Genomic DNA, 288,358 nt, shown 5'->3' with positions numbered 1-288,358 from the left:
GATACCCAAGTCCTTTTTTGGATTAATAGCTCAAGAATCTGTCCAAATTTCTGTGGACGGGTAAACCCTCTCGAATCTCTCTCTTGAAATTAAAACTTCCCAACTCCCTGGGCTTAGTTAACCTTCCAGACTTTCTTAACTACCATAAGTCTTTTGGCGTTAAGCAACTACAACTCAACCTGTCTACACAGACTGACTGATGCTCAGCAGAAGTTGTGGTTCTCTCTCGAACAAGTTCTGCTTTCACCCATATCTCACAATCACATTCTCTTTATGTCCAACTCCCCCCCAGATTTTGGCTACCTAACACTGTCTCTCATGCTTGTACTATAATGAAGCCGAAAGGCATGGTTGAACAAAAGTATCCTTCTTATCTTACAACTATATATTTCAGATTACCTTATTCCATTTTCTGAGCTATCATCTGCATGCAACCTCCCAACTCATAAGTGTCTCCTGTATCCTGAACTCTGTAACCTGGGCCAAAATACTCTTAAACGGCATTTCTCACCTGAAACCTCACATTCCAGCTCCTCTTATCACCCGATTGCAGCATCTACTCAACCAAAAGCGGCATGCATTTACAAACTTTTAAGATCGGGTCAAAGCACTTACAGAGACGCTGTGGGAATCAGATCTTACTGTTGTTTGGCCAACCCTTCCCACTCAAAAATTATACTTTTTTTTATAATAGACTTTTTTACACTCCTGATCATCTTTTTATACTCAAACTTGCACATCAAGATACTTGCTATCTCTGCCACACCCAACCAAGCACAGATTTTCACATGTTATTTTCTTGTTAAGTTCTGGCTACTTTCTGGGCTTCAATATGAACTGCATCGGAGCCATCACCCAGGTTTACATACCCTCTTTCACAAGATTTATTGTTTTGGGTAGTTTTATATGAAATCAGGAGTTCACACAGAATGCTTAGGAAAGTAGTGGATCTTCTGCTTTCTATAGCTATTTCTGTTAATACCTCCATTAGGAAATCTTCAGATAATACCACCCTTCTATGTTTGTTGAATTCAGTCTGTTAACATCATAGTCTGGACAGTTATAATATTAACTCAATGCAATTATATTTCAAGTATCATCAGCGTTGGATGCCACTCAGTACCTATTTGTCACGCACTGCTAAGGGAATGGACATTTCCCCTCCCATATAACTGTATAATTATTTATACACTTTAATGCATATCTTTACAATTTCCCAACCCACATTACTGAGTACGTTATATTTTGTTACTATTACTGCTGTATCTCCCATCTTTTTCTTTTCTTTTCTTTTCTCTTCTTTTTCTTTTCTCTTATTCAAAACTCATGGTTTGATCTAGCATTATCATCCTTGCTCAAACATTTGTATTTTCCATTGTAAAAGAGGTATCATATGCCACCTAAATTGTTAAAGTTTACAATTCACATGTTGGCATGTGCAATGTGTTTCTAATGTATTTTGCTATATGCTTAAAAAATATATCTTTTAAAAAAGGACTAATATTTACTGAATAAAACAAATAAAATGTATTACAATTGTTAATAAAACCTTTTAACTCACATTAACTCTCTTATTGATTATTGTGAAGCCCCAAATGTTCAAGGTTTTTGATGTATAAGACTGCTCCTTTTAATTTCGCTTTGTTGACAAACACAGGTCCATACGACCAGTGGCGTGGGTTAGTTTAGAACCACACCCAAAGACTGAGATACAAGGATTCCCGCACCACTAGTTTCACGTAGTATGGGCCACAGATCTTAATAAAAGATAATGCTAAAATAATCAGTCAGCAATGATTGTACAAAACGCATAGGCCAATATTACAGTTGGTTGAAAACGGGAGTGCAATTTGATGCAAATGATAAATTCTGACATTACAGGGATCAAAATATACCGGGTGCAAGAAATAGCATTCAGTAGGATGATTAACCATAAAATGAAACATAACAAACAGATTCTTCTGCTTCTCTCACCAGCATTTCCATGTTCTGTTAATTACTGGGAATTTTCCCTTCCTAGTAAATTACAGCAGGTTTGACTACAATTGAACCTATCAGAATTAGAGCCTTTCAAAGACTCTTACTTGAGTTCTACAAACATTTAAAAGTTCACTTTTGGTAGCACAATAACCATGAGGTTTGTGTAAATCGCCTAAGAACAGGTTCCAAAAATAAAAGGTTCTGTTCAAAAAGGGAAATATACATGTAAAGATTTACTACAAATAAATTAACACTTACACTTTGAGTAACTTCACTACTTTTGGCTGATCACTTTTAAAAGTGTGAAGTTAATTAAAAGAGGAGACTTACACTTCCGTCACCCTGAAATAGGGGCTGAGGTCAGGTTAATGTCAAATTGAACGATAAAGTTACTGCTAGTAGTAGCTTTAGGACTACATTTGACTTTTGCACACATGGTGGGGACCCCAGCAATCAGGACAGAACTCTCTCAATAGTAATGTATAGTTTAGGAAAAAGTTTTAAAATGTTTTGCTCTCTTAAAGTTACAAATATTTAATTTGAACTTTTAATACATTTATATAGTTATTTCATATGTAGAACAATATAAAAAAAGTTACAGCATTAATAATGTAAGTTTAAATTACGTTTTTAAAGTATTAAAATAAACAATATATTTTTCTGAAGTTTAATACTAAATATTCAGACCTCAAGTAATATTCTTTATGACATATTGTGCAAAGTGATGTATAACATTTATTACAGACAATCTTTTTGTAATTAAATGTAATCTACTTATTTTAACGTTTAAATAATTCTTTTTTTTTTTTTTTAAATTAGCACTTATTAGTTCCATTCTTTTCTTTGGTTTTGCAGTACCAGTGGTTGTTCATGTGTTGAATTGCTCAGTTCTCAACTGGAGTACATTTATAACTGTTTTGGATAGTTTTTAGCTTTAGTAACTACGGAAGAGCAGACTGACCACTCGGCACCAAGGTGGCCTTCCAATGCGATTAACATAAAAGAACAAAGGGGCCGTGTGGGGTTAGAGTCCGATTATAGTCATGAAAAAAGCATCCAAAAATAGCCTTCTGTAGTAATGGAAAAGGTTGCTTTCTGAGTGCAATGCATGTATGAGGTACATTGAATGTGACAAAAAGTGTGATAGGTGAGTATATTTTTTAGCTGTAAAATAGACACTCATGCATTGAAAGACAAGCACTTTATAGGAGGCATATTGGTACACCAAACACCTAATAGTATGAAGTGAGTGAGATATAGTCCTTTGGGCTAGTGTAAAATGCAATGAATCAAGCTAATGGATAAAAGACACTGATCACAATAAGCCAGTGGCTGAGGGAGGCTGACCCAAAATCCTCTAAGGAATAGGTATTGCAGGAAATCCAGGCATAAAATTAATTGCTTTGTATTGTTCTAGCCAATTTATAAAGCACACTGTCACCCTGGGGCCTCCAGCTCCAACAGCATGGCAAATATTTGAACAGTTTAGGCAACTCAACTATTGGAAAAGCATAGTTTTCAGTTTTTTTTTTAAATCCTAGATGTTTAGAACTGAACTAAAGTTGTGTAGCTAATTTCTTCTTTCTGGAATGTACAATTGTTTAGTAGTATATCTGTATTTTTTGGGATATTTAAATAAGAAAATATTTTAATAATGGAAAAAATACTAAGGGGCTCATTACGATGTCGGGCAGCAAGCCTCCTCCCAACAGACGGAACCTCCTCGACCGCATCAGAGCCCTTCCGACCAACTCAGTCAGTTTACATTCCGACCACCCGATTACGATGTTCGCGGTCACAACGAACACCACGTGGAGTATTTGTGTTGGTCTGAACCACCTCATACACCCCTATGGACAGCGTTTCCATCCTCAGGATTATGATGTCGATTTCCAACAGCCTTTCCACGTCGGCCTTCCGACACAGAAAGGCTGTCAGAAAGTAGCCCCGTGGCCTACGGTTGATTGCCAAGGGGGTACCTAAGGGATCCCCTGTAAAACCCTGCACTGTGTGACAGGCACCATGGGGTGCATCGTGCAGGCTTTTTGGCACCTACCCCATTTCCCCACAGGAGCCTGTGTTAAGGCTGAGTGTCAGGCTGAACACGAGCTCCATAGGGAACAATGGGACTCCAACCGAACAGTGATCAGTCGCATCGTAAATAATCCAGTGGTCGAAACCACTGACGGCAAGTCGGTTGGTCCCGATTTTGCCTGGCATGCTAATGAGCCCCTAAATATTTTGATAATTTATATATATATATATATATATATATATATATATATATATATATATATATATAGTTTAAAAATGTATATTTTAATTCTTTTATAAAATTCAAAGTGATAATTTTGCTATTTTAAAATTATGTCATTAGACTTTTAAAAGTGTATGAAAGGTAGGAAATATTAATGAAAATACTGAGATTTTATTTCAACATTTTTATATGAAGGTTAGTAATTTAAAATAGTGACTTAATAATTATTGTATTTTTCTTTTACTGAAATGTTAGAATGTTTAGTAGTAATTGTTTATTTTTTATTTTAGTTTATAATATTTAGGTAAATAAGTAATAATGTGAATTATATTAATACTTTTTGAAGATTTTAGTGTACAATGTCTTTTCTCAAATTAGTATTGATTGGATTAGAAATAGTAAATGCCACTCCTTTAGTGTCCAACACTTTGCCTTAGTTGGTCTAGATTGAAGAGGGAATAGTAAATGTCACCTATTCAGTGTCCAACACTTTCCTCAAATTGGTTTAATTTGGAGTGGTAATAGTAAATGTCACCTCTTTAGTGCCCAACACTTAGCCCACGTTAGTTTAGATTGGAGTGTGAATAGTAAATATCACCCTTTTATTGTACAACAATGTCCCCAAGTTGGCTAAGATTGGAGTGAGATGAGTGCATTTTACCCCATTAGGGCCTGATTATGAGTCTGGCGGTCGGAGAACTGCCAGACTTGATATGTCGAGGAGGTGGCAGTCCAACCACCGCCACACCAATGGTTTGCCCCATTAGGACTTGGGCAGTCGGACCACTCTGGGACCGCTGACACCGTGCTGCGGTCATGAGGCCACAATATGCTTGGTGGGACCGCAGTATGCCTCGCAGTTCCTCCCCATGTAAACCGTAGCTAAGAGGAAACAAAAGGGGCCCTACTGGGCCCTCGGTGCCTCACGCCTTGTGGATGCACACAGGAGTGAATGCACCCCAGTTCCTGCATGACATCAACATTACAGTCTATGCCATGCAGGAACCTTGTGTGGCGTTGCCATTGTTGCCTTTTTTAAAGGCACCACCACTGGATCACTACTCTGCTTTCCCACCAGACCACTTTTAAATCGCAATCTGGTGGGTGGGCAGCAGCGGCTATTGGTGGTGCGGGGATATGGCGGTAGCATGCCACCCACTCCAGCAGCACCAAAAGTTGTAATCAGGTCGTTAGTGTCCAACACTTTTCTTGAGTTTTTTTAGATTGGAGTGAGACAAGGATATATCACCCCTGTAGTGTCCAGCACTTTTCCCGAATTGGTTTACATTGGAGTGGGAATAGTAAATGTTATGCCTTTTGTATCCAACACTTTCCTCAAATTGGTTTAGATTGGAGTGGGAATGTTAAATGTCACCCCTTTAGTGTACAACACTTTCCCCAAGTTGGTTTAGATTGGAGTGGGAATAGAAAATGTCACCCCATTAGTGTACAACACCTTCTTCTACTTGGTTTATATTGTTGTGGGAATAGTAAATGTTACCCCTCTAATGTCCAACATTTTACCCAAGTTGGTTTAGATTGGAACGGGAATAGTAAATGTCACCCGTACAGTGTAAAACACCTTCATCTAGTTGGTTTAGATTGGAGTGGAAATGGTAAATGTCACACCTTTAGTGTCCAACACTTTTCCCAAGTTGGCCTAAATTGGATTGGTAATAGTAAATGTCACCCCTTTAGTGTCAAATACTTCCCCAAGATCATTTAGGTTGGAATGGGAATAGTAAATGTTACCCTGCAGTGTCCAACATTTTCCCCAAGTTGGAGTGCGAATAGGAAATGTCAGAGCTTTAGTGTCCGACACCTTCTTCAAGTTGATTTAGATTTGAGTGGGAATACTACATTTCATCCTATCAGTAAGTAAGATTTTGTTTTAAATTTTGTATAATAAAAAAGTTACACATACTTTAATCTTTTTTTAAAAATAATTTTTAATTTATGATACAGTTTTACAATTTAACAAATATATTTTTAAAGTAAAAATAAAAGTAATTACAAAGACCCATAAAAAATATTTTATGTTAATCTTTTACTTTGAAAATATAGAAGTACATTATTGTTAATACATTTGTATAATTTACATTTGCAATTGTTATTTTTCTTACAATTTTTATTCATTTATTAACTTTTTTTATTACATTTCTATCATTATTTTAACATTGTGTATTAGTATATATTAAATAATTATATCTATATTCCATCCTATTATTAAATTTACACTTTCAAATTTTAAAAATATTTACAACATTGACAAGTTTACATTTTTTGAAAATGTATTACATTTATTAAACATTTATAAAAAACTTAAAATATATTTTTAACATTTTTGTAACCTTATTTTTATTAGTATATATTGAGTACCTGTATACATTTTATATTATTTTTAAATGTATACTTTTCAAATGTTTTTTGCAATACTGTTTGATACGTTTAACATTTAAAAAAATGCATTGCATCTTTTTCCCATTTATTGAACATTGTCACTATATTTCCCATTAACTACTATGGGAGATAGTAATTTTTTTGTTTCATGTGGCGGCCATTTTATTTTTACCACTTACTTCTATTTTGTAGTCTGTTTGTGTTAATTTGTGTCATTTTTCCAGGCACCAAGTCGCGTTTAGTTGCTGCTATTTGTCGGTACTCTAAGTCCTTTTTTAAGGGTTTTGAGGGTTGAGGGGTTTTAGGATGCACATTTAAAAGTTGGGGATAATGTTATCTAAGTGTGTTTTGTACAATTAGGGCCTAATTACGATGTCAGTGGGAAAGGCTCCGAACGGCATTCAGAATTACCTAATCCATGTTGGAACCTGTTTCCGATAGACTCAGAAACATTTCCGCCCAATCAATTACGATGGAAGGCAACTGTTTGGTCTTTCTGACTCGGTTTCGACTGGCATTCGGAGACTCCGAGTCAGTCGTAGCCAAATCATACAGGTCTATGGACCGCCTTTCCGACCGACGCATTACGATGTCGGATTCTGACAGCCTTTCCAAATCGGTTTGTCTGACACTGACACGGCTGTCGGAAACTATGTTGTCGGTCAAAACACAGTTTTGAAGTCAATGGGAGTCTGACCGAGCGATGTTCGGAAACATCGTAATTGGTCGGTTGGACTCCCCGAACCCGAGTAGGTCAGAAACGATTCCGACAAGGAGTCAGTCAGAATGCTTTCCGACCAACATCGCAATGAGGCCCTTAGATGTGTTTTTGATAGTGTTATGCACTGTTTGTCATTTTGCATTTTTAGGTCTCGCTGAGCCCAGCGCATGCGCTGGCTCGGAGAGACATTTTGGAGGTGAGTTTTCAAAGTGCTGCTGGCTACCCTAGTGCTTGCGTTCACGCGAGCGTGCATGCGCGAACCGCTAGCCTTCAGCAGCACTTTGAAAACTCGTGCTCTTTAGCGCGTCATCGCGATCACTTTCGCTTTCAGAGCGATCGCGATCACTTTCGCTTTTACGGCCGCGTGGCGTTACTTTTACTGCCGCGCGGCCAATGCTTGTTTTTTTTTAGGTCTCGCTGAGCCCAGCGCATGCGCTGGCTCGGAGAGACATTTTGAAGGTGAGTTTTCAAAGTGCTGCTGGCTGGCCTAGCGCTTGCGTTCACGCGAGCGTGCACGCGCGAACCGCTAGCCTTCAGCAGCACTTTGAAAACTCGTGCTCTTTAGCACGTCATCGCGATCACTTCCGCTTTCAGAGCGATCGCGATGACTTTCGCTTTTACGGCCGCACGGCGTTTCTTTTACTGCCGCGCGACCAATGCTTGTTTTTAAAAAATGTATTTCGCGGCCGCGTGGCGTTACTTTTACGGCCGCATGGCCAATGCTTGTCTTTTTTGCATCATGGTACTTGTAGTTTTGCCTTTATTGCCCTTCCTAGTTGTTGCTCTTCGCATTTTCATTTCTACCCTCAGTCATCTCACGGAAGGAAGATACCTGTCGGGCTGAGCAGCAGTCGCGTGAAGTATGATTGTTTCTTTGCCAGCTTGTGTCCCTTGATATCTTATTTCTTACAAGAAGAACCGCAAAAAAACATTTTTTCTGGAGCTCGCTGGTCCGTTCACAGCGGAAAATGTATTGGCTTTTCTTTTCCATAGAACATGCTGCCCACTAGTAAAACAATGCAACTCTTTAAGGGACAGTTTGATATGTTATCTTAAAGCGCCACCCTGTGGCGCTTACTGCATATGACTAAGACTCGCTCCATTAAGAGCAACTTTTACTCGATTAAAATGGTTTTTACTATACACGACTTTAAATTGGGATAAAACAAAGGTGGGGTGAGTCTCTAAAAGGGGACATAGTAAATAAATCCTTTTCAAGACGCGTTTCCTAGGTGTGGCTGAAAATAAGTACACTGTTATTTCCTGCTTCAAGCAGCACGCCGCCTGACTAAACTCGTGTGCTTCTCTGTGAGAGATGTTACTTCTGGACACACTACATAGTTGCAGACATACGACTGAAACAAGCCAGTGCTATTGACTTTGCCAATGATATTGTTAGGAAAATTAGAATTGAAAATATTTCCATTCTGAAAATGTGAAAACATTATTGAGGCCTGTGGAAGGAGTAGTGATCTGCATGCAGTGTGTCACAATCACTCATTTTCACCACTTAGCACAACTTTATTTTACTCTGCAGCCTCTCCATCAAACATTTCCTTATTCTCCCCACATTCTTCTGAAATCCTCCATATCCATATTTCATACTTCATCTCTTTGCTGTTCCACACCCTCTTTCACGCTTTTTTTCCTTCTGCATTTACCTTGCATCTCGTTCACTTCAGCCTTCCCCACACACATTCACCTGTAAGTACCTCATTGGTTTTTATTTTCACATTCTCAATATTTTGACAGCTTTTACACACTGCCTTCAGCCTCTACTCCAGAGCCCTCAACACCCACTCACAACCTGAGTCCTCACAAAACTCTATATACGACCCAGTTCACAGAACGCACAACAAAATATTGACATGCTGCACGAAAAACTGAAAACAGTATCCTACACTTAGGAAAGTAAATTAAGTAAAACATGGGAAATGTAAACAGATGCCACCTCACTAACATGGATTACCTTAATGGTTATTACTGTTGAGATATCGACCAGCGTTTTTTCTGTGAAGAACAGCAATTTAGGCCCGATACTGACCTATTTCAAAGTCAGTTTTTAATTACTTCCAGGTGTGAGACCCGGAGGGCCCTGGCCCACTTCAAACCATAACATAATAGGAAATAACATGCTTATGGGAGCAATGTGGCTTATGCAATACAGGAGTTTCGTCCGTCTTATAGCAAAACCGCTGCACCATATCACCCAGCCTCAGACTCTAAAGCTACACCTTACCATGTGTTGTGCGGCTGACAACAGCTGGATCACAAGCATTGGCCAAGCCACAGCACAAAGCAGTTCACTTACTAAAGTCCAGAAAGACGGTGGAAGAGGTGAGCTGATGTCCTGGATATGCTCACTGTGAAGCTCTTGGATATAAAGGCAACTGGTAATGCAATAAGTGATAATGTACTGTTTATGTCATTGCCCTTTGTCCTTGGACCATCTGATCGCACAATTGTAAGTGTACACCCACTGACTTTATTGAAAAACAATAAATAAAGGTTCTAAAACAAAAATCTAGAAAGACCTTACTTGATAATGCAGAGTCACATTGTAGCCACCTACAGCATTCCCAATACTTTGCAAGTTGCTTAATTCTCAATACAAAATCACACATCACTCGAAGTGCGAGCACCGGTGGCTGTTCTTTGTGTGTCGCCTGAGCCAGAATCTGTATTACCATGGACTGTGAGCGAATAGCTTTTGTTCTGGACTTACCTAAAGTGGCTAAATCATTGAAATCAGCCATGAGCCAAGGCTGTAAATGCTAAAATCAAAAGGTCAGCACTGAATATGTTAGGATGCTAAAAAAGAGACCAGAAATTCTGAATAGTCACTTGGGCGGGATGGTACCTCCAGGAACTACAGGGTGCCATTAATTAGCGAGAGAAAGGCTGTTTTAATGAAACAGGTCAGTGGCCTAGCAAGGAGGGGTGGTCTGCCCAGGTCGGCAAGATTTTTGGGGGCGTCGGCCTCCACCTGCTCTTACCATCCGCAGACTCAGGGACCGCCACGGGAGGCCAATGGTCTAGCTACGCCACTGAAACAGGTGCCAAAAACTCCAAGCCACTCATCCTTGGCGTAAGCCATACATGCTAACATTAAACCCAGCATCACTATACATATTACCAGCTATCCACCTCCCTTCCTCAGCTAACCCTTAACATATCCAGAACCCAATCACAATCTCTCCTCACTTCAAACTTCATACATCCAACCATCCTGTGTACACCACAGTTGCCTTCTTGTTGCTTCAACCCCCCTCATCTCTCCTCTCCTCGCATCTCTTGCCTGCGTCTCAACTTGATCAACTTGCTTGCAATAACTTTAAAACTTGTTTAACCAGCCACCTGTATGCACCTGTTCAGAACTGCGACGACAATTTACATGCCATCTCAGACACCCATCTTAAAAAAGCTTGGCCAAAGGGTTGTAAACTAATCGACTTTCGCCGCACATATCCCTGGGCGTAAGACTCTTAAAAACATGAGAGAGGGTCGGGCTGGTAAATAATGCACTATCCCTGCCAACTGGTGTGCTTGATACCTGGAACTCTAGATAGATTGACAGAATTAGCCATTACCATTCTGTATAAAACCGCTCCGCCCTCTGCACTGCTGACCAATACCCTCCCCTGCCGTTCTTGGACCCTACCTCAGGCCTGTAAATCCTGGGATGGCTGGTCAATTGCCCACCCCCCAAAACCCTACTGTCCTGCCAGGTCCGCCCCCCAACTCTCCAGCAGTTCACGCAGTCACCCTGCTGCTCTCGCTCCACATTGTCCTGCAGCTCACCAGTCACCTGCAGTCCTGTATGTCTCCCTCAGACCTCTCCTAAAGCTCACCCCGTCACCTATCATCAGAGATATTCCTCTGTTCTCTCACTTGTGATTATCTACTCCAGCTCAGAGTTATCTATTCTGCCAGTATTTCAGTCACTTCTTTTGTAAGAAAATATGCTAGAGACACAACCCCTCATGATTACAATAATAGAATATGACACCCACCAAAGGCAAACAAGCATTGGCATAGCCAATAGGTCTCGCCTTATAAGTATTTAGTAATGCAGCACAATATCGTTCGTGCAACAACATCAACTGTTGCATGGCTAAACACTTAGAAGGTCCCAAAGGCGAGACCTATTGGCTCTGCCAATGCTTGTTTTATATGTGACGTCAATGTATGAATGTTTTATGCTACATTATGTATTGTTATGTATATATTTTGATGATTAAGGACTTTATTATGACCTTGGCGATCCTCCAGCTGTGCTATCACTGTGCCGTCCGCTGGAGGACCACCAAGGCTGTGTTGCTCCTGACCTCTGCACGACTGCAGTGGGATCCTGGATCCCCAGCGAATGCAGCGATCCTGTGGTGGTTTGACCTCCACACTCATTATGCTGTGGGCGGGCCTGCAGGGTGGTGGTGTTCGGACCATCACTGCGTCCTATGGACCGCTGTACTCATAATAAGACCCTAAGTGTTGTGTATTTGTACATTTGGGACTGTGTTCTATTATGCAGGTGGGTTTTTAACAGTTATTTTACAGGTTTTTGTTCCTGAATGATTTCTATGGGAGTTAAAAAATCTTTTAAAGGAAATCTGCTTTGGTTTATTATAAACCAATGGTTTTACTTAGATTTCCTTTTTTTCAGGTTTCCTGGACCAGTTGCTTCATAATGACTTCTTTGGGTTTTTAATGGAACGTACAGATTTTGGATTGCTTCAAGATATTTCGACTGCATTGTTCATATGTTTGCATTCTTTTGGGGGCTTTATGCTTTCAGACTTTTTTTCTTGGCTTCTTGTTTTTTATTTTGTGACGATGGAAAAAGATCTGAAGCTACAAAACTTTAAGTTTTATTTTTTACCTATTTTTTGTGAGTGATAAATGTGACATTATACTGTTTATGCTATATATATGTTAATATTATGTGCAATTGTTTTGAATATGTGTTGTGTTTATTTGATGTTATTTATTGGACTTTTTTACGTTGTTCAGTCGATTATTGTTCATTTTTTAAATATTAATTATATATATTTTACTATATCAGTGTTTAATAACTTGGTGATTTTATATATTAAAATATTTATATTCACAATTTGAAAAAAAGGTTTTGATTTGGTGGTTTATAGCTTGTTGTAGTTTTTGAGGTTCTTTGTAGGTTTATATTTAATTTGTAATATGCATTTGGCTATCATTTCCAAAGGGCTGATTACAAGTTCGGCGATCCATCGGACTTCCAAACCCATGGTGGAGGTGCGGTGGCGGTCAGGGACTGCTGCATCAATGGTCTGACTGCTGTATTACTAGTACAGCGATCAAACAAAGAGTGGACTGCCGCAGCCGCCAGAAATCCGCGATCACTTGTGTGGCGGTCTTGAGGCAGCAATATGCTTGGTGGTGCCTTTGCAGCACTGCCAAGCATATTACAAGTTTCCTCACTGCTATTCTAACCACGGCGGCAAGACCACATTTGTTAGGGTGGCAGTGAGAAAACAAAGGGGGCCCCACAGGGCCCCCTAGTGCCGCATGGAGCATGGGATGAATGCAGGGGGGCACATGGTGTGCATGCACCCCTTTTCCTTCATGGCATGGACTTCACAGTCATTGCCGTGCAGGTACGGGCTCTGACATTCCCATTGCAGTGCCTTTTTGAAAGGCACCGTGGTCAGAACGTCACAGGACCACCTGCCAGACCAGGAGAAAACTCCTGATCTAGCAGGCTGCTGGTAGTTGAGTTTGTTAGTGAAGGAGTGGGGCGATGGCGTGTCGGCCCGCTCCCGTGCTGCCAAAGCCATAATCAGGCCCTAAGTAATGTAGTCCTTTGTTATTTATGAAGAGTTTAACTTTCAGCTGTAGCATGTCATACATTCTTTTAGTTTGTTTGCTTAGGTAAGGACCAATTTGGGTAATGGATTGCTCTATTCTTAGTTCTCAGTAGCTTTATACTTTTTGTAATACTTTGATAAATTTGTATAATGTAGGCTGAGTTCTGCCTAGTGTGGATTGGAAGGCATTGTACCATCCTTCCACTGCGATGTTTGTTTGACTTCCTGTGCCAAGGTGCAGTCATAGACATTCCACTATGGCATCTGGTATTTGGCTTGGCGTCTGTCTCCTGAACAATGCAATCTGCCAACCCATGTATCTTTGAAATAGTCTATTAGGGGACTAAGTTTGTCTTTATTTTGGTGGTAGAAGGGGCTTTCTATTAATAAGATATAGTGGGTGGCTATGACTGTGACAGGGACTATAATTCTTTTGATTTCTAAAACCAAGTTTGTTGTTAGTTGAATATTCTACACTTAGGAGCTGATTACGACTTCGACAGTCTGACTGCTGGGCCGCCTTTGTGATCATTGGGAGAACGCCACCAAGCCGGTGGCATCCCAAACACCATATTATTATTTTACCGCTGGGCTGGTGGTGTTGCTGTGGTAGTGCCACGGTGGCAGCATGCTTCGGCTCATTGAGAGTCTGCAGCACATGACGCCTCCATGGCACCACCACTGGCATGCCACACAGTGCACGCATGACAGTGCACAACAGGTGTCCCCATGCACTTTGCCCAGTGGTCAAAATAGCCATGGGACCCTGTTCGGGGAACCTTCCCTGTCTTTCGAGCAACCATTTCAGGGTGGGGTCTCTGCCATGAAGAAGTCAGCAGAAAGGCAGGTCGTGATTGGGACGGTGGTACCGTAATCTGCACCGCGTCACATCCCTGGCAGTTACCCCACTGCCTGTGCCGCTGGATCCAGGATCCTGGCTGTGGTAGCGGTCTCATAATGGTCCTACTGCCATAGTCATAATCAGGTGTTCGGACCGCCAAGGGGGCGGAAGTTGGACCCCCACCGCCAGTACAGCGGTCTTCATAATCAGGTCCTTAGTGCAGATTATTGGAGGTGTCTCCATATACTTTGATTAAAGTGATAGTATCAGCCAGTATGGCTGTGTGGGGATATATTTTTAGAATTGTTTGAATCATAACTTGTTCAAAGTCTATGATTTTTTTGGGGGGAAGTAGTTATTTGTATGTAGTTTTACATTATTTAGGAGTTCATAAAAGGTGCTGCTTTGTTTGTTTTGTAGTAATGCATATAAATAAGGGATTGGTGTTTTTATATTCACCATGTATGGTGTATGTGTTTGTAAATAGTTTGAGACACATTTTGAAGGTCCCATCCATCATCCAGATTTGGCATTTGATAGGTTTCATGAAGTTGTTTGCTGTAGCAAATTAAGATTTGTTTTTATTATTTAAATTGTCATGTTAAAGGAAGGGTTCCTAAATATGTGTTAGTGGTCAGGTATATCTATGTCTTGGTATGTTCTAGGGGCTAGTGGGGTGTCGCTGGTGGATTTTTCAGTGCATGCAGACATTGGGCAATATGTCTTTTTGGATTTTGCCTGTAGGGGGCTGGTGCTTGCCTCGCTCATATCTTGTAAGGTTTCTCTAACTTCTGTTTCTGTAACATTTGGGGGGTGATTGTACTCTTTTACATTTATTACAAAATTTGTTGCCCTCCTATAGCATGCATTCAAATAATATTTAGTACATTTCCAGTTTATGCTTTCTGTTGATGCACATTAATGGCTGTAGGTGTAGCCCATATAGTTTAAGAATTTGGTTCCCTCTCTGTGAGGTGACATATTTAGCCTCTTCTGTTATTGTATCTGTAAATAGTTTAACGGTATAAATATATTATAAATTGACCTTTGTTTATTTCCTATTAATATTTTTTTTTAATGCAGTTACTTGTTATTTATTAACTTATATGTTTTTTTGAGATATTGTGGAGCTTTTTTTAACCTCGTTTTAACGTAGAGCATGTGCTGAATTTTTTGTTGTAAGAGAATAAAGTTATATTAATTAACTATGGTATTTTGTTGCAAGTTTGTCGAGGTTTAAGTAATTAGGTTTATTTTTGGGCGTTGGTTGGGAGAGTTTCTAAATTAATAAATATGCATGCTTACTTTATGATATATTCTTGGTGCTTTGTTAAAGCTGATATTTTTGGGATGTTTGTTGAGCTTGGAAGTTGGTTTTCTTTTTCTTTGGGTAGTCTAGTTGACCAATCCGCAGCCCTAAGTATATACTGAAAAACTCCCCCTCCCTCTTTTTCTGGGGGTAGAAGGTCAAATGGCTGGCAAAGCTTGGGTCCATAAACATTGCGCCACGTCTCAGGTAGAGTCTTGATGAATTTTGGCCACGGCTGAGGAACCGACCTCGTATTTTCCCAGCCCTGCCAAAATCTTGTCTTGGTAGTCCCTCTTGATGTTTTTCTGGGACTTCTATATTGAGCTGAATACTCTTACATACCTGGCCATATCTCTAATGAAGTCATCCTCAAAGAGTAAACCCTGGGAAACAGCTTCTCCTTCTTTATTGGCCTGTTCAACCATTTCAGGGGCTATTTTGAGTAATACATTTCTTTTTCTCTCATTTGAGAGTGCAGTATTAGCAATCCCAAGAAGGCAGATGGCTCTTTGTACCCATTGGTGCAATTCCTTGGGATCAAAGAGTGGGTCTTCAAGATAAGCCACCTCAGCCATCTCAAACATCTTTATTAGTGGGCCAGTAATGTCAAGGAGGCGAGCCTGGTAGAACTTTAGGCCTTTGTTAAGACCTTTTCGAGGGTTCTTTCCACCCCTTGTGATGAACACCACCAGCTTTGCATCTGGGTCAGGGGATGAAGCTACTTTATCTGTAAGGGAGGGACATGGGCACTCGGATCTTTAGCGAGACCTAACCTCTTTCGGAATATCTTTCCAGAGCCAAAAGGAGAGGTACTGTATGATGTGCTGAGATGGAGCCCACTCCAGAGACAAAGGGTGTCTGATGAGGAGTGGGTCAAACATACTTTCCCCAAATGGGTCCACAATGCTGATTTTTGACCCAGAGGCTTTAGATGCCTCGTCAGTTATTCCCATATTTTCACCTCTATCTCTTCAATATCATATAAAAATCGTAGGAGTAGGATAGGTTAATTTCGTCCTTTAAACCGTCATCGCTATCGATGGGAATAAGTAGTTCAGGGCCTTTCTCCTGCCCATCTGTAGTGCCCAAGGCATCATCTGTGTCACTGCAAAGATGTGATGTCATTTAGTTTGAGGCTTTTGGGCTTCTTTACTCCCTTAGGAAGGTTTCCCCTGCAGCACTTTTCCTCTGGGCCTTAGCAGCCCCAACTGCCCCTTTAAGGTGTCCTGTGCCAGCAACTGGCCAACCTTTCTTGGAGTGGACCTTCAATTTTAAGTTAATTGTGTCACCCAGCTTATCCTCCATAGAATTCCCTAAAGGTTAAAGGAACATGGTAGTAGATAAATATTTATCAAAATATTATGGCTCTGAACAAAGAAACAGCTATTCTCACAGTTGGTTGGACTACAACTGCCAGAATTCAGCTAGATTGCCTGAAAAGCTAAAATGGCCAGTCCAGTGTTTTGGACACTTGATCCCAAGCTACTAAAATGGCCACTGGCACGTACTGAGCGTGTCTGGCCATTTCCTAAGATCTTTTCCTTTAATAGCGACATCCTTCCTCTATTACAATGCCACCACAGTTTGTTTGGCCTCTCTTTTTTTTATTAGTAACTGTTAATCGGTGTGATCACTGTGCATCGCACTGTTACACTTAATAAGGTGGCCATCAACTGCTGAGGAGAGGGTGTGCAGTTTGGGCTCCCTGCCGAGGCTGCGAAGTCCACGTCCGTGAGGTAACACTGGGAGTCTGCTGCTAATGGGTGAGTCACCTCATGCAGCTCATCAGCCTCGGTGGGTGGTGTCCTCCGCGAACCAGTCTTCGAGGATGAGTTGGCTCGGGCGTTGTTTTATCGGTGAGCTCCCTTGCTACGGCAGTGGGGCGTGGCCCCTGCTTTTCTTTAAGAAAGCCAGTGTGCCGCAGGAAGAAGTGCGGGACCAGTCTTTTCAAAGAAAAGCCGGTCCACTACAGAGGTGTTTTTCTCAGCCTTAAAGAGCCAAAAGAAACACCAATTTGTGTTGCACATGGAGGTGGGAGGACCTCATGCCCGACCCTGCAAGAAAAAGAAGTATTAGATATAGGAACCAGCCTCCTCCCCAGGAATAATAAAACATGGAAGGGCACTTAATTCTAACCTGGTTAAATCAAAGAGTTAGGACCAAGGAAAATGGGAGATATTATTACTCCTTTCTACAGGAGAGGGGAGTTCAAAGCAAAATAACATAAACAAAGTATTAGAATGTAAAGGCTGTACTTATCTTGTGAGCAGCAGCAACAAAGAAGGGAGAAGACTGCTTGTGGGGGACTTTATAGCTTATTAGAATGTGTTTGAAGTTCTATATTCTTCAATTGTTGCTCCTGTGAGATGGCAAAACATGAGATTTGCATAATGTTAGCCTCCATGTCATGCCATAAAATGTCATGGAATCAGCAATACTGGATGCAATTCCAGCAATAATTCCCCATTTATTGCCTGATCCTGCCCTGAAGATTTCAACTGATTTTCGCAACTGAAATGCAAGGGGGGAATCATCAGAGAAGTGCTAATCTCACATCACTTGCAAGGAGGGCCTTAGACCGTCTCACTTGGTGAACACAGAGGTACTTGAAACAATATGAATCACTTAGAGGTTATTCTGATTCATTATTTTTATCACACCTGTACCGTTACAGAAATGGTCCAAAAATGTAATTCTCGTCCACTCAACAGACACCTTTTCTTCTCCGAGCTGCTCGGTGGCATCCTAGCAAATGTCCGATGGCACAGCATTGTTGAGAGTGAACTCAGCTCATGGAAGTTAAAGGTGAGATAAGGATTGAAGTTTTTTAAAATATCTGAATGGTTCACCTCACCTGAATTTTGTGAGAGCTTATCCAAAGTCAATGTAAACGCCATCAGTGACTTTCATCCTCAGCTGGAAAGTAAGGCCCAATTCACAAGAGGCCTGCGCCACTGGAGCATCACTCCCAATGATGATCCGGTGGTGCAGGCCTCTGAATCATATCTTTTACGCCACAGAAAGACACTCTGCGAGGCTTTCTTTTCATGGCCTCGTAGATATGGTGTAAGGAATGCAGCACAAGTCACTGTGTTGCCTTACACTGCCTCTAGGAGGCATGCCATGGGTGTTGCGGTGGGGGATCCCAGTCAACGCCCATGGTTTTTGACACGTTCCTAAATTTACAACATAGCATTAATCTGGGAATATGTCAAAACCCTTCATCTTTTCAGGGGTGGTGTAATGGTTGTTTGTGTGCAGCGCATAAAAACAATCCAATTTCTACACTGGCACCTGTTAGAGTCGGGGATCTCTGGTTCGCGCAAGGTTGCCCTTGTGTCAAGCAGGAACCCTCTCCTCTACGTCAGGGCGCAGGATAACCCCCTGTGAATGACCCTTGCTCACCCTCTAGGTGCGTGGCGTGAGCAGCCAAGGCGATTCCTCAGGCGTTGTTGGTTAAGCACTTACAATCACACACACAGTAAATACATCAATCCCCCCAGAAACGGACACCAGACTTGGATATGTAGAAAAATACGCTTCTTTATGTAAAAAATAGGTATATATATCTCAGCAGACTTATCACAAGACCAATAACGTTTTCGCTATGCCACCAGGTTGTAAAGCAGGCAAATGTTCTTTGTTCGTAGCTTCAAATAGATACTTTGCAGTCTCTTGCAAGTGTCACTTGTGGTTCCAGTACTTACAGGGATCGACTCCTGCGGACGGGGAAATAAGGCGTTGCGGGCCCCGAGCCCGATACTGGAACTTCTTCAGTGATGTGGAGAATCGGCACAGGTCGGTGCGACTCTCAGCTTGGGAAGTGGTCTTGGGTCCTCGATCAGCGGGTGTGGGCAGGTAGGCAGGCGCGGCCAGCGACCCTCAGCACGGCGGTGCAGGGGGGGTCTCCACAGCGGGGGCGGCGCGGCCTGAGGTGTCCGGGGATAGCGAAGCGGGGTCACAGGGCACGGTCGGTGCAGCTGGATGACCCGGCGTAGATCACAGTCGTCGGACGGTTTCCGGCGGGAGGAGTGATAGCGCGTTCAGCGCGCTCCAGTGGCAGGCGGTGACAGGGGCGCAGGCGGCCTAGCCCGGGGACAGAGAGCGGCTCCGGACGGAGCGGGGCTCTCACGGGGTTGCGGCAGGCGAGCTCCTGAGTGTCACGGCCCTAGGAGGGGCGTTGAGGGGCGCAGTCTCTTTCCAGCGGGATGCACACACGGCTCGAATCGGAGGACGAGCAAAAGCACAGAGAACCCACTGGTCCTGGGGTTCAGTTCAGGGGGCAAGCTCAGATCAAGCCCTTGGAGAATGTTTAAAGCACAAAGCAGCAAAGTCTTTTCAGTAAGTCTCTTCCTCTCCTTTCTCAGCAAGGCAAGCAGCAGGCCAGCTCCTCCAGCGTCTTCTTCTCCTTCTAGTCGGGCAGAGGTTCTTTGTGGTAAAACAGGATTCTGATTTCTTAGGAGCCAGGCTCCTACTTTTATACCATGATTCTTTTGTTCTTTAGCGCCAGGGGGCCTGGGCCTGGCTCAGTCCAGTTCTGGAGCACTTTGTTATGGTGACTCTGCTCTTTCCTTTCAGCAGCAGGGCAGAGACATCAGCCGCTCCACAGGGGGCGGCGCCGGCTTTGTGGTGGCAGAGCACAGGTCTATTCAAGAGTCAAGGTGTACTCCTCCCACCCATCCTGGTGTCACCTCTCTACCCACCACCTGGCAGCCAACCTGTCTCTGGGGATTCCCCACCCCTGCTCCTTACTGTTGCTAGGCAGAACACATACACACAGCAGAGGCGGACTGAATGGCCAGGTCAGTAAATACTAACTTTCTAAAAGTAGTATTTACAAACCCAGGATATTAAAATAAACTTGACTACAAGAAGTATTTTATTATTCTGAGTTCAGGCATACTAAACTTGACATTCTACCATGCTCTCTGAGTCCACTGGGGTCACAGCGTGTAGTGACTCCAGCAGCCCATTCTGGCCTATGGAGAGCAGGTAGCCTTCAATAGTGAAAGACGAAAATGGCTGTAATTCACTACTAAGACATGCCACACACATCAGGGCATGTCCTACCTTATGCCTACAATGCACCCTGCCCTTGGGCCTACCAGAGGGGTGGCTAATATGTAGGTAAGGGAAGGTTTAGGGACTGGCAAGTGGGGGCACTTGCACAGTCAGCGCGACAGTACCAGACTGCACGCAGGGTCTGCAGTGGCAGACCCTAGACACATTTTACTAGGCCACTTCTGTGGGTGGCACAACCAGTGCTGCAAGCCCACCAGCAGCATTCGCATTTACAAGCCCTGGCACTCCTGGTGCACTTTACTAGGGGCTGATAGTAAACCGAATAAGCCAAACATGGACACCAATCAATGTATACATTTTACCATAGGGAGAGCATATGCACCTTAGCACTGATCAGCAGTGGTAAGGTGCCCAGAGTCATAAAACAGCCAACAACAGGTCAGAAAAAATACTGGAGGAAGGCAAAAAGTTTAGGGATGACCCTGCAAAAAGGGCCAAGTCCAACACAACCCCCTTCCAGCCAAAACGCAGGGTAGACCAATCACCACCGTGATGGTCTTCCCTGCTTGGGGCGATAGAACAAGGACCTGGCCCACAACTGCAGGGGCAGACTCCAGTTCTAGGCCAATCTGAACCTATTGGACTCCCTCTGTACATATTCTCAGGGCCCACCAAGCCAATCCATGAGGAACCCTTCTCCTCACCTGTGGACACCACCTGTGCAGCACCTAACCTTAACTGGCCCACAGGTATGTCCCAACAGACAGACAGCAAAATGCTACAGGGGCCACTGACAGTAGTCAGGGATGAGACACAGGCCGTATGCCTCTCAGGGCTCTCAATCCTCTGTGGCGCCAGGGAGCGGGGGGCAGTAGCCCCAGGTGCTTGGCACCCTTTGTCCATTCTCCCCCTTGTCAGGTCAGGTATGACATCCTGGCACTGACCCACCAGCCCCATGACTGTACCCAGCGGCTGGACCCAAGACTGGGGTGGCCTCTCCCACACCCGATCCTTCTCCTCGGTGCTCTGTACCCTCCCACCTGGAGTGGTACCCCCTTCCAGAGTTGCCAGGGCACCTGGGGCAGGTGTCCTGCGCAATTCGCCCACCAGTTCAGGTGTTCTATCCTGCAACTGGGCGTCCAGGTCAGGGGGGACACCCTGAACCTGGCCCTCCAACCTAGGGTCTAAACCCTTCAGTTGAGCCGGGGTCAGAGGCGAGGACTCCCTCCCTCTGCACCCCCTTCCAGAGTACTGCCCACTCCCAACTGGCGTGGCACCCCCAGAAGCAACATGGGTCAGGACACTGATTACAGTAGTCCCACCCTCCAGGCCAGACAACACCTGAACCTGGCTTCCCAACCCTGGGACCAACCCATGCGGTTGAATGCTCGCCTGGCGCACCAGGACTTCCCGGGGAGCACGCATGCCCCCCCTGAGGGTGACACATAACTCATGTGTCGTGTGACAGTCTGCCTGGTGCTGATCTCCCGACCCCTGTCCATCTGACAGTGCCTGAAGATCCCCCAGGACAGAAGTGGTGTCACCATGGTCACTCATGGGGGACGCAGCCCTTCTGGCTGGCCCCTGGCCCACTGGTTCTTCCACTGGGGACTCTTTCCCCCTCTCACCCCTCAATCTGGACCTCTGCACCCTCCCAACTGGAGCGGTACTGCCAGACACCAGAACTGATGGAGGCCTGCTTACAGACACTCCTAGCTCACCAGACACTAGGGGATCCCGCACGACGGGCAGCCCCTCAGGACAGACTAGGCTCCCCACCTGGTGTTCCCTCAAAGAACCATCCAAGCTCTGAGACTGAGGTTGGGCACTACCGGGACATAACCCATTCTCACTCCTTCCCCTTACAGACAGGACGTGAGGCCCTACACCCCTCTCACTATTACAGGACCTAGCTGGGCTACTCTGAGCCACTTCCACCACACTGGGTTTGAAGATACCTGGACCACTCATCGTGGGATCACTCCCCAATGCCTTTCCAGACCCTCTGGACTCCACCAAAAGGTCTGCCTCCAATGTGGGCTCTCTGCGGTCAGAGAACTCACCCTCACACAGGTGTTGGCATAGCTCTGGAAAACAGGGACTTACAATATGCTCTCCCACAATTGGATCACACAGCCCCCTAGCAGGGTTAACCAAACTATCCTTCACCTTACCATCCAGTGCCTCACACACGTACTCCACACCACTCTCCTGAGACTGGCAAGACAGTATCTGACTGTCTCTGTCCCACAACCCACACTCTTCTGGGCGGTCTTCACACTCACCCACCAGGACTTCAATGTTGGGGGAACCCCTCTCCCTGTACCTCTCAGCTAGAGTCAGTAGAGTGTCCCTCCCTCCACTAGGACTATGAACCCCTGCTCCAGTTACCCTATTCCCTTCAGGGATACTGCGCACTACTGGAGCTACCTCATGCCCTTGAACCTCCTGGTGTATGTTAACCCCCTCCTTCAAGTCAGGCGCCACATCTCTGGGTGTGCGTACTACTCTCTTAGCACTGTAAAACTCAATATTGCTGCCACCAGAGGGAGAGCGGTCTAAACTCTTGATCTTGAGATCCAACTCCCTCATTTTTAGATCATGATCCATTTGGCGTTGTTGTGCCTCCAAGGCCAACTTCTTCTTCTCCATTTCCATTTGTCCTGCCAACTTTGCCATCTCCATTGCATGCGCCCTGTCTGCTGCCCTGTCTGCCAGCTCCTCTGGAGACAGGACTCTGCTGGGCTCCCCAAGGTTGTCGGGTGGAACGATGTCCCCCGCATTCTGTGGGTCTCTTGACTCCTTCCAGGCTCTCAACGCCTTGGTGTACTGGCCCTTCCTCTTGAATCCAGCATGGGGAACTCGGAGTTTTACACTGTAGCCTTTCAATTCCTCTACTGTGTATCCCTCCAGTTCCTCCCAATCCACCTCATCTATTCCAGAAATCACAGAGAGTGCTCTTCCAGCAGGGAGTGAGCCAGGCATGGCTGACGCAATGGTCGATGTCTCAACAGTTCAAAAATGAAAACCTGTGGCTGCGTTACTTGGTCTGCTCTCACTATCTGGTGATTAATAATTCACTGTATGCAAATTACAAATGCAAATCCGAAATCCCAGCCGCTGCCAACAATGTTAGAGTCGGGGATCTCTGGTTAGCGCAAGGTTGCCCTTGTGTCAAGCAGGAACCCTCTCCTCTACGTCAGGGCTCAGGATAACCCCCTGTGAATGACCCTTGCTCACCCTCTAGGTGCGTGGCGTGAGCAGCCAAGGCGATTCCTCAGGCGTTGTTGGTTAAGCACTTACAATCACACACACAGTAAATACATCAATCCCCCCAGAAACGGACACCAGACTTGGATATGTAGAAAAATACACTTCTTTATGTAAAAAATAGGTATATATATCTCAGCAGACTTATCACAAGACCAATAACGTTTTCGCTATGCCACCAGGTTGTAAAGCAGGCAAATGTTCTTTGTTCGTAGCTTCCAATAGATACTTTGCAGTCTCTTGCAAGTGTCACTTGTGGTTCCAGTACTTACAGGGATCGACTCCTGCGGACGGGGAAATAAGGCGTTGCGGGCCCCGAGCCCGATACTGGAACTTCTTCAGTGATGTGGAGAATCGGCACAGGTCGGTGCGACTCTCAGCTTGGGAAGTGGTCTTGGGTCCTCGATCAGCGGGTGTGGGCAGGTAGGCAGGCGCGGCCAGCGACCCTCAGCACGGCGGTGCAGGGGGGGTCTCCACAGAGGGGGCGGCGCGGCCTGAGGTGTCCGGGGATAGCGAAGCGGGGTCACAGGGCACGGTCGGTGCAGCTGGATGACCCGGCGTAGATCACAGTCGTCGGACGGTTTCCGGCGGGAGGGGTGATAGCGCGTTCAGCGCGCTCCAGTGGCAGGCGGTGACAGGGGCGCAGGCGGCCTAGCCCGGGGACAGAGAGTGGCTCCGGACGGAGCGGAGCTCTCACGGGGTTGCGGCAGGCGAGCTCCTGAGTGTCACGGCCCTAGGAGGGGCGTTGAGGGGCGCAGTCTCTTTCCAGCGGGATGCACACACGGCTCAAATCGGAGGACGAGCAAAAGCACAGAGAACCCACTGGTCCTGGGGTTCAGTTCAGGGGGCAAGCTCAGATCAAGCCCTTGGAGAATGTTTAAAGCACAAAGCAGCAAAGTCTTTTCAGTAAGTCTCTTCCTCTCCTTTCTCAGCAAGGCAAGCAGCAGGCCAGCTCCTCCAGCGTCTTCTTCTCCTTCTAGTCGGGCAGAGGTTCTTTGTGGTAAAACAGGATTCTGATTTCTTAGGAGCCAGGCTCCTACTTTTATACCATGATTCTTTTGTTCTTTAGCACCAGGGGGCCTGGGCCTGGCTCAGTCCAGTTCTGGAGCACTTTGTTATGGTGACTCTGCTCTTTCCTTTCAGCAGCAGGGCAGAGACATCAGCCGCTCCACAGGGGGCGGCGCCGGCTTTGTGGTGGCAGAGCACAGGTCTATTCAAGAGTCAAGGTGTACTCCTCCCACCCATCCTGGTGTCACCTCTCTACCCACCACCTGGCAGCCAACCTGTCTCTGGGGATTCCCCACCCCTGCTCCTTACTGTTGCTAGGCAGAACACATACACACAGCAGAGGCGGACTGAATGGCCAGGTCAGTAAATACTAACTTTCTAAAAGTAGTATTTACAAACCCAGGATATTAAAATAAACTTGACTACAAGAAGTATTTTATTATTCTGAGTTCAGGCATACTAAACTTGACATTCTACCATGCTCTCTGAGTCCACTGGGGTCACAGCGTGTAGTGACTCCAGCAGCCCATTCTGGCCTATGGAGAGCAGGTAGCCTTCAATAGTGAAAGACGAAAATGGCTGTAATTCACTACTAAGACATGCCACACACATCAGGGCATGTACTACCTTATGCCTACAATGCACCCTGCCCTTGGGCCTACCAGAGGGGTGGCTAATATGTAGGTAAGGGAAGGTTTAGGGACTGGCAAGTGGGGGCACTTGCGCAGTCAGCGCGACAGTACCAGACTGCACGCAGGGTCTGCAGTGGCAGACCCTAGACACATTTTACTAGGCCACTTCTGTGGGTGGCATAACCAGTGCTGCAAGCCCACCAGCAGCATTCGCATTTACAAGCCCTGGCACTCCTGGTGCACTTTACTAGGGGCTGATAGTAAACCGAATAAGCCAAACATGGACACCAATCAATGTATACATTTTACCATAGGGAGAGCATATGCACCTTAGCACTGATCAGCAGTGGTAAGGTGCCCAGAGTCATAAAACAGCCAACAACAGGTCAGAAAAAATACTGGAGGAAGGCAAAAAGTTTAGGGATGACCCTGCAAAAAGGGCCAAGTCCAACAGCACCCTTGCGTCATGGTGCAAGGGTCCCTGTATTGTCGCTAGGCAGCCATTTGTGTGGTCGCAGAGTGCAAGAGGACAGGAATACGCTGTATCTCAGAAATGGTGTATTCCTGCCCTTTTCTTTTGACGCATGGAAGTGCAGCAAAGTTACGTGCAGCGCTGCCCTGTGTCAAATTGTTGTAAATGAGGCCCTGGGTTTACAGACCTCTTTGGCTGTAATGAAAGCCTGACAATGACGTGTGCTGCAGGGGAGAGAATGACAAGATGCTTTGAGGGCTCAGACTAGATATCAGACACTTGTGACACAGCTTTGAGGGGCTTTGAGATGAGCGTGGTGGAAGTGGAGAAGCTGGCATCCTGGAGACTGCTGTAACAAGAGTTAGGAAGCCGTAACAGGATTTCTTTAAAAAGTTTTGAGATTGCCCAGCTTTTTGTTAATTATTTTATCAATCTTTGTTGAACTCTCTGTAAAGTTGCTGGGAGTAATGCTTCATGTTTTTCAGCTATGCAGCTGCTCAACAGTTGTCATAACAACAGGAGTTACAGCATCACAAGAGGCTGTGGTCTTACTGACAGCAATGCAAGCTCTTCAGTGCATACACACAGTCATTTGTCTGCCTACATGTCTATTGTTGGTTATTGTTTATACTAAAACTCACTGTGGGGGGATCCACTTATCAGGCACTCTTTGCAATTTAGGGGCTTATTTACAAGAAACTGACACATCTGATATAGATGCGTCAGTTTCCCTGCACCTGTGTGCGAAACCCTTGCGCCAGCATGGGTGCGTCGTATTTACAATACGGCGCACCATGGTGCAAGAATTGACAGATATGTCTGAAATTTTGACGCATCTGTCGGCGCTAAAGTCACGTATTGCTGGAGTTGTGTCGCAAGCACAACGAAGCTCCAGCAATGCATGGGAGGCCTATTGCCAATACACTGCATCACTCCTTACGCCTGCTACAAGCAGGCATACAGTTTTGATGCAGCAGCATTCTAGAAATGGTGCAGTCAAATCTTGAAGATTTCGCTGCATCGCTTCTACGACACTTTCCTGCGAGGGAACGCCCACGCTGCATACATTATACCTGACACAGGCATAATGTGGCGCAGGGCTTTACAATGTGACGCATCTCCCTGGATGCGTCACATTGACATTGTTTACGCCGCCACTGCATCACAAAAAGCGATGCAACGGTGGTGCAAAAGTGCCACAAGGCCTTCATAAATAGGGGCCCTAAATTCTTGTGTTTAAAGAAGGCATCTTCTACTGTTCTTTAAAGAGGTGAGTCTAGGGGCGGTCCTGATGGATATAAGATCTTGGAGAAATATTTATGACACCCTTGTGCTGCGGTAGCATCACTTTTTGTGAGGCTCTAGTGGTGTAAACCTTGACATCATATCTATGAGGGAACGCTGAGTCACTTTGCATGGCTTTGAATGGCCTCATAGATGTCGAGTAAGGCAAGGCAGCGCAAATCGCTGTGTTGCCTTCCTCTGCACTTGGAAGGAATTCAATAGGCGTTGCAGTGGGTGTTCCAATGCAACACCCATGGATTTTCATGCTTCCCCAGATTTATAAGACTATGTTAACCTGGGGCTGCACCCAGGGCCGGCTTTAGCGCTTGTGACGCCCGGTGCTACAAACATTTTTGATGCCCTCACACCCCATGACCACCCACTCTGATTCTCTCACTACCACCGGACTAAAGTGAGCCGCATCTCTCCCTGAGGTCAGCGCCCCCTCCACAGGTCAGCGCCCAGTGTGGCCACACCAGTCGCACTGCCCTAAAGCCTGCCCTGGATGCACCAAACCCTTACACCTCCCGAATTGAGGTGTAACAAGGAGAAATAATTTTATAGCTCCTTATTTATTCTGCATTCTGCAGCAAACACTGAAAGAGGAATATGCCTCTCAGGGTTGTTTTTGTAGAGGAAGGTGCCCTCTCCTGCACAAAAACAATTCTGCCCACAATACAGGCACCCTTGCACTATGGTGTAAGTGTGCCTGCATTGCCGCTAGGATGGCGAAATGATGACAGCGCAGGGCAAAAGGACAGTGCATTCCTGCCCGTTCACTTTGATGTAGGACAGCACAAAAAGGTCATATTTAATCAGGTCCTGGATGAGATGTGTAGGATACCAAAAAGGGTTGGGACTGCCACAAAATACTGGTGGTCTCAATGGGTGGCAGCACGCTGCTGGAATTCCAGCACCAGGCCTCCCAAGGGCATTGCAGGAAGACTGATAAATGGCACATGCCACAATGCACTTGCTCATATCTCAAGAAGACCTCAAGACCATAGTACTATCATGTGTTTTTCAAGACTTGGTTATAGCAATTCATTCCTAACTGGCATACCAAAAGTGCATGCCACACCTCTTCTGAGAACAAAAAGACCAATTGATGGACGGAATGCTTAACAATGTCAAACTCTCAGTCAGAGATCTGGGCATAAATCCATTTTTGATTTGTTCACTACACCATCTCAGTCTTGCCCTGCTTCCCATGGGAACATTCCATCCTGAACTGCCAGGCCAGGGTCTCCCTGGACCTGAAACAAGCATATTGGGTACTACACCTCATCAGCCAGGGTAGCTTGAATACAGTGGCATTGCGAGCACGGAACCCAAGTCTGGCCATTCCTGTCCCACTCAGTGTGACAAATGCAGACCTTTGACTGGTAGTGAGTGTTTGACATTGTTCAGCATTCCGTCCATCAATTGTTCTCTTTGCATTTGTCAACCCAAGGGGGATGCCCAGACGTGGGTTCAATGCTCACCATGCCACTGGATTCAAACTATCCTGGCTGATCCGGGGTGATCGAAATCGTTCATAGGATGCTTGTTTTTGATCCCGCTAGGACCTTACCTAGAAGTTCAGGTTGACTGCTCCAATGGGGAGTAGGGTTAAGGCTGATCTGCATATGGCTGGGCCCAAACTGGGATAGCATGGTGAGCACAAAAAGGATTGATTTGGGACCAGAACTTTGACTGGGGTGAATGTGTGACAGTGTTCAACTTTCCATCCATCATTTGTTCTTTTTGCATTTGTCACCCCAAGTAAGACAAAAATGTCCACACGTGGGTTCAGTGCTCGCCATGCCACTGGATTCAAGCAATACTGGCTGATGCAGGGTGATCCCCGAAATCGGTCATGAGATGCTTATTTTTGGTCCAGGGAGGACCTGGCCTGGCAGTGCAGGTTAAGGCTGATTTGCATATGGCTGAGTCCAAACTGGGTTGGTGTGGTGAGCACAAAAACAATGGATTTGGGATCAGACCTTTGACTAGGGGTGAGTGTTTGACATTGTTCAGCATTCCATCCATCAATTGCTCTTTTTGCGTTTGTCACCCCCAAGTGGGACGGGGATGCCCAGATCTGGGTCCTGTGCTTGCCATTCTACTGGATTCAATATGCCTTGGCTGATTAAGGGTAATACCCCAAAACTGGTCATAGGATGCTTGTTTCTGGTCCAGGGAGGACCTTATTCGAAGTTCAGGTCGACTGCTCCCATAGGGAATAGGGTTAAGGCAGATTTGCATATGGCTGAGCCGAAACTGGGGTGGCATTGTGAGAAAAAAACTATGGCTCTGGGCCCCGATGTTTGACTGTGGGTGAGTGTTTGACATTGTTCAGAATTCCGTCTATCAATTGTTGTTTTTTCATTTGTCGCCCCTAGTGAGACTGGAATGCCGAGACCTGGACACACCTAGTGAGACTGGGATGCCCAGACCTGGGTCTCTTGCTCGCCATTCCCCTAAATTCCAGCTACCGTGACTGATATGGGGTGATACCCCAAAACCAGTCCTAGGATGCTTGTTAATGGTATAGAAATGACCTAACCTGGCAGTTCAGGCTGGAATGTTCCCATGGGGAGCAGGGTTGAGACTGATTTGCATATGACTGTGTCCAAACTGGAGTAGCTTGGTGAGTAAATAAACAATGAATTTGAGCTCGGATCTTTAACTGGTGGTGAGTTACATTGTTCAGCATCCCATACATCAATTGTTCTTTTTGCATTTGACACCTCTTCTGAGGGCAGTGCTGCATGGAGAAGCTTGCTTTGTGAGCAGAAGCAAAACACTTGACCAAATTACTTTCATGTTACACATGCTCTAGTGGTTGAAGCTAGACCACTATAATTCACAAGTCTTAAACAACACTCCTTGTTATCCAAAACTCTGGAGGCCAACTGTCTTTATGCAGTGTGAAATCTCTTCTACTGGCTCCCCTGTCATTAAAAAGAACACCCCACGACCAAGACTTTTTCAGGGTGTTTGACCTAAATTTGGAGCTTTGACACCAGCACTTCTTTTACAGCATCTAATAAGGATCTAACACTCCTTACTTTACAAAGGCACTTTAAATCTGGTCCAGACTATTTCTAGATTTCTAATCACTTTTTTGCTCTCTTAAAACGTTTTCATGGTTTACCTCCTAACCTCTCATTTTGTTTAACCACTATTGCTCAAATTACGACTTACAAAATTCACCAACACCCTGCTAGTACTGCACAATTATAAGTTAAACTCTAGGGAATGAGGAATAACTGCGAGGAACCAGATTTACTCTGCGTGATATATTATTTTCTGTAGGATTGAATGCACGCATTTACTCCTAGTTGGTGGGGAGCTGATATGGCTAAAGGAAGAAATGAGGTCCAGTAGGAGAGGGGAGATCTAGGAAGGGGAGAGAAAAAAGTGTCATGGCAGAGAAGAGCATTGCATGTTCATCCCATGCTGTAGAAGGATGTCTGGTTGGCCTTGGATTGAGGCCTGGATACCGCTGCAGCACAGGTCTAAGGCAATTTTACGCCCAATTTTTACAGCCAGAAAATTTCAGTTAGTCATTCTATCCTTAGAATATGGTCTTATATGGTCTCTCCTCTCCTTCGCCTAGGAAATTACTTCTGTAGTAATCTGGATAACTCTGAGAGGCAACTCCTCCATTAAGGAGCAGGAGTGCCGCCGCACTGCTTTCTGAGCAGTGTGTAAAGTAAAAGGACAATAAAAAATGCTATTATCATTGATTTTATTTTTCCTTGCCATACCCTGTATACAGGGCTGGGCCGGGCCATCCTGATTGACAATGGGAGGCTGAAAGAAGGAGCAGTACGCACTGCTACAAAGTGTGCATGTCTGTTTGACCGTCTGTCTTAGGCCAGCCAAACAGACATGCGCACTTTGGTTTCTCCAACCCAGCAGCATTCCTCAGCTGGGTGGAGAAATAGCACAGAACTTGTGCCTGAGCCTGCAAAGGCAAATACACACACTGCTCTCATGCTAGATTTAGCATGAGATGAGAGCAGCATCTGGATTGGATGGGGAGTCTATCATGCGACCCAGGGACTGCTGGGAGCAGGGGATCAGAGGAGCACCGAGGCGGGAGGCGGCCGGCAGCATCAGGTAAGTCTTTTATTTATTCATTTTTAACCCATGCCCCCACCACCTGCCTCACCCCTGCCTCACCACTTTTTATTTGTATTGGCCGCCACTGATAACTCTGGCTTTGTAATCACCTGTCTGTCTCTCTCAACTAACCTGTATATTTTAAGCAACTCTTCATTATACTGTGCACATATAAAAAAAATTCTGTAGCTTTCCTATGAACACATGAATCAGGGCAACATTGCCTTTTAATTTAGTAAAGTTTCATCTCAATTTTAAAGCAAAACTATCATCCTTGGGCAACGTTCATGCTATAAACATACAAATAAAAGAGACAGGCATTTGAACGATCACCCAATATGTTTTGCCACCACGTATGTATTGGTCAAAATGCCTATTTTTCAGAGATGTCACGTCTTACACTGCATTCCTTAGCAAGCACCACTCTAATGGGAATATCATGATTTGTTTGTAAATTTGGACTATTTCCCCGCCAAAGCACAAAGAACGAACAAACGAAAATCCCCCAAAAGTTCCTTAAATCTCAATTTCTGCACGATATTTTCCAATTAAATTAGAAATGACAGCTGGTCAGGGTTGGTCTCAGCCGATGTAATGCTTGATATAAATGCAAAATGTATTTTTGTTTTTATATTAAAAATTCGAGTTTGTTCTGAAGCTTGTTTGTGGCTGTTGGCACACTACATCCCTCATAAAAAACATTTTGGGCTAATGATCATAGTCATCAAAGGGACCATTGATACTTTAAGAGATCAGTCTGGGCAGCTTTTTAGTTAAACATTGCTAATGGTTGGTATTTACAAACTGGTGATTGATGGCCCAGCTGTGGCCGAAAATACCTCCTCATTTGATATTTTGAAATCTTTACAGGAAGAATCAGCAATTAGTGGATATTTTCAATAGGCAACAATAAGCATATTAAGTTGTTTCTTTTTTCTGCATGTTTGTAGCAAAGATTTGGTTTCTCTTTTAAGAATTACACTTTGTAGTTTTGTGGTTATGTTAGCATATTTTATGGGAAACGTTCAGTGCACGGGGGTGTAACGAGAGAGTGTTTCGAATGCTCAGACATAATGAGAAACCCTTTTTCTACCCTTTTCTGGAATTGTTGACGTTGCAGAATAGAGCTGGGCTTCATGGCGCTGGACACACTCTCTTCCACTTATCCTCGCATTCGTGTGACAAGGATTGCTAAAGAGTGCGTTCGCCGGTGATGGGCTGGCCTTTTGGGCAGTCTGCAGCCTTGCACTGCCAGATGGGCCCACTTGAAAGGGCAAACCAGCTTGAAAGGACCAGCGCGTGGACCGCTTTCTTTTTTGGGGGGTTGCGTGGGCCATGAGGGTACCAAAAAAAGAACCCTAGGTAGGCTGTCTGGCAGAGCCCAAAACTTGCATTCTCTGAGGACAGTGCAAGCCTTTTTCCGCATCACCTCCATTTGTTATTTAGGAATGCTGTTCCTGTGTCCTGTGAGACCTTGTGTGCTGAACATGTAACAGTGTAATGTGTCCTGCTCCTCACTGGCTGCCAGTGCGGAATTTCCAATGATGTAGAGCGTGCTTTTTGGGGGGAGAGGGCGTGGGGGGGAATCCTCACCAAAATCCGGGCTGCCACATTTTACAATTTATATGAATCAAATTAATAAGTAATGAGAGTGCACCCAATACATTCCATTTATGCACTTTTTTCTGGATAGGATTGATGAAATCACTGACGGCACCTGAGGTTAGAAGGTCAGAGATGGCAGCGGTTTCTTTGGGGTTTGGGACCGCACATGCAGTCTGTGGAGCTGTTGCACCGCCCTGGACAATGACCATTCCATGACTGCTACCAGTACAAGAGGCTTCCATCAATTGGTGAAAAACGAGGGTTTATTCGTAGGATGACATGTGGTTAAGTCCTTTCACATAATCAAAACCTTACTTGTACCTTGAAAGGTAGTAGGCGTGCGGCTACCTTCTATGCCAATATTTAGCCCCTAATTCCTCTGTAAAACCTCTATTCACCAACAACTCTTTTCATAACTCTCCCAGTTCCAGCTGACCACCTGGGGATCACTGGGCAGCTTTGCCTATTGTATGGGTGGGGGCAGGTGGGCACAACCTATGCCCCATGTATGATACTGGTCTCCCTAGCCACAACATAACATAGGAGGTCAGATCTCTATGGTTCCAACACTGGCTATGAGGTTAGATCTCTATGGTTCCAACACTGGCTATGAGGTCAGATCTCTATGGTTCCTTGCATAGGGAAGTAAGAATCTGCACATACACCACAGGGGTATCCAGACATTGCCCGTTGTGGAATGAAGCATGTAGCAGGGAACATGAGGACCTTTGTTGGCTTAATAATCTGGTTTTAAGGGGGGCCATATTCACGATAAGCCTTACAGGGAGAGATGTGGAAATGGAAATGGAACGGAGCACCTGACTGTGATTGATTTCCAATGACTTCTGACCCTTGTGACTGCACCAGAAGACTCTCAAATGTTCTACTCATGGGGAATGTGTTTCTTGAGATGAGATATTTATCAGTGAACACTGATTTGAGGGGCCTGTGATCTTTGGAGATTTGCTGTTCTACTTGCAAGGCTTCCTGAGACAGGAAAGGTGTAGAGAGCTGTGTTCCTTTTTCCTCTGTTTTTGGCCTGGATACGTATCTAGTGCTCCGAGCCAAATGCTTTGAGTGTACCAGTGGAGGACAAGACCTCCCTGGGATTACAAGACCTCCCTGGGATTATATTGGGCTGACTTCAACTGTACCCTCCTTTAGTTGAGAAGCCCAGTGACAAAAGAGCTTCCTCCATGAGCCTGTGCTGCTGTGCAAATTGCTCTGAAACCTAATCTGGACCCAGCAGAAGATCATTCAGAGACTGTAAAGCCTGTTGAGCTTTTTTAATTTTTCTGCTGTTGAGACAGAGAAGTAATGCCCTTTCTTCCTCCTACAGGGGAGGATAAAGGGATGGGCATATTTCCAATTGCCTATTCGCACATCCTATACCTTGTTGGGTTAATTACACCCCGAGAAGAAGTCACACTGGAGACTCTTGTTAATCAGTTTATGCTCCAGCTTCTTAAGCTGCACTGAGGTAATCCTAGGATTTTTTTATTTGATCAGATAACTGTATACACTGACTCACTGTATGTATTCATTGAACTAAGAAAGAAAAATCAAATTCCCATATGCAGTACTATTACAGCGAAGAAAGTGGACAAGCAAGATAAATACTGAACTTTTTTATTCCACTTCAGATCTGGGCAACTATAGGCAAACCAGCCTTGAGAACTATTACCCTCACATAAAAGTCAAGTATTGCTGTGAAACCAACATTATGGAAATGTGGTCTTGCACTAGTTAAAAAAATAAGCACAACACAACATGTCTCCTTTCGAAATAGAAGAAAAACAGCAAAACAATAACAGCAGTACCATACTGAGCTCAACAACAAAACAACAATATGAGTAGTAGTGTCAGGTCAATAAAGTAGGCTCAAAAATATAATTGTTGACCTACAAAATGGTAGTGTTGGGTTAACATGTCCCTGTATTGCAATATATTAAAGGATCTGCTAAGCAGATTCATATTTTTGACATCTTCTCCCTAGATTTTGTTCTTACCTTCTTTGAACTCTATTTACACAGGTATTAGAACTCTGTGCGCATTACAACTGTTTGAACAGTAGAAAAGTGCCAGTGCTTCCCCACTAAAACATGTGCTGTACATTGGAACTCGCTAATTGACACATTTAACTTATGTATACCTATACTATAACCTAAGCAGAAAAGTATCTTTATTTATGGGGGGCATGGCTAGCAGCCGTCGCGAATGGCTGCCTCCTGATTTAGTTCCCATTTCCCGACGTCTATTCTGCCCTATCCTGTGCCATCCAAGGTAGTAAACTGTACTAAGACGACCATGCCTCATTCCTGGCTCCCCCGGGAGAAATTCGGATGCATCAGTGGAGTGTGGGCTGGCTCGTACCGTCCTGTATGGTGCCTCGTCCGGAGCGGTGTATGCGGCTCCCCAGGGCGGATCGGAGTACGGTGCAGCCTCCGGGACGGGAAGTCAATCGGACCTGATACACTCCAGTGAGAGTTGGGGGAGGCCCCTTACGCCGGGGTGGATCGGTGGTGCCACCGGAACTGACTGTAGAAGGTTACGACCTGCTCTGGAGCCAGGGGAGGTGAGCCAGGGTGGGTGCCGAAACTAAAGGAGGCCCCGGCTCCGGGGCCTGGAACTCTTGCCGCACTGTAGTCTCTGCGGTCCGGCAGCGACAGAAGTGTGGTGGCTCCGATTGGTGTGCTGGGCAGGTGCCGGTGTGTTGTGAGGACCCTGGCTGGGCGAATCGGATGATCCTGGCTCCTGCGACTGTGGTTGGCGGCTCACCGGAGAAGGAGAGCGCCGAGGCCCACCTGGCGCAGGAACAGGTGTTGCGGGCTAAATTGAGGCCCCGGCTTACAGCCTACACAAGTGTACGAACAGTCACAGGCGCCAGAGCAGGGGGCTGAATATTGAGGATATAGTCCTGCTAGATGGTACAGGGCAGCACGGGTCGATTGGTGAATGAACTCCGGTGGTGAAATACCGGCTGGCCTCCCTGAGTGAGTACCGGTCAGCAACTCTGCTGCGCACGAGGCCCCACGGGCCTGCTGAAGTGGTGGAAGGGGGCATCAGCAGCTGATCCCTAGCCCCGAATATGCAATTGAGGCCGTGACTGGATGGCCTGCTGACCTTATATTCTGCCTGGATGCTCTGTGTTTTGGGGCAGCGGTAGCTAGATGGCAACTCCAGAAGTGATACACACGAACTTAGTCACTCTCACCAATGCTTAGCGGCTGCTTTTCCGGGGCTGCTCCGTTTTCTCATCTGGGGAGCATTCGACTAATGCACTTCCATGGTGACAGGAGGGAGGGGACCCAAGGCAAATGCCCAAAAGCAACTGGCCAAATTCTCATGGTCCAAAGCGGGAGAGAAAGGTGATTCACCGCAGTCGGAGAAAGATGGAGGGGCAGCTGCCTCTAAACAAGGACCGGTGTCAACCCTACACGATGTCATGGCAGCTATTAACGGAGTGCGTGCTTCAGTGGACTCGATCACAGTGGAGGTCTCTCTAATCAGGGCGGACTTCCGGAAGATGGACGAGAAAGTCAAAGAACTCAAGATAGTCACTAGCGCCCTACAGACGGACACGTCGGACCTTCAAACACAGATGCTCGAAATGCAGAAGAAGCAGGAGCGGATGTCACAGCAGCTCGGTGATTACGAAGGCCGGGCTCGCCGAAATAACATCCGTATCCTTGGGGTTCCAGAAAAAACGGAGGTGCCGGCAGCAGACTTATATGTGGAAGACCTCATCACGAAGCACCTAAAGCCTAAGCATCTGTCCAGCTACTTTTCCATTGAAAGAGCCCACAGAGTGCCAGGAGGTAGACCAAAACCGGGAGCACCCCCGAGGCCCCTAATAGCTCGAGTGTTCAACTATCATGATAGGGACATTATCCTCCAGACAGCGAGATCTAATCCCCCACTGAAGGTAGATAACTATGAGGTGGCTTTCTTTCCTGATTTCACGGCCAAGGTCCAGGCCCAACGTCGCAGCTTTCAGGTGGTGAAGTGGAAACTGCGAGACCGGGAGATGAAGTACGCAATGCTTTTTCCTGCAAGGCTGAGGGTGGAGTCGGATGGCAAATTGTGGTTTTTTGACTCGCCGGAGGCAGTCTGGGACTGGATGGAAGGCTGGAGCACGGTGGGGAACCAAAGAAGAGATCGCTCTGGGAGGTTTAACCAACACCGAGGTATCGGTGCGGACGCTGCAAAGAATGGCCCAGCGGGACAGTCGAAGGAGCAGGAGTGATGACCCTTGGCTTTACTGATGGAGAGCCAGTGTCCAACTGAAAGTGCAAGTAGGGGGGGACTGGGGGAGGGGTTGCTATACCCATCAGTGCTAGACTTACAAATGGGGACCTAGTGCGAGATTTCAGTTTGATGGGTTTAAATGATGTGATCTGAATGGGACCGTATAACACGAACTGTGGATGGCTAAAGTATAAGTTAATTGTGATGTGTGCAGGCAGGGATGGGAGTTTATCACCCCATGCATTTTTAGCATTTTGGGGGGGGAGAGAGGCACTCTGCCATGTTCGGGAGTGGGTAGTTCTAAATCCACAGGCAGGGTGGCAGGGAGGGGGGTGGATGTTGAGGGATGGGGGAAGGGAGGTGTTTGACGGTACATTGTTCTATGGATGAGGGGGCGGGGAGGGGGAGGGAACCAGTGGGTATGTAAATTGGGGATGTTTCTTTTGTGATTGTTTTATTGGTAAGCACTGTGATACTGTGATTCGGAAGCATAGAGTAGCCATATTGAGCACTGGACAACAACTGTTGAGTGGGCGGGTTCAAGCTTTCTCTCCATTTGCGACAATCCGAGTACTGGGGAATTGTGTGATGCATAGCTATGGGGGGTGATAGGGATCAAACGCTTTCTATAATGACCTGGAATGTTAATGGTGTTGGCGATAAGATTAAACGAGGGGTTGTGCAACAGTACCTAAAAAGACACTCACCTGATGTAGTCCTGCTGCAAGAAACGCATCTCGTAGGCCAGAAGTCCAAGGCCCTCACTAGGTGGGGATACAGACTTCTAGTACATTCGGACTACACCACGGGCTCGAGGGGGATGGCCATATTGGTTAAAAAGAGTACGCCCCTTATTGTTCATAAGACATGGGCAGATACGGGAGGCCGGTTCGCAGGGGCAGAGGCCCAGTGGGATGGGAGGGACATCAACATACTCTCAGTATATTTACCGCCCGCTCTGGGTAAGGCAGCGCTGGAGGACCTGGGAAGTAGGCTGACGGGACTCCAGGAGGGCACACTAATCATGGGGGGAGACTACAACATGACATTAGATGACACCGTCGATCGGAATCCACGGAAGTCTAGAGAGAAAGCTAACGACCTAATGGCTGATTTGGCGACGGCACTGGGTTTGACAGATGTGGGTCGTGCGCTTCACCCAACTGGCAAATTATTTACGTACTTCTCTAATGTCCACAGTAGTTTATCACGTATTGACTACTTCCTCACACACCTGTCCTCGATAGGTAACTTCGCCCAGTATAAAGTTTTACCCAGAGGCATATCAGACCATTCTCCAGTCTGGATGGAATATACACACTGGGAACGACAGGCATGCACCACTATTGTTCTTAACCCGTGGCTCCTACACATACCGGATAAAAAGGGAGGAACTCCGCACACAATCAGCGAACTATTTTACTGAAAACATGGACTCGGTGGACTCCGCACAAACAATCTGGGAAGCCTACAAGGTAGTTCTCAAGGGGTAAGCTTTGTCTTTGAAGACGGGATATATCGCAAAAAAGCGTGAACTTCTGGTCGAGGTGGAGTCTGACCTCCTCGAACTGAAGCGGGAACACGTACAAAATCCCTCACCAGACACGAGTCATAGACTTCTACTGAAACAAGATGAATACAGGATAAAAACCAGGAACATATGGTGGCTAAATACCGCGCCACCCAACAAAGACTTTATGAAGTAGGGGATAGGGCTGGCAAGACATTGGCATGGTTGGAAAGACGAGAGCAGGGATCCAGATGGGTACACAAACTGACGACACCGGGGGGTGAAACGGTGCTGCATCCACAAGAAATAGCGGAGGAGTTCGCTGATCATTTCGAAAGGGTGTACTCCCCCTCTACACATTACACGGCTGAGGACTCCCACCAGCTCCTCCAGGACAGTGATGTGCCAAGTCTCTCGGATGAGGAATGGGAGACATTGGAGGCGGACCTCTCGAACGAGGAAATATGCAAGGCCTTGGGACAGATCAAGTCTGGAAAGGCTATGGGTCCTAACGGTATTCCAGTAGAGTTTTTGAAAGCCACTGCCTCTCTGACTGTGCCACACCTGACAACCATGTATGAAGAGAGCCTGGAAGTGGGTAGACTACCAGAGGATCAGTGACTAGCCACCATTGTGGTCATCCACAAGCAGGGTAAACCAGCGGACAATTGTGGCTCCTATAGGCCAATTTCGCTGATTAACATGGAGGCAAAGGTGTTAGCAAAAGTCTTGGTGAATAGATTGGTGACAGTTATTACATCACTGGTCCACCCGGATCAATCTGGATTTATTCCAGGCAGGAATACAGCCCTTAATATACGGCATCTACACAATGTGATGGCTCGTAGGAACTATATCGAGGAGGATGCGGTGGTGCTATCTCTCGACGCCTCAATTGCATTCGATTCTATCAAATGGCCGTATATGTTTGAGGTCCTTAAAAAGGTGGGACTGGGCCCTAAATTCATAGCCTGGGTAAAGCTTCTCTATACCGGTGTGCTGGGACAGGTGAGGGTCAACAGCTATACCTCCTGTACATTCGAGTTACAAAGGGGTACTAGGCAGGGATGCCCGCTCTCCCCGCTGATATTCTCTCTTATTATGGAGCCTCTTGCGGCCTGGGTGCGCAGGCACGTAATGGTGCGAGGGATGCGCTGGGTGGTTGAAGGGGAGGATCGCATATCCTTGTACACGGACGATATACTGTTATATCTAGAATCCCCGTACAAATCGACTATACCAGTGTTGGACATATTCATGAATTTTGGCAAATATTCAGGATATGCGATTAACTGGCACAAGTCCATACTGTATATGTTGAGGGGTCCGGTCCCCCGACTTCGGCGGACTGCACTATAGCAGTGGCGATGGAGGGGTTTCGCTATCTGGGGATCTTTGTCACATCAGACCCAGCTTGCTTTTACAGCTCCAATCTGGCCCCCTCTTTGGCTAGGTTACGAGCAGATGTGAAGCAATGGAGGTCTCTACCTTTAACACTGTTGGGGCGGGCTGCACTCTTTAAGATGCTGGCCCTCCCTCGCTTTCTTCATATACTACATAACTGCCCACATAGAGTCCCAGACTCATATTTTAGAGCAGTCGAAGGTGAGATTCGTACGCTGCTGTGGGATGGGAGGGCCTCCAGGATTGCACTGAAAAAACTGACGAAAGGTTGGTACTACGGAGGCATAGCACTCCCTGACCTACAGCGTTACTATTGGGCGGCGCAATTGGTGACTGTTAACCACTGGATGTATCACCCCCCGGACGACCCAGCATATATTCTTGATCGCTATCAAACTGATCATTTCGGGTATCTGGGGGCCCTGTACACTACTGATAGGGAGAATAGGGGGAGGTTCTTCGAACCTACCCAACATACACTGGAAATTTGGCGTAGAGTTAATTCCCGGTTGGGATGGACAGGAGTCCTCTCACAGGCCACACTGTTGTGGTTCACCCAGAAGCTGGGCATGCTATGCTATCAGCCTGGGTTTGATAAGTGGGACCTTATCGGGATCTCAACTGTGAAAGACCTGGTTCAGAAGGGAGCACTACTTACATTCGATGACCTCCGGAGGCAATACCATCTGGCGCAAGGAGAAGTATATAGATATTTGCAGATTAGACATGTGCTGCAGGCGGCGTTCCCGTCTCTTAGCGATATACCAGAATCGTCGCCACTGGAGGACCATCTACTAGATGAGCCTCTTAATTCAAAGGCACTATCTCTAACTTATAAGAAGTTGAGCTATAACCTACCAGACACCTTTCTGAAGCTCAGGGAGCGGTGGCAAGACGACTTAGGTACTATAGATGACGAGGACTGGCAAACGGCTCTCATGTCCCCTCGAGAAGCGGCCATCACACAGAGATTCAGGCTGATTCAGCTTAGGATACTCCACCGATCATACATCACAGGGAAAGTTTTGGCGAGAATAGGAGCTAGACCTGACGACCTGTGTATGAAGGGGTGTGGACAACAGGCCACATTTTATCATACCCTGTGGAGTTGCCCAAAGATACATGCCCTTTGGGAAGGGGCCTTAGAGCACATGCAAACCGCCCTGGGAAAAGACATAGTACTAAAACCACAACTGGGACTGTTGAACATATGGGAGGCGACTGACCTCACGGAAACTGAACAGCAATTCACAACACTGGGATATACGTTGGTGAAACGAGAGCTGGCCAGAGGATGGGGGAGTGAACCCACCACTCGTCACCATGTGGGCTAACGAAATGGATAGATGCATGCTGGCAGAGACCGAGGTTTTTAAGGCTCGAGGGTGCCCCATGAAATGTGATAGGAAGTGGTCACATTGGAATACATATCGAGGGGATCCCTGTGTGTCACCTACTGTTGAACTGGAGATGAATAGACAAGCGGGACGTAAGGGAAATGTTTAATATGCAATGAGAACTAATGTCTGCTCATTTATTATGTTGACTATCTTGAACATGCCGTCCAATCATGTATGTATGGCTGTGATTGAAACCAATAAACAAATTTAACAAAAACAAAAAAAAGAAAAGTACCTTTATAAAAATGTACCTTAGGCTGCCTGAGCCAAAGCTGGCTCTCAACCAGTAACAACAATTTTGAAGTAAGGAACATTACAGAATAACATTTTTAAACCAATTTAGAAATATATAGAAAAATGTAATCAGCAAAATAACACCAAGACCATTCACAATATTAGAAGAGTTGCCAGAAATATGAATTTTTCAAGTTCTAGGGCAAAAAGGGAAAAAGAAAGTAAAGCGGCAATCAAAAAGTGCTGTTATATCCTAATGCACTTGTAAGTAGGCAGACCAGATATCCATTATGTTTGTTATGGAGTACCCATCCACAAAAGTCTAAATCAAGCCCTAACTTTTTCATAGTTCTGGATAGATTCTCTTGGTCAGTCCTGCTATCCCCTGATCAACAGGGCAGTCTTCTGGACACCATGTTTCTTTCCAGCCAGGTTTGTTGCAGGGTGCAGGCCTTAGTGGTGGGGGTGTCATGAGCTGCCACTCAGACACCTCCAGAACTGGAATGCACATCCTTGGCTTGGAAAGCTAGCAACCCTGGCTGCTAAGGACAATAGCCTGCCTCTCTGTATAGAAAGGGCCAATGGGTGTTAACTACTGGTCATTTAGCAGGGATTAGCTATCTTGAAGTCGGCAGAAACAGTTGATAAGACAAAGGCCAGCTTTTGCACTTCCTCTTTTGACCTGGTGAAGCTAATGAGGTTCCTCCTATTCATTCCCTGGATCCTCCAAGAAAGCCAGGATTTAGTGACAGTATGATGTAAAACAAGATTTAGCCCTAATTGGCAGGAGGAGAGCTCATCTGAATAGGGGAAGGCTTTAGGAGCCGCATATGGGAGAACACAGACCTGCCGGTGGCAGCTGAGTTTTGCAATCTACAAAAAGGATCCCGGGTAATTGTACTGTAAGGTGAATAGAATGTGCTGGAATAGGAGGATGAGGACTGCAAAAAAACAGATAGGATTGGGTGGAATAATCTTTCCCATCATTTGCTTTTGGACAGAATAAATCTGTCACCTACACTATCACCTCCTCAAAACGTTCATGGACTTAAGAAGACTCCATCTGAAAAATAAGGACCTGCTGGAAGAACACTCCTCACTCATGCTAGAAAAGAAGGAAGATGCGAGGACTCAAAGGCTCCAAACTCCTGCTGGTACCCAGGAGCTGGTGCTGCTCTCCACTATTCAAGTGGTTGGTCTCATAATTTCAGGCTTCAGGGATAGAAAAAAGCAGAAAGACTCTTGATCCCAAGATGGTCGAGCTGACCACTAACGCCTGCACCCTGCAACAAACCTGGCTGGAAAGAAACGTGGTGTCCAGAAGACTACCCTGTTGATCAGGGGATATCAGGACTGACCAAGAGAATCTATCCCAGAACTATGAAAAAGTTAGGGCTTGACTTAGACTTTTGTGGATGGGTACTCCATAACAAAAATAATGGATATCCGGTCTGCCTACTTACAAATGCATTAGGATATAACAGCACTTTTTGATTGCCGCTTTACTTTCTTTTTCCCTTTTTGCCCTAGAACTTCAAAAATTCATATTTCTGGTAACTCTTCTAATATTGTGAATGGTCTTGGTGTTATTTTGCTGATTACATTTTTCTATATTTTTCTAAATTGGTTTAAAAATGTTATTCTGTAATGTTCCTTACTTCAAAATTGTTGTTACTGGTTGAACCTAGCATGCACTTCGCTGGGCATTGCCTGCTGCTTGTGCCATAGCCACCAGGAGATGACTAGATTTGCAGAGTTGTTTTAACCTTAACACAGCGGGTGTATTGAGTTGGTTGAAGAACTGCTCTCTGAAATTATTAACCCCCATTTCTACTTATTAGTCAGAGAGTTTATGGAAGAAGAACACAAATGCAGAAAAAAAGACAAAGTGTGTGCTTAGAACTGAACACTCATGTAGCTGCCATTATGTAGGAGAGACATTTCATCCAGTATACTGTAAGTTTATTTCAAAGCTAACCCTGAGTATAGTCAGTAATAATTACACTGCAACAAAATAAACACTCGCCATAAAAGGGTGACCAGTTCAAACACAAAGCTGGATACACTGCTTGGTAGGACTTAATTAAGCAAGGAAGTGATATAAGTTGAGAGGACTTAATGTCTGAGCATGACCAAAACAAAGCAAACACAAAAAGATGATGGACGGAGCTCTGAAACTTTTCAGACACTCACTCTCAGTCACAGATCTGGGTTGAATCCATCCTCCTTCTTTAGCTCACTTTGCCAGTCATATGCAAATCAGTCTTGACCCTGTTCCTGATGGGAACAGTCCAGCCCAAGCTGGAAAGCCAGCTCTGCCCTTGGACCGGAAACAAGCTTCCTGGGACCAGTTTCAGAGTAACACCCCTCATCAGCCAGGCTAGCTTGAATCCAGTGGAAAAGTGAGCAAGGGACCCACGTCTGTACATACCCTGCCAATGTAGGGTAAACATAAAGAGATGATGAATGGAGCACTGAAACTTTTCAGACACTCACCACCAGTCACAGATTTGGGTTGGATCCATCATCATTCTTTAGCTCACGTTGCCACCCCAGTTCAGACCCAGCCATATGCATATCAGTCTTGACCCAGTTCCTGATGGGAACAGTCCAGCCCGAACTGCCAAGCCAGGTCTTCCCTGAACCGGAAACAAGCATCCTGGTACTGGTTTCAGGGTAACAACCCTCATTAGCCAGGCTGGCTTGAATCTAGTGGCAAAGTGAGCAAGGAACTCTCGTCTGGGCATTCCCTGCTAACGTAGGGTGAACAAAGCAGTCAGAAAGAGAGGATGGACGGAGTGCTGAAACTTTTCAGACACTCACCCCTAGTCACAGATCTGGGTTAAATCCATCATCATTTTTTAGCTCACTTCGCTCCCCCAGTTCAGACCCAGCCATATGCAAATCAGTCTTGACCCTGTCCCTGATGGGAACAGTCCAGCCCGAACTGCCAAGCCAGGTCTTCCTTGGACCGGAAACAAGCATCCTGGGACCGGTTTCGGGGTACTATCCCTCTTCAGCCAGGCTAGCTAGAATCCAATGGCAAAGTGAGAAAGGGACCCATGTCTGGGCATACTCTGCCAACTTGGGGCAAACAAAGCAAACACAAAGAGATGATGGATGGAGCGCTGAAACCTTTCAGACACTCACCCCCAGTCAGACATCTGGGTTGAATCCATCATCATTCTTTAGCTGACTTTCCCACACCAGTGCAGACCCATCCATATGCAAATCATTCTTGAACCTGTTCCTGATGGGAACAGTCTAGCTCGAAATGCCAAGCCAGGTCTTCCCTGGACAGGAACCAAGTATCCTGAGACCGGTTTCAGGGTAACAACCCTCATTAGCCAGGCTGGCTTGAATCTAGTGGCAAAGTGAGCAAGGAACTCTCGTCTGGGCATTCCCTGCTAACGTAGGGTGAACAAAGCAGTCAGAAAGAGAGGATGGACGGAGTGCTGAAACTTTTCAGACACTCACCCCTAGTCACAGATCTGGGTTAAATCCATCATCATTTTTTAGCTCACTTCGCTCCCCCAGTTCAGACCCAGCCATATGCAAATCAGTCTTGACCCTGTCCCTGACGGGAACAGTCCAGCCCGAACTGCCAAGCCAGGTCTTCCTTGGACCGGAAACAAGCATCCTGGGACCGGTTTCGGGGTACTATCCCTCTTCAGCCAGGCTAGCTAGAATCCAATGTCAAAGTGAGAAAGGGACCCATGTCTGGGCATACTCTGCCAACTTGGGGCAAACAAAGCAAACACAAAGAGATGATGGATGGAGCGCTGAAACCTTTCAGACACTCACCCCCAGTCAGACATCTGGGTTGAATCCATCATCATTCTTTAGCTGACTTTCCCACACCAGTGCAGACCCATCCATATGCAAATCATTCTTGAACCTGTTCCTGATGGGAACAGTCTAGCTCGAAATGCCAAGCCAGGTCTTCCCTGGACAGGAACCAAGTATCCTGAGACCGGTTTCGGGTAACATCCCTCATCAGCCAAGCTAGCTTGAATCCAGTGGCAAAGTGAGCAAGGGACCCACGTCTGGACATGCCCTGCCGACTTAGGGCGAACAAAGCAGACAGAAAGAGATGATGGATGGAGCGCTGAAACATTTCAGATACTCACCCCCAGTCACAGATCTGGGTTGACAAAACACTGTGATCCAGCACACCACATAATCATTATAAAATACAATATTGCACGATGTAATATAACATTCAGCAGGTCTGGTTTCAAGTTTTCTTTGTTTATTTTCTTCTTTAAAATCAGCGTAGCCAATGCGTTTCGTCCCTACGGACTTCTTCAGGGCAGAGTTGAAATTAAAAAGGGGCTTATTCTTGTGCTTCTTCAGAGCTAAGGTCTATGGCAAGTGCTCCCTTTTATGAACCAAACTTGTATGCAGCCGTATTCATTTTCGCAGATTAGTATGATGCTCTTGGTGTGGTTTTTCCCTGTCAGGGTCTAAGAATCGTTCTATTTGTGTTCAAAAGAACGGTCCCTCCATCTTGCGGACCAAGAGCATCATACTAATCTGCGAAAATGAATATGGCTGCATACAGGTTTGGTTCAGAAAAGGGAGCACTTGCCATAGACCTTAGCTCTGAAGAAGCACAAGAATAAGCCCCTTTTTATTTTCAACTCTGCCCTGAAGAAGTCCGTAGGGACGAAACACGTTGGCTACGCTGATTTTAAAGAAGAAATTAAATAAAGAAAACTTGAAACTAGACCTGCTGAATGGAATGTTATATTTCGTTGTGCAATTTTCTATTTTACAATGATTATGTGGTGTGCTGGATCACAGTGTTTTGTTTATAATTTATAGGATCTCAGATCCTAGGGGGGTTTAGAGGTATTGAACCTCAGATCCTTAGCACCTAAAAAAGTAGCACTGACTTCGGCCCCACTAATGATAGGTGCAGTCACTATTGCCTCATACCTCAGTCTCTGTGTGCATTGACAGATCTGGGTTGAATCCATCATCATTCTTTAGCTCACTTCACTACCCCAGTTCGGACCAAGCTATATGCAAATCAGTCTTGACCATGCTCCTGATGAACAGGCCAAAACAAGACAGGCAGAAGAAGACATGCTCACAATGAACTTAATAGACTTTCACTGACTCTGCCAGAGCTGACCAAAGTTGTGCAACCTACAGTACAGCTGCTGAAAGTGATAGCGCGGAGATGGGGCAAAATCTAAATAATAGGATTCATCTTTCCTTACCATCAGTTTCAGGGTTAAGCGCTGTTACTCCGCTGGCTTCAAAGTAACTCTGGCTTCATGTAACAGATCTTCGCCCCCCTGTTTTGAACCAGGAGCTATTTCAACATCATCAATTAAGTCACAATAACTGTTCAAATGTTCAGTCAATGATGAGAGTTTGAAATAGTTTTAAAAGTTGTATTTAAGAGATTAGTAAGCATATTTGTATTCTTTTTATTTAAATCAGTCAATAAATCTAGTAAGTTTACAGAAATTGCATCCAAAAAAATGGTTAGAACAAATAATGAAAGGACTGAAATCCCTATTCGAAAGAACAGGATCAGAATTTGAAGTTAGTAGAATTCATGAAAAGGTCACATTCAAAGGAAAAGAGTGAAATAAGGAGAGCATAAAGTTCATAAATAAAATTGGAGCAGCAGAATTTTCCATGAAGAGTAGTTCATGAAACTCAGCCGAGTATCAATTATTCAAGCAACCAATCATACATTTGTAGCAGCAATCTGTCAAAAGTCTAGCCTCAGAGTAAACTAAGGGATGAACAGTAGTGGCAGTAGTCACAATGGTCGGCAAAGGATCAGGAAACAGCAAGCATTAACAGCACATAAAACTCCACACCCAAAATTCAACCAGTCACTCAAAGCGCAATTCAATTTGTAATGCTTAATAAAGGTGGACTCAGAGGCCCAAGTCCCTGCACGACAGATTTCATCCAAAGACACCCCATGAAATGCAGCCCAGGAAGCCGAGACCCCCTTGTGGCCCAGGCCTGCACACCCGAAAGACACGGCAAACCAGAGCACTGATAAGCCAAGGAAATTGTGAACTTGATCCAGCAACCCAAAGTCAGCCAAGAGGCAGCCTTTCCACGAATAGCCAGCCCAAAAGTTAAAAAAAGACTGTCAGACGAGCAAAAAGCAGCAGACCTGTCCACATACACAGACAAAGCACACTTCACATGAAGAATGTGAAACAAGAGATCCTCCGGAGAAGAAGGGGAAGGGTAGAGAGAAGACAACACCATCTCCTGGGATGAATGAAATGCAGAACAAACTTTTGAAAGAAAACCAGGATCCAAACACAAAATCACATCATCCTCCACAAACCTCAAAAAAGGGGAGAACAACACAAAGCAGAAAGTTCCCCGAACCACTGAGCCAAAGTAATTAATCAATCAATCAGGGGATTGTAAGCGTGCTACTCACCTGTGAGGGTCTCAAGGTACTGGGGAGGGGTGCAGATCTGCTTAGCCGAAGAGCCAGGTCTTGAGGGTCTTTCTGAAGGTGTTCAGGGAGGGGCGTGCCTGATGTCTGCCGGTAGCTCGTTCCAGGTCTTGGCTGCACTGTGGGAGAAGGATCTTCTGCCCGCTCTGGCCCTGTGGATGCACGGGGTTTCGGCCAGAGCGAGGTTGGTGGATCGGAGGTTTCTTTTGGGTACGTGGACGTTGATTCTGTCATTGAGGTACATTGGCCCGTTGTTGAGTAGGCATTTGTAGGCGTGGGTGAGGATCTTGAAAGTGAGTATTTTCTTCATGGGGAGCCAGTGGAGTTTGTGTAGGTGTTGGCTGATGTGTTTGTGCTGGGGGATGTCTAGGACGAGTCTGGCAGCGGAGTTCTGTATTGTCTGGAGTCTGTGGTGTTGCGATTTGTTGATGCCGGCGTAGCAGGCGTTTCCATAGTCCAGTCTGCTGGAGACGAGTGCGTGTGTGACCATTTTTCTTGACTCAGGGGGGATCCATTTAAAGGTCTTGCGGAGGATGCGGAGTGTGTGGAAGCAGCTGGAGGTGACGGCGTTGACCTATCGGTTCATGGTGAGTGATGCGTCGAGTACGATGCCGAGGTTCTTGCCGTGGTCTGTGGGGGTGGGTGGGATTCCAAGGACAGTTGACCACCAGGTGTTGTCCCATGCCGAGGGGGTGGTTCCAAGAACGAGGACTTCTGTCTTATCGGCGGTGAGCTTCAGGCAGCTGTTGGTCATCCAAACTGTGACCTCTTGGATGGCCACCCGGAAAGCCACTTTAAAAGACAAGTATATGACATCAACAGTCAACAAAGGCTCAAAAGGAGAGGACTGAAGAGCACGTAGGACCAGATCTTATCTCAGGCAGGCACTGAAGAATGGACAACAGGGAAGGATAGAGAAAAGCTCTGGATCAACTTGGACACGCTGCCCACTGGCCCTTCAGGGTAGACAGAGCAAAACCCTTATGGAACTCATCCAAGAAGAACTGCAGAATCTCAGAAACAGAACAAGGAGTAGAGGACAGACCACGAATAGAACACCAGGAGGCGAAAGAAGACCAATGCTTAGCATAGAAAGACAAAGTGGACTTCCTACAAGAGCATTGCATCAAATAAATAACATGGTCAGCCAAACCCCACCCTCCTAGCAACTGGCGTTCAACCTCCAGACCACTAAGTTGAAAGGGACCAGCATGTGAGGAGTGGAAGACTTCAGAGGAGATGGACACCGCGGCAAGATCCAAGGAGGATGCACCGCCAGGCTCAACAACAATGGGAACCAAGATTTCCGGGGCCGAGAGGAAACAAAGCCACCACCTGAGCCCACACCCTCTGGACTTTCAACAGGAATGCAGGGTTGAGGGGAAAGGGAGGGAAGGCATACAGCAACCAAGGAGGCCACAGGGGGGGCAGGGCTTCCACACCCCATGCCCCCCGCTCAATAATCCGAGAACAAAGGATGGGCAGAAGAGCATTGGTCCTGAAAGCAAACAAATCCATCTTGGAAGTCCTGAACCTCCGGCAAATCAAGCGGAACACCCTAGGAGACAGACAACATCAGAGAGGAAGGAAACTGGTGACTCAGGGCATCTGCCACCACGTTGTCTGAGCCTCAGATGAGCTGAGCCGAAATGGCCCGGAGATGAAGCTCCGCCCAACCCACAATGGCACCGGCAACAAGATTCAAGTGGCCTTGCACCTCCATCCAATGAATCAGGGAAGCCGAAGTACGAACCAACAGAGCCCCCAATTACAACTGCATACATAGGACCCTGGAGGGAGGCAGGAATACCTTACCCAGATCAGAGTTGAGGTCTGCCCCTATAAAGGACTGCCTGTGGCAGGATGAAGATGGCATTTCAGAAAATTCAAGAGAAAGCCATGGCTCTCTAGCGTACAAATGGTCAAATCCAGATGTTGAGACATGACCAGGGCAGAGGGGGCCGGCAGACTTCAGCCGTCCAGGTAGTGAAACACAGACACCTTCGCGATCTGAAGGTAAGCCACAAGGGGAGCCACCACCTTGGTAAAGACCCTAGGCAAGGAACGCAGGCTGGAAGGGAGGACACAAAACTGCCAATGATGGCCCTTCTTCTAAAATCACAGAAACCTCTGGAACACCACATGCAGATACGCATCCTGAAGTTCCGAGGTAGACATCACCCATCCGGACTGAAACAAAAGGATCACACGCTGCAGGATCTCCATCTTGAAGGGTATCTTCCAGACAAACATGTTCAGGGGCCGGAGGTTGATCACAATCAGGAAGCCTCCCGTGACCTTCGGCACCAGAAAGAAGGTCGAATAATTGTCCTGACTCCACTCTGAACGACGAATAAGGACAATTGCCTTTTTCTGAAACAACAACTGAACCAGTCTAACAGGGCCCGCTTCCACACCACCTTTCTTGGAATCAGAGTCCGCACCCTGCCAGACACAGGGGTAGGGGTAAGGAACTCGATCCAGTAACCTTGGTTCAGGACATTCAGTAATCATTGGTCCGTCGTCGTGAGACGCCATGTCGCCAAGAAATGGTGCAGCCTCCCGCCAACCTCCGGCAGAACATGGACCTCTCTGGAAGGTGCATAGTCAGGAACGCTGATTGCCAGGTCCGGATCAGGAGGAGGCTTCCTCTGAAACTTTTCCCGGAAACCTTTCCCCGGTCCCTTCTGGTTCCTGAAGGAATTCTGCTGCTGATGGGAAGGCTGTTAAAAGGACTTAGCCAAGGAAAAGAAAGACTCCTTATGCCACTGCTCACATTGAAAAGAGAAGGAATGCTTCCATTCCTTGACCACTCGGGGAAACCTTTCAAGGTCTTTACCAAAAAAACGAGGACCAGTACACGATAATCTCAAAGCCATGGACTGTTGAGCAGCATCCGTGTTCCAACCTTTCAGCACCAAATTGCATCTGGCAGCAATAGAAGCACTACAGGATAGAGCAGACGCACAAACAGAGTCAAACATAATTTCAGAGAGGAACTCAGCCTGACGTTCCATGGCCTCCAACAACTCAGGACAATGCCCACAGTCCTGCCTAGTAAAGAACAAATATTTGAAGTCAGACAAGAGCGATTGAGTCACATATACGCCATACACCCCAGAATGGATAGGGAGATGGGGCCCCGCATAAGCCTTCTTCAAAGATGGGTCAATCTTTTTATCCGCACCATCCTTCAGGACATTATCTTCAGCCATGGACAGACGCCCAACCAGACTGGCTACAATAGAAGTAACATGAACCAACTCCAGAATAGTATCCTCCATGTCTCTCAAGGGGTACAGCGTGGACATGAAGCGAGGCATCATTATGCGATCATGAACCTTCCACTCCTTCAAAAGAACGTCCATCACAAAAGGATGAATGGGCAAAGCTTAGCAGACTGCTTCCGAAACTGGGGCAAAACCATGTCTCTGGATGTGCTGGCGAACTCCTCATCAGGGAAACCCATGTTGTCACTCACATGGGAAAGAATGTCCAGCGAACAAAGCAAAACCAAAGGGGAGGATGGACGGAGTGTTGAACATTGCAAGCACTCACACCCGTCAACTGATCTGGGTTTAATCTATCATCATTCTTTAGCTCACTCCGCCACCCCAGTTCAGACATGGCCATATGCAAATCAGTCTGACCCTGTGCCTCATGGGAACAGTCCAGCCCGAACTGCCAAGCCATGTCATCCCTGGACCAGAAACACGCATCCTGGAACCAGTTTCTGGCTAATCAGCCGTCATCAGCCAGGCTAGCTTGAATCCAGTGGCAAAGTGAGCAAGGGACCCATGTCTGGGCATACCCTGCCAACTTAGGGCGAACAAAGCAAAACATGTCCGGCAACATATCCTTAGAGATATATCTCCCTTTAATGTCCACAGAACCCAAGGAAGAACCATCTGATGAATTCAAGCTGGAAATGACTGAGTAGAGATGTGTCCCCCCTCCAGAGCGAACACCATCCATCTTTTTCATGGGCTTCATAGCAGAATAAGTCTCCTGTCATGATCACCCTCTTTACACTTCTTCAAAGGAGGATTTGAAACCCCGCTGCCCCCAGAGGAGCTGGGTGAAGAATGATGAGAGCAATGTCTGTGCTATGACTATGCTCCCCTAAACTGATCCACAGCCAAAATGACAACCAGCCAAAAAATGCAAAGAACTTAAATAACAGTACCACAAGAATTCAGAAAAAAACGCATTCAACTAGCCCCAGGTGCGCACTGACAGAGAGACACAAAACTCGCTGACAATCGTCGTGCGGCATAACAGGACTGCAGAGGCGCGACCACTGGGCTTCATGATCCCACCCAAGCCTTCACCCACACATGAGCCCGCTGCAGGCCCACAATATGGGGAGGGGTTCCAGCCGTCTAGTAACAGCAGACAAAAACAGCAGCACAGCCTCCCCACCTATTGGGAGGCGGCATATGAAACAGAGAAGCCAAACGGGCCGAGCACGTACACTGAAGTCGGTCACCCCTGGGATCACACAGGAATATGCACGGTTCCCCCACAGACTTCAACAGCAGCAAATCGCGGCAACAGTATCAGTGTGAACCAGCCACAGCATGAAAAGCGACAGTAGGCATAGTGCATTTCCACACCATACTCACGGTTCCCCCACAGCCACTCTAAGGTAACAGCCGCTGTAGGAGCCGGTGGGGACCCGCCTCAGCATGACAGCTGCCACAGGTAAGGAGCCGAAGATGCGGACACCTGCCCTGTTCCACGGGTGAGTTGTGCAATTGGCGGCATGGCTGAAAGATAGCTGGCTGGCAAGGGCTTCATTCTCCTGCTTCTAACTCAGACTCCATGGGTGCAAGGTGAAGATCACAACGGAAGCAATGAAGGAAAAAAGAAGGCGACTGGGCCCGACCGAGCCACACAAGCCAGGCACCCTGCAGTACAGTACCTCACAGAGTCCAGGAGGCCTCCAACCACCTCCTGACTACAGCTGCTCCCACGATGGTCCCAAGGCACTCTTAGAGCCCAGCAGAAGGAGAAGCCAGGAGACATCATGATGGAGGTAAGAGCCCGGCAGTTACCTCAGTGTCCCCTGTCATGTTCACTGATAGGAAACAAAACAAGAAGTGCTTTGTGCTGGCTATTGTGTTATAGCCCCTGGCAGTAGGGTGGGTAGAGCTAGCACGTGCTTCCTGTTTTATTTCCTGTCTGGGAATATATCTCATGTGTGATCACTGAGTCGAGAACGAGGGACGTAGAGAAAATGTATTTCATTAATGCAAACAATAAATACTGTTTTACTGTAAAACCTTTATTAAAACCAGAATATTCTGCAGTTGGGACAAACATTTCTAAGCATGTGTAATTAAGATCAAGTTTCTAAATTGCATTGTGCATATTTCATCAATATCAGTTTACTTCTAGCTAAAAGAATACATGTATTGAAGCATTTCTGCAGCCTATACAAATAACTATGGCTGCCTAGTTCAGCTTGTACTTTTAAAATTGTGGTAACTAAAATTCCTTTACCGGGACTTAATTTGATACAGAAACATAATAAAATAGCTCAGTAAAATGAGAGGCAGAATCCGTGGTATTAGAGGTTCGGAATGGGCTTTATTCCAATGATCGATTATAATCGGTTGCTCCAAGTTCCATCACCACGGAGGTTCAGGAAGTGAAGTACATACATTATTGACATGAAATGACTTTTATAGATCATACATTACAATGAGGCGAATGCAGTAGGCGTAACAATTGATAAGGAAAATGACGATTTATCTGCGTAACCAAAAAATGGGTGTAATAAGGAGTAAAAAGGAACATAATTGGTTATGATGTCACATATAGGTGGATCTATAAGATAATACTTGGCATAGATGCGCGCGCAGCAGCATGACGTGTGATTGACGTGCAACTAGGGGGTGAAGGGGACTTAACATTTAGCTCTACATGTGGAGACAAGAAGTCTGGGGGGTCAAGTCAACCTAATCCCAAATCATATCTAACATCCTATGTTTAAAGAACTATGTTATCCACGAAAGAAGGACTCTCGGACAGAATCTATTCTATACTGACTGTGCGTGCGTGTACAAGCGTCTAAGTGTCTACACTAAATGCGAGGGGATAGGAATATTCCATGGTAACAGGGCTATGAGTTACTTGCATGAGGACAGAGAAGCCGGGCCTTTTGCTTGGTAACTGGAAGAATGTTTACTTAAACTACTAGGCAGGAATGCATCGGCTGAGGGGGAAGCAGATAATTCGAAGGTGAAATACAGTTCTTGGCAGAGAATAGGCTGATGTCAGGCTTCGTGAGCCGCGCAGAGAATGAGACAAAGTTCATGGTCACAGATGCAGGCTCAGACTCGAGCTTTCAGAGGCAGAAGGCAAGAGGAGTTTGATGACAGAATCAGGGCCTACTTGCCTGGACTGTAAAATGGCATAAGTGAACCATATAAAGCCGGTGGCCTTTCATATTTAGGAATGGAATATCCGGCCTATTCATGGCGGATCTGACAGAGGACATGTTGACGGTGGACGCACATGTATTTGCGTCTTCATAACTGGAACTGGAGGAAACATACATGTACTTGTAACATGCACATAGAACCGTTGGGGTCCAAGATAGGGGACATAACTGACCAGAAAAATCCATATTTCCACATTCCCTCCTTGTCCCCTACTTGCCCGTCAAGAGATATCAATCTTCATTTATCCATTGATCTGTTCATATAGCATCATTTGTTCTTCTTTCTTCTTCCGTGACGAATGAAATCTTGGTGGTGGAATACACGATGTGGCACACAGGCCACAGATCGCTGGTCCACATTGTAGACATAGACAGCAACTGAATAGTATGAGAAGGCCAATACCTAGGAAAGATAGGACTCTCCATCCCCAGGCTGATATCACACTCCAAAACCAACTGGACCAAGTCCAAGTGCCTGGGTTCTGGTGTATCTGGTTTACAATCTTATGAAGGCGAGTTATAGCTTTATATACTGATGGCGAATTTTCTGGTATGAATACGCAGCAGCTTGATCCGATGACCCTACAAGCTCCGCCCCTATCAGCCAGGATGACGTCAAGGACAAGACGATTTTGAAGCACAACAATCCGCATAGCAGACTGCTCTTCTGTTAAATTGCCTAAGGCGGAAATAGTTTCATTCACTACCGCTTCAAGGGTTCTAGTTAATCTACGTATCAGTTTACTATTAGTAACAGTACCTATATAAGGAAAGATGCCTTTATTGAAATCTGTGTATTTTTCCCATGCTGTTTCAGTGTAATCGACAATTGGGAGATCTCTCCGCTCTCTGTTGTGTACTAAATGAATATTTCTGTAATAATCAGGAGGAGCTAGGAAAACAGGTGGCAAAAGGAATGCAATGTAGCAGGTACCATCCCAATCTAGAGGTAGACGCATATATGCAGTCTGACCACATATAAAGTAGGAGTGGCGATAAGCTCTAAATGAAGATTTGCCTTGATCACTGAATTCTACTATAGTAGTGCATTTACTATGGCCCATATGTATGGAACCAACCTTTCTTACACACAATTCACCCTTCGCTGGGAATACTGACATGGTGGGTAAGACTAGTTCAACTTCGGATACGACATTTAGAATCATGAGATTAGGTGTAAAATTACCTAATCCATATACTTCATTTTCTAGATCAGTTCCTGTTCTTTTGGGGCGACCCTCCTTGTCAGGGTAGCAGACCTTGAGTAAAACTAGGTTCAGGTTTCCCCATACCCACTGATCTTGGTAAACTGCTGTGTCTGAGTCTATGGAATTGATTAAACTAAACCATGCTCCACAGGAGCCATTATGTGTAAATGGGTGTGGAAAGAATGGCAGGACTCCTTCATAATTCTGATAGGGAGGGAGCCGACCACACACCCAACAATTAGTTGCATTACTAGTCTGATGGGAATGATGTAACATACTAATGAAAGTGTTATTGCGCAGCGCAAGTCTATAAGACAATTCATGCGGCGGTAAGTCACTAAAAGAATGTTCTGCGGTAACATTGTAAATATGTCTAGAAATAGGGTAATATATGTGCAACAATATACTTGCAGTAATTATTAAAAGACTTAAGGAAAACAAGATTATTAATGTCACTATGCAATGGCTACGCAGTGATTTACAATACGCCTGTCGTTTCATCATTTTTCGCGACTGTCCATGATTCAGGTCTAGAGGATACATGTCAGAGACAAATTCAACCGCTTCACCTTGGAGAGGACTTAAACAATCAAATTGTCTGACGTTCTAGGCCTCAATTTTACTTTATAGAGTTCGGTTTTAGTCTTTTCAACCAAAGGAAGTTTTGAATCAGTCTGTGAGGGAGTGCAGGGCACAATGTCTATATCCGAGGATAGTCCATGAAATTTCTTGATATGACTTGAATGAATCCAGCCCTTGCGGCCCTCGATCTTCACGGCTGTCCTTGTAGTGAGCAGAACCAACTTGGGTGTCTTCCACCTGGGCTCCAGCTGAGTCTTTCGGTCGAAATTTCTCACAAATACGAGATCACCCGGAACTACGTCATGGGGTTTCACCTCAGTGTTGTCGGGAAAGGCTGCAGCTACCTGTGAACGACAAGATTGTAGTGCAGACATCAAGGAAGCCAAGTAATCTGTCAGCATATTACAGTCAACATCAGTTATTTTGCGTGGTATAGGCGTCCCCCACATATTTGGTGGTCTGCCAAAGATCACCTCATACGGGGATAGCCCTGTTCGAGAGTGTGCTACCATTCTCATGTAAAAGAGTGCAACTGGTAATGCTACTATCCAGTCGACACCTTTCTCTCTGCATATTTTGGACAATCTGATTTTCAGTATCTGATTATGTCTTTCTACGAGACCTGCTGCCTCGGGGTGTCGGACACAGTGGAATTTCCACTGATATCCTAACAGAAGTGAAACATGTTTCATTAATTCGGATGAGAACGGCTGGCCGTTATCTGAGTAGACAACACGTGGTAAACCGTATCGTGGGAAGAATTCTCGAACCAACTGTTTGGCAGTAGTCGGGGCAGTGTAATCTGAAACCGGGTATGCCTCCGTCCAACGGGACAGAGCGCAGACAACTACGAGAACATATTTGAATCCTCGACATCGTTCCATCTGGATATAATCCATCTGGAGCACTTCAAAAGGGTGATCAGGAGGATGAAATCCACCCTGTTCTACGGGAACGCTTTTTCCTGGGTTGAACTGGCAACAGATCATACAGGTACGGACTTTTTGTTTGGCTGCTGCTCGTAAATGTTTATTGAACCAAATGTGTTGAATGCTGTCTAGCATAGCTTTTTCTCCTAGATGTGCTGGACTATGTATAGTGTTAATTATAACTTGGACCATTGAATCAGGAAGGAACCATACAGACTTTTCCTTCACCATCCATCCTTGGTCCGTTTGGATCCCCCCTAATTCAGTCCATTTCTTTATTTCGTCTGGTGTAGCATGTGTCTGTATGTCAATTACGTCAAGAGTAGGATCTTTAACTGTCATACACTGTGTCGGTGTCGGGACTATTGTCTTTATCATGTCGGGGGTTTGAGTTTGAGCAGTCTGTTTAGCTGTTCTGTCGGCTAGATCATTGCCTTGGGAAATGATATCAGTAACCTTCGTATGAGCCTTACATTTCATAATTGATATTGCAGTGGGTCGATGTATTGCATCTAATAAGGCATGAATGAGGGGTCCGTGCTGAATGTGGGCACCGTGGGAAGTTAAATAACCTCTCTCTCGCCACAGCACGCCGAAGTCATGTACAACTCCGAATGCATAACGTGAATCAGTGTATATGTTGACTTTTTTATTCGTGGCTTGAATACAGGCTTGTGTCAGAGCGATGAGCTCTGCGGCTTGAGCTGACAAAGTATTTATACGATTAGTTTCAATGACTTCAGTATCTGTTGTGACTGCGTAAGCGGCCACTAACTCTCCTGTACTTGTTCTCATACATGAACCATCTACATACAATGTCAGGTCTGGATCTGACAATGGGACATCGGTTAAGTCTTGTCTGGGTTTTGTCGTTATAGTAATAACTTCAATACAGTCATGAGCTAGTGGGTCTGTTCCGGTTACTGGCAAAAGTGTGGCAGGATTCAATGTGTTACAGCGTCTGATTTCTATATGTGGCTGAAACAATGTAAGCTCGTATCCTGTAAGTCGCGCTATAGTCAAGTGTTGTGTTTGCGTTCTATTTACAAGAACCTCTACTGCATGTGGTACTTGAACTGTCAATGGATGTCCTAACACTATGGCATCGCTTTGTCTAATTGCTAAAGCTGTCGCTGCTACTGATTTCAGGCACGCAGGCAAAGCCTGAGCTACGGGATCTAATGTACTAGAAAAGTAAGCACATGGTTTGTGTGCTCCTGCTTGTTCCTGTGTGAGTACTGACAAGGCAGTACCTTCGCGTTCTGTAACAAAGAGTGTAAACTGTTTTCTGTAACATGGCGTTGCTAAAACAGGTGCTTGACATAAAGCTTTCTTTAAGCTTTCAAAAGCTTGTGTATGTTCCTGAGTCCAAGGGAGAACAGTCGATGTGGCTGCCTCCTGTGTGGTTAAGTGAATGAGTGGTTTTGCTAGAAATGCGTACTGAGGGATCCACTGCCTGCAATATGAAGTGAGACCTATGAAAGCCCGCACCTCCTTTTGTGTCTTGGGTATTTGCATGTTAGCTATTAACTGAATGCGGTCGGGTGTAAGCTGCCTTCCCTCCTTGGACAGCGAGTGTCCAAGATAAATAACTCGCTGGACACAGAATTGCAGCTTAGAAGGGGACACCTTGTGCCCCTTTTCGGCTAGAAATTGTAAAACTGTCAGTGATGCTTTTTCACATTCCGGTTCACTTCTCGCGGTGATCAACAGATCATCGACGTATTGAAGCAGCGCAGTGTTAACTGGCATGTGGATACTGTCGAGTTCTTGTTTCAGTGCTTGGCTATAGATGCTGGGGCTTTCTGTAAATCCTTGAGGTGCGCGTGAGAATTTAAAGCTACGTCCATTTAAACTAAATCCGAACAAATATTGGCTCTCCGGATCTATTGGGACGCTGAAAAAAGCATTCTTGAGATCAATTACAGTAAAGGATGTTGCTTCGGAATCAATGGCTGTCAGTAATGACGAGATATCTGGGACCACAGGGAATTGTGGCACAATGCACTTGTTTAATTCGCGCAGATCAATAACCAATCGATATACTGGCGGGGCCTTTGGATCTGTTCGTTTAAGAATCGGAATTATCGGTGAATTACATACATTGGAGTCTGTTTCCACAACTACTCCTTGGGCAATGAGCTCGTCAATGATTTGTAGTAAAGCCACTACAGCATCTGGTGGTAACTTGTATTGTCGCATTCGTGGTAGCACCACTCCTGCCTTTAATGTGACTCGATATGGTGTAATATTCATGCAACCAACATCAGTAGGGCCTTGTGCCCATAGATGTGTAGGTAAAGTCTGCAGTCGGGGATCCATGTCTCTAGACACATAGTGACCTTTAAAATCACGTAAAAACAACCTTACACCTTCCGGAGAACAACATATTATGGCTCCTAGAGCTTTCAGTGTTTTTATTCCTAGCAAGTTTTCTGGACATGATTTAGTAAGCAATAAATCTGTAGTTCGGGTCAAAGGTCCTATCGTAAGTGGGAGAGGCTGTGATACTTCATTAACAATAGGTTTGCCTGAAAAACCAAGGGAAATATTTTGTGAGCCTGAGAGGGGTGCCCCTGGAACTTCACTACGTTTTATAGTTGTTCGACTTGCCCCTGTATCGAGTAAAAATTTTCTATCTTGGCCTAATAATTCACTATGTACATAAGGTCCTTCTTGATCTACAGGTATTTCAATAAGGGGTAAGTCAACTTCCCTCTCTAGGCTAGTTCATGCGTAACGCTGATACTCAGGATATTCATACTGTGCGGTCTGATACATTTGTCGTGTTGTTGTCTGTGTGGCAGCAACAGGCAACGGTGGTGCAGCTGGCACAAACTGTATTGGCTGTTGTGCGGCTGGCATGGCCTGGGCATGCTGCAGAGCTCCTTGTTCATTCTGCTCTTGTCTAAATGGCCGTGATCTTTCTTGTGTTTTACCTATGCTGATATTATGTTTCAAAACTGGACAATCGTGTACGTAATGACCTGGCTTTTTACAATAATTGCATGTCCCTTTTACAGGTCCTGCTGAATCGGAATGTGTCATACCCTTTTTATGTCCTTCAGCTGGAACTGTCTGGGAAACTAGCATTTTCATTTTCGTGTCTTTCATGCGTCTGTGTTCATGTTCTTGTTCCTCTCTAATTCTATTGTGATGGTACTGTAACATTTGTAACATTTGTGATGGAGTGTTACCTTGCCAGGTACTCTCGAATTTTAATACTCTATTCTTTACTTGGGGTAGGGCATTTTCTACTAATTTTGTTACGAACAGATTCGGGTATGATTCGCTACTTGCTTTTATGCCACTATTTATACCAAAACATTTTTCAAATCGGGCATAGTAATCACTAGTGTCTTCATCTTGCTTCTGTTTACAGGCTGAAATTGTACCCCAATCTTCCTTTTTCGTAGTTAATAAACGTGGCAGTACCTGTACTAGTAAACCTGGTAGTGCTTTAGTTTTATCCCCAAGTCCTGCTCCTGCAGTTCGGGCCTTTTCTTCCGCTTCTAACACTGACCATTCTATCTTTTGGTCTCCTATCTCCCACTCTTTTTCCCTGAGTTTCTCATAAATACCAGCAGGCATCAATACCTTTAATATTGTCATAATGTCGGGATAGGTATACTCTCCCATGAGTAACATGTCTTTAATTTCTCGGTGAAAACCCGCTGGATCTTTGTCATGACTGGGTACCACTTTCTTCATTTGTAACAACTCTATTTTTGATATGGGCGTATATACAAATACGCGCTTAAACTCGTTGTCCTCGCCCTTTATTGGGTGCACTTCTCGTAAGGGATTCTGTCTATCCATGTAATACGTGGTTCTTTCCTTGACGGGTAATGAGACATGCTCTGCGCATACAAAAAGAATATACTGCTTTCTTGATTCTAGAATTTCTTTAATTAATTTAGTACCTGCACCTCTCCATTTATTCATAAGCAATTCAGTCAATATGTCAGGTAAGGGACCAGGGTCCGAACGCTGACTCCGATATAGTATAATGAGTTGTTGAATCATATAAATCCCAACTAACCTCTGTTCATCTGGGGTGAGATTCAAAAATGTGCGTGCTACTGTATCATCACTATATTTTCCGGGACTGTCCACCCAATGGACAGCTGCCCTGGCTAAATCTTGTTCATCCATAGAATCGAGAAAATGATAACCCCTTCGTTCTCGGAGTAGTTTGTCGGCGGCTTGGAACGAATGCTCGGTAGACCTTATATTAATTATAGGTATTTGGAAATTCCTGTTATTATCTGGACATATCGGATGTATCGAGTCAGTAAGACATCTATTACTATTACAAGATCTTCCTCTACCTACATAGGCTATGGTGTCCGACTGTCTCGCGGGCAGTCCTGACCCTTCTTCCTCGCTTTGTTCGAACTCGTCTACCTCTAATCTTTCTTCGTGTAGGCGTTCTATTTCTTTACGGATCTTTCGGCACATGGCTATTATACAATTTTACTTATCATGTCTCCCTTCTGATATATTCTGGCTCCATCTGGTAAGAATTTGCATTGCTTCCGGGTTTACCCCTGGTCGGTCTTGATTTCTGATCACACAATTTATGAGGAAACGTAACAGTTCCCCCTGTATCTCTACTTTCTGGTATTCCATAGCTCTGTTAATACATTCTGGATCTCGCCCTGTTTGGACAAAATGATATATTTTATCTAGATGCACAGTCATTCCTGGTAACTTCCCTAAATACACTGCGGCTCGTCTGATACGCAATGATGCCAGGGTCATTTCGTCCTCTTTACCGGGCACAGGGTCATATCTGCAATCTATAAGAAGTTCCTTCAGCGTACGGGCACTTATGAGTTTGGGTGTACGTGAATGTGCTGACTCTTGAAAAGTAAGTTTATTCATTCTGGGTGGCGTAGAAAAAATATTGGTAGCACCTCCCGTGGCCCCATCTGGGGTGTCGGGTGTGAAAGGATTCGTCGAACGTGACACAGCAACTACAGGTGTGGACACAGCTATAGAAGTAGCTGTAGGAGCGGATGCAGAAACAGATGTGCTTGCCGGAACTTGTGACTCGATTTGTTGCTGTAGGGATACGGGTACTGGATCTTGGCGTTGAACCTCCCTGATAGGCGGTCTATGTGGGGCGGAATTAGCATACTCGGGAGCTGCGTCATCTAAATATGAGGAAAGAAAAACATCTTCTGCCGTTCTAGGATGCCCCTTAGGATGTACCTTTATTGGGAACAATGGGGTGGCAAGTCTTTCGGTTTTTCTGGAGTAGCCTTAGGTAATCCTTCGGCCAGGAGGGGATACATACCATTCATAAGGGCATTTCTTTGTCTGTCTACTTGTTCTGATTTCACTCGGATACCTTCCTCAATTAATAGATTTTCTCGAACTTTATTGGAACTCTCTTTATTCTTTTCTTCCTGTCTACGTGCTTTTTCTGTGCGTCTATGAGATTCTTTACGCCATAACTCAACGGCGTCTTTCTGTGACTGTCTGACCTTCCTTTTCCATAACTCTTCCTCGACTTTCATGATGCACTCCGCATCCCAGGTTCCCGCTGCGGGCCACCTCTGACTTTCTGGTAATCCCTTGGTGTAGTCTACCCATAAATCAAGAAATAATATAGCGTCTAAGCCATGTTTATGATACATGAAGTACCCTGGAGTGTCCCTAGGAGGAATAGGAACGGCTTCTTCGAGTACCCCTTTTCTTGTAGTGATCTGTCTTAGTTTCGAAAAGAACGGCATATTGAGAACTGACCTTATACTTGATTTTGACCAACTGACCTGATACTTGATTTTGAACAGACTTAATACAAAAAACACGATAATGAACAGTCATTCATACCACAATATGCAGAACGTACTTAAAACATTTAACATTTAACATTAAACCTTTAACTGAAACAACAATGATGATCGTCTGCATAACTAATCACCAAGCATAATTCTTGACAATAACTAGATACTTCGGAATACTTGATATACTGCTAAACAGTACAGATACACTGCTAAAACAGTGCAGACCGGATTTGTGTACCCAAACCCGTCTTGACCGGCACAACCTATGTGCACGTCAGAAATGCCTCCCCAGTAATGGTACTCACCGGGTAGCTTCGGAAACGGAAGGCCTCGGTAACTTGAACTTGAACCGGACTGGACTCGACTCGACTCGTCGGACACTGGGCTTGACTTCGAACTGGTGGGTCTCTGTATACCTCGGATCTTGCTCTCTCAGCTAGGCTCTGGTCGGGATACTTCGCACTTCTCACCGCCTCGTCTGGGTGTTGATCGCAGTCTCAGTCGCCCCCGCTTGACCGGAGGGAGATACAGGAAATCCTGCTGGTACGCGTTATTGTCCGTCCAGCTGTGGCAGGAGACCGGGCCTGCAACTCACCGCCGGCGCGTGAGATGAGAAAGTGTCCCTGTTCGGGCGCCATTCATGTGGTAACTAAAATTCCTTTACCGGGACTTAATTTGATACAGAAACATAATAAAATAGCTCAGTAAAATGAGAGGCAGAATCCGTGGTATTAGAGGTTCGGAATGGGCTTTATTCCAATGATCGATTATAATCGGTTGCTCCAAGTTCCATCACCACGGAGGTTCAGGAAGTGAAGTACATACATTATTGACATGAAATGACTTTTATAGATCATACATTACAATGAGGCGAATGCAGTAGGCGTAACAATTGATAAGGAAAATGACGATTTATCTGCGTAACCAAAAAATGGGTGTAATAAGGAGTAAAAAGGAACATAATTGGTTATGATGTCACATATAGGTGGATCTATAAGATAATACTTGGCATAGATGCGCGCGCAGCAGCATGACGTGTGATTGACGTGCAACTAGGGGGTGAAGGGGACTTGACATTTAGCTCTACATGTGGAGACAAGAAGTCTGGGGGGTCAAGTCAACCTAATCCCAAATCATATCTAACATCCTATGTTTAAAGAACTATGTTATCCACGAAAGAAGGACTCTCGGACAGAATCTATTCTATACTGACTGTGCGTGCGTGTACAAGCGTCTAAGTGTCTACACTAAATGCGAGGGGATAGGAATATTCCATGGTAACAGGGCTATGAGTTACTTGCATGAGGACAGAGAAGCCGGGCCTTTTGCTTGGTAACTGGAAGAATGTTTACTTAAACTACTAGGCAGGAATGCATCGGCTGAGGGGGAAGCAGATAATTCGAAGGTGAAATACAGTTCTTGGCAGAGAATAGGCTGATGTCAGGCTTCGTGAGCCGCGCAGAGAATGAGACAAAGTTCATGGTCACAGATGCAGGCTCAGACTCGAGCTTTCAGAGGCAGAAGGCAAGAGGAGTTTGATGACAGAATCAGGGCCTACTTGCCTGGACTGTAAAATGGCATAAGTGAACCATATAAAGCCGGTGGCCTTTCATATTTAGGAATGGAATATCCGGCCTATTCATGGCGGATCTGACAGAGGACATGTTGACGGTGGACGCACATGTATTTGCGTCTTCATAACTGGAACTGGAGGAAACATACATGTACTTGTAACATGCACATAGAACCGTTGGGGTCCAAGATAGGGGACATAACTGACCAGAAAAATCCATATTTCCACAAAATGCGTGCCATTTTCTTCTTTAAATTGCACGTTAATCATTGCACATTTAGGGCCAGATGTAAGGAGTGAATTAGCGATCGCAAGCGCTGAAATTCGCAGAATTTCCACGTTTGCTATCGCAAAATCCCCATGTGAAATATAGAGGCAGAAACACCGATTCGAAAAATAAAGAATCGCTAAAACTAATGGAATAAACGTAGCGATTCCTTATTTAGCGAATATGCCACAGCGACTCACTATTTAGCGAATCGCTAAATAAGGAATCGCTAAATAAACTCTCAGAACAATGTACATAAAATCTCTAATACCGAATCCACTGAAAATCGCTAAATAAGAGTCGCAAATTACCACTAACTCAAAGCAGGTGGTAACCAGGTGCACAGCATATAAACAGCCCCACAATGCAGCTGCGTGAACACAATGGTGGCCCTCTATGTCATTGCAAGGCAGATACGGATACAAGCTGCAGCTCAAAGGATCTGGAGATGGCAGGAAAGCGTATACAGACTGCGCATCTCACTATTCCAACTCACAGAGGCAGAAATCTATGAGAGGTACAGGCTTCACCCAACCACCATCCTGGGCCTGATAAGTGACCTACACCCACTCCTGGAGCACCAGACACCAAGGGCGCACGCAATACCTCCACATGTGCCAGCACCTACTAGCATCTGGCAGTTACCAGGGGGTAATAGCTGTGGCTTGTTGTGTCTCACAGAGTTGCCTGTCGTGCTTTTTCAACAAATTCCTGGATGCCATGATGCAAAGGATGCACTACTATATCCGGTTTCCCAGCACACAGGTGGAACTGCTCAAGACAAAGATGGACTTTTATCAGAAGGCCCAGTACTCACATGTAATAGGATGCATTGACGGGACACATATACCAATCTGCCCCCCCTCTGCTACTGAGTACATCTACTGTAACCGCAAATCAACATATTCAATCAATGTACAGGTCCTATGTGATGCGTCTCACATCATTACCGACATTGTTGCGAAATTTCCAGGGAGCACGCATGAGTCTATACCCGTCTTGCTGAGGGTGAATTTGGAGAAGGATACCTGCTAGGTAAATCAATGTGACACACCCTGATGTATACCTTTGATGTATCTATTGCTGACTGCAAATAATCTTTCTTCCTTTAACACCTAGGTGATAGCTCATATGCGGTGCAAGCATTTATCCTGACTCCATACCTCAACCCATCTAACCCAAGTGAAAGGTGATTTAATGTTGCACATAAATCTACGCGGAATGTGGTTGAGCGTACATTCGGAATCCTGGAAAGCAGGTTCCGCTGCCTCCACAAAAGTGGAGGTGCACGGCAGTACTGGCCTCTGACCTGCTGCAAAATAATAGCAACATGTGCCATGCTGCATAACCTGGCTACAAAGAAAGGAACACCCGTGGAACTCCCTGAATCAGAGGATGAGGGAGAGGATTGTCCACAGCCACAGCACAGCACTGCAGGTGTCGCAGCAGCACAAGACACGGACAGGCTAAATCACACACAACTATTTCTGAGTAAGTAATGAGACAAAGTGAGTAATTGCAATAGTGTAACAGTGTTTAATTGACCTTACGTCAGGCAACAGGACAGCACACCACCACACCATGATGGCCTCACAGTGCCTCAACAACCCCAGCATGGCATAGATACTCCCCATGCAATGTTCCAAATCACATCATTATGTCAAATGGGTTACTTCACCCATCTCCCAATGTCAGGGGATGCCTGGTTTTATTTTCTGCGCCCACGTGCAGCACTGCTGCGTTCACAAGGCACACTGTCCTCCCTAGCGGTCTGTCCTGCGGCTGGTCCGTGTCTTCCACTGCACCTCCTGGACTCCTGTAATGGGGGAGTGATACTGTTACGGCTTGTTGCCTCCTCACTTTCACCCCCATCCCCCGATCCTGTGGCAGCGATTTGCATGGTCTGCAGCACCTCCAGGACACTGGTGACTGTGACCAATCCACTTGTGACGTCACGGCTGCACTTGGCCATCTCTAATTGCATGGCCACCGAGCGTCTGCTAAGGACATGGGTGGCATTGCATAGCCGGTTCACTGCCTTTGTGTACCCATCCATTCTCTGCCTGTCCCTGCGCCTTGCCCCACGTTCGTTTTCCATCTTGCTGCATAACAGTCTAACAGCCTCTGACATGTCCCGCATGCCCTCAGTCACGGTGTTGTTGAGGCAGTATACGGCCTCCTCCATGTCACGCATGTGTTTGTTGTTGGCCACCATCTGGCGTTGCGTAGCCCTCATTGTTTTGCCTTGCAGGCGCTGCACCTTCAGCATCCTACCCTCCAGACCTGCAAAGACACTGGACTCCTCTACCTCAGGACTATGTGCCCTTGGTCGACGTCTTCGGGCACCTGTGTTGCCAAGCTCCATGGGGAACTGTGTTCCTGCTGTATGTCCATCCTCATCCTGCAGGGTCTGTTGGGCTCCCATGCTCTCCTCCTCTGAGCCCTCCATCTCCTGGAGGCTACCCACTGTATACCTCCTGGCTCTCGGTGGTGGTGGTGGTGTTGGTGATGGTGGTGGTGGTGATGGTGGTGTGACCTCAGCATGTGACATGACATCCTCCTCCAGATGGTTGGTCTCCCTGGGTGCCTCTTCTGTCTCCCCTTCTGCAGCCTGGCGCGATGGCTCACCTGTGAATACAGAATGTCCATTTACTCACTTGTCTAGCAGCATTTGCCTTACAATAAATGTAATGACTGCCAATCTAACTGTCTGTCCCCCGCTTGCTTATTAACTGATGTGTGTGACATGCATTTGGATTCAGTAGACTGACTGCTATGCTTTTAGTTGATTGGGACTACATCTCCCATGATGCATTGCTGATTATTGGCAAAGCATGGCCTGGAGTGGGATTCTTGCAGGGTAATTGGGTTTTGGCGTTGGGGAAGGGGGGCACAGCATGCTGTGCATGTATCTTACCTTGTCTTTTGGCTCGTGTGGCTGAGCTGTCCACATCTCCAATGCCACTCATGCTCCCCGTCTTGAGGGTGGACTCCACCATTTGTTCCTAGGGAGTCGTGCAGGTGCAGTTGATGTCCCCCACTTGTCTTTCTGGCTTGTTTGAGCCTGTCAGCCACCCTCTCCTTGGCACGTTTGCAAAGGTCGTACCAGCTCTTCTTCAGTTCCTCTATTGAGCGCTGGGTGACGCAGATGGCATTTATTTTCTGCTGGATTAAAAGCCATATTTTTCCTTTTTGTGATTCGGGAACGTGCAGTGATTTTTTCCCAAACAGCTGGTCATGATCCTTCACCACCTCCTCAATTAGTACCTCCAACTCCCTCTCACTGAACTTATGTTTTCTCTTCCTCTCTCCGGAATCCTTTCCTTTCTCCCGTGTGTCCATGGTATTTTTGGTGTGTCAGCAAGGTGGTTGCTGTGCAGCTCCTGGGGTTTTGCTTCTGCTCCCTACCTCTCCCACAGATTCAGGATCAGTGTAACTGCATGGGTGTGGCCACTTCTTGGTTGTGAGGTCATCAGGAAGCACAGGATTGGCTGATTCACAGATTTGCGATTTTTTTAAATACCGGATTCGCTAAATACCGATTCAGTAATAAGGATTCGCTAAATACCGATTTGGTAATCAATCAATCAATCAAGGTACTTGTAAAGTGCACTACTTACCCGTGAGGGTCTCAAGGCGCTGAGGGGTGGGGGGGGTGCTGCTACTGCAGGTCTTGTGGAGTCTTCTGAAGGCGAGTAGGTCTTGGGTCTGTCGTAGGTGGGTTGGGAGGGTGTTCCCAGTTTTGGCGGCGAGGTAAGAGAAGGATCTGCCGCCGGCGGTCGTACATTGGATGCGGGGGACATCTGCGAGGGCGAGGTTGGCGGAGCGGAGCTGGCGGGTGGGGGTGTAGAAGCTGAGTCTGCTGTTCAGGTAGGCTGGTCCGGCGTTGTGGAGTGCTTTGTGTGCGTGGGTGAGGAGCATGAAGGTGATCCTCTTGTCGATGGGGAGCCAGTGCAGGTCTCTCAGGACAGGGGTGATGTGGCTGCGGCAGTGGGTGTTGACGATCAGTCAGGCGGAGGCGTTTTGGATGCGTTGTAGTCGCCGTTGGTGTTTGGCTGGGATTCCTGTGTAGAGTGCGTTGCCGTAGTCCAGTCTGCTGCTGACGAGGGCCTGTGTCACTGTTCTTCTTGTTTCGGTCGGGATCCATTTGTAGATCCGGCAGAGCATGCGTAGGGTGTTGTAGCAGGAGGAGGAGACGGCGTTGACTTGTTTGGACATGGAGAGGGAGGAGTCGAGGATGAATCCTAGGTTGCGTGCGTGGTCGGTTGGTGTCGGTGCTGTCCCCAGAGCGGTCGGCCACCAGGAGTCATCCCAGGCTGAGGGGGTGGGTCCGAGGATGAGGACCTCCGTCTTGTCCAAGTTCAGTTTCAGACGGTTGCTCTTCATCCAGTCGGCGATGGCCTTCATGCCCTCGTGAATGTTGGTTTTGGCGGTGTGAGGGTCCTTGGTGAGGGAGAGGATGAGCTTGGTGTCGTCGGCGTAGGAGATGATGTTGAGGTTGTGGTGGTGGGCCACTTGTGCGAGGGGGGCCATGTAGATGTTGAACAGCGTCGGTCTGAGGGATGAGCCCTGGGGGACGCCGCAGATGATGTCGGTGGCTTCTGACCGGAAAGGTGGGAGGTGGACACTCTGGGTTCTGCTGGAGAGGAAGGATGAGGTCCAGTCAAGGGCCTTCTCTTGGATTCCGGCTTCTTGGAGGCGTGTCTTTAGGGTGCGGTGACAGACCGTGTCGAATGCGGCTGACAGGTCCAGGAGGATGAGGGCAGATGTTTCGCCGTTGTCCAGTTGGCGTCTGATGTCGTCTGTGGCGGCGATGAGGGCTGTCTCTGTGCTGTGGTTACGTCTGAATCCGGATTGGGACGGGTCCAGGATGTTGTTGTCTTCGAGGTGGCGGGTCAGTTGAATGTTGACAATTTTCTCGAAGACCTTTGCCGGGAACGGGAGCAGGGAGATGGGTCAGAAGTTCTTGAGGTCCTTGGGGTCCGCCTTGGGCTTTTTGAGGAGGGCGTTGATTTCGGCGTGCTTCCAGCTTTCCGGAAATGTCGCTTTTTCAAAGGAGATGTTGATGACCTTCCGTAGCTGGGGTGCGATGGCCGCGTCTGCTTTGTTGAATACGTGGTGTGGGCATGGGTCTGACGGAGATCCTGAGTGGATGGAGTTCATGATCTTGCGTGTCTCGTCGTTGTTGTTGTTGGCCCAGGAGGTCAGGCGGTTGGCGCTGTTGGTGATCGCGGGGCGCGTGGAGTCGTGCGTCGTTGGTGCGGTCGTGGAGTTGAAGCTGTTGTGAATGTCAGCGATCTTGTGGTGGAAGAAGATGGCCAGTGAGTCGCACAGTTCTTGTGAGGGCGGGATGTCGTTGGCGCTGGCGTCGGGATTGGAGAGTTCTTTCACGATGCGGAAGAGCTCTTTGCTGTCGTGTGCGTTGTTATCCAGGCGGTCTTTGAAGGAGGATCTCTTGGCAAGTCTGATGAGGTGGTGATGTCTGCGGGTGGCGTCCTTGTGGGCTGCGTGGTTTTCTGGCGTTCGTTTGTGGAGCCATTTCTTCTCCAGCTTACGGCAGGTGCGTTTGGTGGTCAGGAGCTCGTCGGTGAACCAGGTGGCTCTCCTGCTGGCGTGGCTGTTGGGTGGTCTCTTGAGTGGGGCGAGGGTGTTGGCGCAGTCGTCGTGAAGTACTGGGAATTTTAAGCCGAGCGGTGCAGGGGAACACACCCTATGACTTCGGGTTCTTCCTGTTTCAGACCTACAGAAACACAGAGTCTTCTGGGTGAAGTCAAAGATCAGTTTATTGGCTGCAGACCAATTACAGGTATCCTAGAACTACAACAGCGTGTATGTTCTCAGGAGACTGCTGAAAATCACAGAAACGGGCTTCTTCTTAAATACAGAATATCCTGCTTCAGGCATACATTCCTTAGTTTACGATATGTCCATTACATGTATACATTACAAACGAAAAGGCAGAGTCATGATGACCATCCCACATTCCAGTTAAGCCAGCCCGCAATTATTTACACAGCAAGGCTCAGATCCCACATCAGATATCGATAGGCCCCAATAAACATGAGCATCTCCTGTTTGGAAAACAAGCCATAAAGCAGGAACAGTCAGGTGAGAAAGAGATTAGCTGGAGGCTCGTGTAGGATGAAAAGACTTTATGGTGTGTCAAACCCTGATGCTAATCACAGGTGGCCAGAGGACGGGGAACTCGTGGGACCAGTTTGACCAGGGGCAGCGGAGCCAAGCTGCCCAGGTCACAGAAAAGTCAAAGAAAGGCACATGTGCTCTAAAAGGCCCGTATTCGCTTCATGCTATGTAGCCTATGTGAGGGCAACCATAAGATGGCCACCGCTCTAAAATGGAACCCACGTAGTGATGTATAATAGCGTATACACAGTGCATTCCTAGCTAAAACGTTACACAAAGCACTTGTACATACCGCATTAACCATTCGCGGTTCACTAATACCGGGATAGACAGGGGTAGGGCCCTGCCTCCTACGCGGTCCCAAATTCTAAAGTACGACAGACCCTCCTTTTGCCCTTACATACGCAATAACTATACTCATTTCAATCCGAGTCTAGGTCAATATTCACGAAGTCATGGAGATGTTGCTGTAGCATCATCCTATTACTTAGCTCGTCCCTCGATACAGGTTTCCTTACACATAATGTAGCACAGAGGCCACATATCGCAGGAGCACACTGTACGCACAGACAGAACAGGAAAAGGATGGCTAAGATCATTCCAATGACCATCAGAACTTTCCAACCCCAGGCAGATATCAGTTCCCAGAACCACCCCACCAGTGACCAATCTCCTTTATCCACGTGTATGGACTCAGATATTTTATGTAGTTTGGAGATGGCTTGATAAACTGTTGGAGCATTGTCTGGTATGAAAATGCAACAACTGGATTGGATAACCTTACATACCCCACCGCGGTCTGCAAGTATGACGTCTAGAACCATGCGGTTCTGCAAAGTCATGAGGCGATCCGCTTGGAGCTCAGCTGTCAAATTACCAAGGGCACCAGCCGTAACATTAACAGTGGATTCAACCACACGAGTCAGCTGTCTCAGGTTCCTACTATTAACCATAGGTCCCCAAAACGGCAGGAAACCCAAAAAGAAATCTCCCGCTTCCTGACCGGCAGTATCCTCCTTACTAATCACACCTCTAACAACTCTGGTCTTGTGATAGTCAGAGGCGGCAGTAAATGTTGGCGGTAGCAGATTTGCAATATAACATGTGCCCGAGAAATCAAGGGGCAACCATGTATATGCTCGGTCATTGCAGATAAAATATGTACCCTTGGCAGCCAAAAACGCAGGGGAAAACTGTGACGGAAAAGTGTACGTTTCAGTACAGTCACTTCTTCCCAGTTGAGCTCTAGGATTCTGACCATTACCTTGCAAACAGAACCGACCTATGTGGGGTACGACCCAGATTGGGGATGAGATTTTTCGCTGTCTTTCACCCAGACTAATACTATACCCCGTCGCGTTCCACCCTACATAAGCTCTCAACTCTTCTTTGGGAATAGATGAGTATGCGTCGATATCTCTGCTCATATCGGTAACTCCTTTCATTAAAGCTTTAATATTGGTGCTAGGTCTGATGGAACGCGGTTGTCGAGGGGAGTACGCATCTAGTGCATAGAGAAACATGGTCTGGAATGCCCATGACGATCCATTGTAACTATACGGCAGCACTAGATAGGGAATACCCTTATTAATGGTATGTGGCATTAAACCACACACCCAGCAATTGGTTGTATTCATGACTAGTTGGTGTTGGTGCAGGAGCTGAATAAACGAGTTATTCACAAATTCAGACCGTCTAGCTTGTTCATGTTCAGGCAGAGGGTGAAAAGAGTGTGAGGCGATAGTAGGAGGAGGTATAGGCTGTACAGTGGGTGCAATGGGCTCTTGAGAGGAGAAGAATACAAATGCTACAGTAAACACTACCATACTACATAATACAAACAGGCATAAAAATACAAAACGTTTGCTCTTCATTATTTTACACATTCTTGCTTTAAAGTTCATTTCCTCAGTGAGTCTCTCCATCTTAAAAAACTCCATCCTCTAATCGTGCCGCTCGCGGCGGGTGAGTATCTTCTGCTAAGGAGTACGCCTGTCAGTCCAGGGAACGCCCTAGACCAACCAGAACCGTCGACCTAACGTCTTCGGCCTGTACCCCAAAGTCTTGGCACCGCGACCCTGCAGCTGAACCCGGATGGTGGTTCGAAAAACAAAAATCAAGAAAGTCCTTCAGATGGGAAAGCTCTGGTTATCAAAAAATAAGAAGGTAAATGAAAAAGAATATTTATTTGTCCATAGGCCTTGGTCTTAGATTGTAATGGAGAGGGCCAGGTACTGTTTGATCTAGGAACAAGAGTTCAGGCTCTGTGGTGTCCAATCAAATTTACGGTGGCACAGCTTCTTGCAAGATATCGTCACTTTCCTGTGCTGAAGTTGTGCCTTTTATGCGTGCATCACTGAACGGCACAAAACGAGGTACAGTGTCTGTTTCAGAGTCAGCGATACCCTCCTGGACCCACTGGTCATACGGCAGAGGCAAAGGGATCCTCTTCACGTGGGCGCCGTGGATCCAGTTCTTTTTCCCCTTTACTCGAACAGCTGATCTTGTGGATAGGAGCACGAGATGAGGGCCGATCCAACGAGGCTCATCATTGCTCTTGCGCTGAAAATTTTTCACCAAGACCCACGTCCCTGGGTCGATAGGGTGTCCTGGAGCCTCAGAGGCCTGGGGAAGAGTATCGTGCACCTGTTGGTGTAAAACACGCAGTTTAACCGTCAAATCATACAAGTAATCAAGCAGTACTGGATGCTCGATTTGACTGAATTTCGTCGGTCTTGGCACACCCCATACATTAGCCGGGCGGCCAAAAACGACCTCGTAGGGACTAAGTCCCACTCGTGAATGCACGGTCATTCTGGTGGACAGGAGTGCTAGAGGCAGAGCGTCAGGCCATTTAAGACCTGAGCTCGCTTGGATTTTGGCCAGTTTGAGTTTTAGAGCGCCATTGTAGCGCTCTACTAATCCAGCTGATTGGGGGTGATTTGCAGCGTGAAATTTCTGCTTTATACCTAGTCCCTCACACACATTCTTCATCACTTGGCCCACAAACTCACTCCCATTATCACTCCACACCATTCTTGGCATTCCAAACCTAGGGAAAAATTCCTACACAAGGGCTTTGGCTGTGGACAGAGCAGTGTTATCTTTTAGAGGATAGGCCTCTATCCATTTTGAGAAAGCGCAAACAACCACCAATACATATTTCAGGTTGTTGCATCTTTCCATGTGGATAAAATCCAACTGCAAAACTTCAAATGGATATGATGGAGGTGCAAAATGACCAGCTGGAGTTGCGGTTCCCCTACCAGGGTTGTACTTCAAGCATACCATACAATTCTTGACCACATTCTCTGCACACTTAGGAATTCCAGCATTCTGCCATACTGGAGCCAACAACTTACAGATTCCTTTCGTACTGATGTGTGCCATTCCATGTGCCATAGTAACCACTGGAAGCACATATGCATCAGGTAACAACCATCGCCTATGTTCTGACAAATCAATCCAACAACCATTCTCATCCAACTTACCCATACTTTCTCTCCACTTGCTTAACTCTTTCTCTGTGGCTTCAGCTTGAAGGGACTTCACACTCTCTATTGTGTTTTCACACATTCCAACATCACCAACCCATCTGGCAGGGACTGCAACATACAATCGAGTCTTTACATCTTTTGCTGTTTCTTTCGCAACTTCATCAGCAAACGCGTTACCACGACCAACATCATCAGTGATTTTCTTGTGCGCACTGCATTTCATAATCGCAACTTGTGATGGTAGGGGCAGCGACTCAAGGAGATCATTCACCAACTTGGCATTCTGAATCTTAGCTCCATGCGAAGTCAGGAACCCACGTTCCTTCCACAATCGCCCAAAACTATGAGCCACGCCAAAGGCGTACTGGCTATCCGTATATATGTTCACTTTCATTCCTTCAGACAACACGCATGCTCTCGTAAGGGCAATCAATTCTGCTGCTTGAGCCGAATTTTGTGGCACACGTGCAGTTTCAACAATCGTGTGCAAAGTCGTGATAGCATATGCAGCAGTCGTATCACCATTCCGAAGCTTGAAACACGAACCATCCACCCATAAAGTACCATCACACTCAGTCAGGGGAGTATCTTTAAGATCTACTCTCCCTTTCGTCTCTTCTTCTGTTCTGAACAGACAATCATGTTGCTCAATCTCATCTAGGTCTGCTGGGATTGGTAATAGTGTAGCTGGATTCAACGTGTTGCATCTCTTTATGTGTATATGGTTTGCTAACAGTGTCAGCTCACAACCAGATAATCTCGCACTAGTTAAGTGCTGTGTCTTGGTCCTGTTTAACAATGTGTCCACAGCATGTGGAACCATAACAATCAATGTATTATCCATTACTAGTCCAGCAGACTGTCGAATAGACATAGCTGCAGCGGCTGTGGCTCTCAGACAACTTGGCAATGCCCTCGCTACCGGGTCCAAGGTTGACGAAAAATACGCGCACGGACGCGGTCTGTCGCCAAAAGGCTGTGTTAACACTGATAATGCGCAACCATCTTTCTCATGAACATATAATGTAAAAGGCTTGCTGTAGTCAGGAATACCCAACACAGGAGCTGAACACAATGCTTTACGCAATTCCAAAAAACTTTTCTGACACTCTTCAGACCATGGGATAGGATTCGGTGTGTCTTTGCATGTTAATGCTAACAAAGGTTTTGCCAACAAGGAAAAATTGGGAATACAATGCCTACAGTATGAAGTAATGCCCAAGAAAGCACGCACTTCTCTCTGTGTTCTTGGCACACTCAACTGTGCAATGGCTTGAATTCTTTCTGGGGTCAGTTTCCTTCCCTCCTTCGATAAGAGATGACCTAAGTAGGTCACTTCTTGTCGACAATATTGCAGCTTTGAGAGAGACACTTTGTGATGGAAGGCAGACAAATGACGCAACAATGACAAGGTAGCTTTTTTGCAAATCTTTTCAGTATCCGCGGCGATTAGTAAATCGTCAACGTACTGAATGAGGATAGCGCCACTAGGTAAAACCAGTGCATCAAGCTGCGCTTTTAAAGCCTGACTGTATATTGATGGACTCTCACAGTAGCCCTGGGGAGCGCGTTTAAAGCGGAAGCTGCGACCTCCTAAACTAAAGCCAAAAATGTCTCTGCTCTCCTCTGCAATTGGGATGCTAAAGATAGCATTCTTTATATCGATCACTGAGAACCATGCAGCGGAGGCTGGAATCATGGTTAACAAGGCAGTTATATCAGGGACAACTGGAAACTGTGGTACAACAATCTTATTAACCTCTCTAAGATCAATCACAAATCTGTAAACAGGTGGCTGTGAAGGGTCCGTTCGTTTTAAGACAGGTAAAACAGGACTATTGCAAACGTTGCCTCTTGTCTCTTCAATGACACCCTTTTTAATCAAATCACCGACAATTGCTAACAATGCTTTCTGACCTTCATTGGAGATCTTGTACTGGGGAATGCGTGGCAATCTGACATTGGCTTTTAAAGTGACCACATATGGCGGTATTTCCAAAAGACCCACATCATTGGGACCAGTAGCCCAAAGGACATCCGGAAGGGATGACAATTCAGGTGGCATTGCATTTTTAGACAAATACATTGGGGAAATCACTTTCTTGCCTAATGTAAGTTGTACTCCTGAGGGAGAACAATATAGCGTCGCATGCAATCTTTTTAGCAAATCTAAGCCTAGCAAATTTTCACCACAACCTGTTGTTAGGATGAGGGGTGCTTTTAGCTCACAAGGTCCAACAGAAAGTGACATAGGACTAGAAATCGGGTTCCTAACTGGGGCGCCAGAAAAACCTACTGAGACATTCATTTCGCCAGACAAAGGCGCGCCAGGGAGTTTTGAATGCATGATTGAACTCTTTGCAGCACCAGTATCCAGCAGAAAGGGCTCCGTTACATTTGCTGTAGTTACTTTAACATAAGGTCCGCTCTGATCCACTGGCACTGAAACAACTCTCTCTCTCTGTCTACGGCTGTCCTAGTAATCATCATCTTCTACATGGTCGTCTTCCGCATAATAATCGTTATTGTAGTACTGAACTGTATTACCAGTCGCCTTTGGCTTGCTGATCAAAGCTATTTATGGTATTTTGAGGCGGAAGAGGACGCGCGTTCTGGAGAACATTTCCACGCCCTCTGCCTCTAGGAGCTTGCTGACCACCTCTACCTCTTGTGCCGTACGCATTACTGTTACGCTGCATTAATTTAGGGCAACTATATTTAAAATGACCTTCCTCTTTGCAATATGAACATTGGTTGGGACCTACAGGGATTCGTGGTTGATAATACCCATTAATTTGCTGACTTTTCTGAAATTGTTGGGGTTGCTGATAGATACCTTGTGTTTGCCTATAATTACTCTGTCCTCCACGTGGCGGATAGGCCTGCTGCAAAAGGACCTTTGTCTTTAGTTCTTTCGTTTTCTTATCCGTTCTATCCTTCTCATCTTTGTCTCTATTCTCATAATACTGTGCAGTAGCCAGTATTTGCGCTGAAGAGGAAACAGCCCAAGAACTTTCTGAGTCTTTTAATTTCTTACACAACTCAGGAAGTAGATTCTGCACAAATTTATCAACAAATAACCGTTGGCCACCTTCAGTGCTCATGTCTTGACCACTGTGGTCGATAAACGTTTCTTCAAACCTGGTAAAGAAATCAGACACTGTCTCATCTTTCTTCTGCTTACATGCGGATAGTTTATCCCAATTTACGCGCATCGCGGGCATTATAGTTTTCATGTAGGTAATAATTCGACCAGGGAGCTCTGCTACCAAAGGCTCAGGTTTTGCACCACCAATTTGTCTAGTGTCTGTGGCAATAATATTAGCCCATGTAGCACCTAGTTCTGCATCGTGATCTACATTGCGAATTGACCCCCACAAAGGCTGTGGAACAACATTTCCAAACAACATATCCATGTCAGCTAAATTCATGATACATGATCCTGCAGTTTGTGATAACTCCTTATAATATCCTGCAGGGTTTTTACGGGGATCAGGCAATGTCTGTTTAAGCGCTATTACTTCAGATCGTTTCCAAGGGACATGCACCCAAACACGCTGAAAATGTGCTGGCATAGCAGCAATACCATGAGCGGCATCAGCCGCAACAGCTTCCTTCCATACCGGAGGGACTTCTCTCATAGGGTATTGTCGCGCTTTTCCCCTTTCTCCCCACAGGGAAATCTTGTGCAAACAACGACTGTTGACAATCATCATTCCTCAAGGATAATAAGATCGCAACTGCTCTATTGACATCGGGGCCCACAATCGTACCTTTTCCAAAATCGAATCTCACTCGACACAACTCCTGCGGGCTCGGATCTCTACCATGATCATCCAATTCCTCACAGAGGATTTCACACATTTTCTCGAACACATACCTCTGTTTCGGGGCATCCCATTGATGAAACACGTCAACAACTGATTCCACATCATAGAGTGATGAAAAAATAATCCACCTACGCGCCATATGATCTAATGTCTTTTTCTCTTCAGGATCAGGCAGCTGACTGCGCAATTGCTTACGCTGTAAATCAGGAGTCGCACTAGATGACCCAAAGAGAGGCGACATTAAACTAGTAACTACATTAGCTAGTCGTTGTCGTGCTGAAGGAGAAGTTGAAGAGTTAAGAACAATGGTTCAAGGATGGCCCAAAAGGGTCCAATAGAAAAGGTGACCCAGGCAGGGTCACTTGTTTTTTAAGATAAGTGAAATCAATTCCGTAGGGAGCAGGAGACAAAGTACGTAAAGGGTCATGTAGGTCAAAAGATAGCAGGTATTTATTTAAACAAAGTCAATTTTAGAATGCTCACAAAATAAGAAAAGCGTGGTGTGAAATAGTGATAGTAGTTTTAAAAAGACATCGCATTGACAACAATATAGTAGTTGAATTCCATAATTTTCTTTAGAGGGGCGACAGGGCAGTGAATGGGAGCCTGAGGCCGAGCAGTCAGAGACGTCCAACAGCTGCAGGACGTCTCTGACTGCTCGGCCTCAGGCTCCCATTCACTGCCCTGTCGCCCCTCTAAAGAAAATTACATTCTCCAGGCGGATCTATGTACTGCCAAGCTGCTTGTTTTCAAATAATTAACCTTTGAAGCCCCTGCCTCCCACTTTGGAGACTCTAGGAACTTTACGGGCAGTTTAACTTCAAAATACATGCTCACCACTGTCCTGAAGATGAACCCCAATAATTGGGTTCGAAACGCCGTCGACCACCCCACAACATGAATTCTTTATAACTTGTAAAGATCAATTATGGAATTCAACTACTATATTGTTGTCAATGCGATGTCTTTTTAAAACTACTATCACTATTTCACACCACGCTTTTCTTATTTTGTGAGCATTCTAAAATTGACTTTGTTTAAATAAATACCTGCTATCTTTTGACCTACATGACCCTTTACGTACTTTGTCTCCTGCTCCCTACGGAATTGATTTCACTTATCTTAAAAAACAAGTGACCCTGCCTGGGTCACCTTTTCTATTGGACCCTTTTGGGCCATCCTTGAACCATTGTTCTTAACTCTTCATTATCACCCCAGGTTCACATATCGGGGTACCCTTGTCTCCTAAAACCTCCCGAAGGAGAAGTTGAGGCGAAAACAGGGGGATAGACAGAGGGAAGAAAAACGGATTCAGATACAGGTACCGGGGTAGTGCAAGAAGGAGCGCCAGAGGAGGCCGCTGGCGTGCTAGGCAAAGTCGCAGGAAGCGCAGGGGCAACAGGTAGCAAAACTGGCGGCCCTTGAGAGGGCTGCACTGCAGGGATAGGAGCCGGCTGAGGAGGAGCTGGCGCCTGTGGGAAGGCTTGCGGCATATTTACTGGAGGTTGCGCATTTACAAGCTGTGGAGGTGCGGTCGCATTTTGCGCATATGGGGGTGGCGAACTTAACAAATGGGACATTAGGGAATCTTTCTCATTCTCTTTTGTCTCATCTTGCACAAGGGGTGACAAAACAGGGTAACATTTATCAATCCCTAGTTTGCGCTGTCTATGTAACTGTTCCTTCATTTGTTCCTCCTCATTATCTTTAAATTGCACAGCTGCTTGCATCACTGACATACCTCTCTCTCTCTTATTTCTTTTCGCTAGCTTAATTTCCTTCTGTTTGGCTTCCTTTCGCCAAAGGCGGAAAGAATCAAACATCGCCGGCCGGGCTTTCTTTTTAAACAATTTAACTTCCAAATTATCTAAGATATCTGTATCGAAACTACCATTTTGGGGCCATTTTAAAACACCGTCCTTTCTGGTGTATCGGATCCATATTTCATTATATGCAATGGGGCCCACGCCATGTTTTACATAAAGCTCATAAGTTGGAGTTCCAATTGGAGGAACCGGACATGAATCCTCTAACTGGAAATCCCTTCCACAACCCAATCAAAACAATCTACAAAATACACTAGAACCAGGCATCTTCGCTCACTAGTCTAGTTTCAAACGTCAAAGGATTATCGAATACGATAGTCTCGTGAATACACGAGTCCTCTGGCTTTGGGACTTGCAAGCACCAAATCAAAATGATCCCGAAGGATACCAAATTCAAACTAGGAGACGCTCCACTTATACTTAACTGAATATTGATGATCGATGGCGTCACTAGAAGACTCTCTCGATTGTTTCGCTCTACCAAAAAATCGTCAAGGGTCCAAAACAGGGCGATTAATCAGGGCAGCAGTCCTTCGTAGCCGTCGGGACGCGGAGAACCTCGCAGAAAAGACTTTCGGACCACGTCGACATGCAGGGGTCGATGAAGTGGCGGCCTTCCTCCAGAATTTCCACACGAAGCTCCTCACGAACCTCTGGCTTGGACCGGTACCGCTGAAATCGCCCCCCGTTGGGCGCCAACTGAAGTACTGGGAATTTTAAGCCCAGCGGTGCAGGGGAACACACCCTATGACTTCGGGTTCTTCCTGTTTCAGACCTACAGAAACACAGAGTCTTCTGGGTGAAGTCAAAGATCAGTTTATTGGCTGCAGACCAATTACAGGTATCCTAGAAGTACAACAGCGTGTATGTTCTCAGGAGACTGCTGAAAATCGCAGAAACGGGCTTCTTCTTAAATACAGAATATCCTGCTTCAGGCATACATTCCTTAGTTTACGATATGTCCATTACATGTATACATTACAAACGAAAAGGCAGAGTCATGATGACCATCCCACATTCCAGTTAAGCCAGCCCGCAATTATTTACACAGCAAGGCTCAGATCCCACATCAGATATCGATAGGCCCCAATAAACATGAGCATCTCCTGTTTGGAAAACAAGCCATAAAGCAGGAACAGTCAGGTGAGAAAGAGATTAGCTGGAGGATCGTGTAGGATGAAAAGACTTTATGGTGTGTCAAACCCTGATGCTAATCACAGGTGGCCAGAGGACGGGGAACTCGGGGGACCAGTTTGACCTGGGGCAGCGGAGCCAAGCTGCCCAGGTCACAGAAAAGTCAAAGAAAGGCACATGTGCTCTAAAAGGCCCGTATTCGCTGCATGCTATGTAGCCTATGTGAGGGCAACCATAAGATGGCCACCGCTCTAAAATGGAACCCACGTAGTGATGTATAATAGCGTATCCACAGTGCATTCATAGCTAAAACGTTACACAAAGCACTTGTACATACCACATTAACCATTCGCGGTTCACTAATACCGGGATAGACAGGGGTAGGGCCCTGCCTCCTACGCGGTCCCAAATTCTAAAGTACGACAGTCGATCCACTGTCTGAGGTTGCGGGCTGCGGCGTCAGGGCAGGTGGGGTTGATAGGTGGGTTCTGGGCGAGAGTGGTGGTCAGCTGGTCTTCGGTGACTTTGTTCCAGCAACGGCGCGGCAGCTGTTGGGTGCGGTGGTGTGTGGTTGGTTTTTTGAAGGTGAAGTGGATGCAGCAGTGGTCGGTCCAGTGGGGTTCGGAGGTGTGGTCGAAGGCCACGTGGGTGCTTGTGGAGAAGACGGCATCCAGCGTGTGGCCTGCGGAGTAGGTGGGTGCGGTGACGAGTTGTCTAGGGCCGAGGTTGGCGAGGTTTTCGTTCAGAGTGGCGGAGTTGGCGTCGTTGTTGTTCTCGAGGTGGAAATTCAGGTCCCTGAGGAGGATGTAGTCCGTGGAGGCGAGTGCGTGGGTGCTGGCAAGGTCGGCGATGGAGTCGCTGAACTGAGCCCGGGGTCCGGAGGTCTGTATATGAGTGTTCCTCTGAGGGTGGTGTTGGGGTCGGTGTGGATCCGGAAGTGCAGGTGTTCGGTGGTGTTGAGGGTGTCGTCTGCGTGGGTGGTGACCTTGAGGGTGGACTTGTAGACAATAGCTATTCTTTCTCCGATTCCATTCTTGTGGTCCCTGCGGGTGATCTTGTAGCCGTCCGGGATGGCTATGGCGATGTCTGGTGCCGAGGCGTCGTTCCACCAGGTCTCGGTTAGGAAGGGCGTCTGGGTTGGAGGTGTCGAGCAGGTCCCAGAGCTCGACGGTGTGTTTGCGTGCGGAGCGGGTGTTGAGTAGAATGCAGCGGAGGTGGTTGGGTCTAGTTCTTGGATGTTTTGTGGGTCTGTCGCAGGTGAAGCTGCAGGTGCGGCAGGAGAAGGGTCCGTGGGTCCGTTTCGGGGTGGCCTGGAAGCAGGTGTTGTGTCGGCCGGTGTTGAGTGCGTAGAGGGAGTCGGCGTCGTATCTGAGTCTGGCGTCGTGGCGAGCGTGGGGTCCAGGGGTTCTGGCGCTGGGCGTGGTCCAGGTGTGGACGGGCGCAGACGGGCTTGCGTTTGGCGCGCCTTTGGCGCGCACGCGGTGCGCCCGCTCCGTGCTTCCGCTGCGTGGCTGCTGCGCGGCCTCCATAAGAGGGGCTGAGGGAGGGAGGGGTAGCTGGGAGGCGGGAGCGAGGTGGCGAATGGGATGCTCGGGGCAGGGCCGCAGGGGAGCAGCGGTGGGAAACCAGGCAACGAGGGGAGGGGGCGGGAACCAAGGCAGCGAGGGGAAGGGGAGCGGGGAAAAAATGGGCGGGAATCGACGATCGGGAGCGGGAATCAGAAATCTGGCAGCGGGCGAACCAGAGCGGCACTCAGGGGGGCAGCGCAGTGGCTGGGGAGCGACCTAGCAGGGCAAGATACCCTCCCCTCACCACCGCACGGCCTCCATAAGAGGGGCTGAGGGAGGGAGGGGCAGCTGGGAGGCGGGAGCGGGGTGGCGAATGGGATGCTCAGCGGCGGGGCCGCAGGGGAGCAGCGGGAGGAGACCAGGGAACGAGGGGAGGGGGGTGGGAACCAAGGCAGCGAGGGGAAGGGGAGCGGGGAAAAAACGGGCGGGAATCGACGATCGGGAGCGGGATATCAGAAATCTGGCAGCGAGTGAACCAGAGCGGCACTCAGGGGGGCAGTGCAGTGGCTGGGGAGCGACCTTGCAGGGCAAGGTACGAGGTAATGAGGATTCGCTATTGCCGAATCGGTAATAAGGATTCGTTATTTTTATTAGCGGATTTTACCGATTCGCTATCTTTTCGCGATTTTTTTGCTACATCGGGAATTGTGAATTCTTAATAGTGATTCGTTAAAAATCGCTATTAAGAACTCGCAATTTGGGTTTTACCTACACACGGCCCATAGTTGTTAACTATTAAAATTGCACTTAATGAATTAACCTTTCTCAATGGTTATTTTAACCATCGCACTGTCTTGATTTCACAGGTGAGTTCAGCTGACATGGCACTTCCATCATCATAAGAATCTTGCATTTTCCATTTTAGACTTTTAAATTTGAATGATTTTCGGTAGTAGTCATTCATGAGATTATTTAGCTCTAATTCTCTTTCAAATCTTTTTATTTCTTTCTCTGCTAATTCTCTTATATAAGTATTATCTGCAGTCTTTGAATAAAGCAAACAAAAATAATAAGGAAAGTCCTATGATTAGTATTGGCACAAGTATAGCTTTCAAAATACCTCCTCCTGCTGTTGCAGTCCAATTCCCAATTGTGCAAACTCCTTTTCCAAGATTTTCCTAAATTTTCCAAAATGCTAGGTGTTTCCAACTCCTCTCATTCAGGTTTCAAGTCTGAAGTGTTCTTTGCAAATATCTCTATCTTTTACTCTCTTCTGGGATGTACAAACAATAATAGGTTAGTTTGAGCATCTTGCAGACCTCGCCTTTTTCTGTGGGTAAAATGTCTAATGCTAAGCTATCCTGTAAAACCATGGACCAAGCTCCAGAAGTACTGATAGCCACCTTGCCCACAACAGTTGACAGTGTTCTAATCTTTTCATAGCTTAGGATGGCTCCTATTGGTGGAATGATTGGATCGAATATGTCTCTCACTAATTCACCTCCACTTTCTGTACTACTTGTGTGCTTGTGTGCTGGTGTCATTGTTAATGCATCTATACTATATACATGGTACATTTTAGGAAACAATGCAGCTAAGAGAACTCACATCTTTTCAATCAGCAAGCTTCCTGTCCACAAACAAAATAAACTCCTGGAATTGAAGACTCTTCTCCCTCTCAAATTTGCCATATTCCTCCAATTCATTTGAATGTGTGCTCACAACTTCTAATCCCCACATGCTATTAAAAGTGATTGTAAAATTAGAGAAAATCCATCAGACCTATTCTACCATGGTACATAAACATCCTTTTGCAGCCCTCTTCAGCCTGTATGTATCTGCGGCACCTGGAAGTCGTACTGATGGATCTGGACATAGAAATGCACTAATATGGTATGCCACCTGAGTATGGAATGCCATTCCAGTAGAAATATAGAAAGAATCATCCATCCTCAAAAAATCAAGATACTGCTCTTTAAGCAGCACATCATTGGTGGGTAAGCCCAGATCCACATACAGATCCTCAGGGTCCTGAGGCTTCCCCAGTCATCATGCTATCGAGGAGACTACTTTTAGTATTCATAAACCCTGAGTGTAAGTTACATATCTCCACCCCCTGAGTAAAGCAATTGACTTATTCTTGTGTGGGTGTGTGACATCCTTACCTAAACCCCTCCCTGGCTCTTCCCAAAACCCTTTTAACCCTCCCTAATCCTATACCCTTCATGAGTAAATCTGCCCCTTTTCCCACCCACTCCCTTGTATCCCTCCCACATTTACTACTAAAATCTATACTTACGTGTGTGAAGACTCTGCTGTCAGGGTGGAGAACTTTGCACACATACTTATATGTGAAAATTACATTTTGTAGTACTTTTTGTAGTATTACAAAGCGTACTACAAAGTTCATTTTGTAAATCAAGCACTTAATTATAAATTTCATGACACATATTTCATATTTATACAGCTACGCTTCCTTTACCCAACAGTAGTTGGGTTTTCCAGCAAAATTTTCCATCCTCTTTATCTGTTAACCATGGTTTTGAGGTTGAGCCTGGGCAGCACATGCGCTACTGTGAGGCATGGAGTAGTGGAGTATGGCTTTGAAGCCCCATCCATTCTCCGCCCATATTTGTCATAGGCTTGTGTCATTATCCTTCTTAAACGCTGGCTTCCGAGTCATTATCAGGCTTGTTAGTCCTTCCTTGGTACGCCCTTGTCTGCATTTGTAACCTCCCATGGCGACTGGCCCTTTTACTTCTGTTGCGACACGGTACGTCTTATTTAGTCTGCGTGCACAACATGCTTTCCTCGCCATGCACACTTTCCCTTTCAAGCAGCCGTGCACAATGAGGCAGCTTCTTTGAAATGAAATAAGTCTCGCATTAATAAGAGTTTGAGCTATTGCCATTGTAAATGACAATAGCTGAAACTCTGGTAAATGCGAGACCTATTGCATTGCAAATGCTTGTTATGTCTCTACCTGGTCTTGCTTTATAAAGGGTCATATCAATCCCTCGGCATATTAAACAATGCTACTCTGTGGCTGTTTTGTGGAGCGTAAGTAAAGGCCTTCTCACTATCACAAAATGTGGACATTTCTTAGCTTGTAGCCTTTGCTTTCTAGTTTTCAGAGAGCCTTTAAACATTCAATTATAAGCAGGCTGTTGTAACTAAGTGCTTATCCCTGTCCCTGAGTCCCTTTCCTTTGCCCAGTTCATCCCTTCTTTCTTCACCCGTTACCCCTTCCCTTTCCACCCAGTGGTACATCCCTCCCTGTAGAATCTTGATGTGAAGCTCACCTTAGAATGTTGGTGCAATTTACTTGTCAGCTGGTGTTTGAGGATCAATGTCCAATAAATATCCTTCTCTTCTTCACCCTGTGTGAGGCGTTTACTTAACATTTTGGCAACAATTTATGCTGTGCTGGGGGCAGCCCTAGATCCTCTCCTCAGATTCTTCCACCAGCTATCAGCATGTCTACCACCTCACATCCTTCACTGAGTAGCACTTCTGCGAGGTGGAGAGCGCTGTTACTTCGAGCCTGCTCAAAGAAGAAATGTTACTCTGTGAGCAGCTTTATTTTTCTTCAAGCCTCAGCTGCTGTTATATTGTGCCTACAGAAAGAAGAATTCTTCCTCCGTGAGCAGCTTTACTTTCTACAAGCCTCTACTGCTGTAGTGAGTGCAACGCGCTTTCAAGGCAGCCTCCCGCGCTGCATTTTACACTTTCCCCTCTCCCTCAGCTGTGCTTAGGCGGTGTTTACATCTCTCAGCTGGTGGCTGAATATGCAACACGACCCTGCGCTCTTACCTCTTTGGATTCCCTGAGCGCTGTGTTGACTTCGCCGAGGGAGGGGATCGTCTGACTTTTTGCCTGATTCTTTCAAATTCCGCCAGCAGTCCCCACTGCTAATAAGTTTCTGGTTCCCACCCCTTATCCTCAGCTGAGGGAGATTGACAATTCTCCCCTCTTCCCCTAAACTGTTTCGGATGATGCATCAAGCCGTCCCTCTCTATTTCCACAGAGCGTTGAGCGCTGTGTCAATTTCACCGAGGTAGGGGCGGTGAGCATCGCTTCGCCTCTGATTGCCTCAGCGGTCGCTCAGTCAAGCAGCACATCATATTGTTTCTCCCTCAGTGCCTCAGGCGCTGCCTCGAATTAAAAGAGGGCGGGCCACTGTAATTTTCTTCAGCTTGCCAGCAATTTTCGTCGCTGACAGGCACAGCCTGCTATTTGTACATTATGCCACTCCGCTCTTTCTCATAGAGCCTTAGGCGCTGCATTCAAATTCCACATAGAAAGGGGCTGCCATCATTCACTTCAGCCTGCCTCCAATTTTCATCGCTGACAGGCACAGCTTGTTGAGTGTTTACCCTGCGTGCACTACAGATATTTTACACAGAATCACCTTCAGCTGGTTGTCACGTTTAACAAGCTTGAGCTACCATTAATCTCCACAGCCTGCCAGCATTTCCATCGCTGACAGGCACAGTTTGTTATTGGTACACCAGAGTGCACTAATATTTTGTCCAATTGCCTTCACATTTGGCTTTTCCCTGTGCTGTTACAATACATTTTGTTCTCAAGGAAACTCCTGCTGAACTCGTAATTTCTGTTCTACCTTCCTGCAAAGTGCTTTGATTCACTGATATAATGCAGTTTATTAGTTCTGAGGACCTCTCTTGTCAATGGTCCAAATATTCCCTCAAACTGCCTTTATGATGCTGATGGGCTCAGCTCCCTGAACATTTTAAACACTTTCCTGTTGATACTACTGCATATTGGTACTCTCACTGTTATTTTATGATTATACCAGTATTTTTGTTAAACCTTTATTACTATCAGGATTTCAAGCTGTGGGTACATTTTTGTCCTCCTATCTCTTCCCTCAGTTTTACACCTGTACCTCTACTCTCACATTTCTTTATACTTTTTTGTCTTTTTGTCTGAATTATTCCTTTTTCACAATTCCTTGCATTCTTATATCTTCTCTTTTCCTTCCTTACTTCTCTCATTCATCACTCCTCCTTCCCTATGGCAGCATTTACAATGTCTCAACCTCCTCAATTTCTTAATGAAGCAGGAGAACCTCTTATAACATGGAAGAAATGGGTAAACCTTTTCGAGTCTTATTTGATTGCCATAGGGGGTGATAGGTGTTCATCTTTACGTAAACAACATATCCTGCTGCATAATTTAGGAAAACATGCTAGAGAGATTTTTGATGATCTTCCAGATTTCATAATTGAAAATAAAGATGTTCGTGAGGATGCACATGGTGATGTACAGCAAGAGGTTTATCAAAACACTCTTAAGAAATTAGAAACGAAATTTGGGGAAAAGATTAATGTTGTTCTAGAACAGCATAAATTCTTTTCACGATCGAAGGAAAAAATGAAAAAGTGTGTAATTATATTGCTGTATTGAGTGGGTTAGCCTAAACTTGTGATTTTGGAACTTTGACCGAATCTCTTATCAGAGCTCAACTGGTTAGTTGTACAAGTGAAAAAAAGATACAAGACAAACTGTTAGCTGATTCCCCAGATTTAGAACATGCTATTGATATTGCAAAAAGTATAGAACATACTGCATTTTGCCTGAGTGAGATGAGAGACGCAGTTGATGTCAAGCAAGTGATGGACTATGGGGTATATAAAACATCTGCAAAAGATGATAAGAACAGATCATCATCTACTGAAGTAGTGAATCAAAAAACTGAAGGCAACAAATTTAAGTGCTACAGATGTGGTAATCCCAACCATTTAGCCAATAACGTTAAAAGCCCTGCCAGAAATGGTACATGCAGAAAATGAAATAAAAGAGGACACCTTGCTAAGGTCTGCAAAGAAATTAGGAGAAATGTTACACATATGGTCTGCAATGAACCTGTTCCAAGTGAGGATATTGTTTTTCAAGTAGCAAACAATATGGAACCTTCTTTCAACAACTACCCCAAATGTGAGATCATGCTAGACAATGTCCCGTATATCGTGTTTGCTGACTCGTGTTCCCCATGTACTCTCATGAATTAATCCACATTTCAAGAAAACTCAGGGAACAAAGACTATACACTATTGCCTCCTGACATCAAACCGGGGGGACACAACCATACCCTATACCTCTTGTGGACATGCTTCTAAAGCACATCGATTTCAAGGACAGATCCACTTTGGGAAAGGTTTATATCATGAAAAATGGCTCATATTTATTAGGGTGGAAACACCAAAAAGACTTGTGGGTGAAGCTAGAGCCAAATGCTCCTGAGCCAGTATATCTTGTGGAAAGATCTAATGTTGGAAAAGCAATATGCGAGCAATTTCCTGAAGTATTTTCCGATAAATTAGGACTGCTGAAAGATTTCCTACACAAAATCAAGCTGAAGGTTCAGCACAAACCAGTTGTCCACAAGGCCAGATCAGTTCCTCTACTTATAAGGGACCCACTCAAAAAAGAACTCGACAGATTGGAAGCAAGCTGTGTGATAGAACGTATTGAGAGCTCTGAATGGTTGGATCCCATAGTGGTAGCATCTAAGGAGGGAGGGAAGAGCATTTGTCTATGTGTTGAACTCAGAGACCTGAATTGCAACATTTGGGTGGATAGACATTCCCTCCCAAATATCAACGAGATGCTCAGTGTCATACAAGAGTCAACATTCTTCAGCGTTCTCGACCTCTCCTCAGCTTACCACCAGGTAGCCTTCCAGCCCGACTCCAAGTCCCTCACCTCCTTCATAACTCCATTTGGGGCATATCAGTTTTCGAGAATGCTGTTTGGCCTAGCATCTGCCGCGGCAGTGTTTCAAAGAACAATGCGACACATTCTACAAGGGATAGACAAAGTGCTGTGTTTTCAGGACGACATCCTAATTTACGGAGAATCAGAGCAGAACATAATAAGGTTCTAGCGGAAGTTTTAAGCAAACTGAATAAAGCTGGGTCCACTACACAAAAGGACAAATGCAAAATAGGCGTAGAATCTGTAGTTTATCTGGGTCACACCATACCAGGTGTAGGAATAAAACCTAAATCTAGTTTAGTGGATTCAGTCAAGTCAGCTCCTGCACCTACAAATAAAGAAGAACTAAAATCTTTTCTGGGCCAGGTCGAGTATATGTCCAAATATGTGAAAAAAACTTTGCACAACAAGTGCACTCTCTCAGAGAGTTACTCAAAAACGGTACCCTGTTTGAATGGAACTCCGAGTGTCAAAATGACTTCACACAGATTAAACAACCCATAGTAGAAGCACCTGTTTTAAGTATGTTCAACCCTAATGCCAGAACCACTTTGACAACCAACGCCAGCATGAAAGGATTAGGTGCCTCACTTACACAAAATGTAAAAGGACAAGAAAGAGTGGTAGCCTTTGCGTCAAGAAATTTGAAAGAACCAGAATGCAATTATTCCACAATTGAAAAGGAGGCTCTCGCTTGCTATTGGGCGAAAAATCTCTTTAAATTCTTTCTATGGGGAATTCCATTCATCCTAAAAATGGATAATAAACCTTTGCTTCCTTTTTACTCAACTAAATGCATTGAAAAGAGCACACCGCATCTCCAAATGGATTCTAGGCCTACAAGGTTTTAACTACTCCATGAGTTATGTACCTGGCAATGAAAACCTTGTTGCAGACTGTCTCTCCAGACTCCCTATGACTAATGAGAACTCACAGTTTCCCCTCCCCCCGATGAGACCATTCTTTCAGTTGTTATCCCTGCCATTAGCAAAGATGAATAGGGAAAATACATGAAAAGTGACACTATACTCACTGATCTAAAAAAACACTATCTGCAAAGGGCGGCCTCTGAGTCTTAAAGAGTTACCAGAGAATCTCAAATCCTTCTGGGTAGTGAAGGACGAGTTGTCAGTCATAAATTACCACATTTACAGAGGAAATAGGATTGTTCCTCCAGAAAAAATGTACAAACGCACAATTGAGATAGCCAATGAAGGTCATCCGGGAAGGAGCATGACCAAAAGCAAAATCAGGCAGTACTATTGGTTCCCCAACATGGATTCCATGGTAGAGAGGATTGTTAAAGACTGCCTGGCGTGTGGCTCCAGTGACAAATCTATAGTCATTCTCAAAGTTTTACTCATTCCTGTACCAATCCCCACTAAACCATGGGACAAACTAGGCCTGGACATTATAGGACCCTTAAACTTGCTCAACTATTCTCAAAGATTCGTGTTTTTACTTATCGATTACCATCCCCACTTGATTTCCACAAAAATAATCACCACCATCACTCCATCTTCATTAATTCAATTTCTTAAAGAAACGTTTTCCAAATGGGTGTACCCAGCACATTGATCACAGACAATGGTGTTCAATTCACTTCCGATGAAATGAGGCAGTTTCTGGCCACATTATCTATATCCCATCTCAAATAACCCCTCTACTGTCCTAAAGCCAATGGACTGGTAGAAAGAGCCAACAGGATGATAAAGAACACTATTCAATTGGCCTTAGTGTCTCGTGAACCTGTTGAAGAAGCCATAACACAGATGCTATGGTCATACCACATCACGCCTAATGGTATTTCTGGTGTTTCTCCATTTGTATCCCTCAAAGGGAGAAATCCTGGTTCCAAACTCACGCCCAATTGGCTTAATGGGGGTGTCCTATTTGGGTAGACAGGAAGTCTGTCTGGGAAAAAGTTGGGCGCCATCAACAAGATTACAAATCCAGATATGACCAGAAATGGGGTACTGTCAACAAGGACTGGCAGGAAGGTCAATGGGTGGTCATCAAGAGTCCTAATGTTCTTCGAGCCAAAGTTTCCTCATTTTCCAAACCTATGAGAATAAAACGAGTCAATAATAACTCTGTTTTGCTGGAAGATGGAAGCACCTGTAGCATGGACAATGTAGCTCGCTGCTCCAAGGTACACTCCTCGTTGTCTTCCAGTGAGGAAAGTCGAGGCGAATCATCCTCCATCTCACAAGGTTCTAAAGAGTTAAGATTTCGCCGACCGCCAGCTTGGCAGGCAGATTATAAACTGTAAATCTTTTGTATTATACATGACGAAAATTAATGTATTCTCCATTGTGAATGTTCTTACCATTACAATTGTTTTATCCTTAGTTTTCCTTTATTCAAAGGGAGATGTGTTGTAACTAAGTGCTTATCCCTGTTCCTGTGTCCCTTACCTTCACCCAGTTCATCCCTTCTTTCTTCATCCGTTCCCCCCTTCCCTTTCCTCCCAGTGGTACATCCCTCCCTCACCTTAGAATGTTGGTGCGCTTCACTTGTCAGCTGGTGTTTGAGGATCTATGTCCAATAAACGTTCTTCACCCTGTGTGAGGCGTTTACTTAACACAGGCCTCAGAAAAGCACAGAAGTATCGTCCTCCATCTACCACCCAGTGTGTCATAATCTTAGCCAAAGGACCAACGGCTATACATTGCCGTCTTGCCACCATAGCACCTCAGCCAATGAAAAGGAATGCATCGCTGTCTTCAGACATGGAGCACGTTTGTGAGGCGAGTCCTCACTTCAACATTTAACTATTTATTGTATGTAATGTCAGTTGTTACAGTTACACCTCTCTCTAAGAAAAATAAAGGTTGGACTATTTGTGGTGATGTAAGATGGGAAGTAAAATCCCTGTTATTTCTGACCCACTTTCCATGCCTGTGTTTATTTAGTCATTCCTGGAGCATGTATGTGTATTTCTCCTCCTTCCGTGGAGATTCTCGATTCTTTTGCTCCCAGGAAACTGTAGATTCCTCGTCTTCTGTTTACCCTCTTCTTTTGTACGATTTCAGGCTAGTGAGCACATGGGGGGGGGGTTTATGGGGTGCTGATTAGAAAACAGCATCTGAAAAGGCCAAGACTGGCGACGTGAAGAATTCGAGGAAGGATTCCCAGGACCCAGCTGTGCCAGGAGAAGGCATGGAGGGCCAGAGTAATTGGGTGATGGCTATGTCAGGTCTGCCAGAGGCGCAGCAGGGCGGCACAGCTGACCTTTGATAACTTGCATTCTTTGTGCAGTTCCCCACTGATCTCTACCAGCTGTCACGCCCCCGCGCCTTCACAGCTGGGCCACCTCTTGATGTTGGTCTCTCTATCATTGCACAGATTCAGGAAGCATTTCAGCACTCTGGTTTTAAGTTCTGAAACTCTCCCGTACACTGACATGAAAGCAGTTCTTCCGGCCTTTTGGAGAAGTTTCTGGCCCCACAAGGCGGCAGCCGGCTCATTTCGCCTTCCAGAAGCTCTTGCACGGCTCGTTTATGTGATATTTCATCACATACAGCCGCAGGACACCTTATGGTTGTAGCCATGGACTAGGGACTACAGCTGCCACGTTTGGAACTGAATTGTCTTGTTCGAACCAAGGCCTCAGCACACTATGCTGTGATTCTGGGCTAACCACTTCACTTTCCCGTGCCTTTAAAGAAATGCATAAAGCTATCGACGCGCTATATATAAATGCAAAACAATCCGCAAGCAAATAACATCTGCAGGTAATAAAAACTGTTTAAAGGATGAAAAATGCTAACAATAGTCAGCTCTATGTTTGAAGGCTCGGCAGTAGTTATAATATTAGCCCACCATGTCTCTTGTCCTTAAATTGTTAATGAGAAAATAAAATGCTATCTGACGCTAATAGTGAGTAATAAGCAACTATCCAACTTAATAGAAATATCACTTAAAATATATATTTGATCATCAGTTCAGAATCAAAATTAATCTTGTAAATTTAATTAATTCTGACAAACTCTCAAATTGTACTTTTAAATGTGAAATGAGATTCAAACAAGCAAACCCGGAATGTTTTTAAAAAAAAACTCTTCTGAACAGTCTTCAATCACTTAGAAATGTTTCGTACAACCGTCCAAAAGCGCCCAGAAGCAGCGCCAAGTGTGCACGGCCCCACTCACGAGCGCCGCAGTGGCACCACGCCCCCGTCCAAGAGGGGGCCTGGTGAGATATAAATCCCCCAATGGGGGACAGCACCCGCATGGCGGGAAAAGCATGGGGGAGGGTATAAGTCGCCGCTCTCCCAGGTAGCTCCTAACTTCATGGAGCAGGGGAGCGGCGCACTGGTAGTCAGTTGTAGCAAAAAAAATACAGAAGGCTGAGCATATGACCTACCCCTAGATCTAGGGTCAATTTGAATTCTCTACTCACTCAAATATTCATTGAGGATTACTTCCTGATTTCTTTATTAATTCCAGACACCTAAGGGGCAATTTCTTTTCAAGGGTATTCATCGCACATGAGTAGCCTCACCAAAACCATATCACATACAGGGCACTAAGGGGCAGCAGCTTAACTAATGTAATGTTTAAAACAAATACCCTTTCCGTGCTCATATCAGACACTTCAACTATGTGCGATACCTTTGAGTTGGTTTGAAGGAATAAAACACAATCTCCTATGGAGGCGAACCGTGCTGCCATCAGGGGGAGATCACTATGTCAACATTGAGAAATTGGGTTGTTGGTAGAACAGGAGGTGACCCCAGTTCAAGCAACGGATACAATCCCAGTCAGGGTGAACCACAAAAGTCACTGAATTAACCTGTGCTTAACCCTCTGGTAGCTTATTAACAAAAGCAGTCAGGCTTAATTTAGAGGCGATGTGTAAAGTGTTTATGCACCACACAAACAGTAGTAAAGGGAAAACACGATACAAGAAAAATTCAATGCCAATGAAGGAAATTAGAGTAAAGTTTAATAAATTATTTTACACCAAGATGACAATAATGTAATCAGTAGAACCATAGTTATGATTTTTTAAAGTTTAAGGTAAAAACTAATGCCTAAAAGATCAAAGCTGCAACAGTGGACATATAGTCACACGAAACCGGGTCAACGTCAAAAGATATGGCCAACTGCATTTGAACTTGAGTCACATGCAAAAAGTGGATTGGACCTGGTCAGTGCTTACCTACAGACTTAGAAGGAATTTCTAAGAAAAATGTTCTGAGAAGGTAAAGTTCAGTGTGGCAAGGCTGCAGGCGGTGTCCAAGAAGGGAGCGTTATCATTGGGGAGCTGCTGGACAAAATTGAGGCGAAGATTTCTACATTTGGACTTCTCCAGGGGCACAAAGCTGGAGGCTGTAGCCAACGAGAGTTCCAAGAGACTGGATACCCCTTTAGCAAAGGACCGCTGAACAGGATATGATGTTGTGGAGAAGAACGTAGCGGTAGCTGCCGTGAAGTCAGGCTGACTGGCGATGCACCTTGGGGGTATAGACAAGCAGGTTGGTCCCGGTCTTCTCTCGGTTCCTCAGAGCAGTTTTTTATCCAAAAATATTCAAAGTCCCAAGTGATGGATTTTGGATATGTGGGCACATTTAGCACCACCATCTAGGGCACAGGACTGGAGGGGCACAACTTGTGGGATGGGAGGTTAGGACTCATTGAAGCTGGGTCCAGGTGCGGTTCAAGATGGTCAGAGCTTATTCTGTCCCTGGGGCTCTGATCAGGAGGTCAGTCAACTAGCCCTTGGTAGTACTGGGTTCAAGTGATGAAACAGGATCTCAAGCAGCAGGGAAAGCTTCTGAGGGGTCAAGACAGGCTCCAGTCCGCAAATAAGTCCTTTCAGGTGCAGAAAAGCAATCTTGTGAAGTTTACTGCAGGCCACAGCAGCAGGCAGTCCTTTATGAGGCATTCCACTGGTCCAGAAAGTGAACTGAAGAATGCTTCTGAGGGTCCTATCTTTTGCTCCTGTTACTTCTTTGAAGTAAGAGAACTTTCTAGAGAATGCCCTTGGAAGTCCTTGAAGTTCCCTGCCTCCCCTGCCCTGGCTTCAAGCTGGCTGCATGAACAATGCAGTGCTGACAAGTCCTTTTTTGAACGTAGAGCACAGTCTATTTATTTGCAAGTGAGGCTGTACTCAGCTCGGTCCCCCCATCCTGTCAGTTGATGGCTGTTAGAAATGGGGTCTCTAGTTGCCAGAGGCTCGCAACCTGTCCAAGTAGGGACCATTATTCTAGTCAGGGTAAGGGAGTCACACAGCTAAGACAACCCCTGCTCACACCCCTGAAGCTTGGCACAAGTAGTCAGGCTTATCTCAGAGGTAATGTGTAAAGCATTTGTACAGACACACACAGTGACACAGTGAAAATACTACAAATGGACACCACACCAGATTAGAAAAAGAACCAATCTTCATCTAAATAAAACAAGACATAAACTACAAAAATCCAATATACACAAGCAAAGATATAACTTATAAGAAGTTCAAAATAGTTAATTACATAGGTAACTATAGCTGCAACACTTTTATCACAAAATGCATGGGCTGCATCAAAATCAAAGACGAAAACAGGCACAGGGCAGATTAGGTGATGTAAAAGCAAAGCAATGCATCAATTCCTTACTACTAGGGGAGGTGAGGCATCGATTCCTTACTGCCCATGGAGATGATGCATCATTTCCTTACTGCAGTGCAGGGGGGTGATGCGTCCATTCCTTACTGCCAGGGAAGGTGATGAGTCGATTCCTTAGTGCAAGAGGAGGAGGAGTTTCATTCTCCAAACACGCTGCCTCGGTTTCTTACTACTGGTAAACATCGATAATGAACTTGGTACACAGGAGCGATATTTCAAAACATCTGACATGCTGGGTCGATGCTGAGGGGGCGAAACAGGCACTGCAGCGATTTTTCCAGTCGGAGCGGGTACTTCGGACGTCTGAGACACGGTGCTCGGGAATCGGCTGCCGAGATCTTTGAGCCACAAGGCAGGTGCTGTGTCGATTCTTCAGCAGCACTGTGTTGATGCATTGGCTTTTCAGCCACACGGCGGTGCTCGCGTCAGGAAAAACAGACGCTAAAGGTTGGAGCATTGATTTTTGGGCTTCTTTGCAGCAACAGCCACCTCCAAGGGCCCAGAACTGGAATTTGCATCACTTGGCAGATCCGAACTCCAATCAGAGGAGTTCAGGGGCTGCAGATGAAGTCTTTGATGGTCCTGAGACTTCTTTAGCTGGAGGCAAACACACACAAGCCCTTGGGGAACCTAGGCAAGCAGGATGTAGAAAGCAAAATCCAGTGCTTTCACTGTGCAAGATAGAAGCAGCAAGGAGCAGGCCAACAAAGCAAAGCACACAGCAAAGTGGTAGTCCCTCCTAACAGATTCTCCCGCTCTTTTTGGCAGAATGTCCTGTTAGTCCAGAAGTGTTTTGCAGTTATGGTGTCACAGCTCCAGTACTTATACCCATTTCTGCCTCTGAAGTAGACAAACTTCAAAGAAAAGTCTTTTCAGTGCACAAGACCCTGCATTTCCTTGACCTGACTCCAGACACACTACAGGGGAGTGGAGACAGCTTTGTGTGAGGACCGGCACAGCCATATTCAGGTGTCAGTGATAACTCCTACCACCACTTTAGCTCAGGAAGATCCTGGTGATAGGCCATCAGGATATGCAGAGAGCACCTCAGCTCTCTTTGTGTGACTGTCTAGAGTGAATGCACAAACAGCCCAACTATCACTCTCCCTCAGACGTGGATCCCACAGCCAGGCAGAGGCACAGTGATACAGCAAGAAAATACACACTTTCTAAAAAATTGCATTTTCAAACACACAATTTAACAACCATCTTCACTAAAAGATGTATTTTCAATTTGTGAGTTCAGGTACCCAATACTCCATATCTATATCTCTTCCCAATTGGATGTTACACTTGAAGAGGTTACAGGGCAGCTCCAATGATAACCTATGGGAGAGATAGTCCTTGTAATAGTGAATAATGAAATTAGCAGTATTTCACTATCAGGACATGTAAAACACACCAGTACATGTCCTACCTTTAACACACACAGCACCCTGCCTATCGGGCTACCCTGGGCCTCTCATAGGGGTGCCTTACATGTAGTTAAAAGGAAGGTTTGGGCATGGCAAGTGGGTGCACTTGCCAGGTCGACATGGAAGTTTAAAACTACACTCACAGACACTGCAGTGGCAGGCCTGAGACATGTTTTCAGGGCTAATCATGTGGGTGGCACTCTCAGTGCTGCTGGCCTACTAGTAGCATTTGGATTACTGGGCCTAGGCACACATAGTGCACTTTAGTAGGGTCTTACCAGTAAATCAAATATGCCAATCATGGATAACCAATCATAATTTCCACGGGGAGCACTTGCACTTTAACACCTATTAGCAGTGATAATGTGCCCAGAGTTCTAAAACCAGAAAAATGGAATTGTAGCACATAGTCAAAACCAGGAGGTCAGAAGAAAAACGACAGGGGAAAATCACGTCGAAGGTGCAGGTGTAACAATGGCCCATCCAGACCCACCTAATCCCTTTATTGTGTGGCTGTCTGGGAGGAATAAGCAAAGATCAGCTGCCAACTACACACAGTCATGTTTCCCAGAAACAGGCTGCAGGCACCAAATACATAGGCAGGAAAAAGCCTACTTTCTAAAAAGTGGTATTTTCAAAATTGTGATTTAAAATCCAACTTTACCGTTAAAGAGTATTTTCAATTACAATTTCTCAGACAACAAAATGGAATGCTTATTTGTTCCCAGTCACAAGGTAGTGCACATTGTGGGGCCGATTCCACTGTCGGACGGACCAGGGTCTGTCTGAAATCAGACAGGAACTGGAACCAAATGACCTCTTGTCATCGGCTCCAGATCTGCAAGTAGGATGTGACCGAACCCTGTTCGGTCGCTTACCTATACCTTTCAATGGCAGCATGCATTCCGACTGGAATGCATGCTCTTATTGAAAGAGCAGAGGTGCAGCTCATCCCTGCACCCCATGGCAGGCAACCCAAGGTGCCTGCCACTGGGTGCAGGGATCAACAGGGGGGCAGCATAGGTGCCCCCTTGGCCACCATTCGGCAGCCTTGCACCCATGGGGGCCGTCCTGGGGGCCCCCAAAGCTGTTTCCTACTGCCTTTTTTTGCCAAAAAGGCCAGCACAAAAAGGCAGTGGGAAACTGCCATCGTACTCCCTCGGCCGGAAAGAGCTTGCCGGGGAGTACTGAAGGGTTTCTGAATGACGGAGGGGCTCTCCGAGCCCATCGTAAGCCATCCTGTAAACCGAGTCAGATTCCTTTCCGACCGAGCCCATCGGAATTCCTTGGTTGGAAAGGAACCTGAATGGGCAAGTCCAATGCAGTTAGGATGGCTCTGATGAAGGGTTGGAGCCATTCCTAACCGCATCAGAATCGGCCCCTAAATGTAATAAGGCAACCTAATGTTATCCAATGGGAGAGGTAGGGCTCACAGTAGTGAAAATCGAATTTAGGAGTTTTTCACTACCAGGACATGTAAAACCTAAAAGTACATGTCCAACCTTTAAATTAGAATGCACCCTGCACAGTGGGTGTGGCGTTTATGCACTAAAAGGGGGGTTTATGGCTTGGCAAGGGAGTTATATTGCCAAGTCGAACTGGGAATTTAAAAATGCATTCAGGCTGCAGAGGTGTACCTGGGACATGTCCTAGGGCCTACTTGAGTGGAGGGCACAATAAGTTGTGCAGGCCCACTAGTAGTATATGGTATACCACTTTACTAGGGACGTATAAGTACATGAAATATGCCAATAAGTTGTAAGTCAATTTTACCAGGTTCTAGGGAGTGAGCACATGCACTTTAGAATTGGTTAGCAGTGGTAAAGTGCAGAGTCCTAATGCCAACAAAAACAAATTGAGAAAAAATAGGACAATGGAGATATAAAGTTCAGCGGTGATTCTGCAGAGAGGGTCATTAACAAAAAAAACTGGTAGTTTTCTTGCATGCATTCTCTCTATACAGTAATTCAAAATGAAACTTCACCAACATACAAGTAAATGCATCATGCAATTGAAAAAATATTTTGGGGATGATGGAGTCCTTTTGATTGAACATTGAAACTGATACTCTGTGAAGTGTGCAAGGCATTGGAGTTGGATGGTTGCCATTAACTTGTGAGGTCATTGGTAACAGGTAATGGGAGAACTCAGTGTAAGTGGGAGGAATCCCCTGAGGCTTGGCAGAGATACAGGGTGAGCCTATGAATTTGGTCCTCAAAATCATGAAGAAAATTTTCCCAAATGAGCAGGCTTCTTGATAATACCTCTTCACATCTAAAAAGTGCCCAGAACTGGGGCTTTGTGACAAGCTCAGGTCTCGCCCACTGGTACTCAACTCTTACAAACACATCTTCATACTTGCACAATAGATTTGTAAAGTGACCTGTAGCTCTGTTATCTCCATGGCAGCCACAACACCTGAGCCAGTGACTAGATGGCTGACCATGACAAGTCATTCACAAACTTGTCTAACATTCTTTAGCAACATCAGTGGACTCCTGGTACCATATGTCACAAAAATCCAACTTCACACACCTGCTACACTGATGCATGGATGCCGCTTCTGAATCAATGTATATTAGCTTTACAAAACAACTCAGCCAAGAGGTGAGAGGGAGATACCTGAGAGGTGGAAGCGACCTGTTAAAGAAGATCAGCATAAGAAAATATAAGAGGGGAGATGAAGACAGCTGAGTGGTGGAAAATACCTGAGAGTGGAAGAGTCATAAGAGAATGTGAAGGTTAGGAACAGTCAGTTGATGGGGGCGGGAGAGAACATTACTTTCATCTAGTCAGATGTATCTTTGCATGACTTAAATTGCTCTTGTCTTGCCTGGCTGCATTTGGATTTTATCTTTGACGTCATGATGTTGAGACACCAAAATGGCTGCCCGGAAGGGAAGTCTTGCAAAATCATGGATTTAGTTTGTTTCTTACTATTTCGGATGGCTGTTTGGTCATGCCATTCTGATGTCAAAAAGTAACAAGCATTTGCAATGCAATCGGTCTCACCTTTGCAACCTTAGGAGTGTTTAGCCATGCATTACATCAGGGAGTCACTTGAAAGCCCAGTTTGGAAAAACAGCGTTAGTGAGTACATGGGATCGAGATGACTACTCTAACCAATGAATACAGCTCCTCGACCTCAGGAGCTCACCCTTAAAGGCCCTGCATGTAATCATTTTCCGATGCTGGTAACATTTCTACTCCCACGCATCCCGCAGCCCCCATTCCTTTAACCCCACTGCCAGACCCACCAACTGCCTCACAACACAGGGATTTGATCAACCGTATCCCTGTTACGTACATCTGCAAATTCCTTTTTGCACTGCCATCTTGGAAGGCACTGAAATGACCTACCCATAACATTTGTATTGCAGCAGGAACAGCTTGGGTATGGGGTGCGGTAGCTCCAACAGCGTTATGTGTGCTGAGAAGGATAATGAGAAGAAATACGGTAATATGTATTTGGTACTATAACATGTAACATGTAGCATGTACTAGGCACATAACTCTAAGCACATTAACATATCCATTTACAGATTGAAGCACATTGAATAGATTTGCCCAAAAATCACACAATGTCAAAATAGAATCAGAACCCGTGTCCTGCTCAAGCCTGCAGCTTTGTAGTTGCATCCATGGGGCAATGCCACGACCTGGATGTCCGTGCCCTCTTACCCGTTATTACCGCTACAAAGATTCTGCAACTCTTTGACAGCTCTAAGCCTCCTGTTAGCAGCACATTTGTTTGGTGTAGCTGTTTTCATTTGGCCGCTTTAATAGGGTTTGATTTAACGTTGACCTGTAGCAGCAGACACCGGGGCTCGCGCGAACACTGCATGTAATCATTTTCAGATGCTGGTAACATTTTTACTCCCATGGGTCCAGCTGCTCCTGTTCCGTTAACCCCACTTTAAGACCCACCCCCTGCCTCACAACACAGGGATTTGATCAACAGCATCGCTGGTACACATATCTGCAAATTCCTTTTTGTTCTCCCATGTTGAAAGGCACTGAAACGCTCTACCCATAACATTTTTATTGTAGCAGAAATATCTTGGGTATGGGGTGTGGTAGCTACAATCTCTCTTCCACACTCTTCTACAGAAGATCGCCAGTGCAGCGATGCACTTCGAAACTTTAACAACATTATAATTAGGGCTCCATTTTTTCCATTTTTACTGATTTTTACAGATAAATACAGACAGAAAACCATTTATTTTCCTGTATGTATTTATTTTTAAATCTGGATAAAAGCGGAAATTGGGTTGTTTTTGAGTGACTCTAAATGCTGTCAGTCTTGACTGCCAGGCCAGAAGCTGTGAGGATTGACAGGCAAGGGGATTAATAAAATATGGGGAAATTAATAACGAGCCTTAAACAGCAGTAGATTTGCGCAACCTTGAGACTAAAATGTACATATTTTCTTACAAATCAACATTTTACCATCTGAGTGTGTATAGATCATTGACACCTGTCAACGGTTCAGGCACGAGTGCACATTAACTGGTTAAATAAATGCAGAAATATACACATTTCAGCTTTATATTTTCACAAACCTAAAATAAATATGGATAAATACAGGTAAAATTAGCAAAAAAGAAATATGGATAAATACAGACGGAAATGACATAAACATAAATACCATAAAACCGTGAGCCCTAATTATAATACATCTTTTACAGTTTTATCTTTTAAAGTGTTGGGATTTGGTGAGAGAAACGATGTTGTAAAAAATGATGAGATAAAATCGGTAGTCCCCTTACATAGCGGAACTTGCGTAAACACTGTTACTACAAAATATGTGCTAAAACACGTGTGCATTTATTTACAGAAATCCGTATTGCAGGAGAAATAGATGGTGAAACGTGTACAAGACAAATTAAGGGATGGCAGTTTCCAGGCTGGGAATGGAGAAACGTATCTCAAAAGATATTTCAAGACGCAAAATTTTGTTGTAAATGTTTACTCAAAAACAGGAGAAAAGAAAACCTTTATTTTAATTGTTTTACTAACTTGTTTTTTGGTAGCTAATAGCCCGGTAGTCAGTAATATGGCCTGGTACTCCCCCAAGTCTCCTCTTTAACTTTTGGTACCCACAGCCCTTGTCCAGATGAGGTCTCCCTCCCTCCTTTAAGGCAAGTATTGAGACCACACCAATTTTTTAATTTTTTGGATTAGGGGGTGTAACCCCCCGACCGTATTTATTGCAAAATTGAAAAACATTATTTATAAACCTTATGTACAATTACGCAGAAAGGCCAAATACATTGTTAGACAGATGATGTCATATGGCTATCCTTAACTCTAATACACACAACACTCCTACCGTAAATCTAACAATGCATATATTCACTTTCTGCGTGTCCCCTCTAGAGCCTACGGCAAAGTCAATGACTGGCAGCCTCCAGAGCCCAGCAAACTAGCAATTTACACGAAATTATTTCGCCGGAGTTGGCTTGCGCAGGGGGTACAGCTTATCGGACGGATACTTTCCCCCGGGCCCCCCCTGTGCCCTGTGCCTTAAACTCCATGACGGAGGCTGCAGAAATTCTGCATACTTGCGCCCTGATGCACATGCGCGTGCGGGGGTGGCCACAGGCCCACTGGAAAGAATGACTCCCCCGGCCCGCGCCCCCCGACAGCCTACCTACCGGCTGTCACTGCCCCTGGAGTTACATGGTTCTGACCGCTAAGGACCGAAGACTATGCTTACCAATCATGACCTTACCGCCTGACCGGAGACACACACACAACTAAATACGACATTACTACGTGAAATCAAACAACATGTACTGACATCTATTTAAACGTTATATTTCAATCACATAACTCTGTATTAACCAATCCTGTACTTGACAAGCTTACAAATAATGACACTTTTATTATTATCAATTCACCAAAACATCATATTTTCCCTAACTATCTCCCGAGATACCTGTATTAAAAGTAAAAGAGACAAGCAAATGCATTACTGCCCAACACATTTTAAGTGTACCTAATCATCAATTCACAATAATTCTATCTCCTGAGATACCTGCAATAAAAGTAAACGAAAAAGCAAATACATTACTGACCAACACATTTACAATGTACCAAATCATCAAATTTTCATTACTCCTAACTCCTGCGATACCTGCAATCAAATCAAAAGAACAAAACAAATACATTGCTGATAAACACCATTAAACGTACCCAATCATCAAGTTTGCATTAATGCTATCTCCTGACATACCTGCAAGGAAAAATGTTTTAATAGAACAAATCAAAATACATTCCTGACCAACACAATTGAATTGCCTGCCTTAGGGGATGGTGGGTGGGGAAAATACATTACAGGCCGCAGGTTGCCCTGGTGCTGTGCCCGTGGGGAGAGCATAACAAGAGACTGCTCTGCTCCCCACACCCCCTTTTAAAGGGGGGGCACAGGCCAGGCCGGTCTAAACCGGCCGGACCCCTACGCTGGATGCCCACGTGAACCGAAAGCATCAAAGTGCTTCCGGTTCACGTCCTGCAGGAATGCCTCCTATTGGACGCCTAATGGGGGAGGTGGGAGTGCTCCCACCTCCCCCTTTTCCCCCGAGGACCGGTCCGAACGCCATAGGAGCGGCGCGCGCTAGTTAGCGCTCGGCCTTGCGCAAGATCCTCATATACAACAAATCGAAAAACAGATGCATATTTTAATGACCCAGAGCCTGCAAGCCACTTGAGTAAAATAGCCCAATGCTGAGCGTATAGCTAAATGGAAAGACCTTTTAAAACTACACTACTTTATCAAGAGATCTCAGAACTGCTCTTAAAAGTCTGGTTTAATGTGCATTCGCTATGAAACTAAAGACCGACTTCGTAGCGCACATACATATAATTCGCACAGGAAGTATGTGGGAAGGTGATACAAATAATGCACATGTGCAAGTAAAACCAATCTGGATGTAGCCTTATGGCTAGAGAGGTCGACCTTGAAGCTGGGGAACGGGGTTCAAGTCTCTGCAACGACTTCAACATTTGTGATTCTGGGCAAATCACTTAATCTCCCCCAGCCTAACAAAAATGAATGTGTCCATCTGTAAGGAAACTGGTGCTCATGTATGGCGCTCTGATATCTTCGGGTAGAGTTTGCACTATACAAAACTCTAAAAAGAACTATTTTGGAAAACTCAATTTAGGATTCTATAGAAGGAAATATCAATTTTTAGTATGAAAATGATAGAGCGTTGTTATAATTCGTATATTGATTCCACTTTTAGCATTCTGAGGCAGCCTTGCGGCAACGTAGCCGCTTCAAAATTATGTGAGATAATGCTGCAAAAACATTTTGAATGGGTAAAAAAAAGAAATGTGAGAGAAAGGGTATTCGTTAAAGTTGGAAAGAGAAATAGATTTTTGTAACCATTGCCGAGTCCAAAAAGATCGAGATCAATCAACAAACACCAAAAGGCATCTGATTTTTGGGCGATCTGGGGGCAGCGGAGTGAGAACGGTTTACGGATGCCCACGAGCTCGGTTTCCTAGTGCTTTGCTCTGAACCCCGTGTTGCTGTTTTACCCTCATCATCAGAAAGGGACTGTTAAATATTTATCGGGTTTGTTTATCTACGAAGGCAAAACGCGTCAGGGCTGCTTTGGGAACCTTAGCCTTCATGCTGTTGCGTTGGGCGAAGGGGGTGGGGCTCTGCCAGCCCTGGGACCCCTGATGAAGCCTCCATCTGGGCTGGGGGTCACCCCTCTGCCTCTGTATCGTGAAGGGGGAGCAGTGGCTGAGCTATGCAGGCTCTCAATGTCCGAAAGTAGAGCACATGGTGCCTGCAGTGAGAGAAACCCATTAAAGAAAGTAGTGCTTACAGCCTAAATAACACGTAGCGTGTAACAACCAAAGTAAAGAGGCCAGTAGCCATGGAGGTTACAAATGAAGAGGAGGCGGTACTAAGGAGAGACAAACAAGCCAATTACTGAAATGGAAGCCAGCATTTAGGAAGGACCAAGACACAAGCCAATATAAAATATGGGCGGGGGAGTGGATGGGGCTTCTTCTCCTACTCCACTATTGCAGTGTCGCTGGGCACGCGTGCTGACTCATGTTCGACCAAAAATGCAGTAAGGTGGCTGTTGGGTCGGTCGTGTTGTGCTTGCATTCCAATGTCCGCAGATTCTGGAAAGACTGGAATGCAAGCGTGGTAATGTGCACAGTATTCGAGATCAGCAGTTGCTGCCTGAGTGTCAGGGCTGGCGGACCAATTAAAGTTACCTGTTGTAAATCAGAGCCCTCCGTCTTTTTAGTGGTGATGAGAGGCAACATCAAGGGACCTGGCGTGCGTCTCCTTGAGCTGGATGGTTCGCTGCTTACCCAGTTTCCTAGAGGGTCATGGAGGCAGTCTGGAGAGTCATGGAGGTCACCTTAGGTGTCGTGGATGCCACTGGGAGAATCACAAAGGCCACCTGGAAGTTTCCCGGTCTTTCCTTGCCACACTATGCAGCTAGGCATTATCGGTGCTGGGCCGGCAAGCACGCTGCTGCTTCTTCTGTGCTCAGTAAGCCTCATCGTCTTTGGAAAGCAACGTGCTGCACATGTGCAGCACACATGCAGCCATTTTAGAAGATTGGGAATCTTTCACAAAGCTATATGCATTGTGGTTGACACTCACATCTCGCATCATCTTCGACTGCCATCTTTGTAGATTGGGAATCTACCATGACAATCTCCACTGCTGCATATTGGCACACCATTATTGGCAGTCAACATTTTCCCACATTATTCCTGTGCTATATTTACTCCTGTTAACCTGAAACCTGCTTAATATTGCTGGGAAACTCTACCTGTTTATGATGACAGGCACCCCTGGACCAATTCATTGTTACTTTTGATTACAAGTGCATAACTAGTATTTTTTGCACATAAAGCTTATCTCCTGTTTGTCTTATCCACAGATTCTTGGCAGCAACTTAGTTATCCTGATACGCTCAGTATCTATTTGTTAACGGGTAATCATAGTGTATCATGGACATAATTTCTCCACCACTGTTATTTTATCAGTTACAGGCATGCATCCATTCAATTGGGAACAGTGGCATGAAGCTTTCAAGAGTTACCTAGAGGCCATTGATGGAGATACTACATTTACTGTGAAGAAAAAAAATCCTTATTGATCTATAACTTAGGTGCGGAAGGCAGAAGTATACTTAAAATCCTTCCTGTGGAAACTGTATTGGTCTGCGTCAGCGCTCAGGAGGGCGGAGATGGTGAGGTGGTCAATGAATATTTCTTTGTCATAAGTACTCTGTACAAAAGGTTTAATCCTATGAAGAATGTGGTATTATGGCACACATTCCTGCAACATTGCTTAGCACACTGGAGAGCCCATCTACAACTATGGAGCTACGTCACACACATTGGCTGTTACGTGCAACTACTGTGATCCTAAAGATGAAATCATACAGGATCAGTAAATTGAAAAACTAACAGAGAAATTCAGGAAAGATTGTTGTTTACAGAAGTGAAGAAACAGCACTAGTTATTTCAAGCAGCACAGAACATTATAAACAATGTCCGAAGGAAATGGGAGGAAGTGCATATGTAGATAAGGTCAATCAAATAGTCAAACAAGACGAGAGAGGAAATGAAAAGTTGCTGCTGACAAATCACACACATTTATTTAGCGTGACGATGTTAAAATGGCGTGTGAACGTGTTGATATTTCATGTTTTAGGTGTTGGAGCAAATCCCACGTGAGCAGTGCGAAGAATTGCCCGGCTGTAAACACAACGTGTTTCAAATGTGGAAAAAGGGGCCTGTATGTGAGTCGTTTAAAGGTAAAAAAAGTCGCAGTGACCTACTCGTAAAGTCCATTCAGGGGGGCATGCCTGAAAATAAAGAGAGTGCGATATTGATTTTATCACCATCAGCTTACTGTGACGAGATTGCGCAAATATAATCTATTTGCAAGGAAAAGGAAATGGCCTGTCTGTGATATCACTATCAATAACGTTAAAGTAAAAGTACTGGCCGATTCTGATTTGATATTCACATTGATTGGTGAAACCGACTTGCTCAGATTGAATGTTCCATAGCTGAATGATTCATGCGTTAAGATTTTTGCATATGGGGTAAAAAGGTGGAAGTTTTGTGTCAATTTGAAGCTACCCTTAGTTTTGATAACATAAGTCTAATGGCACTATATTTGTAGCTAAATTAAGACCATACCTAGAGTGTATAAGATACATGCATGCATTGTAATGGTATCGCGAAGTAAAAAACTCGTTGAAATAGCTGTTTACCTAACTCAGCACATCAGTACAGGAAAGTCTCCCTTTTCCCTGTTGAGGGGTAGGGGTGCGAGTACCCGTTTGAACAGGGAGTGGATGGGGAGGAAGAGTCTGGATTGTGATAAGGTAGGAAGTGTGTTGGATGCGTGAAGTCATGTTCAGGAGAAGTATAGCACTAAGAATGATGACAATGCCAGAAGGGAACCCTGTGTTAATGTTGGAGAGTTAGTAAGTGTTCTGATTCTGAGCCACGTTTGAATGGTCGATCCAGATTTTTGCCTCCGATTTTGGTGAGGAAGAATGGCAAAGTGTGGAATAAAAGTATGGTGGTAGCGGTGCCAAGCCCTAAATCTGTATATGTCTGTGAGAAGATGGGAGCTGGAGCGTCTAAAAGGTCACCACAGTTTACAAGCGCTTGTGATGGTAGAAGGAAATTCTTATTTAAAAATTAAATGATTTTGTGATAGAAAAGTAAAATGTTTTTTGCATTATTTTGTTCGATGTTTCTTTTAGGCCAATATTGTAAACAGTCTTTTGTTAATTTTGTATTTTCCGTACATTTGTTTCATGCGTTTTTTTAGATGATCCATTCCCTTGCATTTTTCCTTTTCGTCTTCTCTTGTTTATATCTCCATGTTTGGAAGTCATCATGTAATGTAATGCCCTTTTGTGCTTTTTTAGGTCTCGGGACCATCCGGTCGGCAGACCGGAAGTCCGGAGATTTAATGTCATTGAGAAGAGGGGCTTGCACCCGCCCCTCTTCTGCCCTGTTCTCCATTGGCTGGCCTCTTAAATGCTGGCCAGCCACTGGAGAAGAGGTCCAGTCACTCCGTTGAAGCCCCGTCTTTTTCGGATCGGGGGGCGTGTTTTTTGCGAGAAGTCTCAGGGAGGAGACAACAGCAAAACACGCCCCCCAATCCGAAAAGGACGCTCCCTTTCTCCGAGGCATTTTCTGCTGTGCCTCGGAGAAAGGCGGTGGTGTCCCGGCGTTGCTCCCTCACCTGATCTCCTACTGTACGGCAGGAGCTCTGTGCTTGGCCGCTGAGGTGACGGACCCGCGTCGTGCTCATTCCGTAACCCGGAGTCTCCGCTCCGCTCTAAAACAGCAGGGCGTTAACAGGGAATTAAAGCAGGCGCGCTCCGTTCCCGATATACCCGCAGCACAAAGACATTCGCAGAAAAGAATTCCGACATACCTCCGGCGCATCTCTCATTCCGAGGTATTTCATGGACTTAGGTTTCTGAAAAGAGCAGGAGGGGGGTTTATCTCGGTGCCTCCCGGGTGACCCACGCGGAGGCCCCGGTCTGCTTCTGGTGCGATGAAAGTGTCCCGGATGGGCCGTCAATCTTTGGACATTCTGGGGAATGTGAAACGAAAAGGAAGCGCATCTTTTCCAGCTTCCTGCGGTAAGGTGAAGCTCTCTCCCGTGGTGCATAAACAAGACAGATTTGGAAACCCCATGTGTCTGCAGACCGGATTAGTTACACATTAAGTGGATGAACCCAATTTAGCATTGACTGCTGGAGAACGCCCCCTGCTTCCAGCCAGGACTAATGAAATGCAGTCTCAGGCTGAAGCTTTCTAAGGCATTCAGTGGGGTTCCTTTCTGTTTTTTGACATCCTTTTACAAACCATCGGACGAGTTTCGTACAATATCAGTTTTTGCGCATGGTTAGCAGGGTTAAACAGTGGTTTGTTGTGACTTTGAAAGAGAGGGATCTACGACTCTGTTTGCGACAAAGGGCAAAGGTCAATTTGGAAAAGAAATCAATACGCGCCCGACTTCTCGTGCAGAGTTAAAGAAGGTCCGATTCATGAGGCTCAACAAAATATGAACAAGCATTTACAATGCAATGGTCTCGGCATTGGTAAAGTTAGAGCTATTGGCATTGCTCATGACATTATTTTTGTTTATGTTTTTTGTTTTTAAAACATTTAAAGAAACGGCATTGTCATGAGCAATGGCAATAGCTCTAACTTTAACAATGCCGAGACCGTTGCATTGTAAATGCTTGTGTTTTACTTCTGCTGATTGGCGTATTCCATTATGGGGTTTGCACCAGGGCACAAATAGAGAAAATACAGTTTGTGCTGTATTTTCTGCTGTGTGATTATCGAGTGCTCACAAAGCAAGCTGAATGTGGCACCTATGTAGACTTGTTCAACGCATTTGAAAAGTGGAGCAAAATGAGTTTGCTTTGCTCCCTGTAAAACCAGAAGGAAATACCAGTTATCTCCATGTTTTGCGCTGGTATAAAATTGGATGCAATAATTTCCAGGGTTTTGACCAATTTTGCTTTATTTCTTAGTATTCAGGTTGTAAATATAGCGCAAATTAAGGTGGTATTCGCACCAAACTGATAGTCATTAGAAAGTATAGATTTCGAGGATGTACCGGGGTTTGCCCAAGCTACTGTCTGTACCCATGTTCCCCCAGGAGCGGGTACCTTCACCCCTTCCTTGCCCTTCCCCTCACACCTCCCCCTCGAAAATGGTTCCTGCTCCAGTGCCCCGTCATTGTGTCACAAGCAGATGCGCCACGCCCCTTGCTGCCTCATGGCCTCCCACTTCCACCACCACACCCCCTCCCGCAGTCGACAGGAGATAAAGTCAAGATGAGTAGGGGAAAGCCATGGAAGGCGAGGAGAAGCGCTGCGGGGGGGCCCGGCCCGGAGCCGGAGCAGCGGGCCTCTCCCCTGTGATGTTTGTTTATCCTCACACCTCTCCAGGCGGGATAGAGGGGACAGGGAGGTATGTGCAGTGAGAACTAGCACTATTTCTGGATGTGGATAGATCAGCGGGATATACCATGTTTCCTGGCTGCGGGTGAGTTAAGCCTCAGATCTGCCACCCCGCACCGGTTCAAAGATAGCCTGTAGAACTGTAGGCGCGAAAGGACGGACTCTTTATTTTCTAGCCTCCATTTCTAGGGGGTTTATCTCTGTCTGTAACCAACCCAATGTTCTTTTAACGGCCGTGACACGGGTCATATGTGGTCTCGATGGGCGCTTTTAATAATGTAGGCTAACTCCGTGTCAGAGACTCCCTGACATTGTTGTGGGATTTAGCTCCATATCCATTTCAGAACTCTTACAATTCTGGCTTCTAATACTAGAGCTGTCCGACCCATCAGACTGGATCACCGATGTAATCCCTTGAAAGAGAGGAGGAAATAACTATTCAAACTGCAACCCGAGTTCACGATCAGCTGGTGCTATAGTTCCGCGGGTTAGGCGCCTGCTTCCGTTTTCTGTGTCTAATCTGCTGTAACTCTCGCGCTCCAAACTCGGGCTGAGCCTGCCGATGAGATCAGCCTATCACATGCACACCACGTGTTTCAGTACCTCCAGCAGGGTGTTGTAGGTGCCTACTGTACAGATCTCCGTCTTCTATGCTGCTGAACGCCATAGGCTACTCAGTAAGGCAGATCAGTGGGTCATGTGCCTGCTGCGGAAATCCATGAGACGCTCGCATATTACACATTGCACTACGTGTAGGATAGCTCAGTGTGTTAGACCCCTTCAGGGAGTTTGTGTACAGTCTAAAAACAAGCATTTACAATGCAACGGTCTCGGCATTGTTAAAGTTAGAGCTATTGGCATTGCTCATGACAATGCCGTTACTTTAAATGTTTTAAAAACAAAAAACATAAACAAAAATAATGTCATGAGCAATGCCAATAGCTCTAACTTTACCAATGCCGAGACCATTGCATTGTAAATGCTTGTTTTCCATTGTGTAAGAGACGGGGATATGTTGAGTCGGTCGTGTCGTGCTTGTATTCCAATGTCCGCGGTGTTCTGGGGAGATTGGCATGTGCACAGTTTTCTGAGCTCGGCAGTTACTGCCTGAGTCTCGGCGTTGCCCGATCAATACAACTTACTGCTGTCAATCAGAGCCGTCAATCTTTTCAGTGGCCTTATTAAGGTCAGGCTTGCACTCGGGTTTTGGCACATGCAGTAAAAATGCCTCCTGCTGTGAAAAGAGAAACATTGCTTTCTGTTTGCAAAGCGTCGCGAAAACAAGGACTGAATGTGACAAACAGTGTGAAGATTGGTGGCAAGTTCCAGGCCTAAGCTGGCATCTTATTCATAACATGTAAGCACTCCGTAGGAGGTGGAATGATGCACTAATCCCTCAATGCCATGTAGTAACCAGTCCTATGACGCACGCTGTCTGTGCACCTTTGAGAAGGCAAACATTTACTCTCTTAAACCAGACGGAAACATCATGTATTGGGAATATTTAATAGGTTTTGCTGTTGCATGATAAAAACGGGTTTCTCCGAATTCCGCTCTCTTGCGAAACAGGCACATCATTCACAGCAACATTGTAATCTTTCCTCCCAAAGAGAGGGGGTGAAGCATAGGCTGCAGCTGTGTAAACCTCACACACAGATGCATAAACACAGGACGAGGACAGCATCTGCAGCTGATGGGGCGCTTCAGCAAGAAACATCCTCACACACACAAAGCACAAATGTATGCGGCAGTGAACTCAATATCCGTGCAAAGAGACACACACAGCATAAGTACATCATGTGAGGGTGACGTGCAGCATCATTATGAACATATTTACACGCGCACACACGCACACGCACGCATACACACATACCACACCACAGCCCCCCACCCCCTAACACACACACACACAGAATGGGGAGATTATCAGCAGCAGTAAGGCATTGTTACAGTCACAGAATGGCAAGATTACAGGCAGCTGCAGCGAAAACTTTCTTACATACGTGCACACCATGAAGGAGTACATGCGTTACACATGCCACCCACCTGCACACACAAACACACACACACACGCCTGTCAATTCAGCAAGAGTGCAACCTTCAGTAATTTCTATCTGCAATTGGTACAGTACTATAGAAATATGGGAAGAAAAAGCCATTGTTGAGCCATAGCTTCAAATGTCAAGCAATAGATAAAAAATTCTCCCTATGAAAAATATTGTCATCAGCTGAGGCAGGAGGTCAGGAGGGCAATTCAGTATACGAAGGGTCGGTGGACATGTGTGCTGAAAAATAGTGGAATTGAATAGAGCTTTAACATAGAGCATCTCTGGATTAGCTGCTGATTCAGGTTAATGCTTCCTAAGGAACGAGTATAAGGCCATTATGGTGAGCGAAAAGGCACATGCAGAGTGGAGCGCATAGGGAGCTCTAAATTTAGAGGCGTGTGATACAAATTCGAACTGGTTTTGGTACATTGTTACATGGGGATAGGAAGTGAGGCCTAATTGCTTGGAAATGGGTGTTGTTGGCCTTTCCTCACATGAGGTCCTGCCCCTCTGATGCGACTCCCTGCAAACAATGCACCCTGCACTTTTTACTGTTCTGGACATTGTCTCAGAATTCGAGGTTCCGAGATTTGAAACCTATGCTTGATGTCCAGAATATCAGAACTCATAAAGCTGCAATGAATTACTTGGTGACTTTCGGTGACCCCTTTGTGTGTAATAATGTTGCCCTTTTTATATTGAATGCTTTTAAAATAAGGAAAGCATATCGCATTAGCTTAGGGATTAAGTACCTTACATTCTTAGTGTTCTTTGATATACCTGACTTTTAAAATCTATTTATATTTTTGATTGTTGCACAGAAGTTTTAGATTAATTGTATATATACTTTTCAAGTAACCTGGAGATTTGGATGCTAGATAGCCAATTTTTACTGTTTGTGTTGATATATTTGTATGTGTTTTTATCTATGCACTTTTATGGTTGTACTTTCCTTTTCCTTTTCAACCGAATAACGTTTATGAGCTGAACAGCTGTTTATAAGAACTGAGTGTATGGACCACTTTAGTGATTTGGATGCCCTAAAGAATGGGGAGGAGAATCCACTAGGAGAGCCCACCTTTGAGGACCTACAGGATCAGAAGGGGCTGGGAGACATGGCCACTACTATTGTCGAACAAGCAGAAGCAATTTCCTGTTAGACGTTGAATATGTCCCTAGGCATTAAAATGGTTCCTGTAGACATACACAAACTAGTATAGGTCCTGGGCTCCCCTAGCTGTCCAAATTACCTCCACGACGATGGCCCACTCGATTAGGGCCTCCAATGGACGGACAATTTCAGATAACCCCTCAAGGCCCACGTTTAATAAATTAGGAAGGGAGGCTAGACTTGACTATATATTTGTCCAGTGCAGGGAGTGGAACAGAATATCTGATTTTCAGGTGGTCACCAGGGGGGAGAGTGACCATAATCCCCTGATACTGGATCTTTCTCTATAGGGCGTGTGTTTTGCTAATTCATTGCCATTAACCAACTTGGAGGCATCAAATAGATCCACCTTGACTAATAATAAGCGCAGAATTAAATGGGTTAAATTGGCTGATAATCAAAGAGAATTATCTAAACTTTATGTGGCGGTTGGCTTAGCATTGAATGACGTAGAAAAAATTATAGAGCAGTATTCCTTTCCTGATTACAGCGGAAAACTGTCTAAGCTTAACAAATAATTATTCTCAACATTGTCTGGTGTATTTAACCCACCTGTTCCCCGTATGAAAAGGTCTACCAGACGGCCCCAATGGTATAACAGGGCCTGTAGATCAGCCAAGTCCAATTTGCTGGATGCAATAAAAAAGAAAGTCTGCAGGGAGGATATTAATCAAAAGAGGCAGACCTACAGGTCTTTAATTCACCACGCTAAATTGGAGTGGGCTTCCGAAAATTGGAATAGCTTAACAACTGCCCTCCACTCTAGAGACTCACGGAGATTTTGGCTGATTGTGTCTACCGGCACAGATGATCCTACCGTAGCAACGAAACCAAATATTGCTTCCGAAATCTGGGAAAGACACTTTAGCACACTCTACAGGGCGGTTTCTCTTCCATCTGAGGGTTTAATGCCTGTCGTTGTTGACCACGAACAGGTTAAATTCACCTTGAGCGAGATCCAGCTCGCTATTTCTATGCTTCCTGGGGGTAAAGCATCTGGCTTGGACGGGGTCCCTGGTGACTTGTACAAACATGAACCCAGAGTCTGGGCACCATACCTCACTTTATTATTTAATGCAATCCTTGGGGGTATGACAGTTCCTCATACTTGGTTGGGCGCAGAAGTTGTGCCTATTTTTAAAAAGGGGTTCCCCTTGCTACCTGGCAATTATAGGCCTATCAGTCTGATTGATGTTGCTCAGAAATTATTTTCGAGGCTGATCCTAGACCGCATTGCGAACTGGATGGAGGACTCTGATATTTTGAGCCACTATCAGGCTGGCTTTAGAAAGTGCGTTTCAACAACCGACCAGATTTTTAGATTATGTATGCTTTTTTGGAAGACAGTTAAGGTGGAGGGGGGTTCTCTTTATACTGTCTTTGTTGATCTACGCGCGGCTTTTGATCTGGTTCCGCGCATGAAACTCTGGTCTGTCTTGCAAGATTTAGGCCTTCTGCGTCCTCTTTTGCAGATTTTGGTGCGTCTTCATACCAATAATTTTGCAAGGGTCAGATGTGGCAGTGATGGTGGTTTATCATCTAGCTTCCCTGTTGGAAGAGGGGTAAGGCAGGGATGCGTCTTGGCACCCACCCTGTTTTGCCTCTATGTAAACGGCCTCATTTCCCACCTGAACAATGTGCCAAATAGAGACGCCCCGCGACTCGCGGGTATAGGCATCTCAGCTATTATGTTCGCTGATGATACCTTGCTCTTAGCTAAGACTCCTATGGGGCTTCAACGAGTTCTAGATGGCTTCGCCTCTTTCTGTGTTGATCGGGGGCTAGAGATCAACACGGCCAAGACAAAATTTATGATCTTTAATCCCCCCAGGTCCTCTCGCCCTAACCCGACTATTAATGGTATAAGTCTAGAGAGGGTCCACACTTTCGAGTATTTGGGCCTGACTCTGAACGAAAAGATGACATGGTCTCATCATCAGACAAAGTCAAATCTAAAGTTAACGCAAAAGGTGGGTGGAATCTTGAATCTATGGAATCAATCCATGACACACCCCATTGGCCCGCCACTTGAAATTTACAAAATGCTCTAATATATGGCGGAGAACTTTGGGGCCACAAATGTGCCCCAGAAATTGTTGCAACTGAAAATAAGTTCATGCGGAACCTGGCTGCTTTGCCACCGAGCACACCACTTCTCCCCCTTAGGCTTGACCTGGGAATGAGATCAATAAAGGAGGAATTAGGTGTGAAGCCCTTAACTTTCTGGAGGCGACTTTGGATAACCCCTGAACTTTTGAGTTATCGCTCTGAACTTATGGAACTCTACCATCACCAAGCTTTATCCAATATTCCATGGTTCAAGTATGTAAAAGATGAATTAACAGGGTTGGGTCTATCTGCCCTATGGACAAATCCGCAGGAGGCCTGTCGCACTGTATCCCGAAAAGAGTTGGTCGCACTATATCACGATCGCAACTTGACCGCTTCTTTAGGAAGTGATATACTGGGGCCAATGACTAATACCTTCTTAACAATGAAGGACTTTTACAAACTGGAGACAGTTTTGGACGATATCAATCCCATTGGCCTCAGAAAATTATTTCTGCAATGGAGATATAATGCACTTCCAATTAGATCCCTTACTAGCAAATGGCACCCACCTACTTTAAAAAACTGTCCTGCCTGCAATAATGAGTTCGAGAATGACACCCATTTAATGTTTTTTTGTCCTTTTTATGCGAATTCCAGGAAAAAGTGGATTATTCCCATCTGCAGAAATTGGGGTTTTAGGCACCATTTAGATGCCTACCGTTTGCTGAAATCTGATTTATCACCCCCCCCCCCTACTGTATTTGCTGTCAGCAAGTATCTAGCAGCTGTATGGAAAACTAGAAGAACTTTTTTAATGAATTAGAATCTTAAATTGTATTATATGAGTCCCTACTGGCTGCAAAATTTCTGTAAATGATATATCCATTTCTAAATGTAGATGTTTTCTGTCTTGGAAAATTTCGTTTTCTTTTTTGTTGTTTGATTGTATTGTATTCTTTTATGACTCCACGAAAGATATTTAAAGTCTGAAGTCATCAGGATTTAATGTTGTGAATAATTGTGCTAAGGGCTCTGGTTCATGGAAAGTCAGAAAATATTGTTCCTTGCTGCAAAAAGGGCAAAAGCATTGACCAGGTAAATTACCGCCTAATTGCTGGGCAGGTCCAATCAAATAAACAATGAAGGGGCATATCAACAAGGGCTTTATCTCTGCTTTTTTGGCTTTAAAAGCCAAAAAAGGAGAGATAAAACTAGCGCCCTATCAACAACAGGGTGCTAACATGCAAATTTGCATGTTAGCACCCTTTTACTCTACGCTTCCCCTTGCATCTCTAATGAGATGCAAAGGGGGCGTTCCAGAGTAAAATAATAGGAGAAATGTCGCTACGCGACATTTCTCCTATTATCAAGAATGTTGCTAACCCTGTTAGAGACAAAAAAAGCAGCGCTAACCGCGGTTAACGCTGCTTTTTTACATCTGGTATTTTTCTGACTTAGCCATGATATCCTATGGAAGGAGGATATCATGGCTAAGTTTGCCTGTCCCTATCAACAAGCTAACGTGAGATTATCGCTGGGTTTCCAGCGATAATCTCACGTTAGCCTGTTAGCGTGAGGATTTTTATCGCTATTGAGATAAGCGTTGCTAATAGCACGCTATCTCAGCGATAAAAAATCACGCTAGCCGGCGATAATTATCCTAGCGCTAAGTGCGCTTAGAGATAATTATCGCCGGTTGTTGGTGATATGCCCCGAAGTATTTTAAAATTATCTACAAGAATGGGTGGACAATAATAATATTCTTTGCGATCTATACTCTGTTTTTAGGAAACGGGTGGGCAACATCAAGCAACTCAGGAAACATTTGGTTGTAGCAAGCAATGCAAGCTGAAAAAGATGCCTTTTATGACATTTACAGAGCTGAAGTAGGCATTCAGATCTGTTCATTACCTCCTCGAAAGTCTTCCTCTCCACCAGAGTTACGTAGTGAGCTTCAGCTCTACACCAGAACCCTCCAAAGCATATTTGCATTCCATGCCACCCATCCCTCCCCAGTATGGCCATCCACCGTCATCCCTGGCCCAGTATAAGGGGGGGGGGGGGTTCGACCCACCCCACTTCCTGTTTTTTTGGTTCTGCGCTGCAGACTCTTGAGAAGCACGTGTCTGGTAAGTTGGGGCGAGTTCCTGCTCTAGCAGCTCCCGCGGCCCTGGGGAGGAGGGTCATGTTATGGGTCCTCCCCGTCAACTTGGAGGCCTTCGAGGAATTAAGCTCTTATTGTTCAGCGCCCCTGCACTAGCAGGCTCCCCTGATTTCAATTCCATTTCTGCCTGATTCCCAGCTGTCGTTTCGGTGCACGGGCAGGAGTCAGAGCTTTTTTTCTCCCTTCAGTTAAAATGCGCCTGTTCTTCCAGGTGGTCTGTTTGTTCCGGCATCTCTTATGCAGGCATTGTGATAGGGCGAACAGAGGATTTTACGACCTCCGATCTCCCTGCCTGTCCTGCCTCACACGGCCGGCTTCCCGTTTTGATGGGGTTGCCCAGCAACGTGTGCTTTCGGCAGTTTTGGGATTTTTGGTGTGTTTCATGACATGTTTTTCAGTATTTAAGAGCTCAGTGCAAAACAATCCTCTTACATGCGGCCTGTATCTCGCTGCATACACATTAGCCACTGCTGTTTTCTGGTTAATGTGTGACCTCACCATGGATACTGCTATTGAACCTCATTGGAGACTGTGCCCAGCTCCCAGGCTATGGCTGAATCTCTGTCTCTACAGGTTATCCAGTCAATGATTCAGGCTGCTTTGGCTGTGCTTTTAAAGAGCGAGATGGCCCTTCTTCTTCCAAGAAACAGCGCCTGGATGAAGTGGAGGATCTCCAGGGGAGATATGTGCAGGGCCAAGAATTGAAGGAGGTCATACAGCACAACAAGGAAAACTTGGCCTTTTCTGTATCTCCAGTGGAGGAGCAGGCGGAGGACTTTTTTATGCAGTCCCAGAGATGGGAGCCTGAGTCTTTGCCCTTACATTCTTTGGTCAAGAGAGTCATTGACAATAAATGACAGGACGTGGACAAGCAGACTTTCCCATGCTACCTCTCTAAATACTCTGCTTTTCAAGATTTTTCTAAGGATTTCCCATCTTCCATCAAGGTTGACTCCCTGATGGCAGGACTGTCCTCTCCTGGGTCCATCATTTCGGAGGATGCCTCCAGGGCCGGACTGGCTACCGGGTGTTTTGGTGTGCTGCCAAGCTGGGGGCTGATTTTGTTGACGGTGACCTGCATGTGCTTAAAACCATTCATTTTGCTTTGTTTATTCAGGAGCAGACGCAGGTCCCCATCAACCAAATCAGCCCCAACCGCAGTGAAATTAGACCCCAGCTCGGCAGCACACCAAAACACCCGGAAGCCAGTCCGGCCCTGGATGCCTTCCCCACGGATCCGGTCGATAAGAGAGTGGAGGCGGCAGTAAAATGGTCCTATGCTGTTGCTTATTTTTCCTTTAGGGCTTCACCCTTCCCGTCCTATACTGTCCCGTCCCTGTTGAAGGATTTCCAATCTCTGGCTGAGCTTTTGGAGCAGGGGGCGGATGTCCTTCCTACTCTGGCTGTCATGGAGCAACAAACGAGATTGTTATCTGATATTTCTTTCAATAGCTTAGAGGCCCCGGCTGCTGCTGGGGGGAGGGGGGGGGGTGGCTATTCAGGCTCAACGTCAGGTGTGTCTGCTTCTACACCTATATGGGGATTGCCCTTTTGAGGGACGGTTCGCAGCCAAGGCACCCCAGTCTCCACCAAATCCCAGTCTCAGCAGGCTGATTCTACCCCCGCATCCAAGTCCTGAATATTTTTGGATTCTGGCTGCCCGGGCTCCTGTAAGGGGGCATGTGTTGACTTTCATCAAGACCTGGGAGGACTCAGTCTCGGATCAGTGGGCTCTGCGGATTGTATGAGAAGGCTACTCGATTGTCTTCAACTCCTTTCCTCTAGATTATTTTATTCTCACTCTCCTGCCTTCAGCCACGCCAAAGAGGGAGGTTCTTTAACAGGCATTCAGGATCTTCTCGACAAAGGGGCCATTCATCCAGTTCCGCCCTGTCAAATGGGCTTAGAGTTTACTCCATCCTGTTTCTGGTGGGAAGGTTTTCTGAGAACTTCCGTCATGTATTGGATTTAAAGAGGGTGAATTCCTTTATCCCTCAAGTTAATTTTAAGTTGCTTTCTTTGCAGGAGATTCTTCTCTTACTGGTTCAGGGGGACTTTGTGGCTTCCTTGGATCTGCTGGATGCCTACCTCCTTGCACCAATTCACCCATCCTCTCAGCGGTTCCTCCGGTTTTGTGTGGGGGCCAAGCACTTCCAATTCCAGCTACTTCCCTTCGGTTTGTCTTCTGCCCCAAGGGTCTTCATGAAGGTTTTATACATAAAGAAATCCCGGCACTCTAGAGTCACGTATTATTCTTATTGGTTATTAGCCAAAGAAACAAGAAACACAGTAGTAATAATGAAAAACTGGCTGCGGAACAGATTGGGTCCTCACAGAAATATATGACAAAGAGTAATTTAATTCATAAGTTTTACAGAAAGGAAAGTCATAGTCATGAACAAAAATCAGAACTCCCTAGTACATTTGGTTCTAGTTGTTGATTCGTAAAAAGGAGACTTGTGTTTTCTAAATCTTGATCCAAATGGATGACAGCCGACACGTGTTTCGTCACGTATAGTGACTTCCTCAGGGCTGTAGAAAGAATGTCAAGATCTTAGTTTAAACTGGACACAGTTAATGGTTGAATTTACACATTAGTGGTTTAGTTCATTCTGTTCTTGTGAGTTTTATTCTGAAGAATACACAAAATATAAGAGTTCTCAAGATGAAAAAATGGGAAAAAAAAGGAAGAAGAAAGACGTGGATTTGTGCAGAAGGTGCTAATAAGAAAACAAACGAAAAGAGTGGTGTGAAAAACGAAGCAGTAAGATTAAAATATTGTTTGTACCCATCACCATATCAGGCGTGTGAAAAGTAGATCATTGGTCCCAAGGTGGGATATAAGTACTAACATTTGAAAAAGAGTCTTAGAACGCTTTATATGTCAGACATGCAATTATGCTTCTGCCAAACGAAATATTGATTGTAGGTTATTTCGATGGACAAACTCAGACGTACAATATGATTCTGTTAAGAGTATCTAATAGAGAGCAGAAGATTGGAAATAAACAATGGACAGAAACACACTATTGTTATTTGGATGTGAATGTGGTCAAAATATAATTTGAACACATTAAGAGAAAGAATGTATACCCAAGAATTTTTGAACCTTGTGATGGTCCAAAGAGGCAAATTCAGTCGCAAGGAATGCTCCTGATATCTGTACCAGTTGTGTGTTAGCAATAACAGATCTCCACCAATAATTTCTAATAATGATAAAAAACAGAAAAGGAGTATTATTTAGGTTTATTAAAGAGAAGACTGAGTTAGTCTGAGGCTTAGAAAAATCTTAGGTACTATACCTATTGTTTTAGGAAAGATCGACCAAGAGTAAAATATCCAAAATTTTGGTTCTTATAACCATTGGCGGAAGTGGTTCATATCACAGTGGAAGTTCCTGGTGTCTTACGGCTTTATTTGAAAAGGAACGAGTCTCCACCAAATTTTCTAGTGATAACAGAAGACAACATAAGCAAGTGTGAACATGAAACTTGGTTAGTCTAGAAACTAAAGATGTTATGTACAATACCTAATACTTAGAGATGGTGGACCGTGTTATGGAACCTATTTTTAAGACTAAATCGATGTGACGGTCTTCGCGTTGTCCTCTAAGTAGTGGTTTCTAAATAAAGAGAATAGGTAGTGGAGAAGTAAGTTCACCCAATAACATGTTTTTTATAATAAAGACCCAGTATAAGAAGCCTCCTTACTTAATATATTTTTGTTGGCTCCATCACGTTAGGTGAAGTCAAAAGAACCGGCTCTGGTAAGCCCTACGAGAAACAGCAAAAACGGAAACGCATTGTTTAAAAGGAACATGAAGGTAGTTCATTAAAAAACATGACGAGCCATACGTAACGTAGTTAAAAAATATTGTGGACATCAGTTATGAGAATATGAGCATAACGGTATCACAACAATAAAATAAGCTAAGTAAATAAATTTATTGTAAGCAAAGTTATTGCTGTATGATGGGCTTTCGTGTTTACACAATGGTATTATTTATTAAAAAAAAGAAGAAGAGAATTGCGACAAGGTTTGTTATTAGGCTGCAAAGATGAGAACAATTCGCAGTTATATTCGAATATATATTTCAATGAGGACAAGAAATATTTCAGATTGATTACGTTTATATCCCATGTGTAAGTTAATTCTAGGATGTGTTAAAAATTTAGGCATAATCGTTAAAAAGAATAATTACTATTTACAGCGATTTATATGGTTACATATAGTAATTATCAAAGGCCACCCCAAATGAGAAATATATCTCATGATCATTCTCCTAAGGGGACAGTATTCAGGGAGACGGTATGCATGACGCGCTTACCTCGTAGTGTAGTAGGTAGTGACCGAAACGTAACTCCCGTCCCTTCTTTCCAGCAGTAGACGTAGGGTCATCAAATAGCAGCTTCTTTTATTTAGGAATCAAAGTTTGGCGCGAAAATAGCCAGAGGTGTTCCGTAACACGTTTGTAATAGTAAGTCGATCCATGATTGGCCCTCTTCAGTTATGGTGTTCTGGATTGGTTACGGCAAAAAAGAAAGATGGGGCGGCCATCTTGGAGCAGTAAGAGTCACCTCGTATTTCGAATAAAAGTACGTGATTTGGAGAGTTGGAACATATTTTCAAAAAATCTGGTATGGAAAATGTCCTAAAAAAAAAAAAGGGTTTTACGACATTGTCACAGTTGTTAATCCTAAGTAAGTTAAAAAGGTATCTAGTTTGATCTAGTTTGGAATATAGTAGAGTATGTTCAGTGCGGACACGAATACAATCTTTTGGTCACCTTTTCAGCATTTGACCAATTGAGTATGAGGATATATGTCTAGATTATCGCGGCCATCTTGGAGAGGTAACAAGGCTTAATTAATGAAGCTGAGGCAGGCATTTCTAAAAATCAAATTGATAATGATGTTAGTATCCATTAGTTTCTTCTTTTGAAGGTCTTTGGCAGTGATTTTCTAATGAGAGTGAAAATGAAGATCGTATTTAAAATTACATAAAGGATACTATTGTTTCGCCCCAAAAATTTTTTTTGTGTTAAATGTGTGTGATAAAGGCCGAATAGGGACAAGTAGAAGTAACAGAAAAAAGACTGAAGAGTTGTATGATAAAGAAAGACAGGAGGAGATAGGGCTACTTATCTAGTACCACTAGAGCTCATAGGTGAACACAAAATTACATACATGTATTTTTTTTGAAAAGCATGACATAAGCTTCATCAAGACAATTCATTCAGTTGACAAAGTAAATGTGGTACATAGTGTGTGATCTCAATATGACTATTGTTTAGAATTATACAGAGAGGGGGGAGGGCAACCTTGAGGAGGGACCTGGGTTGTCTCCTGGCCTTGGATTATGCTCCAGTCGATCAGTGGTTGAGGGTGCAGGGGTTGATGTCTGCGGCAATCAATGTACTACCCTGCACTCGTCTTTAACTTTACCTTTTGGTGAACCATCTCTTGTCCTATTGGGCTCCTGTTCCGTGGATTAGGATCTGCTGGTGGTGGTGTCTCCACAGATTGGGACTGATCTGGGTTGGTGGTTGGTGGATTCCAATCTCTCAAAGGGTCTTCCCTTTCAGGTGTGCCCTTCCCGGGTGGTTACAACCAATGCCAGCCTGTTGGGCTGGGGGTCGACGTTGGATTCCAGGTCTGTGCAGGGTCAGTGGGATTGCCTGCAGGCGGGTTGCGCCTCCAACTTCCGGGAACTGAAGGCCGTTCATCTGGCTTGTCTTAAGTTTGCCTCGGCCCTTCGGGGGTACCATCTCCTGGTCCAGATGGACAATCAGGTGGTGATGGGCTACCTCAATCACCAGGGGGGTTGCAGGGTTCACTCCCTTTGGCTCCTTGCGCAGGAGATTCTGTCCTGGGCAGAGGTGGTGGTGTTGTCACTCATGGCGGTCCATCTCCTGGGGAAGAAGAACTGCGTGGCAGATCACCTGAGCAGGGTGTTTCCTCCCATGGTTTCCATCTCCCTGATGAGAGCGGTGTTTCAACTGTTCCAGGAATGGTTTGGGTGCCCGATGGTGGATTTGTTTGTTGACAGGACCAATGCTCACCTGCCCCGCTTTTGCGCACTCCTTCCGTGCCCAGAGGCATAGCGGTGGATGCATTGTCATTCGATTGGCCAGGCTCCCTGCTTTATGCATTTCCTCTGATCCCTTTGATTGTGCGAGTCCTGTGCAAGATTTGCCTGGACAAGGCGTTTGTTCTGTTGGTGGTACGGGGCTGGGTTTGCTGCCCTTGGTTTCCTCTGCTGAAGGAAGTGGCCGTGCGGGAGTGCTGGGCAATCCCGGATCTTACTTACCCATTGTGGAGCCCTCCTCTTCCTGTGGGAGTTCTGCGTCATCTCCATTTTCAGGCCTGGCTCTTGAGAGGATGAGCCTTCGGTCTCATGTTTTCTTCCTGGTGGTGGTGGAGTTGCTACAGGGCTCCCGTTGCCCAGCGACTTTTCTGACTTATTCTCACCATTGAGGATCCTTCTCTCGGTGGTATGTTTGTAAGGGCTTGGACTGTGGATACAATGAGGGTGCTGGATTTCCTGTTAGATGGCTTTGCCTTGGGCCTTGCCCCATCTACTCTCCAGGCTAAGTGGGCGGCCTTGTGGGAGTTCCGCAGTCCTCAGTAGGACGATTTAGATCCTTTTGTGGCCAGGTTGCTTTGGAGTTGTTTTCTGCAACGTCCTAGAGCGGTTTGTCTTGCGCCTTCCTGGGATCTTCCATTGGTGTTGCCGGCCCTTCAGCAGGTTCTGCTTGAGCCCCTGGGACCATGGACGTCAAGTTCTTCATCATGAAGGTGGTATTTTTGGTGGCCATTGTGCCACTGGTTGGCTTGGGGAGCAAGGGTCTTTTTTGCGCTCACCTTCGTTATTGCGGGTCCTGCCGGACTGTATTGTGTTGCCCCCGGATAAGAAGTTTCTGCCCAAAATACCCTGAGTTGTCAACTGTCCCAGAAGGTTATTTTGCGTACTTTCCCTCTGGTCGTTGAGTCCGGGGTGGATTCTGCTCTTTTGCTGTTGGATGTCCAAGGGGCAGTTCTGATGTTTTTGGAACGGACTTCATCCTTTTGCCGCTTTGATAGCTTGTTTGTCACTTTTGGTCCTGTTCGTCTGGTCATAAGCCCTCTCTCTCCACCCTGAGTAGGTGGAATAAGCAGACGATCTTGCTCGCCTATGATTCCCAGGGTTCTGAGGTGTCTGCCGGAGTTAATTGTCGGTCTACCCGGGGTCTTTCGGTCTCCTGGGCCTCTTTAAAGGGGGTCTCTACTGAGGATATCTGTAGGGCCGCTACATGGTCCTCCCCGCACATGTTCATGGATCACTACCAGGTGGTGTTGGGTGGTCCTTCTGCAGGAGGTTTTGCTGAGGGGGTTCTCAGGGCTGGTTCTTCCGGCTCTTGATAGTCAAGCATTCTGTGGGCTTCTCCTTGGTTGTTTTCCATCTGTGTTTCTTTTTGGATTAAACCTCCTATTTTGTATTATCCCATTGTATGTGGGTATTTGAGAGTTTTCCATGAAGCAGCTGGGCTTGGGTATGTGCTCACTATGTAGCTCTGGTGGCGAACAAGACTAAAAAGGAGGTGATGCCCCAGTTACTTCCCGGTAATCTTCATTACTCCGAGTATTGTCTTCCTCGCCACATGAGTTCCCATCCCTCCCTCCCTGTTTGGCTATCAGCTTCATGTGGTTGCTTTGGGGCTTGGTAGTTCTACAGGAAGTGGGGTGGGTTGACCCTCCCCTTCTACTGGGTCAGGGTTGACAGTGGTTGGCCATATTGGGGAGGAATGGGAGGCATGAAATGCTAATTTGCTTCGGAGGGTTCTGGTGTAGAGCTAAAGCTCACTACGTAACTCATGTGGATAGGAAGACAATACTCGGAGTAAAGATTATTACCAGTAAGTAACCAGGGCATTACCTACTTCTTTAGTCCATGTTAGATCGGTTGGGTATATAAAGGGCTTGCTTGCATGTATACAACATTTATATACAGCCTCCTCTGCTAGACTGAGATATGGAAGGCCTAAGGAATGTTCAAGAAATGTTCCGACTGCTACCGGGGTGAACCAAAAGCGTTTAGTCTATTCATTAACGATGTTAGTGAACATCTAGCGGTGATGAACCTCAAAACCCCTAGATTGGGTGGTGATAAAAATGTCATACTCTTGTTTGCAGGTCATGCAGAGCTTGCGATGGTAAAGGAGTTAGGCATTGTTTTTTTGATGAGTGTTGAAGCTGTTTGCTTTGAAAGAAAAGTATTGAATAATATAAACTAAATAAAAGTTATGATTATGAATCTGAGACACCAGCTGAAATGAATCTTTAGCATCACGGGGCAGCCTTAAAAGCAGTCTCTTGCTATGACTATCTTGGCATCAGGATAAATAATAAAATGACATAAAAGCAGCAAAAGGAAATATCAGTCAGAAAACGGATGCCAGTAAGCAAGAATTTTATTCCTGGGTGCAATGCCTTAATTGTAGTGAGCAAAGAATACAATGGTGCATAGTGTGGAAGATATTTTATGTATTATGTATGTATATATGTTTATGACACTTCTATAGTGCTAGAATCTATAATACGCCCCTTCTCCATGCACTAGTTATACCCTTGCATGTTACATAACTTACAGCATGTGTACTCGTTGTTTTTTGAGAACACACTGCATGGAAGAGTGGCAAGTTATAGTTAATGTAGTGTGGTGAGTGAGGTGACAAGACTGTGTATGGAGGTGAGTGGGCAACATAGTCATTTGAAAGTGGTGTACAAATTATAAATGTAACTTATCACTACGACTTATAGTAATTTAAAAGTGATGAGTAAATTATAACTGTAAGTAAAAACTATAACTTTACAATTGCTAATGTTTGTGTAGTTTAAAGTGAGTTTGTATTCAAAGAAGAAATAAAGTTATCCTAACTATAATCGATACTTAACCTTTAGTTTCTCCATGGAATGAATATATATGTATATTCACACACATATGTATAGACCTGGTAGAAATGCGTCATGCTATGGATTTTTGCAATAAAGCACTGAAGAATTAAAATAAATACGCTGTGGTCCGTACCTGTTTTTCTGAGAAGCGGGATTTATTTCAGGATTGTGGCTTTTTATATATATATATCTATATCTATATATCTATATATATATTATGTACTGGCGGTTGCCAGTAGATAGTTATAGTTAGGACCGAGTTTCCATAGGAAACCTCAAAATTCTCTTTTGAATAACTTTGGCACCGGTTGACGAATCCTCACGAAATTTTCAAAACTAATGGGGCGCTCCGTTCAGCTCCTACCCTGAAAGTCTCGGGGTGATTCGTCAAGCGGGGGCCAAGAAAAAGGGGGGGTCCCAAAACGTGTTTTCCCCATGCATTTTTCCATAGGACCTTTAGTTGCAGGTACAGCCCGAACGGCTGAAAAGAATTACTTGAAATTTGGCAGAGAGGTAGCCATAAGGTCAAGGAAGTGCCTTTTGCAGGTCTGGTGTAAATCTGTTCAGTATTTCCTGAGAAAATAGCATTTAAAAGCATTTCAATATCTATACGCGCGCACCGTGCGAGCACCCTAACGTGCGCGAGCGTAATTCTGATTGGTGGTTACATGTTAGTCAACGTTCGAATCGGTCGAAATCAGGAAGTGTCGGCCGCCATTTTGTTTGTTTTCAGTGCGAGAGTGAAAAAGGAAGGTGGCGAACGTGAAAAGGGGGCAGGGTAGAGAGTTCCTGACCCCCTAGCCTTTGTCAGGGGGTCCCTGAAGGACCCCGAAGGCAGAATTTTTTTTTTTTTTTTTAAATCGCGGGGGTGCGCGCACCGTGCGCGCACGGTGAAAAACCCCAAAAAATAAATAAAATTTAAAAAAAACATTCAAAAACGAAAAAAATATATAAAAAAAATAATAATACATAAATAAATTAGCATTTAAAAAAACGTACAAATTCACTGAAAAAAACATAGGTTTCACACACATTATAGTTAGGAATTAGCATTTAAAAAGCCTTGCAAATTCACTTAAAAAACCATAGGTTTCACACATGTTATAGTTAGGTTGATATTTCACTCGTAAAAAACCAATGAAATTCCCCCGTTATAGTTAGTTCAGATAACTATAACTCGCGCGACCGCCACTCTATCACAAGGATGATGTCATCAGTGATGTCATGAGTGATGCCACTGACCATGTCATGAGTGATGTAATATGTGACGACATGAGCAGTGGATTGCGGGCGCGCGAGTTATAGTTATCTGAACTAACTATAACGGGGGAATTTCATTGGTTCTTTACGAGTGAAATATCCACCTAACTATAACATGTGTGAAACCTATGGTTTTTTAAGTGAATATATATATATATATATATATATATATATATATATATATATATATATATATATATATATATATATATGCATATAGATAGATATATATATTACCTACTGGCGGTCACCAGTAGGTAGTTATAGTTAGGACCTATTATCCATAGGAAATCTGCAACATTCTATTTGGAATAACTTTGGCGCCGGTTGACAAATCTTTGCGAAATTTTCAAAACTCGTAGCCCGCTCTGGTCCGCTCCTATCCTGAAAGTCTAGGGGTGATTCATCAAGCGGGGACCGAGAAATAAGAGGGGTCCCAAAACATGTTTTCCCTATGCAATTTTCCATAGGAACATTTAATCGCAGTTACAGCCCGAACTGCTGAACTGAATTACACCAAATTTGGCAAAAAGGTAGCCCTTGGTTCAGAGTCGAGCCTTTTGGTTAAATGGTGTAAATCCGTTCAGTAGTTCCTGAGAAAATCAAAAGTAAAATCACATATATATCTGGGCGGAGCCTAACCACACATCTCATCGTGAGATCTGATTGGCTGTCAGCACTTCATCCAAGAAGTGTTGGCAGCCATCTTGGGACCAATAAACATGAGAGCACCTCATTAAAATGCATTGCAGTAAAGAGAATGTTTTAAGACTTTAGTTTCATTAAAAATCATTTGTTGATGGTACCATACTCATTTTAGGAATTGTGGTGTGTTCTAAGGTGATTTTACCATGTGAAAAAGCCTTCTGCTGGGATATCATGTTTGAGAGAAAACTATTTTCTCATGCTTTTCCCACAGAGGTTTGGAAGGTGATCTATAAGTTAAACTGAGAGCATATTTTCTGTAAATACACATTATCTTTCTCAGTCATGTGAGAATGAAGTCTGACATTCTCAGTAAAACATGTACATCCAACAAGGGCAGATACTGTCAGTTGATTCCTTTCTGTTCTACTGCAGCTTCCCACAGTGTTCTAAAGAACAACTAGAGCGCTAACAGTCCTACTTATGACAAACGTATTGCATACCTGAAGCCATCTTGAATAAAGTGGTAACTCTTAAAACATTTAATTTAAAAAGGAACAAAATGAGGGGGTTCACTGTGCCATAGAAAGTATGATTAGTGCAGCAGAAAGAAAAATTAGGGCACATTTTGAGTGACTTCTCAAATCCTCTTCTATTTCATTAAAAAATTCTGACATGCAGACTGAAACATGCACTTTCAATACCAGCAGCAGTCTTCCCTGGTGAGTAGTAGCTTTACTACAGTGATCTAATGAGCAACTAGAGTGCTAACATTCTGAATTTATGGCAAATGTGTGACACATCTGAATGCCTTCTTGATGGAATCAAAGTAAAAAACTGAAAGTATGTCCTACTGAGGAGACTGTAGTAAATGAGGAAATTAGGAAACTTCATAACAAATAAGTCTCCCAAGATGACCACCAGAGACAAAAGAGCCCAAATGTAGCACACATATCACCCAGATGTAGCCCAAGTAAAGCCCAATGACAGAATGTCCCAGAGTGTTCTAAAGAACAACTAGAGCGCTAACAGTCTTACTTATGACAAAAGTATGGCACACCTGAAGCCATCTTGATTGGAATAAAGTGGTAACACTTAAAACAAAGGAACAAAATAAGGGGGTTCATTGTGCCATAGAAATTATGATTAGTGCAGCAGAAAGAAAACTTAGGGCACATTTTGACTTCTCAAATCCTCTTCTATTTCATTAAAGAATTCTGACATGCAGACTGAAACATGCACTTTGAATACTAGCAGCAGACTTCCCTGGTGAGCAGTAGCTTTACTACAGTGATCTAATGAGCAACTAGAGTGCTAACATTCAGAGTTTATGGCAAATGTGTGACACATCTGAATGCCTTCTTAATGGAACCAAAGTAAACAAACATTGTAAATGCAATAGGTCTCACCCTCGTTTAAGTTAAAGCAATTCTGTTTGTAATTAGGTGGCTTTTTAGCTTTGCTTGTATTAGTGTTTTTCAAACTTTCATGTACATAACATGCATATGTATGCATATATGTATATGTATGCATGCATTTATATTTCTATTTATATAGATATGCTGATTATATGATTATATATGTATGAATATATATATATATATACAAATACATCTATATAAATGCATATGCATATATATGCATATATATATATATGTGTGTGCATATGTGTGCATGTAGAGAGGGTTAGAGGGAGGTAGAGAGGTAGAGGTAGAGAGGTAGAGGTAGAGAGGTAGAGATGTAGAGAGGTAGAGGTGTAGAGAGGTAGAGAGTAGTAGAGAGAGAAGTAGAGAGAGGTAGAGAGTAGAGAGTGAGTAGTAGAGAGTAGTAGAGAGTAGTAGAGAGAGTAGCAGAGAGTGAGTAGTAGAGTCAGTAGTAGAGAGTGAGTAGTAGAGATTGAGTAGTAGAGAGTAGTAGAGAGTGAGTAGTAGAGTGAGTAGTACAGAGTAGTAGAGCGTGAGTAGAAGAGAGTAGTAGAGAGTGAGTAGGAGAGAGTGAGTAGGAGAGAGTGAGTAGCAGAGAGAGAGAGTAGTAGAGAGAGAGTAGTAGAGAGTAGTAGAGAGTGAGTAGTAGAGAGTAGTAGAGTGAGTAGTAGAGAGTCAGTAGTAGAGAGTGAGTAGTAGAGAGTGAGTAGTAGAGAGTAGTAGAGAGTAGTAGAGAGTGAGTAGTAAAGTGAGTAGTAGAGAGTAGTAGGGAGTGAGTAGTAGAGAGAAGTAGAGAGTGAGTAGCAGAGAGTGAGTAGTAGAGAGTTGTAGAGAGTGAGTTGTAGAGAGTGAGTAGTAGAGAGAGAGTAGTAGAGAGTGAGTAGTAGAGAGTAGTAGAGAGTGAGTAGTAGAGAGTGAGTAGTAGAGAGAAAGTAGTAGAGTAGTAGAGAGTGAGTAGTAGAGAATAGTGGAGTAGTAGAGAGGGAGTAGTAGAGAGTAGTAAAGAGTGAGTAGTAGAGTGAGTAGTAGAGACGAGTAGAGAGCGAGTAGTAGAGAGCAAGTAGTAGAGAGTGTGTAGTAGAGAGTGAGTAGTAGAGAGAGTAGTAGAGAGTGAGAAGTAGAAAGAGTAGTAGAGAGTAGTAGAGTAGTAGAGAGTAGTAGAGTGAGTAGAAGAGAGTAGTTGAGAGTGAGTAGTAGAGAGTGAGTAGTGGAGAGTGAGTAGTAGAGAGTAGTAGAGAGCGAGTAGTAGAGAGTGAGTAGTAGAGAGTGAGTAGTAGCAAGTAGTAGAGTGAGTAGCAGAGAGTGAGTAGTAGAGAGAGTAGTAGAGAGTGAGTAGTAGAGTAGTAGAGAGTGAGTGGTAGAGAGAAGTAGAGAGTAGTAGAGTGAGTAGTAGAGAGTAGTGGAGAGTGAGTAGTAGAGAGAGTAGTAGAGTAGTAGAGAGTGAGTAGTAGAGAGTGAGTAGTAGAGAGTAGTAGACAGCGAGTAGTAGAGAGTGAGTAGTAGAAAGTGAGTAGTAGAGAGTGAATAGTAGAGAGTGAGTAGTAGAGAGTGAGTAGTAGAGAGAGAGTAGTAGAGAGTGAGTAGTAGAGAGAAGTAGAGTGAGTAGTAGAGAGTGAGTAGTAGAGAGTAGTAGAGAGTAGTAGAGTGAGTAGTAGAGAGTAGTAGAGACTGAGTTGTAGAGAGTAGTAGTAGAGAGTGATAGAGAGTAGTAGAGAGTAGTAGAGAGTGAGTAGTTGAGAATAGTAGTGAGTGAGTAGTAGAGAGCGAGTAGTAGAGCGTGAGTAGGAGAGAGTGAATAGTAGAGAGTAGTAGAGAGTGAGTAGTAGAGAGTAGTACAGAGTGAGTAGTAGATAGTAGTAGAGAGAAGTAGAGAGTGAGTAGTAGAGAGTAGTAGAGAGTGAATAGTAGAGAGTGAGTAGTAGCGAGTAGTAGAGTAGTAGAGAGTGAGTAGTAGAGAGAGAGTAGTAGAGAGTAGTAGAGAGTGAGTAGTAGAGTCGTAGAGAGTAGTCAGTCAGTGTCAGTCTGTGTCAGTCAGTGTCACTCAGTCAATCAGTGTCAGTCAGTCAGTGTCAGTCAGTGTCAGTGTCAGTCAGTCAGTGTCAATCAGTCAGTCAGTGTCAGTCAATCAGTGTCAGTCAGTGTCAGTCAATCAGTGTCAGTTGGTGTCAGTCAGTCAGTGTCAGTCAATCAGTGTCAGTCAATCAGTGTCAGTCAGTCAGTATCAGTCAATGAGTGTCAGTCAGTGTCAGTCAGTGTCAGTCAGTGTCAGTCAATCAGTGTCAGTCAGTGTCAATCAGTCAGTGTCAGTCAGTCAGTGTCAGCTAGAGCAGCTCTGCTGACCTGGTTCTCTCCCTCTAAAGCAGATCTGCTGACCTGGTTTCTCTGGCTCTACAGCATGTCTGCTGACCTGGTTCTCTGGCTCTAGAGCTGCTCTGCTGACCTAGTTCTTAGGCTACAGAGCAGCTCTGCTGATCTGGTTTTCTGGCTCTACAACAGCTCTCCTGACCTAGTTCTCTGGCTCTAAAGCAGCTCTGCTGACCCGGTTCTATGGCTCTAAAGCAGTTCTGCTGACATGTTTCTCTGGCTCTAGAGCAGCTCTGCTGACCTGGTTCTCTCCCTCTAGAGCAGCTCTGCTGACCTTGTTCTCTCTCTCTAAAGCAGCTCTACTGACCTGGTTTCTCTGGTGCTACAGCAGCTCTGCTGACCTGGTTCTCTAGCTCTAGAGCAGCTTTGCTGACCTGGTTCTTAAGCTCTAGAGCAGCTCTGCTGACCTGGTTTTCTGGCTCTAAAGCAGCTCTGCTGAGCTGGTTCTATGGCTCTAAAGCAGCTCTGCTGACTTGGTTCTCTGGCTCTAGAGCAGCTCTGCTGACCTGGTTCTCTGGCTCTAAAGCAGCTCTGCTGACCTGGTTCTCTGGCTCTAAATCAGTTCTGCTGACCTGGTTCTCTGCCTCTAGAGCAGCTCTGCTGACCTGGTTCTCTGGCTCTAAAGCAGCTCTGCTGACCTGGTTCTCTCCCTCTAACGAGTTCTGCTGACCTGGTTCTCTGGCTTTAAAGCAGTTCTGCTGACCTGGTTCTCTGCCTCTAGAGCAGCTTAGCAGACCTGGTTGTATGGTTCTAAAGCAGCTCTACTGACCTGTCTCTAGAGCAGCTCTGCTGGCCTGGTTCTCTCCCTCTAAAGCAGCTCTGTTGACCTGGTTTCTCTGGCTCTACAGCAGCTCTGCTGACCTGGTTCTCGGCCTCTAGAGCAGCTCTGCTGACCTGGGTCTCTGGCTCTAGAGCAGCTCTGCTGACCTGGGTCTCTGGTTCTAGAGCAGCTCTGCTGACCTGCTTCTTAGGCTCTAGAGCAGCTCTGCTGACCTGGTTCTCTGGCTCAACAACGGCTCTGCTGACCTGTTTTCTCTGGCTCTACAGCAGCTCTTTTTCTGACCTGGTTCTCTGAGCTCACGATGCACGCACCCGACTTTGCGAAAATATATTTAAAAATAATATAAGTTTATTATAAGTACAAATATGTTATTTTTATGAATATCATAGATAATCTCTTGCCCTAATATGTATATTAAAGACACATACATATCATTTTGGAACATACATTTTTTTTGTGGGAGTCGCGCACCTAGCGCGCCCCAGGCATGTATATGACGTCACCCGGGACCCGCCACTGCGCAAGAATTTCGTACCGAAATGCGCATGTGTCGCGAATTCGCAGGAGCAGGAGTCGCGGACTGGTCGCATACCAATCGCGCACATCACGTAATATTAAATGCATATGATGTAACTGAAAAACACGCAGCCGTCGCACACCGTACGCGGATCCTTCACAACATTTCTAAAATGGCAGCTAGAATCCGCGCACCCACTATGATGTGTACGCTTTGAGTGCGCTAAAAAGAAAATAATATAAATATATTAAAATAAAAAATGAAAACAAAAAAATTAATCAATAGTTCAGTTTGAATGTTTTTTTTTGCCATATTAAGAAAAATATATAATGTTATTTCATGAATAAAATATTTCTAAATAAACAGTTTAACAACTGTAGAAAATCAGTACAAAAAATAGGTATAACTTCTATCACACTTAAAAATTAGCATTTAAAAAGCTTTTGAAATTCACTGAAAAAAACTATAAGTTTCAGTGACGTTATAGTTAGAAATTAGCATTTAAAAAAGCTTTGAAATTCACTGAAAAAACCATAGGTTTCAGAGACGTTATAGTTAGAAATTAGCATTTAAAAAACCTTAGAAATTCACAGAAAAAAATATAGGTTTCAGGGGCGTTATAGTTAGCTGGCCATTTCACTTGTACAAAACCATAGAAATTCCTCCGTTATAGTTAGTTCTGCTAACTATAACTCGCGCGCCCGCAATGCACTGCTGATGATGTCACATATTGCATCATTCATGACATGGTCAGTGATATCACGGAGGAATTTCTATGGTTTTGCACGAGTGAAATGGCCAGCTAACTATAACACCCCTGAAACCTATGTTTTTTTCTGTGAATATATATATATATACATATATATATATATTCACTGAAAATTTGAGATGTCATCAGTGATGTCATCAGTGATGTCACTGACCATGTCATGAATGATGTAATATGTGACGTCATCAGCAGTGCATTCCGGGGGCGCGAGTTATAGTTCGCTCAACTAACTAATTTCTCTGGTTTTGTATGGGTGAAATGTCCAACTAACTATAACGTCCCTGAAACCTGTGGTTTTTCAGTGAATTTCAAAAGTTTTTTTAAATGCTAATTTCTAACTATAACATCCCTGAAACCTATGGTTTTTTCAGTGAATTTCAATGGGAAAAAACATTATGTTCCTCCAAAAAAGGAAAAAGTCTGAAGGACAGTCTGGTACACACAAGACCACAGTTACAAATGCGACACAAGAACACAATCCTGAACGCATGGGGTTTACCAAGAATAACAGGACACTATCCTTGCGGTGATTGCAGTGTGTGTCACCTTACAAAACCAACAAAAACACTCAATCTGGAACCAGGCAAAACCTGGGAAATACACAGACATACAAACTGCAATTCCACGAATGCCATATACCTCATAACTTGCCCTTGTGACTTGAGATATGTTGGCATGACCAGTCGTAGAGTAAAAACAAGAATCTGTGAACATAGAAGTAACATTCCTTGCAAGCGTAACACAACCCGCATGACAAATCACTTTTTGGAACAGGGTCATACCCCTAATGACATGACATGCAATTGGTTGTGATTGAGCAATTGGACCTTAAAACCAATAACATCCAACAACAGAGCAAAGATAGGTATACCGAATGTCTACCAATGTCAATGAGTTTAAATGACAACATACCCTGGAATAGTCTCAACCGCTGAAATGGGGCTCTACTCTGGAGCAGCCACATTCTGAAATTGCGAACTGTCTAAAATTCTAATATTGCGAACTGACTACCACCAATCGGTAGAATTATCATTACTTGATGGTATATTAGATCTGAACTCCCTTCAGATACTAGTATTGACACCAATTCATTTCTAGCAGAATGTCCCACAACGTACTACAATAAATAATGATGTGGGACATTATTGGTGTTGAAATTTACCTTTTCAATTAAGTTATATGTGTGATGAGTATTACTCCTTTTTTCTTCTCATTACACATGTGCTATTCAATCTATCGAATAGCCACAATTTCCAACCACCATTAACGGGATAACTCTATTCAGAGTTAGCATTCTAGTTACTCCCAACGCATCTCACGTTACGCACGTGATGACGCGCACACTGTAGTGGAGACGGAGTTCCAGGTACACACATTGCTATGTTAGCATAAGCGTCTTAGAAGTTAAAACGCCATCTTGCCACTTTTGCTGCTTTTGCACACGACACTGCAGATAGATGTTATTATATGAAAACTGCTTGCTTGCCTTTGCTTCACATGAGAACGGTCTGTTGTTCACATCCCTAGACGTGCACCGTGACCTTGGTCTGAACATTGTGTGCAGAAACAGTCAGGGCCAACAAACAATGTATGCTTTTGAATTCAGGTTGATCGGCCCACGCTCTAGCCATAACACACACACAACTGCAAATATCTGAAACTCGAGCGCCTTTAATATTGCAGTTTGCATGCATGAGATACTCACTTTTTCCAGACACAGAGCAAAGCTGATCCTGTGATGTGATTCACCTAAGCTGATATTTACAGTATGGGGTTCCCCATTCAAACCTAGAGACCTTCTATTAGTCTAATAATACTAGCTTACTAGCGAAGGGAGGGTGGTTGTATTCCACTATTATTTGTAACATGATTTCTCCCTTCATTTTCTATGGTATTGTAACAATGCTGATGGTTTTATTCTTAATCATTTGTCTGCTTATGTTAGCCAAAGTACTGCATCTTAGGACACGTAGTTTATAAAATAAACATTTTATACTTTACTGTGTCTCTGATTACTCTTGTTGTGGACTGATATGAGAAAAATAACAAACAGGTATTTCTAATTCCCACCATTCCTGAGAGTACTCTAAGTCGCGTGTTCTGGGTTGTCTAATCATTGGTCGCTCCGAGATGATACGGAGAGCAAATGAGACACTGATGCTAGTCGGATAGGGGTTCTGGGTACTGAGGTGAGTTTTTGGTACACCGCAATTCACTGAGGTCCTGGGTTCCTGCGCATAGTTCTGTGCATGAGTAGAATCCCTGCAACATGGCGCACCTAACGTTTGGTCTTATGATTTGAAACGCCTTAGTAGTGCTTATATTAGTCCACGACACCCTCACTCTTGTTTCCGGATAACGGGAGTGACGGTTTTGACCTACCTGATAGTTACTCTATAGGTTCAAACAAGCTTGTCAATTAAAAAGGTTTTTTATATTTTGAACCCGTGTGCTACTGTTATAATAGATTGTTCTTTTCTGTGTCCTTATGGCTGCAGTCGCTATTGCGGTGCATAGCCGAGCAGTTCTCAGGCATCATTTGACGCAGTTCGGGGTGCCGGACGGTGGGATGGCTGTTATCTTTGTGGTGAGTGCCGATGTGTCATATACCTATGAGTTGTTTTACTCTTGGGTAACTATGCCGACGGTGAATGCGGACGATAGTACGTTTTACTCCTATACTCCCACGCAGGTCCCAGCGAATTATACACCATATAGGACGCAGGAGATTCCTATTTCGGCTTGGCAGCATCGCATTTGGCTTAATGGCGCCCTCCCCCACTCGGTTACATGTGTTTGATTGGGCCCTTTGTCCATTCCAGGGGCCACTTGGATGGTACTGTCCGGATTTACACCTCATCCTCGTTATTTACAGGCTACGGTGGATGAGTTACGTGTACTCCATACAGCCCTGATTATAGTACATCGGGTTGTGTGTCACCGATGAATAATCCTCTATTCACTGGAACTAAACCTGATGGGTCGTACCGCCTAGTTTTGCATTACCGGCATTTAAACTCTCATTGTCGGACTTGTGCTGTACAGAATACCCACAGTTCTTCCCTCATTGATAGTCTTGTGAGAAAAAGGTTTAAAACCACACTTGACATATCTAATGGTTTTTTCAGCCATAATCTGTCATCTCTTAGTAGTCAATGGACGGTCTTTACTTCTGGCGGCAAGCAAAAACAGTTTAGGAGATTAGCCATGGGCTATAAAAACAGCCCTGGCATCTTTGCCGCACGTGTAGCCTCTCTGTTAGAGAGCATTGACCCTGAGGCGTACTTGTATCTTGATGATATCTATCTCACAGAAGACGACCGCATCAATGTTATGTTTGCGGACTTCGGTTACAAATTCAACTTTGCAAAGTCACACATTGCAGAGTATACAGTGTTGTTTTTGGGCTATGAGTTCAACAATGAAGGTCGAGGATTAGCACCTCACTTCCTGGAGAAGTGCACATGTCTGCGTACTCCAACTACACTGAAGAAATTACAATCTTTGCTGGGTTTTCAAAAATTTCAGGCGTACCTATATTCCCGATTATGCCCAGCGTATCAAGCCACGATATGCCTTGGTACAACCAACTTTTTCCAAATCGAGCTGGCTGCCAGAGCATTCAGCTATCTTGCAATCTTTGCAGGCTGATCTTCTTGATTCGAAATACTTACACGTGATAACCACACTAACTTGGTGATAAGAATTGTGCCTGGTGCAGTGGGTTTCACGTACCTAACGTTCAATGAGGGCGACACGGTCCCCATTGCATACAAATCACACTTGTACACTTCGGCTGAAATGCGTTTTTCCACGGTCAAGAAAATTTTGACTGCAGTGCAGATGGCGATTCTGAAGGAAAGAGCGCTGTCGCAAGGGAAACTCATGTTGGTTGTAACACCGTATCCTGCTCTTGAGGCGGTGATGAAAGCCAGTGTACCTAATTCTAAAGCTTTGCATCCACGTTGGATACAATGGGCCACTTCCCTGACATCACCGGATGTCACCTACATCTTTGATGCCTCATTGCAGACTCAAGAGTACTTGCAGTATGAATTCGTTCATCCAGCTCCTCTGTCTTTGCACCCACTTGAGGATTACCATTGTGTCATATACACTGACGGTTCTGCGCAACCGGCAACAGAATCAAAGCATGCTTATTCAGCGGCCTGCGCAATTGTGGTTGGTACTTCCGTGAATGGTGAATTCAAGTCTGATGTAGTTCATACGCAGTCATTGGGTGATTGTACCGCACAGTTGGCAGAGCTACGTGCTCTTGTGCTTGCACTGGAGTTTGCTGATCCACGGGTTACAACTCTTATAGTGAGTGACTCGTTTTACTGTGTTCAGTCTTTTAATGACAATTTATTCTTTTGGTCTCAAAATGAATATCGTGATTCCAAGGGTAGCACAATTAATTAAGCGTAAAATGCTTTGGGTTCGAGTGGCGGAACTTAAACAGAATCTGCCTCTCGTGAATGTGATTCACACTCTTGGGCACCAGCGAGTTTGGTGTCCACGCTGTCGGGAACAGCTTAGCTGACGAAGCAGCAAAAACTGCAGTGGCAACATATCTAGTAGCAGCAGTTACGAGATCCAAAAGTAAGATTGATGATGACATCTTGGCAGCTATTGCTGCAAAAGAGAAGGGCAGTAATTACCCTAGAGGGTTCCCTTCTCGGTACTCTTATCATTTAAGTCCTGATAAAGTTCCCTATGTGAGAATTAACGAAGTTGGTGACAAATTGATTCCCAACGTGGACTGCAGACTTTCCTTGATAACAGCGGCTCACAAATTTATGGCCTTTGCCAATGCCGGCGTTTCAGCGACTGTTACACTCCTACAACAACGTTACTGGTGGCGCTGATTGTATAAACAAACTTGTGCTTATGTTCTTAATTGTAACATTTGCCAGCAGATTAAACCTTTGACTGCTACTCGCCCACCACAAACACAGTTGTACATATCTAACAAACCACTTGGGTGTGTTTATTTAGATCACTGCGGTCCTTTCTCCTCTGATACTGCGTATAAGTACTTCTTAGTTGCAGTAGATTAGTGCACACGTTTTCTTTGGGTATGGCCACAAAGGAGTGCTGATGCTCGAACTGTCATCAGGGATTTGCGTGTCTTTGTGGGAATCTTTGCATGTGGAACCCTTCATTCTGACCAAGGTCCTGCGTTCGCCTCTAAGGCGTACAAAGAAGCCATGAGATCTTTGGGGGTCCAAGTCAAATTTTCATCTCCATACCAGCCTGAGGGCAATAGTGTTGTGGAACGGATGAACCGTGACTTAAAGCAATCCCTGACAGCTAGGGTTTTAGGCACTGGCAGGAACTGGTTAGCCTATCTGTATAACGTACAACGTGCACTTAATAATCTCCCTAGAAGGTCTATGGGTGGGCGGACCCCATCCGAAATGCTCTTTGGCATAAATATGTTTGTCCCGGACCTTGATGGTCTAGACATGGCGGCGTCAGCCGCACCCTTTGACTAGATGATCACTGTGCTGTATTACAGACTCTACAAGAGACCAGAGACAGTCTTGCAAAGGAACACTTGCCCTCCACAACTGATGCTGCGTTTCAGATTCCGGTAGTCAGCTGGCTACCTCGAGTTGGTGACCTGGTCAGTGAGAAGGTGGAGAACAAGAAGGAGTTCGGCCCCTCTTATCGTGCACCAGTACCAGTGCTTGGCGTGCAGGGTACAAAAACAGTAATTTTACCTCCACTTCCTGGTCGCAAGGATAACAGGTACATCTCCATTGACAATGTCAAACTACAGCGAGTGGCCGATTTTTCTTAGTATGACTCCAGCGGTCTCTTGTCCAGCGATGCTGAGAAATTCTGTTTTTGCTCCGGTAAATACCAACAGGACTGACATTGCCATCGAGATGCATACAGTTACTAATCCTTTGTTGCCTCCACCGGCTGGTGGTCGATCTGAAGATACTGAATATGCTTATCCCACAGATGTATCATTGCCTGGTTTACAATCAACTGCAGTTGACCAGTCATGATTTTCATTTGATACTAACTTTATGACTTTCAATCCCCCATCGAAAGTTTCTATTTTTGCTACTTGGTTTATGAGACATTTTTTGAATCCCCCCCTGGACTTACATTTGGCTGTTGCTCATAAGTATCTTTTTGTTTATGTCCATTGGATTTGTGGTGGTATTTTTTCGCCTTGTAAATGGACACTATCTCACCGAAAGATCTGCAATTAGACTAATTGATGGAACTTTGGCCCCCCACTCCTCATCACACATCATAAAAAGGGACCAGACTTTTGTGAATATAACTGCCTGGCCTGTGTTAGATGGGATTGTGTGGGATGCTGTTAAATTTCAAATTCATGGTCCCACAGAGGTGATTAATCTCCCAAATGTACTTCGTGTTTCTATGGGAGATGTTGTGAAACAAAACATCCGCTCTGATGATTGGGATGTCCAGGCCATTGAGGCGCTGTTTTCTGATTTGAAATATTATGCTGCCTTTGATGCTGAAGATCTGTATTTAGACACAGCTAATTATGGGGAGCTGTTTTGCTACCAACACTATGGTAATCACTTCCTACATAAAGCCAATACATTTAGAAATCTTGTTAATTATATGCAATGGGAACATTGTCCGGCGCCAATTGAAGGCAGCTCTAAAACTTTGGTAAACAAATTTACGTATTTCACGGACTTCAGTGTATCTGACCCTGAAGCATTTTATTTTAAATTAGCTGTGGAGCCAGCTTCTAAAGTTAGACTGACTACGACTAAATTGTTATATTCCAAATCCTTTATGAATGAGTTGGCTATAAAGGGCTATGAGCTGTGGAAAGATACCATTGATCTTAAATCACTTTAGGGTTCTAAGCCATGGCAGGTACAAGGAACAGAGGCTCTGATACGTGCTTGCCTTATCCCAAACCACATGTTATTTTTGAATTCTACCATTTTTCAAACCACCTGCTTTGGATTGGCTACTTCTAAAAAGATTAATTCCCCCTCTATTACTGATCTGGGTGCTTACCCAGAATGGGATAATCACACAGATCTGTCCCTTGAGATGTTGCAGTCATATATTACGAACACATCCTTCAACATTTCCAATTTAAATCGTGAAGGATGGTTGATATGACAGAAGAGCTCAGATTCCTGTCAACATCGTTTTCTGGGGCTATACCCTGGATATACACAGGTTAGAGTGGACCCACGCTTTGAATCTTCCCATTCGGTTACTACCTATTCTGTAGGAAAGTTATGTCGGAACTGGCTGCAACATTCCACCTTGGCATCTGTTAAACTTCATTTATCAAAATTACATGACAAAATAGATTTGAATCATTTTGTTAAGGGTCCTGTGGGTGGCAGGTCCAAAAGATGGGTATATGCTATTTATAATGAAGTTTGGAAATTATCGCAAATTGAAGCGGCCTCAAGAGCAAATTTGGAAAAAGTGCTAGCTGTTATCGATAATAGCATTAACACCCTTTCTTCCAGAATTTACACATTAGATAATATTGTTTCATCTGTTGTGGGTGTTGTACAAGATGATATGTCTGTTTTATATCATGGCCAAAATCAATTGCGTTCTATAATGCAGTTTGCATGGACTTTGCAAACGTTGAAGGCTGGGAAAGTTCCCTGGGACTACATGAATACATCTTCTTTATTCCTGACGTTTAATCTGACTGCAAAACAACAGTTCATGTCCATGAAAGATGCAACATACTCATTACTGCATATTGAAAAGTTGGAACCTTTGCCTTTCTCTATGGCCGAATTGAACTCCGCTGTGTGGCTTATCCACGGGTTAATCACCTTGCCATTTCCTTTGTTTAAGTTCAGTTCCTGTATGAAACATTATGCCCTAGGCAGATATGAACCATTGGGTACTGCTTTTCTGCATGAATTTGGTCACCCTCATTTACATACAGATGCATGAGAGAAGGTAAAGAGGTTTATTTGAAAGGTGAGGAATGTACTTCCACACCTGATCACTCAGTAGTCTGTAGGCACATCCAGTTGCATGGTACATGCATCGTTCAGGTACCGAATTTAGCTTGCGTTCTGAAAGGGATTCCAGTGCCAGCTATTACGCCCACTTTTACATTGTTAGCTAACGGTAGTTATTTGCTTTTTAATAATGAGGCTTGCTGCGGGATGCTAGTGGGAATTCCTTACATTGTGACTCACAACGAGTAGTCTGCTGTAAAAATGTCCTTTTCCCGCCCCCACATGGGAGGCTGGATGTGTCCATCTGGCCTTCCATCCCAACCTTGAAAGCAGAGTTCAACCAGATGAGCAGAATAAGGGCTCTATTGTCTCAAAAAGAAGTCGCTCTGACTTCCTCCCGTGAAACATTTGTCCTTCACGTAGCAAACACCCGCACCGAGGTGCATGCGCTTTTAAATACTGATCTCCCCCTTCATTTCGGTGCTCTGATTCACACTATATTCAATGCCTCGTCAACAACAGGCTTGGCGCCTTTTTTCAAAGTTGTGGGCTCCGGCCTCGTGACCTTTTTCCAAACAATCTTTGGTGTGATACAGGCATTTTTTCATTCTATTTTTTCCAGCGTCTTCGGCGGGCTCCCGTTGATTCTCGCCCTCATGGCTGGTGTGCTCCTGTTGGTCTGCTTGCTGCGCAATGGCTGCACAATATGTGTCACACGACAGCCTACCCCGGCTGCTCCAACTTCGTAACCGGATGCTTGAATATTATGGAACATTGCCACTGGCCACTTTAAGCAAAGCCTATGGATTGTCCTTCCGGTTTTCTTACTTTACTTGCGTGCAACCTGTTTATCATTGCCTGGATTGTCCCTTCGAATGGGCTCTGGATTTGTGCCTGTCGAACTCGGTGTCTCCTGCCCCGGATTATGATCGACTGATGAGTCCCTTAGTGGTTCATGAGTTGGACTGTTCTGGTATCAGGATTATGGCTTGTGGAGCGGCACATGGAGTCCTAGGTAATTGGGACATCTATATGGCAGCGTATGACTTCTTGGTGAGAAGTTACCTTGAAGAACACGCAAGATGCCCTCTGATTGTGCTAGAGGCTCCAGTTATCGTGGAACATATATGTTCATTTACTTTGTTAGACTGGATGGCGGACACTTTTACTGAACGTTATAATGACTTCCTTTTGGAGGCTGTCGCTACTTATTGTGCTTACACGTTGATGGATTAACTTGGAAGTCGTCCCACTTTCGATATATAAACTACACATTTTTTGAGTTTTAATTTTTTTGACTCGCCACTTAGGCTGTGCCGAGCCTTTGCGAGATATCACTTCACACACTTTTTCTCCCCTTTTTTTTTTAATTATTACATTTTTTATGTTGGTTTTTCGAACTTTCACTGCCATTTATATGGATTTACAATACATGCACTGGGTTCTGTCACTGTCGAACTTGAACTCTGCTTTCCTGAATTGTATCCCTATTTGTTCGTGGTCCGATCAAGGGAGGGTGTAGTAGAGACGGAGTTCCAGGTACACACATTGCCATGTTAGCATAAGCGTCTTAGAAGTTAAAACGCCATCTTGCCACTTTTGCTGCTTTTGCACACGACACTGCAGATAGATGTTATTATATGAAAACTGCTTGCTTGCCTTTGCTTCACATGAGAACGGTCTGTTGTTCACATCACCTTGGTCTGAACATTTTGTGCAGAAACAGTCAGGGCCAGCAAACAATGTATGCTTTTGAATTCAGGTTGATTGGCCCACGCTCTAGCCATAACACGCACACAGCTGCAAATATCTGAAACTCGAGCGCCTTTAATATTGGACTCTGCATGCATGAGATACTCACTTTGGAGAAGACTTTTTCCAGACACAGAGCAAAGCTGATCCTGTGATGTTATTCACCTAAGCTGATATTTACAGTATGGGGTTCCCCATTCAAACCTAGAGACCTTCTATTAGTCTAATAATACTAGCTTACTAGCGAAGGGAGGGTGGTTGTATTCCACTATCATTTGTAACATGATTTCTCCCTTCATTTTCTATGGTATTGTAACAATGCTGATGGTTTTATTCTTAATCATTTGTCTGCTTATGTTAGCCAAAGTACTGCATCTTAGGACACGTAGTTTATAAAATAAACATTTTATACTTTACTGTGTCTCTGATTACTCTTGTTGTGGACTGATATGAGAATAATAACAAACAGGTATTTCTAATTCCCACCATTCCTGAGAGTACTCTAAGTTGCGTGTTTTGGGTTGTCTAATCATTGGTCGCTTCGAGATAATACGGAGAGCGAATGAGACACTGATGCTAGTCGGATAGGGGTTCTGGGTACTGAGGTGAGTTTTTGGTACACCCCAACTCACTGAGGTCCTGGTTTCCTGCGCATAGTTCTGTGCATGAGCAGAATCCCTGCAACAACACCTTTTCCGGAAGTCACCCTGTAATCTGCCAGAGCCTTTTAAAACAACTCCGGTTCTCTCTAATCTTATCAGCCTGTTCCTGAGGACACTGCAATAGGTCAATCAGCGGGAGAGACCTTTTCACCAAGTGAGATCAATCCTAGTGCAGTCGGCTGTTGCAAATGACTCTGCTGCACCTTATGTGTTTCTCTAACTGATGTCTGCCCTGCCAAACGTACTCATTTGGATGCAGGTCAAGATGTTTACGTTGACCCTCTCATCATCCCTGTTTTTATCCATTTCTTTGTTATAGTATGTGACTTAAAAGGCTCCCCCCTCCCAGGACCAGATGTGTGAGCCAGTCATACTATTAGTGTAATTATTAAACACAAATTTCTCTTTTTTTGAGTCACTGTATAATATACTATTACAAAAACACGGCTCCACCCGGTTTATTCAAACCGCAGTTAAGGTGACTTTCACTTATAGTCACACAGTTCATTCACTGGCACTTTTCCAAAATAAGCAACATTGAAAAAGTAAGACATAAAATAAGCACCCTTTACAATTGATATTTGATGGCATGATCACTATATTGCACACAAGCATGCTATATTGAATGCATGAGATATGTACGAAAGTGACTGCACTTATGTCTGACACCACTTGCCGCAGTTACCAAATCACAATGCACCAACATTGCGGTTAAGGCATAACCTTCAGTTTTACAATTTTATCTATTAAATCTTGTATTGTGTTGTGTTATGTCTTTTTCTTTTACAGGTACTAGCCCATTTGCGGACCCTAAGTACGGTTAGTCCTCCTCGCATATACAGTACTCCGTAGCGCGAATACTAAAAATGCTTTAACACGTGATTTTATTTTTACCACTCACTTTTTTCACTGCACTCACTAAGCATTTTATTTGAGAGGTCCTGAAGAAAGCCCCAGCAATTTTTATGTCGACCATCAAAGGATAATATTAGGATACAAGCAGTATACTTAACACATTATCCACTCTCTTGTTTTTAACATACCCTGTATCACCAGGAATAAAAGTAATACATAGATAGAATCCTAGAGGTATTTTTAAATTTACACTCACTTCATCACACTCACTGACACCCCAAACCCGCTCCACTGTAATCAGGTGTTGCAACACAGCTGAGTAGCATTCTGCTACACAGCTGGGACCCGATGATGAAGCATGACACCAACCAGGTTGGTGTGTAAAGTCTCTAGAAACAGTACAAAATCCACAGGTCTGACGCATAAATTGAAAAAACTAATATGCTAAGAAGCTACAATCAGCTGATTAACAAATATTCAGAAAGTCACGGAAAAAACACCTAGATGTGCCCCGAGGCATTTCCCTTTTTAGGACCAAATCCCTCACTCACCACAAAGGTGACATGCTTCATCATGGGGATTCTCCTCCCCAAGGAAGACCTAGTTCCTTGGAGGGCTACAACCCTCTCAGCTAGAGAGAGGAGCGCAGGGATGTTTTGAATATCTATTAGGATATCCTAAATCCTCATGTGAAGAAAAGAAGTGTAAGTGAAGGCGCGGCGCAAATAATATGTATGTGTTACAATGTGAATTAAAACTGCATAAGGGTTGTACAATCAGACTTTTATTTGTATACACCCTTTGTCAGGATTAAAAACAGAGCACCAGCGGTATGGATTTAAAACCGCTCTGGTGACAGTGAATGAAAAAGTGGTCAACATGTTTCAGCCATAATCCCTAAAACTTAGGTCAGGCTTTCTTTAGGACCTCAAATACGTGCTACTGTAAAATGTGAAAAAACAGTGCAACATAAAAGGATACCGGACAAACAATTTTCTGTGTATTGAAACCCTCTTCAATCTGTCATGTCGATAGAAGAGTCAAGTACCTATAATGCAAAAACAACTCATTAATAAAAAACAAAGTACTTCAATCAAAAAGGTGTATCACGTGACTCACTGAATGAAAAATAATTAAATTTCTTACCCGCAAAAGCTAGGTATTCAATCCCACCTCTGCCTGGCAGCCGCTCAGGAAGGGGGCACCGCTCTAGGAAAAAACGGTGTACATTGTAATTCACTGGACAGTCCTATACATATCTATGGGTAAACATTGACTCCTATAAAGATATATACTGACCAAAAGTATCTGACCCAGTGGATAAACATAGTTAGAATCCCTTAAAAAACCAAAGGCCGTTTATCCACTGGGTCAGACCAATGTCAGCTCCGTTTCTCAGACGCATCGCCACTAGAGCTGTGGCTAGGACTCAGTCTGTGTTTTTGTACTGGGTTGAAAATACGGCCTGCCATGCTTTGAGGTCAGTGTCTTCACTGACCTTGTTGGTGCATTTTTGTGTCTCCCTATAGAATATGTTTAGTTGTATAGATCCCTGTTAGTTTCCCTGATTTTTAGACAAATACTTTTGGTCAGTATATATCTTTATAGGAGTCAATGGCTGCCATGCAGAGGTGGGATTGAATACCTAGCTTTTGCACTGTTTTTTCACATTTTACAGTAGCACGTATTTGAGGTCCTGAAGAAAGCCTGACCTAAGTTTTAGGGATTATGGCTGAAACATGTCGACCACTTTTTCATTCACTGTCACCAGAGCGGTTTTAAATCCATACCGCTGGTGCTCTGTTTTTAATCCTGACAAAGGGTGTATACAAATAAAAGTCTGATTGTACAACCCTTATGCAGTTTTAATTCACATTGTAACACATACATATTATTTGCGCCGCGCCTTCACTTACACTTTTTTTCTTCACATGAGGATTTAGGATATCCTAATAGATATTCAAAACATCCCTGCGCTCCTCTCTCTAGCTGAGAGGGTTGTAGCCCTCCAAGGAACTAGGTCTTCCTTGGGGAGGAGAATCCCCATGATGAAGCATGTCACCTTTGTGGTGAGTGAGGGATTTGGTCCTAAAAAGGGAAATGCCTCGGGGCACATCTAGGTGTTTTTTCCGTGACTTTCTGAATATTTGTTAATCAGCTGATTGTAGCTTCTTAGCATATTAGTTTTTTTCAATTTATGCGTCAGACCTGTGGATTTTGTACTGTTTCTAGCGATATATTTGGGGAATAAATCCATTGGGTCTTTAAATTTCCCTGAGACCCTCCTGTTTGTATCTGTTTTGGTTTTGTAGTGGTGTGTAAAGTCTTCTAGGCAAACCTTTGACGTGCCAGACACCACTGTGACAGATAGCCATATAGCGAGGCCGTCTAAGTTGGTTTGATATCTCATTGAGGGACAAGGACGGCCGTCCACCAGTCCTAGCTCTCTTTCTTGTTTTTTGTATATTACAACATGGACAGTCACAGTTATAGTCAATAGTAATAGTGAGCTGGACGTTAGAGAAGTTACACTCTGGCCACGTGACTTGGCATGATAAAAAAAGGAACACCAGGCACAGTGTATATAACATATAAACCACATGTCGACTCCAGACTCAACAATATTTTGATAACAATACAATAACAATAATTACATACATTAAAAGAAAAAGGAAAAAACAAGCTAATAATAAATTTCTTTAATATATTTATCCGTTTTTTTGTAATACAAAAATAGATTTTTTAATGTAATTAAATATATATAAACATGTCTAATGCTGACAATGAATGAATAATATTAGTGTCCACATGTATTATCTTCCTAAAGGTACATGATATAAATGTATACAGATGATAATGTCATCAACTAGAATTCATTCAGATATACATTTGCTATAATACATAACTCTCTTGATTGTGCATTCTCTGAATTAAATCAAAATGATGGATACTAAACAATTAAAAAGTAACAACTTATAAATATACAAACAATGTTCTGTCACAACAGGCGGTTTGTAGACACAACGCGTTTCGGCTAGGCCTTCGTCAGGAACCCGCTCAAGGTTGTATACTAAATAAAAAAATATTTGAAATGAAAAGCCAAAGTTAAGATATGGAGTCAACATGTCTGTTTAGAAGTCTACAATTTTTACAAACAAAATACGAATAAATAATCCAACAAAATCCAATCTGAGGTTGCCTTGGCATTACATTAACAGTACAAATCTGTTTTCAGCATACAATCTAACAGAAAGACAGATAACAATGGTACGTAGAGATGCGAAATATACCATGCTGCACATCGAAAAATCAGATCAATTACTTTTCACCATGGCTGCAACAACATCCACTGACTGGATAATCCATGGTTAAATCACCCTACCGATCACAACATTTTAATTCCAATATTGTCTCCAGTACCAACAGCTAGGCAGATATGAAGTTCTAGGGGAGGGATATATGCGTGAGCATTGGAAATTACCATTCAGATTTAGATGCAGTAATGGGTATACAGATGTTTTTCTTAGTGGCTCTGACTGTGAAGCCGCCTTGAGCGGCTTGATGGTGCTGGGGCCCAAATTTCTTGAATCCATTTATCTCAAGAACCCACTCTGGCCGACTGAACCTTTTTACTTGCCTAATAGCGTGGAGGGAGCAAATACAATTATCAAAGAATACTTCCCGCAATTTGACATAATTGAATACTCAGAAGTCAATGACTAATTCTATCGGGATTTTATTATCAGGAAAAACATCTGCAGATCCTTAGCACAAGGCTCAACAGGTAAATGGGTACTAATACAAATGCCACTCTACGAAGAATCCGCATACGACTAAATATAAACAAAAGTACAGCTTCTAAAAGCATGAGGTAGATAACTACCAAGCTAATGTCGATATTAGGAATCATTAAACCAAAGCATTTCTGTCCCTACTCTATGCTGGATAACATCCCTACTTAGCATTTCCTTAAGACCCAAGAAATCGTGAAAAGGTATCAGAAGTGAACTTCCTAAGAAGTTTTCACTTGGAGAGCTTGATCTAAAGAGCTCCTTCTAGCTCCTCGCCCACCTCTTCTCTCTGCTGTGACTACTCTCTTCTCCTCTGCTCTCTCTCGACTCTACTCTCCACCCTCGGGGTGCTGTCCCTAATACGAAACCCCAAAACATAGAACACGCCCCCCCGGCACACCTCCTCAACCAGGTCTTCTTCCAGTGATTTTCCATTCGGCTCCGTCCATCTTCCATCGTCCATCAGCTTGGCCTTGAGTCCCAGACGCTGTCGGTACGAGGAGTTGCGATTGGCACATTCCAATGCACTCCCATGTCTGGCTTTCTCCATAATTCAACTGTTAAACAAAGACCTTTTCTACTAACGAACCAACTGTCCTTGATAGGATGAAGAAATACTTTGCATCTTTTAACTCTACAATTTACTGCAGCCCAAAACCTCTACTAGTATAAATCACTTGCGGCCTACTGCGTTCAGCTAACATAAGAAATACCAGGCCTTTCTCCTCAACGATATATGTGACTTTGGGCCTTTCAGGTTAAACACACCATTAAACTACATTCTAACATTAGTGCTTTTGCTTTCACATACATAGATAATCGACATACATGAATTAATTCGATCGAGTTATACATTTAGTTTAATACCTCGCCTTAACGAAAACTACTCGTTACACATTCCTCTAAATAAGTTCACATTATGGCTACACATCTCTAACACTTCTATATTGCCATAAAGCTGATACATTTCTGAATACATTTCACCCGACACATCTGAATGCACATTGTCGCGTCACCTAACGCTTCTACATGACGATATAGAACACATTTCTGAATACTTTCGAGCAGAGTTAACTAAAGATACACTCGTTATATGCGGGTGCCAACTAACGGTGAGTATAATGCACCCCTACAATTTTCAAACCTTTAAGCGCTACATCAGTTCCCCCCTTTGATGACAACTGTCATCACACCATCATTCTCATTTCTCCTGGAATAAGCTGATCCAAACTGCAGTCGCTACCATCCCACCGTGTTGAATCCCTTCCATCCTCTTAAGGTTCTGATACTGACGATCCTGTAATTTCTCCATTCTCTGCTCATTTGCTCTGAGGGCTCTTTCGGCCCTATTCCCTCTATACCACTTCCAGGCTCTTAAGAGTCCCCACAAACAGATCACACATACTACTGCAATTATGATTGGCTTCAACACAGAACCTAGGAATCCCATTCCCAAGTTCGCAAACCAAGTCCCCACTCGACCAAATCCTTGGCTAATCTTTCCCCACACATTCTCTTCCGTCAAGTCTTCTATTTCCTTATGAATCGTGGTACTATTGACAATGTACTTCGCCAGGTCCTTACTGTTATCTGGAATATACGTGCAACATTCTTGGACTTTCAGCAATTTACAGACTCCGCCCTCTTTCACCAATAATACGTCTAACGCAAGTCTATTCTGCAAAACCATATTTCGTATTGATAACATTTCTCCATTCACTAACAGCAATGACCTCGCCGAATTCATTGACAATTCATCCACCACAGTCGCCAATTTTCTTATCTTCACATCATTCAGAACCACTCCTAAGCTAGGTATTGTCACTCCATATATATCCCCTATCACCATTCCTACATTCACAGCTCTACGCACTTTAGAATGGCGCCCCATCTCTAATAGCTTCCAATCTTCCGTGATAAATCTTTGGGAAGGTAATCGCCAAGTAACACGTACCATACCAATTTGCAGGCAATATCACGTATGCATTTCTCCCACACACATAGTAGACAGTCGGAATCACCTGTATCGTATAGTAAAAGTATGTTCGCACGTACTATGCCCCACTAGAAACTTTTCCTTGGGAGTTTGAGGCCGGGCAACACACAATTTCCCTTTCTGTACCTCATCTAATGCAATCGGTCCATAACTTCCCTTAGATTTATGCCATCTCTCCTCATCCGTCCAGTCCACTGGACTATCTCCTGTATTGCGTGTCTGTGTCAATTTTCTATACCTATCCTCTATCTGACCTATGAACTTCTTTTCCGTTTCGGACAACCAGCATGTCAAATTATGTCTATGAGCATATGCTGTATCCAGCTTCAGAGTCGGTCTAAAATACTTCTGAAGCCTATCCTCTGACTTGTAATAGTCATACTTATTCAAATGCTTATAAGCCGGGACTTCAGGAAGTACTGTGTCATAATTTGAGAAAAAGTACTCAAACTGTTTCCTTTCATAAAGCAAGCTAAGCAATAGGCTGCAAGAGATTCCATATGTCAGAGGGAGATGATGATACCTAATACCCTCGTCTACCGAAGCAGGCAACTGCATGCACACATAACAATCTTTTGCATCCATCGCATCCACATATTCGTACAACAACTTCGCATAAGCATTAAGTTTAAAATCAGCTCTGGACAAATCTATGTGAAACCTCCAATTCTCCTCGAGCGTCTGAGCTCTCTGATCTCTAATAGTGACCCCTTCCTGTCCTGGAGTGGTAGGTGTGGGTGCTCCCTGTACCTCCCCCTCTTGTCAATGGGCCACCATGTATGAAGTTACTACTACTACCAATATAACCGCTATCACTACTCCTAACAGTGTGCCTATCACTAATTTGGCTCTACGATGCGTATTCCCAGGTTCCGTCATCTCTGAAATGTTCTCGATGTTTAGCACAGTCTCTGTTGCTACGAGTCTTTTTCTCATCCAACAATGTTCAATTCAGCTGCTTTCTTTACCTGGGGAACTTCTAGCAAAGTCCAAAGTCTCTCTTTTCGCTTTCTTTAGATCATGAAGACTTCCCTAGCTCTTCTTCTTCTCCAACAGAAAAATCCCTAATTTTATTCTTCTTCCTCTCGGGCCTAGTTTATCTTCTCATCAACTTTTTATGTACAACAACTTTACAATTAATCCAGGAGCACTGCCGGTCCCAACAGTTCTAAGACCGCCTGCAGTATTTCAAGCTTAAGAGTTGTCAGTTCTTGAGGTGCGGGTATGACTGCAAAGGTTGGGAAGTCAAGCGTTTCCAAAATCAGACCACGGATGAGACTCAAGAATGGCGGATTCGGAATATTGATGGTCAATACTCCTTCGATCTCCAAGCCTGGGACCTTCAACAACACTTCCACTCTCGGAAACGGGAGACTGCTGACCAGTGTGATCGATCTCAATCTTCCCGTGTTCAACAAACTTGGCATCAGTCACTGTGTATGCCCACTCTGGTGAGGTGTACCTTTGGCACGGCACTCTAATTCTCTTCGACCTTCTCAAAGCACCTTGGGGTCGATCTACGTCTTCTTGTTCTGCTTCAGATTCTTCAGAAACCGGGACAAGATCTGTTCTGGGTGCCGATTTCGAGTTTCCCCACCTCTGACTCACGGGCCACACTCTTTCTGCTTCTGTGGCACCTCCACGCTCCCTACTAGTACCCTGTGCACTGCTTTCTTCCTCGGCAGAATCTGACTCAGTACTGCCCCCTGCAGCTTCTTCTCCTTCCTCTGAGTCTCTTTCAGTGTTCTCTTCACGTTCCTGGTTCAGTGCACAACCAGCTGCGTTAGCAACCCCTACAGCTTGACTTGCCCTCTCAGATGGCTCTGCCACCTCAACTGGGTTTTCGTTCTCAAGAGGGGCTGTTTCTTCCAGGGGTGCTGGAACTCTATGGGTATGGGAAGCGTGTACCCAGTTCGGCAGTCCCCCACACTTCACTGCCGTATTCGTCACCAGGATTATCTGGTACGGCCCGCGCCAGCGAGCATCCAGGCAACTCCTCCTCACGTGTTTGCGCACCAACCCCCAATCGCCTGGGCACAGGTCGTGGCACAGGTCGCTCGCGGCGGGAACCGTTGCTGTCTGCACCTGCTGAGACACAGAACGGACCACGTCAGCCAGGCCTTTACAATAGTCCAAAATCATGTCATAAGTGATGTTAATCAAGGCAGAAGCAGGTATTGCTGGCAAGCGCATCGCCCTCCCCATTATTATCTCGTGGGGTGACAATCCAGTCCTTCTATCAGGGACACTCCGGAGACTAATGAGAACTAAAGGTAATGCATCTGGCCATTTCAAAGATGTCGAAGAGCATACTTTCGCCATTCGGGCTTTCAAAGTTCCGTTAACTTGCTCCACGATCCCAGAAGCCTCTGGTCGATAGCTGCAGTGCAGTCTCTGGTCTACATTTAAAGCAGCACAAAGCAGCTTCATGATCTCGCTGTGGAAATGCGTTCCCCTATCTGATTCAAACGAGGTTGGGAAACCGTACCTCGGGATTAGTTCCCTTAATAACAACTTAGCTACGGCGAGTGTGTCACACCTGCGTGTTGGGTAAGCTTCCACCCACCTGGAAAAGACACATACTATAACTAATATGTACCTCAACCCATTACACTTTGGCATTTCAATAAAATCCAGCTGCATCCTATTAAAAGGCCCACCTGACCTACCTATGTGACTCAACGTCACAGCGGTTCTTTTTCCTACATTCATCTGTTGACAGGTAACACACCTCTGGCACACAGCTTCAGCCACTGTCCGAAACTTCGGATTGTACCACGTTTGACGAAACACTCGCATCATTGCGTCCCTGCCAAGATGCACAGCACCATGGATCAACCTCGCCATGGGATTCAGCAAACATTCCGGTAACACAGCTCGTCCATCACTCGAAACCCATATATCTACCTCTCCTTTTTCACATCCTGCTCGTATCCAACTGTCCCGCTCTTGGTCGGTGACCCCATCTTGCAACTGCTTCAGTTCCTCCCACGAGTCTGCCATAGCTAACATCACATCGTATTCTGTTTTCTCTTCACTTTGCACAACATCATTCTCAGTAAAGTTACATCCCTGTTCTGCACAAAATCGAGCAACTTCATCTGCGTAATTATTACCCAATGACACAAAATCGTTTCCTTTAATGTGTGCAGAACATTTAACAACAGCAATTTCATCTGGGCCTTGTAAGGCTTCCAACAATTGTCGTACATAATCCCCATTTCTGATGGGTGAACCAGAAGATGTCATGAACCCTCTCTGGGACCATAGCTGTCCGAAATCGTGAACTACACCAAACCCATATTGGCTATCTGTGTAAATCGTTACACAAATCTTATCAGCGGCCAAACAGGCACAGGTCAGGGCAATAAGCTCAGCCACCTGTGCGGAGTGTACTCCTTCTAGACAAGCGGCTTCGACCACCCCTGTGATGGTACACACAGCAAACGCTGCTCTCAATCGACCGACACTGTCTCTTAAGCATGAACCGTCCACAAAGAAAATCTCATCTGAAACTGGAAGCGGTTCATCGACAATGTCAGGTCTTGGTTTGGTGCACAGTTCAGTCACATCGAGACAATCATGGTCTTCACAATCTTCTTCTACATCTACATTTTGAATAGGCAACAATGTAGCGGGATTTAAAACAGAACACCTCTTCAGCGTCACATTATCTGCAGCAAGGATGACTTGCTCATAACGAGTCAACCTGTTATTTGTGAGGTGCTGTGTCTTAGCCCTAGTCATCAATAACTCAACAGAATGTGGCACATGAACAGTAAGCGGGTGACCCATCACAATGCTCTCACATCTTTTGATACTGACACCTGTTGCAGCAACGGATCTGAGACATCCGGGCAACGCAGAAGCTACCGGATCTAAAGTAGCTGAAAAATAGGCAACTGGTCTACGGACTCCTCCGTGACTCTGAGTCAACACTGCTAATGCGCAATCTTCCTTTTCGCAACAGAATAAGGCGAATGCCTTATTGTAATCTGGCATCCCTAAGGCTGGAGCGCTGCATAAGGCTTCTCTCAGCCTCAGAAATGACCTTAAGCAGTCGTCGTCCCATGGTACCGGATCACTCACATCCTTTCGCGTCAGCCGCTGTAAAGGCTTCGCTTCAAAGGAGAAGTTTGGGATCCACTGGCGGCAATAGCCTACCATTCCCAAAAACATTCTGACCTCCCTCTGAGTCGAGGGAACTGGCATTCTCAGAATCGCATCAATGCGATCTGGAGACACCTTCCTTTTTCCCTTCTCAATTCGGTGCCCCAAATACTGTACTTCACTCAAACAGTATTGCTGCTTGTTCGGAGACACCTTATGACCGTTCTCTCCTAAGTAATTCAACAGGGCAACTGTATCGATTCTGCAGGCGTCTTCCGTCTCTGACGCAACAAGCAGATCATCAATGTATTGCACTAAAACAGAGTTCTGCGGCAACACAAGCCCTTCAAGATTTTTCTTCATGATCTGATTAAAGATAGATGGGCTCTCCGTGTACCCCTGTGGGATACGTCACCACATTAACACACGATTTTCCAGCCTAAACGCAAAAAGAAATCGGCTGTCTTCATGTAAGGGAATCGAGAAAAATGCTTGACACAAGTCAATCACGGTGAACGGATGTATGACGTTACAACGCATACTTTTACAACGCATGCACTTACAACGCAATTTTTACAACGCAACATCCACTACAACGCATTCCATTACATCGCATGACACTACAACGCATTTTTAAAAACTACCTTTACAACGCATTCCATTATAACACATACTAACTTTACAACGCATACAATTACAACGCATAATATTACATTGCATTTAAGGTAAGTATTGGATAGTATAGGGGTAAAAATTACTATTCCAACTCCAGGGGGTGCAACAGTAGGGTAAGTGTTGGATAGTATAGGGGTAAAAATTACTATTCTAACTCCAGGGGGTGCAACAGCAGGGTAAGTGTTGGATAGTATAGAGATAAAAATTACTATTCTTACTCCAGGGGGTGCAACAGTAGGGTAAGTGTTGGATAGTATAGGGGTAAAAATTACTAGTCTAACTCCAGGGGGTGCAACAGTAGGGAAAGTGTTGGATAGTATAGGGGTAAAAATTACTATTCTAACTCCAGGGGGTGCAACAGTAGGGTAAGTGTTGGATAGTATAGGGGTAAAAATTACTATTCTAACTCCAGGGGGTGCAACAGTAGGGTAAGTGTTGGATAGTATAGGGGTAAAAATTACTATTCTAACTCCAGGGGGTGCAACAGTAGGGTAAGTGTTGGATAGTGTAGTGTAATATTATGCGTTGTAATGGTATGCGTTGTAAAGGTAGTATGCGATGTAATGGAATGCGTTGTAAAGGTAGTTTTTAAAAATGCGTTGTAGTGTCATGCGATGTAATGGAATGCGTTGTAGTGGATGTTGCGTTGTAAAAATTGCGTTGTAAGTGTAGTGCATTGTAAAAGTTGCGTTGTAAAGGTTGTTCCCCACGGTGAACCATTCAGCTTCGCATGGAATCTGAAATAAGATCACAGATGGATTCGGTACCACTGGACAACATGGAACAACTATTTCGTTTATTTTTCGCAAATCTTGCACAATCCTAAACTGCCCGCTTGGTTTCTGTAGTCCCATGATAGGTGAATTACATGGGCTACCCATAATCTCCATCAGTATTCCCTGCCTAATCATAGACTCAATTACAGGTTTAATCCCTGCAATAGTTTCAGGAGATAACTTATAATGGGGTGTCCTCTGGAATTCTACATTTGGTTTAATCTGGATTTTCACTGGATCTACTCCCTTGACTAAACCAATCTCCTCACCACTAAGGTCCCATACGTCGATAGACACTGAATCCCTTAAATCAAGTGGAAGTTCCTCCACCGTTAACGCTGGGTACATCTCCACGCACACGCGCTGATTCGCAACCTTGAAGGTCGCATCATCATCTCTCGTCTGTACCTCCACACCCTTCGGGGTACAGTAAATCGTGCAGTTAAGCTTGCACAACAAGTCTCTTCCTAACAGACAAACCGGACTAGAATCGCACACCACGAACTGGTGCCGGTCACTGAAATTTCCTATCCTGATTGGAATTGGCTCTGTTCATGAACTAACCAGCTTCTTATTTACCACTCCGACGACCTGGACACTTTGTCCTGAAAGGGCCAACCGTGGAACCACTGCCGATCCTATAGTCGATCTAGTAGCCCCCGTATCAACCAGAAAGGTCGTAGGGTGACCGTCAAGATCTGCTTCCACAAAGGGTCCTGCTTGATCTACTGAATGGCCCTAAGCATACAATCCGCATCCTTGTTAGACCCTAATCGGGCCAACAAGCTTATCTCATTTTCCTCGCTCACTTCAAACATTGGCATCTGCAAATAAGTGTGAGCTCCCTGCTGTACCGTCTGTATTCTGGGTGGCTGGGGAACCTGCACCTGCGGGACGCCTGTCCCCCCTTTCATCGTCCTGGGTCTGGTTACTGTCTGTACCGCCTCCGTCCCAGGGACCTGAGCTACCTCTTGTCCTGGCTGCACCTGGTTCCATGGGTTCAGAGGACACTCGCGTCTCCAGTGTCCAATCTGGTGACACTGATGACACGCTGTAGTCTTTTTCAATGTCGCCACATCCATTCCTGTTCTAGGGTCTACTGGCCTCGGCCTTCCTTGCCCCTGAGCGTTCTGAATTCCTGCCTGATAATTCACCTGTCTCCTCACCGATGCTCCTCCATTAAACTGTCCCTGAGCGGTTTGCATCTGAACAAGCAGCAAGTTATCCTTCAATTTCCTATGTTTAGATTCAATCTCATCTGTGCAATATCGGGCGTACCGCAAAATCTCGTCAACCGGTTTATTCTGCCATCAGATCAAATGTTGCTGTATCATGAGGCTAACCTCTGGCCTCAATCCCAACACAAACTTTGAAACAAACTGTCCCATATCCTTTGTGTCCAACGCCTCTAAACCACTGTACTGCTTAAACGCCTGCAAGAGTCTCTCATAAAATTCATGCACCGTCTCCTTAGGTTCCTGCACTGTCCTGTCTATTTTTACCCAATCGATGTCTTGGGGTGAAACCTTCTCCTTTAACCAGGCAATCACTCTTTCATACAACCTCATTACTGACGGTGATGGACCATTCGTATATACGTTTCTCTCCGGCTCTTGAGTTGGCCATTCAAGGGCAATCTTACATGCCGCCCACAAATCTCCCGGGACCACGATGTCAAACAAAGTATTCAGATCGGTCCACAATACTTTTGAGATCTTAACAAAACGATCAACTTGCTTATACCACTCTACTGGCTTCTCCCTAAGCCGAGGGAAGTCATTGGTAAATGCCGCCAAATCGCCCCTGCTCCAGGGTACGTACACATATCCTCCATTCTGCACTTCCCTTAAAAGGAAGTTCCCTATCCTTACCTGTCCTCCACCCGGAGGTGGGGGCCCTCCCATTATCCCTCTGGGGCTTTTCTTCCTGGACCACTTTTCTTCCTATTTATCAAGCATCATCCATATTCGTATGGCCAGGATCAATTCCCTGCTATGGGCCCTCAATCCGACGACCCTTTTCTCCTCCAGTTCCTGGTCACTGTACTGCAACCTATGGTTTCCTTGCAATGCTTTTGTTCTAGACAAATCTACCCCGTATCGTCTAGCCAAATCTGACAATTTCTCATGTGCGGCTCGTGCCTTCCGAGTCACATCCTTCGCCACAAAAAGTATCTCATCCGGTCCATATGTTACCACTCTTTCAAGGGGTAAGCTTCCGCTTATTATCTCATCCACTTCTGCTTTTAACCTCACCACATCTATCATCCCAGCTCCCAGGGCTCCTCTCAACACCTCTCGGCAGACCACCCTTCCTCTACCGTCTTCCTCGCATTCCTGGTCCTGCGACCTCCCTTCTCGGAACATTTCCCTTGGAGCGGACCGATCTTCAAAGCCAACCTGTTCTCTCTCTACCATTCTTACCCTTGGGTCCTGGGCTCTCAGTGGCGGTACCCATGATATTAAATCTGATCCCGACTCCATCAGAGACCTCGACCTCTCTGTTCTCTGTTCTCCTTGTCCCCTAGATGAATCTGACATGGCTGGCAATGGTGTACTCCATTCTATGGGGTTCGGAGTCCGGGCCATTGCACCCGCTAGGCCACTTTCTGCGACCTCTCTCCTAACCCCTTCGGCTGTCCGTTCTGGGTTTTCACCCTCCTCCCTATCTGGGTGATAAATCGAAACAATGGGTCCTATGGTGACCGGTACCTTAAAGGCATCCGGTAACCTCCCCTCTCTCTCACCCTGTATGCTTGCCTCAGACGGGCTCCTCGTACTCTCCGTTCCTATCGAGAGCCTCCCTTCTACTCTCGTCTCTGATTGGAAGGTTACTCTCCTGTCATCATCTATCTGAACCAACGTCTCTTCTGGGACCTCTGGGTTATACGGAGGTGGTCTCTCTGACAATAATCTTTCCAATAAGTCATCTTCTATCGCACTCTCATCCTCCTCATCTGACTTTACATTACTTACCCCCTCCGATGTGATCAATACAGGATACAGCCTCTCTCCCTCTAGTGTCTGTACCCTCCATCTTTTCTCCACTGTGTCCCATCTAGCATCCTGATAAGCCCTGATCGACTTTTTCACCCTTTCCTGATTCCTCCCTCTATCCCTATCATGTGCTGCTCTCATCCACGCATGTAGTGCCTCGAACTGTGTTGGTCTTGGCAGAGGTCGTAACCCCGCCATTACAGATTTCAACTGGTACAACACTGCTAGCCTGAACGAACCATACCTCGGGAATGCTAATTCCCCTTCACTTTGGGTCATTTTATGCCAATTCTCAAGCCATATGATCGTATGCAACCCCACATTCTTTGCCATGTAATATGCTGGAGTATCCTCGGGAGGGGCTTCTTCTCCCTCTCGAGTAACCACATGCTTATCGCCTCTACACATTTCTCGAAAAACTTTAAAACACTTCATGATTGACAAATTCAAGCTCACGCTCTGTTTACCTCTTGATGTTAACCCTCCAATAACAGCGCGACTCACACCAACCGGCCTATCACAGCGCGACACTCCCTGACGTCACCTTTCCTTGCTCCGCAGCAGTTCCCTCTCCTTACTGTTTACGTTTCACACCTGCATTCTTCCCATTCATACACTGAAATAACCGTTTGTCCCAAACAAGTTACTTCTCTGGCTGTCCGTCCACAGCCTCTCGAAATTGTTGACCTCGGTTGGCAACTGTCTGTCCCCGTCCGACCAGACAGATCGCCTCTGATAGGTTACAAGTACTCAACTCCACATACAGCAACCCACGACCAGCGTCGAGTTGTCATGCACGCACACATTCGCTCCCCCTATCTCGGTCCAGGTGATCGATGGCACCTCACGATCTCCTTTGGGTGGTCAACAAAATCTACCACGGGTGTCTTCTACACCACAATTCCCGGGCTGCGCGCGCTCACAGCCTGATCTCACAATCACTCAACATTCACTCTAACTCCGCAAGACATCACACAAAATCAACAACGCAATCTACAACATCTCATCCTATTCATACTCACTCCACGAACTGCTGCTTCCTGCCGCGCTGCTACTCGCCGTCTATGGTCATCATCTGCCGTTGTCTGCTGGTCAGCTTCTGACGATTCACCATTACTTATCATCTATGGGTCTCAAGGATCACTTATCTTATCTAATCGTCCCTCGCTATCGGAAGTAACCATCCGTCTCTGCTACCAACTGCTGGGGCCCAAATTTCTTGAATCCATTTATCTCAAGAACCCACTCTGGCCGACTGAACCTTTTTACTTGCCTAATAGCGTGGAGGGAGCAAATACAATTATCAAAGAATACTTCCCGCAATTTGACATAATTGAATACTCAGAAGTCAATGACTAATTCTATCGGGATTTTATTATCAGGAAAAACATCTGCAGATACAAGCACCTTAGCACAAGGCTCAACAGGTAAATGGGTACTAATACAAATGCCACTCTACGAAGAATCCGCATACGACTAAATATAAACAAAAGTACAGCTTCTAAAAGCATGAGGTAGATAACTACCAAGCTAATGTCGATTTTAGGAATCATTAAACCAAAGCATTTCTGTCCCTACTCTATGCTGGATGACATCCCTACTTAGCATTTCCTTAAGACCCAAGAAATCGTGAAAAGGTGTCAGAAGTGAACTTCCTAAGAAGTTTTTACTTGGAGAGATTGATCTAAAGAGCTCCTTCTAGCTCCTCGCCCACCTCTTCTCTCTGCTCTGACTACTCTCTTCTCCTCTGCTCTCTCTCGACTCTACTCTCCTCCCTCGGGGTGCTGTCCCTAATACAAAACCCCAAAACATAGAACACGGCCCCCCCGGCACACCTCCTCAACCAGGTCTTCTTCCAGTGATTTTCCCTTCGTCTCCGTCCATCTTCCATCGTCCATCAGCTTGGCCTTGAGTCCCAGACGCTGTCGGTACGAGGAGTTGCGATTGGCACATTCCAATGCACTCCCATGTCTGGCTTTCTCAATAATTCAACTGTTAAACAAAGACCTTTTCTACTAACGAACCAACTGTCCTTGCACCTGCGGTGAGATCATAGGATGAAGAAATACTTCGCATCTTTTAACTCTACAATTTACTGCAGCCCAAAACCTCTACTAGTATAAATCACTTGCGGCCTACCGCGTTCAGCTAACATAAGAAATACCAGGCCTTTCTCCTCAACGATATATGTGACTTTGGGCCTTTCAGGTTAAACACACCATTAAACTACATTCTAACATTAGTGCTTTTTCTTTCACATACATAGATAATCGACATACATGAATTAATTAGATCGAGTTATACATTTAGTTTAATACCTCGCCTTAACGAAAACTACTCGTTACACATTCCTCTAAATACGTTCACATTATGGCTACACATCTCTAACACTTCTATATTGCCATAAAGCTGATACATTTCTGAATACATTTCACACGACACATCTGAATGCACATTGTCGCGTCCCCTAACGCTTCTACATGACGATATAGAACACATTTCTTAATACTTTCAAGCAGAGTTAACTAAAGATACACTCGTTATATGCGGGTGCCAACTAACGGTGAGTATAATGCACCCCTACAATTTTCAAACCTTTAAGCGCTACATCAATGGTTTGCAAAGACGTTTCTCTCCACAGGGCATGCAATCCTTCAATGGCTAACTTGTCCTATCTGACGGGTTCCCCAGCTGCCATGATTCATTCTGTATTCAGCCTGCTCTCGAATGGGAGCAATTTGTTTTGCTAGTTTGTTTACTGGCGTTTTTCAAAAACAATCAACATTAAATGAATCCACATCGTTATACATATTATAGTAGTCATACATGGCAATGTCCTCTTTGTTCTTATCAATATACAGAGGTATGTGTCGTCTGCAATCTTTCTTTTGTTTAACCGTCCTTTCTTCTGTTATTCAACCCCACATTTAATCTCTTTCTTGTTTATTTCGACCCCTTTCTCACCCAGTTTTCCCCACTTTTGTACATTCAGTTTATCTTTACCCCAGAAGATTCCGCCTAACCCTTCACCGTGGAAGCTGTTGGAGTGTCTCCTCTTCTCAGTAACTCTCCTCTCCTCCCATCAGAGTAGGATCATGATGGGTGAGCCAATAAGAACCAGCAGGTCCCATATATCAATCGGTCTGGAGATGGGTGGGAGGAGCTCTGCATATACGAGGGACTGTTCTTGCCACAATATGAGATCCTACAACCAGACCTTAAATTTAGGAGCCCTGCCTCCCCCCATCTGCAAGCAATTCTTCTCTTAGGCAACAGGAAACCTAATGCTGTACATTTCCTATATGTCCGCAGTGTATCCCAGCAACGCTAAGACCGGCAATTCTGGAAGTGGTGCTGCTATCATCTCCGCTAGTGCCGTCAGGACCCACTGCCAGTATGCCGTTATGTATGTGCAGTCCCAGGCTAAATGTAGAAAGTCTGCATTCATTTGCCCACATCAGCCGCATCTACTATTCTCTCTTATCTGTGTAGTCTAACCGGAGTGTAATACATGCGTTGTAAGAATTTATAATATATTATGACCAAGCTGCTGTTGGCAGATATTTTCCCGGTTTGAGCACAACTATATTCCCACTTTGCATCTGTAAGGGGTTCACCCAGGTCTGCTTCCCATTGTTGTTTGGAGTCAGTGGGGGCATCTGTTAAGGAGGCCTGTATTTGGCGGTAGAAGAGGGCGACCACATGTGCTGGGGCGGTGCACTGCAGTAGGGCATGGAGTGGTCCTAGCATTGGTGATTCCTGAGGAAAAGCGGGCATAACTGCTTTAACACTTTAGCGGAGCCTCATGAATAGGAATAATTCCATTGGTGTCGGGTCCATACTTTGAGCCCCGGAGTATTCATCCACTGGTTTATACAGTTCCATAATACCATTAATCACAATAACAATCACAATCCCCCCTCCGCAGTATTTTGGCCCATTAATGACAGAGTTCTCTCCTCTGCTGCTGGCATTGGAGCACATATAGTGCCCCGGTATTCGTTCCACTTCCCCCACACTTTTGTCCATTTACGGGGAAGCCCCTATTTTCATAGATGGTCCTTTCAGTTACCATGCACCAATCCATATCACTTTTCCTTTCAAAAATCTTCGGAGCCGCTGGGGCACTCCATCACCTAGCTATATTACTCTTATCCACCATACATCCCAGTGTCACCCAGATGCGTTCTTTACTAGAAAGGTCGTTTTCACTCCAAATATTCAGGAGACACGACTGTGCTGACTTCTGCATCACTGCAGTATGCACCTCTTTCATGCAGGATACAACCTTCTCCCGGTACGTTTGTATAGCTGGGCATTCCCATATTAGGTGGAGGAATGAGCCTTCCCGTCCACACCCTCTACAACAGTCTGGGGAGTCAAGTCTGCCCATTGTACCAGGGTTGTACGGGCGATATATGGAGTATTTTGAACTGTACCAATCTAAACCTTGACCTAATGGCTACCTCCCTAGGCGAGGATAGGGCTTCTATCCAATCCTCATCTTCTGTTTGTCCTAGGTCTCGCTCCCAGCGGGCACGAAGAGTAAGCAAGGGATCTGGGGAGTTATTCATGAGTTTACGGTATATCAAAGAGGTAGATTTATTTTCAAGATATTCATCTAGTAAGCGGTCTTCTAATGGCGAGGAATCCGGAAGTTCCTCTCCTGTTGGTAGTATTGCCCATAGTGCTTGTCTAACCTGTCAATATTTGAAAATATCCGATGGTGCTAGCTGATATTCTTGCTGAAGTGTAGCGCATGTTTTAACTAAGCCTGGGCAAAGCACTACACTACCCTCGCGTAGTTTGCGAAGTTCGCGCTACTTCGCACTACGCGAACTGCACGTAGCACAGTGCGAACACGCGTAGCGTAGAGTTGCGTAGTGCTGCGGTCATTATTTGCTTGCTCGCGGTCCTCAACGTCAAGTTGCCGACCACGAGCAAGCAAAATGACATCCCGGCGAGACTTTTTCCTTGTTCGCGATCAGCAACATCAAGTTGGCGATCGCGAGCATGGAAAATAAACCTCCCGGCGAGATTCCCAACGCGAGGAGGTCAGGTTTCTCATTGCGAGTGATCGCGTATGCTCGCGACCGCTCGCGATGAGAAACTACCAGTTCGCGTTGAGAAAGCTGCTGCTCGAGTAAAAATCTACTCGAGCAGCAGAAAATTACAGTTCGCACTGTGCAAGATGCCATTTTCAATGATTGCACAGTGCCGGTTGCTTGTCCGCACTGTGCAATCATTGAAAACGACATCTGGCACAGTGCGAACAATGTACTACGCAGTTCGCGAAGTGCTACGCGTAGCTCGCGTAGTGCGAACTGTTCTTTGCGTAGCTTCGCGAACTACGCCCAGGGTTAGTTTTAACGTCTCCCTTTGCCCACAAGTCCCCCAGCCTCGAGAGGCCAATCAGGTCCTATTTCCTAAAGCCACCAAGCTACATCAAGTGTCTCAGACCTATCGAGTTCCATAATGGTGTCATCTGTGTGAGTCTGCCCCTCCACCCAAGAGCTGCATGCGCTCCCCGCTAGATCCGTAATGTAGTGGAGGTTGGTTCAAGAAAGGATTCTACCCTATTCCCTCAGCAGATAGCCCTCAAATATCCCCTAGATTGCATATTATAACAGTCCATTCTATATGCCGGGTCCTCCTGTGGGTAATGTATCCAGTGATTGACCACAGTGAGTTGGACCGCCCAATAAAATTTTCGCAGAGCCGGAATTGCTGCGCCCCCATTGTACCATCCTCTCGTTAACATCTGTAGAGAGATTATTGGGGAACCGTCATTCCATAGAAGTAACCGCATGGCCGTTTCAATTACTTGGAAGTATGACTGAGAAATCTAATAAGGGGTGTTATGCAGCGCAGAAAGAAATCGAGGCAGGGCCATCATCTTAAATAGAGAGGCCCAACCGAAAAGCAACAGCGAGAGATATCTCCAGTGCTGCACATCACTACCTAATTTGTAGCGTGGGGCTCTAAGTTACAGTTGTAAAAACCTTTTGGATCTCTGGTAACATAAATACCTAGATATTTAAATCCTTCCGTTACAGTAAGCATTTTACATCCCCTGGGCAGGACTGTTGGGGCGCCTGAAAGGACATACAGCACTGATTTCTCCCAATTAATCGTATATCCTGAGTACTTTCTATAAAGTTCAAATATATGCAGAATCCTATTGAGGGTTTCCCTCGGAGCTGCCCTATATAGCAGGATGTCATCTGCATACAATGCATTTCTATCCTCCCAGTCTGACGTCCATTTTATTCCTCAAATTATGAGGTGTCCTCTGATCCAGACTGCTAAGGGTTCTAGCACCAGAGCAAATATCAATGGGGACAGTGGACACCCCTGTCTTGTTCCCCAATAGATCCCAAAAAGTCATGATACGTTACCGTTATCTGTCACCTGGGTGAGTGGATGGGGGTATATTAGTCATATCCAGGCTAGAAATTGTGGTCCAAATCCTTGTTTCTCTAGGACCGCGTGCATAAAGGGCCATTCAATACTATCAAATGCCATCCGAGCGTCTGTGAGAGCACCCCCGCATCTTCTGCTATCTGGGCCACTCTACCCAAAACACCGTGAAGCCTCTTCAGATTCAATGCCGTATTTCTCCCTGGCATAAAACCGGACTGATCCGGGTGAATTAGGCTGTGCAACAGCTTTATCAAGCGGGTTGCTAGTAGTTTGGCCAATTCTTGTGTCACACCGAGCTCTGGCCGCTGTAGAGGCTCAATCTAGGCAAATAAAGCATCGGTGCTGCTACCCTTTCTGCAATGCCCTTCCAAGCAGCAGTGGTACATTCTACTGTTGTGGGATCTGTAGCTATATTTTTAGGCGTATGTGCAATGAAACTTGATAATGAAATTGGATCCATGTAGTCTTGCTCAACTGCTAAGTGTGGCATGTTGGGGGGGTGAAACCAATACACTGCAAAGAGCGCCTGTGCACATAGGTAGTAAAGTTTCATGTCAGGTGCTTTGAAGCCCCCTTGCGAGAAGGGGCATGTGAGAGTGTCCCATTTGAGGCAAGGTTGTTTACCTCCCCATGCCAACCTGATTAACTGTGTTTGGAGTGCTTTATATAAGTGCTGTCCTGAGTTGTATGGTATATTTATGAAGAGATACAATTGTTTAGGCAGTATCACCATTTTCATTAGTGAAATTCGTCCAGCCATTGAGAGTGACATGGCAATCCACCGCGTGAACTTGTCTATCAGGGAGGCTAGGGTCTGTCCATAATTGGCCTGCATGAGCTCTGTCCTATCTCTGGAGATTACTATCCCAAGGTATTTAACTTCAGCCTTACACCATTCAACTGGGTAGTCGAGAGTGTATTTCTGGGTTGCCTCTGTGAGTGGGAAGATCTGTGTTTACACCCAAGATCCCTCCAAATGCAGTGAATTCTCGCAGTATGGGGTTCAGACTTATTTGAGGGTACTGCACATATATTGTTATATCATCTGCATATAGAGATGCCAGTATGTGTCTGGTGGGGTAACGTATGGCATGTTTCCTATGGTGTTGGCAACGCTTTGCAGCGAGTGGCTCCACTGCCAGTGCGAAAAGCAGGGGTGAGAGTGGGCATCCCTGTCTTGTTCCTCGTGATAGCATAAACGAGGCTGAGTATACTCCATTGATGAGTACTTTCGCCTGTGGCTGTTAATACAGCAATCTGATCCAGGAGTGGAAATCATACAGCATTCCCAGCACCCCAACACTCCCAGCAGGTAACCCCATTCCACTAAATCAAACGCCTTGGTGGAGTTAAGAAAGACTGCCACTGCCTCCATCTCTGGGTCCACGTCTTAAAGCAGCACGAAGAGCATTCACAAGTTATGTGACGTTAACCTTCCGGGTATAAATCCCGCCTGGTCGGGCAATCCCAAGGAGCTCATAAATAGACAGAGCCTGTTGGCAAGCACCTTGGGTAATATTTTAGCGTCACAAGTAATTAACTAAAGCGGCCTATAGGATTCACATTTGTTACTCGAGTTCCCGGGCTTCAGCAGTGAAACAATTTTCACCTCCAGCATTGTCATGGAGAGTCCCTCCTATCTGGCCTCTATGTAGACCTGCTTAAGTACGGGAGTTAAGTATTCAATGTACATCTTATAAAACTCTGCCGATAGGCCGTCTGAGCCAGGGGCTCTACCCGAGTGCAACTACATTATCGCTGTTCTAATTTCGTCTTCTTCAATTTCAGCGGAGCGTCTCCCAGCCACCCTAGTGCCACATTCTCTAAGTATGTCCCTAGAATGGCAGTTTGTGTCTCTTTTGACGTGTATAGCTCAGTGTATTAATTAGTGAATGCTTGTAGGGTAGCCTCTGTGTCTTTATGCCGCAGTGCTATATATATTTTGTATCTCCGTACATAGTTGTAAAATATGGGAAGTCGTACCTGTTCCACCAGGGCTTTCCCCGGTCTCTCCCTCCCTGTACCTACGGGCTTTGAACTATTTGCAATGGAACAAACATTCCCATTCTGCTGCCTCCTTATATTCCACTATCTTTTCTCTAAGACCAGTTAGTGTCGTTTCTGCCTGAGCTGCTGCAAGCTGTTGTTCTAGTTGTTTAAGTTCAACCTCTATGTGGGTAAGGGTGTTCTTTATATCGCGCAGCACTCCTCCCACTTTGGCGATACACTGGCCACGTATGGTGACCTCAAAGACCTCCCACACTGTGACTATATGGGGGACCGATTTATCATTTCTCTGGAAGAATTCATGTATCTCCTGACCTATCTCTTCTCTGAAGGGGTTGTCCAACAACATTGTAGGGTTAAGTCACCATGCTACACGTGGCTTGCATTCAGATGGGGGTTCGAGTTTAATTCGCACTGGGGAGTGATCTTAGAAGGTGTACGGGAAGTGTTGTGCCTGTGCTACCCAGGTGCCCATACCCCTAGAAACAATCCAGTAGTCTAGTCTGGGCCATGTTGAATGTACTGCTGGGTAGTGGGTGCCTTCTTCTATCTGGGGGTGAACATTTTGCTATGTGTCTAGTAGCTGGTTGTCTGTAATTATATGTTGTAGCTGCTTTTGTGTGGCTGTGTAATGGCGAGGCTGAGGATTGAATCTCTCTCTATGGGGTTCCATCGTGGTATTAAAGTCTCCCCCCCATAAAACATAAGTGGATCCTATGTACATTACCTTGCCCCATAAAATATTAAAGAAAGAGAGGACATCTACATTTGGGCCGTAGCAGCACACCAGGATAACCGAGTACATAACCAACCTGCCCCACATGATAATGTAGGGTACCTGTGTGTTCCGAATCACTCCCATTGCCACATATGGTGTGTTCTTTTTGATTAGTATTGTGGTGCCCCTTGCGTATGTGGAATAGGAGGAGGAACTCCTATGTCTTGGCCAGCGAAATGCAAAGCGCGGTTCTGTCCCAGACCCCAATGCATTTCCTGTAACATGGCTAAATGGATATTGTGTCTGTCCAGATAGCTTACAATCTGTCTGCATTTACGTGGGTTCCCCAACCCCTGAACATTCCAGGTTAGGAGATTTAGTCCTATAGCTTTAGGTATGTCAGTCATGGGGTGTGTACTGTATATATCTCACGATTAGTTGATGTACCTCCTCCCCACAATTCTCTACCAGCATGACTCCTATTCTGACTTATCTGACATCATGTACCGCAGTCTGATTGGATGCATATTCCCTCCCTCCCCCCACCTACAATGACTTCCCCAACTTTCTCTGAATTGAGTTTCCTCCCTCCCCCCACCGGTGCTTCTATTGTGAACCAGTCCCATTTAACGTCTACAATTACTACAGTATTACTCTTATTCAGTAATGCTGGAAGTAAAGAAGAAAAGGTGATAGTGCTAGAGAAAGTCTCAAAGAAAAGAAAAGTTTGATAGGGATCGCCTGTCTGGTGAGATTCTCCTAGGGGGTGCTGCAACCATCCCCCGCTCTCTTGCTTGGGAAGGGGGTGCCTGGGAGTTATTTCGATAGTGCCTCGTTACATCCTCATGAAATGGTGGAAGGAATTTTGAAATTTACTACAGTTCGATTCTGATCATTATGGATTAGTTCCTTTGCCCCCGTCTTAAAATTACGGGGTTCCTGGGTTGCGGGTTAGTTAAATTTTCCTGTGCAGTGGTCATTACCCCACATCCAACCTCGGTAATGTTGAATGCCTTGATGGTCCTCCTGCGTCGCTGTCCGCCGAACTTCGGATAAGCTTCTTGAGGTAATCTTCTGCCTGTTGAGGGTTGGTATAGGAATATTGTTTCCCTTGTCGGGTAATGAGGAGGCAAGCTGGGTACAACATTTCATAGTCTATTTGGGCTAGGCGCAGTTTCTTCTTGATTGGTAAGAACTTTTTCCTGGCTTCCTGCACTGCCATTGTAAAGTCTGGGTAGATCTCTATGCTGTTGCCATCAAATTCTATTTGCTTTTTTTCCAATGGACAGCAGGAGGGCCGCATTGTGGTCTCGGTAATTAAGGCTCCTGGCGATGATTGGCGGGGGGGTTCCCGGAGTAGGCCGCGGCCCCAGCTGAGTGGAGAACGCCCGAGCTCCAAACAAGATGAGCAGTACTTTTTTGCACATAGCCCTCTAGCATTTGTGCTTTCCGGTACCCCCATGATACACACATTATTTTGCCGAGAGCGCGCTTCCAAGTTCTCATTTTTGCCTGTGATTATTTTGAGAAGATGTTCTATTTGTGATCGCTGCTCACTCGTCCCCTCCAACTCGTCCTCCAGCTCTGAGATTCTGTGTTCGGCTTCCTGCAGCTTATTGTCATGCTTTTCCAATTTTTGCGCCATAAAATCCTGTAGACATAGAGTCCATTTTCCCTTCTATGGATGTTAGGCTCTGCTTCATGTTCAAGAGAAGGGTCTTTATGTCGTCCTCTGCAGGGTCTAAGTCATTGGGAGATCGCCCTGCCATCTCACCCTCTGTGTCTCTGATTTGGGATCACCCTGTCTTTCTTGGTTTGAACGAGAGCTTTGACTGCTTGCACTCTGTCCTGCCCATTCTAGGCGTTCCTGTTATCACACTCTCTCCGTTCAGTTCTGTGCTCTCTCCTTATGAGGTATTTCGCCTCTATCCCGTGCCCCTTATGTCCGGTGTGAGCTCCTCGAACTGTGCCATTTCCTGTTTAAATGAGGGGATAAATTAGGTGTTCTGTGGCAGTAAAATCATTGCACGTCCCCACTATTGTTATTTTGCCTCTGCGTTGTTGAGCCGGGTGCTCTTATTGTTTGCACTCCCTCTTACGTTTGAATAGTACTCCTCCTGGCTGAGGCACTCACAGCGGGTCAGGACGCCCCTTCAATAATTTGGGGTGATGGGCAGGGTGCTATGTGGCACAAATGCCGATGTGTGTTGTGCCACCAGGGGTTCCTTCCTCGTCAGTAGTATGGCAGGGATGACTGCCTTGTGGTGTATATCTGCACCTTATTCCTGCTTGTGAGTTGGGGGGCAACTCTCTCCATGCTGCCCTTCTACCTGACTGGTGCTGCCAATGGTGGGCGATGTGCCAGTGTCTCAGGGTGGTGGAGCCGGCCACTCCTAATGCTGCCAAGCGGACCCAATGTTGCAACAGCGGCCTCCCCGATTCAGGGTCTGCGCTCAACTCCGGCTGTCCAGTGTGTTGCGTATAACCGCCAGTGTCCTCTTCAATACCTGAATGGCAGCGTGTCCCTCATCTCCCGATGTGCCCGGCTCCAGCATATAATCTGTGCCCTCGGAATCTCCTTCACTCGACTGAGCCCGGCACAGGCCTCAGCTCCGATCCATCTTGTTCTCTGGCTCCAATCGTGAGATGCACAGTGCGCTGGGTGCCTTCTCTCTGTCCCCCTCACAGTACCCGGTCCATTCTTTTCATCGCATCATCAGGTGATGTCTGCTCCCTCACTTGGGGGGGGGACTCCCGTCACTGCGGCTACAGCCCTTTCCCCTCCCGTGCCGGCTTCCGTCACTGCTTTATTAGCCATATCATGGATTTCTCTGGTCATCAAGGGTTGCCCCAACCAGCCACAACACTCTGGCCAAGGTTACCGAGCGTTCGGTGCTCAATCACAAACGTTAGGGCAGGATTATTGTCAATTGTTATCCTGGGCTGCGGGAGCCTCACACAAGTGCGGCCATCTTGCGTGCACGCCCCCTTGAATGGGAGCTTTTTAAAGCTGAATGATCAAGTTTGCTGTGGATTGGAACAGGGCATGGCTTATCTGGTGACGGTTAATTCCATAGTCACTTGTTAAACACAAGTACTGTTTCCACCTGCCTGCACAGTTAGAGAGGCAGTGCTATGGCCTTTGATAAATGTTTCCAACATTAAATTTTGATTCCTTAAGCAAACTGATAGCCATTCTTTTGCAAAAAGATGTGGCATTAACTTCAGCCAGAGACGTTTGATCTTCAGGTTGCAAGTTCCTCGTCTGAGATACACACACTACTCCATACTAACTTCCCGCTGTAATTTGGGGAGCTGGTCCATCGTATCTTTAACATGACTGATACGGAAGGAATAGTGCACTTTTTAAAATGTATCAGCTCTGGTTTGGTCAGCACCTTTCAGACGATATTCAGAGTTATTCCATCTTTCATACACTTTGTGTTGGGAAGCGATTTTGGAGCTCCCGCTTCTTCTCCTGCTTTCAGCAGGAGTGCTGATTTTATTCTATCTGCTTCGTAATCGATGTCCCACTTCAACTCCGAATGGAGACAGCACTGTTAGGGCCAGATGTACGACCCTTTCATATAGCACCTCGCAATTTGCAATTCATTGCGAGAAACAAATTGCGAGGCACTAACGGGCATATGTATCAAGTTCCGTTTTTGCAATTCTCAAATAGCGATTTTTAGGGAATCGCTATTTGAGAATTGCAAAACAGGATGTAATAAAAAATTTGCAAATGTTTTGAGATTTCTTAGCATTCCTTAATTGCGATTAGCAATTAAGGAATACCTTCCTATTCATTCCTATGGGCCAGGAGGCCCATAGGAATGAATGAGAAGACATTTTCAATTAGCGATTCGCAATTAGAGAATCGCAAATCGAGAATAATTTCAAGGGTGCAAGAGTGTCATAAGAACACCCTGATGCACCCCTGAAATGAGCATGTGTGCGCATGTGGCGCACATACATGCCCTAAGGGCATGTATGTGCGCCACATGGCACTTTGAAAGATACCAAAAAGTGCATCTTTCAAAGAAATCACAAATTACCACCAACTTGAAGTTGGTGGTAATTTGCGATTTATTAAGGAGAAATCGCACAACTTGGGTGCTTGTTATATTGCATATAAGGAATCGCAATTTGCAATTCCTTAAATGCAATCGCAAAATAGAGAATCGCAAATTTGCGATTCTCTAATTTGCGATGCCCTTTTGGGATGATACATAAGGCCTTTTCCAGTTCGCAAACGGGCCGATTCTGAGAATCGGCCCGTTTGCGAACGGGAAAAGGGCTTGATACATATGCCCCTAAGAATGTACAACAGTGTTATTGCACTGTTTTGCGATTCTCAATGGGGTCACAAATTACAAGGATCATTAATATTAATGAGCCTCTCGCAATTTGCGAGCCCATTGGATTGGGAATGCTAGCCCTCCCAGGGATGGTGGCCTGCTGGGCTCAGCAGACCACCATGTCTGGGACTGCTTTTTAATAAAGCAGCTTTTTTTTCAAATGCAGCCTGTTTTCCTTAAAGAAAAACGGGATGCATTTTTTTAAAAAAATGGAACGTGTCCGTTTCATTTTTTAAGGGCAGGCAGTGGTCCCTGGGACAGACCTTAAAAAATATTTTTAGAGACAGTCACAAGGTGGAAGGGGTCCCCTGGGGACCCCTTCCAAATTGCGACTGCATTAGCACCCTCTTGAAGAGGGTGGTTATTTGCGAGTGTTTTGCAACCGCAATTGCAGTCACAAGACATTCACACATAGCATTGCGGATGCAATTAGGAAGGGACCTCCCCTTTCTAATTGCGACTCACAATTCCTAAATAGGGAGTCGCAAATGAATTGCAAATCGCTATTTAGGAATTGTACATGGCCAAGAGTGATTTTGCATGTGCAAACGGGTTCGCAAACCCGTTTGCGCATGCAAAATCACATCATACATCTGGCCCTTAGTGCTGTGTGGCAATGAGAGCATAATATGCTGCTTGGGTACACCTCGGCTTCAAGAACTCAATGAGGTCTGGTTCTTATCATTCAGGCCAGTGTGGTTTGACTTCATACAACCTGTCTTAAGCTTCTTGCTTTGCAGCAACAAATGCATCCTGGATATATGTCTCGGATCAGAATTGGTAGCGCCACCGAACATTGAAGTACTGATGGTCCCCTTATAGGCCCATGCGTATTGCTGTTCCCAGCGTATTCCATTGATGATTAATGCATTCTTAGAGCCACCCTGGAATACTTCAGCTCCTAGTGATGTGAAAAACAGCTCTGCAGACAACTTGTGGGATACAACACCTCCAGCTGCTGTAGGAACTGGATGGGATCACCTTTGCTCCATATACATGCTACATGATGCGACTCTGTGAACGTCTGCGGATATGAGCAACATTAATGTTGGGTCTTCCACTCGGAACACAAAAAAATGGCCTTTTCCGTGTGGGAACAATTTGGTCTCTTTTTAAAACACAATGTACCAAAGCAGCTTTTTCTTTTTCTAGGCACCAAGGCTTTCTGAGTGCTTGGGATCTCAAAAAATATAATGACTTTTATTACATATTTTATTGGGAAGCCCACTTTTAGATACTTTTAAGGGTAGTTTTTTTAAACGTTTTTTAAATTGTCTGCCGGCTTTTTTAGATAGTTTTATAGAAATTGACCCTTAGTATGAGAAGTGGGTGTTACATTCCTGAGTTAGGCCCATGTAGCGAAGCAGCTTATTTCTTACATTGTCCTCACATACATTTTCAGCTGTGACCGTTTGCACACATTTGCACGCACAACAAATGTGGATTAGTTTCTCTGAAACTAAACATGTTTTTACATCTAGCTTTGAACAACATTACAACAACGCCCTGTACATCAAGGTCTTGTTTCACACTACTTTCAAATGTCATCACTATCTTCATCCACGGAGCTACAGGGCTATCTCTATATCCATAACATCTCTAATCTATGCGCACATCACAAGGCTGCTTACTATTTTAAAGATGAGCATCCTGATAGATTAGTAGAGTAGATACTTCCGCTGGCACCTAGGGTCCTTGCATGCTGAGAAATCCCCACGCAGCGGTCTGACATCTCATGAGGGGTGTCCAGTTTGTGACCAAGACTGGTCCTTCACTCTATCCCATCAGGTAATGGGGTTGGATCGTCCCTAGGGGAAATTCTGGACTCTAAACCTACACACACTCTAGGTGTACTTAGAGTAGGGTCCGCATAGTAGGAGTATGCTCGATTACTGCCTTGTTTTATATGCCTGCGTATATACATTGTTTTAGCACCATGGTAGAACTATATCTACTATTTACGCTTTTGGTGTTTGTAATCACGTTTATCTATTTCTGTCAACTAATCATTGCAGCACACGTATTTTATGCAAGAATAATGTTGGTTCAATAAATATTATCAAAAATGCCCCACTATGTATTCTCTGTATATTTCTCTGAGAATAAGTGAGTATGAGTGACTGAGTTAAACGTTCTGTACTGTTTCCACAATCCCTGAGGGGTCAGGGTTTTCATGTTCAGTGGTTGCCAGAAGCCATTCGCTCCCTGGTAGGATGGGGGACTTACGGTGGCACTGTGAGCTAGCTGGTCTATAGGGCAACATTTCCTGCGGCGGTGTCCTGAATCAGACTTGACACCAGGCACCTCAGTTAATGTTGTCTGAACAATGCACAGGTCCACGGATTATTAGGAACTTTGTCAACCACAGCCAATGCCTTTTCTAAGTTAATCCTATCAGTCTTGTGCAGTCTCTCAGCAGCTTCCTGTTGAGAAACTTTCCACAGCTCATTGTATATTGCATACAAGAACCACTTTGATGTGAGTTCTGGGGACCAAACAAAAAATCCCTGAGATCCATTTCATCAGAAAGAAGGGACAAGTGTTGTTTCACCTGAGAAAGTGTTGAGGTTTTTGGCAAAACAGAGCACAACCTCCCAACACTATATGATGTCACCTCCCCCAAGTTTTCTGATTGTGCATATCAATGATCATGCCTATTGATCCTAAACCCTTCAGTGTTGCCCAGGAATCTAGGTTGACCCCCATTTGTGTTCACCGGTCAAACCAAACATTTTTGATTTCTGATATTCCTATTTCAGAAGGTACTCAATGGAGGTTGACGAGCAGCTTGGTTGCCTCTTGTGCAGAGAATAAGGGCGTACTGATATTTGAATTTTGTAGAACTACAGCCCGGGCAAATGCTTTTGTCAATCATTGTGGGCTACATGGACTACTTAAGAGGAAGGAGAACTTTGGGGATGATAAACTAAACCCTGTAAGGTCATTAGTACTGAGCTTCAATTGTGTCATTAAATCCACTTCTGGGATGGTGTACATTGAAATCTGTCTTGATTTTTTATTACTGGGTTACTGTGGAAGCCCATTGATGCTATGGTATTCCTCATTAGTAATGAATGGAAACAGGACGAGGGACATAGAATTAATGGCCTAATTATTTAGCAGTCATTTTCTTTGCTACTCGTCCCCGTCATTATTGCCCGCCCTCTCACACCTGACATTATGGCCTTCTTCTTAGCTATGTCAGGAGGTTGCTGGGAAGGTAAGTGGCAGCCATGCTGGGTGGGTGGACTTTTGCTTTCAGCACTTTCTGCGATTTCCTTTCTGAAATCACCTCATTAGTAATGGCTGGGATGAGTATGACGAGGAGTAATGAGTAAGCAATTGGACCATTCCTGTGGATTACCTGGGTGGACATTCCTGGGGATGAAAAACCAAAGGTTCCATTCACAAATAAAGTAGAAAAATGATAAGAAGAGATCTCCACCTCTACCTCTTACTTGTTGTAATTTACACATTTTCACAGATGTACGCCTAGAAAGCTGCACCAGCCGAGCTGTCCAAAGGTACTTCTGAAAAAGTTAACTCATCTTCCCATAGGGAACCTATTACCACTCCCTAATGGACAATTAAAGACAGGGTCAAAAGAATCCTCTGTTAAAAGGCACTTTTGCCGCTGTGGGTAAATGTTTTTTCCTTTAAAAAAACGCGCTAATCCAATCACCGTTTCAAATTTGGGGGTGGTCCATTTCCCACCTCACCCTGGAACGGGATTTACTGAAGTGCATGACTGGAGTAAAAAGCCTACAAGTTCCAGTCTAAAAAGGAGGAGGAGTGGAGTTTGTGAATGCCCGCAAACGTACATGTTTTTGGGCATTCACAAAGTTACAAAGCTACTTGTCTCTATTTGAAATGCGAATTGCCCTTCTATTAGGTGTAATTTATGGGTGCGGAGAACTCCACGCTCATGGCGAAGATCTATGCCCACATAAATGCACTTTAGCCTTGCAGGAATTCTGGCAGCCAAAAAAACGTATATTGGGTTATAACGTTGTTTATGACGAACTTACCATCATGATTATGACACCCTGTGATGGACCCGTCGCCGCACCGCCAAACTCTTAATCGGGCCCTTAATCTTTTTTATGCAGCTCAAAATCTTCAAGCAGGCCAAGACTGGAGCTGTATCAGATAAATTCCTCTCAAACTTGACCACTTTTGTAGCGAGGTCCAGCTGAAGCTCTGAAGGTCTTCAAAGTTCTAAAATTTTCCAAGTCCCAACTTTTCAGAATTTCTAGAAAAGCCTCTCTTGGTCACTTCTATGGCTCCCAGACTAGCATTTAGGGGGCAGGACTCACTTGAGCAGAGGTGACTAGCAAGGTCCAGTCCTGGGGCATTTGCTATTAGTCAGCTAGGCACTTCAAGAAAAATGCCTCTTTCAGATTGTTTTGTTCCCGTAGTCACACAGGGGACTTCACAATTTACCCTTGAAGTCAATTTCTTAGTCCTAGGTACATGTGGGCGCAGATGCAGCCCTTCACGTCTCCAAGCAGGTCACAAATACCATGTCCAGTCTTTTTCTGTTCGTGCACAGGTCTAGAGAGTGTTCTGTGAGGTGGCACCCAGTTAGTTTTCTTAGACAGTGGGTGGGCTGGCTCCTGTACACTCCCTGACCAATGAGGAAAAAGTTACCAAGGGCAAACCTTTCCACATTTGCAGCAAATCTTGTTTGCTTTAGTGCAAAATATCCCACAGTGCAGTAATACAAGATGGCTCAACTTTCTGGCCCTTTGAAGTGACTGGGTAATCAGCCAGGGGTATGTGTAGGGAAATGAGCTGACAACTCCTCCTCAACTACAAAAAAGTGATTCTGGGATCAGCTCCACCTACCATTGGGCTGGTGCCAAGCTGGCTACAGAGAAGCAAAATGCTTCTCTTCCCCAGGTCGTCCTTTGCACATAAATATGAATGGGCAAGCGTCTTCCAGTTCCCTTGCAAGTTAAGAAAGTTCCAGAACCTTTACCTACTGCCCTTCTTGAGCTGCCTGATGTAAGTCACATATCTCACTTCTAGGCCTTCCTAACAAGAGGCCTGAGCAATTGTCTCTGCTCAGGGAGGGGTTTGCACAACTGATTAAGGGGAAACTCTGTCAAGTATCATCTGCTTGCTGTCAATGCTAATTAGCCTGCTGGGGGTTCAGGCAGACAAAGCCTAACATTGAAAATGTCATATTTCTTAATTTTTTATCAACAATACGACTTCACCACTGAATTGGATTTATAATAACCACCAAAATCGTGTTTTAATTATTCTGGTAGCTTGTCCCAAACCAAAGTTATCATAGTGATGACTCTATTCTGAAATTAATTTTTCTCAAAGTACTTCTGATGTCCTTCATAGAGCAAATAGTTTTGGGAAACTAGTCTCTGTAGGTACATGCTAACATTAACTTGTTGACTGTAGCACTATTAAATACTAGCAAGCCACTCTTGTGGGCTACAAGGCCTACTTGGGGTGAAATATTTAATATTTGAAAGTTGGGGTATTTTCCATAAAAAAATGTTATTTTTGAAGAGGCTCATTTGCAGGTTTAAAAAGCTGCAGGAGTCAGGCTACACGGGTAGGCCTGAAGCCATGTTTTCTTTGTCGGCTAGTGGGTGGTACAATATTTGCTGCAGTCCACATGTGACATTTAACTTTTGCATGCCATTGGTGCATTCCATATACTGTGGCATTACTGGAAAATTAATTAAGCCAATTAAGACCTAGACAATTTTACCATGTTTTAGGTGTCAGGGCACATACACTGCAGAATGGACAATAGAAAAAAGCAGCATCATTCCCTAAGCAATGGGATAACCACACTAAAAGAGGGACTTTCTCACAGCCACTGATTCCATAATCTTGCAAATGAAGGGTTCACTGTAATAACCATTTACTCTTGTTAAATGTAAATATGGTATACTTCCATTTCTGTTTATGAGTGATTACTTATCCCTTAGAGAGTGTGCTGGACTGGACTGATGTACTTCAGGCTTTGGCTGAAGATTTTTTTTAAGGAAAGCAGACACACTATTTTGTGTTTGGTATCATTTCCACAACACCACAAGCATATGTTTATCCATGCACCCTTTCACCCACACACTCCGCCCATCAATGCACTTAATCATATCTATCCATCCATTCAATCACTCACTCCATTTATCTGAGCATTTAATCATTACTGTTCTCATCAACTCACCCATCCACATCAATGAAGACTTCCATTTATAAGCCAAACTCATTGGGATCCCCAATACTTGTTCAAAGGAAGGCTCCACCATGTTGCAGCATAACATAGACATTTCTTAAATAATGGGCCTTCTATGTCCTTTTCCGCGCTGGACTGTGTGCGGTCTAGACATTTTGGATTACATGAATTAGTACCCCTGTAGTGCCCTTTTACATCCTCGTACATGCCTCTGTGAATTGGCCTCAAACTATCTGAAATAGGATTCAAATTGGCATATTCAGGGATATTCATGTATAGTTAGTGCAAACAGAAAGGACTGTGCCCTCTTTGCACTTTTTGTAAAAGAGTGTTGAATATTTTTAGGTCGATTCGCAAAAGAATGTAAATGTAAGTAAAAGAGCAGTACTACTTTCCATCCTCATAATTGCGTTTGTGCATTCGACACTATGTCCTCCGTTTCTTTAAATAACTTGTAAAAAGCTCCCACCTACTACCTCTGTGCGCATTTGAGCACTTCATGATTCAGCGCCTACTTACAGAATAGGCCCAGCGGTCAGAATGAATAGAGCCACTTTTATGTTCAGTACAATAAAGCTATTTTTGGAAAATGAGAAATCTAGAAAATGCATAAATCATTACATCATGCCTCATTTGTCACTCCCACCGAGGCATATTTTAGCATCAAAGTGTGAAGCCTGGAAATGTAAATTAAACGACAGCTCCGAAAACTGGCCAGGGTCTCAGTAAGTGGGAACGGGTCAGGGGAAATGTTTATTCGCCTTGACCGAAGCCCACGGCTAATGTGCTCAGCTGCATTCACGGAGCGCTCAATGTGCGTCCTACTGGAGCCAGGAGATATAAAAGAGAAACAGCTTTCGTGTGAGTAATCACAGACGTCAGCTATAACGACGACGGGTTCGGGAACATGACTTTCTGTTCTCTGCGAGCTTTTCACAAAGGCTGAAACAACTGCGACCACGCGTCAGATTAAAACAATCTTTCCAGAAGCGTGGCCTATGACGTATTGAGCCTCAGTCCAATCCAATCACAGCATCCTGTTTCTGAAAAAAGCATTCCTCTTCAAAATATTAATTTTAGGAGCAGAGTAAATCAAATCCCATTCGAATAGACTATGTTTTATAGATATATGTTTTATAGACATTTAATAATTCCATGTAGCACATAACTCAATGAGTTTTATTCTGCTCTTGTCTTTTAGTGGGCGGAAAATAGGAATCGTCGTGATTGCATGTTGCAAGTGCTGTACTGCGTTGCTCCTTTACACATACCGTAATGACATTTTTAACAAGCCCCAGGTGTGTAATTAAAGTCCTTGACCTTTAATGGACTGTAGCTGTCCTCCAGTATAGGAGTTCGCTGCCTGAGAGGTGATCTTTGCTGCATCCAATTTAAAGCCAGCTAATGCAATTGAAAGTGATTCTATGAACAAGCAGGTGCCAGAGGAGAATGAGAACACAGGGACATATTTATGAAATTATCACCTGGCGCAGTGCAGCAAATCACCTTGTTGCGCTACGTGATAGGGAAAGGGCAGGAATCCGCCATACGTAACAATATATGGCGCATTCCTGTCATTTCTCAGTGCTGGTGCACAATGTACTGCCTAGTACCAACTCTTTCACCGTTGCATCATTGTGCAAAGGTGCCTGCATTGTAACCCGTTCAGTGCGCGCATTGGCCAACGGCCGTCGCGAGCACTACCTGGCTAGTGCTGCGCACGTCCGTTGGCCGACGCGGCGCCGACCACTCATTAAAACTCCCGCACCGTAGCTGAATTTGCGCCGCGGTTAACGGGGTAAGCAAGATTTGTGCATATTTATCCATTACTAATGTAACGCTGTATTGCGCAGCGTTGTGTCAGAAAAGTCTGTGCTGTGTTGCAGCTTTTCCCTGCACCATGGACGCGCCATATGTATGGAATGGTGCACCACTGAGCAAGGTCCAGAGATGCGTCACGAATTTGAATCAATGGTTCTGATAATGGTGCACACTCATGCAGCGCAAGTACTACCTACCTGACTCTAAGTAGATATGCATATCTGAAAGCACCTTTACGTTACGCAAGTAAGCCTTGCGTCATGCAGGAGCGCTTTGAGTCTCGGGAATGTTTGAATAAACGCTATCTACACAAAAAATTCTCTTCAATACAGATAAGCATGGAAGGAGCCTCAGGAAGCCAGGAGGGGAACAACATCAACCCTGAAGACCTACAATCATCCCAGCAGAAAAGGAAGAGGCAGTCCAACTTCAATGATGTGTAGAACCAGATACTAATCAGACAAAGAATAAACACCTCTTATTTAGCACCTCAAAATAATTGCCATTAGCAAGGAAGGATGGCATTTGGCAATCCATAGTGGACAAGATAAACTGTGTTACACAAACAAAAAGGCCTGTCCTGGAGTGCAAGAAGAGGTGGAATGACTACAAACCCAGGACCAAAGAAAAACTGGCCAGTAACCTTAACGCAGCCAGGAGGATTAGAAGAGGACCTGATGAGCAGGAGGAGTTGGATCCATTGGAGGAGCAGGCGGCATCCCTCATTTCAACAGAGTTGGTAGCTGGAGTGGAAGGTCAGGACAGTGCTGACGTAGATTTGCTGCCCGAGTCAAGGTATTTTCTTTGAACACTGGGACTTTTTGTGTAATTTATTCTATTATAGAACAGGACTACATTTTCTAGCACAAATTCATATTTGATACAGCTGTCCTGATGAGCTGGAGGAAGTTGTTCCAGGTGAAGACTGCCATGTAAGAGAACTCCCTAACTTCTGTCTTGCTCCAACGGATTAGGGATGTGGGTGAGTGCAAGTGATCCAGAGCAGAGGTCCATGATTGTTTGGTGGAAGTTTTGATGGTGTGTAAGGTAAGCTAGGTGGGTTGCTGGTATTGTAGTGCCTTGTCAGTGTGGGTGAGCATTTTAAACTGATAGTGTGTCTGAAGGGGGAGTAAGGGGCATGTTTATGAATTTATCACACAATGCAGCAAGTCAACTTTCTGCGCTGCATAACAGGGAAAGACAAGAATGTGCAGGAAGGCACACCCTCCTACACAAAACAATCTTGAGAGGCATTTTCGTCTTCCTATGTGTGCTGAGGAATGTAGCACACATAGAAAGAGGAAATAACAAGCAGAAATGAAGTTATTTCTCCTCATTAGGCCTCATCTGGGGTGGCAAAGCATTTTGGCACATTTCCAGGTGTACCAGTGTTGTTACATCTGGGAATGCACCAAAAACCATGGTTGGATGCATGCGAACACCCACGTTCCACTATGGAACACCTCCATAATGCAGAGTACACAAGGCAGCTGTTTGCGCTGCCTTGCGCTGCGTTAGATTTATCAAGCAACTAAGGGCCGCACAAGGAGGCCTTGTGGGGTCTGATAAATCTCATTTAGGTTTTGCATTGACATTGCATCCCCTTGAGTGGCACAAAGGTAATGAAAAACCTTGACAAATATGCTCTCAATGCTTTGCAGCAGCAGAAGAGGTGGTGATTTGTGCATACACTACCTTGCAGGTTATAAGTGGGAGACACGTCTCTGACTCACCTTTAGAACTTCAAACTCACAAGTGATTGGAATGTGTGTACTGCAATTCACAATAGCAACTGAGAATTTCAGTGCACATGCTTGTGTTATACTGGGTATCTCAGAGGGGACTGGAAGTCCTGAATATCAACAATTATATTTTTGCCTCCCATATATATTGCGGTTGGATTCAGTGGTGTAACATAAAATGAGGGGAGGCTGCAACATGTGATGAGAGACCCCATAGACTTCCATACATTACTGATATACATAGGCTTTAAAGTGAATGGGGGGCTCCTTAAGTGAGGGAGCCCCTTGAACCACAGGGGCTGCAGGGTCATGCATTACGCTCAGAGTTGGATTGTGTATATTGGCAACCAATAAGCTTCTAGATAGATGCAGAGAACAAGGTCACAGCCTACATCCTTTAGCCTCCTGTTTTGACTGCTACCTATACCTAGATAGATGCATTGGAGGAATTTGGCTGCATCTAGAGTGTCATTGTGATAATGGGATTAGGTGGTTCATAAATTTGAATGACCACTCACCCACTGCCACTGGTGTGGTATAATACTGATTTTAGTGCACCCAGATATGTGGGTAGGTAATATGATATTTGGGTAATTATACATGAAAGGGGATAAATGAATGTAAAGAAAACAGACACACATAAAATCTGTAATACATGGTGCAATATATCCGTCATTGGGATCTAGTGGCATGATAAATCATGAGGTTGAAGGCTGAGTGGGTAGGAGTGGTTATTAATACTATTGTTCTTATTGATCATTTGGTTATTTTGAAAGTGTATTTTGTAATTGTTTTACAGGTTTCAAAGTAAAAACTTTTTGTTTGAAAGGCATTATTTAATTTCTTTTTTCATATTTTTTTAGATTTATGTTACATATTTATTTTTTAAAGAAAAAATAAAAATGATTAAAGGTCATATAATTGTTTTCGTTTTTTAGTTGGGTTTAAAGAGGAAAAGGATGGGAATATTTTTATGAAAATACATCTTTTTTTAATTTAATGTATAATTTCAAACTAAAAATATATTTTAAATTTACTTTCACATTTTATAGGTACTACCATTTTATTTTTAATGTTAATTGTTTACATATATTATTTTAACTTTTTTTAATTTTAATATAAATAATATTCAATTGGATAGGTTGGTTATTATTTCCTAATGTGTACATTTTGGGGCCGATTCCGATCCTGGAAAAATTTCCCCCGTCCGAATTGAATCTGGACTTTTTTCCGTCCGAATCGTACAAGTAGCGTACAAACTGCCAAGTACGATTCGCATGGGAAACACGCCATACGAATCACATCGGGAACATTTCCCCACACGTCCTCGGGTCGGAAATTGTGTCGGACACATCCCCGGACGATTCACCGTGTTAATCGGAAAAATGAAGTCCGACCGCGCAAGTATGATCACTCCCGTCCTTTCGATTTCACAACTGTATGGAAAAAACACCGTACGGACCGAACTCCCATAGCAACCATGGAGACACGTGCCCGCATACGCGCCGAACACCCCACCACAGACCCTGCATGTACGCGCAAAACGCTCCCCGGCCACGGATGTACGCGCCGAACCCCCACCAGTGTATGCATGGAGCGTACCCCCACCCATGTATGCATGGAGCGTACCAACTCCCCACCCGTGTATGTACGGACCCTACACCCAGCCCCCCCTGTATGTACGGACCGTACCCCCACCCATGTATGCATGGAGCGTACCAACTCCCCACCCATGTATGTACGGACCGTACCCCCACCCGTGTATGAATGGAGCGTACCAACACCCCACCAGTGTATGTACGGACCGTACCCCCCACCCGTGTATGTACGGACCGTACCCCCACCCGTGTATGTACGGACCGTACCCCCACCCCACCCATGTATGTATGGTCCCTACACCCAGCCCCCCCTGTATGTACAGACCGTACCCCCACCCGTCTATGCATGGAGCGTACCAACTCCCCACCCGTGTCTGTACGGACCGTACCCCCACCCGTGTATGAATGGAGCGTACCAACACCCCACCAGTGTATGTACGGACCGTACCCCCCACCCATGTATGTACGGACCGTACCCCCACCCGTGTATGTACAGACCGTACACCCACCCCACCCGTGTATGTACGGACTGTACCCCCACCCGTGTATGTCTGGAGCGTACCAACTCCCCACCCGTGTATGTATGGACCCTACACCCAGCCCCCGCTGTATGTACGGACCGTACCCCCACCCGTGTATGCATGGAGCGTACCAACTCCCCACCCGTGTATGTACGGACCGTACCCCCACCCGTGTATGAATGGAGCGTACCAACACCCCACCAGTGTATGTACGGACCGTACCCCCCACCCGTGTATGTACGGACCGTACCCCCACCCGTGTATGTACGGACCGTACCCCCACCCCACCCATGTATGTACGGACCATACCCCCACCCCACCCGTGTATGTACGGAGCGTACCAACTCCCCACCTGTGTATGTACGGACCGTACCCCCACCCGTGTATGAATGGAGCATACCAACACCCCACCAGTGTATGTACAGACCGTACCCCCACCCGTGTATGCATGGAGCGTACCAACTCCCCACCCGTGTATGCACGAACCGTACCCCCACCCCACCAGTGTATGTACGGACCGTACCCCCACCCGTGTATGCATGGAGCGTACCAACTCCCCACCCGTGTATGTACGGACCGTACCCCCACCACACCAGTGTATGTACGGACCGTACCCCCACCCGTGTATGCATGGAGCATACCAACTCCCCACCCGTGTATGTATGGAGCGTACTCCCACCCGTGCATGTACGGACCGTACCCCCACCCATGTATGCATGGAGCGTACCAACTCCCCACCCGTGTATGTATGGACCGTACCCCCACCCCACCAGTGTATGTACGGACCGTACCCCCACCCATGTATGCATGGAGCGTACCAACTCCCCACAGTGTATGTATGGAGTGTACCCCCACCCGTGCATGTACGGACCGTACCCCCACCCGTGTATGCATGGAGCGTACCAACTCCCCACCAGTGTATGTACGGACCGTACCCCCACCCCACCAGTGTATGTACGGACCGTACCCATACCCGTGTATGCATGGAGCGTACCAACTCCCCACCCATGTATGTATGGAGCGTACCCCCATCCGTGCATGCACGGACCGTACCCCCACCCGTGTATGCATGGAGCGTACCAACTCCCCACCCGTGTATGTACGGACCGTACCCCCACCTGTGTATGCATGGAGCGTACCCACTCCCCACCCGTGTATGTACGGACCCTACACCCAGCCCCCCCTGTATGTACGGTGCGAAACACCACCACCGATGGACTGTGCGGACCAACACCCTGCCCGTGTTCGTACGCATCCTACCCCAGGCCCACACACCAGCACCCTCACCCAACTTCGGGCATGTACGAGTCGTACTAAGCCATAGCAAAGGACAGCACTGTACAACAACATGGCCCATGTACGCACCGTACAGACGCAAAAAACACTCCTACTGAACCAGGACAAACCAAAAAAACACAAGGAGAGTCAATTCGAGGCACACAATACCACAAAACATATCCAACAAGGCCAAATACATCCTATACACTGACCTGCAACTGACAAACAGCTAAACAGAGGCCCAAAACACTACCACTCCTTATAACACACCCACCCAAAGTTCAAACACAGCCACACCCACAAATGGACCAATAAAAAAGCCCAACACACACAAACCATGATCCTTTGCAACAGATCCACTGCTGCCAGACCACAGAGACAACGCACTGCACCATACTTCAACCATCAATACACCTTACACTTGCACTCCTTCAAATAACCACCATCACAAACACACCCTCATCACATTCACACACATACACCCACACACCCACAACCATCCACACCCACACCCCCACACCCCCACAACCATCCACACCCACACCCCCGCAACCATCCACACCCACACCCCACACCATGCCCACCAACAAGAATCCAAAGTTCACAAAGGTCGAGCTGGAGGTCCTTGTCGACGAAATCATCAGAGTCGAGCCACAGCTCTTTGAAACATTGGTCAGACGGACCAGCATATCAGAAAAATCAGACATGTGGCAGAGGATAGTCAATTCTGTGAATGCTGTTGGGGCCACCAGAAGGACCAGGCATGAGTGCCAAGCCAGGTGGTACGATCTGCGGAGGACGGTCCGCCGCAAAATGACGGACGACCACAACCAGGCCAACATCACTGGAGGAGGTCCGTCCCGCAGACCGGTACACTACCATCCCTGGGAAGAGAAGGTGATGGCCACGCTGCCGCCATTGGGAGTAGACGGACTAGAAGGAGTCCGAGAGCCTGGTGAGTACACAAACAACTCACCTCACATGGGGGGGACGCCATATACAACCCAAATACCAATCATGCACGCAACCCCCCCAAAGCCAGCACCGGACACAACCACACTCCAAAAACACACACATGCCACTAGCGCCTCCATGCCCCATGCCCCAAGCAAGGCCATGCCAGGGCACACAAAACACCAACACGAGACAGGATGTCCCCGATGCCGGGAGGGTGGGCCTCAAAACTAACATAGAGCAACTCTGAAGCACACAACAATGCCCTCAGCCCATATGGCTTAGGGCACAGCCATACAAACATTGTGTCCCCACACAGTACTGTTTTGCCTGCTAATGGTGGCCGCGTTGCAGGACGACATGGGTATGAAGGCACAATTTGCACATAACAGCAGCTAATGAAGACGCAGCACACTGAAAAAGTGTCAGCACACACCGCCACAGCAGCAGCGCTGACTCAGACACTCCGCCCAATGGGTGCCGGCAGAGAAGAAACAAACCCACATGAACAAGCCAATGGCCTTTGAAAGACCTGCAAACTGTGTGTGCCCAGGAAGCTGGGCTGAGGTGACAGAGGGTGACACACAGAGGGAGGGAGAGGGGCAGAGAGAGGGACAGAGACAGAGGTGGACACAGGGAGACAGACAGAGGGAGGGAGGAGGCTGACAGAGGGAGGGAGAAAGGAAGATAGAGGGAGACGGACAGACGGAGGAGGCTGATAGAGGGAGGGAGAAAGGGAGACGGACAGAGGGAGGAGGCTGACAGAGGGAGGGAGAAAGGGAGACGGACAGAGGGAGGAGGCTGACAGAGGAAGGGAGAAAGGGAGACGGACAGAGGGAGGAGGCTGATAGAGGGAGGGAGAAAGGGAGATGGACAGAGGGAGGAGGCTGACAGAGGGAGGGAGAAAGGGAGATAGAGGGAGACGGACAGAGGGAGGAGGCTGATAGAGGGAGGGAGAAAGGGAGACGGACAGAGGGAGGAGGCTGACAGAGGGAGGGAGAAAGGGAGACAGAGGGAGACGGACAGTGGGAGGAGGGTGACAGAGGGAGGGAGAAAGGGAGACAGAGGGAGACGCACAGAGGGAGGAGGCTGACAGAGGGAGGGAGAAAGGGAGACACACAGAGGGAGGAGGCTGACAGAGGGAGGGAGAAAGGGAGACGGACAGAGGGAGGAGGCTGACAGAGGGAGGGAGAAAGGGAGACGGACAGAGGGAGGAGGCTGACAGAGGGAGGGAGAAAGGGAGACAGAGGGAGACCAAATCACCCTTGGGTGGTGTGGCCATGTCCGCTCATCAGCAGGTGGACTGTGTGCATGTAGACAAGGTTTCGCAGTGCGTGAACCCCCCCTTCAACCTTTGATGAACACTAGGCCATGTGTCAATCTGTGCACGATTACATCCGTGCTGCAGGCCCAAACAGAACCTTACACCCAGTATACCCACCCACTGTGTTTGTCAGAACCCTGTCACAAATTGTTAAGTTACCTACCTGCATTCTCAAATAGCATGGATAAAACAACATTTGGCCACGTACAGTGCAACACGTAAGGCGGCTCTGCATGGCTTGCTACGCCCACTCACTACACTGCTGACTGCGTTCCCAAAAGATGCATCAACTAAGATTGTGTCACACATAGGTAAAGTGTCGAAAGCTGTGGCCAAGGGAAATACCCATGCACAAGTGCACTGTGAGAGGAATGCTAGCCAAATCCAACCACCCAGAGGAAATGTGCCAAATCAAAAATGAATGAAACATGGATGTCGCATGTAACACAATTAACACTGTCTCTCTCACACACAGGTCAACGTAGTCGATCTCCCCCCAACACTGGGGGGGAAGACTCACAGGACCAGGCTCTGTGTGAAGAGGGCCCCACCGGCAGCGACGACTCTCACCACTCCGTGGATGACCCAGACCAACCTGGCCCCTCTGGTGTCCAACCACCTGCAGCACCTGCGTCAGGTACAACTGTGCCAACCACCACCCCCATTCCTGCCACATCCCAGGAGACACCCAGGAGCCCTGCCCGCACACAACGCAGCCAGTCTGTCCAGGAGGTACAAGGTTCTCCGGGCACCCAGGAGGAGCCAGGCGACACCGCAAATGCCATCCCTCAGGGGTCCCGGAGACCCGATGTGCCCACAACGGCAGGCCAGGCGCAAGTGGGCAGGGGTGGTGGGAGTAGAGGACGGCGGAGGCGGAGGCGTGAACCTGCCCAGTTGGCTCAGGACCCGGCTATGTCACACGTCAGAAACATCCTGGACGCATACCGGCGTGACTCCAGAGGCATCGACCAGGTAGTGGGGACCCTCAATGAGATGAAGACCATGCAGGTCGAGCATCATGCCAGGATGGAGGCAAGACTGGCAGAGCTCCTGGAGGTGCACAGGGACGTGAGCCAATCACTCCGTCAGATCGCCCAAAGCCTGGCAAACCCTCCCTGTGCCACCAGGCGTAGAGCAGCACCAGAAACAGGGAGGGAGGAGGAGGAGGATTCATCTGACGGAGTGTCCCTGGCATCGTCAAGGCCTGCTTCTGAGGGTCCCCGCAGGAAGGTGGGTCATCCACGAAAAAGACCGTGAGAGTCAGCGGAACATCACCATCTCCCAGGTCACCTGGCCTGGCACCTGGCCCTCTGGCCCAACAGCATCACAGCAGCAAAGGACATTCTCTGCCACATGGCCTTGCTGGTCACTGTCTGACCAATGTTGACAAAGACTGTGGCACAGACTGTGATGACTTTCAATGGCAAGGACACCAACTCCCCCTGTGAACTTTGGATTCTACACTCCCGCCAAGCACCTCTTGTCACCCCCCCAAACACGTACCCCAGCACAAATAAAATTCATCACAATCACAAGATGATGCCGTCATTTTGCATTATTCCACTACATGTGTGTGTTGTAAAGTCAAACCATGCCTGATTTCTGAAGTAACTCCAAACATCCATACCCTGGGGTCTGAGTCTGGCACAGGACACACATGGGTCACAATGTACCATCCAAGACAGACATGGAGCACCATACTCACCCGTGATGGGCCCAACCAGCTGAGGGGTGCCCGCACAACTGTGCCTACAGACCTATTTAGAAGAGCAACAGTCATGCGCAGAGGTCAGGGATCATGTGGAGTGTCCTGGGGTGGGAGTCCCAGGTATGTGTAGACATGTGGCAGAACCATGTCCTGCATGCTTGAGTCAGGTGGATGTGGAGAATGGTGGGCCAGCCACGGTTGGATGCATGGAGATGGCACAATTGGGTGTTGGACCACAGTGCCACAAGGTTGTGTTGTGCTTGTGGGCTGCATACTGAGTGTGTGCGTGGATTGAGCTGGCAGTGATCCACTCCCCCATCTCTGTTTGACGTTGATGTGGCCTGGTCGCCGGATGTAGTAGCAGAGCTGTGCAGATGCACCCTGGATGTGGACAAGTATCATGGGATTTCTAACGCACATGTCCGTAGAGTGCAGGGTAGGATTAGACACGGATGTCGTAGTTGACCTGGGGGATGGTCTCCCTCTTGCCTTGAGGTGGATGGAACTGGGGATCTTGTGCATAATGCAGAGTGTGCTGCCGCATGATGCACAGATGCTGCTGATCAGCATAGCACATGTCAGCAAGCAATCCATGATGAACACCAGCTCGTTTGCGTGGACACTGGGTGCCCTTGCTGCAGGGCCTGCAGCAGCATGTGCCATGTCAAGGAAACAATGCCACAAGTAGCACACAAAGACAAGGATCTCAGGAAGGAACTATGCAAAAGGTGTATGTCAAGGAAGGAATGTCTGGTTCAACATGGCACACACACACACAATGGATTCACATGCAGCACAGTGGCCGTCCTGGAGACTGACATGCCACAATACCTACACAGCCATGGACATCATGCACAATACAGAATCTAATCCCTGACAAACAGCTTGCATCTTGCTACTCTACACATAGACTCATATGCACCATCTCTGAGAACAATGCCAGACATGCCGCATGCACAGTGGCAACAGACTAGGGGTGGGTGGAATTTGCGAAATTAACTTTCGCAAATTATCGCGAAAATGTTTAAAATTATCGCAAACAAGCGGAAATATCGCGAAGATGCGGAAGTTTTTTTCTGGCATGTTCGCGAGATTTTCTGCATGGTTGCGGGTCGCCAACTTACCCATGTGGTTGCTTGCGGGCGCGGCCATCTTCTTTTGAGTTTTCTCGCGGTGCATGATCGCGAGAAGAAAGACGTGATCGCGCGACGCATGATGTCACTGCGGGCGCGAACTGTCGCGAGACAGCACAAATGGCTAAAAACAATACAACATCTCATGGAGAACGCGACCGGATCAAGAAAACTTGTCGGCGAACGCAGGGATTCAGGTAAGGCGATCGCGAGAATGTATTATTTTATAGCGCGAGCAAGAAACAAATTATCGCCAAGCTGCGGAAACCGGAATTTTTGACATTTTCGCGCTCTCCGCGGAACGCGAAAATGTCAAATTATCGCAATTTCCGCGAACGGAATGAAATTTTCGCCCAGGACCTACAACAGACCACCATTGACAGAGATGAGGCACCTTGGAGGCAGAGGGACACCTTTATTACTCATGTGTGTCGGAATGCTAATGCAACTCTGTCAACACATACACAGGTCATGTGGATGAACACGTGGGACCAACACTGGCACCCCCCTTACCACCACAGATGCTGGAAATCCATGGCACTGGCACACAAGTGACGGGTTACAGCTAAACACCCCCTGCTGCTCACGGAGAGACTGCTATACACCATTGAGCCCCTAATGGGGAATTCACACACCATGTCAACCCGGTGCAACCCGTATGTTTCCGAGGGCAGTGTTACACACATTGATGACTCCATCACAATCCACAATCCCATTACAGATGACTGTCACCAAGTCTGACCATCAATTCAGGTGAATTCTGCTCTATGTCATGTGCCCATGGTGATTCGACATGTATGTAAAGTATCAAAACATGAACAGGAGCAGTGCACACACATTCAAAACAAATACCACTCCCAAAAAGCCGTGCTGCATCCCTTACCTGAAGGAGATTTTCGAACTTGTCCGTGCATGTAACGCTGATTCAGCACATGTTGCTGTGTTCATGAGGAATAGCAGGAGCACAACAATGCCACCAGCGGACAGCATGCACAAGTACCTGTGGATGGGAGACACACCAGAAGTCAGCCAAAAGAAGCACATCCGCATGCATGTGCATGTACTCAACACGTGTTAGGTTGTCAACATGCTAGGTGACAATGATGACTCTGGAAAAACATTCTTCTATTGCACCATCACTCGAGTGACACATCCAATCACACCTCTGACTCACTTGGAAGACATGCAGATGGACACACACATTGCAACACTTGCCACACACAGCCCAATGCGTGCACACTCAGACACTGGAACTCACCACTAAGCAAAGAAGTCGCGTATGAGCCGACTCCGCATGTCCTCTACCGCCTCCTCCTCCTCCACATCACTTGCCTCGTGACCAAGCCCTTCATCCTCCACGGGTGGATGGTCCTGCTCATCTGGATCCAGGATGAGTGGCACAGCTTTCTCCACTGCCATGTTGTGCAGCATGCAGCACACGAGGAATATCTTGCAGACCTTCACCGGTGCATATGGGAGTGCGCCACCGGTCTTGTGGAGGCAACGGAATCGGCTCTTCAGGAGGCCAAACGTCCTCTCTATCACTCGCCTGGTCCGCCCATGGGCGTTGTTGTAGTAGTGATCGGCAGCCGTGCTGGGGTTGCGGAGAGGCGTGATCAGCCATGGCATGTTGGGATAGCCAGCGTCCCCTACATGGAAACATCATGGACAAGAGTGGGTCAGGAGAAGCAGTAAGACAGGAAGATGATGTTAAATACAGGACTGCCAGAGTATACCCACCAACAATACATGCTCGTTCGTTGCACAGCTGCAGCATCATTTCAGGCACCCTGCTACGCCTCATGATGTACGCATCATGTGCTGATCCTGGAAAACGAGCACAGACATGTGAAATCACCATGTTGGCAAGACACACCGCAAGGGCATTAATGGAGTGGTCATGCTTGCGGTTACGGAAGGCTACCTCCTGTGCCTGTGGTGGTACCAAAGCCACATGTGTTCCATCTATGGACCCAATGACATGGGCCATCCCTCCCAGGGCATAGAACTCACGCTTGACAGCTGTCAACTGCTCAGGAGTTGGGAATTTAATGAACTCATCCAGGTGCTCCAACATGGCCTCTAAAAAATCATGCAGAACACGGCTGAACATGGTTTGGGACATGCCACCGACATGGGCAATGGTATGTTGAAAGGTACCAGTGTCCAAGAAATGTAGGGCTGCCATCACCTTCATCTTGGGTGTCAGTGCAGTAGGATACCTGTGTAGCGGTTGGAGGTGTGGTGCCAGCCGTGTCGTCAGGTCCTCAATGAAGCGTTGGGGGAAGCGGTAGCGGCGTATACAGTCATTTTCCTGCATGTCAGCCAATTCCGGAATTGGTCGAAGGAGAGGCAGAGCCCTGCAGTGAATTAGAAGGGACAACGAAGAGTGAGTACAGTACACCACCAATGTCAATGTACAGAGCACATGCTCAACAGGCAATACACATATGCTACATACAGAGTCAGGTCTGTGCAATATGCCCTGGACACGTATGCCAGGCATGTGACACTCCTACCAAGAGCCAGCTACAAACGTTGATTCTCAACCTCAATATGCCATGCCATGAAACTAGCTGTGGGCCAGTGTAAGTGAGCAGGCAGACGCATTACAGGAGTTACAGACATCCAAATATGTGCAGAAGAAGGATGTTTATTGTACAGACAGGTTGCGGAACACTAGAGGCACAGGTCACATGTCATAGAATAAGGACAGACCACACACCTTGCCATGAAGGATTACATGTCAAGACTGATCACACATACATTGAGAGTATGCAGATATGTCCTTGTTTTGGAACTCCGTGTCGATGCATACATACACACCTAACGTCGGATTACACATGTGTGCTGGTGTGCGTAACAGTGTGCCATGCCCATCTACACACAGACACATGTTGGTTGCAGCAACTGCAGATGCATTTGACCAAACACCTACAGCAAACCTATGGGAACACATGACACACACATGAAATAGCTACAGCGTGCAACGCGGGCATTCACTTGTCAGGGGTAACATTCCGTGTACCTGGCATCAGGGGACATTTGCGGGTGTCGGTGACTGTGCCATGCCAGTGACGCATGGCCCACCAAGTCAGTACTACATGCACACATGTCAAAGGAGTGAAAGGGATGTGTGGCACATAGGGCACCATCACACGTGACATGTGTACACAGCTCATCATACTGTAATTCGCTTCACACCTCAGGAGTATGGTGCCACATCACAGCCTGACCCACCTGTGCCCGACACATGTAGTACTGCACCGACAATGCCTTGATGTCCAGCCTTGGCCATGTATGACAGCTCAATTCATTCCTGTGTGCCGCCTGTCACCACTGTCAGGTGTGAATCCGACCGTACATACGCTCCGAGGGTGTGTGTGGGGTCCCTATCACTATGGGGGTGCGGGCGTATGCGTACGCCATAGTGATACGGACCGTACAAGCGTGTGTAGGGTCCCTATCACTATGGGGGTGCTCGCGTACGTGTACGCCATAGTGATACGGACCGTACACGCGTGTGTAGGGTCCCTATCACTATGGTGGTGCTGGCGTATGCGTACGCCATAGTGATACGGACCGTACACGCGTGTGTAGGGTCCCTATCACTATGGTGGTGCTGGCGTATGCATACGCCATAGTGATACGGACCGTACACGCGTGTGTAGGGTCCCTATCACTATGGGGGTGCTCGCGTACGTGTACGCCATAGTGATACGGACCGTACACGCGTGTGTGGGGTCCCTATCACTATGGGGGTGCTGGAGTATGTGTACGCCATAGTGATACGGACCGTACACGCGTGTGTAGGGTCCCTATCACTATGGTGGTGCTGGCGTATGCATACGCCATAGTGATACGGACCGTACACGCGTGTGTAGGGTCCCTATCACTATGGTGGTGCTGGTGTATGCGTACGCCATAGTGATACGGACCGTACACGCGTGTGTAGGGTCCCTATCACTATGGTGGTGCTGGCGTATGCATACGCCATAGTGATACGGACCGTACACGCGTGTGTAGGGTCCCTATCACTATGGGGGTGCTCGCGTACGTGTACGCCATAGTGATACGGACCGTACACGCGTGTGTGGGGTCCCTATCACTATGGGGGTGTTCGAGTATGTGTACGCCATAGTGATACGGACCGTACACGCGTGTGTAGGGTCCCTATCACTATGGTGGTGCTGGCGTATGCATACGCCATAGTGATACGGACCGTACACGCGTGTGTAGGGTCCCTATCACTATGGTGGTGCTGGTGTATGCGTACGCCATAGTGATACGGACCGTACACGTGTGTGTGGGGTCCCTATCACTATGGGGGTGCTCGCGTACGTGTACGCCATAGTGATACGGACCGTACACGCATGTGTAGGGTCCCTATCACTATGGTGGTGCTGGCGTACGCGTACGCCATAGTGATACGGACCGTACACGCATGTGTAGGGTCCCAATCACTATGGTGGTGCTGGCGTATGCGTACACCATAGTGATACGGACCGCACACGCGTGTGTACGGTCCCTATCACTATGGGGGTGCTCGCGTACATGTACGCCATAGTGATACGGACCGTACACGCGTGTGTAGGGTCCGGACTACTATGGCGTACACGTACGCGAGCACCCCCATAGTGATAGGGACCGCACACACGCGTGTGTAGGGTCCGGACTACTAAGGCGTACACATATGCGAGCACCCCTATAGTGATAGGGACCATACACATGCGTGTGTACGGTCCAGACTACTATGGCGTACACGTACGCGAGCACCCCCATAGTGATAGGGACCGTAAACACACGTGTGTAGGGTCGGTCCCTATCACTATGGGGGTGCTCGCGTACGTGTACGCCATAGTAGTCCGGACCGTACACACGCGTGTGTACGGTCCCTATCACTATGGGGGTGCTCGCGTACGTGTACGCCATAGTAGTCCGGACCGTACACACGCGTGTGTACGGTCCCTATCACTATGGGGATGCTCGTGTACTTGTACGCCATAGTAGTCCGGACCGTACACATGCGTGTGTAGGGTCAGTCCCTATCACTATGGCGTACGCATACGCCAGCACCACCATAGTGATAGGGACCCTACACACGCGTGTACGGTCCGTTGCAATGCATTTGGGGTGCCCTAGGGCTGTGGAACGCACCGTACCTGTGTTGTGACATAGGATTGACATAGGGGACACATGAGGGAAAAGTATAGGGGCCTAAATGCATGCTGGTTGTCATGGAGACCGAGTTTCAGGTTTGAATTTTGCATCATGTGGCCAGCAGAAGTCGGTTGGAGACAATATACTTTGTTGCAATGTGGTTGTTGACATTACATCATGCTCAATTTTAAAACCATGCAAAGCCTGTCACTGGGGTACTTTTAAAATGATTGAAGGACACGTAGGATGCAAATGTGACTGAGCCAATCACTCTGTACTCCTGTAAATGAAACAGGGCAGCAAGAAAGATATAAGGCAGCCAGGTCCCTTGAGAGAGCACTTGCCTGCACATCCTTTCATTCCACAACACTGCTGCTGCTTGTCATTCCTCTGGCACCATGTCCAGGTCTGTGGAGAGGGCCCAGCCATTCACCATGGAGGAGAATATGGCGTTGCTGGATGTGATCCTCCCACAGTACACCATGCTGTATGGTCGACCAGGGGAGCAGGTGAGTGTAGACTCCACTAGCTTAAACTGTGCCCCTTTTTGTGACTGTGACTTCTGGCATTATGCCCAGGTGTGACAGACATGCAGGGTTCTTCATAGTGGTTCCCAGGGGGGGGAAGGGCTCATGTCTCCCATGCAGATCATGCTGTAGTTCCTGTGTGCACAACGCACTAGCATGGTGCTTACTGTGACGATCACTGCATGGTGCATGCCGCTTTCGGACTGCCTAATCCTCATGGAAATGTTGTTTCTACAGTCCTGATGTGAGTCTGTGCTCCCCCCAGGGTGACAGGTGCCAGGACCCACAGCTGCATGTGGGATGGATACACCCTGCCCATCTGATGTGTGCAGGGAGCTGTGCTGGATGTCTGCCGTGCTGAGACAGCCCCACATCTGTGACACCCCCAGTCTAGTGGCACATGTGCAGAGTGAGGTTTGTAGCGGCAGTTGCCAATGCCAGGTGATTGTCCAGTGCCTGTGTGTGTCTGTGTACTCTGCTGCGGTAGCGTAAGTGGGCTGGGGCATGTGACTGCTTAGGGGTACTGTTCAGATTCCTGTTGTAGCTTGGGATGCACAGTGTGAGCCTGCATCATTGATTGTGTTGCACCCATCATGCCACCTGTGTACTTTCAATGGCACCTACTGCATTTGCCCATTCCCAGGAGGATGATGTCACTATGACAAAGGTGCAATGAGTTGGCTGCATACTATGGCCAGTTCAAACATGCATGATTTGTAATATGTGTGTCTCTGTATCATGGATAAGGTGGATTGATGTATTGTCACTTTAGAATCCTCACAGGTAGGCGTCTTTGCCAAGGGGGAGATCTGGAAGCAAGCCGTCAGTGCCGTGAGGAGGACGGATGGTCGGAAGCGGCGCCTAGCCCAGGTGAGGAAACGCTGGCAGGACATCCGGTGCTGGACGCGGAGGATCGCACGGGTCCTGCTGGGGGACTCACCTGAGAGCCACAAAAACCGTGGGCGCCGGCGTCTGACCCACATCCATAAGCGTGTGCTGGCGGTGGTCTTCCCCGACTTGGACAGGCGCTTACTGGAGAAGCAGCAGCAGGAAGGGGGTAGGTACATGTGTGTTTGTTGTGTGTGACCAGCTTTTGGAAGTGCGCAGTTGCATGGATACACTGCCAGGGTTTAAATGTGCAGTGCAGTTCCTGGTCCCCAAAGTAAACCCCTGCTGTTCTTCCTCCCTTCCCCTCCTTGCCATGTGTTCCCGGGTCTGTGGGTAATCACTCTTGCACAAGGTAATCTAGGCTGGCAGTTACTCCAAGTGCCCAATGCTTGCAACATCATGTGTGGGGGTGGTGTGTAACAGATTTTTGCACGTTGCCTGTGCCCTGGCCAGTTCTGTCATTGTGGGGTCCATGTTAGTTGGCACTGATGCTGAGTCCCGACATGGGAGTGTGTGTTTCATGTGTACTGCCTTACTGCCTGCATTTCGAATGTTGTGCCCTCTGACATGATGTGCTTGAGTGTGAGATATGCATAGTGCAGGGATGGTGGCTTGTGTTCCAGTCATATCCATCCAGGGCCATGGAGTAGTGTGGCCACTACAGTCCCCTGGGGCACCTTTTCCTAGGTATCATGTGTGTCATCAGACAATGTGGACATTCTCTGGGTCTTCAGCATAGTTTGGGCCCTGTGGCATAGTACCCTGGCCTCATTTGTAGTCACGTATACTGTGCTACATGTGTCCACTGTACAGGGTGACCTAATTTAGCTGGTGCATACTCACAGAGGCCAGTGCCTGTGTGCCTTGGTACAACTATCTGATGATGGTTGTTTGTCAGTGATATATGTGGACAGGCGCACCAGGGGTAGTTTGTGTGCGATCAGGATTAATTGCAGGCCATGTGTTTTCATCCCAGACTAAGAGGTGTAAGTACTTCCTCTGTCTCAATCACATTGACTCAGGTAGGGGTGGGGTTGGTGCGGGCAAGGCCTACATGTCCAAACCTGAAGTCTCCTTGCTCGGTCTGGCCAGTGTGTGATGTTTGTGTGGCCAAACACTCAAGGTGCAGTGCCCCAGTCATGTTGGCCATGGTTTTCAGTGTTACCTTTGCAGCATGTCCCAAGAGTTGATAGACATGGTTCCTGCTCATCCCTTTCTTGGCTACGCTGTGTGTCGCTGATGCTGTGCTAGATTGTCCCCAGAGCCTGGCTCCTCTGTACAATTTGATATCAAGTCATTTGCTATTGTGTCATGCTCTCCATATTTTAACAGTGGCATGGTGGGTCAACAAACTGTGTGCTGCAGGGACTACATATGTACCTTGTATTGTAGATGTTACTCTTGTTGCTTTTCAGGCTATGCACTGTGACCTATGTAGAGTTGACTCATGTGACATATGTATACAGGTGTCTGATTTCTCCTGTCTCTTCACCTTGCCCACAGCATCGTCGGGGGACTACGAGGGAGACACTGGCACGGACCGTGAGGAGGGAGCGAGCACCAGTGCCAGCAGTGCTGAGTTGGCTGGCACATCGAGTGGCACGGAGGCCGACGGGAGTGCAGCGGAGGACCTGTCCAGTCAAACCACCACCGACTATGATGCAGACGGGTCCGAGGCTGAGCACTCCGAGGGGGCGGAGGCTGCTCCCACAGCTGACACCAGCACTCAATCAATACCCGCCCCCTCCATTCCGATCACCGGCCTCCCACTTGCTCGTGTCCCTTCCCGCCGTGCTAGGTCACCACGTGTGTCCTTCTTGCCAGGCACGGCACCCCCTGCTCCTGTCTCCACTGCTGCCACCAATGCCGAGTCTGTGGACATCCCACGGCAGTTGCAGGTTGGTCAGACTGCGATGCTTAATGTCCTCCATGGCCACAGCCAAGTGCTCAACCAGATGGAGGCATACATGGAGGGCATTTCAGCTGCGCAGTCTGACCAACGCAACTTGCTGAGGTCCATAGACTCGACACTGACTGCAGCAGTGGGTCTCCTGCAGCGCTACGTCCCCCCTACCCCTGAACCATCCACACTTCCCACTCCCATGCGTGTCCAAAGCACACCCAGACGTCCCCATGCACGCACACCACCAGACACAGGCACCACACCACCAGGGAAGGCAAAGCGCACACCTCCTGGCACGCACACACAGAGTGAAGTAGGCACACCCACTGGGTCGGGGGGAAACGGAAGACACGCAGCCAGAGTGGGAGACCACATTCCTCACGACCACCACCCTCCAAATCCACTCCCCTCAGCTCTCCTGGCCAGGATTCCACCAAAGACTCCTTCATGGCCGCTCTGTGCCTGAGCCCCAAAGTGACACCACCCCGCAAGTGGTCAAAGGAGTCCCCGGTCAGGGTGGTTGAGTCCCCCCCTGTCCACACCCTCCCCCGGTAGCGCTGCGACCCATCCCTGCGACCCCCCCCTCCTTGGGGCCAGTGGTTCCTTCGGGTGCAGGGGAGACGCTGGGCGACCTGGCAGTAGTGTGCAGCGCCGTGCTCGAATCCACCTTTGGCGCTGCCCCACCCCCTGTGTTGGAGTCGTCCGTCCCTGCACCCACAACACCTACCCTTGCCCCTCCTGTCCCTGCGGTGCCTGGTCCTTCCTCCCCACATGATGCCCCCCCCTGTGGATGACAAGGTAGTCTGAACTGTGCAGGCAAGCTAGGGGACACGCATCCCAATGTGTCCCCCACCTGGATTGGAACTATGGACTGCCCTATGGGCCTTGTGCATATGGAACTCTTCATACAATTCATTTTAGAACATTGCTTAATAAAGCTATTTTATTTTCCTTGGCACACTACTGCTTTTCTGGCATTGCTGATGGTGGTGCTGCTCCATGATTTGGGGTGGCGATAATGTGTTAGGTGTCTGGGATATGTTGTAGTGTGCTGTTCGTGGGGTGGACCCTGTTATCTGTGTGCCATCACACGGTATTTGCTATCAAACTTTGCTCATGTAAGCTGTTACTGCATGGTGACATTGTCCCAAGGTGTGTACCTTCCTCTGTGGACCCTGACATCTTCCCTGCAGGGTGTTGTGAAGACATTTGTGTAGTGCTGTGTCTACATTTGCTGGGTGTGTGACGGACCCCTTCAACTTTGGCCATGCATGCTGACCAAGGTCTCCACCTGCATCTTTTGTGTCATCCTTGGGGGTCACTGTACTTGTGACTGGAGTATATTGACAGGACTTCATGTGTACATGTTCCCTTTTCCGCACTATGCATGTGTGTACTCCTTGCCTCACACACATGTGTTTCGTGTTCTGCTGGGTCTTTGAGCACCTGCCTGACAATTGTGGCCATTGTATCTGTGTGTACTCAACCCCTTTCTTTCCATGGGCACAGCTGGGGGGACTCTGCACCCACCCCTCCTGTGTCTGGGCACTGCTGGGAGGACTCTGCACACACCCCTCCTGTGTCTGGGCACTGCTGGGAGGACTCTGCACACACCCCTCCTGCGTCTGGGCACTGCTGGGAGTGATAGGCACCCACCCCTCCTGTGTCTGGGCACTGCTGGGAGGACTCTGCACACACCCCTCCTGTGTCTGGGCACTGCTGGGAGGACTCTGCACCCACCCCTCCTGCGTCTGGGCACTGCTGGGAGTGATAGGCACACACCCCTCCTGTGTCTGGGCACTGCTGGGAGGACTCTGCACACACCCCTCCTGTGTCTGGGCACTGCTGGGAGGACTCTGCACCCACCCCTCCTGCGTCTGGGCACTGCTGGGAGTGATAGGCACACACCCCTCCTGTGTCTGGGCACTGCTGGGAGGACTCTGCACACACCCCTCCTGTGTCTGGGCACTGCTGGGAGGACTCTGCACACACACCTCCTATGTCTGGGCACTGCTGGGAGTGGTGATAGGCAGACACCCCTCCTGTGTCTGGGCACTGCTGGGAGTGATAGGCACACACCCCTCCTATGTCTGGGCACTGCTGGGAGTGATAGCCACCCACCCCTCCTGTGCCTGGGCACTGCTGGGAGGACTCTGCACCCACCCCTCCTGCGTCTGGGCACTGCTGGGAGTGATAGGCACACACCCCTCCTTTGTCTGGGCACTGCTGGGAGGACTCTGCACCCACCCCTCCTGCGTCTGGGCACTGCTGGGAGTGATAGGCACACACCCTCCTGTGTCTGGGCACTGCTGGGAGTGATAGGCACACACCCCTCCTGTGTCTGGGCACTGCTGGGAGGACTCTGCACCCACCCCTCCTGCATCTGGGCACTGCTGGGAGTGATAGGCACCCACCGCTCCTGTGTCTGGGCACTGCTGGGAGGACTCTGCACCCACCCCTCCTGTGTCTGGGCACTGCTGGGAGGACTCTGCACACACCCCTCCTGCGTCTGGGCACTGCTGGGAGTGATAGGCACACACCTCCTGTGTCTGGGCACTGCTGGGAGGACTCTGCACACACCCCTCCTGTGTCTGGGCACTGCTGGGAGGACTCTGCACCCACCCCTCCTGCGTCTGGGCACTGCTGGGAGTGATAGGCACCCACCCCTCCTGTGTCTGGGCACTGCTGGGAGGACTCTGCACACTCCCCTCCTATGTCTGGGCACTGCTGGGAGTGATAGGCACACACCCCTCCTGTGTCTGGGCACTGCTGGGAGTGATAGGCACACACCCCTCCTGTGTCTGGGCACTGCTGGGAGGACTCTGCACCCACCCCTCCTGTGTCTGGGCACTGCTGGGAGGACTCTGCACACACCCCTCCTGTGGCTGGGCACTGCTGGGAGGACTCTGTACACACCCCTCCTGTGTCTGGGCACTGCTGGGAGGTCTCTGCACCCACCCCTCCTGTGTCTGGGCACTGCTGGGAGGATTCTGCACACACCCCTCCTGTGTCTGGGCATGTACGGTCGGGACATACACGGGTGTGGGTACGCTCCATTCATACATGGGTGTGGGTACGCTCCGTACATACACTGGTGGGGTGTGGGTACGCTCCATTCATACATGGGTGTGGGTACGCTCTGTACATACACTGGTGGGGTGTGGGTACGCTCCATTCATACACGGGTGTGGGTACGCTCCGTACATACACTGGTGGGGTGTGGGTACGCTCCATTCATACACGGGTGTGGGTACGCTCCGTACATACACTGGTGGGGTGTGGGTATGCTCCATTCATACACGGGTGGGGGTACGCTCCGTACATACACTGGTGGGGTGTGGGTACGCTCCATTCTTTCACGGGTGTGGGTGCGCTCCATTCATACACGGGTGTGGGTACGCTCCGAACATACACTGGTGGGGTGTGGATACGCTCCATTCATACACGGGTGGGGGTACGCTCCGTACATTCCTGTACCCACAATTTGCAGGCCTGGGTACGTACCGTACCCAGGCCTTAAGAGTGTGGGTACGAGTCGTACCACGCCCACCACTACGTCACCCCACCAATGGCGGTTCGGCCCGTACCCACATTCTAATGGCCCGGGTACGGGCCGTACCAGCATTGTTGGGGTGATGTGGGGGTACGCGTGGTACGACCCGTACCAACGCTCTGAGGGCCTGGGTACGGTGCAGACCCCCAATGGGGTGCCGTAGGGGTACGCACTGTACCCAGCCCTTCAGAGCGTGGGTACGGGTCGTACCACGCGTACCCTGTTGTAGATAAAACCAGGTCCACAACGCGTTTCTTCTTGAGGTTGCTTTATTAAGTTATACAGGAACACAAGAGCGGACTCTCCACAGCAGAAGCCAAACGCAACTGCCAACGGAGAGAACACAGAACCATGAAGCAACATAGAACATAGTGATAAGAACATTCCACAAGCCCAGAGCAATCTCAACAAGGAGAAAAACCCAGAACATGTACTACATACCCCTACATCACCCCAACAATGCTGGTACGGCCCGTCCCCAGGCCTTTAGTACGTGGGTACGGGCCGTACCGCCGTTGTTGGGGTGACGTAGTGGTGGGCGTGGTACGGCCCGTACGCACGCTTTTAAGGCCTGGGTACGGTACGTACCGGTATTGTTGTGTTGCCGGTTCGCGTCAACATCCACTTCCGTTGTGGCGGACGCTTGCGTTGCTGGACACGTCCCCACCCCCTCAAGGTGACCAGGTCCTGTAGGTCAGGTATGTCCAGGGCATGTGTAATTTGTGACTTGTGTGGGGGTTATGTGTCCTGCCCCTGCCCCCGCCTTTGCCCTTGGGTGTTATTCTGACCTTCTGCGGTGTCTGCGTCGGTGCCTGTAGAGCAGGTGGACTGCTATGAGGGCTGGGATGACACGTAGGTTCGGGTCCATGGCTGTCCGTCGCGTACAGGTGCTCCTTGTGCGCGTCGTCCTGATTTCCCGGCAGTTTTTGGCAGCCGGAAAATATAATCCGTGCGGGGTGACGTCGGTGCGGATTGTACTTCCTGGTTCGTGAACCGCAGCCTGAATGCGTCCCGACGTCACGTCGGAGCATTCCCGGATCACATTCGTATGTATATTTTCACCGGTCGGTGTTTTTTACGATTCGTACGGAAATGGTGTTTCCGTGGGAATCGTACTTCCATGTTTGTAATGTTTATTTCCCGGGTACGAGTCGGATGGAGAAAACGCTCCGACCGACGGTTCGTACCCGGTTTCTCCAGGATCCGAATCGGCACCTTAATATCAAAATAATTATGAAGTATTTAAATTATGCTACAAATCTAAGCAATAATTAAAAAGGGTGTATATTACTGTTTATAAAAATAGCCAATGTTTTTATATCACATTGCTTTTTTATATTAATTTATTTATTTGATGTAGTACTTACATTGATTTCAAATTTCTACATGTTTTTTATTGTAATTATAAAGAAATCTGAAATTGTGTCTTTGAGTTTTGAATATATTACATATTTATTAAGTTGTACATTTATTATACTATGAGTTGGTTAGATAGTTTAGTATTTATGATAATGAGTGGTTTGTGTATATTTTGTTTTGGGCGTGGGAATTGTAAATATGACTCTTTAAGTGGCCAACACCTTCCCCAAAATCGTTTAGTTTAGAGGAAGACTAACACATCTGATCCCTCTAGTGTCCAACAATTTGCCCAAAATGGCTAAATGCAAAATGTTAGAGTGGGAATAGTAAACTGGATCCCTTTAGTGTCCAACATCTTCCCTCAACATGTTTTAGTTTGGAGTGGGAATAGTAATTCAGACACCTTCCATGTTCAACACCTTCCCCGTGATGGTTCAGTTTGGAGTGGAAATAGTAAACCTGGCCTATTGTTGTCTAACAACTTTACTGAGATGGTTTAAGTTGGAATAGTAAATATGACCCCTTTAGCATCCAACACCTTCCTCAAGATGGTTTAGTTTGGAGTGGAAAGTGTATATCTGATCCCTTTATTGTCCAACACCTTCTCCAAGATTGCTTAGTATGGAGTGGAAATAGTATATTTGACCTCTTTGGTGCCCACCACTTTCCTCAAGATTATTTAATTTGGAGTGGGGATATTAAATCTCACCCCTTTAGAGTCAAATACTTTGTACAAGATGGTTTAGGTGGGATTGGTAATACTAAATACGACCATGTAGTGTCTGCTATCTTCCCCAAGTAGTATGATATAAGAATTTAATGTGTAAGTGTTTATAAGTAATTATATTATATTGTAGGATTTTAAGTGTATTACAGTTAGTTTGGTGTGGTGTTTTGTTTACTGGGATATTGGAGTTATGCATATATTATATTAGATAAGTGAAGAGTTTCAGAGTTGTACTAGTTGTACTTGAATGTTGTGGGCCCGATTCACAGAACTAATTTAAGACAAAATCCTAAACTTACTACCATTTTGATATTCACAGAAGGCACTTACTCATTTTGGTATTCACAGAAGGCACTTACTCATTTCGGTATTCTCAGAAGTTAGGAGTCCTAACTTTAGGACTCCTAAATGCCTTCTGTGAATACCGAAAGTCTTGAAGTTAGGATTTTTCTCAGTTTTGTAGTAGTATAGTTAGGACTCCTAACTTTAGAACTCATAAATGCCTTCTGTGAATACCGAAAGTCTTAAAATTAGGATTTTTCTCAATTTAGTAGTAGTAAAGTTAGGACTCCTAGCTTTAGGACTCCTAAATGCCTTCTGTGAATACCGAAAGTCTTAAAATTAGGATTTTTCTCAATTTAGTAGTAGTAAAGTTAGGACTCCTAACTTTAGGACTCCTAAATGCCTTCTGTGAATACCGAAAGCCTTAAAATTAGGATTTTTCTCAGTTTAGTAGTGGTAAAGTTAGGAGTCCTAACTTTAGTACTCCTAAACTGAGAAAAATCCTAATTTTAAGACTTTCGGTATTCACAGAAGGCATTTAGGAGTCCTAAAGTTAGGACTCCTAACTTCTGTGAATACCAAAATGAGTAAGTGTCTTCTGTGAATACCAAAATGAGTAAGTGCCTTCTGTGAATACGAAAATGGTAGTAAGTTTAGGATTTTGTCTTAAGTTAGTTCTGTGAATCGGGCCCTGTGTGTTTTTTGTTTTGTAGGCAAATAATTACAAATTCTTTTTTATTATATGTTTTATTAACAGTTGTCGTTAGTTTGTTACTGAGTTTGTTACATACGCTTTTTCATAGTTTATGTTATACATATATATTTGTTGTAGCAGAAAAAAGTACAATGTGTTATAATATTTTTTTATTGTGCACTCACGTACAATGGTAATTATAAACATGTCACATATTTGTTCCTTCACATATCCATTTTTTTCACAACATTTCTAACACTATTTCCAGATAGTGTTCACATATATATTAATAGTACTATTGTTTTATAATGTTTATTTTTATATTTCTTTTTATTATATTTATTATATGTAAATTGGTATTGTTTGCAACTTTAAAAATATTTTTACATATTTTATTCAACTTTTATATATATATATATATATATTATCTACTGGCGGTCGCCAGTAGATAGTTATAGTTAGGACCGTGTTTCCATAGGAAATCCGCAACATTCTATTTGGAATAACTTTGGCGCCGGTTGACGAAACCTCGCGAAATTTTCAAAATAGGTGGGGCTCTCCGCTCCGCTTCTACCCTGAAAGTCTCGGGGGGATTCGTCAAGCGGGGGCTGAGAAAAAAGGGGGGTCCCAAAACGCGTTTTCCCCATGCAATTTTCCATAGGGACCTTTAGTCCAAGGTACAGCCCGAACGGCTGAACAGAATTACTTGAAATTTGGCAGAGAGGTAGTCCTCAGCTCAGGGAAGTGCCTTTTGTCTGGTGTCAATCTGTTCAGTAGTTCCTGAGAAAATCAAAAGTAAAATCATATATATGTGGGCGGAGCCTAACCACACATCTCATCCTGAGATCTGATTGGCTGTCAGCACTTCATCCAAGAAGTGTTGGCAGCCATCTTGGGACCAATATACATGATAGCACCTCATTAAAAAGCATTGCAGTTAATAGAAGGTTTTAAGACTTTAGTTACATTATAAATCATTTGTTGATGGTACCATACTCATTTTAGGAATTGTGGTTTGTTCTAAGGTGATTTCACCATGTGAAAAAGCCTGCTGCTGGGATATCATGATTGAGAGAAAAATATTTTCTCATGCTTTTCCCACAGAGGTTTGGAAGGTGATCTATAAGCTAAACTGAGAGCTTATTTTCTGTAAATTCACATTATCTTTCTCAGTCATGTGAGAATGAAGTCTGACATTCTCAGTAAAACATGTACATCCAACAAGGGCAGAGACTGTCAGTTGATTCCTTTGTGTTCTACTGCAGCGTCCCAGAGTGTTCCAAAGAACAACTAGAGCGCTAACAGTCCTACTTATGATAAACGTATGGCACACCTGAAGCCATCTTGCTTGGATTAAAGTGGTAACTCTTAAAACATTTAATTTAAAAAGGAACAAAATGAGGGGGTTCATTTTTCCATAACAAGTATGATTAGTGCTGCAGAAAGAAAAACTAGGGCACATTTTGACTTCTGAAATCCTCTTTTATTTCATTAAAAAATTCTGACATGCAGACTGAAACATGCACTTTCAATACCAGCAGCAGTTTTCCCTAGTGAGCAGTAGCTTTACTACAGTGATCTAATGAGCAAAAAGAGTGCTAACATTCTGAATTTATGGCAAATGCGTGACACATCTGAATGCCTTCTTGATGGAATCAAAGTAAAAAACTGAAAGTATTTCCTACTGAGGAGACTGCAGTAAATGAGGAAATTAGGAAACTTCATAACAAATAAGTCTCCCAAGATGGCCACCAGAGACAAAAGAGCCCAAATGTAGCTCAAATATCACCCAGATGTAGCCCAAGTATAGCCCAATGACAGAATGTCCCAGAGTGTTCTTAAAAACAACTAGAGCGCTTACTGTCTTCATTATGACAAAAGTATGGCACACCTGAAGCCATCTTGATTGGAATAAACTGGTAACACTTAAAACATTTAATTTAAAAAGGAACACAATGAGGGGGTTCATTTTGCCATAGAAATTATGATTAATGCTGCAGAAAGAAAAATTAGGGCACATTTTGAGCGACTTCTCAAATCCTCTTCTATTTCATTAAAAAATTCTGACATGCAGACTGAAACATGCACTTTTAATACCAGGAGCAGACTTCCATGGTGAACAGTAGTTTTACTACAGTGATCTAATGAGCAACTAGAGTGCTAACTTTCAGAATTTATGAAAAATGTGTGACATGTCTGAATACCTTCATGATTGAATCAAAGTAAAAAACTGAAAGCATTTCCTACTGAGGAGACTGCAGTACATGAGGAAATTAGGAAACTTCATAACAAATAAATCTCCCAAGATGGCCACCGGAGACAAAAGAGCCCAAATGTAGCCCAAAATCACCCAGATGTAGCCCAAATATAGCCCAATGACAGAAGTGTGCAAAACACTTATTATTTTGTGTTTTTGCAGTGTTATATAGTGCAGACTTGTCATGTATTGGAGTGCTTTACATGAGCATGGGTTACATCACACAAGAACAAATTCATTTTGGTTGTAGACATGGGGAGACTAAGTGATTTGACCAGAATCACAGAATGTCGAGCTGAAGCAGAAACTCCAACCTGGTTCCCCAGTTGCAAAGTCTGCAGTTCTGGAAGTAACACCACATCCTCTCCCCTAAGTGCAACATTTAATCAAGTGGTCAACTGGATAAAAAAACATAAAGATAACAAATAATTTAAAAGTGCGTTGTCGCTATTTGAAAACTCAGAAAATATGTCCTTATTTTAGTCTTTTAGAGCACTAACCATAATTTTGATGCCAATAAGACCCTCTCATACATGTAATTTCTAAAGGAAATGCTCTAGGAATTACAGTTTTGATTACATCAAGATGACGTCAGGCGTTCCACACTTTTGTAATAAATATAGAATGTTAGCAATCTAGTTGTTCATTAGGATACTGTTGAGAGGCAGAGGCCAGGGGCACGGACTCTGAAAATTGAAGGCAGGTAGGAGGGTGCAAAGGCAACAATTTAACCACACTGAGCAGGCAGGAAGGGCCGTGGCAGCACAACAGACTATGGAGGGCAGTGGAAAGGGGGGCAGGGGCAACAAACCAACAATACAGGACTTGCAAGAGAGGCTGTGGCAATGTAATAGACCATTGTGGGCAGAAGGAAGAGGCAATGGGAGTACAACCATACATGCCAACACACCCGATTCAGCCAGGAAACGTCCAATGTTTTTAAGCTCAAATGGGCTTTATTTGATCTGTCTTTTGTCTACAATCTCCTCTTTTTAAATGTAACTCAAAGGGGAAAATCAATACCCCAGTTTTTTTTCAAAATCTCCCTCTTACCAAGTTCAAAATGTTCGCAAGTATGGTACATTGGATCATGGAAGGAAATGGGGTAGGGACATGGACTTGGATAACAGAGGACAGGAGGGACATGGAGAGGTGCACCAAACTGACCCTGCAGGGCAGGCATCAGGGTTTGCAGCAGCACAATACACCACACAGGGCATGTGGGACGGGAGTGCAGCACAACAATCCATAGAAAGCAAGAGGGAGGGGACAGGACCATGCACATGGACAACAGAGAACAGAGGGGCAAGAGGCAATGGTAGCTAGCTGACCATAATGGACAGACAGGAGAGAAAGCTGCAGCATAACAGACCATAAAGGGCAGGAGGGACGGATCAGGGGCATTACAATGGAACAGACAAGCCAGGAGGGAGGGAGTAGGGGCCTGCACATGTAAACAGAGGGCTGGGGGCAAGGGGGCAGGGCAGGAGCAGCAAGATAGCCATGGAGGTCAGGCAGGATGGGCACTAGAAGCAAGACACACCATGAAGAGCAACAGTGAGACTGTGATGGCATACACACAGACCATGGAGGGAAGGTGGGAGGGGGTCAGGGGCAGCTAACTGACCACACAGGGAAGGTGGGAGGGGCCATGGCAGCACAGAAGACCATGCATGGCAAGTGGGAGGGTTAGTGGCAGCACAATGGCTATGATGGGCAAGAAGGAGGGTGCAGGGGCATGCACAAAGGACGATGGAGGATAGAAGGGAGGGTCAGGACCTGTGCACAGACAAGAAAGTTCAGGCGAAGGGGCCTCACAACAGACCGCACGGGGCAGGCAGGAGGAGCAGTTGCAGCACAACAGACCAGGGAGGGCAAAAGGGTGTGGCAGTACAATGGACCATGTAGGACAGGAGGAAGAGGATAGGGGCATGGCATGTGGACAGGCAGGGTGGAAGTGGCAGGGACAGGTTACAGTCATCTGACAATGCTAGGCAGGTGGGAGGGGAGTGGCAGCTCAACAGAACACTCAGAGTAGATAGGAGTGGCAGGTCCATGGAACATGGTGGGCAAAAAGGATGGAGCAGGGGCATGCACAAAGACATCGGAGGGAAGGGGGAAGGAGAATAGGGGCAGCAAGCTAAGCACAGAGTTTAAGCAGGAGGTCAATGATGGGGCATAGAATTGGGCAATGGAGGGCAGGAGGAGGGGACTGGTACATCATACTAAATTGAGGGCAGTGGCAGCACATCAGATCATGCATGGCAGGAGGGAGGAGGCTAGTCCATGGATTCACACAACAGAGGATAGGGAGGAGGGGGATGGGGCAGCAAGCTAACTGTTCAGAGAAGGCGGGTATTAGGAACTTTATTGTTTTTAAAACGTGTGTCTGTGCGAACTACTTAAAATATGAACAAGTATGCAGCATAATCTCACTTTTATTCAGGAAGAAGAGGACGTTTGTGACTGTGACTCCGGGCTCACTTGGCAGAAACACCCCCTGACCCTTTACCCCCTATCGCAAAATGTAATGCCCGTGAAAAGGGTAGGTGAACACAGTGTTATATAGAACATAGTCCTGAAAGCACAATTGAAAATGAAAACTAGATATAGTGTATGGTATAAACTATGCACCAAAAAGTGTGATATAAGATGAACCGGGCGTGAAATATAATATGCAATACATTGTGCGCAATGACAGATTCATTGGAGAGCGCGAGATAGCACAGGCACTAGTGCGTGCTATGCGATGTGCGCATTGGAGTGTAATATGCACAGGGCAGTGTTGTGTAACCTAACTAGTCTCTAAAGTTGTAATATAAAATATGTGCTGGGGAGTGTAACGTTGCATATGCACTGTGACAAAGATATGGATCCCAGATTGTAATATGTATGGCATAGCACTGTGCGTTATAACATAGGCATCGAGGAAGGCACGTTAGATGGGGCAATATAACCCGTGCGAAGACAAGTGTGGCATGACATATTCACGGGGTGGTGTTACAGTGCACATGGGCTAGAGAGTGTCATAGCATATGCACTAGCTGGTGGAATACAACACAGAGGTGTGCGGCACTCGGCAGGCAATGGTGGGTGTAACACAGCATTGGGCTCTGCCAGGAGTGCGCTGTGACTCTCAAGTGATGTTCGTCCCCTTTCCAGAGAGTAAAATAAAAAGTATTACACATCCGGCAGTGGATGTGTGTTTTATTAACCGTGAGGGGGGTTTCTCTTCAATACTGAGGGTCCCTGAGGGCCAACTAGCCCAACAGGCATCTCCAGTATGCGCCAGGGAGCTGCGCTGCAGACAGGTGTTCTGAGGCCAAGCCCCTTTTTACACCTCTCTGCAACGCAGCTCTGTGGCGCTTACTGGAGGTACCTAGTAGTCTAGTTTGACCCTAGGGACCCTTAGGATTCAAGGGGACTTAATCTCTCAACTTAGAACAGCCACAGGGCGCGTTCACACAGTGGTGAAGGGAGGGGACGGGGCCTGAGGTGACGTTTGCAAACACGCACTATGGCACATTTTAAATTGGGGATGTAATTTCCCTTCAATACTGAGGGCTCCTGGGGGCTAACTAGCCCACCAAGTGCTTCCAGTAAGCCCCACTGAGCTGCATTGCAGAGAGGTGGTCCAGGCTGTGCCACTTTTTACACCTCTCTGCAACGCAGCTCTGTGGCACTTACTGGAGGTACCTAGTGGGCTAGTTGGACCCTAGGGACCCTCAGGATTCAAATGAACTTAATCTCCCAACTAAAAACGGACACAGGGCGTGTTTACACAGTGGTGAAGGGAGGGGACGGGGCCTGAGTTAACGTGTGCAAAAACGCCCTGTGGCCTGTTTTTTAAGTTCAAGAAAAGGTTTATTGGAGAGATTATTATGATCATAAAAACAATACTTCATATATGCAGTTATTTGTTAATATATAAATACATGAAGGTGTAATAAAGAATAACGATATATAATATCCATTAAAATAGTAAAAGGATAATATAGAAGATGATATGAATACAAGCAAAGGTTCACAGAAATCGTAAATAACAGTACATGTCAAAAATACACAATTAAAATTAAAATATATATATATATATATATATATAGATATATATAATAGAAAATGATAAATTAAACATAATTATAAATAAACAATAGGAGGTCACGGAGGCTTGGTCACTTCTTGTTGTGAGGGAGCAGGTAAAGGAGTTTTCTTCACGGTATCGTCTAGAAATTGTGTGAGTGGGCCCCAAAGGTGAGAACGTTTAGTAGCAAGAGAGATAGGATGAACGAGTGCTGTATCAAGGCGATGATTGTGACATACAGCATACCACCAAGCTAAATAGGACAATTTAGAGGAATCTTTCCAGTTTTTTGATATTTGCTGAAAAGCTACAGCTATTAACAAATCAATAAGTGGTAACTGAGATTGACTTGTTTTCCAGTCCGGTGTTAAACTACCTAGGAAAATGTTTGTAGGGGAGAGTGGAATTGTGGTGTGAAATATAGTGTTGATTTGGTGCCAGACCTGTTTCCAAAATATAAAAACATGTGGACATGTGAAAAGCATATGATGGAGATCAGCGTGAACCTGGGAACATGTCCAGCAATTGTTGAGATTTGTGTTGTGTATTTTATGTAGGTATGTGGGAGTAAGAAACAATCTGTTGTAAATAAAGAAGAGTGTTTGTGTTGTGCTGGCCGCTCTGGATGATTTCCTAAGTTTTGTCCAAATTCTGTTCCAAAAAGAGATAGGCCAATTTGTTCCCAGATCGGATTCCCACGAGAGTTCCACTTTGGTTTTGTCTCGGATCTCAGGAGGTACCATTAATCGGAAATAAATGGTGGACGCTTTGGGCTTTATGTGCAAAAGGTTATGCCATGGGAAAAGGGGGTGGGAGGGTGAGGAAGGTGAAGATTTGAGTTTAGCATAAGTATCAAGTATTGCTTTCTGCAAGGTCAAAAATTTAGGTTTAAAGGAAGAAGGCAAATGATAAAGAGTTTGTAATTGCGTAAATTGAATGGGTGTGCCCTGATCTAAAAATTGATGGACCCAGAGTAGACCTTTATTTCTCCAAGCCTTCCAAAATATAGGTTTCCTATTGAGAAGGATTTGTTTATTGTGCCAAATTGTGGAATTGAGAAAAGTGTCTAAATTATGTACTACTAAGTGGGGTGCAGTGGATAGTAGTTTACAGGATTGCTTAATTATGGGAGTAGAGAGCTTTTGTGGTTTGCGAGTAAAGGAGAGATATTCCTGAAATGAAAAGGGAGCTAAAAACGAGGTCTCAAGATCCACCCAGAGAGGTTTATCTTCAGATTGATTAGTGATCCAATTTGATAGTTGTCGTAACTGAAAGGCTTTGTGATAATTGGAGAAATGGGGGAAATTGACACCGCCTTCAGATTTTGGTCTTGTTAATTTCTGTAACGCCATTCTTGGTTTTTTAGCATTCCATAAAAAAGAAGTCAAAATAGAATTAATCTTTTGAAAGAATTTAGATGGAATGGAAAGTGGAATGTTAGAAAGGATATACAAAACTATCGGAGTCAACATCATTTTGATTGTGTCCAGACGACCCCACCAAGAAAGATGAAGGGGATGCCATCTTGCGACCACAGTTTTAAGTTTGGCAGAACATTTGTCTATGTTTAAAGAGATAGATGTCTTTATAGAGGGAGAGAACCAGATACCAAGATATTTTATATGTTTAGGGCTCCAGGTAAAATTGGAGATCTTAAAATCATCCTTAAAGGTGTATTTGGTTAAGGGTAATATCTCACATTTTCCTCTATTCAGTTTATAGCCAGATACCAATCCATAGGCCTCCACCTCTCCCATGAAAGCTGTAAGTGAAGATTGTGGTTTGGAGAGAAAAACTAAAATATCGTCAGCATATGCTGCCAGCTTAATTTGTTGAGGATCCGAGACAAAACCTGTGATTGAGTTATTCTGGCGTATTCTTGAGAGAAAGGGTTCTAAGGCCAAATTGAAAAGAAAAGGGGACAAGGGGCATCCTTGGCGTACTCCTCGTTTAAGATTAAAGTAGGGGGAGATGAGGCCATTGGTAGATATGGCGGCCTTGGGCTCAGAGTAAAGTAGGGCTATTAAAGAAATGATTTTCGGTCCAAACCCAAACCACTTGAGAGCGTGGAAGATGAAAGGCCAGTAAACCCTATCAAAGGCCTTTTCTGCATCTAACGCAATTGCTGCCAAGGAGTCCGGATAATGTGATGATTTAGATAAAATGTCAAAGAATAAGCGTGTATTGTCAGTGATGTTGCGACCTTTGACAAAACCTGATTGTTCTTTTCCAAGCAGCATGGGAAGATATGGTTCTAATCTTAGGGCTAGAGCTTTCGAGAAAATTTTATAATCTACGTTAACTAAGGATATAGGTCTATAATTCTTACAGTAACGTAAATCCTTATCAGCCTTTGGTATTAGACAGATCAAGGCTTCGGAAAAAGAGCCAGTGGAATTATGGGAAGAGATAAAGGAAGAAAGAAGAGTGTGTAAGTGTGGGAGTAATAGATGAACGAAATGTAAATAAAATTCCACTGTGAAGCCGTCTGGGCCTGGGGCCTTGTCTTTTTTAAGAGTTTTTAAAGCATTTAACAATTCTGTTTGTGTAAGTTCAGCTTCCAAAGAGGCTAAATCTAATTGGGGATTAATATGTTTTTGAATCGCGGAGAAATATTGGGATATGTCTGTATCTGAGGGTGTGTTTTCTGGTGTGTAAAGGGATTGATAGAAATGTACAAATTCTTGGAGTATTTCAGTGTCTTTGAATTTCGGTGCTTGGCTATCATCGATAATGGAATCAATATGAAGTTTCTGTTGTTTAATCTTTAGATAATTGGCTAGAAGTTTGCCTGATTTATTTTGGCCACCATAATACTTTGCTGAGGATTTCAGTAAGTATAGGGAGGCCTGTTCGGTAGTGGACTTGTTAAAAGCGATTTTTGCAGTGATGAGATCTTTAAGGGAATCCTTCGACTTGGAGGTGTAGAAGGAGTGCTCAAGTTTTTTAATCTTAGCAAGAAGTGTGTTATGTAATATGCGGGAAACTTTACGTTTATTTGACACAAATCTAATGATGAAATCCCGAGCGGTGGCCTTAAAGGCGTCCCACACTGTATGAAAGGAGACATCATTCGTTAAATTAATGTGAAAAAACTCTTGAGCGAAAGAGGTAAAAGATGAATTGAAATTAGGGTCAAGGAGTAAGGAATTATTGAAACGCCATTTTTTGGGCAATGTGGATTGATTTAAAATGTCTAATTGAATTGAAACAGGTGCATGATCCGAAATGAGTATAGGGCCTATGTCAGCAGAACGTAAGGATTGGGAAATGTTGCGGGAAATAAAAATATGGTCTATCCGAGATTGTGTTTGATGTGGAGAGGAAAAAAAGGAGTATTCTCTTGTGGATGGGTTGCAGAGGCGCCATGAGTCTAATAAGTTTCTTTGTTGAATAGTTTGTGTGAAAACTTTGTGTGGCATGTTTGGGATAAAGGGGGATTTGGAATTTCTATCAATAAACGGGTCCATCACTTGGTTGCAGTCTCCTGCAAGAATAAAGTTTTCTGATGGGTACTTGAGCAATAATTGAGATATACGAGACCAAAACGTGGCATCACCGCTAGTAGGGGCATAAATGTTGAGCAAAGACAGAGGGGTCTTCCCCAGCAGGAGGTTAGTGAGAATCCACCTACCCTCTGTGTCGGATTCTTGAGATACAAGCTTGGCATTCAGTGTTTTGTGACAAAGAGTTATAACCCCATTCCTTTTGCCATCTCCTGGTGAGAAAAAGATTTCACCAACCCAATTTCTTTTGAGTTTTAGTGATTCTCCTTCGGTAAGATGTGATTCTTGCAGTAACGCAATATTAACATCTAATTTGGAGAGGTGAGATAAGACTCTCTGTCGCTTAATGGGGGAGTTCAAGCCTCGGACGTTCCATGTGACAATTTTCAAAAACATTTGTGAGATGAAAGTAATAAAAACATAAGTGAACCAATAAAATCTCGTAAATTGTGAACGATAGTACATGTGAAAAATTCAGCAATAGAAACTATAAAAAACATTGAAGTAAACCTTATATTAGGTACGAAGATATTAAAAGTTAAAACCAATTGAGAGAAGCTGAAAAGGTGGGAAAGATGAAGAAAAGGAAGAAGCAAGATTGGAAAAAGAGGCAAATGATAGAAACATGTATGATAAGAAAGAAGAGGGAAAAAAGGAGAAGGGGTGAGAGCTGTAAAGAAGAATATAAGAAAAAGGATCATATCCACAAAGAAGTCAAAACAATGGAAGGATGTGGGGGGGGGAGACCACATGGAATGATGACGTACCCAGACTCCATGAGGGAAGGCGGGGAAGACTTCGGGATGTAAACAACATTCAAAACTAAAAGGTCAAGCACATGAGGTTAGGTCCTGTGTAAAAAGAAACAACAAATAGTTAATACAAACAGGATGGAATATGTCACGACACATCATGAGGTCATAATGTGAAATGGAAGAAGATAGTGAGAACAAACAGACCATTATACCATGACAAAAACCATTCTAGAATTCTGTAAGTAAAACAACATACTGAAAAGCTAAACCCTATTCCAATATATAACAGAAGAAGAGCTATTTAGAGATTCATGAGATCAAACAAACCATTATACCATGGCAAAAGGTATATTAAACTTCTATAGTTAAAACAGCACACTGAGGATTTAATCCCTATTCAAATATATTCCAGTCAAAAAACTATTTAAAGCGAGTGCTGGAAATGTCCATCTTTTCTGGGCATTGTGCATTGAGGAAACTCTTCAGCTTTGTTGGGTCCTCATAAGTTGTGGTTTTATTGTTGAGAGTGACTTTAAACAAGCAAGGATGAAGCAATCCGAAACGAGCTCCAATTGAACGCAACGCTGGACGCATATTGAGGAATTCTTTGCGTCTATCTGCTGTGGATTTGGCGCAGTCTTGCGAGAAGAACAGTTGATGACCTGAAAATGAAATACGCTTCAGGAGCCTAACTGCGGAAAGCACTTTGAGGAGGTCCGTATACTCAAGGAAATATAAGATAACCCCTCTTGGTCTTTTCGTGCTTGAGGGTGTTGAATGCAGTGGGCCCAGTCTATGAGCACATTGTATATTGAGAGTAGTGCCCTCCGGTAGATTTAGTACTGTCGGTAGAAATTTTTGAAAGAAGGAGATGGGATCCGATCCCTCCGTGCCTTCCGATAATCCATAAATGCGAAGGTTGTTGCGTCTGTTTCTATTTTCAAGGCTTTCAACCTGTTTTTGCAAGGATGTAATCTGGGAATGAAAGATGTCTACTTTGTTGTAACATGCACTGAGAGTTTCAACATTATGTTCAACCTTGGTGACTCTTTCTTCCAATTTTTCCCAGCCATCGGTTAAGATTTGTATTTTAGAATTTGTCTCTTCAACAAATGGCCGCAGAGCTCGAATTTCCTCCAGAAGGAGATCCATGGAGACAGACGAAGAAGGCTTGGATGGAGAGGGTGGATTTTGTTTAAGGCGTTTAGTTGTTATTTTAGTAAGAGAAGAGGAGCCATTAGTCGTATTCGAAGAAGCAGCTGTTTTGGGCGTCGATGTTTGGGAGTCCTCCATTTTAATGAAGTTCACACGTGACTTTGAATGGACAATAAATCTGCGATGTAAAGATATTTGCGATGAAGATACTTTTTTTAACCTACCCATGCAATGGGGAGAGTTAAAACCTATAGAGACAAGATAATGTAAAACTGCAAGGTATAACTTACGTGCGTAATTCCACCTAATAATAGTGGGCGAGGCACACTGTAACAGAATTTGTGTGCATTTGGCGCATGACAGAATATCAAAATATACATTTACCAATAAGCATGAAGTGAAATATAAAAGTGATATCTGTATGCTTAAATGGAATAGAATATATGTATGAAATGTAAGTCACCACAATACATTACAAGAGTGTGTCTATGCCCAAGCAAACCATACCACATGCTTAGCTTAATACCATATCCAATAAAGCCACTTTAAATAAAGAATCTCGTGGTACACTCATATAACATTGTAGGTTCTGAGAGAAACACAGCTAAGAAATGCAGATATTTGCACATACACATATTAGCAACACAGGACCAAGGTTGCTGAAATGCCCATCTAAAGCCTGTTAATACAAGCGCAAGGGAGTAATGTCCAAATTCACTTTTCAATATGATTTCTAGTGTGAAACATCCATAATCAGTGAACCGGGGTCAGTAAATGAATAAAACATTGCTCCTTTCTGAAGAAATTCAGAGTGCGATGGAAATAATCTCCTCAGTGTGCCGACTGCTTTGAAGCCACATTTCTCATTCAGTTAGTCAAGAAGCCATGTGTTTCACAGAAAGGGCATTGCGGGGCAAAGTGAGGCAATAAATCACTGCAGAATTTAACTTTAGAGTTCTTCTCATGTTAGTTCAATTTGTTAACTTGCTGCCAGTGAAAATGCAAACTGAAAGGAAACCGGGCTCTCCCAGCGCGTGAGCGGCAGTTAAGCAGCTGTCACAGATACCTCAGCTGTGAGCAGAAAGGTTAATAAAAGGTCAAAGCTTGCCAGAAAGAAGACGAAAATACTTCCATTTAGAGGCTCTTACATTCCGACCATAAATTATGCAGTTTTGCAGACCTTCAAGACTCCGGTAAAGCCAGAAAATCCCTCAGAAAGCCCCGTCACCTCAAGCGAGTCACAGGAATGCCGCCATCTTCCTCGGGCTCAAGCCACGCCCCCTGTGGCCTGTTTTAAGAGGTAGTTTTAATCCCCCTGCCCTATACTAGGGGCTTACAGAGGAGGTCATGCTAATCACAGGGGGACCACAACGCATAATGTTCCCTAGTGTATGTAGGTGTTTTCACTGTATTCTAAGTGTCTTTTAACATAGCATTGGCTCTAGGACTGGTTAGTCAGACTCAGTTACCACCAGTATCCGTCTGAAAAAGTTGATGGTACAGGATGATTTTGCAACAAGGATTCTTTCTGCTCTTCTTTTTGTTCTTTCTGCACGTTATCCTTCTTCCTGCACTTTTCTTCGTCTTTGAGGACTTCTGTTGCTTCTTTCTGCACTTCTTTTTTTTCTTTCGGTGCATTTTTTCTTCTTTCTTCACATGTCCTATCTCTGTAGGCATAGTTAGAAATTAGCATTTAAAAAACCTTTGAAATTCACAGAAAAAACCATAGGTTTCAGGCACGTTATAGTTAGGAATTAGCATTTAAAAAACCTCAGAAATTCACTGAAAAAACCATAGGTTTCAGGGGTGTTATAGTTAGCTGGACTTTTCACTTGTACAAAACCATTGAAATTCCCCCGTTATAGTTAGTTCAGCTAACTATAACTCGCACGCCCGCAATGCACTGCTGATGACTTCACATATTACATCACTCATGACATGGTCAGTGACATCACTCATGACATCACTGATGACATCTCAAATGACATCACTGATGACATCACTGATGACATCATCCTTGTGATAGAGTGGCAGACCTCCTCTCACCCTAATATAACCTTTGATACACACATTCAAAAATAGAGACTAAAATTTTCAAAACAATGGACATACCAATACCAGTTACAACAACCTCTTCAGTAATTCTAAGATCCACATACACATCCACTCATTCACCAACAGTCCTATACAGTCACTCATACATGTACTCACTCATCATATGTACTCATACACCTATACATCCTGTTACACAATGCCACTCATCCATAGAGTTACTCACACACATAGTCACTCATGCTAATAAAGAATCAAACATACATTTACTTGCATATACAGTTATACACACACCACCACACTTACTTCTACGGAAACTTACACATACTTAGTCTTTTAAACAATCACTTATAGAAACACATACTTATTCATACAGGAACTCTTTCAATCTCTCACTCTCACATATACTCACTTATATACACCAATAGTCACATATACTCGTTTAAAACATATGTAGTTACTCATAAAGACACTATTGAGACAGTCATTCACTCACTAACACACCCATACACACACTCATCCACCCATACAATCCTGCACACATGCTGTCTTCAACACATACAAACAGTGAGTCACTCATTCATGCACCTATGCACTACGTAATACCCCCCACCGAACCATGCAGACACTTAGACTGATACTCAAAAAACCAACTAATAACCTATATAGACACCCATGTAGCTACTCACCAACCCATGCAGCCACTTATACACAAAGTGAGAGACTGATACAGATATTTACATATTTAAACATTACTCACTAAGCCATATATTCACTATGATACACTTAATCAGTCAGTTACACAATCAATTTTTCAAAAACAAATCATCCATTTAGACACTCATATACCCATTTATTCTTCCATCGACCTTGAGATATACATATATAAAACATATTTAATTTTCAGAAAAAAGGCATTCACTGGATGATGTCATCAGTGATGTCATTTGAGATGTCATCAGTGATGTCATGAGTGATGTCACTGACCATGTCATGAGTGATGTAATATGTGACGTCATCAGCAGTGCATTGCGGGCGCGCGAGTTATAGTTAGCTGAACTAACTATAACGGGGGAATTTCAATGGTTTCGTACAAGTGAAAAGTCCAGCTAACTATAACACCCCTGAAACCTATGGTTTTTTCAGTGAATATATATATATATATATATATATATATATATATATATATATATATAACCTACTGGCGGTCACCAGTAGGTAGTTATAGTTAGGACCTATTATCCATAGGAAATCTGCAACATTCTATTTGGAATAACTTTGGCGTCGGTTGACGAATCTTCGCGAAATTTTCAAAACTCGTGGCCCGCTCCGGTCCGCTACTATCCTGAAAGTCTCGGGGTGATTCATCAAGCGGGGACCGAGAAAAAAGGGGGGTCCCAAAACATGTTTTCCCCATGCAATTTTCCATAGGAACATTTAATAGCAGTTACAGCCCGAACTGCTTAACGGAACACCAAATTTGGCAAAAAGGTAGCCCTTGGTTCAGAGTCGTGCCTTTTGGTTAAATGGTGTAAATCCGTTCAGTAGTTCCTGAGAAAATCAAAAGTAAAATCACATATATATATCTGGGCGGAGCCTAACCACACATCTCAGCGTGAGATCTGATTGGCTGTCAGAACTCCATCCAAGAAGTGTTGGCAGCCATCTTGGGACCAATATACATGATAGCACCTCATTAAAAAGCATTGCAGTTAATAGAAGGGTTTAAGACTTTAGTTACATTATAAATCATTTGTTGATGGTACCATACTCATTTTAGGAATTGTGGTGTGTTCTAAGGTGATTTTACCATATGAAAAAGCCTTCTTCTGGGATATCATGAATCATGTTTGAGAGAAAACTATTTTCTCATGCTTTTCCCACAGAGGTTTGGAAGGTGATCTATAAGCTAAACTGAGAGCATATTTTCTGTAAATTCACATTATCTTTCTCAGTCATGTGAGAATGAAGTCTGACATTCTCAGTAAAACATGTACATCCAACAAGGGCAGATACTGTCAGTTGATTCCTTTCTGTTCTACTGCAGCTTCCCAGAGTGTTCTAAAGAACAACTAGAGCGCTAACAGTCCTACATATGACAAACGTATTGCACACCTGAAGCCATCTTGAATAAAGTGGTAACTCTTAAAACATTTAATTTAAAAAAGGAACAAAATGAGGGGGTTCACTTTGCCATAGACAGTATGATTAGTGCAGCAGAAAGAAAAATCAGGGCACATTTTGAGTGACTTCTCAAATCCTCTTCTATTTCATTAAAAAATTCTGACATGCAGACTGAAACATGCACTTTCAATACCAGCAGCAGACTTCCCTGGTGAGTAGTAGCTTTACTACAGTGATCTAATGAGCAACTAGAGTGCTAACATTCAAATTTATGGCAAATGTGTGACACATCTAAATGCCTTCTTGATGGAATCAAAGTAAAAAACTGAAAGTATTTCCTACTGAGGAGACTGTAGTAAATGAGGAAATTAGTCTCCCAAGATGACCACCAGAGACAAAAGAGCCCAAATGTAGCACAAATATCACCCAGATGTAGCCCAAGTAAAGCCCAATGACAGAATGTCCCAGAGTGTTCTAAAGAACAACTAGAGCGCTAAGAGTCTTACTTATGACAAAAGTATGGCACACCTGAAGCCATCTTGATTGGAATAAAGTGGTAACACTTAAAACATTGAATTTGCAAAGGAACAAAATAAGGGGGTTCATTTTGCCATAGAAGTTATGATTAGTGCAGCAGAAAGAAAAATTAGGGCACATTTTGACTTCTCAAATCCTCTTCTATTTCATTAAAAAATTCTGACATGCAGACTGAAACATGCACTTTGAATACTAGCAGCAGACTTCCCTGGTGAGCAGTAGCTTTACTACAGTGATCTAATGAGCAACTAGAGTGCTAACATTCAGAGTTTATGGCAAATGTGTGACACATCTGAATGCCTTCTTAATGGAACCAAAGTAAACAAACATTGAAAGTGCAATAGGTCTCGCCCTCGTTTAAGTTAAAGCAATTCTGTTTGTAATGAGGTGGCTTTTTAGCTTTGCTTGTATTAGTGTTTTTCAAACTTTCATGTACATAACATGCATATGTATGCATATATGTATATGTATATGTATGCATGCATTTATATTTGTATTTATATAGATATGCAGATTATATGATTATATATGTATGAATATATATATATATATATATATATATATATATACACATACATCTATATAAATGCATATGCATATATATGCATATATATATATATGTGTATATGTGTGCGTGTAGAGAGAGGTAGAGGGAGGTAGAGAGGTAGAGGTAGAGAGGTAGAGGTAGAGAGGTAGAGGTAGAGAGGTAGAGGTGTAGAGAGGTAGAGGTGTAGAGAGGTAGAGAGTAGTAGAGAGAGAGAAGTAGTGAGAGGTAGAGAGTAGAGAGTGAGTAGTAGAGAGTAGTAGAGAGAGTAGCAGAGAGTGAGTAGTAGAGAGTAGTAGAGTGAGTAGTAGAGAGTGAGTAGTAGAGAGTAGTAGAGAGTGAGTAGAAGAGAGTAGTAGAGAGTGAGTAGGAGAGAGTGAGTATGAGAGAGTGAGTAGTAGAGAGTAGTAGAGAGAGAGTAGTAGAGAGTAGTAGAGTGAGTAGTAGAGAGTAGTAGAGATTGAGTAGTAGAGAGTGAGTAGTAGAGAGTAGTAAAGAGTAGTAGAGAGTGAGTAGTAAAGTGACTAGTAGAGAGTTGTAGAGAGTGAGTTGTAGAGAGTGAGTATTAGAGAGTGAGTTGTAGAGAGTGAGTAGTAGAGAGTGAGTAGTAGAGAGAGAGTAGTAGAGAGTGAGTAGTAGAGAGTAGTAGAGAGTGAGTAGTAGAGAGTGAGTAGTAGAGAGAGAGTAGTAGAGAGTGAGTAGTAGAGAGAGTAGTAGAGAGTAGTAGAGTACTAGAGAGAAGTAGAGTGAGTAGAAGAGAGTAGTTGAGAGCGAGTAGTAGAGAGTGAGTAGTAGAGAGTAGTAGAGAGCGAGTAGTAGAGAGCGAGTAGTAGAGAGTGAGTAGTAGAGAGTAGTAGAGTGAGTAGTAGAGAGTGAGTAGTAGAGAGAGAGTAGTAGAGAGTGAGTAGTAGAGTAGTAGAGAGTGAGTGGTAGAGAGAAGTAGAGAGTAGTACAGTGAGTAGTATAGAGTAGTAGAGAGTGAGTAGTAGAGAGAGTAGTAGAGTAGTAGAGAGTGAGTTGTAAAAAGTGAGTAGTAGAGAGTGAAAAGTAGAGAGTGAGTAGTATAGAGAGAGTAGTAGAGAGTGAGTAGTAGAGAGAAGTAGAGTGAGTAGTAGAGAGTGAGTAGTAGAGAGAGAGAGTAGTAGAGAGTAGTAGAGAGTGAGTAGTAGAGAAGTAGAGAGTGAGTGGTAGAGAGTAGTAGAGAGTAGTAGAGTGAGCAGTAGAGAGTAGTAGAGAGTGAGTTGTAGAGAGTATTAGTAGAGAGTGATAGAGAGTAGTAGAGAGTAGTAGAGAGTGAGTAGTAGAGAATAGTAGCGAGTGAGTAGTAGAGAGTGAGTAGTAGAGAGTGAGTAGTAGAGAAAGAGTAGTAGAGAGTAGTAGAGAGTGAGTAGGAGAGAGTGAATAGTAGAGAGTAGTAGAGAGTGAGTAGTAGAGAGCAGTACAGAGTGAGTAGTAGAGAGTGAGTAGTAGAGAGTAGTAGAGAGTAGTAGAGAGTGAGTAGTAGAGAGTAGTAGAGAGTGAATAGTAGAGAGTGAGTAGTAGCGAGTAGTACAGTAGTAGAGAGTGAGTAGTGGAGAGTGAGTAGTAGAGAGAGAGTAGTAGAGAGTAGTAGAGAGTGAGTAGTAGAGTCGTAGAGAGTACTCAGTCAGTGTCAGTCTGTGTCAGTCAGTCAGTGTCAATCAGTCAGTCAGTGTCAGTCAATCAGTGTCAGTCAGTGTCAGTCAATCAGTGTCAGTTGGTGTCAGTCAGTCAGTGTCAGTCAGTCAGTGTCAGTCAATCAGTGTCAGTCAGTCAGTGTCAGTCAATGAGTGTCAGTCAGTGTCAATCAGTCAGTGTCAGTCAGTCAATGTCAGTCAGTCAGTGTCAGCTAGAGCAGCTCTGCTGACCTGGTTCTCTGGCTCTAAAGCAGCTCTACTGACCTGGTTCTCTGGCTCTAAAGCAGCTCTGCTGACCTGGTTCTCTTCCTCTAAAGCAACTCTGCTGACTTGGTTTCTCTGGCTCTACAGGAGGTCTGCTGACCTGGTTCTCTGGCTCTAGAGCTGCTCTGCTGACCTAGTTCTTAGGCTACAGAGCAGCTCTGCTGATCTGGTTCTCTGGCTCTAAAACAGCTCTCCTGACCTAGTTCTCTGGCTCTAAAGCAGCTCTGCTGACCCGGTTCTATGGCTCTAAAGCAGTTCTGCTGACATGTTTCTCTGGCTCTAGAGCAGCTCTGCTGACCTGGTTCTCTCCCTCTAGAGCAGCTCTGCTGACCTTGTTCTCTCCCTCTAAAGCAGCTCTACTGACCTGGTTTCTCTGGCTCTACAGCAGCTCTGCTGACCTGCTTCTCTGGCTCTAGAGCAGCTCTGCTGACCTGGTTCTTAAGCTCTAGAGCAGCTCTGCTGACCTGGTTTTCTGTCTCTAAAGCAGCTCTGCTGACCTGGTTCTATGGCTCTAAAGCAGCTCTGCTGACTTGGTTCTCTGGCTCTAGAGCAGCTCTGCGGACCTGGTTCTCTGGCTCTAAAGCAGCTCTGCTGACCTGGTTCTCTGGCTCTAAAGCAGTTCTGCTGACCTGGTTCTCTGCCTCTAGAGCAGCTCTGCTGACCTGCTTCTCTGGCTCTAAAGCAGCTCTGCTGACCTGGTCCTCTCCCTCTAAAGAGTTCTGCTGCCCTGGTTTTCTGGCTCTAAAGCAGTTCTGCTGACCTGGTTCTCTGCCTCTAGAACAGCTTTGCAGACCTGGTTCTATGGTTCTAAAGCAGCTCTACTGACCTGGCTCTAGAGCAGCTCTGCTGGCCTGGTTCTCTGGCTCTAAAGCAGTTCTGCTGACCTGGTTCTCTCCCTCTAAAGCAGCTCTGTTGACCTGGTTTCTCTGGCTGTACAGCAGCTCTGCTGACCTGGTTCTCGGCCTCTAGAGCAGCTCTGCTGACCTGGGTCTCTGGCTCTAGAGCAGCTCTGCTGACCTGGGTCTCTGGCTCAACAACGGCTCTGCTGACCTGTTTTCTTTGGCTCTACAGCAGCTCTGCTGACCTGGTTCTCTGAGCTCACGATGCACGCACCCGACTTCGCAAAAATATATTTAAAAATAATATAAGTTTATTATAAGTACAAATATGTTATTTTTATGAATATCATAGATAATCCCTTTACCTAATATGTATATTAAAGACACATACATATCATTTTGGAACATACATTTTTTATGTGGGAGTCGCACACCCAGCGTGCCCCAGGCATGTATATGACGTCACCCGGGACCCGCCACTGCGCAAGAATCACGTAATGCGCATGTGTCGCGAATGCGCGGGAGCAGGAGTCGTGGACTGGTCGCATACCAATCGCGCACATCACGTAATATTAAATGTATATGATGTAACTGAAAAACACGCAGCCGTCGCACACCGTACGCGGATCCTTCACAACGTTTCTAAAATGGCGGCTAGAATCCGCGCACCCACCGTGATGTGTACGCTTTGAGTGCGCTAAAAAGAAAATAATATAAATATATTAAAATAAAAAATGAAAACAAAAAAATTAATCAATAGTTCAGTTTGAATGATTAAATTTTTTTTTTGCCATATTAAGAAAAATATATAATGTTATTTAATGAATAAAATATTTCTAAATAAACAGTTTAACAACTGTAGAAAATCAGTGCAAAAAAATAGGTATAACTTCTATCACACTTAAAAATTAGCATTTAAAAAGCTTTTGATATTCACTGAAAAAAAACATAGGTTTCAGTGACGTTATAGTTAGAAATTAGCATTTAAAAAAGCTTTGAAATTCACTGAAAAAACCATAGGTTTCAGAGACGTTATAGTTAGAAATTAGCATTTAAAAAACCTTAGAAATTCACAGAAAAAAAACATAGGTTTCAGGGGTGTTATAGTTAGCTGGCCATTTCACTCGTACAAAACTATAGAAATTCCTCCGTTATAGTTAGTTCTGCTAACTATAACTCGCGCGCCCGCAATGCACTGCTGATGATGTCACATATTGCATCATTCATGACATTGTCAGTGACATCACGGAGGAATTTCTATGGTTTGGTACGAGTGAAATGGCCAGCTAACTATAACACCCCTGAAACCTACGTTTTTTTCTGTGAATATATATATATATATTCACTGAAAATTTGAGATGTCATCAGTAATGTCATCAGTGATGTCACTGACCATGTCATGAATGATGTAATATGTGACGTCATCAGCAGTGCATTCCGGGGGCGCGAGTTATAGTTCGCTCAACTAACTATAACCGCCGAATTTCTCTGGTTTTGTATGGGTGAAATGTCCAACTAACTATACCGTCCCTGAAACCTGTGGTTTTTTCAGTGAATATATATATATATGAGCACCGAACTTCCTGATGGAAGTGAAAGGTCGCACTCCAACAGCTTGCTTCCGAATTTAATTTATTTATAATTCATCTATTTAGACAGCAAAACCAGGATTAACCAACGCGTTTCGGTATCAGCATATACCTTTGTTCAAGGTCGTTTGGTTTCATGATTCTTTACATTTTTTTAAAAACCAATTGAAGGAAACACAATGACATCACTTCCTGTTTACTCCCAGGACTGCCCCATTTGTTTATGGGTGATTGAGTTCTATAATTTAGAGTTTTTGTTTTCACAACAGAAATTATTTTACCAAAGCTGTCTTAATATTGCATTACTCAGATAATTATTCTATACAATTTGCTTTTCCTGCGCATTTCACACGTATTTACTCAATTACTGAGAGTTCATATCATGATGCATTTATTTATGTCTCTTAATTTCATTGACGGTTTTAACGAAGCTCGGCGACGTTTTTGTTATCATATTGGTTTCTTATACTTTTTTCTTTTTTCTTCTTCTTTCTTTCTTAGCCCTCCAGTGGGCATTTTTTAAGGCATTTATTCGCACTCCGTGCCTTACTTTAATTAAGCCTTTATTTTTTGCTGAATTAACAAAAGACGCCGTTGCTTCGTGTTTATTCTGTTTTTGAAAGCTTCTGGTACTGTTATAAGTGTATATAAAGTTCTTCTGACTGATTCAGGACAAATGGAGTCATAGTTCTGAAGTTCAAAATATGCCGGGACTCCTTTTGTCGTAGAATCTTCTCCCGGTTTCCGCCTCGTGCATTAACCAGGACAGATTCGATACCATAACATTTTAAAGATTTCCAGTTGGCATTGTGATGCGTCTACATATGCTTGGCCACTGCATTATTTCTGTCTTTGTTTTTCGTGGCTCGTACATGTTCCAATATCCGTTTCTTTAGATCACAAATGGTACTGTCCACATATTTAATGGGCATGGGCATTCTATGACATACACCGTGTATTGGCTTTTACACGTTATTAGATCTTTGATTTGCCAAGTTTTTTTATTTGCCATTGTGATTTCCGTTACTTGTTTCGCGATCTCACAAACTTTACAATTATGACACTTGATGAAACCTTTTGTGTTTAACCATGTCTCTTTTGGTTTCTTTGCTTTAAAGTGGCTATGCACCAGTCGGTCTTTCAGATTTCTGGCTCTTCGGTACGTTATTATTGGGTGACATCTCATTTTTTCTCCAATGGTTCCATCTAGCTGTAAAATTTTCCAATTCTTCTTCAGAATATTGACAATTTCTTTGGATTCTTGGCTGAAATCCATAAATCTTATGGGTTCTTCCGTGGTTCGCTCTTTCATGCCAGATGGTGTTAGGCATTCCACTCTAGTTTTTTCATTTGCTCTGTTCCAACATTTATTTACTGTGTTTAAAGAGTATTTTCTATCCACAAGTCTTGTGATTGTTTTTGCACTATGTTTTTTCCATTCATCTTCCTCGCTACATATTCTCCGCAGGCGAAGGAATTCTCCATAGGGTACGCTGGATATAAAGGATGGCTGATAAAAGCTGGTGGCTTCCAGAGTAGCATTGGTCGCCGTGTTTTTTCGATGTAATGTGGTTTCCAGACAATTGTTTTTCACGTAGATTTCTACGTCCAGGAAAACTACTCGTTCTCTACTGAACTCATGTGTAAATTTTAGATTAGATGTACTGGTGTTTAAGATTTCAAAATACTCCTCAAACTCTTCCTCATACCCATTCCATATAATGAGGAGGTCGTCTATGAAACGTATCCAGCTTACTATCTGTTTTGTGTATTTGTCATTTTTGATATTCCAGGCTATCTCTTTCTCCCACCACCTCATTACCAAACAAGCGTAACTGGGGCTGAAAGAAAACCCCATAGCCGCTCTGTTTTGTTGGCGATATAGATCATCCCCAAAAACAAATACATTGTTTGTTAAGCAAACTCTATCATATCCATCAGCATCTCATTGTGTTCCTTGTAATGGATATTTCTCTCTTGCAAAAAATGCTGGCAAGCATTTAACCCTTGGATATTATCAATGTTTGTATATAGCGCAACCACATCCATCGTGATTAGACAGAAGGTACTTTGGCAAGTTATGCCTTGTAGAATTCTTAAACAGTCTGATGTGTCCTTGATGTATGATTTTAGATCTGCCACATATGGTATCAAAAAGTAATCAATAAAGTTTTCCACTGGTTCCTTAAGTGAGCCTTTTGCTGACAGAATTGGTCTGCCTGGTGGTTCTTTTTGATTTTTGTGTAATTTTGGGAGAAAATACATGGTAGCTAAATTTGGAAAGTCCACGGATAGATATTTGCGCTCATCCTCATCGATCAGATTACTAGCTACCCATGTCCTTAATTTCCTATCGATCTCAATTTTGATTGATGTCGTAGGGTTTGCTTGCAATTTCTCATAGTATTTGGAGTCATTTAATTGCCGTAGGGCTTCTGTGGTGTATAGGGTCCGATCCCATAACACCACATTGCCCCCTTTATCTGCCATTTTTATTTCAAAATCATGGGCATTGATTAGTTTTTCCAAAGCTTCCCTTTCTGTTTTATTTAAATTATCTTTGAACTTTGTTTGTTTCATTTTATAGTGATCATGGATAGTCGCCTCCTGAAAAAGATCAATTTTATTTCCTGGGGCTATTTGTGGATAGAACTTGGACTGTGGTCTTTTTTTACTCAAACCTGCCCCAAGTTGCGGGCATGCTGTTGCCAGGGAGATTTCTTCTCCTTCTTCTGCATTCAGATTCAGCAATGTTAAAATTCCCTTGACTCCTTTACCAGGAGTGTTGAAGTTGGTTTTGATGTTGTTTTCATTAACTTGGGTCTGTTTTGATTTTCCATGAAGTGTTTAGCCAATTTAATTTTACGAATGTATAAGTACAGATCAATCCTGATTTGTGCTAAATTCATTCTCTGCGTAGGACAGTAGTTGATACTACGTTTTAATAATGAAATTTCTGCGGGGGACAGGTCTTTTTTTGAAAGATTTACAACCTGAAGCTCATCCATTCTTGGTCCTTCCTTTGTCTCATACTCCGTGTTTTCGTGCCAATCCTTTCTGATGAGGAACTTGCTTCTTCATCCCCTTCGTTTTGTCCGTCGCGTTTTCTTTGCTGCCATGGTTTTCCCCTGCCTCTTCCTCGCGGTTGTCGATGCGCCATTTGGTTTTCTTCCCATTGGCGTTGTTGTAGGACAAGGTGCATATCCCCTAAAAAAATCTTCCTTGCACCATCAGGGGGAGCTTCGTTCTCTCCTTCACTTTGATCGGTCGAGGCCAGAGATGAGAAACTACTAGATATGCCAGAAAAATTACTGGCCGATGTTTGTTGTTTGAAGTGATCACATTTTCGTGCGAAGGTGAATATTCTTCCTTCCGCGTAATCTATGGTGTCTCGCACAAATTTATTATGTTTCTGTTGCCTTACAATGTTTTCATATTTGTCTATTTGTCGTTCTAGGTCTTCCTTGAATATTGACATTTCTGAATTTAGTTTAAGGGACTCCAGGTCCTTTTCCACTTCTTGTAGTTGCTCTTTGATTTTTTGTAGAGCTATCTCTATGTGTTTAACCAATATATTTATTAATCCCAATGATGAATTCAATGTATGTTCGCCCCATTCCTGTAATAGGTCATTTGTTGCGTCCTGTTGACTGGGCATTAGCATGATCCTTAGGCCCCGTGGGACCCTCTGTGCTTCCAAATATTTCTGCAAAGTTATTAATTCCCAAGACTTGTTTATCTCTTTTTTACTCAATTTCTCCCATAGTCTCAATTTGCTTTTGGTATCAGTTTTTCCGGATATGTTTTGTTTATCCAGTTCTTTTTGAAGGTTCCCCTTTTCGAACATCATTGTCAATTGCATTACATCAAAAAACACGGCGACCAATGCTACTCTGGAAGCCACCAGCTTTCATCAGCCATCCCTTATATCCAGCATACCCTATGGAGAATTCCTTCGCCTGCGGAGAATATGTAGCAAGGAAGATGAATGGAAAAAACATAGTGCAAAAACAATCAAAAGACTTGTGGATAGAAAATACTCTAAAAACACAGTAAATAAATGCTGGAACAGAGCAAATGAAAAAACTAGAGTGGAATGCCTAACACCATCTGGCATGAAAGAGCGAACCACGGAAGAACCCATAAGATTTATTATGGATTTCAGCCAAGAATCCAAAGAAATTGTCAATATTCTGAAGAAGAATTGGAAAATTTTACAGCTAGATGGAACCATTGGAGAAAATATGGGATGTCACCCAATAATAACGTACCGAAGAGCCAGAAATCTGAAAGACCGACTGGTGCATAGCCACTTTAAAGCAAAGAAACCAAAAGAGACATGGTTAAACACAAAAGGTTTCATCAAGTGTCATAATTGTAAAGTTTGTGAGATTGCGAAACAAGTAACGGAAGTCACAATGGCAAATAAAAAAACTTGGCAAATCAAAGATCTAATAACGTGTAAAAGCCAATACACGGTGTATGTCATAGAATGCCCATGCCCATGCCCATTAAAATATGTGGGCAGTACCATTTGTGATCTAAAGAAATGGATATTGGAACATGTACGAGCCACGAAAAACAAAGACAGAAATAATGCAGTGGCCAAGCATATGGAGACGCATCACAATGCCAACTGGAAATCTTTAAAATTTTATGGTATCAAATCTGTGCCGGTTAATGCACGAGGCGGAAACCGGGAGAAGATTCTACGACAAAAGGAGTCCCGGCATATTTTGAACTTCAGAACTATGACTCCATTTGTCCTGAATCAGTCAGAAGTACTTTATATAGACTTATAACAGTACCAGAAGCTTTCAAAAACAGAATAAACACGAAGCAACGGCGTCTTTTGTTAATTCAGCAAAAAATAAAGGCTTAATTAAAGTAAGGCACGGAGTGCGAATAAATGCCTTAAAAAATGCCCACTGGAGGGCTAAGAAAGAAAGAAGAAGAAAAAAGAAAAAAGTATAAGAAACCAATATGATAACAAAAACGTCGCCGAGCTTCGTTAAAACCATCAATGAAATTAAGAGACATAAATAAATGCATCATGATATGAACTCTCAGTAATTGAGTAAATATATGTAAAATGCGCAGGAAAAGCAAATTGTATAGAATCATTATCTGAGTAATGCAATATTAAGACAGCTTTGGTAAAATAATTTCTGTTGTGAAAACAAAAACTCTAAATTATAGAACTCAATCACCCATAAACAAATGGGGCAGGCCTGGGAGTAAACAGGATGTGATGTCATTGTGTTTCTGTGACGGTGCGAGGTGGGACCACGGTCCAAACAATAGGCGGTCACCACTTTCTTCTCTCTCCCCACAGCCTCACGGGGACCAGACAACCAGCAGGTATTTGAGAGACGAGCCTGAGACAAGCCAAGGGGACTGTTACTTTAACTGGGCCGAGTTCAACCCTGGACCCGCCCCCTTCGGTGACGTCGGCTGTCCGGAACCAGAAATTCGCCAGAAGGACCGTAAGGAGGTGTGTTCTACACCCGGAGGCGAGGAGACTGCAGAGACAGGAGACGAGAAGGAGAAGACCGAGAGAGAGTGGACGAGTCGAGGAAGCGGAGGAGGATACGAGGACGTGGTGGACGTGCCCACGGCAGAGCCAGGAGGCCAACGTACCGGCGAATCCCCGTGCCACACTTCAAGGGAAGTGTGGCTTCAACAGGTACGGGGTCGAGTCAGAGCGTGGGTGGGAAGGAAGGGTTACAAACCTCCCTGAAGCACCCGATCGATCTCCCCTATAGAGCGACACCAGAATCTTGTTCTACCCTCCCCCAGAGCACCTCCGACACACCGTTTCACTGTCTGGGTCGCATAGAAAGAGCACCGTGTGATTCCTCACTCCCTTTCCCTATAATGTACACCTATTGTCCCTCCATCTGATTCCCCCCTATCTTCTCTTTTTCCCTGGGCCCTATCCGGCACCGGAGACGCCCTGGGATACCTGACAAACTGGAGAAGACCAGGACCAACAGGGAGAGACGAAGCCGCTCCAGCCCGGACCCACGCCTCCCCGAACTCCCCCTACCATACTACAGGAGTACCCCGACACACAGACGATCCTTAAAAACAATAAAAGCCTACTTGAAAACCAGCCGTGTCCCCGTGCTTCACTCCGACCGCTACAAGTGGTGGAGAATGCGGGCACCGAAATGGCCATCTGCCCTCCAAAGATGGAAGAGATGCTACATCATTTAGTGAAAAGACAGGAACAGCTAGGCTGGATGGTGGAACAGCAACTCAGCTCAGCCAAAGCTGACCGTGAAACCTTCACCCATACAGTGTCGGCTCAACTGGAAGGGTTGCAGAAGCTCGTGACCGACGCTACCGGGAACCCTTTGCCCCGTGAGCCACGTCCGTCCCCCACTCCTTCGGGGATATCACTACAGAAGTATGTGCCGGGAGAAGACCCTGATGCATTCTTACTGAACTTTGAGAGAGCCGCCCTGGCCTGTGGGTGGCCCGTGGACAAATGGCCCTTCTTTCTGGCCCCCCTCTTGACCGTTGAGGCCCAATCTGCGTATCAAGTCGCTAATTCCACTGGCGACACCACATATGCCACGATTAAGATGATTATTTTGGATCGCCTGGACTCCAAAGCCTATAGAGTACGGTTTTGCAAAGAAAGAGGGGCTATCGGTGAAAATCCCAAAACCCTTTTTTTTCGGTTAAAAGCAGCTGCCGACAAATGGCTCACCCCTACAAGTAGCTCCAAAGAGGAAATCATGGACAAAATCTACTTGGAGCAATATTTGGACGCTCTCCTGTGTGGGACACAACGATGGTTGCGGCAACACTCTCATCTGACTACCGCCCAAGCTGTAGAGATGGCGGTGACCTTCTCCCGAGCTCAGCCAAGAATGTACGCAGGGGAGCCCGAAAAACACATGAAGCCAGCCAGTAGACCTGAGCGGAAACCCAGAGCCCCAACGGACATGGTAATGCCTCGTCCCCACAAAGTGGAAGTTCCCTCCTTTAGGGGCCAGCAATGTTTCGACTGTGGGGCCTGGGGGCATATTGCTGAATTATGCCCCCAGAAAAAGGGAACCGAAGAGCCCATGGAAGTGGGATACCTACCGAAGACTGTCCTCTACTCAGCGGAACTGGGCGGAGCGTATCATTTAAGGGTTACAGTGAATGGGAGGTCCGCCAAAGCCCTGTTAGACTCCGGGTGCAAACAATCCGTAATACAGGGGGTTTTTGTGTGTTCTACTCAGGTGCTTCCCAACAGGTGGGTGTACATTAAATGTGTCCATGGGGACGTGAGTGCCTATCCCCTAGTCCAAGTAACCCTAGAAATAGAAGAGGGAAAGATCCAGGAAGTACGGGTGGGGGTACTCGAAACGTTGCCTGAGGAGATTATCATATGCACAGATAACCCCCATTTCCATCGCCTCTTTTCTGCGTCCATTAAGAGGCCCCCACCACAAAAGGCTGTACCAACCCTACTCCCCCCCGATCCATGGGTTTCTGACAGGAGTTTCAGGATCGCGCAAACGAGCGACCCCTCGTTGTTCAATGCATGGGAACAAGCGCATGTGGAGCAAGACAGACCTTCCCTGAGTTATCCACGGTTCTTGATACAAGAAGGACTCCTTTACAGACAGGGAAAAATGGACGACCCCTTACAGCTCCTGGTCCCCTCTTCCTTCAGGGAACAGATCATGTTTTACGCCCACACACATTTACTAGCAGGTCACATGGGGAGCGAAAAAACCACCCACAATATCCTGAGGTATTTTTACTGGCCAGGGGTATACCAAGAAATAAAAAAACACTGCCTGTCCTGTGAAGTGTGTCAAAGGAAGAACACCCACCGCCCTCCTGCGGTCCCACTACAACCGCTGCCCATCATAGGTACCCCGTTTGAGAGAGTTGGGATGGATCTCATCAGTCTCCTTCCAAAGAGTCGGAAAGGCAACCTGTATGCCCTCGTGGTAGTGGATTATGCAACCCGATTCCCCGAGGCCTTCCCCCTCAGGGCCCCAACCTCTAGGGCCATAGCCGAAAAAGTCATCGAACTCTTTTCACGAGTGGGTTTCCCGAAAGAGGTCTTAACTGACCAAGGGACTCCGTTTATGTCCCGATTAATGCATGAAGTGTGTAAGATCCTGAAAGTGCAACAAATAAAAACATCGGTGTATCACCCCCAGACCGATGGGCTCGTGGAGCGCTATAACGGGACCCTTAAAACCACCCTTACAAAAATGCTGTCGGTAAGCGGACAAGATTGGGATCTCCTGTTACTGCTAGCCCTATATGTGATAAGGGGACAAACGCAAAGTAGTCTTGGCTGTTCCGCGTTCGAGTTGCTCTATGGACGCCAGCCTCGGTCTCTCTTAGAGATGACGAAGGAAGCCTGGGAGGGGGAAAACAATGAGGAGAGAAGCGTATTGGAGTACAGCCTCTCTCTCAAGAACACCCTCGACAAACTGAGAGACCTTGCCCATACCAATCTCGAGAAAAGTCAAGTCAAACAAAAAACATACTACGATAAAGGAAAGAAATGGAGGAAGTTGGAGGTAGGCGATTGGGCTTTAGTAATGCTACCCTCCCCTACAAAACGATTTCAATCTGAATGGATGGGGCCCTATAAAGTCCTCGAAACCATAGGGAAAACCAGTTACCAACTGCAGGTGTCCTCCAGAAAAAAACAAACGTACCATATCAACCTCCTAAAAAAATGGTTAGGGCCCCTACCAAAGGACGTTCGTTTGACCTTACCGACGGGGACCTCCCCGTCCTCTACCCTAGACCAGCTAGCCATCAACGAAGACCTGAAGAAACAGGAACACGAGACGTTACTACACATGTTAAAACCATTTGCCCCTATCTTTTCTGACCTACCCAGATTGACCTCTCTTTCAGAACACCGAATAGAGACACGGCCAGGAACCACAGTGAAAGTACGCCCCTATAGAATTCCCGCAGCCAAGTGAACCGTCGTGCAAAAAGAAGTGGAAGAAATGTTGTGGTTGGGTGTCATCCGGCCGTCTCGGAGTGACTGGTCCTCCCCAATAGTTATGGTGCCCAAACCTGACGGTAGCACCCGTTTTTGTATGGACTTTCGCTCACTTAATTCTGTGTCCACTTTCGACACATATCCCATTCCCAGAGTGGATGAACTAATTGAAAAACTCGGGGAGGCTAAGTATATTAGTACGCTGGACTTGACCAAGGGGTATTGGCAAGTCCCGCTAAGGGAGGAAGACAGGAAAAAGACAGCCTTTGCCACCCCGGACGGGCTCTATGAATTCAATGTATTACCATTTGGATTGCATGGAGCCCCTGCGACATTCCAACGCCTTATGAACGAGGTGTTGAAAAACCATCAGAACTACAGTTCCGCCTACTTGGACGATATCATTATATTCAGCCACTCCTGGGACTCGCATCTACGACACCTGGAAATCATCTGTGGAACCCTACAGGCTGCCGGATTACACGTTAATTCGAAGAAATCCCGAATCGGATTCCACAAGGTAAAATACCTAGGATACGTACTGGGACATGGGTTCATAGAGCCCCAAATCGAAAAAATCAGAAACATCTCAGAAACCCCCTTTCCCACCACAAAAAAAGAGATGAGAGCCTTCCTAGGGCTCATCGGTTATTACCGTCGATTTATCCCCTCCTTTTCAGCCCTCGCAGCCCCCCTCACCAACACTTTGAAACAGGACTTTCAATCACATCTCCTCCATACCCCAACCAAGGACATGTGGGATGCCTTCACCGCCCTAAAAAAAGTCATTACCACCGCCCCTGTATTGTCCTCCCCGGACTTCAACAAGCCATTTACAGTACACACAGATGCCTCAGATTATGGGGTGGGAGCGGTGCTCTCTCAGGTAGGGTCGGATGGGATGGAACACCCCATACTATACATCAGCCGCAAGTTGTTTCCCCGGGAGGTGCGGTACCCGACCATAGAGAAAGAATGCCTTGCCGTGAAATGGGCGATCGACAAGCTCCGGTATTACCTGGAGCGTCACCCTTTCACTTTATACACTGATCACGCTCCGCTGCAGTGGATGAGCAGGAACGCTTCCTTGAATCCACGGGTGATGAGATGGTTCCTGTCGCTTCAACCCTTCTCATTCACGGTTTGCCACCGAAAAGGGTCCGAAAACGGGACTGCGGACTTCCTCTCCCGTTTTCCTCTCCCCGATCGGGAGATTCCTGGGGAGGACGTGTGTGACGGTGCGAGTTGGGACCACGGACCAAACAATAGGCGGTCACCACTTTCTTCTCTCTCCCCACAGCCTCACGGGGACCAGAAAACCAGCAGATATTTGAGAGACGAGCCTGAGACAAGCCAAGGGGACTGTTTCTTTAACTGGGCCGAGTTCAACCCTGGACCCGCCCCCTTCGGTGACGTCGGCTGTCCGGAACCAAAAATTCCCCGGAAGGACCGTAAGGAGGTGTGTTCTACACCCGGGGGCGAGGAGACTGGAGAGACAGGAGATGAGAAGGAGAAGACCGAGAGAGAGTGGACGAGTCGAGGAAGCGGAGGAGGATACGAGGACGTGGTGGACGCGCCCGTGGCAGAGCCAGGAGGCCAACGTACCGGCGAATCCCCGTGCCACACTTCAAGGGAAGTGTGGCTTCAACAGGTACGGGGTCGAGTCAGAGCGTGGGTGGGAAGGAAGGGTTACAAACCTCCCTGAAGCACCCGATCGATCTCCCCTATAGAGCGACACCAGAATCTTGTTCTACCCTCCCCCAGAGCACCTCCGACACACCGTTTCACTGTCTGGGTCGCGTAGAAAGAGCACCGTGTGATTCCTCACTCCCTTTCCCTATAATGTACACCTATTGTCCCTCCATCTGATTCCCCCCTATCTTCTCTTTTTCCCTGGGCCCTATCCAGCACCGGAGACGCCCTGGGATACCTGACAAACTGGAGAAGACCAGGACCAACAGGGAGAGACGAAGCCGCTCCAGCCCGGACCCACGCCTCCCCGAACTCCCCCTACCATACTACAGGAGTACCCCGACACACAGACGATCCTTAAAAACAATAAAAGCCTACTTGAAAACCAGCCGTGTCCCCGTGCTTCACTCCGAACCGCTACAAGTGGTGGAGAATGCGGGCACCGAAATAGCCATCTGCCCTCCGAAGATGGAAGAGATGCTACATCATTTAGTGAAAGGACAGGAACAGCTAGGCTGGATGGTGGAACAGCAACTCAGCTCAGCCAAAGCTGACCGTGAAACCTTCACCCATACAGTGTCGGCTCAACTGGAAGGGTTGCAGAAGCTCGTGACCGACGCTACCGGGAACCCTTTGCCCCGTGAGCCACGTCCGTCCCCCACTCCTTCGGGGATATCACTACAGAAGTATGTGCCGGGAGAAGACCCTGATGCATTCTTACTGAACTTTGAGAGAGCCGCCCTGGCCTGTGGGTGGCCCGTGGACAAATGGTCGTTCTTTCTGGCCCCCCTCTTGACCGGTGAGGCCCAATCTGTGTATCAAGTCGCTAATTCCACTGGCGACACCACATATGCCACGATTAGGACGATTATTTTGGGTCATCTGGGCCTGGACTCCGAAACCTATAGAGTACGGTTTCGCAAAGAAAGAGGGGCTATCGGTGAAAATCCCAAAACCCTTTTTTTTCGGTTAAAAGCGTCTGCCGACAAATGGCTCACCCCTACAAGTAGCTCCAAAGAGGAAATCATGGACAAAATCTACTTGGAGCAATATTTGGACGCTCTCCCGTATGGGACACAATGATGGTTGCGGCAACACTCTCATCTGACTACCGCCAAAGCTGTAGAGATGGCGGTGACCTTCTCCCGAGCTCAGCCAAGAATGTACGCAGGGGAGCCCGAAAAACACATGAAGCCCGCCAGTAGACCTGAGCGGAAACCCAGAGCCCCAACGGACATGGTAATGCCTCGTCCCCACAAAGTGGAAGTTCCCTCCTTTAGGGGCCAGCAATGTTTCGACTGTGGGGCCTGGGGGCATATTGCTCGATAATGCCCCCAGAAAAAGGAAACCGAAGAGCCCATGGAAGTGGGATACCTACCGAAGACTGTCCTCTACTCAGCCGAACTGGGCGGAGCGTATCATGTAAGGGTTACAGCGTATCATGTAAGGGTTACAGTGAATGGGAGGTCCGCCAAAGCCCTGTTAGACTCCGGGTGCAAACAATCCGTAATACAGGGGGTTTTTGTGCGTTCTACTCAGGTGCTTCCCAACAGGTGGGTGTACATTAAATGTGTCCATGGGGACGTGAGGGCCTATCCCCTAGCCCAAGTACCCCTAGAAATAGAAGAGGGAAAGATCCAGGAAGTACGGGTGGGGGTACTCGAAACGTTGCCTGAGGAGATTATCATAGGCACAGATAACCCCCATTTCCATCGCCTCTTTTCTGCGTCCATTAAGAGGCCCCCTCCCCCACCACAAAAGGCTGTACCAACCCTACTCTCCCCCGATCCATGGGTTTCTGACAGGAGTTTCAGGTTCGCGCAAACGAGCGACCCCTCGTCGTTCAATGCATAGGAACAAGCGCATGTGGAGCAAGACAGACTTTCCCTGAGTTATCCCCGGTTCTTGATACAAGAAGGACTCCTTTACAGACAGGGGAAAATGGATGACCCCTTACAGCTCCTGGTCCCCTCTTCCTTCAGGGAACAGATCATGTTTTACGCCCACACACATTTACTAGCAGGTCACATGGGGAGCGAAAAAAACACCCACAATATCCTGAGGTATTTTTACTGGCCAGGGGTATACCAAGAAATAAAAAAACACTGCCTGTCCTGTGAAGTGTGTCAAAGGAAGAACACCCACAGCCCACCTGCGGTCCCACTACAACCACTGCCCATCATAGGTACCCCGTTTGAGAGAGTTGGGATGGATCTCATCGGTCCCCTTCCAAAGAGTCGGAAAGGCAACCTGTATGCCCTCGTGGTAGTGGATTATGCAACCCGATTCCCCGAGGCCTTCCCCCTCAGGGCCCCAACCTCTAGGGCCATAGCCGAAAAAGTCATCGAACTCTTTTCACGAGTGGGTTTCCCAAAAGAGGTCTTAACTGACCAAGGGTCTCCGTTTATGTCCCGATTAATGCATGAAGTGTGTAAGATCCTGAACGTGCAACAAATAAAAACATCGGTGTATCACCCCCAGACCGATGGGCTCGTGGAGCGCTATAACGGGACCCTTAAAACCACCCTTAAAAAAATGCTGTCGGTAAGCGGACAAGATTGGGATCTCCTGTTACCGCTAGCCCTATATGTGATAAGGGGACAAACGCAAAGTAGTCTCGGCTGTTCCGCGTTCGAGTTGCTCTATGGACGCCAGCCTCGGTCTCTCTTAGAGATGACGAAGGAAGCCTGGGAGGGGGAAAACAATGAGGAGAGAAGCGTATTGGAGTACAGCCTCTCTCTCAAGAACACCCTCGGCAAACTGAGAGACCTTGCCCATACCAATCTCGAGAAAAGTCAAGTCAAACAAAAAACATACTACGATAAAGGAAAGAAATGGAGGAAGTTGGAGGTAGGCGATTGGGCTTTAGTAATGCTACCCTCCCCTACAAAACGATTTCAATCTGAATGGATGGGGCCCTATAAAGTCCTCGAAACTATAGGGAAAACCAGTTACCAACTGCAGATGTCCTCCAGAAAAAAACAAACGTACCATATCAACCTCCTAAAAAAATGGTTAGGGCCCCTACCAAAGGACGTTCGTTTGACCTTACCGATGGGGACCTCCCCGTCCTCTACCCTAGACCAGCTAGCCATCAACGAAGACCTGAAGAAACAAAAACACGAGACGTTACTACACGTGTTAAAACCATTTGCCCCTATCTTTTCTGACCTACCCGGATTGACCTCTCTTGCAGAACACCGAATAGAGACACGGCCAGGAACCACAGTGAAAGTACGCCCCTATAGAATTCCCGCAGCCAAGAGAACCGTCGTGCAAAAAGAAGTGGAAGAAATGTTGTGGTTGGGTATCATCCGGCCGTCTCGGAGTGACTGGTCCTCCCCAATAGTTATGGTGCCCAAACCTGACGGTAGCACCCGTTTTTGTATGGACTTTCGCTCACTTAATTCTGTGTCCACTTTCGACACATATCCCATTCCCAGAGTGGATGAACTAATTGAAAAACTCGGGGAGGCTAAGTATATTAGTACGCTGGACTTGACCAAGGGGTATTGGCAAGTCCCGCTAAGGGAGGAAGACAGGAAAAAGACAGCCTTTGCCACCCCGGACGGGCTCTATGAATTCAATGTATTACCGTTTGGATTGCATGGAGCTCCTGCGACATTCCAACGCCTTACGAACCAGGTGTTGAAAAACCATCAGAACTACAGTTCCGCCTACTTGGACGATATCATTATATTCAGCCCCTCCTGGGACTCGCATCTACGACACCTGGAAATCATCTGTGGAACCCTACAGGCTGCCGGATTATACGTTAATTCGAAGAAATCCCGAATCGGATTCCACAAGGTAAAATACCTAGGATACGTACTGGGACATGGGTTCATAGAGCCCCAAATCGAAAAAATCAGAAACATCTCAGAAACCCCCTTTCCCACCACAAAAAAAGAGATGAGAGCCTTCCTAGAGCTCATCGGTTATTACCGTCGATTTATCCCCTCCTTTTCGGCCCTCGCAGCCCCCCTCACCAACACTTTGAAACAGGACTTTCAATCACATCTCCTCCATACCCCAACCAAGGACATGTGGGATGCCTTCACCGCCCTAAAAAAAGTCATTACCACCGCCCCTGTATTGTCCTCCCCGGACTTCAACAAGCCATTTACAGTACACACAGATGCCTCAGATTATGGGGTGGGAGCGGTGCTCTCTCAGGTAGGGTTGGATGGGATGGAACACCCCATACTATACATCAGCCGCAAGTTGTTTCCCCGGGAGGTGCGGTACCCGACCATAGAGAAAGAATGCCTTGCCGTGAAATGGGCGATCGACACGCTCCGGTATTACCTGGAGGGTCACCCTTTCACTTTATACACTGATCACGCTCCGCTGCAGTGGATGAGCAGGAACGCTTCCTTGAATCCACGGGTGATGAGATGGTTCCTGTCGCTTCAACCCTTCTCATTCACGGTTTGCCACCGAAAAGGGTCCGAAAACGGGACTGCGGACTTCCTCTCCCGTTTTCCTCTCCCCGATCGGGAGATTCCTGGGGAGGACGTGTGTGACGGTGCGAGGTGGGACCACGGACCAAACAATAGGCGGTCACCACTTTCTTCTCTCTCCCCACAGCCTCACGGGGACCAGAAAACCAGCAGGTATTTGAGAGACGAGCCTGAGACAAGCCAAGGGGACTGTTTCTATAACTGGGCCGAGTTCAACCCTGGACCCGCCCCCTTCGGTGACGTCGGCTGTCCGGAACCAAAAATTCCCCGGAAGGACCGTAAGGAGGTGTGTTCTACACCCGGGGGCGAGGAGACTGGAGAGACAGGAGACGAGAAGGAGAAGACCGAGAGAGAGTGGACGAGTCGAGGAAGCGGAGGAGGATACGAGGACGTGGTGGACGTGCCCGCGGCAGAGCCAGGAGGCCAACGTACCGGCGAATCCCCATGCCACACTTCAAGGGAAGTGTGGCTTCAACAGGTACGGGGTCGAGTCAGAGCGTGGGTGGGAAGGAAGGGTTACAAACCTCCCTGAAGCACCTGATCGATCTCCCCTATAGAGCGACACCAGAATCTTGTTCTACCCTCCCCCAGAGCACCTCCGACACACCGTTTCACTGTCTGGGTCGCGTAGAAAGAGCACCGTGTGATTCCTCACTCCCTTTCCCTATAATGTACACCTATTGTCCCTCCATCTGATTCCCCCCTATCTTCTCTTTTTCCCTGGGCCCTATCCAGCACCGGAGACGCCCTGGGATACCTGACAAACTGGAGAAGACCAGGACCAACACGGAGAGACGAAGCCGCTCCAGCCCGGACCCACGCCTCCCCGAACTCCCCCTACCATACTACAGGAGTACCCCGACACACAGACGATCCTTAAAAACAATAAAAGCCTACTTGAAAACCAGCCGTGTCCCCGTGCTTCACTCCGACCCGCTACAAGTGGTGGAGAATGCAGGCACCGAAATAGCCATCTGCCCTCCGAAGATGGAAGAGATGCTACATCATTTAGTGAAAGGACAGGAACAGCTAGGCTGGACGGTGGAACAGCAACTCAGCTCAGCCAAAGCTGACCGTGAAACCTTCACCCATACAGTGTCGGCTCAACTTGAAGGGTTGCAGAAGCTCGTGACCGACGCTACCGGGAACCCTTTGCCCCGTGAGCCACGTCCGTCCCCCACTCCTTCGGGGATATCACTACAGAAGTATGTGCCGGGAGAAGACCCTGATTCATTCTTACTGAACTTTGAGAGAGCCGCCCTGGCCTGTGGGTGGCCCGTGGACAAATGGTCGTTCTTTCTGGCCCCCCTCTTGACCGGTGAGGCCCAATCTGCGTATCAAGTCGCTAATTCCACTGGCGACACCACATATGCCACGATTAAGACGATTATTTTGGATCATCTGGGCCTGGACTCCGAAGCCTATAGAGTACGCTTTCGCAAAGAAAGAGGGGCTATCGGTGAAAATCCCAAAACCCTTTTTTTTCGGTTAAAAGCGGCTGCCGACAAATGGCTCACCCCTACAAGTAGCTCCAAAGAGGAAATCATGGACAAAATCTACTTGGAGCAATATTTGGACGCTCTCCCGTATGGGACACAATGATGGTTGCGGCAACACTCTCATCTGACTACCGCCGAAGCTGTAGAGATGGCGGTGACCTTCTCCCGAGCTCAGCCAAGAATGTACGCAGGGGAGCCCGAAAAACACATGAAGCCCGCCAGTAGACCTGAGCAGAAACCCAGAGCCCCAACGGACATGGTAATGCCTCGTCCCCACAAAGTGGAAGTTCCCTCCTTTAGGGGCCAGCAATGTTTCGACTGTGGGGCCTGGGGGCATATTGCTCGATAATGCCCCCAGAAAAAGGAAACCGAAGAGCCCATGGAAGTGGGATACCTACCGAAGACTGTCCTCTACTCAGCCGAACTGGGCGGAGCGTATCATGTAAGGGTTACAGCGTATCATGTAAGGGTTACAGTGAATGGGAGGTCCGCCAAAGCCCTGTTAGACTCCGGGTGCAAACAATCCGTAATACAGGGGGTTTTTGTGCGTTCTACTCAGGTGCTTCCCAACAGGTGGGTGTACATTAAATGTGTCCATTTGGACGTGAGGGCCTATCCCCTAGCCCAAGTACCCCTAGAAATAGAAGAGGGAAAGATCCAGGAAGTACGGGTGGGGGTACTCGAAACGTTGCCTGAGGAGATTATCATAGGCACAGATAACCCCCATTTCCATCGCCTCTTTTCTGCGTCCATTAAGAGGCCCCCTCCCCCACCACAAAAGGCTGTACCAACCCTACTCTCCCCCGATCCATGGGTATCTGACAGGAGTTTCAGGTTCGCGCAAACGAGCGACCCCTCGTTGTTCAATGCATAGGAACAAGCGCATGTGGAGCAAGACAGACTTTCCCTGAGTTATCCCCGGTTCTTGATACAAGAAGGACTCCTTTACAGACAGGGGAAAATGGACGGCCCCTTACAGCTCCTGGTCCCCTCTTCCTTCAGGGAACAGATCATGTTTTACGCCCACACACATTTACTAGCAGGTTACATGGGGAGCGAAAAAAACACCCACAATATCCTGAGGTATTTTTACTGGCCAGGGGTATACCAAGAAATAAAAAAACACTGCCTGTCCTGTGAAGTGTGTCAAAGGAAGAACACCCACAGCCCACCTGCGGTCCCACTACAACCACTGCCCATCATAGGTACCCCGTTTGAGAGAGTTGGGATGGATCTCATCGGTCCCCTTCCAAAGAGTCGGAAAGGCAACCTGTATGCCCTCGTGGTAGTGGATTATGCAACCCGATTCCCCGAGGCCTTCCCCCTCAGGGCCCCAACCTCTAGGGCCATAGCCGAAAAAGTCATCGAACGCTTTTCACGAGTGGGTTTCCCAAAAGAGGTCTTAACTGACCAAGGGACTCCGTTTATGTCCCGATTAATGCATGAAGTGTGTAAGATCCTGAACGTGCAACAAATAAAAACATCGGTGTATCACCCCCAGACCGATGGGCTCGTGGAGCGCTATAACGGGACCCTTAAAACCACCCTTACAAAAATGCTGTCGGTAAGCGGACAAGATTGGGATCTCCTGTTACCGCTAGCCCTATATGTGATAAGGGGACAAACGCAAAGTAGTCTCGGCTGTTCCGCGTTCGAGTTGCTCTATGGACGCCAGCCTCGGTCTCTCTTAGAGATGACGAAGGAAGCCTGGGAGGGGGAAAACAATGAGGAGAGAAGCGTATTGGAGTACAGCCTCTCTCTCAAGAACACCCTCGGCAAACTGAGAGACCTTGCCCATACCAATCTCGAGAAAAGTCAAGTCAAACAAAAAACATACTACGATAAAGGAAAGAAATGGAGGAAGTTGGAGGTAGGCGATTGGGCTTTAGTAATGCTACCCTCCCCTACAAAACGATTTCAATCTGAATGGATGGGGCCCTATAAAGTCCTCGAAACTATAGGGAAAACCAGTTACCAACTGCAGGTATCCTCCAGAAAAAAACAAACGTACCATATCAACCTCCTAAAAAAATGGTTAGGGCCCCTACCAAAGGACGTTCGTTTGACCTTACCGACGGGGACCTCCCCGTCCTCTACCCTAGACCAGCTAGCCATCAATGAAGACCTGAAGAAACAAGAACACGAGACGTTACTACACGTGTTAAAACCATTTGCCCCTATCTTTTCTGACCTACCCGGATTGACCTCTCTTGCAGAACACCGAATAGAGACACGGCCAGGAACCACAGTGAAAGTACGCCCCTATAGAATTCCCGCAGCCAAGAGAACCGTTGTGCAAAAAGAAGTGGAAGAAATGTTGTGGTTGGGTGTCATCCGGCCGTCTCGAAGTGACTGGTCCTCCCCAATAGTTATGGTGCCCAAACCTGACGGTAGCACCCGTTTTTGTATGGACTTTCGCTCACTTAATTCTGTGTCCACTTTCGACGCATATCCCATTCCCAGAGTGGATGAAACTAATTGAAAAACTCGGGGAGGCTAAGTATATTAGTACGCTGGACTTGACCTAAGGGAGGAAGACAGGAAAAAGACAGCCTTTGCCACCCCGGACGGGCGCTATGAATTCAATGTATTACCATTTGGATTGCATGGAGCCCCTGCGACATTCCAACGCCTTATGAACGAGGTGTTGAAAAACCATCAGAACTACAGTTCCGCCTACTTGGACGATATCATTATATTCAGCCCCTCCTGGGACTCGCATCTACGACACCTGGAAATCATCTGTTGCCGGATTACACATTAATTCGAAGAAATCCCGAATCGGATTCCACAAGGTAAAATACCTAGGATACGTACTGGGACATGGGTTCATAGAGCCCCAAATCGAAAAAATCAGAGCCATCTCAGAAACCCCCTTTCCCACCACAAAAAAAGAGATGAGAGCCTTCCTAGGGCTCATCGGTTATTACCGTCGATTTATCCCCTCCTTTTCGGCCCTCGCAGCCCCCCTCACCAACACTTTGAAACAGGACTTTCAATCACATCTCCTCCATACCCCAACCAAGGACATGTGGGATGCCTTCACCGCCCTAAAAAAAGTCATTACCACCCCCCCTGTATTGTCCTCCCCGGACTTCAACAAGCCATTTACAGTATACACAGATGCCTCAGATTATGGGGTGGGAGCGGTGCTCTCTCAGGTAGGGTCGGATGGGATGGAACACCCCATACTATACATCAGCCGCAAGTTGTTTTCCCGGGAGGTGCGGTACCCGACCATAGAGAAAGAATGCCTTGCCGTGAAATGGGCGATCGACAAGCTCCGGTATTACCTGGAGGGTCACTCTTTCACTTATACACTGATCACGCTCCGCTGCAGTGGATGAGCAGGAACGCTTCCTTGAATCCACGGGTGATGAGAGGGTTCCTGTCGCTTCAACCCTTCTCATTCACGGTTTGCCACCGAAAAGGGTCCGAAAACGGGACTGCGGACTTCCTCTCCCGTTTTCCTCTCCCCGATTGGGAGATTCCTGGGGAGGACGTGTGTGACGGTGCGAGGTGGGACCACGGACCAAACAATAGGCGGTCACCACTTTCTTCTCTCTCCCCACAGCCTCACGGGGACCAGAAAACCAGCAGGTATTTGAGAGACGAGCCTGAGACAAGCCAAGGGGACTGTTTCTTTAACTGGGCCGAGTTCAACCCTGGACCCGCCCCCTTCGGTGACGTCGGCTGTCCGGAACCAGAAATTCCCCGGAAGGACCGTAAGGAGGTGTGTTCTACACCCGGAGGCGAGGAGACTGGAGAGACAGGAGACGAGAAGGAGAAGACCAAGAGAGAGTGGACGAGTCGAGGAAGCGGAGGAGGATACGAGGACGTGGTGGACGCGCCCACGGCAGAGCCAGGAGGCCAACGTACCGGCGAATCCCCATGCCACACTTCAAGGGAAGTGTGGCTTCAACAGGTACAGGGTCGAGTCAGAGCGTGGGTGGGAAGGAAGGGTTACAAACCTCCCTGAAGCACCCGATCGATCTCCCCTATAGAGCGACACCAGAATCTTGTTCTACCCTCCCCCAGAGCACCTCCGACACACCGTTTCACTGTCTGGGTCGCGTAGAAAGAGCACCGTGTGATTCCTCACTCCCATTCCCTATAATGTACACCTATTGTCCCTCCATCTGATACCCCCCTATCTTCTCTTTTTCCCTGGGCCCTATCCAGCACCGGAGATGCCCTGGGATACCTGACAAACTGGAGAAGACCAGGACCAACAGGGAGAGACGAAGCCGCTCCAGCCCGGACCCACGCCTCCCCGAACTCCCCCTACCGTACTACAGGAGTACCCCGACACATAGACGATCCTTAAAAACAATAAAAGCCTACTTGAAAACCAGCCGTGTCCCCGTGCTTCACTCCGACCCTCTACAGTTTCCTTCAATTGTTTTTTTTTAAAATGTAAAGAATCATGAAACCAAACGACTGTGAACAAAGTATATGCTGATACCGAAACGCGTTGGTTAATCCTGGTTTTGCTGTCTAAATAGATGAATTATAAATAAATTAAATTCGGAAGCAAGCTGTTGGAGTGCGACCTTTCACTTCCATTAGGAAGTTCGGTGCTCATTTATGGCGGTTTGGTTCAACCGCGTTGGTTACGCACCCCTCATGAAGCGCCTGAAGCTTGGCGAAAATGAACCGCTTTGGAATTGAAACCTCAATGGCCAATGTGAAAGTCTGGCAAATACGGAATTTGATATCTTGTAAAAGCCAATATACCATTTACATCATCGAGTGTCCACGTAAGTTAAAATACGTGGGAAGCACCATATGCGAACTGAAAAAAAGAATCCTAGAGCATGTTTGCGCAACTAAAAACAAAGATAAGAATAACGCAGTGGCAAAACACATGGACCTCTACCATAATGGTAATTGGAAAATTTTGAAATTCTATGGGATAGAAACCATCCCCAATTTGACACGCGGTGGTAACAGAGAGAAAATGCTACGCCAACGGGAATCGCGTCATATTTTGAACTTCAGGAGCATGGCACCACACGGCTTAAATCAGTCGGAAGAACTTTACATAGACATTTAACCCTTAGCAAATTGAACAAGTACATAGCAACCATAATGAAAATGCATACCTATAGCTCATCCCAAATACAGGGAGAGACACTCCACTGGAGGAGCTCAAAAGGGCATCATAGACTCCCCACCGAAGGGACAAATCGATGACTCTAATATGACATATTGTATGTTGATCCCAAACATTCAAAATCAAAGTAAAGTTGCTATAGTTTGTAGTTAACCAATGAGCAGTATGCCTGCAGAAAATCATGCATTTAATGCTTAATGCCACATAACGCATGTACACTTTATTTACTATGATTGTAATACCCTATGGATGACCTGATAGTCTTGTTTTGATCAGTCTCCTTTTTCGTTTGAAAGAGTTTTGTCTAATTCATACTTTGTTTGATAACTGTCTCTAAACTCAACTAATCATATAATGTTTAAAAATATTAGACTACAACTCCCATAAGGCAGTGGAGCTAGTCCTGACAGGAACAGGAAATGAGGTATCAGCATTTCCTTTGAAAGTTTTTTCTTTTTTGTTTAGTTTAAAAACTAGTCACCTGGGGTGTAAAATTAACCGTGAACAAGGTATCGTGAGCATACCGAAACGCGTTGGTTGGAGACCTGTGTGTCTTGCATCACTGCTGACATCATATTTGACTGCTGAAATAAACCTTTTTACATCGAAGAACTGGAGTGCGACCCTGATTTCTCCCCCGGAGGAAATGTTTGGCATATATATATATATATATATATATATATATATCAACGCTCCAGAGGTTACCACACAGTAGGGAAGCACTCGGACAACAGGTAGGTTCACCTCTTAAACCTTTAATCTTTGGTACAGGCGGGTTCAGCAAGCAAGTAAAATAAAGCAGTTCCAACGCGTCGCCTTACGCGTTTCGAAAATCTCTTCATCAGAGGCTTTGGCGTGGATAGCGTGCAGTTGCAGACACTCCCCCATTGTTATGCTCGCATCCACATATGATGCATTATGGGAAAGACAGTCCTCTTATTTCACCGTAAATTGTTGCACTTGTATTTTCTGCTGTCCTTAAAGGCTCTGCATGAGCCTCTCACCTGCCGGTCCGTCTTAATCCTCAGCCCGCTGTCCCACAACAGGACAGGTATATCCAAGTCCCAAGTGGCCCCCAGTTATCGTGGGGTGGTGCCTTCCCAGCGGCTGGGCTGCCGCTTATAGATCAACGCTCCAGAGGTTACCACACAGTAGGGAAGCACTCGGACAACAGGTAGGTTCACCTCTTAAACCTTTAATCTTTGGTACAGGCGGGTTCAGCAAGCAAGTAAAATAAAGCAGTTCCAACGCGTCGCCTTACGCGTTTCGAAAATCTCTTCATCAGAGGCTTTGGCGTGGATAGCGTGCAGTTGCAGACACTCCCCCATTGTTATGCTCGCATCCACATATGATGCATTATGGGAAAGACAGTCCTCTTATTTCACCGTAAATCGTTGCACTTGTATTTTCTGCTGTCCTTAAAGGCTCTGCATGAGCCTCTCACCTGCCGGTCCGTCTTAATCCTCAGCCCGCTGTCCCACAACAGGACAGGTATATCCAAGTCCCAAGTGGCCCCCAGTTATCGTGGGGTGGTGCCTTCCCAGCGGCTGGGCTGCCGCTTATAGATCAACGCTCCAGAGGTTACCACACAGTAGGGAAGCACTCGGACAACAGGTAGGTTCACCTCTTAAACCTTTAATCTTTGGTACAGGCGGGTTCAGCAAGCAAGTAAAATAAAGCAGTTCCAATGCGTCGCCTTACGCGTTTCGAAAATCTCTTCATCAGAGGCTTTGGCGTGGATAGCGTGCAGTTGCAGACACTCCCCCATTGTTATGCTCATATCCACATATGATGCATTATGGGAAAGACAGTCCTCTTATTTCACCGTAAATCGTTGCACTTGTATTTTCTGCTGTCCTTAAAGGCTCTGCATGAGCCTCTCACCTGCCGGTCCGTCTTAATCCTCAGCCCGCTGTCCCACAACAGGACAGGTATATCCAAGTCCCAAGTGGCCCCCAGTTATCGTGGGGTGGTGCCTTCCCAGCGGCTGGGCTGCCGCTTATAGATCAACGCTCCAGAGGTTACCACACAGTAGGGAAGCACTCGGACAACAGGTAGGTTCACCTCTTAAACCTTTAATCTTTGGTACAGGCGGGTTCAGCAAGCAAGTAAAATAAAGCAGTTCCAACGCGTCGCCTTTACGCGTTTCGAAAATCTCTTCATCAGAGGCTTTGGCGTGGATAGCGTGCAGTTGCAGACACTCCCCCATTGTTATGCTCGCATCCACATATGATGCATTATGGGAAAGACAGTCCTCTTATTTCACCGTAAATCGTTGCACTTGCATTTTCTGCTGTCCTTAAAGGCTCTGCATGAGCCTCTCACCTGCCGGTCCGTCTTAATCCTCAGCCCGCTGTCCCACAACAGGACAGGTATATCCAAGTCCCAAGTGGCCCCCAGTTATCGTGGGGTGGTGCCTTCCCAGCGGCTGGGCTGCCGCTTATAGATCAACGCTCCAGAGGTTACCACACAGTAGGGAAGCACTCGGACAACAGGTAGGTTCACCTCTTAAACCTTTAATCTTTGGTACAGGCGGGTTCAGCAAGCAAGTAAAATAAAGCAGTTCCAACGCGTCGCCTTACGCGTTTCGAAAATCTCTTCATCAGAGGCTTTGGCGTGGATAGCGTGCAGTTGCAGACACTCCCCCATTGTTATGCTCGCATCCACATATGATGCATTATGGGAAAGACAGTCCTCTTATTTCACCGTAAATCGTTGCACTTGCATTTTCTGCTGTCCTTAAAGGCTCTGCATGAGCCTCTCACCTGCCGGTCCGTCTTAATCCTCAGCCCGCTGTCCCACAACAGGACAGGTATATCCAAGTCCCAAGTGGCCCCCAGTTATCATGGGGTGGTGCCTTCCTAGCGGCTGGGCTGCCGCTTATAGATCAACGCTCCAGAGGTTACAGGCTGTGGATAAGGACGAACTGGCAAGCAAGGGGCGCATCCAGAGCCTCTAAGAACAACAGATAAGTAGCACTGATTCACGGCAAAATAAGTGGATTCTCTTTCCCATAAGGCAGCAAGCATTGAACCCATCTGGGCGGCCCATCGAGGGGCATGTCATAATGCCGATATCATGGAGGGAGAGTGTCCGTAACTGCAAACTTCAACGTCCAGCCTCTGAAGAAGAGATGATACTCGAAACGCGTCAGGCAAAGCGTTGAGACTGTTTGTTTGCTCGCCTGCAAAGTTCGTCTGTACCGAAGATTAAAGGTTGTGAGGTGAACCTTACCTGTTGTTCGAGTGATTCCTACTCGTGTGGCAAACCTCAAGAGCTTTGATTTACAAGCGGCAGCCCAGCCGCTGGGAATGCACCACCCTACGAAGATTAGGGGCCGCTGGGGACCTGGCTTCACCCGTCCTCTTGTGGGGCAACAGGCTGTGGATAAGGACGAACTGGCAAGCGAGGGGCGCATCCAGAGCCTCTAAGAACAACAGATAAGTAGCACCGATTCACGGCAAAATAAGTGGACTCTCTTTCCCATAAGGCAGCAAGCATTGAACCCATCTGGGCGGCCCATCGAGGGGCGTGTCATAATGCCGATATCATGGAGGGAGAGTGTCCGTAACTGCAAACTTCAACGTCCAGCCTCTGAAGAAGAGATGATACTCGAAACGCGTCAGGCAAAGCGTTGAGACTGTTTGTTTGCTCGCCTGCAAAGTTCGTCTGTACCGAAGATTAAAGGTTGTGAGGTGAACCTTACCTGTTGTTCGAGTGATTCCTACTCGTGTGGCAAACCTCAAGAGCTTTGATTTACAAGCCGCAGCCCAGCCGCTGGGAATGCACCACCCTACGAAGATTAGGGGCCGCTGGGGACCTGGCTTCACCCGTCCTCGTGTGGGGCAACAGGCTGTGGATAAGGACGAACTGGCAAGCGAGGGGCGCATCCAGAGCCTCTAAGAACAACAGATAAGTAGCACCGATTCACGGCAAAATAAGTGGACTCTCTTTCCCATAAGGCAGCAAGCATTGAACCCATCTGGGCGGCCCATCGAGGGGCGTGTCATAATGCCGATATCATGGAGGGAGAGTGTCCGTAACTGCAAACTTCAACGTCCAGCCTCTGAAGAAGAGATGATACTCGAAACGCGTCAGGCAAAGCGTTGAGACTGTTTGTTTGCTCGCCTGCAAAGTTCGTCTGTACCGAAGATTAAAGGTTGTGAGGTGAACCTTACCTGTTGTTCGAGTGATTCCTACTCGTGTGGCAAACCTCAAGAGCTTTGATTTACAAGCGGCAGCCCAGCCGCTGGGAATGCACCACCCCACGAAGATTAGGGGCCGCTGGGGACCTGGCTTCACCCGTCCTCGTGTGGGGCAACAGGCTGTGGATAAGGACGAACTGGCAAGCGAGGGGCGCATCCAGAGCCTCTAAGAACAACAGATAAGTAGCACCGATTCACGGCAAAATAAGTGGACTCTCTTTCCCATAAGGCAGCAAGCATTGAACCCATCTGGGCGGCCCATCGAGGGGCGTGTCATAATGCCGATATCATGGAGGGAGAGTGTCCGTAACTGCAAACTTCAACGTCCAGCCTCTGAAGAAGAGATGATACTCGAAACGCGTCAGGCAAAGCGTTGAGACTGTTTGTTTGCTCGCCTGCAAAATTCGTCTGTACCGAAGATTAAAGGTTGTGAGGTGAACCTTACCTGTTGTTCGAGTGATTCCTACTCGTGTGGCAAACCTCAAGAGCTTTGATTTACAAGCGGCAGCCCAGCCGCTGGGAATGCACCACCCTACGAAGATTAGGGGCCGCTGGGGACCTGGCTTCACCCGTCCTCGTGTGGGGCAACAGGCTGTGGATAAGGACGAACTGGCAAGCGAGGGGCGCATCCAGAGCCTCTAAGAACAACAGATAAGTAGCATCGATTCACGGCAAAATAAGTGGACTCTCTTTCCCATAAGGCAGCAAGCATTGAACCCATCTGGGCGGCCCATCGAGGGGCGTGTCATAATGCCGATATCATGGAGGGAGAGTGTCCGTAACTGCAAACTTCAACGTCCAGCCTCTGAAGAAGAGATGATACTCGAAACGCGTCAGGCAAAGCGTTGAGACTGTTTGTTTGCTCGCCTGCAAAGTTCGTCTGTGCCGAAGATTAAAGGTTGTGAGGTGAACCTTACCTGCTGTTCGAGTGATTCCTACTCGTGTGGCAAACCTCAAGAGCTTTGATATATATATATATATATATATATATATATATATATATATATATATGAACCAACAAAACAATCCACCTCCCACAGCGACACCATGGAAGGAAGCACGGACACAGGTGGTTCAGGATTCGGCATCGCTTTATTTAATTGTTGTCGCCCTCAATCCCAAGCATCAGGAGCGACGCGTTTCAGCCTTCAAGAGGCCTTTGTCAATCTACATATACATATATATATACATCCCAACATCAGGTAGCACCAAAAAGGAAAGCCACAGGAAGCTCTATTCAGTTCTTTATTTGAAAATCGGCAACTTGCCAGCAGTCACCTCACCATAAATCAGGCATCAGGAATCTGTAGCCAGACGCGTTTCAGGAGTCTTAAATCCTTTCTTCAGTGGCAAAATAAAAGGAATGAGCAATCGCGCTGAAAACGTGCAGTTTTATTCCAAACACCTGCCCATGTGGGCGTGGCGCTCCCACAGCCTCATGGTGTTTGTAGTCCGTTTTAAGTAGTCCCAAGTGGGTGCGCTTCCATTCCTGAATTTAAAAAAAAAAATAAAACCCATGTGGGTTGATGCACTGTACTTGGCGCTGTGGCTGCCCTGCTTTGTAGAAGTCGATACGAACTTCGTGTAGGCTGCAGCCCTGAATTGCAACCTGCACAACTCCCTTCCGATAATTCTGGCTCCAGCCTGGAACCAGAACGGACCCGCTCCACAGCAGTGGGCCTTCCTTAGCGGCTGTGCAAAGCCGTTTACATCCCAACATCAGGTAGCACCAAAAAGGAAAGCCACAGGAAGCTCTATTCAGTTCTTTATTTGAAAATCGGCAACTTGCCAGCAGTCACCTCACCATAAATCAGGCATCAGGAATCTGTAGCCAGACGCGTTTCAGGAGTCTTAAATCCTTTCTTCAGTGGCAAAATAAAAGGAATGAGCAATCGCGCTGAAAACGTGCAGTTTTATTCCAAACACCTGCCCATGTGGGCGTGGCGCTCCCACAGCCTCATGGTGTTTGTAGTCCGTTTTAAGTAGTCCCAAGTGGGTGCGCTTCCATTCCTGAATTTTCAAAAAAAAATAAAACCCATGTGGGTTGATGCACTGTACTTGGCGCTGTGGCTGCCCTGCTTTGTAGAAGTCGATACGAACTTCGTGTAGGCTGCAGCCCTGAATTGCAACCTGCACAACTCCCTTCCGATAATTCTGGCTCCAGCCTGGAACCAGAACGGACCCGCTCCACAGCAGTGGGCCTTCCTTAGCGGCTGTGCAAAGCCGTTTACATCCCAACATCAGGTAGCACCAAAAAGGAAAGCCACAGGAAGCTCTATTCAGTTCTTTATTTGAAAATCGGCAACTTGCCAGCAGTCACCTCACCATAAATCAGGCATCAGGAATCTGTAGCCAGACGCGTTTCAGGAGTCTTAAATCCTTTCTTCAGTGGCAAAATAAAAGGAATGAGCAATCGCGCTGAAAACGTGCAGTTTTATTCCAAACACCTGCCCATGTGGGCGTGGAGCTCCCACAGCCTCATGGTGTTTGTAGTCCGTTTTAAGTAGTCCCAAGTGGGTGCGCTTCCATTCCTGAATTTAAAAAAAAAAATAAAACCCATGTGGGTTGATGCACTGTACTTGGCGCTGTGGCTGCCCTGCTTTGTAGAAGTCGATACGAACTTCGTGTAGGCTGCAGCCCTGAATTGCAACCTGCACAACTCCCTTCCGATAATTCTGGCTCCAGCCTGGAACCAGAACGGACCCACTCCACAGCAGTGGGCCTTCCTTAGCGGCTGTGCAAAGCCGTTTACATCCCAACATCAGGTAGCACCAAAAAGGAAAGCCACAGGAAGCTCTATTCAGTTCTTTATTTGAAAATCGGCAACTTGCCAGCAGTCACCTCACCATAAATCAGGCATCAGGAATCTGTAGCCAGACGAGTTTCAGGAGTCTTAAATCCTTTCTTCAGTGGCAAAATAAAAGGAATGAGCAATCGCGCTGAAAACGTGCAGTTTTATTCCAAACACCTGCCCATGTGGGCGTGGCGCTCCCACAGCCTCATGGTGTTTGTAGTCCGTTTTAAGTAGTCCCAAGTGGGTGCGCTTCCATTCCTGAATTTAAAAAAAAAAATAAAACCCATGTGGGTTGATGCACTGTACTTGGCGCTGTGGCTGCCCTGCTTTGTAGAAGTCGATACGAACTTCGTGTAGGCTGCAGCCCTGAATTGCAACCTGCACAACTCCCTTCCGATAATTCTGGCTCCAGCCTGGAACCAGAACGGACCCGCTCCACAGCAGTGGGCCTTCCTTAGCGGCTGTGCAAAGCCGTTTACATCCCAACATCAGGTAGCACCAAAAAGGAAAGCCACAGGAAGCTCTATTCAGTTCTTTATTTGAAAATCGGTAACTTGCCAGCAGTCACCTCACCATAAATCAGGCATCAGGAATCTGTAGCCAGACGCGTTTCAGGAGTCTTAAATCCTTTCTTCAGTGGCAAAATAAAAGGAATGAGCAATCGCGCTGAAAACGTGCAGTTTTATTCCAAACACCTGCCCATGTGGGCGTGGCGCTCCCACAGCCTCATGGTGTTTGTAGTCCGTTTTAAGTAGTCCCAAGTGGGTGCGCTTCCATTCCTGAATTTTCAAAAAAAAATAAAACCCATGTGGGTTGATGCACTGTACTTGGCGCTGTGGCTGCCCTGCTTTGTAGAAGTCGATACGAACTTCGTGTAGGCTGCAGCCCTGAATTGCAACCTGCACAACTCCCTTCCGATAATTCTGGCTCCAGCCTGGAACCAGAACGGACCCGCTCCACAGCAGTGGGCCTTCCTTAGCGGCTGTGCAAAGCCGTTTACATCCCAACATCAGGTAGCACCAAAAAGGAAAGCCACAGGAAGCTCTATTCAGTTCTTTATTTGAAAATCGGCAACTTGCCAGCAGTCATCTCACCATAAATCAGGCATCAGGAATCTGTAGCCAGACGCGTTTCAGGAGTCTTAAATCCTTTCTTCAGTGGCAAAATAAAAGGAATGAGCAATCGCGCTGAAAACGTGCAGTTTTATTCCAAACACCTGCCCATGTGGGCGTGGCGCTCCCACAGCCTCATGGTGTTTGTAGTCCGTTTTAAGTAGTCCCAAGTGGGTGCGCTTCCATTCCTGAATTTTCAAAAAAAAATAAAACCCATGTGGGTTGATGCACTATACTTGGCGCTGTGGCTGCCCTGCTTTGTAGAAGTCGATACGAACTTCGTGTAGGCTGCAGCCCTCAATTGCAACCTGCACAACTCCCTTCCGATAATTCTGGCTCCAGCCTGGAACCAGAACGGACCCGCTCCACAGCAGTGGGCCTTCCTTAGCGGCTGTGCAAAGCCGTTTACATCCCAACATCAGGTAGCACCAAAAAGGAAAGCCACAGGAAGCTCTATTCAGTTCTTTATTTGAAAATCGGCAACTTGCCAGCAGTCACCTCACCATAAATCAGGCATCAGGAATCTGTAGCCAGACGCGTTTCAGGAGTCTTAAATCCTTTCTTCAGTGGCAAAATAAAAGGAATGAGCAATCGCGCTGAAAACGTGCAGTTTTATTCCAAACACCTGCCCATGTGGGCGTGGCGCTCCCACAGCCTCATGGTGTTTGTAGTCCGTTTTAAGTAGTCCCAAGTGGGTGCGCTTCCATTCCTGAATTTAAAAAAAAAAATAAAACCCATGTGGGTTGATGCACTGTACTTGGCGCTGTGGCTGCCCTGCTTTGTAGAAGTCGATACGAACTTCGTGTAGGCTGCAGCCCTGAATTGCAACCTGCACAACTCCCTTCCGATAATTCTGGCTCCAGCCTGGAACCAGAACGGACCCGCTCCACAGCAGTGGGCCTTCCTTAGCGGCTGTGCAAAGCCGTTTACATCCCAACATCAGGTAGCACCAAAAAGGAAAGCCACAGGAAGCTCTATTCAGTTCTTTATTTGAAAATCGGCAACTTGCCAGCAGTCACCTCACCATAAATCAGGCATCAGGAATCTGTAGCCAGACGCGTTTCAGGAGTCTTAAATCCTTTCTTCAGTGGCAAAATAAAAGGAATGAGCAATCGCGCTGAAAACGTGCAGTTTTATTCCAAACACCTGCCCATGTGGGCGTGGCGCTCCCACAGCCTCATGGTGTTTGTAGTCCGTTTTAAGTAGTCCCAAGTGGGTGCGCTTCCATTCCTGAATTTTCAAAAAAAAATAAAACCCATGTGGGTTGATGCACTGTACTTGGCGCTGTGGCTGCCCTGCTTTGTAGAAGTCGATACGAACTTCGTGTAGGCTGCAGCCCTGAATTGCAACCTGCACAACTCCCTTCCGATAATTCTGGCTCCAGCCTGGAACCAGAACGGACCCGCTCCACAGCAGTGGGCCTTCCTTAGCGGCTGTGCAAAGCCGTTTACATCCCAACATCAGGTAGCACCAAAAAGGAAAGCCACAGGAAGCTCTATTCAGTTCTTTATTTGAAAATCGGCAACTTGCCAGCAGTCACCTCACCATAAATCAGGCATCAGGAATCTGTAGCCAGACGCGTTTCAGGAGTCTTAAATCCTTTCTTCAGTGGCAAAATAAAAGGAATGAGCAATCGCGCTGAAAACGTGCAGTTTTATTCCAAACACCTGCCCATGTGGGCGTGGAGCTCCCACAGCCTCATGGTGTTTGTAGTCCGTTTTAAGTAGTCCCAAGTGGGTGCGCTTCCATTCCTGAATTTAAAAAAAAAAAAAAAACCCATGTGGGTTGATGCACTGTACTTGGCGCTGTGGCTGCCCTGCTTTGTAGAAGTCGATACGAACTTCGTGTAGGCTGCAGCCCTGAATTGCAACCTGCACAACTCCCTTCCGATAATTCTGGCTCCAGCCTGGAACCAGAACGGACCCACTCCACAGCAGTGGGCCTTCCTTAGCGGCTGTGCAAAGCCGTTTACATCCCAACATCAGGTAGCACCAAAAAGGAAAGCCACAGGAAGCTCTATTCAGTTCTTTATTTGAAAATCGGCAACTTGCCAGCAGTCACCTCACCATAAATCAGGCATCAGGAATCTGTAGCCAGACGAGTTTCAGGAGTCTTAAATCCTTTCTTCAGTGGCAAAATAAAAGGAATGAGCAATCGCGCTGAAAACGTGCAGTTTTATTCCAAACACCTGCCCATGTGGGCGTGGCGCTCCCACAGCCTCATGGTGTTTGTAGTCCGTTTTAAGTAGTCCCAAGTGGGTGCGCTTCCATTCCTGAATTTAAAAAAAAAAATAAAACCCATGTGGGTTGATGCACTGTACTTGGCGCTGTGGCTGCCCTGCTTTGTAGAAGTCGATACGAACTTCGTGTAGGCTGCAGCCCTGAATTGCAACCTGCACAACTCCCTTCCGATAATTCTGGCTCCAGCCTGGAACCAGAACGGACCCGCTCCACAGCAGTGGGCCTTCCTTAGCGGCTGTGCAAAGCCGTTTACATCCCAACATCAGGTAGCACCAAAAAGGAAAGCCACAGGAAGCTCTATTCAGTTCTTTATTTGAAAATCGGTAACTTGCCAGCAGTCACCTCACCATAAATCAGGCATCAGGAATCTGTAGCCAGACGCGTTTCAGGAGTCTTAAATCCTTTCTTCAGTGGCAAAATAAAAGGAATGAGCAATCGCGCTGAAAACGTGCAGTTTTATTCCAAACACCTGCCCATGTGGGCGTGGCGCTCCCACAGCCTCATGGTGTTTGTAGTCCGTTTTAAGTAGTCCCAAGTGGGTGCGCTTCCATTCCTGAATTTTCAAAAAAAAATAAAACCCATGTGGGTTGATGCACTGTACTTGGCGCTGTGGCTGCCCTGCTTTGTAGAAGTCGATACGAACTTCGTGTAGGCTGCAGCCCTGAATTGCAACCTGCACAACTCCCTTCCGATAATTCTGGCTCCAGCCTGGAACCAGAACGGACCCGCTCCACAGCAGTGGGCCTTCCTTAGCGGCTGTGCAAAGCCGTTTACATCCCAACATCAGGTAGCACCAAAAAGGAAAGCCACAGGAAGCTCTATTCAGTTCTTTATTTGAAAATCGGCAACTTGCCAGCAGTCATCTCACCATAAATCAGGCATCAGGAATCTGTAGCCAGACGCGTTTCAGGAGTCTTAAATCCTTTCTTCAGTGGCAAAATAAAAGGAATGAGCAATCGCGCTGAAAACGTGCAGTTTTATTCCAAACACCTGCCCATGTGGGCGTGGCGCTCCCACAGCCTCATGGTGTTTGTAGTCCGTTTTAAGTAGTCCCAAGTGGGTGCGCTTCCATTCCTGAATTTTCAAAAAAAAATAAAACCCATGTGGGTTGATGCACTATACTTGGCGCTGTGGCTGCCCTGCTTTGTAGAAGTCGATACGAACTTCGTGTAGGCTGCAGCCCTCAATTGCAACCTGCACAACTCCCTTCCGATAATTCTGGCTCCAGCCTGGAACCAGAACGGACCCGCTCCACAGCAGTGGGCCTTCCTTAGCGGCTGTGCAAAGCCGTTTACATCCCAACATCAGGTAGCACCAAAAAGGAAAGCCACAGGAAGCTCTATTCAGTTCTTTATTTGAAAATCGGCAACTTGCCAGCAGTCACCTCACCATAAATCAGGCATCAGGAATCTGTAGCCAGACGCGTTTCAGGAGTCTTAAATCCTTTCTTCAGTGGCAAAATAAAAGGAATGAGCAATCGCGCTGAAAACGTGCAGTTTTATTCCAAACACCTGCCCATGTGGGCGTGGCGCTCCCACAGCCTCATGGTGTTTGTAGTCCGTTTTAAGTAGTCCCAAGTGGGTGCGCTTCCATTCCTGAATTTTAAAAAATAAATAAAACCCATGTGGGTTGATGCACTGTACTTGGCGCTGTGGCTGCCCTGCTTTGTAGAAGTCGATACGAACTTCGTGTAGGCTGCAGCCCTGAATTGCAACCTGCACAACTCCCTTCCGATAATTCTGGCTCCAGCCTGGAACCAGAACGGACCCGCTCCACAGCAGTGGGCCTTCCTTAGCGGCTGTGCAAAGCCGTTTACATCCCAACATCAGGTAGCACCAAAAAGGAAAGCCACAGGAAGCTCTATTCAGTTCTTTATTTGAAAATCGGCAACTTGCCAGCAGTCACCTCACCATAAATCAGGCATCAGGAATCTGTAGCCAGACGCGTTTCAGGAGTCTTAAATCCTTTCTTCAGTGGCAAAATAAAAGGAATGAGCAATCGCGCTGAAAACGTGCAGTTTTATTCCAAACACCTGCCCATGTGGGCGTGGCGCTCCCACAGCCTCATGGTGTTTGTAGTCCGTTTTAAGTAGTCCCAAGTGGGTGCGCTTCCATTCCTGAATTTTCAAAAAAAAATAAAACCCATGTGGGTTGATGCACTGTACTTGGCGCTGTGGCTGCCCTGCTTTGTAGAAGTCGATACGAACTTCGTGTAGGCTGCAGCCCTGAATTGCAACCTGCACAACTCCCTTCCGATAATTCTGGCTCCAGCCTGGAACCAGAACGGACCCGCTCCACAGCAGTGGGCCTTCCTTAGCGGCTGTGCAAAGCCGTTTACATCCCAACATCAGGTAGCACCAAAAAGGAAAGCCACAGGAAGCTCTATTCAGTTCTTTATTTGAAAATCGGCAACTTGCCAGCAGTCACCTCACCATAAATCAGGCATCAGGAATCTGTAGCCAGACGCGTTTCAGGAGTCTTAAATCCTTTCTTCAGTGGCAAAATAAAAGGAATGAGCAATCGCGCTGAAAACGTGCAGTTTTATTCCAAACACCTGCCCATGTGGGCGTGGAGCTCCCACAGCCTCATGGTGTTTGTAGTCCGTTTTAAGTAGTCCCAAGTGGGTGCGCTTCCATTCCTGAATTTAAAAAAAAAAATAAAACCCATGTGGGTTGATGCACTGTACTTGGCGCTGTGGCTGCCCTGCTTTGTAGAAGTCGATACGAACTTCGTGTAGGCTGCAGCCCTGAATTGCAACCTGCACAACTCCCTTCCGATAATTCTGGCTCCAGCCTGGAACCAGAACGGACCCACTCCACAGCAGTGGGCCTTCCTTAGCGGCTGTGCAAAGCCGTTTACATCCCAACATCAGGTAGCACCAAAAAGGAAAGCCACAGGAAGCTCTATTCAGTTCTTTATTTGAAAATCGGCAACTTGCCAGCAGTCACCTCACCATAAATCAGGCATCAGGAATCTGTAGCCAGACGAGTTTCAGGAGTCTTAAATCCTTTCTTCAGTGGCAAAATAAAAGGAATGAGCAATCGCGCTGAAAACGTGCAGTTTTATTCCAAACACCTGCCCATGTGGGCGTGGCGCTCCCACAGCCTCATGGTGTTTGTAGTCCGTTTTAAGTAGTCCCAAGTGGGTGCGCTTCCATTCCTGAATTTAAAAAAAAAAATAAAACCCATGTGGGTTGATGCACTGTACTTGGCGCTGTGGCTGCCCTGCTTTGTAGAAGTCGATACGAACTTCGTGTAGGCTGCAGCCCTGAATTGCAACCTGCACAACTCCCTTCCGATAATTCTGGCTCCAGCCTGGAACCAGAACGGACCCGCTCCACAGCAGTGGGCCTTCCTTAGCGGCTGTGCAAAGCCGTTTACATCCCAACATCAGGTAGCACCAAAAAGGAAAGCCACAGGAAGCTCTATTCAGTTCTTTATTTGAAAATCGGTAACTTGCCAGCAGTCACCTCACCATAAATCAGGCATCAGGAATCTGTAGCCAGACGCGTTTCAGGAGTCTTAAATCCTTTCTTCAGTGGCAAAATAAAAGGAATGAGCAATCGCGCTGAAAACGTGCAGTTTTATTCCAAACACCTGCCCATGTGGGCGTGGCGCTCCCACAGCCTCATGGTGTTTGTAGTCCGTTTTAAGTAGTCCCAAGTGGGTGCGCTTCCATTCCTGAATTTTCAAAAAAAAATAAAACCCATGTGGGTTGATGCACTGTACTTGGCGCTGTGGCTGCCCTGCTTTGTAGAAGTCGATACGAACTTCGTGTAGGCTGCAGCCCTGAATTGCAACCTGCACAACTCCCTTCCGATAATTCTGGCTCCAGCCTGGAACCAGAACGGACCCGCTCCACAGCAGTGGGCCTTCCTTAGCGGCTGTGCAAAGCCGTTTACATCCCAACATCAGGTAGCACCAAAAAGGAAAGCCACAGGAAGCTCTATTCAGTTCTTTATTTGAAAATCGGCAACTTGCCAGCAGTCATCTCACCATAAATCAGGCATCAGGAATCTGTAGCCAGACGCGTTTCAGGAGTCTTAAATCCTTTCTTCAGTGGCAAAATAAAAGGAATGAGCAATCGCGCTGAAAACGTGCAGTTTTATTCCAAACACCTGCCCATGTGGGCGTGGCGCTCCCACAGCCTCATGGTGTTTGTAGTCCGTTTTAAGTAGTCCCAAGTGGGTGCGCTTCCATTCCTGAATTTTCAAAAAAAAATAAAACCCATGTGGGTTGATGCACTATACTTGGCGCTGTGGCTGCCCTGCTTTGTAGAAGTCGATACGAACTTCGTGTAGGCTGCAGCCCTCAATTGCAACCTGCACAACTCCCTTCCGATAATTCTGGCTCCAGCCTGGAACCAGAACGGACCCGCTCCACAGCAGTGGGCCTTCCTTAGCGGCTGTGCAAAGCCGTTTACATCCCAACATCAGGTAGCACCAAAAAGGAAAGCCACAGGAAGCTCTATTCAGTTCTTTATTTGAAAATCGGCAACTTGCCAGCAGTCACCTCACCATAAATCAGGCATCAGGAATCTGTAGCCAGACGCGTTTCAGGAGTCTTAAATCCTTTCTTCAGTGGCAAAATAAAAGGAATGAGCAATCGCGCTGAAAACGTGCAGTTTTATTCCAAACACCTGCCCATGTGGGCGTGGCGCTCCCACAGCCTCATGGTGTTTGTAGTCCGTTTTAAGTAGTCCCAAGTGGGTGCGCTTCCATTCCTGAATTTAAAAAAAAAAAAAAAACCCATGTGGGTTGATGCACTGTACTTGGCGCTGTGGCTGCCCTGCTTTGTAGAAGTCGATACGAACTTCGTGTAGGCTGCAGCCCTGAATTGCAACCTGCACAACTCCCTTCCGATAATTCTGGCTCCAGCCTGGAACCAGAACGGACCCGCTCCACAGCAGTGGGCCTTCCTTAGCGGCTGTGCAAAGCCGTTTACATCCCAACATCAGGTAGCACCAAAAAGGAAAGCCACAGGAAGCTCTATTCAGTTCTTTATTTGAAAATCGGCAACTTGCCAGCAGTCACCTCACCATAAATCAGGCATCAGGAATCTGTAGCCAGACGCGTTTCAGGAGTCTTAAATCCTTTCTTCAGTGGCAAAATAAAAGGAATGAGCAATCGCGCTGAAAACGTGCAGTTTTATTCCAAACACCTGCCCATGTGGGCGTGGCGCTCCCACAGCCTCATGGTGTTTGTAGTCCGTTTTAAGTAGTCCCAAGTGGGTGCGCTTCCATTCCTGAATTTTCAAAAAAAAATAAAACCCATGTGGGTTGATGCACTGTACTTGGCGCTGTGGCTGCCCTGCTTTGTAGAAGTCGATACGAACTTCGTGTAGGCTGCAGCCCTGAATTGCAACCTGCACAACTCCCTTCCGATAATTCTGGCTCCAGCCTGGAACCAGAACGGACCCGCTCCACAGCAGTGGGCCTTCCTTAGCGGCTGTGCAAAGCCGTTTACATCCCAACATCAGGTAGCACCAAAAAGGAAAGCCACAGGAAGCTCTATTCAGTTCTTTATTTGAAAATCGGCAACTTGCCAGCAGTCACCTCACCATAAATCAGGCATCAGGAATCTGTAGCCAGACGCGTTTCAGGAGTCTTAAATCCTTTCTTCAGTGGCAAAATAAAAGGAATGAGCAATCGCGCTGAAAACGTGCAGTTTTATTCCAAACACCTGCCCATGTGGGCGTGGAGCTCCCACAGCCTCATGGTGTTTGTAGTCCGTTTTAAGTAGTCCCAAGTGGGTGCGCTTCCATTCCTGAATTTAAAAAAAAAAATAAAACCCATGTGGGTTGATGCACTGTACTTGGCGCTGTGGCTGCCCTGCTTTGTAGAAGTCGATACGAACTTCGTGTAGGCTGCAGCCCTGAATTGCAACCTGCACAACTCCCTTCCGATAATTCTGGCTCCAGCCTGGAACCAGAACGGACCCACTCCACAGCAGTGGGCCTTCCTTAGCGGCTGTGCAAAGCCGTTTACATCCCAACATCAGGTAGCACCAAAAAGGAAAGCCACAGGAAGCTCTATTCAGTTCTTTATTTGAAAATCGGCAACTTGCCAGCAGTCACCTCACCATAAATCAGGCATCAGGAATCTGTAGCCAGACGAGTTTCAGGAGTCTTAAATCCTTTCTTCAGTGGCAAAATAAAAGGAATGAGCAATCGCGCTGAAAACGTGCAGTTTTATTCCAAACACCTGCCCATGTGGGCGTGGCGCTCCCACAGCCTCATGGTGTTTGTAGTCCGTTTTAAGTAGTCCCAAGTGGGTGCGCTTCCATTCCTGAATTTAAAAAAAAAAATAAAACCCATGTGGGTTGATGCACTGTACTTGGCGCTGTGGCTGCCCTGCTTTGTAGAAGTCGATACGAACTTCGTGTAGGCTGCAGCCCTGAATTGCAACCTGCACAACTCCCTTCCGATAATTCTGGCTCCAGCCTGGAACCAGAACGGACCCGCTCCACAGCAGTGGGCCTTCCTTAGCGGCTGTGCAAAGCCGTTTACATCCCAACATCAGGTAGCACCAAAAAGGAAAGCCACAGGAAGCTCTATTCAGTTCTTTATTTGAAAATCGGTAACTTGCCAGCAGTCACCTCACCATAAATCAGGCATCAGGAATCTGTAGCCAGACGCGTTTCAGGAGTCTTAAATCCTTTCTTCAGTGGCAAAATAAAAGGAATGAGCAATCGCGCTGAAAACGTGCAGTTTTATTCCAAACACCTGCCCATGTGGGCGTGGCGCTCCCACAGCCTCATGGTGTTTGTAGTCCGTTTTAAGTAGTCCCAAGTGGGTGCGCTTCCATTCCTGAATTTTCAAAAAAAAATAAAACCCATGTGGGTTGATGCACTGTACTTGGCACTGTGGCTGCCCTGCTTTGTAGAAGTCGATACGAACTTCGTGTAGGCTGCAGCCCTGAATTGCAACCTGCACAACTCCCTTCCGATAATTCTGGCTCCAGCCTGGAACCAGAACGGACCCGCTCCACAGCAGTGGGCCTTCCTTAGCGGCTGTGCAAAGCCGTTTACATCCCAACATCAGGTAGCACCAAAAAGGAAAGCCACAGGAAGCTCTATTCAGTTCTTTATTTGAAAATCGGCAACTTGCCAGCAGTCATCTCACCATAAATCAGGCATCAGGAATCTGTAGCCAGACGCGTTTCAGGAGTCTTAAATCCTTTCTTCAGTGGCAAAATAAAAGGAATGAGCAATCGCGCTGAAAACGTGCAGTTTTATTCCAAACACCTGCCCATGTGGGCGTGGCGCTCCCACAGCCTCATGGTGTTTGTAGTCCGTTTTAAGTAGTCCCAAGTGGGTGCGCTTCCATTCCTGAATTTTCAAAAAAAAATAAAACCCATGTGGGTTGATGCACTATACTTGGCGCTGTGGCTGCCCTGCTTTGTAGAAGTCGATACGAACTTCGTGTAGGCTGCAGCCCTCAATTGCAACCTGCACAACTCCCTTCCGATAATTCTGGCTCCAGCCTGGAACCAGAACGGACCCGCTCCACAGCAGTGGGCCTTCCTTAGCGGCTGTGCAAAGCCGTTTACATCCCAACATCAGGTAGCACCAAAAAGGAAAGCCACAGGAAGCTCTATTCAGTTCTTTATTTGAAAATCGGCAACTTGCCAGCAGTCACCTCACCATAAATCAGGCATCAGGAATCTGTAGCCAGACGCGTTTCAGGAGTCTTAAATCCTTTCTTCAGTGGCAAAATAAAAGGAATGAGCAATCGCGCTGAAAACGTGCAGTTTTATTCCAAACACCTGCCCATGTGGGCGTGGCGCTCCCACAGCCTCATGGTGTTTGTAGTCCGTTTTAAGTAGTCCCAAGTGGGTGCGCTTCCATTCCTGAATTTTAAAAAATAAATAAAACCCATGTGGGTTGATGCACTGTACTTGGCGCTGTGGCTGCCCTGCTTTGTAGAAGTCGATACGAACTTCGTGTAGGCTGCAGCCCTGAATTGCAACCTGCACAACTCCCTTCCGATAATTCTGGCTCCAGCCTGGAACCAGAACGGACCCGCTCCACAGCAGTGGGCCTTCCTTAGCGGCTGTGCAAAGCCGTTTACATCCCAACATCAGGTAGCACCAAAAAGGAAAGCCACAGGAAGCTCTATTCAGTTCTTTATTTGAAAATCGGCAACTTGCCAGCAGTCACCTCACCATAAATCAGGCATCAGGAATCTGTAGCCAGACGCGTTTCAGGAGTCTTAAATCCTTTCTTCAGTGGCAAAATAAAAGGAATGAGCAATCGCGCTGAAAACGTGCAGTTTTATTCCAAACACCTGCCCATGTGGGCGTGGCGCTCCCACAGCCTCATGGTGTTTGTAGTCCGTTTTAAGTAGTCCCAAGTGGGTGCGCTTCCATTCCTGAATTTTCAAAAAAAAATAAAACCCATGTGGGTTGATGCACTGTACTTGGCGCTGTGGCTGCCCTGCTTTGTAGAAGTCGATACGAACTTCGTGTAGGCTGCAGCCCTGAATTGCAACCTGCACAACTCCCTTCCGATAATTCTGGCTCCAGCCTGGAACCAGAACGGACCCGCTCCACAGCAGTGGGCCTTCCTTAGCGGCTGTGCAAAGCCGTTTACATCCCAACATCAGGTAGCACCAAAAAGGAAAGCCACAGGAAGCTCTATTCAGTTCTTTATTTGAAAATCGGCAACTTGCCAGCAGTCACCTCACCATAAATCAGGCATCAGGAATCTGTAGCCAGACGCGTTTCAGGAGTCTTAAATCCTTTCTTCAGTGGCAAAATAAAAGGAATGAGCAATCGCGCTGAAAAAGTGCAGTTTTATTCCAAACACCTGCCCATGTGGGCGTGGCGCTCCCACAGCCTCATGGTGTTTGTAGTCCGTTTTAAGTAGTCCCAAGTGGGTGCGCTTCCATTCCTGAATTTTCAAAAAAAAATAAAACCCATGTGGGTTGATGCACTGTACTTGGCGCTGTGGCTGCCCTGCTTTGTAGAAGTCGATACGAACTTTGTGTAGGCTGCAGCCCTGAATTGCAACCTGCACAACTCCCTTCCGATAATTCTGGCTCCAGCCTGGAACCAGAACGGACCCACTCCACAGCAGTGGGCCTTCCTTAGCGGCTGTGCAAAGCCGTTTACATCCCAACATCAGGTAGCACCAAAAAGGAAAGCCACAGGAAGCTCTATTCAGTTATTTATTTGAAAATCGGCAACTTGCCAGCAGTCACCTCACCATAAATCAGGCATCAGGAATCTGTAGCCAGACGCGTTTCAGGAGTCTTAAATCCTTTCTTCAGTGGCAAAATAAAAGGAATGAGCAATCGCGCTGAAAACGTGCAGTTTTATTCCAAACACCTGCCCATGATGGCGTGGCGCTCCCACAGCCTCATGGTGTTTGTAGTCCGTTTTAAGTAGTCCCAAGTGGGTGCGCTTCCATTCCTGAATAAAAAAAAATTGGAAGGAAGCACGGACACAGGTGGTTCAGGATTCGGCATCGCTTTATTTAATTGTTGTCGCCCTCAATCCCAAGCATCAGGAGCGACGCGTTTCAGCCTTCAAGAGGCCTTTGTCAATCTACATATACATATATATATACATATATAAGGGACATCATATTGAGGTGAAAAAGTCAGTTAAAACGTACCCTTTTAAATTAACAAAAACACTGACATTCACCAGTTATCTGTATCTCAAGTAACTGTAACTATAACTCCTGCCCCTGCCGTACACAGTGTTGTCATCAATTATGTAATTTAAGATCTTGTGGTGATGTTATTAAAATGTCGTTGAACATATCATCAGTGATGCGTTATTTGAGATAATTAGCAGTGAATGGCGTTGTCCACTTAGGTAAAAAAACACATTTTTCCTTTGGTTACTGCAAACTCAACAACACGCAAATTCAACACCCCACACGTGTCTTCTCAATCACACTGGGTAAAGGTATATTATAGGCCCAAACAGTACACAAAAAATATGTCAAAAGTATAAATTGTACAATTGTTTATTAAAAAGATATTTAAAAAAGCTGTAAAAGACAATTCAAAGATTCTTCCTCAGAGTACAAACAAAATAATTCTTTAAAAAGACAATTACAAGAAAAACATTTCATAAACACTTAAACAATATCCTAATGAGGGAGATATCTAGATAAGTACTAATACCACTAATAGTGAGAGAGAGAAAAAAAGACAGTACACTTTGTCATTCAGCAATACACATTCGTATAAAGATGTATGCTAGCTGTAACTCGGTACGATGGCACTCATTTTAGTATCTACAGTTCCAGCCCACTATACAAATTGTGTAATAGATGGGTCGACGCGTTTCGAAGGTGTTGTCTCACTTTATGCCAACTTTATCAAGACATTAATAATAGTCTCATGATTAGACATATATTTGATCCTAAGAGTAATCCTGTATTTTGAAACAAATATAAGTATGTGTCAGTACCCTATTCACAACATAAAACTCAAATGACATTACTGATGACATCATCCAGTGAGTGTACATATTTTCTAAGTTTCTGATTGTTCAACAGATATACTAACCTACTACAAAAGTTAAATTACTACAGATATACTAACCTACTGCAAAAGTTAAATTACTATACTAGATGCACTACTACTGAGTGATACTACTACTAAGATATATTATGTGAGTAGCTGTGTGACTGTATGTATCCTTGTGTGTATGGGTTTGTGAGTGGCTGTATGGGTGTATAAGTGGGTGTGTGAGTAGATCTGCGGATTAGTGAGATGCTGTGTGAGTGGCTATATTGGTGAGTGAGTAGGTGTGTCAGTGGCTTCATGGGTGAGTGAGTGGAGGTGTGAGTGTCTCTGTCTGTGGGTAAGTGGTTGTGTACTGACTATATGGATGAGTGAGTGACTTTTTCAGTGAGTGTTTGGTTAAGGTAGTTGGTGTGTGAGTGGCTGTATTGGAGAGTGAGTGTCTGTGTGAATGGCTGTATGGGTGAGTGAGCCAAAGTGTGAGTGCTTGTATGGATCTGTGATTAAATTGTGTTTTTATTTTGTGACTATTTGGATTTACACAAAACTTTGCATGGACGCTGAACTTTACTCTGAAAGCACGCTTTTGTTGTTTGGTGTAAATCCTTTCAGTAAGTTTTGAGATACTAGTGTTTTAAAAAGTTGCAGAATGGGATATAAAGGACTAACACCTTTGTACATCTCTGTCATTGTAATTTGTGTGACGTGACTCATCAATCCAGTCAATCACATTTAGAATGTTTTTTAAACAATATGATTGGCTGTATTAGGGCTGAAGCATTTTTTGGTCCATCTTGAAATATGCGAGTCAGCTGTGAGTCCAGAGTAGATTGTACTATGAAAACAAATCTACATTCAAAAAGGTGGAGGGCCAACCCTCAATGATGACTGACTCCCAGGGAGGTGATCAATCCCCACAACACATGTCCAAAGCCTGTCCATAGAATAAAATGTGTGACAACAGCGTATTGGGCACAGAGTTGTGAGTAGCAGGGTTTGAAAATTAAGTAATAACTAATTCACTGAAAGAAAACACAATTTAAATCTATGGGGCAGATTATGATGGCAGTCGTAGTTGCAGGATCAGTATTGACCGACAGGTAGTCGGTGTCCTCGCCTGCCAAAATAAAATCTAACCGCCGTGGAGGTGGTCGGGAAAATGCCTCTTTATACTGAGGCCTGTTCTGCGGCCTGGAAAAGGGCTGCAGCACAAGCCCCCTTTGCAAAAGGCATGTTTTCAATTATGCAAACACAAGGAGATGATAGACGGAGCACTGAAACTTTTCAGACACTCACCCCAAGTCACAGATCTGGGTTGAATCCATCATACTTCTGTAGCTCACTTCGCCACCGCAGTTCAGACCCAACTATTTGCAAATCAGTCTTGCCCTGTGCCTCATGGGAACAGTCCGGTCCAAACTGCCAAGCCAGGTCTTCCCTGAACTGGAAACAAGCATCCTGGGACCGGCTTTGGGGTAACACCCTTCATCAGCCTGGCTAGCTTGAATCCAGTGGCAAAGTGAGCAAGGGGCTCACGTCTGGGCATAACCTGCCAACTTAGAGCGAACAAAGCAAACACAAGGAGATGATGGATGGAGTGCTGAAACTTTTAAGACACTCACCCCGTCACAGATCTGGGTTGAATCCATCATCGTTCTTTAGCTCACTTCGCCCCCTCAGTTCAGACCCAGCTATCTGCAAATCAGTCTTGACCCTGTGCCTCATGGGAACAAACCAGCCCAAACTGCCAAGCCAGGTTTTCCCTAAACCATAAACAAGCATCCTGGGACCAGTTTCGGGGTAACATCCAGCCAGGCTAGCTTTAATCCAGTGGTAAAGTGAGCAAAGGACCCACGTCTGGGCATACCCTGCCAACTTAGGGCGAACAAATCAAACACAAGGAGAGGATGGACGGAGCGCTGAAACTTTTCAGGCACTGGATCCATTGTGGGGAATGTGATCAGATTGACCGTCCAACGGGCTTCTTGAGCCCGTCAGAAGCAATTGATTGGTCCCTGGGCCAATGCAGTCAGACCTACGGCATCCTAATGCAGCAGTCTGACCACGGTTAGAGATGTCAGTGGAACTGACACCAACGGCATGTCGGTGTCAGTCCCACCAACATCGTAATGGGCCCCTAAGTTATGTTTCTAACTTAAGTAGTAAAACCACTGAAATTTGCAAGTTATGTTTATGAACCTACACAGAACATGATATAATTCATAGTCGACCACAATGCAGAAAACACCCGTTTGTCAATCAAAAGAGCACAAGAATGCTGAAGGGAAAGGAAGAATATGATTGGACGGAGGAATGGTGAATGCCACTAAAGGTTGCTGAGAAGCCCGCCACAATTCAGGCGAGTTGTAGCTAACTCAATCAGCAGTGTTGTTTTCTTTCTTTCTTTGTTTCTTTCTTTGTTTCTTTCTTTTTTTCCTTTTCCTCCTTGGTTCTCTCCTCTATATTGTGTTTGTGGGTATAACGCCAACAACTGACACCCAGACTGGGGATCTTCTCTTTGTTCCTCTGAATGCTGTTGAAGGGCCTACACCACTATGTAATATGAATGCAACAAAGAGATGTATATCAATCACAGTTAAAGAGCACAGGGAACCCAGTAAAAATAACGACATCGCATAAGGAAAAAGCACATGCACTTGTGTAAGAAATATGGTGTAAAGGCAGGAGACTTACAGGGGACAAAATATAAAATGGGGACCACCCCAAAAGCATTGAACCTAATTATGAATATTTTGGATAGGAATGCGCTAGTATACTGTAAGAAATTGGGTTACTGGTTGAGGGGGGGTAAAATTCTACTGAAGCAGCAACCACAGTCCTTGTCAGGATGAAGTCACAAGCAACCCCAAATTAATCTGTTTTTAAACTTCTGAAAGATTGCCACAAAAGCAGTCAGGCTTAATTTAAAGGTAAGGTATATTTATGCAGCACTTCAAACAGTAATAAAATGGAAAAAAACCACAAGAAAAATCCCATATCAATTTAGAAAAAAAGAATACAATTTAATAAAAAAATTAAGGCCAAAACAACAAAATACCAATCAGTAGTTTAAAACCAAAACAACAGAAATCCAATCAGTAGAGCCAAATGTCTGCCATTTTTAATATTTAAGTGAAAATAGCACCAAAAAGCAGAAAATGCCAACTGTGGTTATGTGGTCGCTCCGGACCAGACAAAGTCACAAGTTCTGGCTAACCGCGATGGAGTGCAGGATGGCTAAAGGGTCCCAGTTAGGCCTGCTGAACAAAAGTACCTTAAGTCCTGGCTGAAGAGCGTTGCAGAGTCCCATGTCGAGGATGTGTTTCACAGCTGCGATTTCTAGGAGTTGTGAAGCTGCGATGCAAGGCCCTTTATTGTTGTCGAAGATGCCGTCCATGAGGGGCTTGTGATGCAGATTTCTGCCTTGAGATGCGCATTGCACTGGCTGGTTCAAAGAACTGCAGGGCTTGTGATGCAAAGTCCTGCATCGTCATCAAGGATGCCGTTGGTGAGGGACTTGTTATGTGAGGGCCTGCGTTGAGGATGCAGACCTGCCAACTCACTCGGAGCTGCATTGTGTCAGACGATATCGACTCCATTCACACGGTCACCCAGTGAGGAGCCGAAATCACATGATGGCAGGAAAAACAAGCTGAAAACCACTGTAAACTGTGGATTTCAGCATGTTTTTGGAGGCAGTAAGCAGCTGATGTCCATTTAGAGGTGTGAAAACACCCCAGGACATAGGCGACAGCGACCCTTTGTTTTTATTTCTTTGGGAGGGGCATGGTGTTGCATCTTTCCTCCTTCTTCCCTCATGCCCTGTCTCATGCATGGAACATGGAACCATGTACCTGCGTTGTACAACTGCGGTTTCATGTTCCAGAGCCACTGTACGGCAGTTACAGCTACTGTTTTCTTGATCTAGATGTACTCTGCCGCTCTACAAATAAACTCAATTTTAACCTACCTTGCTGCCACATCTCATCTTTACAAGTGGCGACGAGTGGGATCAGTACCTGTTAAGCAGAAACTTATAGGGGTCCCCATTAGTGTGAGAAGCGAATTAAAGAAAATGCTGCGTGACATTATTGAAGGCGACATCATCGAAGAGATCGAGTCGTCTGAATGGGTTTCCCCAATTGTTTTGGCCCAAAAACCTGATAAAAGTTTGAGGCTCTGTGTTGATATGAGAGCATTAAATGCTAATTTAGTTACTGACTGCCACCCCCTACCCAACATCAACGAAATAGTGTGCATGTTGGGTGGTGCTTGCATTATCTCCACTCTCGACTCCCGTTCTGCGTACCACCAAATTGAACTCTCTGGAGATTCAAAACCTTTTACTGCCTTTATTATACCCCATGGCTTGTTCAAATTTAAAAGAATGCCTTTTGGCCTAGCATCGACTGCATCTGTTTTTCAAAGGGCCATGTACCATATTTTAAAAGATGTCAGCAATTTTGTGAAATGCTTCCAGGATGACATCCTCATCTTTTCTAAGAACGATGAAGATCATTTCCGTCATGTCAAGGAAGTTTGTGAGAGATTAAGGAAGTACGGTTTGACACTTAAAGTAGGAAAGTGTAAATTATTTTGTAAATCTGTTGAATATCTCGGTCACATCGTCTCTGGTGATGGCGTTGTACCAAAAAAATCTCTGGTTGATGCCATTATCAATGCACCCTCACCTGACAATAGAGAGAAACTTCTCTCTTTTGTGGGCTTATGTGAGTACTATAGCAAATTCATAGAGAATTTCGCTACTAAGATGGAGCCTTTCAGAGAGTTGACCAGGAAATCCACTGAGTTTGTGTGGTCGGATAAACAAGAAACAGCTTTTCAACAAATTAAGAACAAGATAGTGAACGCTCCCACTCTTAAATCCTTTTGCTTGAACAAGAAGTGTATCATTACTGTTGATGCAAGTTTGTACGGGTTGGGAGGCGTGCTTAGTCAATGCTGTGGCAAGGAAGAATGATGTGTAGCTTTTGCATCTAGAACTCTCTATCAACGGATAGAAGGTATGCTGTAACTGAAAGAGAATTATTAGCATGCATTTGGGCCATCAAACATTTCCACAACTATGTATGGGGCAGTACGTTTTTGCTCAGAACCGATCATAAGCCCCTCATTGGCATTCTATCTCCGGTGGGGGGGGGTGGAATTTCACAGCTCGCATTGCCAGACTCACGTCTAGGCTACAAGAATAGGATTTCGAAGTTGTGTATGTCCCCGGTAAAAACAACGTTACTGACGACTTTTTGTCTAGGTTGCCTTGCTCTGATGATTGTGACCCTCACGATGAACAAAATGTAGATGTGTTTGCCACCATCAAGGATTTTGTTTCCAATGAGTTTCTGGGTTTGTCTGAATGTGAATGGAAGACTGAGATGAATAATGATGCGGTATGTCAACTTGTCAGTGAGTGTTTGAAGAATGGCTGGCCTAAAAAAAGTCCGCCACTGCTGAGATAGCCCCTTTTTGTCAAGTCTCAGATGAAATTGAAGAAAATGGCGATCTTCTCTTCAAAGGGGGGAAGATCATCCCTCAGACGTCTATTCAAAGCAAGATTTTACTACTTGCTCATGAGGGACATTTAGGTATGTTCTCAATGAAACATCTCATTAGAGCTAACTTTTGGTGGCCTGGCCTCGACAAAATGGTTGACAGAACTGTTAGAGAATGCCCTGACTGCATCAGTAGTGACAAAATGCTCAAAGTCTTTTCTGCCCCCCTCCAGCCTGTATCCTTGCCTGAGTCCCCTTGGCAAAAGGTGGCCTTTGATATTTCTGGTCCTTTCAATCGTCTACCCTCTGATGCCCGTTTTGCACTTGTGATGGTGGACTACCATTCTAAGTGGCCAGAAGTAAAATTTGTAGCCAATGCCACTTCTCAAGTTATCATCACATTTTTCAAAGAGATTTTTGCGTGTGAGGGGTCTCCTGAAGTTCTTATAATGGACAACGGGGCACAACTCACTTCACAGGAGATGGAGGATTTCCTCTGTAAGTGTAGCATCAGGCATGTGACCACTTTCCTATAGAAACCAAGGGAGAATGGGCAAGTAGAATGGTTCAACCGTGTCCTTAACCCCTTCAGTGCTGTGCTGAAGGTTCCGTGCGCGGGCGGGGCCATGACGGAGTGGTTCAGTCATGCGCACAGCGCAACCGACGCGCATGACGGAACCTCTCCGTCACTCGCATCGAAGGGGTTAAGGAAGGTATTGAATTGGCCAGCAAGTCCAGTGAACCTTTGAGGGATGTGCTAAGGAAAAAATTATGGATGTACCGCATCACTCCCCACACCGTTACAGGGGTGAGCCCTTTTAGGCTCTTGAAGGGTAGAGAACCTGTCTCAGACATCTGCCCATTGTGGATCAAGAATCTAACAAAATTGTTGATAACGTTGAGTTAGATCTTGTCGCTAGGCGTGTGAAATTTAAGCAGGACAAGATGACAGAACTGTTCGACACTAATATGAGTGTGAGAGTTCCTGATTTTGTTGTAGGAGAGTGGGTTAAGATTAAAAAACCTGGTTACATGGTGAAAGGAGATTCCAAGTTCGGTCATCCTATCAAAGTTGTTAAAGTTAGCAAGAACAGCATTGTCACACAAGATGGTAAAGTGTGGAATGTAAGAAGAGTTGCTAAATGTAGGGTTTCAGGGCCAAGCATGGACAGTGACAACGGATTTCCGTTGTGCAACCGTCCCAATTCCAAAGATGGCCTACCTCAACCTGCTCAAACCATAGCATCCAGAGTTAAGAAGAACAACAGAACCAGGTCTGTACCTGCAAGGTACTTGTCTTGACCTCTTGTTTTTTGTTCTCCTCTTATTCCCTTTCTTCTTTCCTTGTTATTAGGGGTAACAAAAAAAAATGTGAATTTGATACTTGTATAGCGCACTACTCACCCACAAGGGTCTCAAGGCGCTTGTACGAATACCGCTGTGGAACCCATCCTGGCTTTCCCTATGAGGCGTCCACTCCTGGGCACCCCCAAGGTGGAGGCCAGGCATCCTTAGCGTTGTGGGGGCCGTTGTGGAGATTAAGCAAGCTATTGCCCAGATTTGCAGAGTGGGACTCCATGATTGGAATAGGCACCGAGGCGAGAATTATCAGGTCCGTGGAATTTTTTAGCCCAAGACCCACTGAGGCGGGGAATTGAACCCTGGTCCAGGGCTAGACCTCTGCATCAGGATCTGCCACTCATTGGGCCACACTTCTCCAGGGGTGAGATGTGTTGCATCTTTCCTCCTTCTTCCCTCCTGCCCTGTCACATGCATGGATCATGGAACCACATACCTGCATTGTACAACTGTGGTTCCATGTTCCAGAACCACTGTACGGCAGTTACAGCTACTGCCTTTCTTTTTTTTTTTTTTTCTTATATTTTTATTGAGTTTTTGCAAACAAAAAGCAACACATCTTGGTATCAAGTTCCGCATGAAATCAGCCCATCGTTAGTGGAATACATCAGTACGGGCACATTTAATATACATAGACGCTCCATCTGCATCATACATTCGTATCCATCCCATACTATGGGCAAACGATAGGTTGGCTATTCTTGGTCACTGAGTTCAGAGTCTGAGGCATCATGCGGGGGTTCACATATATTTCCTCTATAAATATTCCACCCACCCCACACCTGGGTCCACTTTCTGGGGCAACCTCTATGCACATATACAGTTTTTTCAACCACCATTACAGAGTCCATGTCCTGGATCCATTGAGCGAGGGTAGGCGACTGCCACGGCTGCTGCCTTTCTTGATCTAGATGTTCTGTGCTGCTCTACAAATAAACTACATTTTAACCTACCTTGCTGCCACATCTCGTCTATACACATGGGATGATTGGAGAGGGGCAGAGTGCCTCCTAGGTAGCTTTTGGCATGAGGCCCAACTCCTCCAAGGTCCCGCCCCTTCCTCACACTGTCATTAATATGTAAGTTGGCAGGTATGAGAATGTGTTACATAGCGACGGTTCTTGTAAGGCTGAGGGTGGTGATGCGAAGTCAGTCATTTTGGAAGGGACCTCAGATTGGGGTGGCAGAGCACCTTCAGGCCCACTTCCAAGGGTGCAGTAATAGGATGGCACCATTGGGAGGGTAGCACTCACAGATGCTGGGTAAAAAATGGAGGAAGCCTGTTCTGCTCCTGAGGCTTCTGATCCTGATCCAGGCCTTCGCTCAATGAAAAGGGTAGCAGGGCACAAGGGCAGCAGGATAGCACAGCAGGGCAGCACAATGGCAATTATTTGAGCAGCAAAGCAGTACAGCAGTCCTCATTCTGAGTTTTCCTCTGGTCCAGATGTGTACTGAAGAGTTGGGGTCTGTGGTCCAATATTTTTACCTGGTATCCACTTTGAAGTCGGAGCAACTTCTAGAGATTTCCACCCTGAGGGGTTCTTGGAATTTCTTGCCCCTATCCCCAGATTGTTTGGTTGGTGTGCTCTGGCAGAGCCTTATTGATGTTTAAGTGTGGTAGGTGATAGCTCCTCCCCTTCATTACCCCAGAATAGCCCATCCTGTCAAAACCTAGCTTTCCTATGTCTCACTGTCTGAAAGTAATACACAAACCACCTGCCAACTACGCCTAGTAATGTGAACCAGGATATAGAGTGAAGACACCAAATTATTAGATCAGGAAAATGTCAATTTTCTAAAAGTAAGAAACATGTGAGTAGAGCTTGCACTCCTTCGCTTTCAAGATACTCCAAAGTTCAAAACTTATATGTAAATGCGTGCGTCCAGTGTCCGTGGATAACCATTTAATTATCCAATATTTAATCCATATACTCTTATCTTTTCATCACAACGGAGACAGTGTGAGTGAATCTGTGGTCTTTATTAACGTCTTCGTTTTTTATACCAATTGTACGCCAATCCAGGCTTTTTACAGAGGTACGTCCACGTCATTCACTTTTTGAAGTTAACACGCTTTATAAATACCCAATGCAGTGACAAAAAGTGAATGACGTGGACGTACCTCTGTAAAAAGCCTGGAATGGCGTACAATTGGTATAAAAAAACGAAGACGTTAATAAAGACCACAGATTCACTCACACTGTCTCCGTTGTGATGAAAAGATAAGAGTATATGGATTAAATATTGGATACTGAAATGGTTAAAACGAGTTCACATTGGAGTACTTGGATAAGTGCAGCATATTGGCGGGAACAAATTCCCACTTTTTGCAGTGCGACAGTGGGAGCGCAAGAGGAGTGCTCTTCTTATATTACTTGTAATTTTCTAAAAGTGGCATTTTCAAAATTTTGACTAAAAATCTTACTTTATTATTAAGGAGCGCTTTTAATTACCATTTCTTAGCCACCAAACTTGATCCGTCTACCTGTTCCCAATTTTTTTTGATCACCTATTAAGTGTAATAAGATAACACAATGTTATCCTGTGGGAGAGGTAGTCCTGGCAGTAGTGAAAAAAAATATAGGATTTTTTCATTACCAGGACACGTAAAACTAAGAAGTACATCTCTAACTTTTTAAATACACTGCACCCTGGCTCTGGGCTATTCAAGGCCTACTCTTATATGGATTGAAAAGGAAGGTTTGGGCCTGGCAAAAGTTTTATTTTGCCAGGTCAAAATGGTAGTTTAAAACTGACCACACAGGCTGCAATGGTAGGCTTGATAAATGTTTGCGGAGCAAATTAAGTGGGTGGCACAATAAGTGCTTCAGGGCCACTAGTAACAAATATACAAAAGAGGTTGAGACAATATACTTCAGCATCCAACCTTACCATGAAAAGATTATTTGGATACATATAAAGGTGCCCTGAACCAAAAGTTCTACCTCTTTCAACTTCCAGTGGAAAAACCTTCCAATACAAAATAATTGCAATGGTTCAGCACCCTTTTCAAAACAGTATTACTTCTTAATGATATTGACTCAACATGAACTCAATATATTTCATACACAACTTCAATGATTCATACTCTCCAATAGATAAGTTTTGAAGATAATTCTTTATTTATGTTCACGTTCTTCTTTTCAAAATTGATCACCACAGCCTTTCGTCCTGATGGACTTTTTCAGGGCTACAAATACATATAAATACAAAATAACAACAATTTATTTACAATATATACAAAATCCTAATTATACATTGAGTTAAACAGGCAAAGAACATTACATATTGAGTTACAATTTCAGATTTCATGTCATGAGTATACACAATTGATCGTATTGATTCTTTTTGTAAATTGGATTTGTACAATATCATCATTTAGTTAATTGAAATGGATTGTGAAGGGCCTAATTCTGTATATCTTACGATGATTTTACAATGAAGATTTCCATGAGACAGTTTATTTTAGACTATAAAAGTGGAGTCAATTCTATTAACCATCCTCATAATTAACACATACCTCCATTCAAATTGTGGTTTTTATTGGAGACAGTACTCATGTATGTCTGGTCAATTTCCATAAGAGAATTGATCCAGTAAATCCTACAGAGAATTAGAAAGGCCAACATTCAAGATTCATCCATTGCGTTCAATTAATATGGACTAATAGGAACGGAGAGAGTGAAAAATACAAGTATGTTCTGTTCGTACCTGTGGTGCAAATGAGTTTCCAAAAGGGACCACTTTGTGCTTAGCACAGACAATGTTGTCATGGCTCACTGGTATGTTTTCTCATGACCTATTAAAATAAAGAGGTTTTTTTAAATAGTTAACTTTCTTCTTATTAAGTCTGTTAGACTTCTCAATATGCATATTAAAATAGACATTTGACATAGATGACCATTATTATCTGATTGGACATGCTCCCAATCATAAATGTTATCTACTTTATACAGCAATCGTAGTTTGAGAGAAAGATTTTGTAATGTAATAATCTTTCTCCTACATCCGTTTAGACTCCTCAATGTACATGTTAAAACAAATATTTAGTATGGATGACGATCATCTTTTCTATTATATTGAATGTGCTGCAGATCATTAATTCCATCTATCTTATATAGTGATCATTGTTACATACAGAGTTAGAACAGACACTCTATGGAATCTTTAGAGCAACATAAGTTACATGACAGATAAATACATTAGAGAAGTCACATGCTGAGTTTCAGTGATACATGTACTTTCAAGTTCTGAGTGTGATCTGCAGTGTGCATCAAACATTATTTGGTAGAGGGCCAAGCCCAGATATTCTGTAAAATGTTGACTGTGTCAATGTTACTTGACAAATGAATCTATACGGCGCTGTTGATGTGTGCTATAAATATAATAGAATGTAGGTAACATTGTTTCAAACCCAATGATGTAAAAACCCTATATTTCTAAAGAACCGGTACACCAGGACTACAAATGCGAACAGCTATGCTTGCTGGGTACCATTAATTGTGGAGCTAAATACAGGTACTCAACACGGTGGTCAAAACACCAGTATTGCATAGAAAGCAACCAAGATTATATGAAATTAGCATGGGATGTAAACGCCATATACCTGCATCTCAAGAGCACGGATGCTCCCAGGCATCACAATGTGTGCCATGCACTATTTACTACTGGGTCAATTGTAACCACTTTATATAATGTTAAAAATTAAAGCATTGCATAATAAGCAAACATAAATGGAAATGCTTATAGACATGGAGAATTTACACATTTGCTAGAGCACGACTGCTACAAAGCATGACTTGCAAGCCATAATATATGCATAAGATAGTGTAACATAGTGACAAGCAAACGATGTTCAAAACAATATTGATGGTGACAACATTACTATGTAAGCGAGCATGCGTACCGACAAATGCTCAAGTCAAATATGATCCAGTTACAATATATGCCAAGCGCAATTAAAAGCAAATGCCAAGATCATGAAATTTTGTGGCTTATCTAAAACAGCACTATTATAGAACAAATTGAGATATATATAACTTAATCTGTGCACAAAAATTATTATAATTTGTGTTTTATACTTACATTTCTGGAGTTCGAGTGCTCCAGAGCAGGCCTACTAGTAGCATTACATTTACAGGTCCTGGGTCATGTAGTACGACTTTACTATGGACTTACAATTGAATTGCATATGCCAATTGGGTGTAAGCCAATTTTACCATGTTTAAAGGAGAGAGCACAAGCACTTTAGCACTGGCTAGCAGATGTAAAGTGCACAGAGTCCTAGAGCCAACAAAAACAAATTTCAGCAAAAAGTGGAGGGTAAAGGCAAATTGTTTTGGGTGACCCTGCAGAGAGGGCGAGATACAACATATACTTACCTGGGTGTTCTCATTTCTCCTGAAGGGCATTGTTGGCATAAATTCGGTGAACCTGACAAAGAGAGAACAATGGAAAGACAATACTAACAATGATTGATGAACTGTAACTCAACAAACAGCACAATAGTGTTTGTATCCTTCTTTGTATTTAGTTGGCAATTTGTTTTTTCCTTGGTAGTGGATAAAACCCATCTTTCGGAAACAAGACAAGCCCCCGAAATCTTATTTTCTGAACATACCTCCACAGAGTCATACAACAAATGGAGGTTGCCAGGCATCTACTTACTGACCTTATCCCATCTTATAGAAACCTGAAAGTAGTGTATGTGTACCTCTATCTCTGTTTACCCCAAAATGGAAGTTTTTGAACACATCTCCATGTCTGTGTCAAGAGTCCGTCCTATATACTCTATATGAAGTACTCAAATCTGATAAAAACCAAGGCCCTGTCATGCCCTGATGTGTATTTTCTGGACTCCGTGTTTAACCATGGTCCTGATCCTGACGTTATTTTAACGAATTGCATTTCAGTTCTTGATCACATGAACGGCTGAAGATTTTGCATTATTTCAAATCTCAGGATATGGGTCCCAGCTTAGTTTGAATAGTTCCATGCCCCAGCCTACAAAAACAGAATGCATCCTCTAATCAACATTATATGGCCTTAACTGTCCCTGGGGATACAAGGTTACTTTATTTCTCCTTACAAGTCAATTTAAAAAAAAATCTATGTAGTATTGTTAGATGTAAGACGTTTTACTTTTGGTAAGGCATATAACGCCAGACTACGTAGAACGGGTTGCAAAATACTGGTCACAATTTGCGACCAGTATTTTTGCAATTTGACCTTCCGCATGAATATTTGTGAGGTAGGTCACAAATTGTGACCCAGTAGGAATTTCAGCCATCACAGGGATGGTGGCCTGCTGAGGTCAGCAGGTCACCATGTCTGTGATTGCTTTTAGAATCAATCATTTTTATTAGGTCGAAATCGTGATATATGAACACAGCTTCCTGCTTACATCTCAAGGCCGGCAGAGAGTGATACAAGCATTATTACACAGTGTTTAGGCACACAACCTGGAGGCCGGCCGCGTAGTAAGCAGAAGTGTAGGCCATTCAATGGTGTCTTCCAGTTGAAAGAAAGCAAGAAAGAACAATGATAAAGACAAAAAAGAACAATATAAACAAAAATCCCACCCCAACTCCCCTAACCCACCCCCACCCTTCTCCGCACCAGCGCTGCCTTTCCAAGCACGCCTATAGCGCCAAACATCAATCAGTATAGGGTCCATGCTCACCCTGTCAACTTTTGAATGTGACCTAGAGGCTCTAGTGGTAGCAACTTGAGGATCTGTAGGTATTTAGGGCAGGTCACCTCTCTCAAATCCTTTGTTAGTAATTGCAAAAAAGGGAGCCCATAGTTTCGTATATTCTTGCCCCTTTCCTTCCACACTAAGAGACATGAATTCCATATCTAAGAGATGCCACAAGCGATGAACACAAGCCAGTACATCAGGTGTCGAAGCCATCCCCATTGAGCTAATATAACCTACCTGGTCGCCAGCAGCGCTAATGCTATCTGCCTACCTCGGAGGGACCTTAACGGGAAGACTTTTGGGTGTGAGAGGCCCAAGAGCGTATATTCTGGGAAGCGGGGCGGTGCAATCTGATACGCAGCGTCAATGTCATCAATGACCTCTGTCCAATAGCGATTCAGTTTTGGACAATGCCAGAGCAGGTGAGCCAAAGTCCCAGACATCCCACAACCCCTCCAGCATAGGTCAGGTGTGTTCGTGTCCCAGCAGTGTACGCGGGCAGGGATATAGGACCAGTATGCGACTACTTTAAAAGCGGACTCCGCCCCAGCTGTATTATATGCAGTATGGTGTTTTCTGTAGAGAATGTGCTCCCATTCCTTAGGAGGTAAAGGCCTACCCAGTTCCGTTTCCCAGCGCACCTGTGCTCGCGTACGTTGCCCGGTAGGGCTTGCAATAAGCATGGTATATATTTCGGAGATAAGTCGGCGATCATCCTTCTTGCGTACCAACTACTTCTCGAAGGCAGTGAGAAGTCTAGACATGCGGGCGTAATTGGAGGGCCTGGTAATCCAGTGACATACCTGACTATGGGGAAATGCATTAGTTGCTAGGAGGTCATAATCCTTCCGAAGTTGCGTAAAGGGGATCAACCCTTCTGTGTCGAAAAGGGACCCGACCCTTTTACAGCCATCCTCCCGCCACCGCTGAAACACTGCAGATGCATGCCCCGGTGGGAAGTCAGGGTTGTCCACAATGGGGGACATAGGTGAGGGAAAGGAAATCCACCCTTTCGAATAGGCTACTCTATCCCACACCTCAAGCGTCGGAGAGGTAACAGGGGAGGTGTATAGACCCCATGCCCTATGTTTGCGGGGTAACCACAGTTCGCTCCAAATGTTCACACCAGCGACTGACTGATCTATAAAATTCCAGTGTTTACTGGACAGAGGCCTGTTCCATTCCACTATGTATCTAAGGCACAATGCTTGATAGTAGCCGCCTATTAAGGGGAGACCCAATCCACCCTGAGCTTTCGAACATGTCATCTGAGCAAAGGAGAGACGTGGCTTTTTCGACTCCCAGACAAACCTGTGAATAAGAGACTGTAATTTCTTTAGCGCTCCAGGTGGTGGAATCATCGGGAGCATCTGAAATAAATACAGGATGGCCGGGGGGATAGTCATTTTCACCGCCGCAATCCTCCCAAACCATGCCAACCGCAGGCGAGACGAGGCGTCCAGCGCCTTGGTCGTGTGCTCCAGTAACAGGGCGTAATTCAGCGAGACCGTCTTAGTAATGGTCGGTGTCAGCCTGATTCCCAGATATGTTATGTCAGTCTGTGTCCAATGGAAGGTGAAACGCTTTTGAAGGCTCTCCACTTCTGCAGGGGGGATTGTTAGGTTCAATATAAGCGATTTACCTAGGTTCACTTTAAATCCTGAGACTTCCCCAAACGCAGTGAGCTCATCAAGCAAATCGGTTAGGGTCGTCTGGGGCTGCGTGAGAGAAAGGATCCCATCGTCTGCACACAGACTAATTTTATGTACGTTCGCTCCGAATTTAAGACCTGTGACATGTTGGTTAGCCCGGATCCGCTGAGCGAAAGGCTCTACATAAAGCGCAAATAAAAGCAGGGACAGGGGGCAGCCCTGACGCGTCCCACGGGCAATGGAGAAGAATGCCTTTCTACTTCCGTTGAGCCTCACAAATGCTTTAGGCGCACGATATATTCACCTAATCCATTTCACGAAATTCTCACCAAACCCGTAGAAGCGCAACACTTCGAATAAATAGTCTCACCCCACGCGATCGAAGTTTTTTTTGGCATATATCGATAGTAGAAATGCTGGTTTTCTGGACCGCTGTATGCTATCAATGAGGTGTAGAAGCCATTTGGCATTGTGTCCCCCTTGTCATGTTGGAATAAAACCCGATTGGTCTGGTTCTATAATGTCAGCCATAAGGGGATTAAGGCGTGCTGCCAGAATTCCCGTGAAGAGCTTTGCATCGATATTCAGGAGAGAAATAGGTATGTAAGACCCACATTACCGAGAGTCTTTACCAGGTTTCAAAATGACGGAGATCACCGCTTCAGACATAGATGGCGTCACCTCCCCTGTCTTTAGAAAGGAATTAAACAATTTGGTTAAAGAGGGAGCCAGCTCCGTACAAAACGTTCTGTTAAAGGAGGCTGGCAATCCATCCGGACCCGGTGCTTTGGCCAGTTTCAATCTAGAGATGGCGGAAATCACTTCCTCTATTCGAATCTCAGACTCGAGCTCCTCTGCCACAGCTCTGGCAAGAAGCGTGATCCCACATGTGTCCAGGTATGCGCTCGGGTCATGCGTCGGCGGGTCCTGCTCTGTATAAAGAAGGTTAGAAAAGCTACGAAAGGTTTCCACAATTTGCTCATCGGCGCTCTGTTCTACTCCTGAATGATCCCGCACTGCCTGTATCAGGGACGTCCGTGTTTTAGCTGGCAATCTATGGGCCAGCATTTTCCTGCACTTTCCTGCTAAGGCAAAATTTGTGGTGAAGACGGAGAAGGGCATGTTCAGATCTGTCCAGATCCAAGTGTTTCAACATACGCCTGCGATTCTCCAATGCCCTCCACACCCTTGGGCCCCATTGTTCTTATGGATCGCTTTGAGCTACCCCATCTCCCTCTCCAGTTCTGCACGCTTTTCCCTACGAAGCGTATTATAGGTTGCCGCAATAGCAATGAATTCTCCCCGAGTGACGAGCTTTAGAGCCTCCTGCACCGCTGACAGTGGAGTGGAACCTACATCATTGACCCTAAAGTAGTGTACTATAGTGTCCCTTATGCGCTTCACCGCATCTTCAGAGTGTAATAGATTCTCCCTGAGCCGCCACCCAGGTAGGAGAACAGAAATCGGGGCGTGGTCAGAAAGAGAGCGGGGCTCATTCGCGGCTGAATGGAGGCTAGACATGAGAAAAGTAGAGGCCAGAAAGTGATCAAGTCGGGCATACGTTTTATGTGAGGCAGAGTAGTATGTGTAATCACGCTCTTTGGGGTGTTGAATACGCCAAACATCATGCAATCCGCTGTCCTCCAGCCACCCCTTCCCCACTGAGTAGAGTGCCCCAGACTGATGAGTCCGCTGCCCAGACCTATCTAACTCTGTGTCCATCACGAGATTCAAATCTCCCTCAACCAGAATCGCCGCATCTGGGGATTAAAGAACCTCTGCTAAAGCTGGGAGAAGGAAGGGTTCTTGCTTCTATAGGAAAAAGGTACAAGAAATGGAACATGACTAGAGTCTATCACAGAAGTTAAAGTCCAGGGGGCCGTGTCTGATACAACTGCCCAGCCCGAGGCGGGTCTGACACGTATCCACTTTCTCGCAGAAGAACTGCCAGGGAGTTCAACAGGACGGTCCCTCCCGCCCCCCGGCGCCCCTCTGTTCACCCATTCCGGGGCCATCAACTGTATACTTCACAGGGTGGCCAGACAGTCTGATGCTTGCAATAGGGTGGAAAGTATCGCCTCTCGTTCCCTGTCCCTCGTGGCC

This window comes from Triturus cristatus, chromosome 2_1 (genome assembly GCF_964204655.1).
Source record: "Triturus cristatus chromosome 2_1, aTriCri1.1, whole genome shotgun sequence".
Taxonomy (NCBI): domain Eukaryota; kingdom Metazoa; phylum Chordata; class Amphibia; order Caudata; family Salamandridae; genus Triturus; species Triturus cristatus.
Note: the sequence above shows the minus strand (reverse complement) of the source record.